Genomic DNA, 285,409 nt, shown 5'->3' on the forward strand with positions numbered 1-285,409 from the left:
TAGAGAAGGACTGATGGGGCATTGAGCAGATTTTTGATAACAATTCAAAAGACTTTTCACTTTTCCTTCAGTTTAATAAAATTATTTTATTGTTGGTTGAAGCTGCTTGCTGGGAGAGAAGCATGCTATTAAATAGTGTTGAAACAACAGGTGCTGTCTCACTGTCTTGTGCATATTTTTCCAGTTGTTGGATTTTCAGGTTTAAGTTTGAACTTTATCATTTATATTAGAAATGAGTTCTGACTGAAAAATACATTGGCGATGACCTACAGCCGATGAGAAGGCAAAATGAGGTTCGGGGGGAGACCAGAACATCAACAAGCATGGCTTCCAATGTCGTGTGAAAACTCCGATATCACATATCACTTCTCGTGTGCGTTTGGTTGTGAAACGACCTATTGTAAAGTCATGCAGTGTGTAATCTCCTGTCGCTGATCCGTCGTTCAATGTGAACACTGAAGCAACATAATGCTTCGCCAGACAGTCATGCAGTTTGAAAAGAACAGTGAGGCAAAGACTTGAATCGGGCAATGTGAACTCAGCATTGGTGGAACGATTTGATCAACGATTGACTTGTAGGGATACTGAATATATGCGTGCGTGCACTATTATCTGTGAACTGTTATCTATAAACTGAGCCTTGTTCAAATAAGTAGGATCGCGTGAACTGAAGCTAAGTTCAGTTCTTTCAAGTCAGGCTTTAGAACTTCATTCCCGCTTTTCTAAGAGACTTTTATTAAACAGCCCTCAGGTCTCTGATCAATTCATTGGTGTATGATCGTATGATTTAAAGGTTATAGTAACAAACTAAAGCTCTTATATAAAGTATAATTAAAACTTAAGTATATCGCTCTTGTCCTTCTGAATCCAATTGCATCTCCATGTTTTGTGATCTTCATTCAGCTCCTTCCTGGTGGAACATTCTTCCTAACTCATTCCGGTCAACCACATCTCTCATAACATTCAAAAAACGACTTGAAATCCATCTCTTCTGTGAATAATTGACAGACAAATAAAAACCCTAAAACTTTCTCTCTCTGGCTTTCGTTGAAACTAGTAACTTTGTATTAACACCTATTGTATTATTGCTCCTGTATGACATATTGTTTATTGCTCTCTGAACTCTCTGTAAGTCGCTTTGGATAAAAGCGCCTGCTAAATGTAAATGTTATTATTTTGCGATAATCATTATTATTAGTGAACTTTTATGTTTGTCACAGGCTTTTGCAAATATCTATAAAATAAATGCTTGTCAACATTGACAATACAGCATTTAATGTACAGTGTTTTTCCATTCCCCGAAGAAGAGAAAACTTGGACATCTGGTCGGTTTTTGGAAGGACAGCGACAATATGCAATTTTGAATCCCCCAATATTCTGTTTGACTTCCCTTGGTGGGTTATCTTGCATCATTCAGAAGGTTAAGACCCCCTTCCCGATCTCTTTGTATCCCCTACAGAATGCATGCACCAAGACAGGTGATCTGAGAAACTCATGAAGACTTGGCACTTTTACTCGTGTAAGCCTTGGCACGGCACATACAAATGCAGGGAAGGGAATGCTCTCCCAACCGTATGTTATTATGGAAATGCATCCCGTCATACACTGCATACACACCTCGGACCAAAAAACAACAAGAGACTGATTAAACTACCAGATGCCAGAAAGAGATATACAGTTATCTTTCTTTCCTCAAGGTAACCCAGCCATCTAGACTGTGTTTGCTTTGAATCAGACGCTGAAGCAATATAGACGATTTACTCAGCACTGTTTGCACTCTGCCCCCGAAACAACAATTTTAAACCACTTACCGTACGATCTATTGTGTGGTCTATATTATCTAAAGATTTTTATGTTAAACAGTTTTATTGTTCTGTCCCACCCTACCTGAACCTTCCCTACTCTGATTAAAGTCATAAAAAGTTCTAGTCAGAAAGTGTATAATGGGAATGTCATTCAGAGTACAGTATACAAAGGAGAGCCAATTTGTTCCTTATTTGTGAGTGAAGACAGCTTGATGTTTTCATAACTGTAAAGCCAGTATGACAGTTCTACATTCAACTGTAAAATCACAGCAAGGACGCAAAACAAAACGAAAAAGCAGATGTGAGTAAACCACTCAAGCAACAAGCCAAGGTTTCTGGATCTTCCAGAAGCACTTAAGAGATTTGAATGTGTGTCTCTACACCTCCCTGTCATATGGTATACTGTATATGATATTTAATATTGAACTTCTGAATGGTTCGAGAGCACTAACTCATTGCACTCTCTGAGACGCGCAATGGTGGCCTAGTGGGACATGATAACAGCAAAATAGGTGTGAAATGCGCATAGCCATCCTGAAGGGAAGTGAGTAGATCTGCAAGATATTGTTTTTGCAACCCAGTAAAAAGGTTGCAACAAAACCTAAAGATTCATCTGCATTTGGCAAGGAAAAGAGTCCATCGGGATTAAGTGCTGAATCAATAATTCAGAGCAAAATGGCCCCCTCTCCTCGTGTAAAAGAGAAAGGAGAAGCATCAACTCGCCACCCCCATTCTGTTCACTTAAACCATTACACAGCAGATTATGTGCAGGCCATTATCCTACCTTTAAAAAAATCTTAAAATCAACAGGAAAAACATACACACAATAAGAAACACCCTTATTTCTGGAAATGTTTCGACCAACATTTTGGCTGAATAATGCAACATCACCTGAATACAACCTCTTATTTCCTGTGATGTGAGCTCTTTTTACCACAAATTTGGAAAAGAAACCGATGCAGAAAAGTTACACCAGAAGGGATGTTTTGCAAAGTGACAGTGTCATAGATACATAAGGAATCTCATGTCGTGTTCAAAACAAAGCATCAATAAAACAGCTCAGTGATGATAGCATAAATCTTCCCTCTAACATTCAAAATCAATCCGGAGCATATCGTTTTTGGGGTTGGTAAATTCCCCACGACCCCTATTAGGCGTTCTTTTATTCAAACATTACGGTTTGAACGTTATAACGTCGGTATCAGCTCACACCAAATGAACAAGATAAAAGCTTGAGCGTAGAGTCGGAACTTTCATGTCTCCGCAGAGGCTCAAAGGCTCTAACTACATACATCCTCAGATGGGGTTCACTGTGGTTTGTTTATAGGGGCTGAAGGGTAACTGTGGCAGGCAGAGACTCAAAGCCCCCACTCGGGACGGCAGAGAAGTCAGATCCACTCAAACCCGCATCGATGTGATTAAACAACCGCTGAGGTCCGATGCTCAGGTTCTCTTTCCGTAGACAGGGCCGCGGAGGGCCGCAGAGACCAAGCCCCCAGTAGGGGCCGTCTGTCCATTCAAAAGAGAGAGAAGGGGGAAAACATCATTTATTTAGAGTGTTTACTGTTTACTGGTTCTACCAGGCCTAAGACAGGAATTTTTTTTATTAAAAAAAAAGCAGGCCAACTCTAGGGTATTCAGCTTCCAAAATGATGAACAGTACAAGTCTCTTTGATTTTCATCACCTTTATCAATGACAGATATGATTTTCCTCTGCTCTCGCCGAGCTATGAATATTTCACCACAAAGGGCCTGTCCATTTACTGTAGGGTAGCAGGAGCCAAATGTAGATAGACGAGGTCGGGTAATTCTCTCTGTCTGTTAAATAAGATCACATGCATTGACGAGTCTTTGATAAACGGAGGCTAACAAAAATATTTTGATTGCAAAATTATACAGTTTAAGGAAAATAACTAGAACAGGGTGCTTGCAGGGTTGTAGGTTCAATCCAAGGGACTATAGATGATGACACTGTGAGAGTCAAGAATATTTTATGTTCTCACAGAGAAAAAATACCAAAAGCCGTTCAGAAAAACGTTTCAGGATTGTTTTCCAGAATACAGCTAATATCTCGACCTCTAAACAACTCCACGTATGGTACAGATCAGTTTATCTGACTTTTTATGGTCAGTCCTAAGGTGGGTTTTGCAAGAAAAGTGTTTATTCACTACTGTTAATTTCATGGACTTTATCTCTAAAAACACTTCTAAAACTTTCACGACCAACAGTGTTTACCAACGCGTTACTGTAGAATTGTCATTTTTCATGCATCGTTTTCTTAAAAAGGATCCTGCACTCCTGTTTATTTTTTTACTAACCAACTGTCTGCTTAAATCTCATGAAAAGTGGTCTGCTAGCACCTGGACACACAACTAGACATTTATTCACCTTCAATCTGCATATGCATATTCATTTTGACTTACTAAACCCCACAATAGAAACAAATTTGCTGAAATACTTTAAAAGTAGCATCATTTTCTCTCGCATAAAGAAATGGTGTAAAATTGCTCAGAAACGTCCAATCAACCCGGCCTAATTTACAGGCGAGGTCCCATTGCGTCATTTGATTTAAAATCGGAGTCTTTGAGAGTCGTAAGAGCGCTGATCCACCCAGAGCTTCTAAATGACAAGCTGACTATTACACCATAAAGCACCACCAATTTAAATTGCAAAGCAGTTTGCCAGGTCTCTTCAGAAGCAATATCTGCGAGTATTTCGCAAATGTACGAAATAAATATAAAAGGGAGGGAGATGCAAATGAGGGTGACGGAGGACTACTTTGAGGCGACTAGGTAATGCTGCAGCTATTCATCACGGCGCGGAGAGAAAGCACTCGCGTCCGTCCTTAGCATATTCTAATGAAGGCCATCATGCAAATTAGCATGACCTTTTCTGGGCTTTTTTATTCAAGTTCACATTCAATGGAGAAATGTGTACATACGCAAGGCAAGCAAGCGGACGCGTACACACGCATACCCGGAATTATATCGAGGCATAACAAATACTCTGCCCCCTCTCTAGCTGAAAACACCATAGTGACTAATTACAGCAATCAATGAGAGTACAAACAGACTAAACCACAGCTGGAAGAAAGACAGGGATGTCTGAAAGAAGTGGATGCACTCTGTTCGGGTACAGACAGGAAGTATGTCAGAGAGTTAGACATGACGGGCCGCCAGAGGGCCGTCTTTCTCACGCCTCCCTCCCTTCCCGCGAGCATACCGTCAAACACAAAAATAAATAAATAAACCGCCTGGTAGACGGTAATTGACAGCTAGCGAAGCAGTCGAGTTACATACCCTTACAATGACTTTGAACTTTTCCGCTTGTAGAGATTAAGCATAAATATTGAAATATTGAAATGCAAGATGGCCCGGTATAAAAAGATGTAGGAAGATCGTGTTGGGGGGTTTTGGTTCAGTATCTCATGTTCATCAGTAAGCAGACCAGGCCTTTTCTCTGCACAGACAGTTATGGATAGGAAACATTATCAGCCTTGGTAATTAAAGGCAAAACTTATACATGCTGGGAGAGTGGAGGGAGGGGGCGTTACGCACACCCATCATTTATCACAAACACCGGCTCTGCCAGAGAGCAGATGAGGTGGACCGCTACACCTCTACAAGCTTTTACGCTTGCGTTGGACGAACGTTTTGGAGGTTTTCGCCCTGTGATGTGCATCCTGAGAGCTTGAACTCATGTTTGCAGGGTGCCGATATACGGCGGAGGAAAAATAGCTGCAAACTCGAAAGGCAGAGCAAAGGACAGGCTTTGACTTGTAAATAATTGGTTAGCGTTTCCCAGCGGAACATAAGGACATAAGGAGATTCAATGTTGCAAATGATTCTCCTACAAAGGAAATGGAGGTCTCATGCTTTGTTTCCTCACATGCAGTGGCCCCAAAATGTATTTGGACGCCTAATATGCATGAACGTCATTGCAATAGATAACAACATCAAAGAAAGTAGTCCTCCTATCAACCTAGGTTCCGTTTTCCTAGTCATTTTTGCAGTAACTTTTTACCAAATGTATATAATTAGTCTTTTATAATTTGATATAAATGTATTGCGTATATAATTCTTGCAAGCTCCTCTCAATTAATCCAAATAACCTCTTGCCTACTTATCTAACCGTATTGCTATGTACAGCTGCTATATTAAACCTTGTACTAAACTTTTGCCTGTATACTTGTACAAAATATAGAAAAAGCCTATTTAAAATCTTGTTCAATTGATGTCATCAACCTACTTCTATGTTCAACAGGCCATGCATAGCATCTACTACATACTTCACTATCTCTCTCTCTTTATCTCTCTCTCTCATGTACTGGGAGTAATACACACCCATATTCCCAGATGTACTCACATTAAACATACATGCACACTTAACATGCGCCCTGCAGTGCTTCGTACGGTTTAATAATAATACTACAATATTATAAATGTCTAACATCAACACACTGTTGGTGTTACAGCTTTGATAAAAACCAGGCAGGTACACTATAAACTGTATGCATTACACATCGGTCACGACACAGAAGTTAAACTTGGGTACGAATCTACAATCAGGACAGCATACTACAAAGTTTACCAGACAGTATACTGTACAAAGGGAAAAAAGGGCAACCAAGGATCAGGATTCCCTGTGCATGTGTTGTGGCAGCACTGGGAGTAGAACCACTCTGGCACACTTCACATCATGGAGAACGACATCTTCAGCCTGCCAGGACCAGTCAGCACCAGTGCTGTCACAACCACACACTTGCACATGTTCTCAGAGTTTCTCACACACACGTCTACGGGCATCAGGCGGGTAGAGACGCTGCGACTAAAACAGCAGGAATCCTGCACATCGCATATCCATCAAATCCTGCACTGCAGAGACTGGCTGTTGACATTCATGCTGTAAAATACACACAAGAAAAGAAAAATATTAATCCACAGACAATTCTTATTAGAAATATTATTGATGACTCTATAAAATGGCATTTTTTTGTTTGTTGTGTTAAGATATTTTGAGTTGAAACAGGATGTTGGGGTGGAACATACTGTATAAATGGGCTTATCTGTTTTTGAAATAGCCAATAGCATTTGTGGTTTATGTCACAGACGTGAATCATGATCTGCTATTAGATACTGCTAAGTAAAGGGAGGAGACATTCTTAGACACTAAAGATCATTTTATTGTTCAAAATCTGTACAAAATGAGTCGTCAATATTGTTCAACAAAAGCATATACAGACGACAAGAATGCTTCATTTGGCATCTTTAATAACAATCCACAACAAGGCAGGAAAACAGGAAGTGGTAAGCTTTGATGACTTACAGGGACAGGGGCGAGCCCGCAGGAGGAAAGAGAAAACATGCACTGTTTGATTGAAGGTATCAGTGATACCCTGCTAGTAAAGGGGCATTTGGGACCATTTCTCACACAAAGACGATCACACTCACACATGCGGACAGTGAGACGGCCAGAACGGAGCGATGGAAGGCAAACTGAAAGGAGAGAAAAGGAGAGGAAGAGATGGAGAGACTGATAGGCGCTGATCTTCATGATAAGCACTCCTGACAACTTGTGAGCCGTTTGCTGGTAGGACACTAATTGCCAGTGAAAGGTGACCGGGAAAGAGGCAAAGCAGCTCAACTCACATAGGCCTCTCGCCTCGGTCCGACATGATACCCAACGACAGCACACATCCTCACGTCAAAACCCGAACACACACACTCTGACACCGACCCATCACTCTGCGTGAAAACGGCGCACTGATACTCCCCTGGCACCCTGGGAAAAAAGGATGGTAAGAGTGGTGGAGGGCGAGAGGGAAGGACGAGAGAAAGAGAGAGATTAATCGTATTGACGGATACCCCGTGGTGGTGAGGTTGAAGTCTGCCTAGAAAGGAAGAGGAAGGTGAGACCCATGAACTGAGTGCCATTTAGCTGGCCAAGGTTGAACCTTTTCCAGCCGTCTTCACGATGACGCTAAGAAGCCCAGGGCACTCTGGGTATGAAAACTGAATGTAAGTTACGGCTAGGATGCTAAAGCAAGCATCACATGCTCATATTTTCTTCAAAATGTCTTGTTTGTCGGTATTTAGGGTTAGGGACTATTTTAATTCTTAAACTTGGGTTTGTAGAAACCTATGTATGTATGATACCTAAAGACTTGCAGCTTGTTAAGACAATGAGACTTTTCCATGTACGGTTTTAGATTTAAAAAATGTGCGTTTACATGAAATGTTAACATTAAAGGACACTGAAATGAGCAATGTGTTCACAGATTGATATAAGGATGGACCAAGTCTCTAATAGGGACCCCTCAAGTTAAGAAAGCCAGATTCATATGAATAAGTTTAAGGGTACAGAAAGTGTAAAGAAAGTTCACCCAAACATTTAAAGGATTGCATCATAATGTTTTATTTTAGGTGAATTATTTCTTCAAGACAACATCTATTGGGCTCTTTTGTGATCATGATCATAATCTCTTTAAAATTAGGCCTAGCTAACACCCATACTTCTACCATCGGTCACATAGCAACAGAACACCTTAGCAACCACATAGAACTGTCCTTACAAAACACCCTAGCATTGTGTATGAATTCTTATTGATTTTACATATGATGGTCTGTGGTAAGTGTATATGCACATTTTTCCCTTCACATTACAACCTTAATGTCATTCAACTTAAAAATAAAAACATAACGCAGACAAGGCCAATAAGTTCACATTAACAAGAAATACCAGTAGCATGTTCCAGCGGGCGTACTTGTCTCGTGAAATTTGGTAGGAATATTCGCTGCTTTGGCGGGGTCTCTCCGGCCAGAGCTCTGACAATGATTAGCGTCTGGACGCCAACGAGACATGAGGTTTCAGAAAGTGTGTCTGGCTGCGCTCGCTGTCCTCTCCAGGCTTGTGAAACAATGCTGTTGGACGGTACCACACATATACAGAGAGACAAAGTGAAAAAGAGAAAGTACTGGTTGTAAAAATATTCCTGGCACGATATATCACAAAGCACAAATTCCATAAGGACAATTTGCAGCTTATGTGGAAAAAAATAGGTTAGTTATGGAGGTAGGAAGGTGAAGACAGGAGGAGAAAGAGAAAAGAAGAGTTTGTGCAGTAATGGAAGAGGTAGATTTATAACGCTCCAACAGTTTGCTCATAACTCCTGAGGAGAGGCAGCTGTCAGGATGGCGACAGGATTGCTAGTGGTCAGCGGCCACCAGAGGATACGAACGCGTGAAAACCCAAGTAATGGTTAGCATGCTAGCGTGTGTCATAGGTAATCAATGCGGGAGGGAAGTACAGGGTTACAGGGAAAATAAAAAGGCCTGGTAGAGTTGCACCAGAGTTGACAGCTCTCCAATAAGAACGACTTGTCCCTCCCCTCCATCCCATAATCACAGTCCAATCGCATCCAGACCTCCAGGGAAGAGAGGGACAGAGAAGGGAAAGAAGACAGATGTGAAGAGTGGACTTGGTGATGTTGGATCTTCACTGTTCTTCACCCATTACCTGAATTTGATTTTTAAATCTCATTCTTGGAATGTCACATACACAATTTTTAACAAACTATATTTATGATATCTCTCAGTTTGTCCACTATATCTGATTGATTGTCTCCCTTAGCTTTTCCCAGTGCATTTTGGGATTGCTTTTTGTCCGAGACTCACAGATGTCAGCCTTACATTTTTTGTCTTATATGGACAGTTCGCCTAGAAATTTACATTTTTTCATTATATACCCACCCTTGTGTCATTTCAAATCTTTCTGACTTTCTTTCTTCTGCAGAATACAAAAGAAGATATTTTGTAGAAGGTTGGTATGGTATGAGGGTGAATGAATGATGAGGTCATTTTTATTTTTAGGTGAACTTTCCCTTTAAGAAGCGGCATAGCTAGGATGCCAAATCTTTGTAACAGGTGAAATAAAAACCAGCTTTGAAACTTTTGACTTCCTCGTAATTCCTACCTTATTTTGTTCCTGACTTGAAAGTTTAAATGAACATGACAGTGTGACCCATTATTCATTTCTTGTTTGTCTGCACTTCCTTCACAGACTCACACGTCCTGACCAGACACCTGTCCTCCCTATGCCACAGTTCCCTACCCATAATGCATTGTGGCCCGTTCAGGCCTGCCTTTGAGGCCTAATCCACCTGGCACATATGTGTCACAAAATCTTCCAGATATCTCTCATTCTTTCTCTTATTCTCCTTCTCTCTTTCTCTATTGATCTGGCTGGTGTGTAAAAGCTGGATCTCTTTACAGTATGGTGCCAGACTGTTGGAGCCAGAACTCTGGATGTCTGCTCTCAGTAGAACTGATGACGACACCCTGAGGATCCTCTCCGCACGGACTTGAAATAATAAAACCCGGCTCTTGCTCTCCATCACCCCCTAAGATGTCGATACATCTGCAGCGCACGCTGAAATATGCGAGGACATCCTGCTCGCACGTGAAGACGGCGACCAGTATTTATGTTGTGTGGCCAGAATACAAAAACGGACTGTTTGTGAATGTCAGTTTCCAAATTGCTTTTTTGATGCTTCAATTTTTAAAATAAAAAACATGTCAGAGGGGCTGAGATCAGTCACAGGTCTCTGTAACTGATCTTAGTCATCCCAGAGGGCTATAAGTAATCTCATTGAACAGATGAGACTGCTAATGACTGGTAAAAGGTTTGCTGCTTTTCATCTAAGAGTCTGCCACTAAGGCGGTTTTTCACGTTTTTTTTATATTTTCTTTGGAATCATTTTCATCTGTCTGGTATTGTGATTTGGCACTTCAACATGCCCAGCCCTGGTCTCATAATAATAATTATTATTGTTTTGTCTACATAAAAAGAGAGTTTGACCTTGAAACAGGCACTTTAAAGTTACACAAAAATTACAATTCTGTCACAAATTGCTCACTCTCTAGTTGTTTTAAACCTGTATTATTTCTTTGTTTGGTGAACATATATAGATATTTGGACGAATGCTTGTAACCAAACAGTTCTTGGACCCAATTGACTACCATAGTAGGAAAAATGAGAATGGTAATTCTTCAAAATATCTTCTTTTGTGTTCAACAAAACAAAAAATGTATAAAGTAATTTTTCTTCTACGGCTATCAATGGGGTGCAAGAAGTTTGGTTACAAGCATTCTTCCAAACATCTTTCTCCATGTTCATCAGAACAAAGAAATGTATAGATCTGATACCACTCATATGTGAGTAAATGATGACAAAATGTTTATTTTTGGGTGAACTACCCCTTTAACTAACATAAACGAGCTTCAAAAATGAATGATCACTTTGAAGTCATGCAATAGGTCTTCAAAACGCCTCCAATTGAAACCAAACCATCGTCCAGCACCGCAAGTTAATTTAGCGGAGCTAAATGGATTTATTGCGAAGAGATACATACAAACAGGTGCTGTTTAAATAAACGCTACTCTTTCCTCCTCGGTTTCTGGAAAAGAAGAAACTAAAGAAAGAATAATACGATTTTTCTGTTTAAACAGAAAAACAGTTCAAAAAGTGTCAAGTGTCAGAGTAATTAAAAAGAGAACTCTGGCCCTCTCCTCGGGTGAGAATCGCTGAACACATTAAGTTAACAAAAGCACGGGGCAAATAAGAGCCAAGGGAGAAGTGACAGTTATCTGCTAAATTCATAAATGTGGCTTTTTGTATAACGGTAATCATCATCCCTCATGCTGTCATTTTCCATTTTAATTGCTCGCCTCGGTGCTTTGGCTCAGGGAAGCCATTGGAACCCCGCAGAGCCCAGTACAGAGCTCGAAAAAGGAGAAAGGTACAAAAAGAAAAGGAAATCTAGAAGTCTTACAATCTGACTGCTCCAGTTTAGGTTACTGCCACGTGAACATCTGACAGGTTAATTTTTTGCAATTAGACCGTTCTGAGCGCAGACGGAACAGGTGAGGTCTTCATTAAACTTTTTTTAAATGTGTACATAAACCCCGAGCACTAAATTACGCTAATGACAAATATTCTGAACACAAGCTATGAAGTTTGCCCAACAGGCATATCGCAACGCACCAGTCTTCGCTTATATGGTGCAAAGAAAAAAGGGCGCACGGGACGGAGTTTAACCTCAAAGCCTGCTGCAGAACATGGACTCTTGAATAAAGAAGAAAAATGGGTTTGGAGAGGAAGAGCGTAGCAAAATCATAACAGGATAAAAATCAAGTCACGAGACTAAGCTAATATCGTGAGCACCACCGCTCATAGTCGCCATGTCGTATATTTTATAAGACATCAAAAAGAAATCAGCGAGGACTTCTTTAGATTTCATCCTAATCTCACGCTGTTATCTCTTTCCTCTTCGTCCAAAACCAGCTCATATTTCACCCTCGGTATCTTGTTATTTCGATAATCTTGTTCCCGCCCATGATAGATTTCATAGAGAAAAGCATTTATCACAGGGTTTCATAAATGAACTTAAGTTTTGCCGTGTCTTAAGTGCAAGTTTGTGGGCTGAATTTAAGAGAAGGTAATGTTATTGAGAAGTATTGGTGAGTTTTGGAGGTTTGGAGGCATTTTTGTGAGTGAAAAGTGAAAAACGACATCCATGTCGCTTGAATGTTTGTACCGTAGATATTACCCCAACGCATGTTTGTTCTCATTTTCATTAAAAGATCATATAGTCAGGTGAAGCGTAGCGTGTCTATATATATTTATTTTTATCTAATAACATTTTCTGTGAAAAGCCTACATGTCGTGTATAGGAAGTCCATTTACGAACACCTGCACGAATGTTACACAAAAATTTCTTAAATTTCACTTAAGTAAGTGTTTGAAGTATTGCTAAAATAAAATAAAATAAAATAAAATAAAATAAAATAAAATAAAATAAAATAAAATAAAATAAAATAAAATAAAATAAAATAAAATAAATAAAATAAATAAAATAAATAAATAAATAAATAAATAAATAAATAAATAAATAAATAAATAAATAAATAAATAAATAAATAAATAAAATAAAATAAAATAAAATAAAATAAAATAAAATAAAATAAAATAAAATAAAATAAAATAAAATATCTCTCTCTCTCTCTCTCTCTCTCTCTCTCTCTCTCTCTCTCTCTCTCTCTCTCTCTCTCTCTCTCTCTCTCTCGGAGTGTTTTTATCAGACGGTCTGTTTTAAATGTTGCTGACAGATCCTGCCTCCCTCTCAGTGTAATTATAGGCTGAGGAGGGCTGGGGCTGAGGCAGGGTTGTATGTAGCCAGGCCTGTGTAATGGGGATAATTAACTTACCCTCATCACCTCACTTCAAAGGCCTGCTAGAGAAAAAGAGAGACACTTAGGGGTGGATTGTATCAGCTGCTGAGAATGGGGCTGGGGTCTCCTGGCCCCTTCAAAGCCCCCTGGTGTCACAGACCTAAAAACAGATATATTAGACAAATGAAGGTGCCACCCATGCACACACACACAAGGCTGACATCAGGGGACGTGGCGGTTTTCAGAACAAAGACGCAAACGCAAAAGAAAGTGTCCCTTCCTTTTCTTCCTTCTAAGAGGCAGGTAATTGCTGTTGTTAACACCATCTCTGCTTTTCAAACAGCTGAGTTTCCAAAGAGAAAGGGCACTGACAGTGAGGGTTTCAAAAGCAGACACTATTTCCTTCACTTTTACCTACAGTTTTTCTCTTTCTATTTTATACATGCAAAACATGCAGCTTGTCTCTTGTCATATTTAGGATTAATATTTTTCTGTATAAATGTAATAGTAAATTCTATAAAAATAAAACCACATTTATTCATATAATATAAAGTTGTGAAAATAAAATGTCATTACATTGGCATTGTATATAGATTTTGTCGATGTTATGACTGGGGAGCCACATGAGTATGATTTGTGAAACAGATCAGCTTTTGTTCAATTCATACATAAACAAATTAGAACACTGCTAAATTTGCTATTATTTGCTTATTTTAGCAAATAATGACTTACGATTCAAATTGTTTGTCACACAAAGCCATTATAAGAATTCAGAAGGCATATGTGGATGATCACTTTTATTATACATTGATATTCTTTTTTTAATTACTCATTTTGTATTCTACGGAAAGAAAAAAGTCAATATGACATAACTGCGGTTTTTTAAATTCACCTGATATGCTGTATTAGATTGTACATTGTATTTTGCTCATATTTTTACCTACAGCTCAAACATGAACCTGCAAATACGAGCACTTCTTTTCTACAGGCTCTTTCTTACTTAACATCTCGCTCTCTTTTTATGCACTAAACACGCATGTGTGTGAGCGTGTAGTTACAAAGCCCGAGGGAGATCGGGGTGAAATGTAGACGCTTTGGGCATGACTGCAATTCTGTACAGTTCTGCCACATCTACTGTAGAGTGTAAGGAGAGAAGCACATTTTCAGTGAAAAATAATGGGGTAAAAGCCCTCCACCAGACTGGCCTGAGAAATCAAAGGAGGCATCAGACACAAAATCGGAGCCTTGTGAAGGCTTTAATTGCCAGAGGAATAACACTGGCTGAAATGTTATTACAAGCCTGGTGTTGATTTAAGACCCCGGTTATTATGGGCCAGTCTGGGTGGAGGTCTAAGACTCTGACCTACCCTATCCCCCCCCCCCCCCCCCCCCCCGATGCCTTCATACAATGTCACCACGCATTTAAACTGAGAGAACCACGAGACCTCGGTCCTTCCACGTTCTTTTGCACTAAATGAGAGGGGACCATCAATTTGCCACCCCTGTCTTGAGACTAACCGTTGTGCCACCATCGCCATGCCAACAGATGCTAAGTGTGACATCACACAAAAGGCAGCTACATGACAGGATGCTTTTGTTTAGATATGTCTATATGTCATGTCAACAGTTTATTACTGACTTTGGTCATATCAGAGATATCACTTAAACGTAAAGTGTGAAATGTTCTAAATGTTAAAAGAGTATTAAAGCCTAAAAGGAGGTAACAGTTCAAAGGTAAGGTTAGTGACCATTTAAAACATTTTAAACAGTTTTTTATCACAGTTTTCACTTGTCTTGTCATGCTTTAAGTCTTTCATATTGGTGTAGAAAATATGGATGAGAGAAAAGGATAAAACAGGGAGGTGTTTGCGGTACACGAGTGGTGATAGCGGTGACACTCAGCAAATCGTGTTAGACAGGGCAGGGCCTGGCTGAGCTGCAACGGTGTGACATGGGCTGATGCACCATGCCTGCCTGCGTTACTCTCGCCGGCGTGGCTGCATCTGTGCACTCTTTACCACGATGCACCGAGCAGCCAATCACTTCTTCCACTCTAATTAACAGCCATGTAAATCCGCACCATGCCCGGCCTCGGCACGCACAAACACCGACAGCACATGTGGAAGGGGCTCAGGGGAGGTCAAGGGATGGGGGCGGGGTGACGTCCCGACAAAACGGCATCTAATCCAAACCTGCAATTTTATCAGGGCGAGACCCCGACCCTACATCCCCCTACCCCCCTTCTTTCGCGTCCTAAGAGTCTTCCACCATCAGCGCGCCACCAGTTCCAACCTTCAGCTCCCATCATGCTCACTGCTCCTGAGAAGGTCAGTGGGATGGCATCTGATTGGCCGAGATTTAGATATCCATGGCATATGGGAGGCGTGACACACCTGAAGTGACAGGGCACGTCCTCACAGCAGACACTGGGGCAGGAGGAATAAACAGATGAATACATAAAAAGAGAGACGAACAGAACACACCCATCAGGTCCGATTGCACGTCACCCACTGCTCGGTGGAAACACAGCTGGCCAAGTCATGGTAAGTTGAAGAAACATTGTCTCAATGCATCTTACCACACCTTCACTCCTCACATAGAACTTATGTGCCACATGCCAACTCTCCAGAGGCTTAAACCACTCTGAACGCTTCTGTGAGTGTGTGTGTGTGTGTGTGTGTGTCTGTCGATGGGCGAGGGAGGAGAATGAAAAACAGTTACGTGAATAAACAAAGTATTTTAGCTTCTTCCTGGAAACAAATGTAAATTAAATGTGTGTGTGATCGGTGCACCCATCTGGACACACCTGGTAGAATATACAGCTGTGGAAAAAATTTAGAAACCATTGCAAATTTTAATTTAATCAGCATTTCTAGATGTATTATGACATTCCAGTCTTATGTTTGTTGAATTTCGACAAATGAAAACCTCAGACTTACAGCTTGACAAGACAAATGAAAACTGTGATAAATAACAATTAGTTTAGAACTTTTCATAAATGCATGTACAAATATTACTGTTGTATTATTTAAACATGAATATGAACTTGTTTTATTTACAGTATTTGAGGAAAAATGCAGTGCATCTATTCTGTTATTGTGACCTGTTTCTCCAGTTTTAATTGTCTGCAAATAAATTGTGTTAGTAGTTTGTGGAATATGGAATGAATAATAACATTTATTTTATTAAATACATTTTTAGTTTTTAATGAAAAAATATAGATTTATGAAAATGTATGTATGGATATTTATATATATATATATATACCTGGAATTCTAGGATTCTAGGAAATCTGACGATCCCAGCATTATATAAAAAAATTCCAAAGTCAAGCTCGTGATGTTAATGAATGCCTGGCTTTGTTGACCATACAAGAGAGATAGGCTAACATAGTTAATGTCAAAAACCTGTGCTTATTACATTTAGTATTTACAAAGAACAAGTACGTGTGTCCATAGTACACAGCGAGTGTAAAATTTGATGTGAAACTTTTGGCATACTGTACACATACAGTACCTAAAACATTTCTTTGACATTCCATGGCCAAAGCTGAAGTCTAGTTTGTTGTAATGAGGTCTTCAATCCCATATAAACCCGATTTGTACACATTTTGGTCATAACATACAATGACAATTTCTTTGTGCATGAAGACCTTTTCTTCCTTAAGGACTGAATTTAAATTCGAGGTCTCAAATTCCTCTTACTCTCAAATTCAGTAACTCAACCGTGGGTTCAAGAAGGACACTCTTTTATTTAAACCTAATATAAAAAATTGATCGATTTGAATAACTAATTCTGATAAACCATGTGAAATGTGTTTAAAAACTTTACCAATAAGAACAATAAATTCATTATAATATGGAAATTTACTGTTGTCTTATGAAGGGGCACTTACGTGTTTATGGGGCTGTGGGGGGATATTAAAAAGGTTAGTTGTGAAACATTGATTCAAATCCAATTCTGATTGTTTTACCCTTATAAATTGTGCCAAAAGTGCCACTCTCTAAGCCTGTTACATGTCTAATCATATACACTAAGTCCACCAAACCAACCATATATGACTCTAAACACTGTCAACACAGAGAAGTCAACCAAGCAAGTGCGAACTCAAATGCAAGGAGGAAGTCACACAGAAAGACGGCACCAGCTCTGGCGGAGGAAAACCTGTTCCTGCGCTTTAGATCAAACCAAATCCATCATTTTCCAAGAGAGAAGCGCACAGCATCCGCTCACCCGCCTGCTATGACAAACCAGCCACCAGCAGTTCCACAAGTCCCTGATGTGGACAGACAGTCTCGAAAAAAGGTCTGAAAAACACCCCTGGCACACTGTCACATCTCCCAGCCTCACGCATTCAACTAGAGCGATATGACGCCGTATGTCCCTCTGTCTGTTGTTGCCTCCTTTTTTCCGTGTCCTTTCACTTTGGGGTCAACTAGTTCTGCTTTTGCTTCAGGTATTATTGTATTGATCAAGTAAACAGTTACAAATGACTAAAGAAAGTGTAGTCTAACAAGTGTAAATGATGATGGTTCTGTCACTCCAAAGACATTTCTGTTTCTGTTTAATGTGCTTTTATTAAATGTATTAAATATGTCATGAAGACATTTCTACAAAGTTTTAAAACAAAATAAAAGTCATCGACTTGTACAGTTTTTGTAAGTCTGTTTAGTCTCCAATAGTGTCAATGTTTTGTGTAAAAATATATATATATAAATATTTAATAATACAAATAATAATAATAATAGTTAAGTTATGATGATGATTATTATAATTAGCCTATATTACTTTTAGTATTACATCTAAAATTGTGGCCATTGTTGGTTTATAATGAATATGAAATTTCATGTTTATTTCATGTATATTAATTTCCTGAAAATGGGAAATATTGACAGTATTGAAGCATAAGCTGGATATATAACGGGTGTATATAATGTCAACTATCTTAAATGTAGATAGCAAGAGAATAAAGTCGAAAATGCTGTTTGAAACACGGGGATAAAAACATAAAAACAACTACATGGAAATAAACGAATGTGTTTATACAAAATAACTGTATAAGCAATGAAATGACATCATCAATTCATTTGCAATTCATCTGTATGTAGGCAAGATATGTGCTTGTTTTGTAGCAAGTTCCCTACACTTTTCACTGCAAACTCCAGATGGTGTAATACACCACCATACAAACATTTTTATGTTTTGAGCAGACAAATACAACTTTCAAAACCCCACAGAGCTAAGTACAGGTGAATGTGGGGAAAAAATGTTTTAAGCAAATTGTCACATTATATAAAGTGAGTGCAAAAAATGTTGTGCAGCCTGCAACCAAACAGATTCATCACTGACGGTATGAAAAAATACTCTCCTCAGCACATTCTGAAGCACATGGCACAAAGTGTGTTATAACAGAAAACTGTGCTTGGAAATGCTTGAAAGCGGTATTGGATCACTGGCTTCCATTATTACCGTGACTTGCAGAAGTGGCACAAGCAGCTGAAATAAGCTACTTCAATTCTTTTACAAACTCCCCCCACCCCCCTCTCTAGCTTCAGAGGTAATAACATTGTCGGAGACAGAAAGAGAAAACTAGGCTACAAAACTCTAAACGAAAGAGTAACAGCATTATCAAAGCACAATCCCACAAAAAAACCTTAGCAAATGGAGGGAAAAAACTGTCACGCGTCACGCATAATCATTTTCAAACGGAACACAAAATTGTTCTCATCTTTTTTCCCGAGCGCTGAATGAATGTCACCTTAAATGCGGCGAAAATCACGAAGAGCAAAATATAAAGGCCAATTATGAATAATTACGTCTTTTCATTTCCAACATGATGAAATAAGTTGATTGGTTTTCAGACAGATCTGGTCTAGCTCAAAAGAGACAGCGCGTCTGTATCCAGTTAGCACGGCGCACGACAGCACTGGATCTCTCGCAGTGATGGAATCGTAGCTGTCGCCCATAAATCACGTTATAGTCGTATTGGGAGGAAATGACAATGCGGCGAGGAAAACAGCCGTTCGCCGCGACCTGCATTAGAGGGCTAGAATAAATAAAGTCAGGACGCGACGGAGCAAAACAGAGGAAAGTGAGCGACTGATGTTGTCATGGCCCCAAAGCTGAGTAACGCTCAGCTGTTGGCGAACGCTGTCTGGCATCAGTCTGCTAAAAGTTGACAGGATGGCCTTAAAGTCAGGAGAAAATCTTCGTAAACAGACCTAAAATGAGTCACCTTTCAGGATTTTTCCAGTGTTCGAGAAAAATACTTGACATTGAGGTACAAAAGTATCATTACGATAAATGCTGCCAATCAGAATCAGTTCCAGTAGGCATAAAAGCTAAAATGACCCTGACATTTACTCTTCAGAGGCGTATTTTCCAAAAGGTTTCTGGTACACAAAACCCGAACATTTGTGCTGTTTGGACACTCATTATGGGGTCTGACAGAGGGTGATTGGTCCAGATTGAGGCGTTTGGACCTGACAGAATGTGTGAGGGGGTGTCTGGTTAAAGTCACGGCCATCTGGGAGCGATCTCAGGTGTGTCCTCGGCACACGTAAGAGCCGAAGTGTGTTTGCGCCAAACAGTGAACCATTTCAATCACGTAATGGATGTGATTAACTGAAGCCATTAGAACATGTATAATGCGTAAATTCATTTACATAATCTGGTGATTAGGCAACATCTTGCATTATTGAATATGGGCATGTACTTTCATATTACAAAGACTTATGGGAAAGTTAAAATGCAAACAAAAAATGTGTTTGCGTTTCAAAGACTTTTGCTCACTTCTGGCCAATTCCTGTGTTTGGAGTGTGACATTTTCAGTCAAAATCTGAAACATAAATTACAATATATTGATATATATCCAGACATCCGAAAAAGATTATTCTATGCACGGTTTTCTATTTTAAAAAAGAGAGAAATTAAAGGGATACGCCACACCAAAAATTTAAATTCTGTTACAAATTACTTAACCTTAAATTGGTTTAAACATGTGTAAATGTATTTGTTCTGTTGAACATAAAGAAGGATATTCAGAAGAATGGCAACTGAAATTTCTGGGGTGCTCAAATAAAACAAATGTGTCCCAGAATTGTTTGCATTCCTAAATTCTTTAAATAATCTCATTTTGTGTTCAAACTTGAAGATCATCTTAAAGGGAAATGATGACAGAATTTTGAGTATCCCTTTAAGGATGCGACCAAAAGGATGCACATTTTTAAAAGACAACATACTTTGCAGGAATTCTGTTAAAATGTGCAAACCAGAAACAATAATACCCAACAAATAGAGAAGGGTTGGCTCTTTATAGAACACAAAAATAGTTATGGATGTGACAATTTACTGATCTGATTATGGATCACTATGCATAAAAGCACAAAAAACTATAAAAAGTTTAAAAGTGACTTCACATGTAGTTAAACCAGCAAATATTGACATCAGACATAGGAGCTTGAAGGTCGACATCTTACTTTTTTTTAGACAAAAAGCGGGTATAGTGAAAAGGCTGGACAATATAACGTGTTACTAAATCTTTTAAAGACTTTTAGAAGTCAAAAAAGTGATTATTACAATGTTTCAATCCAGCAACTTGTCATCATAATGTAACCATAATGTGGACTAAATAAATAAACATGCTGATTTGCTAGAACCAAAGATAGTGAATATTAACAAGATGCGCCATTGCCATTACAATGAATGGGGGTGGCACGACTTCCATAAACGGATTTAGCTAGAACCCATAAGTAATGCAGGTCTTAAATGTGGTTACTCTTCTGATAAACACACCAGACGGACAACATTTTTGACTTTTCATTATTACAATTATTCAGAACACCATAGTGTCGCTCTGTGTTCTGTCCATGAACACACACAAACGTTCGAATGTGATGTCAAACACACACAAACACAGTAGCCGGTGCTGAACCATCAAGCAGCGGGGAAAGAGCCACAACACATAAAGGAAAAACGGGTCAGGCACCCCTCTCACGCTGGCAATCATAACAAGAGGCCCTCCACGGTCTCTCAGCTCCAGCCACGCAGCATCTGTCTGTCTCCGGCTGCCTTCCACAAATGTAGACGTTACAACTAAACTACAGTTCCAATTCACCTGCCTGTTTGATGCTCTGCTCTCACACATGACAACACATTGATTTTACTTCTGCCGCCACGCCGACGTCCGCCTGAAGAAATCCATTAGGCCGACACTTCTCGTTTCCCGTGACTGACAGGGTGACAGGCCAAATGCTTTCCACCCGTGTACGTTTGACGGACAGCTCGACACTTAAACAAGCCCTCAAGTTGCTATAATAGTTTAAAACACTTTCAATTACCTGAGTCAAACAAATTCAGCCGACCAAATGGTTGGCTGCCTCTCTGCAGGTCCGCCGGCGCTGGAGTCATTCAGAACAGATATAAAAAGGGTTTAGAAATGTAAGGTGTCCCTGCCCACCACCCCCGGTGTTACCTCAGTTGTATTTGCAGCATAAAACAAATAATCTCCTATACTGAGAAATGTTGTTTTTACCTCCCATCCTTTGGCATCCCTGGGTATTTTATAGAAACTTTATACTTGTCTTTATTTCTACCACTGTGATGTGTGGAGTTTTAATATTTCATTGATTTAAGACTGTATTTGTTGTGCCCGTATATGGCTCCTTATACTTTCAACCATCATGCCATATTACTTAAATGCAAGAAAAAGAGTGCTTTTACAGTCTGGATGAAAGAGAGAGAGGAATAAAGAGGGAATTGCTTACATTATGCCAAAAAAAGCACAAGAATTAAGGTTAGAGACATAAACAGCTCATAATAGTAATGCCAGCAAATAATGATGTGCTGCATAATTTAAGCAACAACAAACGATTCGTCTCAAGGAGGCACTTCATATTTTTCTGTTTTCTGTCATTTCATTTCTAAACAAAACCGCGAGTGTCCTTAATGACCAAGGTCATCTCGCTGTAGGAATACAAGGAGACAGGTTTAAAGCTAGGTTGCTGGGCTTTCCTGTGTATTTTTATCCTGGCGGAACGCGGTGAAAACGCAGCCCTGTCACAATCATTTCGCCACCAGCTAGAATACTAATAAAACCCTGAGAGGAAATGAATTAAAATAAGTACTTGATTAAGGGGACACGTGCAGCTGAGGGTTTTAAATTCGGACGTGCGAAAATTCATGGCTGTGATGGTTGTCCTCTATTTTATTTTTGACAAAAGGGTCACTGTCCAGTGTTAAAATACTTTCGGATATATTTAACTAAGCACACTGCGTTGCAAGTCGACGGAATCTGAATAATTTCAAAGAAAGTTTTCTGCACTCAAATCTCCAATACAAACAAAAGTGCAAGACAAAACGATTCTCTCAAACAACTCATTTTCTCGGGCGAAGTCATTTGTTGATGCCGTCTACGCAATTATAGAGAAAACGTATTTGCGCCGGACCCAAACAAACTGAATTCCGCCGCATTTTCCAAAAGGATCAAACTAACCCGAAAGTGTTCCCTTAGCGACTTGCAAACTCTCTCTCTCTCTCTCTGAACATCTACATTCCTTCATTTAAAAAAAAAGAGCGATAGCTCGGGGGAAATGAAGCAGTGAATGTTATAGTGTGCTATGGGCCCTGATGGCCTCCGTAAATGACATGGGCTGCTCAGTGGTGTGTGTTCTCCTTTCCCATCCCTGATGTAATGACCCGTCCACACTAATGCCTCCACAGGGCACTCTGAGTACCTCCATCCCCCACCTGCACCTCTATAACTACCCCCACCTACTGCGTGTAGGAGCGGCTCCCACTGTCTCTACTGCTGGATGATTTCATTACGAGGAACTTTGAAATTCAGTGTTTCTCCATAAATTCAAATTATCCCCATTCAAATTATTTGGGGAAAGTTAGACTTTTGAATGCAAATATTCCGTTTTATGTCCCCTTCGTCTCCTCGGGTAAGTGGCATGCGGATTTATATACTGTTTCTCAAATGAACAAGGAAGGGGTGAAGTTCTATCCTCGCAACGGCAAGTAATAAAGCCGGACGTGTGACAAAAAGGTGCGATTTCAATAGAGGCTCCATTTTATCCTGTTATGTCACCTTTTGTGCTTTTTTTACCGCTGACGTACGAAGATAAAAAAACTAACAAAAATAACTTTTTTCCGAGGTTTATTAACACTCATTCATTTAGACTAAAAGTACTATATCAACATGTTTACAATCCAAGCCCGTGCACTCAATATGCAGTTTGAGTCCGGGATCAAAGACAGAATGAGAATCATATACCAGTTTAACACTGGCACATATCTTTCCCACTTTTTGGAGTCCGTCCATCGATAGCTGTCAGCCTGGTCCCCTAGAAATATTAGACTCCAATTATCAAAACGGTGATGTCACACTCTCTTTCATCCTTGACGTTTTCAAGTCGAGGAAAGGAATAAATGAGCGTGGAGGGGACGTGAACGAGAGCCAAAGGTTGTAAAATCCTGTTGAAAAACATCTTCCAGAGTCTATTTTTCTCACACTCTTTCCCTTCAGCCTGTGGGTTACACTGTGGCATAACACTGCGCAGATATACAATTATCATTACATTTCATTATATGATTGTGAACATTTGAATTCTGGTAAGAAAGAACACTGACAGGTTCAGAGAAATTTAACAGATACACTGTCACACGTACTCTTTTCTTTCCTCACGCACACACAGACACACTCACGTTGGGTTTTCATGTTTTATGGGGACTTTTCAAAATATTTTTTGCACCACTCCAAACTGTCCAAAGAATCACGTAAAAAAACGGGTACTGGGGCCTCAGAAATAAACCCTTTTTCCCTGTAAAATTACGGTTTCCCCGTTTTTTCCTGTAAATTAGCGGTCTCTTTCTGTACTTTTACCGTATTTTTTTTAATACGCAAGAAATTTTTATTTTTTTAATGTACCCTCACTATGCCAAAACTATAACCTTAATCTTTCTCCATATAACATAGATTTATTTTAAGCTATTTTCCTCACAGGGAGCAGAGAAAAGGCCCTACAAGGTCAAAAATGTCTGGTATTACTATTAGAGGATAAGATCACCTTAACAACAAAATTGTGTTATTTTTTACTCACCCATATGACGTTCAACATGTTTTAGTTGTTGTCAAGGTCTAGAAAAGCACAAAAGACATTGTTAAATTGGCCCCTCTGCTCATTGCGGCTTATTTAATGTTTTTGAAGCGACAGGTACACTTTATGCGCGAAAAACAAACCAAAACGAGTTTCATTTATATTCTCCTCTGTCATGTCAGTCTATGGTGCACGTTCACCAGAGCTCTTCGACGCATGCGCATTCGGTTTGTGTGCGGATCCGCAGCATAACAGAGGAGAATATATAGATTAAACTTGTTATTTATGTTTGTTTTTCGCTAAAAAATAACACAATCTTTAGGTGAATTTTCCTTTAATGGAAGGTAATTTGGTCCACACACATGCACACACTTCTATACAAACAGGGAAATTGCAGAAACTAATCTTATTTTCTATAAAAAGATCATTATTAGACCAATTCTAACCTATACCTACACTTTCCACTTTATGATTCATAAAATAAATCTGATTCAGAACATCTATGAATCTCAAATTTATCTCACTTTTAGTGAAGCTGTGTATTTACAAACAAATACTGTACGGTTGAAAATATGAAAGCAATATGAAACCGATTTGCTACTGAGAATTCATAAAAGTTGTGTTTTGTGGTGTGAAAACACTCAGATTAAGACTGAGGCACAGAGATAAGTGATAATCATAGTCCCAATAATGCTAATAGTCACAGCTCCGGTGATAAACACAGAAGTATTTTAACAGGCACTTTAACAAGATTAGCATGTGTGTGTAACACCAATTGTCATCAGTATGCACGGTGATAATGTCTCTGTCTTCCTTCCTTTGGTCAATATTGCGGGCGCCACACTCACACACACTCGGAGAGAGGTAGAGTAATGTGACTCGCTCACTCTTAGACCATGTGGGTCACATCCTACAACAACATTGATTTTCCTGATGAGGATCTCGTCTCTGTTTAACCTGACCATGTCAACTTGCCCCTGAACATAGCGGACCACCACTGCCATTGATTCTTGCTCTCTGACACCAAGACTCTTCAGCATTTCTGTTACAATCTGTTTGGGTGGGCCTGTGGTAATCGGACAGATCCAAGCGCCTGCATGAGTTGTTTGGGGCCATCCGAAAATTTGCCAAATTCATGTATCGAGAGATTATGATGTATTTTCCTGCTTGTTAAATAACACATATTATTTATGCTCAGAGCCAAGTGTGCATTTAGAAATGAAAATCAAATTAACTAATGTAAATTCTCATATCAAACATCAATCAATAAGCAGTCGCTTGCAAGCGGATTTATTATTCAAGTAAATTAAATACGTTTTATGTGCTTTGATGACATTGAAAAATGTATCAAAATGGGGAGGGGAAAATTGCATTAAGGAAAGTATCCAGCAGAATCACGGCTGGCCGGCCATCCCTTCAGATTCAGATATGTGACAGAAGCCAGATAAAAACTGCACCCTCTGCTGTTGTGTCTACAGCATCTCTCCAATACACTCTCCAATAATAATACAGATAAAATCAAGATAACAGAAACCACTTCAAACAACCTGAAATTGACAATGATTTTACATTTTTTATAACCAAACTACGAATGTTTTTCTTTGAAACACCACAGGGTCAGTAGCTTCACATAATATGACCTTGCATTAGCCCATTGTGACAGCATAGGACAGCAGACAAAAAAAGGAACAATTATAAATTCCTTCCCCTAAATCTGTCTCTGGATTAAGAGATGAATGAGGAGGAATAATTATGCCTTAATTATTCACGTTTCTCCCAGGCATTTTTTCAGACACACTGAAGAACAAGCTCTTCTGCACAAAAGCGTGTAAATGCAGACGGCATTCTTCAAAATCTCCAAAACACATCGGGCTGATTTTTGAAAATAAAAAGCATCAAAACTGAGCGGCTGCACGCTCACCTCCTCTTTCTCTGTTTCTGCATCTCGTTCACCACCGTACCACCACCATTTTTTACAACCCCAGACATACCCCTTAAATACTACCATATGCAAATCGTGTGCATGCAATTTGCATATTTAAGTATTTAACTCCGCATATTTATTGGATTTGGAAGCCTGACTGATCATTGATTTATCCGCCCCTGGCAATCATATTTCCATATTTGTATGGTTTTAATGACGGTGATAATTCAAGGATGCGCAGAGTATATGTTTTGAACGATATGTTTAATTATGTCCTCAAAGCATCATCACTTTGGCTGGCTGACGGAGAAGAGGGAACTGAACTGAACCAAAGAGGGACAAGTTATCAAATATATGAATCCCTGAAAACGGCCGTCGCCTGCTTCGACTCCATCGAGAGGAAAGGGAGCAGATAGAAAAAGCAAGATTGCTGTAATTGCTTTGCGGCCACAAGCTCCTATCCACAAAAATTAGGGTCAAAAACAGAAATCATTTATATTTGAGATTTAAGCACGTAGGATTCAGAAAGGGAGAGATGGAGGGAGAGAGCGACATAGAGATAGAGAGACAGCGGGCCTGGTAACCTTTGTACATAAACATGTGATTAAGTGTGACACTCCTTCACGACAAATTCAATCACGGTTTGAGAGAAAGGCAGAACCTGGCCCTCTCTTCTCCGACGGGGAAACTTTGTCTGCCACATCCCTTTATACGGGGTGTCAATATTTATAGGTTTCCCAACAGGAGGAGACGTCCAAAAACACACAAACACGCACATACGCAACAGCAATGACTAGCGATCGGACAGCTGGCTACATCGAACAGCAGAGAAATGTGCAATATGTAACAGGCTCTCCGGAGAGTGTCCCTAACCAAACGGAAAAACATATAAGCTAAAACATTTGATTATTTTACATACGAGTGAAATTCTGTCATTTAAGATGAGGCCATTTGAAATTTTGACACAAAATTAAAGAATATGAAAAGAATTAAATCAATGATTGAGGTATCGTGCCATATTTACAAATCACATTTCTATGACCGTGGTTAAGTTCTCAATCACTTTGTAAAAAAATATGTTTCACTGAAATTGCAAATAAAAATATCCTGTTGTTTTTCTCTGTTATGATATGAAACAATATTTCGTTATTTAATGTATCTGATCCATGTAATAAAATGCAATTAGATGTATGCTAATTTCTGAAATATATGCATAATTAATGTTATCTACACAAAATGTCATTCATTGGCTAGGTGTTCATTCATTGCACTAATTCATTTTAATAGATCGGCACAGTGGGTGGGGCAAAATCAGTCATAGTCCTTATAATGTCAGTGGAGCCCAACTCACATTTCATTAAAACTCCCACTGCAATCAAAACAGAATATTTTTTATTATTTAGTTCAATGCCAATATGATACTGAATAAATTATGTAGGCCTATTCCTTAACAGTATATGTATTTAAAATGTATATATTTAAGTACAAGTACATAAGTAAAAGTACAAATTATAAAATTATAATAAAGTAAATTGCAAAAACACTTTCTTATTGGGATTATATACCAATACAAAAATTGGGTTTCTATTGACCGCAATAAAATAGTCCTGTCTGGTATTAGCTCTCTGCCATCTGTAGAGTTATCAGACTTGATGTTTACTCGCTTCTATTCTTCCCCAACACATAATGATTTGAATAGACCCTTGTGTGTTCCTTATCAGATCTGGCTGGTGTGTGTGTGTGTGTGTATGTGTGTGTGTGTGTGTGTGTGTGTGTGTGTGTGTGTGTGTGCGTGCGTGCGTGCGTGCGTGCGTGCGTGCGTGCGTGCGTGCGTGCGTGCGTGCGTGTGTGTGTGTGTGTGTGTGTGTTTGTGTGTGTGTATGTACCGGGGGATGCTTTCAAACGCCTCAGTGTAAAACAAATCTTTGCAATTGAACACAACATTAACATGTTGAAATACAATAGATATCTTGAACCTGAGATTTGGCTTTTGTTCAGATATAAATCAAATCTAAAATATAACATCATCAATGATGCAAGGGGGTGTTTGCTGTTGATGTTTAGTTTGAAACAGCCGAATAAATAATTAAAACTAAAATGACTGTTTTTAATAAAAGCAGTTTTGCAAAGCTTGCATTCTTATTTAAATTCCTATTCTAATGAACGCACTTAAAACATGTTTAATAAACATGTGTGAACAATCTTAATGGACCCGTGTGCTTTCCTGTCCTACATTCCACACCTTTCATTGGTGTTTTTCCAAACACACACAGTTAAAAACACACACACCCCTACGTAAAGTATACAAATACCTCGCAAAAACAGCCACAAAGTAAAAACGGCAACAATCAATCAGCGTATTTATATTTTAGAAGCATAAGTAAATATGTTTGTGTGGGGCGCACATCCAGCAAAAAGTGGGCAACTTCACACATCACACACAGACACAGACACACCTCACAGATCTTACACCCTCATTATCATCAGCGCTTGTTAATTGCGGCAGTGCTGCGCTCTTACTGTACGTCTTCTTTTAATTAAAGTGCTACAAGAGGACTTCTTCTGTCCTTGCTTTGTCCTTGCCATAATTGCCCTCCCGACACCCCACTTTCCCCTCTCTCTCTTTTCTCAACCTCTCACTTCAACGTACAAGGTCCCTGGACATAGAGCCACACGGCCCCTGGGAACCTAACCATCGCCTAGACTCTGCATGGCTCAAAGGATCCGACGCAAAACATCTCTGCGTGTCACTGACTTTATATCATTTCTGCTGATCCGTGCATCATCAACACAGAGTTCATGTGCAGCACGGCGAGAAAACAAAACTGGTCAGATGCTCGAATTTTCGTTGAACAGTCCGGGTAAAATCTTCGTTCTTACATTCAAATCAAATTAGTGCACTTTGACAGTGATTCCATACGCTGTGAAATCCATTCACAGCCGCAGTCGTTCCACCCATATGAAAAAGAAAACTAACGCCATCTACTGTCCAAATGAGCCCACACTACCCCACAGCACCAACATCTCTATCCCATCCTGCCTTAATTGGGAAATAATTGCAAATTTTAAAGGGGACAATTTCATCTCCTCGCCTTATCATTTATTTCAGTTTCTTATTCTGCCCTGACATGCTGAAAGAAGGGGGGGAAACTTCAATTAGCTGCATTCTTGAAAGATGTTCTTTGCCTTAATGTTTCCAGCAAAGAACTTAAATTCATGTAAATAACGAGTCTCAATTAAAAAAAGGAAAGACAAGCTTTGGCCAATTATCCCGGCCCGCGGAGTCTCTTGGGTTGAGAGAGCGGTGGAACTCTGCTGGCTGAGTGCTACACATTAGCTCATTGGCTTTTGAACACACAATAAGCAGAAAGCCCTCAAGTCATTAGTAGGGAGCTCTCTACTTCCGTTTTAAGCCTTCTTCACTGCTACTCTAAATGTGGCGGCCAACATTTAAAACGAAATACACAGAGGAATACAGAAATGAAATGTTTCTTTTTTTAAATGCAATTCAGATACTACATTTCTACAAATACATATTACAAATCTATATGAATATATCGCTGCAGTGCCTTTGAAACCTTCTATCTCCATATATCGCGATTTTTGAGATAAATCGTTATTATTACTCAGCCTTGACACTGGGTTTTGCAAATATCTAACCAGAAAAAAAGTATTAAAAAGTGCAACTTTGTACTTTTTCAATGATTAAATAGTGTTTTGTCAGTGTTTTTTTTTTGTCATTTCCTGGAATGCATATATGCAATAGGAAATGCATATTCATAATTTTTAAGTTGGTGGAGTGAATTATTGAAATACAGAAAAGGAAAAACGAGTTAATGCTAACTGAAAAAAATATGTTTTTATATAATGTTAAATAATTAGGAGAAATATCAAATTAAAAAGACTGGAAAAAAAGGAAAACACTCAAGGTGGCCAGAGAAGCTGTAAGGAGGAGTTATTGGGATTAAGCGGGATGCACCCTAATAACACTTGCAACATTGTGTTTATTTGTAAAACCTTGCTCGTATACATGCATTTAGACATTCATAAATAAGTACTTTTAGGGCATCTGCTTTTACTGCATTGTCATATATCAGTGTGTACTGATAGGAGTTAACGGTTGCATACAATACATACTGTATGTGAGCCAGCGCATGACTAAATCCAGGCAAAAGTATAAAAATGGAATTACGAGATGAGCATCAGATTTTGATTATAAGCATTCATTTTACTATGATATAAATCTTTGACATTACTCAGTCAATATTAAAGATTTCAATGCTATATTTTCACAGAATGCTCTTTACAATTTGTGAGATGATTTGATGTAGAAAACAAGTAAATCACTTAGCTGGGTCACATACAGTATGGAAATAATCTGCTCTACCTAAGGACGTGTCAACTTCATGCCATCTTTTCACTCTTTGCCATCAAGATTGACGGACTTTTCACTTCAGTCCTGCATGTTCAAAATTTGAAGAAAGTCGAAGAGACAGTTTTTCCCCAAAAAGTTTAAGTAAAATGTATTATCATATGTAAAAGCTTCTTTCCAGCTGGGGTTGTTTTTCCTCACAAGATGTTGCATACTTCCGCTACAGACTAAAGTTGTGACCAACACAGCACTCTTTCTACTTTATTGTACCCATCTCTCCTCTCGTTTTTTTATCTTTAATGCTGTTTATCTTCTGAATTCCCTCACATTTCCTCTCCTTCATTCCTCCTCGCATTTTTCTATCCGTATCCTCCAGTAGCTTCTGAACCGAATGCACAAATTACATTCCCTCCACCTTTTTACTCGCCACTAAATCTCTCCTTTTTTCCACTTTGCTGAGCTTGAATATTTCATTCCCCCCATCAAATATGCATCCCATTAATTAAGTTAAATTACTCCCGACTGCCAAATATTCGCTGCCGATGACTGTCAACACAAGACGCATGGCCTTGAACTTCTAATGACACGGCCTCACTTTCAGCTGAGTTACAGCCTTCAGAAAGGCGTCCGCGGGCCCGCCATCAACGCCCTTCCTCGATGCCAAAGCCTGGAATTAAGTACCGGTTTCTTTTTCCTCTGGCTTTTTAACAAGCGGCACAATGGATGACACGCGCACACTTGACAAGCAAGAACTTCCGTTTTAATTATATACCTTTTCCTCATCTTTTAATTGCTGTTGTTAATCAGTCATTAACTTCTCCCGCCCCCCTCCCGTGCGCGAATCCTAAATCTCCCGCGCGACGTCTCACAGCTCAATAAATTCCCGCGCACCCCTCCTCGCGCCAGCTCTAACGTGTAATTTCATTTATTTTTAAAACTGTCATTTTTCCAAACAGAGGTATTTGTTATTTGTTCCAAAGGGGTTGACAGTAAGGAGATTTTAATCATAACTTGCATTAAATTATCAGTCTCCGGATCTGTCAAAGAGGATAAATTCAAGTCGACGTTAAAGACGCTGCTATTGAGTAATTGTGTTCTGGGCAACACTAATATTACCGCTGACTGATTCCAAACAATGGTGATTGAGCTATAGGGCTATTTGCCTTTCACCCTCCCTCGATAATTCCAACCTGTCCGAAAAGCCAAAGGACTCGATATGAGTACAGATACAGGGGTGACAATGGGCCTATTTGTCTCTCCTCCCTCTGAAAAGAAGCAGATGTTTCTGGAGGAACAGACTTGGAGTAACATGAGCCAAAGCGGTACTTTAAACAGCCAATGGCGCGGTGGGAGTGGCAAACTGATATGATATGACAGACAGGGCCGAGATGGCTTGACAACAACAGGAAAGGCTTCGGAAAAAAAAGATTTTGATGCGTTCTGCTGAGAGCGAATGCCTCAAAGGGCCTGCTGTGGGCCTGCGGTCCAGCAAAAGAAAATCACTTTATTACATTTGTTTTGAAAATTCTTAATAGAAAATTGCATTCCACTCAAACTAGGGATGGGCGATATATAATATCGGCCAATAAATGGTCATTTTATTGGTATCGGTATCGGCCCGATTGCAAAATTAGACCAATTTATTATAGCCGATCATGTCTTCTGGCTTTACCACTTCAGGTGCACGCTGGTCACAGTTAAAATCCAGTACAGTCTTTCTGTCATGATCATTCACTTACTGCTATTAGAAAAACGTTGATGTACGGTAGGTACAGTGTGTAGATATTTATGGGCGTGTAAATGAAAGCATACAGTTTGAAGCAGACTGCTGTCTGAATGCTTTCAGTCTTGAGACCTTTTAAACTTGTGGCTATTGAAAACACTTTTCTGTTCTGGAAGAAAGTCCATCATTTCTTTATTAAATAGAAGTTATACCAGAAAAGTTTAAAAGTTAAACAATCGTGTAAAGTAGGCTTGGTACACGATTTTAAGGGTGGAAAAGTGAACTTAATGCCACCTTGTTTTCTTTAGACAATGTTTTCAAATAAAAGCAGTTGTCCATTTTTGTTTCAGTCTTAGATCATTTTATAGTAATATGCAGATACTGTATTTCGGCCAATGTATCGGTTATCGGCTCCCAATGTTAAAGAATTGTCGGTTATCGCTGTCATCCAAAATTGACATATCGGTGCATCCCTAACTGAAACAACAGACAGAATATGTAGTGGCCTGGACAGAGAAGCATGTGGTATGACCACAGATGCCACAGAATAGCTCTACCTGATATATATTATGATAGGCAGAGACCCGATCCATTTTAGGACATACTTCTTAATATTGATATTCGACCCGTACAAGTATATTGCTAACCGATTATTACAATCGGTGAGCTGGAGGTACGGCCATGAACACAGTACTTAAGTCTTGTTAATATAGGGTGTCAGTTCTGCCCCTTGTGGCAGATTGTGCAAAGCAAGTAACTACCTCCTCTGATGTTGAAAGAATATGATTAATACACAACTGATAATTAAAGCGATCACCAAAGTCAAACAAAAATGTATTATTCGTTTAGGTGTCCTCAGTATTACAGGTATCATTAACTGAAAAAAAATCTATCTTAACAACAGGAATCATGAAATCAAATATAAAAAAAATCAAGAAGTCAGAAGAGTCCAGCGGTATGAAAATATTTTGATAAAAATTGGAATTGCGACTTTTTTGGGGTGTTGGGTAAGCGGATCGGAGCAGCCCTGGGAAACAGATATGTGGCATCGAGACAAATTATAACCTCATCTGTTTTGCCTAATGAATTATGCAAAGAGGGGACCTTGCTTGGGCTTGGTTAAAAGTAAATATTTAATATTCATCCGTGCAGTCTGAAATTACAAAACACTTTGCATGGCTAAATGTTTTTCCACCCCAGTGAAATTGCCCATTTTGGCCAATTTGGTTTATGCATGCAAAGACGTTGATTTGGATATATCGAGCTTTTAAACCCGGTTCGCTTGGTGAGTCTCTTTTTGTTGTACAGTAACCACAAATAAATGGCTTTCACAATTAGAGGTTTAAATAATGCAATGGCTCATGTTCAGTCCTAAGCAGGATTCCAATGAGCTTTCTAATGCATGTAATGATTAAGTGTAATTCAAATACCAACTGTGTTGTTCAAAATCTGACAGGCAATAATTTGCTCTATTATATTGTGCCATTTAATTGCCTGCTACCGACAACCTCTGACGTGCCATGAGGCAATGATTTACAATTACTCCAGCAGTAAAGATCAGGGGATGACAATATAATCATCTACACAGAGATCCCTTCTCATCTGACACAACTAGTGAGGCAAGTAAAAATAGTTTGGAGCTTGTAGTTTTAACTCCGCTCTATTTGAGGATTAGAAGATATTACGCCTTTGAAGGCCTTTGAACAATAGCACTTGTGTTAAGAGCTGGGATGAGACGAGTCGAGATGTCGTTTCGCTGTCAGAGACATGCCTCACATACGTGCAGAGGGACGTTATTGTTGGGCAAAAGTATTACTGATGTTGGAGTTTAATCTAAATGAGGAACCAACCGCCAAGCAAAAGATCAAGCTGCAGACCCCGCTTCCGCATCCATCCTCTTATGAACTCTGTAAGACTTTATTACCATATAAATGACAAAGAAAAAACTCAGTATACACGCAAAATGCATAGATCGCCGTTCCCCACGTAGTTGCCTGATGTAAATGTTTCAAAAAGATAAAATAAGCAATCAAGGGCCTCCAACAGAGGCAGATGAAGAAAAAAACGAACACCCAACAAAGTTAAGTATCGTGCCCTAATTTGAGTGCAAAATTATGGAAAACAAGTTTACTCCATATTAAACCAATGTTTCACAGCATTTAAGGAGCTGATACATAATTTAGCGCTTACAAAAGCGAGCACAGCATGTCGGGGGGGCGGGGGGGTCCTTAGAGGGAAGGCAAGGCTGCTGAGTGCGGTGCCTGTTTAAAAATGATGGAGGAGAACAGGGGATTCTCATTAAGTGGCTTCACTCCACCCCGAGCAGCAGACACTAGAGAGAATGCAGACAAAATCACAGGCTCGTGTTTCCCCATTAAATATGAAGGATTGTGCAATATGTGCAGGCAGGCAGTTTGCCGGGGTCAGCCATCGCCTTCTTTCTGCTGTTTCTGCAGGTCACGTCATGATGACCGACTTTACCCTGCGCTCAATCAGATCCCCGTGTTTTAGGAAACGGGGCAGGAAAATAATAACATGAGGCAGGGGTACTTTTAATGAGGACAAATTAGACTTTAAGACTTTAAGGCGGTGGAAAGCTGCAAGGGACGAGGAAGTTTCATTACGTGACCTACATGGAGCGGGCGGTTTTCAAATGCTTTTATTCGAGTCATCGATAAGGCGATTGACTTTGATTTTGAAAAATGCTACCAGTCAAAACTTTGTTAAACTATGATGGCACTCTCCCAAATGGAACCCAACCTGAAGAGTGATGTCATCCACAACTGCACTCCGTAATAGTGCCGGTTCTGCAAAAGTGGTGCATCTAAGGTGCAAACGGGACAGACCTTCACAAATTGTTGCCATCTGCTAATTTTATATTAATACGATCGACATACTGTACGTACATAGAGCATAAAAAACAGACGGAGGTAAACATACAACATCATTCCTCCAACTGACAAGTCACAGCTCCAGAATCGGCCGTCCACCTCACAACTGCAGCAAACCGAAAGCTAAAACTGATCCCAAAGCAGGTCATCCAGGTCGATCTCCACAATCACTCACCAGCACTACTTGACATGGCTTTTACTTTGATCTCCCCTGTCTCGGATTCATCGGCTGCCGACTTCACTGACTCCAATCTGACCCAGATAAAGACTCTGACCTTTCCAACCAACTCCATTACATGCGGCTGTACTGGGTACAAGCTTTTAAATGACTGTGGTTTAAATGTGGCCATTACTGAGCGGGTGTCCGCACGGATTTCATTGTCAAAGCCCGGCGAAGGGAAGATGGCCGCACAAAATGACTCTTGACCTTCATTTACATTCGTTAATCAAATGTCACACAGAGTCTGCGTGTTATCAGTAAGCCTTTGTCCGTCTCCCGAGAAGATGTGTGTTTTCAAACAGGTAAATAGAAAGAGTCGCTACTGGTACGTGTCCAGTAAAAGGATTCACTCTGCTTTTAGATCATTCCAAAACCAGGATGCACCGCACAGGTAAAACGAGATTTATTCGGATCATTAAGAGAAAAAGGAAGATCGAATTTAATTATAAACTATACGCCACTGAAATAAGAATCTGCAAAAACAGTTCTCTCGCTGGTGTCGGATGCAGGTTATCTTGAATTGACCAGCAGCGTTTTGTCATATATAAATAACGTGCAACCTCGCCGACTGATTCGTTCCAATAGAATGGACATGTCGTGAACAGCACGGCTAATGACCCGAGCGGCACATTTTGCATTCTAATTCATTCAGCGCCTAATTGTGAGTGGACACCACAGATAGCCGCCTTCTCGCTTCCCATCTCTCCCTAGACTGCAGAGAAGCCTGGGCTCGGAAAGGTCAAAATGGCCGACATTAATCAGATCGCCATATCCACGGCCCCTCCCCGCCATCGTTACTGTGCTAATCACTCTGGGTTTGGTTGCAGAGAGGTTTACTCCTAATTATTGTCATTAATAAATCAGAGGAGTCAGGCTGTCGGGATGAAAGAGAGGCCGTCCCTGCTTGCCATCCATCAGAGAGGCAGAGAGCAGGAGCGTCCAGTCATTAAGAAGCCTTTGAGACACGCGGCCGCACTGGGGACTCGGCGACGCAGACAATAACACAGCCAACTTTCTCATCAACCTGTGGCTCTGCAACCAGCCAGGAGCGGCGAATCATCAGTCAAATACAAGGAGTGAGTTACAAAAGGAGAAGAATGTTGCTGAAAGCAGGAGACTTTGGGATTTCATAAAGTTTACAGTATAGATTTCAAATGAGCATGAGATGGATTGAGGCTTCCGTAATTATGGTTCTTGGGCATTACACAGAGACCTTGTTTGTAAAGTGGGCTCTAAATGTCGGAGGGAAAAAACGCCAATATTGTGGTCTATTCAAACTTGGAAGTTTTAGATAAATTAAGCAGATGCTTAGGAAATGAATGTCTAAAACGTATAGGGAATATTAAAGATTCCATTCAGTAACTTAATGATAACTGCAGGGCCGTCACAATATCAGAATATCACTACACGATTATGGTGGCCAAAATAATTCACTATAATCATTTTTTTTAAGGAAATAATGTTATCGGTTAAATTCATCTTAAATTTTCATTATTTGCTTTATTTTGTTGTCTCTTTTCTTGGCCAGTGGTTCATACTTTACACTGTAAAAATGTATAATGAAAATAAATCATTTACAGAATTGTAACACATTTTTGAAATATGGCAAAAACCTTTTTTGGGGGGAGGTACAGTAATTTTTAGGGATGCAAAACTCTAAACAGGTGCTGAATTATTAAAAATTTTATCACCTTGGTATTATAAGGTTCTATCTGCATTCTGAGCAGTTTTGAGATATTGAGCTTCAACGTCTTTACATTACATTTGACTCAGATAAAATCTTTGTTTTCTAAAAAACTCCCAAAGTGAAAACCAGGTAAAGTAAAAGCATCACATAATGTAAATTGATTGTAACAGAACTAGAATATGCAATTGACTTAATTTTGACAAAAATGTCAGATAAAACCAATATTCCAAGGCGGAGATAAGTGTAGATTTAACACAAAAACTAGTGTTCTTCAGTACTTCAACCTGCATTTTTTCCACTTAAGCATACAAGAGGCACTTTTGAAACTTCTCAAGTCCACAAAAATATAAAATTCTCAAATGCATATTCATTTTCATCTCATCCCTATTCACTCCAATTGCGATGTAATTTACAATTAAAATGCTTGAACTATTTTTCCAATGCAAAACAAACACTTTCACTATAATAAATAGGTTTAACTTTATGTCTCACCTTACGATAATTTAACAAAGCCCTTTAATAAACTCATTTGCGTACACTTATTCTTTCTCATAGATTACATATGTAGGCTACATATTTAATATGCCTATATGTGTCATTCGTTATTCTCCCACTATAAATGTGACATTTATATCTTATAAAACCCCGACACTTTAACAATAATGACCTCTGAGCAGAGTTAAAGGAGAATCAAAATACATCATAATCTACATGCCCTACAACAAACTTACAACCGAAACCCTCACTCAGAAATCAAGAGTTATCATCATAAAGAACACAAACACACTCAGTTATCATGCATGTTGAGGACACCAGCCAGCCAAGGCTCAGTGTTACAGTATCTGTGCCGCAGGGAGAGAGAGATGGAGAGAGACGTGGCATCGCGCTGCCATCACATCTCATCAAATTAAGGAAGTCCATTCCACTTAAACGAGTTCTGTGAATCTAAAATCGACCATTAATGCAGTGTCATGTTAAATTAATACTGTCATCTAAATTACTGGTATGAATCTTTCACATTTGAAATGAGACCAAGAATGACTTATTCATTCTGCGCTATCTCCTCTGATGTCATACCCATTAAACATAACCAGGCGAGCTGTCTTGGCCTAATTGTATTAGAGTGTTAGGAGAGTGTTGGGCTGTTCGGAAATCATCATTTAGTATGCTGATCAACGGCTTTGGAGTACTGAATAATGTCTTAAATGAGTTGTGCTTTCAGGCACGCTACAACTGACAGCATGTAGAGATCAAGGTGACGTGAACGCCGTACGTGACGTCTGCAGATATACGCGTACGCACTTCCGCCCACCTCCGTCGATGCATCAAAACATTTATGCGTTTCTCAGACGCATTTATCCGAAGTAAGATTCTGGAGGATATTTCCAAGACGTGTTTCATTTTTCATTCATCTTACCTCGTTTTTGAGCACACGATGTGGTGAAAACACTAGACGAACTTGCCCAAAATATATATTAAAGGTTAACATCCTGGCGCGTCTCCATTGGTTAAAAACGTCGCTGTTTGATTCAAGGCGCCACCGCGAATGTAAACTACGCTGAATACGTTTTAAAGAGAGAAAGAGAAGGCCAAACGCTGCTTAAAACTTTGTAAAAATCCTGAATGCGTATTAATGTGTAAGTGAGTTACGCTAATGTAATCTGGTAATGAGCCAGACCTCATAAAACTAGCAGACCGGACCTCGACTTTCTCTCCGGTTTTATGGAGGGCGCAGGTGACACGAACCTCCTGATTTACAATTCTTACTTCCCGACATCACGTTTCGCGTCCCACAAGGAAATCCAGATGTATAAGGCATAGCGTAGGCCTTACGTGTATATATTTGAACTAAAATGCCTCCTTGCGGGCTGATAACCTTGCTAATAGTTTAGGTTTTGGATAAAACAACAGCGACCATTTGGTAACTTTGTGGACATCACCACTGTCGTTACACAAAAGTGAAAAGGACGGATTCAGTCCTCACCTTTTTCCATATTATGAATTATTATTTTGGCGGGTACTTGTTATGTATGAGATGATTCAAAAGTGCAAGTTGCGTGAGCATTTGTCGCCCTCTAGTGGCATGAATAAGAAAATAGTTGAATCGTATAATAAATTATTTTACTGCTGATTTTAAAGCACATAAGCCCTTTATTTTTAAGAGTTTAGCCTTGCGTCAAAGGCGGTCTAGACCTCCACGGTATAGTCAACAACCTTTGGACCCGGGGGAGAAAGACTTATCCATACATTATATTCAGATTATCCTGCTTCGCTTCTCTTCCAACTGACAGCCATTGCCACAGGCCACTACATCTGACAAGGCCGATGTGCATTTCAACATGGTGTACTGAGAAAAATGTCAGATGGACCAAAGCTGTTCCGAACGGATTCAGAAGAGAGGGAGAGAAGTAAATAAATCTTAAGGGCAGAAATAGGCTGTCTGGTCACATTTAGAAACCCAGTGTCATAAGAAAATAGCGCCACCAGACAAGTTTGTCCATTTGGATTCATTCACCCTCGCTTCGCTAAGGATGCGTGGTACCCGAGGCTATAAAGGAGTAGGTACGGGAGAAATGTGACCTACCGCTCATAGAGTGCAGACCCACCAGTGTGCTGTCAGTCCACCTGTGAGCACCAGACATCAGCTTGCATGCACATACAGTAAATACACACTCGAGTATAGTTTATGCATGCTCTTCTAAATGATTAACTGTGAAACTAAATAAGAAGGATGTCAACTGTTCAAAAAAAGAACAAGGCTACATCAAAAATATTTCTAGGTAGTGAAATGGGTCTCAAAGTCAAATTGCCAGGGGGACGATGTTTCTCATCGAGGGTCTGTTTACAGACAGTTTTGACCTATTCACACATACAGGCCATCAATGAAAGTGCCTCTTTAATATAAGAAAAAAAATTATTAAAGTAATAGTTCGCCTAAAATGGAAATGCTTTCATTTAGTCACTCTGATGTCATTCCAAACATAAATGACTTCTGTTTTCCAGAACACAAAAGAAGATATTTTGAAGAATGATGCTAAGCAAACACTAGACCTAACTGACGGTTATTGTTTGAACACAAAACCACTGTGAAATTACTGAAATTACTTTTTTAACACTACATAACAGTTAAAACTTTAAATAAACATCATTAAGACTTAATGTGAAATAAAAATATTATTTATTATTATAAAATATTACAGTGTTTGTTACTTCTATGAAATGGTCTTCACAGACGAACGACATGAGGCGAGGACAATCGTAATTTAGTGGGTGAACTATACCTCGAAAGGCAGTAAATAAGATCAACTGTGATCTAAACATTTTTAGAGCTCATACTGTCCACGGTTGCATTAAAAAAATGTACAAGTCTATACAATTTTGTAAGCATTTATATTAGTAATCAAAGTTTCGTTTAATGTCATAATTTGCACTTTATTGGTGTGCATATTCAATACGTGTGCCAACAGATTATGCCCAATAACATGACATCATAGTTCATAATAATGAAAGCCATATCATACAAAAAAGACATGAACAGACAGGTTGTATGGCCAGTTGTAAATGAACCGGGTGCACTTTTTTGGATTTCAAATGCATGTTTTTTCTTTTATAAAGATTTCAAATGCATTTCTTATGCAATGCAGCTGCTTAATATAACCAGATTGTCAGGAATCAGTAATAATACAAACATCTGCCTAGCAATATTAATTTGCCATTTCCTAACCAACATTTAAATGCCACCAGAGCTGTACCCTAATCTGAGTATTATACATCTTTGAACCCTAAAGATATACCAGCCTACTCAAGATGATCCAGAAACTCCATTTAACTAAGCTGAGAGACCTCATAGAAGTAAGCTCCCAACATCTTGGTGCCCTGAATATAGTTGGATCTGTTAAGGCAGAAAAAAGAAGGAAAATACTGAAAGATTGCCATTTTCATTTTCTTAGCATCAAACAAAAAATAATTTCTTAGCTTGCCTATAAGAGGGACCATGAGATTGTTAATTAAAATTGGGGTAATATGTTCAATATGTAGCGGTTTCAAAAACACATTTTAAATAGATGTTTGTCATGTTATCAATAAACATTACCTGTTGAGTTTCTCGTTCTGTGAGTGAGCTCCATCGTCAGATGAGCCTAAAGGAAGTAGCATAACATTTTGTCCCGTAGCTTCTTGGAAGGTTAGAGTCACAGGGATACTTCCTCCCTCACGGGTGAGATCAGGCTCCACACCAAACACTAAAAAGAGAGAAGTTGCAGTGCATTGAGCAACGGTCATTGTGATAAGTAGGAATGAGATATCATAGACTTGGGGTTGATACCAGCCGGGTTCAAGGTTAAAGTCAAAATGACCTTAATGTGTGGATGACTGAATGTAGATTCAAGACCTTGTGATTCAAGTTTCATCTACACAGCATATTGACCCAGACGTCTTACCAGTCTTCATAGCTTTCCTGCCAGCCATATAGTGAGGATGGTCAAAGTCAGACACCCATGCTTTGGCTCCATGCCCCATGTACACATTCAGTTTGTTGGGACTCTGCAATTCCGCAAACTTCTTTTCCAGATAAGTAACAACCTGTTTGATAAACAGCACATGTCCACGCAAGTTCCCATTTATAAGATACACAGATGATAACGGTAGCTTTGAACACTACAAACCTGTTTTTCCACCACTTTAGGATCCATATCAGGTACCAGGCGGATGGAGAACTTGCCGTTGACTTTACGAGGGATCACAGTTTTGGCCCCTGCTTCAGAGAACGCTCCCTCGATGCCGTGCAGGGAAAGAGATGGGTATCTCCAGCGGTGCATGAGGATTTGCTCCTGCACAGAGAACAAGAAACAACAAGGTAAACATACAATAATTGGAATATAAGCAGATTCTATGGTTTATTTGGATTATTTTAACAAATAATTAATTCAAAATAATCATAGAGGCTCAGTTGAGAAGAAAGCTGCACTTTGGTCAAAAAGAAAAAATAAGGTGTTGATATTATGAATACCAAAGCTGATATTGATATTATGAATAGCAAAGCTAAGTCAGATTTAAACCGCACCAACTACAAACTTGGTCGGAGATTTTGCTTTTGCCCAGTTGTCTCAGTATTCATTTCATGTGTTTGTGTGTACTCAGTCAACTTATATTGTTGCCTTACTTTAACAGCACATACAAAGAATGTAATTTTTTACATCAGAGACTTTTGAGGTTAATTTTTACATTTACATTTACATTTATTCATTTGCCAGACGCTTTTATCCAAAGCGACTTACAAGTCGTTTTTTTTACAGTGGCACATTACTGCAGAGCAATCAGGGGTAAGGTGTCTTGCTCAAGGGCACTTCAGTCATGACCTGCTGGCACTGAGATTAGAACCAACACCATTTTGATCACAAACCCAACCCTCTAACCACTAGGCCACAGCTGACCCACAAGAACTGTGTAGCACTGGTTGATACATTCATCAGTTTACACTAAAATTAAACCAACTGACAGTTACCTTGGTTTCATGTAGCAGTTTCTGTGCTCCAACATCTTTGGCGTATTCTTCCATATCAAACTCAATCTTCTCATAGAGTTTCTTCTCCTCATCAGTCAATTTAGCCACATCCTTGTTAATCCCAGGAATTACAATCTTCCCCTTATTATCCACCAAAGAGCCTGAAAACAAAACATTCATGCACATTGTAGTATAGAACCTTAGGAAGTTGACATAAGGAAATTGTAGCAGTATACTGACTTTGTAAAACAACAGATGAGACAGTTAAATCCTGTGCAGTCTAGGACATTTCTATCATCTTGAATATCTTTACAACAAACTCACAACCATGTACGCATCTGCCCAATCTCACCCATTAAAACTATGAGGTCAGTCATGGCCTCATGAACAGACCCTCCAAACACTCCAGAATGAAGATCCTTATCACTGCATTCCACCTGGAAACATAAGAAACATTCATGTCCGACACATGATTCTATAAAATAAAACTTTCTTCTTAAAAAATACTATTACTAATTTCACAGCAGATGATGCACTCAAGCCTTATTAGGCATCACTCATACATTTTTGTTTCATGAAGATAAAACAGTGATTAAAAGGAAAAGTCTGTTAGTCCAGTAAGTCATAACGTATACCTCGATAAAGAAGTAGCAGATTCCTCTCAGCCCATAGGTAATGCAAGGCTTGGTCTTCCCCAGCCAGTAGTTATCAGAGATGCAGACATAGTCGACACCCTTAAAGAAAGTATCTTTGCGGGAGAAAACCAGTTCGTCCAAACCCTCTGACCCAGATTCCTCCATTCCCTCAAAGCAGAACTTTACATTGATGGGAAGTTCCTATGATTAAGAAGAGTTTTAGTCTTTTCAGGCCAAGGACCCCTAAAACAGACTCTATTTTTAAGACAGGCTTAAATGATAAGACAAACATTATCAAACAACCTTTAGACTGCATTGCTGTCAAGCTCTCAAAGAGTCTTTAAGAGGAACTTTTGGACTAATGACAGTTCATCGGTGTGTTGATGGGGAAATAAAAGTTATCTGAGGCAACCACGAGATACAAGCAGGCTTTTATGCAATGTGATTTGATTTTTAAAACAATTTTATTTTGCCAAGTCACCTGCAACTGAAACTTTTCATTCCGTCATATTGAATGTCATATCAACCAGATTGCACCACGCAGGCTGTAATCTTCATTTCAAGCAATAAGCATTCAAAGGCACTGATATGTGCTCGTAATGCATTTAGCTGCTCTGAAAAGTAATATAAAAGGACTTTGCACAGAAGCTTTAGAGATTAATAAGCAAATGGTTAAAAAGTGTTTGCACCTGTCCAATCTTCTGATAGGCCTCAATGATGTTGAACCAGGCTAGAACAGGTCCTTTGTCATCAGTAGATCCTCGTCCATACATTTTACCTTAAACAATTAAATAACACGTCTTCATAAAATTGTATCATGTCAATGCATGTCTAAAACAAATCTTTCAAATTGCATATGCATTGGTGTTAATGACTTTTAATGAAAAACTAATTCATGACGTTTATCTTTTAATATCCAGAGCAAATACTAGACAAAACTAAAAGTTGCATGTCTTAATAAAATGTCAATATGAAGTCAGCTGTATTACTTTTCATTAGATTCGTTTTGCTGTTTAAGACGAATTTTCAATTGTGTCAGCTTAAAAAAAATGGTGGGAATCAGCTGACAGGTCACAAGAATCAATCTCAGTAGAAAAAAAAAACTAAACAAAAGGACAACAGGATTTTTCTCGAAACTACTTCGGGTTGGAGGAACACAAATGCAAAATGCTGAGTCTGTGAAATGTCTTCCTTTCCGTGTCATCAGGCACATGCAAACGTGACAAAGTTTTGTTTAACAAAACACTTAACGGGTTAAACGCAGTGAAATATTCCTGTGGGAATAATACCTGTGGGTACACCATTTGCAGAATGCACAAAAAGCTGATCAATAGATAAATCTTATTTGCTTTAAAGAGTAAATATTTTAATGTTCTTAAAATTACATTTCATGCAGTGTGTAATGTTGCTGTGTGTGAATGTAAGCAGTCTGCCAAGATCTAAAGCCGAAAAGTGAATGAATAACAAAGTTATTGGCTTGTGAAAAATAAAGTCGACTCTGAATCACACGGACGAGATCAGAGTAGGCTGACAGAAAGGAGGGGATAGACAGATAATCCCTGAACAAATCATTTGAGTCAGTGAAGAAGTAAGGTGATAATAGCAGCCTATTATTAGAAAATGAAAGTGTTTTACACAGTGTATGTTCATAAACTTGTTGTTGGACACACCTTACTCTCTGAGAAAATGTTACTTAATGCACTACAACCTTAAAAAAAGATGTTAGCAAAAGTTTAGAGGGACTACTATTGTACATCTTTAAAAAAGCTCAGAGGAGCACATACCTTCTTTTTCCACCAAAGTGAAGGGAGGTGTGTCCCAGCCATCCTCGATGTTGGCTGGTTGAACATCTAAGTGTCCGTAGATGCACACGGTCTTCTTGCTTGGGTCTGATCCAAGTCTGCCCAGAACTATCGGAGGAAGAGGGATCTCCTCACCACCTGGTAACTAAAACAAGACCAGGCTAAATAATCGAATGGGGAATGGTCACATCTACTGTCTAAGCAAGCAGCTGCAGTCATTTAACTAGTTACATGTTACAGGTCTGTGTAACAATGCACGAGTCACATGAACTTCATTTGTGTTTTATAGTACATCCATGGTCATTATGAATAATGTAAAAAACATATCTGTTTTTTTAAATAAAACGCAAGTCAGTAAATAATAATCAAATATTCATTTTGGGGTGAACTGTTCCTTCAAAGAATTTTCTCTTGGTTTACTTGAAACATTCAAGACACGACCACAATCTTGTGACGCACACAGTCAGGTGATCAATACCCACAAAAACACAAACGGAATAGAATCAGGCAGCCAAATTGTAATACTGCCAGAAAACCACAATATCTTATTCACAAGCCAGACACAATCATCAGAAATGTTTTATTTTTACAAAGATTTTTTAGCAAAACCAACCTTCTGCATCCCAATGTCCACCATCTCAGCAGTTCCACCAAGTCTCTCAATGTCTTTGGCTGCCATCTCCATCATTTTCTTGATTTCTCCTCGCTTTTCTGACCATGCAGACACGCTCTGTACAGCGACCCATTGTCCCAGGCGCTTCATACAGTCACAAGGGGATTACAAGTTAAAGTTGCATGACAACTGGGAAGAAACAGGTTGAATTTGAAATATAAAGAAAAATAAGGAAATACCTCAACGTATTGGTCCTGGTGATCGTCCACATATTTGAAGAGAGTTTGCAGGTAAGACATTGTTCAGCTGTGATCCAATCGCTCTGTGACCTAAAGCAGTCCGACCTTTATTCCTACAATACAAATTGACGTGTTGTAATTGACTTTATCTTGCAGGAAAGCACATAAACTCCTCCCAGTAACAGTAACTGCTGACAAAATCATTCCTCACATCGTGATTCATGACAGCGTGACAGGTTGGTTGAACCACAGAGTATTCAAAACAAGCCACTGTTGTATCTACTGTATAATATGTGTAACGGTTAACTTTCTTACATTAACGCTCATCTTTATAGAAAATGTTTGCGATTTCTAGAGGTATTCATTCATTTACGAACCTCCAAAGTGAGATTTGAACCAACTTTAACTGCTTTGTTTTAACCCAAGTTGTCTTTCCACCGGTGGCGTTGTGAAGAACGCGACTCGAGAAAAGAAAATTCAAAATAAAAGTCTGGGAGGACGGCATTTTGCCGCATAGAAATACAGTAAATATGCACAGTTGTCAAGCGTTCAGTGATGCCGGAAGGCTCGGTTTTATGGTATTTTGAGAAATGATCATAAAACAATCTTAGGGGAAACAAAACCAACCAACAGAACTGATGTTGCAACAGGTTTAATTAAAATAGCACATTTGAGATTATGCGTTCGCCCGTTGAACAATCCTAACGTCTTTAAAACATTGTATGCAAATGTGTGTTATACAACATCGATTATCTAAAGTGAAAATAACCTGAACCATTTCTATATGAATTGTGGGATTGCTTTTCTGTGTTTATGGCTGGAGTACACTACAAGACTTTTAAAATCTGAACAGAAGTTTTATCATACTCTTGCATAAATTTCAGATAGAAACACACTAACTGCTCAAATCTACAGACTGCACTGACTTTCTGCAACAGAAAATCTGAGCAAAAGTCTTGTGTATTTAGCCTTTAGACTCTGAGTGAGATAGGATACATAAAGACGATATGGGACCGTTTCCCGTACAGGGTTTAAGCCTAGTCCCAGACTAATTTAAATGTTAGAGGTGTCTTGATCGAAAACCCTTTACATGTCTTGTTTTGTCTCAAGATGCACTTTTCCTTTTTAAAGATTTCACCCTTGGTGAAAAACTGTTTAATCACTAACAATCTAAAAAATCTAATGCATGCATGCACTTCAATATCTTTATTAGAAAAACATTAATTATCAGATAGAATATTCACATTGCACATCTAAATTAACAAATTATACCACTTACATACCATTATATAACACCGTATCCTGGTATATTGGTATACAGTGATCATTGCAGATACTTAATACTTAGTCTTTAAACTTTGGCTTGTCATTTTACATTTTTATGCATTTGGCAGACACTTTTATCCAAAGCCGATAGATTGAGCACTGTACATTTGAATCTGAATAAATGCAATCCCCTGAGATTGAACCCATGACCTTGGCGTTGCTTGCAACATGCTCTAACCACTGAGCCACAGGAATATTCTAAGTGACAATTTTTGGATTGTGACAATAGTATGTAAAAATAATACAAATGTTAGGATTTTAATAATCTTAGCACTACAACGGAAGGAAGGAGCTGCAGCAGTGCTGGTTTCAACAGGGGTTGTTACAGCTAAGGTTGTGGCGCTAGCAACGCCAAGGATGGGTTTGATCCAAGGGATTGCACATACTCAGAAACAAATGTATAATATAATACAATGTAAGTCCCTTTGGATAAAAGCGTCTGCGAAATGCATAAATGTAAATGTTGTAGTAGCTGCAGCAGTGCAAGGGGTTTGAAAGCACCAACAACTGTGTTCACAATGTGGGAGATGTTTTCGCTGTCCTTGACCACATTTTTGTTGTTAGCGCACTTTTTATGCGTTGTGTAGTGTGCGTGCTGCTACAACAAAAAGATGAAGGATAACAGCTCGGCTTTAGTAACATTTGGATTAAATCGGCCCCAACTGGGCAGAGATTGTTGTCCGATCTGGCTGTAATGTAGCTGAATTCAGTGGGTACTGTCTTCATGTTCTGATGCCTCTTTTAAAACTTTTGTTGAAAAGAGGACATTGTGGTTGCTTCCATTTATATCAAGATAATCTAATGGGATGAAACTTTCCATTAAAAACGTAGAAATCAGTTTCAAATTCAATATATAAGGTGTGTCAACAAAATGATTTCTCATGTGTGCTTAATTCTGACAAACACACAGTGTTGACTTTTCCAAAGGATTGGACAGGATCCAGGCATGGCCATATCTTGATGTAGTGGGACAGACTGTTTGGTCTATTCGTACTTCCGCCTGGTCTTTTAAATTCTCACGCCCTTTGGTTATTTCATCCAATGATGTGCCCCCGCGAAACGTGAATGAACTCGAGGACCGGCGGCTCCCTGATTTGATTACCTCAGTTACTCGTAACTTCTCAGCATACAACTCTGGTTCGTCACGTTGGCACACCGGATTTGCGCTAATTGTACAACAACAATGTCCTCTGTTGGGCGTGGTGATGCCTTCATTTGCGTGGGTAATTTAGTGATTTAACTGCTGTGGCATCAACATAAAGGACAAATTGACATTTTAGACTAAACCTGTGGGGCCACATATTCCTGCTGTTTTGTCCACACTCTTTACTTGGGCTTGTGCTGCTCAGTGGAGCCTGCATGCCTTCAGAGCTTCAGTGCTGGAGTGTGCACTGTATGCATTCTTCTTTAGTCATTGATAATTAGTTCTATGTATACTTTGTCTTTGGTTTGATACAACATCGCCACATTAAGAAGACATTTTGTTGGCTTTTTAGCTGCATTTATTCATTATAAACACACACAGTCATTTTAAAGTTATGCAATCTGACTCCATGGCTAAAATGGTCATAGGGATGGTTAAGTCATTTACTTTATTCTCTTGTTATTTTGAAGAATGTTGTCAACCGAACAAGCACGTTACCCATTGACTTAAATCAATTTTGTTACCATACAATAGAAGTGAATGGAGACCATTCCATTTTTCTGTTGCCAGGATGCTTAAAAATATATTTTTTGTTTTGTTAAAGAAAAAGTCAAGGGTTAAAAATGTCTCTTTCTCTTAACAGGTAGTAATTTTGAATTCCATCTAGTCTGGTCCGAGTCCTAATTTCTTTGCTCGCTTTACCAATTGTTATCCCGAACATGTATGCCGTTTAAAAGAAGATTCGTTCAATAAATCCTGGACAAAGACACCTTGGATGTGTTGCAAAGGGTAACTCCACCCAAAAATTAGACATGCCGACATTTATACATTTCTTTGTTTTGTTATATACAAGGAGAGGTATTTTGGAATAATGTTAACACCTACAGTTCTGAAGCACCATTGACTGCCATAGTAGGAAACCATTTTAGTAATTTTTTGGTTGTTGAACACAAAATATATTTTGAGGAATGAAGGAAAAAACTACCATTCAAATTGTTCCTACTATGGGAGTCAATAGTGCTTCAGAACTGTTGGTTGCAAACATTATTCCAAAATATCTCTCATTGTGTTCCACCGAACAAAGAAATACATGTTTGGAACGACTAGAGGGTGAGTCAGATTTTTGGGTGGAGTATCTGTGCTTTAGCAAACATCGCGTGCAACTTTATAAAGTCGGTGTGAGCCTGATTTGCTTTTATTTGTTGAGTTCATGCGAGTCAATTTTACCATTTTCTTTAAGTTGGGCTAATGTTAACAAAACAAATTCCCAGGATATCAATAATGCTTGAAATAAAAGTGTTACTCATGACAGTAGCGCAGTACCAGAGCCGTACAACTGCTCACAAACCTACGTGCCAGCAGAATAAAATAAGTTCGGGTAACCAAGTCTGATACCCAGGTGCAAGTAAATTACATGATCTGGTTATTATAGAAAGACAGGTGGGTTTGACTAAATCTGCAGAACTGCGCAGACTGATCAGCATATGACATCACAGTACTGAAAGATTAGACTGCTCGTATAGTTTAGTGGTATTTTAATCGTAATACATAGACCGGTCTGCACAACTTTTTAATCGAACTCACATAGGACAACGTTTCCAACTAAAAAGATTTGAGGGATATGTTTCAGTTCATATTAAGGTTAAGCTGCCTTAAGATAGAGATCCAACACGTGTTTACACTGCTTGATACTAAAATGATAATTTGTGTCTATTATGTCTTACTTATTATGAATGTATCAGCAATACAAGTTTATACAAATGTTTCTCTATGAAAAACATTGCCTCATCACTATTGGCCATAAAGCTACATAGCATATTTAAATACCAGCTATAATGAAGATATAGGACCCCTAAATGACTGAAGGGCCCTTGAGCAAGGCACCTTACCCCCTATTGCTCTGCAGTAATGTGTCACTGTAAAATAATGTGTCACTGTAAAAAAAAAACTACTTGTAAGTCGCTTTGGATAAAAGCGTCTGCCAAATGAATAAATGTAAATGTAAATCTTTGTGCTGAAGTGACAGTTGCTAGTGTATGGTAACCCATACTTGCAATGCGATCTCTGCATTTAACCCATTTAGTGAGTGAACAGTTAAAACACTCAATAGAACTTGGGAACACCCAAGTAGCTCCTCTCCACAGAAACCTTTAGATGAAGAGAAACTTAAGCTATAAACTTAATTAACCAATAAAATAATATATATGTTTTTCTTAGTGCAAATTTTGCATTAAACAACAGCTTTGCTTAAATTTATAAATTGTAGTTTAGAACTTGTTGTATATAGTGCTAAAATGACTCACTAGCACTTCTTTGGCTAAACTATAGCTTAGACATAAAAACTGCAGGAAATATTTATTCATTCCTTTAATATAAAGTGGCACTTTCAGAGGGACAAAACTATAAAAAAAACTAATGATCATAAACGCAAGTTAAAACATTTATACATGGCATATGTATAACAATAAACAGTCCAGTTGACCTTATAGCTAAATGCTCAGAAAGTGTCAAACCAAGATGTTGATGAGAAAAGCAAATATAATGAATAAATAGAACCAGAAATCAATATCTGTATTTGGTAGAATAATCTTTAGGAGACACCACAAGACCCCGTCCTTTCCTGGCTCCCCTGTAGACAGTTTCAACAATATCTATCATCTCCTGTTTGTCCTCCATGGTCCAGTTTATCTTGTTGTTATTACCAGTTCCAAGATCAATCATAATGTGCTTGTTCCTGAAATATACATGCAAAACACAAATACATATTGAAAGGAATAGTACACATTTTAAAACAAGATCCTCACGAAGAGAGTAAATATAAATCTTGGGTCAGTGTAACTGCTGTAATACAAAAACTAAGAGTTTGAAAAGGCAGGGAAAGATAACTTTACACATGAATGCTTTAAAAAAAAAAAACTCCAAAAATATTTATTTCACGTAAGCAAGCATTCTTTCTTCACAAACTTACACATGCACATTAAGACATTGTTCTTACTGATATCAATAAAAACTCTGCTTCACGTGAAGATATAAAGCAATGCAAGTCATTCGTTATTACAACAAGCCCAATGCTTACCTGAAAAAGAACATGACCGTGCAAGGGTCATACAACTCGTACATCTTGTTAAAATCCGGCACTTCTGTAATGTCCACTAGATAAATTACAGCAAAATTCTTGACCTGGGAAAAGATCGTGTGTTAATTACATATATTTCTCAAAAAGATGGGTTTTCACAGACGATTTAGCTTTTAAATGCGGCATACCTTCTCTGCAATACTGTACAAAACTTCATCCATTTTCATACACGTAGGGTCCCAGTCGTGGCCAAATCGAATAACTATAGCACGATCCTCCTCAGATAAAATAGCCTGGTCCACTTGCCAGCCATTGTGAAGATGAGGAAGCATGTACGACATGTTTGCAGCTCAATGCAGCTCTACAAACCCATACCACGAATGAGCACACCAGTGTTAACATCAACAAAGAGTGTAGCATTACAAATGACACAATTTACGGAAGCAAAACCTCACAACTGCATTTTTTTCAGGACGACTACTGAAAGACAGAAAGATTGATAACAAAATGCACTACATACTATTGACATTCTAGAATTATATTTCTAGCTAACGTTAGCTCGTAGCCTGTCTGCTTTGTATATTGTAGAAAATACGGACAAGTGCTGCAAGATATCATCAGTCAATTATTAAAACTGAACATAAAAGAACGTCAATTGTAATCCTTACCTTACAGCTCTAGAATGAAAGCTTGATTTCTATCGTTTGGAATAAACGTGTTTTGAAAACGTAAAAGATATACAACAACGTTCACTTGCGTTTCGTTGCTTCTACGATGGCAGCCGATGCATGAAAAGTACTCAATGTCGCCGTCTGCTGGACTGGAGCGGAAACGTGCTGTTCTCAAACTTATTCGACGTGTTTATTTGGCTGCAGAATGGTGTAAACTTATACAAACTTACTTTATTAAAAGTGTTGTATATTCTTTATGTATATATATATAATTCCACCATTCGTTACATAAAACGCAAATGTGAAGCCTAAAACAAAGGCGATGTAGTTTTTTTGACATGATGTAGAAAGTTGTTCACATAAATTTTAAGTAACATGTATTACAAATATGAACGATAATCAGTAGTAGCCTATATTAAAATATATGTTGCTTATATGTAAAGGTATATATTGGCACTACACCTGTATTGGTATATAATTATAATGGTATCATACATGGGTTATAATTTGGACAGGACCAACAGCAATTTTTCCTTAAATTCATTAACCCTCGTCTTAATACATCAATAGTGGTTATGGCATTAACTATTGCTATCTATTGTTATGTTAACCCACACACTACTGGTCAACCCCGGTATGTTTTAGTTATTTTTTCAAAGTAGCCATGTTACACTACTCGATTCATTGAAACGTTTCTTATGAAAACCTTTCATCCTAACGCACATTGGCATGTTTTGATAATAAATTGCCAATTGTGTATTTCTTTTATTTATAATGTGAAAAATTGATGAATGCAGCCAATAAGAGTCTAGCACACCTGGGAACTCCTTCGATAGTTTAAATAGTATGGTGATACTTAAAAAAAGTTGGTTCAACATTTGGTGAAAAGTTTGTAACAACATTATTCCAAAGGTTTTGTCATATTTAGCACGATTATTCTTAAATGAAAAATAAACAAGTGACCCTAAAGTGACATTTACTCATCCTTTTGTCATTTCAAACCTGTTTGACTTTCTTTCTTACACGGAAAACAAAAGAAGATCTTTTGAAAAATGCTGTTAACTGGACCCCATTCACTTGCATTGGTTTTGTGCCCATACAATAGAACTGAAAGGGATCCAGTGCTCTTTGTTTACTAACTTTCTTCAAAATATCTCTAAGGTTTGAAGAGGCCGAGTAAAGGACGACAGCATTTTCTTTTTTGGATGAACTGTCACTTTAAATAAGAAACTGTATATAATGTAGCTTTGACATTGTCAGAAATATTCACTATTGTACAGGTGAAATGAGTAAACATGTCCTGATGCTTACAAATATTTAGTAAAATGTATGTTACTGCAATCAAATCACTTCCAAAAGAATATCATGTAAGCAGCATTCATTCATGCTAAAGAGGAAAAACTCTTGGCAAATCTGTTGAAACATAATTTAAATACTATATTTATAAAAGAATAAGGCATGATAGAACTTATTTGACAATACATGGAAGTGAGTATTATGAAGATACATGGTATAACATAGATAGGTGACTTGATAAATGCTTCAAAGGTTCCAACAAAGGACAAAATGTTGGTTTGGCAAACAAAAAAGGTACAACTTCACAAACATTGAAGTTTTCAATTCTAGAACTAGGCTATGAATTCAAATAATCTTCAAGTTAATAAACTTACATGAAACAATGTAACATGCCTTAAATGCATTTATCATTTTAAATGTTTTAATATGACAAGCTAAAACAAACAAACTGCACAAGTATTCACAGACGTTGATGAACAGCAGCCAAACTAATATATTTTTTTCCGTTTCATCCTCTGTAGTTTTACCTCCATTCATTAACACTGAATTCAGAGTGGAACATATTTAGTATTTGTATTTCAAGGACAAACTAAAAGTTTAGGTACTTGGTAAAATTTGCATTGTCCTCATGATTGGGAAGCTACTCCAGCTCCATCGCCACCTCAGAATCTTCCGTCACGGTGGCTATCTTTTCCGGCTCAATCTCAGGAATAAGAAGATTATGATTCACTTTCATCAGCTCTGCCATGTTGAAGCCTAGAAGTACCATGGTCTTGTTTTTCTGTAAGTGTCTCATACATTTGGTACGTTGCTTGCTGAACTGGCAGGAAACATCGGTTTTGTTTAGCAGTAAACGGCCACCCAGGGCAGCGACCTCCTTTTTGAGCGGGTAAGGCTGTTTATTAAAGTATTTGTTAACAAATTCACGTCGATCATCAAATGAACGCAACTCCATTCCAGCTGGATCCAACATAAATTTTACAGAGGGATCAATGACAACTTCAGGTGAGGGGGCCGTAAGTGCAGCTAATCTTTCTTTCTCTAGTTGCTTTTTCCTGGCCAACCGTTCTTCTCGCTCTCTCCTATTTGCCTCCATAGCTTCTTTGAAGGCTACTTCCAGCCGCAACTTGCTCTGAATCTCTGCTTCTGTTTCTGGCAACTGTACGGCAGGAACGGAAGGTTGGACTGAAGCTGGGGTTGGTCCACTAATCTGTTTCGGATGAGCTGGGTACGATACTACGGCTCTGTTTGGTATAGGAGTAACAGCTAATCCAGAACTCGTTTTCTCAACATCTTTGTGACCCTTAGGTGCACAGCGACACTTAGATAAATGGACAATGATGGCCTTGGTGGTGGTCTTCCCTGTGTAAACACCTCCACAGTAAAGGCATCTGTATGATGGAGTTTTAAGTATGGCATGCAGAGTGGGCACGATGAAATGCTTTTCTTTGAGGTGCATGTGATACAATTCTTTGCTCAGGAGCTTCTCAGAGCAGAAGGGGCACTCGGTGTTGTTCGAATTTGGCGTGGGCATGTTGCAAATTGCCTGAGGATTGTTGGGCAACATCTTAACAAAGATCAGATCGAGGGAGCTGGTGACCAATGCAAGATTGAGCTCTTTATCTCCCATTATAAGTTTCGGAGCTGTGGTCCTAATGTCAAAATAAGGGAAAAGCAGATTCCCTGAATCGTCGGTGTAAAGTCTGTACTCTCGCCTCATGAATTCACAGTTGTTCTTCTGGGTCACATCGTGATCAGACTGCATGTGCTCAACGAGCTGCCTGATGGAGTAAAACAGCCCAGTACAAAATAAACAGGTCATGCCATGAAGCAGATGTTCAAAAACGCCCCTTTCCGATATCAAGATCTTACACGTCAGACATTTCACGGTCTTGTCTGGCATCTTTTTCAAAAAAGAAGCACGGGCGGCCAGACCAAGCTTGGGCATTTTAGAATAGTCTTTGTGAACCTCTGGATGAGAGTCGTAGATGTCAGATGGGAAAAGCTCATTGCAAATAGGACATGTGATCCATTTCTTGGCTTGCTTGGGGGGTGGCAGAGAAGGGTTTTGCTTGTTTTGCTGTGCTGGTGGGGGGTTCTGGGACACAGGCAATGGCACTTTGTTGCCTCCATGGGTGTTATTTCCCTGAACCGATAAGACTTGCAAAGGTGCAAGAGTGTAGGTGGGCAAGCCATCGACTTTGTTGCCTGTGGGGACCAAGTGACTCAAGAGGGACTGAGAAGTAAGCATGGTTCCTCCAGCGGTGGGCTGATTTACGGGCAATCTTGGGGTAACGATGAGGGACTGAGAGCCTTGCGGCCTTACAGCAGGTACGTTAAGGCGAACGCCTGGTGGAAGGACAATTTGACGATGTTGCAGTTGACCAGGGGCACTCAATCTGATCTGGTGGGAAGGAATGCCGTTTGGTGCAGACGGCACTGCAGATGCAGGTGAAATTTGGTTGTTCTGAATTGCAATTGGTACTCCTGGCCTTAGTAAGCCCTTTGCCTCGGCACTTGCAAGTTGAACTAGGGCCGAAGCTTGAGTGGGAAGAAATGCTTGGTTGGTTCCTGAAGCAGCAAGCACCCCACCGTTTTCCACCCCTACAGCACTCAGAGTAGAGGTCGCTGAAGGCTGATCCTTCATCATTATGACAGCAGAAGCAGCTTGGGATTTTGGTGCGAGGGCCAGGTATTGTTTCTTACTTTCAGTTTCGCAAATTAGAGCTCTGACGTGCACGTCCAGCTCCTTGTGCTTTTCTGAAGTCAGAAGATGATAAAGTAAGTGTTCCGATGTCTCAGCTGACACGTAACATCTCTTGCAGTAGAATTTCTGAGACGTGTCTCCAAGGGATATGAGGTCCCTCTCCGATCTCTGCCCAGCATATTTATTCAAGGTGGCCGTGTAATGATAAAGGAGGACGTGTTTTTTCACACTGTATAGAAGAGTATCTTGCATGTGACATTTTCGACACTGAAATATACTGCCACTTCCGGCTTTCGGAGGCAACTGGGGGACTGCAGGAGATTCGAATGGTGGGTCCTCTGCATGGAACAATCTGCAGTGCCTGAACACTGCTCTGGGGTGGGCTATAAATGGGCAGGAAGTACAGGTCGTAAGTCTGCACAGACGCTCCTCTTCATCATGATTTCGCTGAATATGGATTTTGTATGTATGCCATGACTTGGTGGAGAACTGACACAAGCTGCAGCACAATCCTTGCGTCCGATAGTCCCACTGATAATAAAGAAGGCGGCCTGTTTAGTCATACAACACTTAGAAAACATCACTGTTCAAACATGGTTAATAGCTTAATTACATAGTGAATATTTAAATATCACCTTTTTTTTCCACCGGCCATCAAATCCTTCAGATAGACTGTTCCAGTCTGTGGCATCAAAAATATTGTCCCCTGGGAAATATTCCTGGAGCTCCTATAAACAAAAGAGAAATAAAGAAATATTATTTTTACTGTATAATGCTATATACAAGAAAGAGTTTTGTGCACATAACTGCAGTTTGGATTTGTTGTGTACCATTGCATGCAGACTTCTAAAGCAAACATACCTGGCCTAAACTAAGACATTCTTCAAGTCCGATATCTCCAAGAATGTTTTTTACTTTCCTTCTTGTTCTACGGATCTTTTCCAAACCTCTGACCGGAAACTGGTACATGGTCCCACACCTAAAAAAGAATCAATTTGGTTTCTGTTGAAAACATGAATATTGTAGTCTACACAGACCGGTCTTCTTTTATATACATCAATATTGCATGATACGGTTTAAGTCAGTGAAAAACAGAGTCAGACCAATCATATTTGTTCAGCGATGCTAATTTAAATCCATTTGGATTTGGTAGTCTGGACAGCAAAGAAAGCAAAAACAAACCAAATTCAATTCTTATCACAAACAAAAAGTATAGATTTTTAAATGCATTTAACACCTGAACTCTGATCAGAGTTATTCAGAGCCCACATGTCACATATTACACAATGCACAGCAATAGTTTGAACTGAAGGTTGTGAATGAGCAAATATAGCCCAAAATATACTGTCTCTTGTGATTCATGAATAGAGAAAACCCCGGTTTGACACATTCCGTTCTTGTAGTAAAATAAAATCTCTCATTTTCATTACAATGGCTACAAATATAGATATAGCACATATTAACAAAACTGTCTGAACAACGGATCCAATTTCATTAAATATGTTAACCAATTAATTAGTAAAAATTCAGCCTTATCTATGTAATGTATTTCTATACTTTTCTGGTCTTTATCGTTTTTTTGATGTAAAGTGTTTTATGCTATAACATTAAAGGCCAAAGTATATTTTCAGTTGTCATAATGTACACATGCATTGTACTTTAAAATCGGTCCATACCAGCCACTAAAATCTAAATGCATAATTAACGAGCAGTCTTAAAATTTTTGTCAAATTTCATATTTAATCCCAAAGTGAAAAGAACAAAGAAAGATATTCCCGTATAAACGTTTTATAGTCAAAACATTGTAGTATAGATATAAAGAAAATAAGAACATTAATAGTTTTTTAATATGACAGTTAATGGTATAAATGCAATTAGACATTTTAATTATGTTCACAATCAACTCCGTTGTGTGTAAAGATGATTTATCAAATTACAGTAACTGCAATACCTCATATAACTTTAATTCATATTTTAATAAATAAACAAAAGAACAAGAAATGAAACCGCAGTTGTACAACATATACATTGAAAATATATTTTGTAAAGAGAATATGGTGTGCTTAACTGTTATGGAAATAACGTCAGCACTTAGGAAGATTAACCATGATTTTATAATAATAATAATATAGTAGTAACCTTTTTGCCAGATTGATTACCATTTGTAAAAAAAAGGTTCATTTTAGTGACGCAATCTTGGATTTGAGGGTTAAAATGTTTCTGAGATTTTGTGCGCATCTCATCTCTTCCTGTTGAACATGCAGAACACACTTTGACACATTCAATTAGTACAACGAAAATGTTTCACTCCGAAACACGTCACAATACAACGGTGAAAATCCAGCTAAAATATCAATAATCCGCAGCCAAATACAACGCAACATTCACAAGTTGACATAAAAATCAAGCAACTTCGGCGACGGATGCTGTGTGGCCATCTATCCCCCATATCAGACAAATCCCCACAGAAGTTACCATTTGCATAGCATAATACATGTGCTCGGTCGAATATCTTCATTTAGCGCAACTGAAATATGTATCAGCGTCGGTCAAACCACACCAAGCGTATTACATTCAAATCGCGAGGTTGTGCCCTATAATTCGTATAGAGCATACTGTAAATAATCAAGCGTTTCATATCTATGCATGCATTCGCATCCCATAACAGATTTTTCCCCCAGCAGTGCGTTTCTAAATAACGCGGTGATGTCATATAATAATTTCGGGCAGAGGGCTTCGTTGTACTTCCCGCGCACCACGCCGTCATACCGAGCCATCTACGACTGTAAGCAGTAGCTAATGTTCTCTCTCACTGCTATCTAATTGTGAGGATATTACCTTTTTTCAGCGCCACACCGATTCTGGGAGGGGGTTTTGTTACTTTCACCGATCCGTGGGCATGCAAAAACCGATGATACAGGATGTGGAAGCCGAACAGGATGTTCAAACAATTAATCTGCACTCTCAAACATGAACTACATGAATGGAGAGTAATTGTCAGTTTTTAGAACTAGGACTCATTTATTGTGCTTGCCGTTTAGCGACGAGAAAATGGCGCATTGAACAACTGGGAAGTGACGTCGGGTCAAAATTATCATACTGCTGTCTTGTCCAATCAGAATAAAGTACGCTTGAGCTGGAAAAACTTTGTTGTATAGGAATCGCGTTGGTTCTTAGTGGTGATCACGTAGAGGGTCATGTCCAACTTTTCAGTCGTTAACTACCCAGAATGTGATTAGTTGCGGTTTTTCAAAGGTTCAACATAAACAAGCCTTCATTTAGAGATGGTCTGGCCAGAAGGGGGCGCATTGTTTGTAATGTACAGGCTTAGCCACTAGAGGGCCCTTTGAGCAGTCATCTGGTTACTGGGCAACAGCACAAGATGGGCGGGCTCTAATCGGTGAAGTCATATCACACCACTGCTCTTAAACCAATAGACGAAAAACATATAGCTAACGGTACTAGTTTTTTTAATTTGTCACTATTCAGTTCATGGTCTGTTTTGTGAATAAAATACACAAATAAATAATACAGGATATAGAAAATTTAAATGAAAGGTTTGATAATACGCTACTATTGTCGCATTAAGTTTTACGTTAACTTTACGTTATTTGTTTAAGACAAATTTGAATGTAAATATATATAACAAGCTTCGATCTAACAGTCATATTTGTGTGCAAATTCTAGTTAACATTTCATTTTTTTAATGAGATAAAATACAAATATTTTTAATAATACTTTATCGACCATTAACATAGCACAATTTGTATGACAGAATTGCCACGTTTTTTTATCGATGCATTTTTTTTGGCGCAGAACAGCTAACAAATCTCTCATTCTTGTCTTCTTAACTCCATAATGCGCTTTTAAAAGCAAATACGTTATCGAAGTTATCGAAAATGATCTAACGTGGAAAAACAAGTTTTTATGTTATTTGATTTAAAAGAATAAGACATATATAATAATAATAACAAAAATTTTCATTGAAACACAAACAGATTTTTTATTTAAGTGTTATAGACGGCTTCATTGGACGCACACGCCTGGCCCAAAGTTAACTTCCGGTCTGTGTTTGGTTTTAATATAACAATTTATATTATATTTAATTTATATAATCTTATGCTGAATTTATAAAACTATTCAACCGTTCTTGATTCTTTGTGGAGGTCTACCAGAAGTTAAATTGTGTTCTCATAACGTTTGTTTATGTTGCTGCCGCTTAAACCGTCGCAGTTCTCAAACTACGCCTACCACTAGTGGTACTTGAAGAGACCCCAGGAGGTACGTCACACGACAGGAAATGAACAACTGTATATTAATTTCATGTTTTAAATACATTGTAAAATATTTAAAACATGATCAATAAATGCGGTATACAGCTCATATAGCCTATATAAATTCTTCCTAAACACAGACGTGTTAAGTATCGTTTATTTACGATTGGTCGATGTAACTCAAGCGTGACGGGCAGCTCAAACAGAGAGCGTGAGCAGACTCTCTCTCTCTGTTCCGAGCTGCGTGTAAATTAAGCTTCTTTTGTAATTCTGAACTTCAACCGCTGTTGTTAATGTTATAAAGCGCTAATTCAACAAGCGTCTGCAGATCTACACGATGTCAAATCAATGAAGCGCGCGTTGCGATTGAGTTTTGATGCGCCGCATTGACGAAAAATCATATAGCTATATTTCCCCCGTCAGGGCATATAGAGTGGCTCCTCCCTCTTTTACAGTATTCAAATTTTAAGCCATTTAGTACGAAACATCTCATGGGAATGTTTTTATTATTTTGATTGATAGTCTGACAGATATTTTTAGATTATGTTAAATATGCCTAATAAACTCGACAGGACTTCTGAGCATTTATAACCCAATTTTATATTAACATTAACCAGTCTACAATAATAAATGATAATTTGCATTTATATGTTAGAAACATCACTTTAGCGTTTATGAATGAATGAGCACTAACACCTTTACAATGAATAAAGCACCAATGACACAAACCTAAATGAGCTTTTAACTACAATGTATTTCACGTTAAGATGGCATTTTCTAGTAGTGCATGCATACTTGGTGCCTTTGTTTTTTAAAAATGATATTCAATGTATATGTTTTTGTCAATAAAGCCATTCAAAGTATTCAAACATATTTTCGTCAATGCCTAAAGAGCAATTAGTCACACAAATAAACAATGGCATTCAGATGTATTATTATCAGTTCTGATTCATTAACACAGTACATGCTACAACACATCACAATAATAAACAGTTGTTTTGAAAATGTATCTGGAGATAATAATGGACATGAAAGAGAGATTGAAAAGGAGGAAGAAAACACGTTTGAATGTAAAATGCGCAACTACCCCAAATACAAAGGTTGCACGGACTGTTAATACTTGAAAATGTTTTAAACTAAGCGCCAAAGTTATGAAGAGCTAATCTGAACATGTCATTGGTACAGATCCACTTATTATCTACATTCTTCAGCAAAAAGACCTGTTGAAAGCCCATAACTTGGTCTTGATCCGCCTGTAAAAAATTGAAGCAATTGTCAATGTTTTCGTTGTTTTACTGTCTACATGTTTATAGGATTATGTTTCATAGCATTGGTTTATTTCCACAGAACAAACAAATATTAATGGTACAGAAAAACAAATGGATGCCGTCTTATATTTTCAGTCCATGAACTATCCTTCATTAATCAATTATTAAATGCTTCTGATACTCAACTCTTGTGTTTAAATGAAAAAAAATTCATCATCAGAACTTACTTTGAGCTGGCCCATGACCATACTCATCACACAACTGTCTGGAGTTGGGTGGTGGTCTTGAGCTGTGATGCTGTGTTGAATGGCTTGAAAGGGTAGGCTCTGTAAAATGTTGTTATTTAGACTTAAAACCAAGAGTTACGAGTCAGGATTTAATCATCCACATCAGAGCTGTGGAACTGGCATATTTGATCATGGATGACATTCATACAAAAAACAACTTACGTTTAGTTTGGTCATGATTGCAGTCTTTCCTTGAAATCCCTCCCCTTCCCAGGTTAAACAAGACGCATCGGTCTGGAGAGAATCGGAATAATGTTAACACAACCAAACACGATGTAGATTTCACAACATAATCCAAGCCACGTGAACAATAAAAAATGTTGTTTTCAAAATGCATCACTTTAAGAGGACAAACAGGTCCCCTGACAGTTGTACTCGCAGTGTTTAACCCACGTGTTAAAACTTACATAGAGGTCGGAGAGCTTCACGCGATCTGTATCAAACTGCTGATAGTAGTGTTGCACAAACCCCGAACCGATTTGCTCCCAGATTGGTTTCTCTGCCATTGCTTTTCGCCGTATGAGAGATCAATGGAGGTTTGAAGAGACAAATCCACGTGTGGCTGACCTGCGAACAAACGCTGAAGTTCAACGAACTCGTAAAACTTGGATTCCCGCGTGATACTGTAACAAATGTATATAGCTTAAAAGCGTTCTCTTTATCTCCCTTTTTAACATTTACTTACAATTAAAACCTCAGTGATAGAAAGGCAGCGTAACCTGGGACGAATTCGCGCCTTATTGGCCCCGGAAAAAGAGACAGACTTAACCAATAACATTGCTCGATATGCCGATGCTGAGCGTATGGGGATGTTTTGTTAAATTTGGGTGTTGGAACATAATAATCACGATATTAAGTCATTATAAATGAATTAATATTCAAAACAGTAGCTCAAATAATAAAAAATAAAATAATAATGATGAAATTCAAACAACGCCCCAACAATGCACAAATCATACATACAAGTCTTTCATCAATAGTGCAAAGTTTTCACTGCGTTTTAAAACATCAAATTGCCATATTATTATTATTGTGATTATTTGTGGTCACATCAAATGCAGATCGAACGGATACTTGCTAAGAAACATTCTCACTTCAGTAATATTTTATTATTGGTAGGGACTTTTAAAAGACTTTTATCATGCCGTAGAGCACTCGGTGATCGCCTCTTCGCTGGTAATTATATTCAGACCGTTTTGTTCTGCTGAAACCTGTATTTAATTCAATATTAATGTTCCGTTGTTAGTTTTATGCTTGGAATTAAAATAAAATGACCAAAATCGTTTTGCAGTATATTTCCCATGAAAAGCACTATCAGGCATATACCGGGCAGCTATAACCCACACAATTTAAGATTGTAGTCGGCTGTACACGGAAGAATAAGGCTTTAACTGTAAATGCAGAAGTTAAATGTATAACGATGCCTGGATCTCAAGGAGTCGCAACTTTGTGCGAAAATCCCATCGATGTGTTTTTGGACGTTTCTAAGTTGCTTATAACTTATGCGGATAATATTCTTAGGTAAGAAGCTTTGATGTCAATATTTAGTTGAGTTGTATATCGTATTGTACGATATATCGAGTCACCCAATACATTATAATCTGTAACCTCATATGATCGTATCTGCATGTGTTTTATGTAGGAACCCAAATGAGGACAAATACAGATCAATCCGCATTGGGAACACAACATTCTCCACCAAGCTTCTGCCTGTCAAAGGAGCAGTTGAATGCCTCTTTGAGATGGGATTTGAGGAGGTTGGTGAGATCACAAAACAGTACCCATCCGAGACGATCTAGTTGCCTATCCTATGATAGAGTGCTTCAGTACCTATCCGTCATTTCTGAAAATATCTCCAAATGTCCCTATTAGGCTGAAACCCACCTGGTGTTTCCTGAGTCAGCATCCGTGGAGAAGCTTAGACAGGTGAGAGAGACCATTGCAGCTGAGAGAGACCAGAGGCTTGGAGGAAGCAAAGCTACATCCCATCCACAAAGAGGCAGAGGCACTGCAAGTCCTGACCCACCACCACCGCCCTCCGCTGCTTCTACTAGCTCAGCATCTGCTGCTCCTGTCCCTACACCTGCACCAGCAGCTTTACCATTCGCTGTGAGTAATACTGTTAACTTGTGTGTATTTTTCTGAAAACAAAAATGATTTGATTTGTGGATCTCTGTGCATATTAAGGGAGAAGAGGAGAACATATTTAACATAAACAATTAGCTTTAATTCTAAGGTTTTCTGTATTATGTGTGCTTTGTGTATATATTTTCTATACCTTTGTATTTTTAAGAAGCTATATTACAGTTCAAAGTGTAAGGCAAATGCCTTGCATTGAAGCCAAATTTGAGTATCATACTAGAAAATTATGTGGACAAAATGGTTCAGAGTACATCCTCATTACTGCATTATCATACCTCATCCTTTGTTTCTTTATTTTGTGGGGTGTTTTAGTCAAGCAGTGTGACATTCCTCAGAACGCTGCAGTCAAACTTCCAACATGTGATGGTGTATGAGAGCCCTGAATTGCAGCAGAAAGCCCTGAGCTGCATACCTCATGTACTGCTCAGATCCAATGCTAAAGAACGACTGAAACAAGCCAAAGATGCAGATCCTGGTAAAAAGGATGACTCTTGCATGGGACCTATCATATATCTCAAATTATGAAATTCTATTGAACTTTCTATAAAGCGTCTACATATTTTGGTGTTTTCTCCTGCTCTCAGCATGTGGTTTAGAAGAAGAGGACATGCTGGTTCTTGACCTGTTGCAGTGGTTTAAAGGGGACTTCTTTTCCTGGGTGGACAGTCTGCCGTGTAGCCGGTGTAGAGGTAAAACCCAACCTTCTGGATCCTTACCCCCTTCGAATGATGATATGCGCTGGGATGCAGGCCGTGTTGAGAACCACTACTGTCAGACCTGTCAACTCTCCACCAGATTCCCACGGTACACCTGTTTACATATTTACTGTAGTTTAATATTATGCATATACATTGGTTTCAGAATGTCCTATTTTCACTTTGAAAACAAAGCATTTGTAATATCTTTTTATCTGAAATGCAAATTCAGTTTGACCCGTTTTACAGATACAACAACCCAGAGAAGCTCCTTGAGACCAGGAGGGGGCGCTGTGGAGAATGGGCAAATTGTTTTACACTGTGCTGCCGAGCTGTAGGTCTAGAAGCAAGGTACATCTGGGACAGCACAGGTACAAATTAAAAAAAAACTGTTACCAGGATTACTCTACCACAAACACACCTTTATATGTTGTTATCTAAGTGTACCTTGAAATTAGAAGTAACGTTTGCTTGTTTGTTACCTTTATTGTTTGGTTCACACTGCCTTAATGACCCCTAAGAAAACGTTTGTCTGGCCTTTTAGATCACGTCTGGACAGAAGTGTATTCTCAGTCGCAGCGACGCTGGCTACACTGCGACTCCTGTGAAAACGGATACGATAAACCTCTCCTGTATGAAGTCGGCTGGGGGAAAAAACTCTCCTACATCCTGGCATTCTCTAAAGACCAGGTTGTAGATGTGACTTGGAGGTACTCCTGTAAACACTCCGAGGTTCTTTCCAGACGCACGCAGGTTTCAGAAATATGGCTGCTGCGTACTCTTAATAACCTTAATGCTTCGGTATGCTTCTCAAATTCATGCTTTCTCATAAAGTACAGCTCTTTTATCAGTGCCTGAGAAAACATACCTGAATGTGAGTGTTATTGCAGAGGCAGCAGTCTTTAGGACCAGAGAGGAAGAAACAGCTGTTGGAAAGGCTGCTGGTGGAACAGGTAGAGTTCATTTCTCCCAAGACCCCTAAATCTGGAGAGCTGGGTGGTCGCATCACAGGATCTTTGGCGTGGAGGGCTGCTCGAGGGGAGATGGGTTCAAGCAAAAATAAAGCGGTGAGAAGCTAACTGTTATGATTTTGTTTTTCGACGTTTCATATTCTATTTAAATTCACTCTTTATTTGCTCTTTTCCTTCAAGGATGCAGATGAATGTGTCTTCATTCCTTCAGAATCTGAGAAGGAAAAAATGTTGTTTCACATTTGTTATAATGTGGCCAAAGACTGTTACTTCAGACTGAGCAATGGCTCGGAGACCATCGCAGGATGGCAGAGGGGACTTTGGAGAAAAGAAAATGTGTTCAGGAAAGAGGAACATGACTGGCAGATGGTGTGTTTTTAGACCTTTTTCAACTGTGCTGGTCATATCGTTACAATACCATTTTACTTAATATTTAAAGAGAAAAGATATAGTACTAAGCAGACCTACTTCTGTCATTGCAGGTGTATCTGGCACGGACAGAAGGATCCTCTATTGGGAAGATTAGCTGGAAGTTTGACTGTGCTTCTGTAGGAATGAAGATCAAATCCGTGTCTGTCCGAGCCTTCAGTCAAACCTTTCATTCAGGCAGCGTACGCTGGAGTTTACGCTCTGCTCAGACCACCGTTGACTTCCCTGGAGGTATCGACCATATTGCTTCATAGCCATCGAGCTTGTAGACACTCAGTAGATTCACTCAGTTAATATCGTTACGTTATATTAAACATATCAATAGTTCTGCACTTCATTTATTTAGATTTTTACTAATGAAGCTTGATAGAATAGATAGTAATCTGTTTATTTTCATAGATGGTGAAATGCACTCAGCCGCTAGTCTGTCTGGAGGTACAGAACTGGTTGTGGAGGCAGAGCTCACGGGAGGGGAAGGAGATTTGTCGTGGCAACACGCCCAGCTGTTCAGAGAGAGTCTGAAGGAAACCGAGAAGGTTTTATTTGAGCTTTTGATTGAAATGGAGCAGCCTTGATGAAACCATTCTAGAGAATTTTAGGGTATTCGTTTAATAAACACAAGAACGGAAACAGACACTTTTGTACTTTCTTTGAAACCCTGCATGTGAAACATTTTAAAGGGATGGTTCACCCAAAAGTGAAAATTCTGACATTATTGTTCTTATGAACACAGAGAAAGATATTTGGATGAATGCTTGTAACCAAACAGTTCTTGGACCTCATTGACTACCATAGGAGGAAAAATTACTTTAGATTTTATTTGTTCTGCCGAACACAAAAGAAGATCTTTTGAAGGATGTAGGACAGTAAACAGTTCTGGGGCACTTTCGATTACCATTGTGATTTTTCCTATGACGGTAGTCAATGGGGTCCTAGAACTATTGGGTTTGTATGCAACAGAACAAAGAAATGTATACAGATTTGGAACAACTACAGAGTGAGAAAATCATTACAGATTTTTGGGGGAACTATCCTTTTAATGGAGTTTCTTAATTTGTGGTATTCTGGCCAGGAATATTCGACTGTAATCTAGTTAATCTGTTCTGTAAATGAAACGATTTAATTGTAAACAACATGCGATTTTAGATGTGAACAGGTTTTGAAATGTATATGCATATTTCGTAATGTAGAAATCTGAACTCTTCTGAAATGTGTTCTTTTAGAGCTATTATTTCAAATTCTTTGTAACACTACAGTACATTTTAAAGACAATTTTACATAATTCTTTTTAATCCATAACTATATGGAAATGACCATATAGCCAGACATTAGTTGTGCCCAAATCCTTTGCTTAGGGTTAGCTTTACCATGTGTCTATTCAACTCTGTTTTCTTAAGGTGAAGTCATTCAAAGTCTGGAAGGTATTGTGCTACATGGTACTACTTTACATTAAACCAGATGTTACGACACTGTTAAATGCTCCTTCATTTGTATATTGTTTCAGATAAAAGCAACTGAAAATGAATAAAAACACATTCAGAAACTCTGATATGCTGACCCATTTCCTATAAGAAATATTCACACGCATGTTTTCGTTAAGCAGAAATTGTATTAAGTGCTGAATAACATACTTAAAACAGCGAGAACCTGCCAACGTAAGCTGGCATTTAAACAGCTAAAATATTCTGCAAGGGTAATACAACAAAAAGGACATTTGTGACATTGTTTTGATTTTACACAGTTTGTATCTAAAAAGTGCAAGACAAAAAAATGTGCAGTTTGTGCAACATTGCTCTGTAATGAAACAGTCTTAACACAAAAGTAGACATTTCTTTCACATTAGTTGCTCTAAACTTTTAAGCATTCTAGAAAATAGGTACAAAGACCCTAAAATAGCTTTATGCCCCCAAATGTAGTACAAAGTCCCTCTCATTTTAAGTTTTTAAAAATACAAACATTTTAGAAAAGAACAATTGTACTAGCCGTTGCAGGTAATCCTTGCTTACAAAGGGTGAGCTTTCTCATTACAAGTATAGCCTTATCTTTATAAAGCATATTAAGAAGTGTTCTCCTGGGAATGATCCTCAGTACGCCACATTACACTCTGGTACAAACGTGCAATTTTATGATTAGAAATTTTCTTCTTATGAATGTAATTTTCCACATATCTTTAGGTTAAATAAAAAGTGCAGTTTGAAGGTACAACATTAGAGTAATTTTTCTTGCTTGTCGGGCATCTCTACGCCCTTTCTTACTATATAAAATATACAGATTTCATAAAATGTATCTATATAAACAAGTTCTCTCTATTATTCACACACATTTGTACACATGCACACCAAATGCATCCAGCCAAACATACAAACACTCGAGCAAAACTGTTTCACAATGTTCAGATTTTGGCCGAAGAAACATTTAAGACAGAAATGTTCACGCATGGTGAAGTCAACACACACACATCAATGACATCATCAGCTTTCCTTTTTCTAGGACGAACGCAGAAGGATAAAAATGAGATACACGATAAGGATCGAGAAAAAGAGGTAGAGATAAAAGGGATGGCAAGAGGGAAAGTGTCTACTTGCCAGTAAGACTACTTGTCAATGAGGCCCACCTCTTTGATCTTGGTGTAAAAGAATTTCTCCAGTAGGTTGGCACATTTGTAGTACTCGCTTTCAGGAGGGTTGTACTCGCGACAGTTAGTGAATATCCGCTGCATGTCGGCCATGAACAGTTTCCGCGTCGTGTAGTAGCGACTCTTTAGGCGCTCACTCATCGTCTTTAGATCTACACGGACAAACCCCCAATAATAGTTGTGAGACCTATTCCAAATGTAGCCAATTATGGTCAAAATATATTTAATGCATTATGTGCAAACATAACATACCCATTGGAAACCGGATGACTTGGTAATAACCAGGTGCATCATTCTTCTTTACAGGTTCCATGAAGGGCCATGCGTTCTGGTGTGACTGTAATGTTTAGAAACAAAGAGTATTGTTTCTATTTTTTACATTTCAGTATATTGGTTTTGAAACATGGCGTTGTGCAGAAATGCTTTACCTTGACCTGCTGTAAAATGTTCTTTAAGCTACCATACAATTGATCTGGATCCTTCAGCTCTTTGCTGCAAAGAAAAAGCCCCATACACTTTTTTTTAAACACAACTAAACACAAAATGACATCACTCATTGTTTAGTTTTAATGTGTTGTGTAGTAGATACACACATTTACCTTTTCCCCAAAGGTTTCCAGCCCGTCTCACCTGTGTAAACACAGAAATAGATTAAATATAGGACAAAATCTTAAAAAACACAAAAATGAATCGCCAAAATAAGCTGAGAAGCAGAAATGGATACAGTCTCTTGAAGAACAAAAACGTTGTGTATAAAGGGTTTTATCGGATGCATGCGCATGGCCCAAAGTTAACTTCTGGTCTGTGTTTGGCTAAAATATATACATTTATTTTATATTAATAATAATTGTAAATTAAATCTATTCAACAGTTTATGATTCCTTTTGGAGGTCTAGCAGAAGTTAAGTCTGGGTCACTTAACATTTATATATATGTTGTTGCAGCTGAAGCCGTCTCTAAAAAGTGTTTAAATTGTTTATTTTTTATTATTTATATATGTTTATTATTTATTTGATACAAAGCATAGAAACCGAGACGTACGGATTCCTGGAATGCTCTCAATGGCAATCTGCCGAACTCCTTCCTTGAAACAGGACAAGCCAGGGTAAACTTTACGAATCTGCGCTTGCTTGCGCTCTATAAGCTTCTTAATGATCTGTAAGAAGTTGAAATGATAATAAAATCATGAATAGTAACACAGTTAGTCAACTGTACATGCCTCATACACACATACTGTACACACCTCTTTCTGTTTCTTTATGATGACAGAGAACTCAGTGTAAGGGATGCTAGGATTGAGTTCACAGCCCATCAGCGTAGCCCCCTCATAGTCTTTAATGTAGCCCACGTACTTAGACTTCGGCACTTTAATATCCTTAGAGAATCCCTGACATGAAAAGGTAGGTATGAACATATGTTGATAACATTTTATTAGATATCTTAAAGGCACAATGAAGGCGTAGTTCACTCAAAAATGATCAATTCTTTCATCATTTACCTGTATGACTTTCTTTCCTCTGCAGAACACAAAAGAAGATATTTTGAAGAAGGTTGGTAAGCAAACAATGTTGTCCCCATTGACTTCTAGTATTTGGACAAAACCATTTCTCAAAATATTTTCTTTTGTGTTTCACAGATGAAAGAGTAATACCCAGTTTTGTAACACAGTGTTTTTATATTTGAGTGAACTATCCCTTTAACATTCTACTGTATTCTCATGTTATTTAAACCCCATTTTATCTCATTTGGTCATAAAAAAGCACTGACCTGTTTCTTGAAGTAGCCAATGGCATACTCATCAGCATAGGTGAGAAAGTTGAGAATTTCATGCTTAATGTGATATTCCTTCAGATGATTCATGAGGTGAGTTCCATAACCCTGAAAAACAACATTTCAAATGTTCAAGCAAGGAACGCGAAGAACGAGAATGTCGGATAAATATGGAAGCAGATCAGATGACACACCTTGACTTGTTCGTTGGAAGTGACGGCACAGAACACGATCTCAGTGAAGCCCTGAGTTGGAAACATGCGAAAGCAGATTCCCCCAATGACACGACCATCTTTAATAAGAGAGAGAGTCTTGTGCTTCCTGTGTTTAAGAGAAAGCAGACTGACTCATAACAATGTGGTCCAGTCAGGAGGCATCAAACTCAAAGTTAAGAACCTCCAGCATTAGTTACAGACTCGATCCAGCAAGCATATGACTTTATGAGGTGATTACAAAGTACCTTTAAATAATGTAAAGTGATCAGTAACAAACGTACGGGTCAAAGACGAGACGTGTGATGTATTCTTTAGGCATGCGAGGAAGCTGGTGAGAGAAGACGTTCTGCAGGCCAACAAGCCACATGAGGATTTTCTTAGTGGGCTTCTGGTTGAGGGAGTTTCCAATGACATGGAACTCGATGACACCACGTCTCTCCTCTGACCGAGCAGCTTCATCACGTGCAGAATGGGCTGACAGGAGACTGGTCTAAACGGAAAGAAAGACACTTTGATTGAACATTACAATATTAGGTAGCCTAGAAAATGATTTCTTAAACAAAAATCTCTCTGCGTTTACCTCTGGTCCCAGCATGGCAGTAGGGTCTGTGATGGTGGACATGACTTCATTAATAAGTTCCATTGGAATGTCACCGACAACACGTGGTCGTTTGCTATCACCGTGATGAGATAAAGGCTCTGAAGGCTTTCGTTTTTCTACACCTACTGTATGTACACACCATAAACATGCGTAATGTCACATCGAATAAAGATTATTGAGTTATTGACGTAAAGATTTATTCAGGGTATTGCTGTGGCTTAACATAATGCCTAAAAAGCCTCAGCCTTAAAGTGATAGTTCTCCCCAAAATCAATCTATTACTCACCCACGTGTAATTTTCATACCTGTATAAATGACTTTGAGATATTTGGAATAATGTTTGCAATTTTCAGTTATGGGACATCATTGACTACCATAGTAGGATAAATGAAATGGTGGTCAAAGTTTTTTTCCCTCAGTTTAACAGAACAAAAAATAAACAGCATTTTTCCCTACTATGGTAGCGGATGATGTCCCAGAACTGAAAATTGCTAGCATTCTTACAAATATCTTTCAAAGAAATGTGCACTGGTTTGAAACAACGTGAGGGTGAGTAAATGATGACAGAATTTTCATTTTTGGTGAACTAGCCCTTTTAGCTAAGAAAATCGAAAAATACATATTGTGTTGTTTTTGCCAATATAATAAAGAATGAATGAACTATTGCAATTGCAAGTTGCTAAGCTACACTTTAATAGGCTTGGCAAACTAGTAAAAATGTTCATGACTAAATAAAGCACATTGTGTTTTTCTATATGAAAATGTATAATAAGCAGTAACACGTGCAATAAGGTTATATGTTGACATTAGTTAATGCATTAGCTAACAATGAAATACAGTCCAGTGTATGAAAGTTAGTGGCATCTAGTGGCGTGGTTGTGAATTGCAACCCACAGCTCACCTCCATTTGGAAGCACTACGGTGGCTGACACAGCACTAAGACTCTCTGTAGAGAAGTTTGTCCATTTAGGGCTACTGTAGAAACAACATGGCGAATTCTATGCAAGGGGACCCGCAGTGTATTTAACTAGAAATAGCTCATTCTAAGATAATAAATACATAACGCTTCATTATGTAAGGTCTTTCTACACCTCTGAAGACATAGTTATGTATTTTAAAGCCTATTGCAATTCTGATAATAGATCCGCCAAAAAATTACACACTGGACCTTTAACAAATACAACCTTATTGTGAAGTGTTACCTAATAAGTTGTTGATTGGTACCTGGATTGGTCTCCAGAGCGGATGCTGGTTTCCGGGCCGGGCTTACGCTGCATCCTCCTGGCAGCTCCACAGGGGCGGGACTGCTGGTATAGAACAGGGGGCGGATCACAGGCGGAGCACTGATCACTGATCAGAGGAAAAAAAAACATATTCAAATCTAACCCCAACCAAGAAGTGAAACATGTTTATAAATTCACAAACAAGGGTGAATTTTGCAATCTGAATTGTTTAAATCACCTGTGGGAATCTGTTCACCTGATAAACCAACCATGAAGTTTTCACTCCAGATGGGTGAATTGACACTATACACCTCCTCCTCCAGCATAGACAGAAACCTGCGCACGGCACAAGCGTTCACATAAATATCATAACATCTGTCTCATTTTGGGGGATTTTCATGTGACTGTGTATTTTTGCTTACTTAGGGAAATGTGTGAGAATGAGCGTGCGCTTCTCGGGTGCCAGTTTGTCTTTCTCCTGCCTGGCCTGTTCCAGCAGCTGTTTCCTCATAACAGTGAATACGGAGCGGAGAAAAGTGCGTCCGAAAATCTGCGTGGCCTCGTATCGAGGAAGACTGTCACAAAACTGGGGCACATTACAATAGCACAGCCACCTGCACACACACACACACACATTTCAATGTCAGTATTAAACAGCAAGCAAACAGGAGCCAGAAAAACAGTCTTTCTGTTGGGTTAAGCAAATGACTGAATGTCTAGCTTTTATTGAGGTTAAGTGACCTTCAACTCAAAAACCATCAGATCCTCATTTTAAGGGGATAGGTCACCCAAAGATGAAAATTCTGTCATCATTTACTCACCCTAATTTAATTTCATATGAACACAGAGAAAGATACTCAGAAGAATTTTTTTAATTTTCAGTTCCAGGACATCATTGACTACCATAGTAGAAAAACTTAAATGGTATAAATGGCATCATAGAAGCAAGTTTGTTTTCCTAAATTCTTCAAAATATCAAATTTTGTGTAATCATAACAAAAATAAATATTTTTCTACTATGGTAGTGGATGATTTCTCTTCAAACGATCTTTCTCTGTGTTCATCGGAACAAAGAATCGTATACAGGTTTGAAATATCAAGAGGGTGAGTAAATGATGATTTTTGGGTGAACTGTCCCTTTAAGTCACCTTGTGTAATTGACTTTATAACCAGCTACATCATCATCTGGCGCTCTTTGTCTCCGTTGTGAGGGCGTCTCTAGCTGCCAGTAGTTAATCTGGTTGAGGAACATCTTCGCGAGCTCCACGATGGTTTGCCTCTCCTTAGATGGTAGGTGGCTAAACTTGTACTGCACAAAGTTATTCACGCCCTGCAATACAAACAATACAATAAACGAGTGCCATTAAACAAGTATGTTAGGAATTTGCATGCGACAGAAAAATTACAATTGAAAGCTAAACTCTTAATGTATTCATTATGTAAACGAAAAGAAGCTTGGGCGTATGTTTGTATTTATTTTAACATTATAATGACACAGATGTATCTAATCAGGTGGAATTCATGTCTGGTCGAAAACTATTAAAGGGAATGTCTTCACTTGTGCATTACATACAGATTCTTTTACTTTCTCTAAATTTAAAGTTTATTTCAACTCACGTTTTATTACAACGACTTGATTGGTTACCTGTTCAATGCTTGGTTTTTCAAAAGGCGGACTTTCCAGAGCCTCCACCACTGGCCTTCCCATCTGCAGGATGCATTTCCTCAGCAACTAAGAAATATGGACCACATGTCGATAGATGAGCAAGCACAATAAGACAATTTAACACTATGAAAAACATCTGTACTATGTGAACATTCAAAATAATGTTTCTTGTAAACCGGAAGTAATGATTAATTCATACGTAGAAGCTATTATCATAGACACAAGACACAGTAAGTTGACGCAAAACAGGATTTTAATGTGCTTTTGGCCGGGTGACACGGCAGACCACAGAGAACTCCACTGCACAGCGTGTCGCAGCATGTGCCCAATCTGCCCAGCGTACGCTCTAACTCACTTTAAAGAGAGAGAAGTAAACTTGTTTAGTGTCAGGATCCTCCTCTTTATGGACACATGTGTACAAATATTCCACATCCAGTACAATTCCAAGCAGCCTGTTCATCTCTTCTTCCGACACATTCTCCAGGTGCGTAACATGGTCACCTGGCCAAAAAGAAGAATTTAAATTTTAAAAAGTGCACATCATAAATTGCGGGAATGCATTACAGGAGCGTTTTAACATAAAGAGAACAATTACCGAGGGTGTGGCTGCAGCTTCTGCAAGGCTCCATTAGGTTAACAGCTATTGGCTGCTCAGCTCTGGGTGGGGTGGGAGGGGGCGGAGTTGGTGGTGGATTTTGATTCTTCCAGCCATTGCATTTGCAAGCTCCTTCGGCCTATGGGAAAACAAAACAACAAAAATTATAATGTTATGCATTACATCGTAATATTCGGCGACAGTTTTGAGTGCCGCATCCAAAAGTTGTAAAACTTGTTAAATACACATGTATGTTTATAAAACTTAAATACTTCAAAATGTTTTTTTCTTACATTCATATTTTAAAAAATCTCCAATTTAATCTAATACTGTATTTAAAAAAAAAAGCCTTTTCTGGAGACTGTTTAAAGAAGTAGAACCTAGGCAACGCCTCCCCACGACAGACCCCGCCCCCTCCACAGCTGTCATCCTGTCAAAACAAAGACGCCGCTCTCGCCTCTCGAGAAATAAACTTGAGATTCGAGCCAAACTCTCTTCGAGACTTTAGATTGACTTCACCAACTAAACTCGCCACAAGTGCGCATGTTTACTTCAAAGACATGAAAATGACGACCCGCCAAGAGTGCCCATGTTCACGTCATCTTTACCCACTACGGAGATAACACAGCGGTATTATCTGTGTAGATTACGGAAATGAGTTATTTTCTACATTGTCCTGCATAATGCTATGCATACGTTTAACTGGACATTGCATAAAACACACGCATTTGCGATTTACAAGAATAAAGGACGAGGCAAAAGCTTTTGTGCTGCGCTTGCAAATTCTAGAGTAGGTAAAGTAGATAACCATTTACACTCGATCGGTGTCATTTATCGGGTAAACAACCTAAATACGAGATCATTCGGTTTGCACTGCAAACACGCGTGATGTGTTTTCACAACGTACCTTGCACGAGGAATATACGCCGAGTTTCTCCAGTTTCTTCGGGCGCGGGGAGGAGCGGAGCTGCGCCTTCTTCACGGCGATACGTGCAGAACCGACCGCGGCGCCTGAACATTCGGTTCCGCCGACTCCCGGCGCTGCCGGAGCCGAGCCCGCCGCGCCCACCGCCGGGGAGCCCTGAGGAATCCCCGCGCTCTCCGACATCTCGGAGGTCGAGTCTGATTATGCGCTCCGACTCGAATCCTCGATGAAGTGTTCGCTCTCGTTAGCCCTCAACAGCGGGATCAGACATGGCGTTCATCCCTGCTTTTTCATTTGACATTGTAAATCCGCCTCGTCTCCGCTAGGGGAGGCACATAATGAATATCCCGTTATGATTGGGAGCGGGGTACGAATATGCCATCATTCTGGACGAGCCTTTCAAGGTCAAATCGTTTCAAAGGGTGAAAATGACATTTTCATATGCAGATTAAATGCTCAAATTCTATATAGCCTATTTTGGGTAGTAAGTAATATGAATGTCATACAAACAGCATTCTGTTAATGTTTACTCCTAAAGTTCAGTGAACTGATACATGGATTTAGCACTAAACTCCCTCTTAAAGTGTTAGTTTTTTCACATTTCTTTTCTTTATAAACCTTTTGATATGTTGATACACATCCCATCAGCAAAATCAACGTAACCTAGGTGATCGCAAAAGAGTAAAAACACCTTTCTGTTATTACAACTAAATAAGACCAGCAATATTGCTTCATGAAAAAACTCATGAAAACTTTTACTCATAAGTAACCATTAAGGCTATTACACGTTTATTTGAAATATGCACTGTGAAGTTAATTTGGCCTTCTAAACACAAAATATTATCAATACCATTTATAAGAAATTTATTTGATACATTAACAGTTATATTTAGGTAAATGCATTTTTATATTTCAAATGGGAATGCTTAAAAAAGACATAAAAGTTTAATGTAGCAGCGAATTTATGTTGTACCAGTATCCTAAAAAGTAGAAGACGGAGAGAATGTTAAAAGTGGGTGGGTGTGTTGTTCGATACTGGAAAAAGCAGAGGAAGAACCATTATAATCTTTTGACATGTACACTGTTAGTTTTACCAAAGACAAAAACATTGTTTTTGCTTCTTATAGAAATTACAATACAGACCACTAAAGAAAAGCAAGAACATTTTTTGTTAATAACACTACGTACATTTTATAAGACCACCATTGATTATAATTTAACCACTGTTGTGAAAAAGAAACATAACTCCAAACCCCTATCAAAGCAATTCCTGGTTACTGTACAATTTTAATGATTATCTAACTCCCTATCAAGCATTAGTCCTGCAACAGTAAATGGGAAAGACGAATACATTGCAACACCCTATTTACAGTAAATTATTTATATATATATTTATATCACTCTGGCTGTACTTGCAAGAGATAATATCAAGACCAAAGATTAGTGCAAGGCATGAAGTAGGAAATAAAACTGAAGAAGAAAATTGTGAATGTGTCCGGTCTGGTGCATATTTGCACAGGGGAATGTACTAAACGTGTATAGAGAATTGTGCATGTTTTCCAAATAAATGAACAACATGTCCTTTGTGTAGGCTTTTGTATGCAAGTGCAGCCACACACTTACTCATTTGTAAGGACGGGGCCAATAATGCTTAAAAAAACGTGAAGGCTTGCTAACCGGTGAGAGAATAACAAGGGGGCAGGATCTTAGATCTATCTGTGTGTGTACGGTTAAGGAGGTGGGCTTGTTGTTGGCAGCACAGCCTCAGGAAGTGGGCAGTCTGCCACTGAACAGAGCTGCTGGGACATTGAGAATCAGTTTGGGCCAAAAGACAAGATGGGGTGGAGCAAAGGGCGGGGCTTTTACATATTATCCTCTCTCACCATGTGTGCCTTTGAGTTAAAACTTTTTGATTGACCTCTTTTAAGCTTTGTAGTGATACATGCATCCGTTATTCTGTAAAGTTAATTTCTACCAAACTAAATCATAAGAAAGATGAAAACAGAACTGAGAAAAGGAAACCAAGACAGCAGAGTTCTGAATTGTGACAGCGCAGGTGCAGAACCTTTGTGGAGGCCACACCCCGTTTGTCCAGGCAAATGGCATGTGGAGAATTTCTAATGGATATTTGTGACAAGCATATTTTACAGTTTGGACACAAGGCATGTCGTAATCTTAAGTACGAGCCTGGGTCTTTACAGAAATAACAACTAAACAAAAACGCCGCAGATATATGGGCGGGGCAGAGCTTTTGTTACAGCGTAAGAGAGTTGTCGAAATTGGGAAAGCAGAGGCATTTCATTAGTTAGTCAAACCCGAGTTGAAGGGCGGGACTTTGCGTTAGTTGTCGCAGTAGCAAGAGTTTGGTGGTGGGGGGGGGGGGGGGGTGTTTTGCATTAGTTGCTGCAGCAAGGAGCCTTGGCAGGCTGGGCTGTCTCTGTGAGGTCCACGCCCCTACTTCGCCCACTGTTGGTTCCGGGAGCTTGGGGCTCACTCTTAGGCAATCTTTTCGCTGAGGAGAAACAACAAATGAACACTTAATATAAAGCTTTGACACTCTTTAAACTTGGAATTATGGATGGGCTGACAGACATGTCTATGTTGAGCAGGCATTGTGATTACAACAAATGTTTCATATAAGACAAGACTGGGCTGACTTTATAACTGTGAAGCTCGCGCTGTGTAAAGAGAATGCGCAGTTTCTGCAGCCCGCGATTAATAAAGATGCGTGTCTGCGCAGCCGAAGTACACACTTTTTAAAAGTATTTTGTATGTAATGTATGTATTTAAGTGTTTGTTTGGCCAAGTCAGCATTGTAGCTCTATAAATAAAGGCCATTCAACAACACAGCAGCTGTATCGCTACATGACATACCAGAACTAGTCACACTGAAGTCTACATACATAAAACAATATATCAAATGTGCCTGGAGTTTAATGTCACCATCCCAGTAGATGTCGCTGTCCAACTTCTTATGGTGAGAAACAAAGTTGTTTTTTTACAGTCTAGGTTGAAAACTCATGCCCGTAATGCCCCTGTGAAATAACTTAGACACTGCTCTTTGACATTATGCTGACAAATGACAAAAAGTATTATAACGTCCGTTTTAAAGCTTTCAAGCTAAATTGGTAATGCTAACTAATGAGATCAAGCGGCGAACCGAAGGTCTTAAGCATCAACCCTACGCGCATACGCAAGGCATAATGGGTAATTTCGCGAATTGTGAAAAAGGTGGACACACGCCTGAATTTATAACTGGCCAGCTCATGCTGTATAATGAAGACGTGTCTCTGCGCAGCTCACGCTTACGTGCCTCACTTTGTTACGCCGCAGGACAACGTCTTAGTCAATCGCAACGTTTCACTGTAGACATCGTCTGATGCCAATTTGGTATACATCGCTGAACCCTACATATGATCATTATGTTAAAAGAAAATACAAAGAACTACTTCATCTGAAATGTAAGAAGCTACATGGGCTACTATGTGGCTTTTGTTAAACCTCACCAATAGCCATGAAGATCTCATTCACGTTCATAGAAGTCTTTGCTGATGTCTCCATGAACAGCAAACTGTTGTCATCTGCATATGACTGAGCATCCTGCAGAAATAAAACAACACAGATGAAGAACACAACCAGGCCCAGGAGTCTCTTAGCTTGATGCCTTCATGATGTCACGTATACCTGGAAATCCACAGCTCTCTTGTTGGCAAGGTCAGCCTTGTTTCCAGATAGTGCAATAACAATGTTTGGGCTGGCCTGCCTCTGAAGCTCCTTAACCCAGTTTTTTGCTCTCGCAAACGACTCCTGGAAGATAAAGAAAGGCACAATAATTATTATTACAACTTTAACACGACAGAGTTGCATAAAGTTGCTGTGAACCGGAAGATACGATCGTTTTTACTTCCGTATTTTGACACATTTCCGACTGAAATGGAATCTCTAATGAGAAAAATAGTGGCGTAGATTTAGTCTATCTCTGCGATTTGATTGTCATTTTTTATTTCACTGGGACTTTAAAGGTCGGTTGTAATGTATTCAAACACACTTACCTCATTGGTGATGTCATAAACTACAATGGCAGCCTGGGCACCTCTGTAGTACATGGGGGCCAAACTGTGGTAGCGCTCCTGTCCGGCCGTGTCCCATATTTCAAACTTTACCGTTGTGTCATCCAAGCACACTGTCTGTGTTAGGAAGGCCGCTGGAAGCCAGAGAGATGCGAGAACATTTCGTGATGCATCTATACCTTCAGTGATTTCAACCTAGACATTTTTATCAATATGTGGGTGCCCGGAAATCAAACCCATGATTTCCTTTTGAGATATAAGAACATGTACATAAGAAAAGACGCTAAAATACCATTTTGAAGACAAATCCTCTTACCTCCTATTGTGCTCTCCTGAAACTCGTGAAACTGGCCCTTGACAAAGCGCAGTACAAGGCTGGACTTCCCCACAGCAGACTCTCCTAGCAAGACCAGTTTAAACTGGCAGATCTTATTGCCCGTGTTGGACCCGTTGGGACGTGTTGCTCCTCCCCTATTGGCCATGACAGTTGTCAATCACCCCGTCTCCTTTAGGTGGTCTCACACACACACCGAGAGCTGTTCCAGTACTGGCTATGCAGCACGACACGTAACGTGACCAAAAAAAGAGAAATGAAAAACACAGCATTTTCATGTTGATTATAGAGACAGATTATGTCTTCCTGTTTTTTATATATTAAGAGCTTTCTTACAACAAATGGCTCATCTTGATATTAGGGCAAAAATAACAAATGCTGACTCAAAGTACTTTTAGTCTTTCAATTATAAAATGGTTTCACGCTAAACTTAGAATATTGTTAGTTGTAGTTATGTTTTGCAACATTGAGCTGATTTTTATGTATTAAAACATTAAATACTCCCCTTTTATTTGAAATAGCCTAACATCGCTGAAATCCTAGCATTAAAAATGATGTCTGTTGTCATGGTAACTCCTTAAGGCACAGAATGTCCTGACTAAGCAATCAAAACAAACACTTTAGCATAAAAATTGCAAATTGCTACATTTCAACAGAAACTGATACAAAAAAAATCCAGGAAAGAAAATGTCACATTCCAATTAAATCCCTCAGCAATACCTGGGACACAAGACTGGATTATACAATCTAAAAATGGAAGGAATTCATGACATTTGTCATTGTGGCATTGACCTCAGGCCTTAAACAGCACTTTCTCTGTCAGAGGAGCACCATTACTGCTGTTGTGAAACAGGAGATAGCAAAACCAGACCCCTAACGCTTGCGTGTCCGGCGATATAACTGATGGTGTGATGTTGCATCATGAGAAGCTCATCTTCCTTCATGAGAAACTAAGAAGTGCACGGACTCAGATTCACACAAAGAACAACCAGATCTTTATCTTTCTTCATATCTGAAGAAATGAAGCAACTCTTTAACATCAGGCCTAGTGTGAGTATGTCTGGTGTAGTATATAATCCATGATATGCATTTATCCAAATAATTATGGGCAAAAGCAAAACACTTAAGATTACAAAGCACAAAAAAGCACAGCTTATGAATCAAGTCATCATGACAAGGCAAAAGTCACATTGCCGGTGAGATGTTTCACACAATTGCTGGTGGTCACAATGCTGACCAATTGTAATGACAGGCCTGGAGATAACACACAAAAACAAACCCGCGATTTTCGTGTTGAAGTTTGCCACACAGTCCTCCTGTCCATGAATCATCCACCCAAAATACGCATGTATAGCCAACAACATAGCATTCCATAAAGCGAAAAAGCAGCTTGTTGACATTATGCTTTCTGTCACCCAGCTTCAACAAATCCTCTATTTTTTAACACACCCTTGAGCGTCAAACCAACACACAAGCTAGAACACAACCCACATCATTTCATATAACAGCCTCTTAAATGACAGTGATCATCGCTAAACTATCATAAAAATGACATTATAAAGTCAACAGTTTAACAAAAAGAAATAGAGTAATATCTCGGCTCGTAATTTCACTTTCAGTCCACCCTGCTTTTACCAACTCCAATTCCGACATAACCTGCAACTAAACAAACACGACTGGGCAAGTATACAGTTACACCTCTGATGAACCAGAATGATTTAAAAAAGTCTGTTAGACTAAAGAAATCAGTTTGACTCACTCCCGTGAGCAGAATTAGGGGAAGGGGCCTGTGACATTTTTGACGAAATATAGCGAGCTAAAGTGGCTAACGTTAACTAGCTTGAGGGATACGCCAAAGCAAAAAACGACACGATTGGCGGACGTATTCGGTCTCTTTTTACCTGAATGCCAGCTGAAATGTCGCGTAAACCGATTTGCGACGAAGGGGTGCTAAATTCAAGAGAGGTTCTCCTTATTATTGGGGTCGGTTGATGGGAATTTTACCAACCCCGATCAAGTCTCCTCCTTTTTTTCGCTCGCAACTTCCCCTTTAGAACCAAAACACAAACAAGCGTTTCCGCCCCTCATGCCACGTCGGATGACATTTCCGCCCCGCAATGACGTATTTCCTCAGGGGGTGTCGTCAGTATGAGACAGAATATTTGGTGTATTCAGAATTCAATATTCAGAATATTAAAAACAGTGGATATTTGTTTGGAGTTATATGTATGAGAATTTCAGTTTGTGTTATATTTATATATACATTTGACGTTCAAACTACAATCTAGACTAACAACTTTTCTTACGACAAAATATAAGATTGTTCTTAAGATAAACTATAGGACGTTCGTAAAAATGATCCTTCTCAAGAATTTCTCAAGGGAAAACATGCCATGTTGTTGAATCCGGCCCCTGTTTATTGCACAAGTTTTTTACTGACGTGTAGTTCTAGCATAAACCAACAGATGGCGCATGAACACTGTATTTTTAACACAGCAGTTATAGTTGTAAATGCTTCTACTGTAGTTGAGAGCTTCAATGGAAAAGCCACTAGAAATCCACTTGAAGCTACTAGAAGTTTTAGCTTTAAATGTTTGGATTTCCAATCCTTGTTAACTATTTTCATAAAGTGCGGCTCTTTTGATAAACTAGAATAACGATGTACTAGAATCGTTTAAACTGAAGCTTAAATAGTGAGATTTCTCTCTTAAACATTTGCCTTTCTAATCTCCCTTTATAAGCACAACCGTTTACCAGATCAAAAAGATCAATGTTTGCTCTAATTGCTGGAATCATTTCAGAGTTTGTGTTCATTATAGTTGTCGGAAATGGCTTTGAGTGTAAACTATAATTGCTCTTTAAAATAAAACGCTGCACACAAACATGACCCCTGATAGTGTATGTGATATATAATAGTCTCGGAATGGCACTGTGTGGTTCAAACTTAAAATGAAGACGAATTGGAGCACAACCAAATTGGTTCCATATGTCAAGCAGTGGACAGTTCCCAATGGATCATGGGAAGCACAGGTGTCATATAAAGCAGGTGCTGAATGATCGAAAGGGTTCTGTTGCTGTAACTGAAGCAATTTGCCAGATTATCAATCAATAAACCAACACCAAAATTGCTGAATTCGCAGTTTCATTCAAGGATTTCGTGCAACAGCTTTAATCCAACCAGACCTTCAGTGTTTCTTTTTGTCAATTACAAAAAATTATATATTTTTTGTCAAATTAATTTAGTCATCTGACAATACAGTAATCTGTTTTTTATTCAAAAAATGTTTACAGTCAATTTATACAAATGTGCGTTATACGCTTGTGAGCAATTATTACTGACAACTTTTTTGGATATGAATATACATTAAAACACACACCCCTTCACAGTACACATCTTATAGTACTTAAATGTTGAAATTGCATTAGCTTATCAAAGAAACAATCTTCTTCTTAGCTGTTACAGTTTCTTTTCTAGAAGAAAAGGTTAATGCTCAAACCCCACCAGCTGCCGTTATGACCTACGGTGTCATGATTACATGGGATTGCTGTTGTAGCCTAATTGTGGTCCCTGTTGGGTCCAATGGGACTTTAATCAGTCTCAATAGAATAAAGACCAAAGAATTTTTATATTAATGTGACACAATATTAAATGTGAGAATATCGCAATGCCTGAAGACAAAACTATAACCTGGTCAAAAACTATTAAATCAGACAAAAATGCATATGATCTCACTATGATTGTAATAGTTTCTAATATTTTCAATTTTTGTGATTCTTTGTGGCTAAACATATTAGTAGTGTCAATGTAAAATACAATACAATGGTTTTAAAGGTAAATCAGACCAAAAGAAAAATGCTTATATTGTCATTCTTTTATTGAATACAATGTGAGGATATAAGGGTTTACATTCTTACATTCTGGTTTACGCCTTTGAGGATTTGTGGCAATAATGGGTTTAATCGTGATTTGCGATGTTATATATTCATGTATTCCTCTGACAGGCCATTCATAAGACCTGTAAATGTGGCAGTATGTGAAACATGAAGCACATTATCTTATTAAAATTCAGCATGAAAGAATTACATGCCTGAGATTACAGAAAAAATGAGACACATGGACATGCAGGTCATTCTCGCTACCTCATATATCTCATCCTCTTTTTTCTCTTTCATTTACATGCAGAATCATGCTGTTTCTGTATTTTGCAGACACAGACATCACACACTTATCTCAACCAACTGTACGGAAACCACGACATGCCTATGAAGAGCAGGTAGAAAATCGGTGCTACATATTGCTTGATGCTTTTCAAAAAGTAGCCAATACGATTTAGACATGAAGACATGAACCATGATATGCAAGTCATTTGCAAATACTATAGTATTAGGAAGAACATTTGAAGAACACAAACTATCTATTACAGGATGAAACCATTGCAGAACCTGGTTCCTTATCATTGCCTCTTGCATTCTTATCGGCAAGCATCACATCCCTGTACAGCTCTTGAAATGGATCTGTCAGCTGCACCTGAAAGCGCTTGTTGATTCTGTTCTGCTGGTTTTCAATTATGTGAACACACACATCTCGCTCAGCACAGCACAACCTCGTGTAAAAACAAACTCTATAATGAAGTGCTAATTATCTGTAAAGTGATGATTCACGCAAGAATGAAAATTCTGTCATCATTTACACACCCCTGTTTCATTACAAACCTATGACTTTCTTTCTTCCGGAGAACACGAAAGAAGATATTTTGAAGAATGTTGTTAACTGGCACCTATTCACTTGCATGGTTTTGTGTCCATACAGTAAAAGTGAATGGGTACCGGCACTGTTCAGTAACCAACTTTCTTCAGAATATCTTCTTTCGTGTTCTGCGGAACAAAGTATTACAGATCTGAAATGACAATAGGGTGAGTAAATAATGACATAATTCAAGTTTTTGGGTAAACTATCCCTTTAAGTCTATATCGGGATCCATATTTCTCCATGTTAACCTTTGTTGTTAGTATGTTCTGATCTATTAATGTAAAGTATGTAGGTCATGGTCATAGGCTACCGGCTACTGTCAGAGTTCTGTATCCATGCAGTTTTTTTCTATATACAGTATAAATAAAATCAAAGGTCGAAGGACATCCAGATTGGTGGACATCACAAATGTCCAGAAGCCAATTGTTTCTGAGAAGCATGGCATTATATACTCTATGTAGTAAATAGGTAATCCATTGTAAAGTCTTTGTTTTTTGTGGGGAAGAAATGTATGACTGCAAATGTATTTTTTTAATGAATAAACAGGTTCTTCACAGCAATGCCATATACAAAAAAACTTTTTTGGTTCCACAAAGAACAAGTTACTCAAAGCTTAATTTCTTTCTCGCTTTATCGCAATGTAAACTGTTCTCTCCAAACCATCTAGCCTGTTTGAGACAAAGCATTTATGAACTGAGTATTGCTCATGCTGTAGTGTTAGTAAATCTGTCCCTTTAAACAGATCGTTTTGTCAAGGAGTCAAGCTTGTTTTCTGTCTGTCTTCAATTGAACCTTCTGTTCAAACGTTTGTTATTTCTGATATCTCCGGCAAGCCGAACTCTTTATACACAACTTCCTCATTTGAATGTGCATTTAAAAAGCTTTTCATATCATTCACTCATTGAGTGGCTCGCTTCTGTCCCCAGAAACTGGAAAAGGAACAGGATGACAGAAGACAGCCTCGTGTTCTGCACCGCGAGCAAAAAACGCACCCGAAACATTCAGCAAAGCCGGCGACAGCGGCAGCGATGATGCTCGAACCAATTTAGCTCTCCCGCTGAAGCCCTTGAGCTCAAGGGAAGGATGAAGGGTTGATTGACGACCGAAGCACAGCGCTCGCGCCGATTTAACAATTGCACGAGACGCTCACGAAGCAATTTCAGCACTGCCAGAGTCCACCCGAGCTGAGTTTATCAAAACGTCTAGATGTGGTGCATGTTCAGGTGCCATGTGGAGATGGAATGGCTTGTTATCAAATGTTATAGGCTACTGTTCGTTTCACGTGGAGTTACACCACAAACTTAAAGCTGTGTAGATTTGTTTCATTTGCAACTCAATCTTACGGGATTCGTAACTAATTTACGATGTGGCTAATTCTTATTTTGTTCGATGTTTTATTTACATTATTTTTTGTTCTATTCATACGTTAAGTGTAGTCTAGAGAAGCCGCGTCGAATATTGCGCCATCTTGGGAGGATCAATGCAGTGGCGTTCCATGCGGTGTTTTAATTTTCTGGTTTTATAAAGAAATGTTAGTATGGTAGGTCGGTCTTGATGTGTCAAAAATGTCAATAGCATTACGCAGAGTCGTTCAGGAAAATCCCCTGGTTCTTTCACTTTCGATTTATCCATATATCGAACAAAACAAGTACGGTACATATCACAACAACAAAAGTAGTGGAGTATGATCCTCCCAAGATGGCGGCGCCACTGCAACATGGGGCGTGACATCAGCTTCACATTCTCTATTGTTTATTTAATAAAATAAACCTACAACAAAATTCAACAAATCGTTTATATAATACAATTATTATAAGGTAAAATAATAACACTAATTATTATTAACATTCATTAAATATAAGTAGTTATATTGTTGGACACTAGAAAAACACAAAAACGGAAGTTAACATTGGGACAGGGGCACGCGAGTCCGATGAAACGGTCTATTGCAAAGAAAAATTTAAGATGTGAAGAGTTAATTCCAGTTCAAAATCGATTCGAATATAAAGGCAAATTTTATAAATATAGTGGGATCTTCTGCATCTAAAAATATAAAATACTTTCCTAACCCAAGGCCCACCAGTGAATTTCCACCACTGCATAAGACCTATATATAACCTAAATGTACATTGTGACTCTATTGGCTATATGGAGCAATGCAATTTATCTCTTTCTATATCAAGGATTGGATCAGGTGAACGATCAGCGGGTGGATTCACTCAGCTTCATCTCTGAACAATGAGACTCCGCTCTCTACCTGACAGCTCCACGGAAACACGGGGGGTTAAAGCAGTCGTTGGGCCACAGGAGAATCACTTGTGCTGAAGGCCATTGATCTTCTCCTGTATTACAGATTCCAGTTGCACTCTCTTCTGACGGGCGTGCGAGAAGCTCCACAGAGACACATTTTCACAGTCATTCATCAACACCTGAACTGTTAATGCTTACATGGGGACGTTTACAAGCAAACATTACAGCGTACAGTATGCTCATGCACACAGTCATTCATAAATTTAAGAATAGCACGGTCCAGCGGTTTAAATCTGATGTAAGCAACTTCTTTGGAATATTGGACGGGTATATGTCAGGAGAAAATTGTCAGCTGTAGTCTCTGTAAGAGGCAAAATATAAATGTGATGGCCTGTCAGCCAGAAAACTGGCAGCTCTATGCCAATCGCATGAGTTTCTCTTTGATAAACATTCCTTGGTTAATGGCAATATAATATCAAGTTATCATTTGCTGTTCAAATGTTTATGACGACTCATTTCCTTATTTTTTCCGCATTTACAGTGAGAATACTTAACAAAAGTACAGAATATCACATATGTAACTATACAAATTATTTCGAGTGAAAATAATAAATGAATCAAAAGTATTATACTTTAGAATCTGTATTTTTCTTAACCAGTTTCTTAAGGTATCATCCAAGAATTCTTTGTAAACAGTACTGAAGAAGTGTCCCTGCATGCTGGACTCCTATTGGCTGTTTTTTATTATTTGGTCCAATGAAAGAAATTAATATATATTGGGACAAATCTTCTTTTTCTCCACATCATTTTTTAGACATATTTAAGATTTTAAAAATTTCCGTCAATGTCCCCTAAACATTTAAATAAAACCTGACAAGTTACAGTAACTCAAAACGTTTGAGAAAACCGATTGGCTCAAACCAGCGATTCTTGGTCCTCGTGACCCCCTGGCTGTGTATATTATCTCTCTGTTTAACACACCTGATTTAAATCACCAGCTCATTAGAAGAGCGCTTATGAACGAACTGTGTAACGATTGACATGTTCCCCAGACAGTGTTCACTGCTCTCTACTCCATTCACACAGGAAATAGTTTGAGAACGACTGCCTGCAGCACCTTCACATACAGAGAAACTTTTTCGCCTTGTGCACTTTAATGCCTTTTGAATCATATACGCTCAATTCGAACTGCAATCATGGCAGAATATCAAAGGATTTTCGTATATGGTCGCATTAAACAAACCTGTGAAGGGATAAGAGAAACATACAAAATGTGCAGAGCGGTTCGCGAGGACCAGGATTAATAACCGCTGCCTTAAACCATTTAAGTTTTAAAACTAATAAATATGAGTATTGTAATTTTTACTTTATTTAAATTTACTTATATTTGTAAGCGTTGGAGTGGAGAAAATATATCACTCGTTTAGATTTGTTACCTGAAATCAAACTGACAAAGTCTTAACTGTATGATTACTAAAAGGGTTTGAGGACATGGTTAAAGTTTAACAAACTCAAATTGGATTACTTACCCGTCTCAGCCCTTAAATTTCAAGAGTATGGCCATTTTAAAACTATTCACTTTTTGTGTCACCACAAACTCAATAACTAACTTGAATATGGTCTGGGTTTTTTTTGTCGTTTTTACACAAATCTATCGAATTGCCCCTCAAACCCCATCTTTAGCTTTCATCATCACTTTCTTTATATGGTACTTGTAACATAGCTCAGAAAGTTTTGACCTTGTTTCGAATGCTTGAATGGATGAATCCCAAATGGTGCTGCCGAACTGGCTCTGGTTTTCTTTCTCCATGTATGTGTTCATTTGAATGGAGGAGCTGTATGGTAAACATTAAAAAAAGATGGGTGATGAATAGCCTCTGTATTTGGGTCAGGGCTATCAGAAAATAGTGAATAGTCTTATTGTTCACATCAGAGCGCACAAACAGAAAACCAGTCCCTTGTAGAGAAACAATATGGAGCCAATCAAACGTTTCCCACTACTCTCTGTATTGCTAGTGTCCTATTCTTTTATCTAACTATAAATATCTTTTTGGCTCAGCTTTTTCATATATCATTCACTGCTGTCTCTGCACCGTCACACCTCCTCCCCTCCACTCCTTTGTGTATCTAATACTCATCCTGTCCTGTATGTCTTTGTCTGTGGTTCAGGTACAGACTGTAAGCAGGATAATAACTGCACAAAATGTGAGGTGTCCAATGGAAAATGAATCTGCGTTTTACTGTGTAATTAAAAATGGATGAAACGAAGAATTTAAAAAGACAATTTATCCGAAAATGAAAATGATGGCCTCATTTACTCATCCACGAGAATGTCTTAGCTCCTCTTGCCATGTAATGAAACACTATATATGGGGGCTGTTGATGTAAAAAAAGGACACCGAATAATCACAGAGTCATTATTTACTAACCCTCATGTCATTCAAAGCCTGAATGGCTTTCTATATTGAAGAATGTTGATAACCAAACCACCCCCATTGACTTCCATTTTATGGACACAAAACCACCCATATATTTCTCAAAATATATTGTCATATACAGAAAGTAATGAAACGAGGGTGAATAAAGGATGTCAGAATTTCCATTTTGGGGTCAACCGTCCCTTTAAACATAATTCTTTGTGTCATTAAAGTTTAAAGTCTTCTATATACAGTATGTTCTGTAAATTCATGCCCCTCGGGTAACTTAACAATGGTTTTATTACAGTAAAACTATTTAACTACGGTGTGGTAAAATTGCGGTTACTGTGGCCTTACTACGAATAAAACTACAGTAAAGTGATTATTCACATAAAATCATTGACCCATATGCGTTTCCGACAAAATGTGGGTGAACAAACAACAACAGAATAGTTGTAACTGGCCATTTTGGTCATATGTTCAAAGAACGGTTCATACAGACATGAAAACATCTTAAATACTTTCCCAATAAGGACATTGTCAGCAGGGTGCATGAATTCCTTACAATAATCCCCTCAAACCCACGCCTTTAGCTTTCATCATCACCTTCTTTCTTGCATCATGCGTCGAAAACTCCACCGATTCCTTTATCGCTTATTTCATCTCATCTCGGCATCACTCCCTCTCCATTTCTCCGATCCTCTCTGACTTACCTTGCCTCAGCTCTTCTCCATTTGTTTCGGTTGTTCCTGTAACCATGGAAACCTGTCAACACGTGGTATTCTCCTCAGATGAACCGCGGCAGTGGAGATGGAAAGACACACGCTGGTGGCGTCTGGCATGCGTGTGAGCCTTCGTGCTGTGTCTTTTCAACACGTCTATCAAAAGCGTGCACACAGCCAGAAAACACAACAAGGACATGAATGATGAGAGGCGCACACGCAATCTTGCCATGACAAAGTACATTGTATGTACAGTAAGGCCTGAAATACAAGTTATTTACTCCAAAGCTTAACTACTGAATTTTTAACACTGCACATTTTGCATTCTTTGCAAATAGGTTCATTCTATACCGCCATAGTTCATTTGAAATGTCAGCGCAAACCTTGTAAAGTGAATTTTGCTGAGCAAGCTAGTTCATCTTGACACGTTTATAGCTTGCCAACTAAATATTATGGTTTAATGGAAGTGACATTTGGCAGTGTTAACATGCCCCTGAGGTTTGTTATGTCAGAGAAACAAGTATACACAACTGGAAGCATTCGCCTCTGAAATTGATTGAGTATGTTAAGGCCCAAGTTTACTTCGGGTCTTTTTATTATCTTAGTGACTATTTTATTCATTTTGACAAAACCCATATAAATAATTGTAAATATATGTTAAAAATCTGTCTATTTTGATTTCTTTTAAAGCATTTTAGGAAAAACATCAAAGCTAATATGAGGCATGAGGTCAACCAAGAAATAAAGGAGCAATTTGTGAGCAATAAAATGTCTCTTTTTTTAATATACAACCATGGACAGAATAAAGAGACCATTCCAAATGTTCATTTAATCAGTCTGGATGTATTGAAGTCACTCCTGTCTATCTGTTGAATTGAACCAAATCAAACCTCGGGAGTGACAAAGTCATACAACAGCAATGTGAAAGACTGACAGCATGACATGACACATGTAAACTGTAATGAAAATTAAGGTTATCACATACATTTCTTTTCCTCTAAATACATGTACAAATAATGCTGTTGTATTGTGTTAAAGTGAATATGCGCTTGTTTTCTTTACAGTATTTGAGGTATTGAGGAAAAAATACAGAGTCTCTTTTCTGTTTTTACCTGTTTCTCCAGTTTTCATTTTCTGCAAATAAATGCAGACAGAAAGAATATTTTTATTCGAAATTTGGAAGAAATTTTGTTAATAATTCACATAATAAAACAAAAATGATCATTTTACCTAAACACATACCTATAAATAGTAAATATAATGATACAATAAGGTCTCTTAATTGTTTCTGTGGTTGTACATCTGTGGTAAAACAACAGTCGAAAACATGCACAATACATATGCATTAATCCAACAGCTGTAGTCATTTATTTGCATTACAGGTTATTCTCTAATAATATCAAAACAAAAGGAATTCATATAATGTGATTACATTCCTGAAAGTATTGGAGAGAGAATAGTTTCAAGTTATTGAGACAGAGATCTGCATTGAGAGACATTGCTGCATTAAAATACAATTCCCACAATTCCACCAACAGCCAAACATATTGCATTCATAATCTTGTCATGATTCCAGAAGATTTCCTCCATTTATAGAGGTACAAAAATACATCTTTAGTTTGATACATTCATAGAAATATAAAAATGTAAACCCCTATGCTCAAGCTTGGCATATTGCCGTTGGGTGACTGGCAGAGGGTTGAAGAAAATGAGTTTTGGAAGAAGACAGTCTGTCTAGATCTGGGGAGGAAACATTACGCTGAATCAAGAATGTTATAAATATTTTTGGGGACTTGTCCAGGTAATATATTATATAATAGATATACTTCAAAAGTTCCAGAAATCTCATTTTATATACCCGAAACATCAAGTAGAATAAATATTGTAGTGGCTATATCAGTCAACCTTTGCAGTGACTGTAACTATAAAATATGACATGCAATTTTCAGATAAGAGAGCAAGAGAGAGACAGACGTCTGAGACAGAATTTTAGAATGAAAATTCTAGAATTTTAGAATGAAAATTCTATAGTTAAAGGGACGGTTCACCTAAACAAAATCAGTAATTCATTTAAAAATGTATTCATTGACTCTCTTTGAAAGTGGAAAACACTGTGAACATTCTCTGAATATATTTTGTTCCACAAAGACACAGGAATGATTACATTTACGACTCATCTTTGGGCGATCTGTCCCTTAAAATTAATGACTAAATTGGGGTGAAAACAGGAGTAGGAGTGAGCAAAACAAACAGTGAGAGCAGACAAAAAAGAGAGTGAGAGAGTGAGAGAGAGAGAGAGAGAGAGAGAGAGGTAAAGCAGACAGACAGTGTCTGGGCCAGGCGGAGACACAACAACAGGGGCCACTTTGCCATCGACAACCAATCCCATAAGACCGGGTTCTAAAGAGCAAGCAAACAGAACGTCCAAATCCCCCCCGCCCCAGGTCAATTCATCCTCCACCAATAAAGTAAACTCCATCATTTCTCCACAGCCATTGAACACATCATTCTTGCCCCAGTTCCCATTCCTTGAAATACGCCTTTATAATGGTTACAGCATTATAACCCCACATCCCCCCAAACAAACACACACACACTCGAATTCATGCACTCACGTACAGCAAACATACAATAGCTCCATTACAAAAACTAGAGAGCTGTCTCGCTGTCTAACCATCATGGACGCTTCTGAAAGCTCTGCAACGATACAGCACGGCGCTTCGAAAAGGAAACTCAGAAAAGGAGACAATATGCTCCAGCAATGCGATACACTAATAGCATTAAACAAACAGGATTAACAAATATTTGGATAAACAAGATGCATTTCATTATTGAACAAAATATACATATATAATCAACATCTCGCCCTCTTTCCGTCCGCCATCTTGGATTTACGTATTTGTCCACAGAGCTTTCCAAAATGCAGTGCCTCAAAATGCTGCCTTTGTAGACAGCTCACTAGGTTTTGGAACAGAGCCATGGTTTGCGACTTGTCCCTGCTGTTCCTTTCTTGTGCCCTGAGGGGCATGCCAAGGGGAGGAAAACGTACAGACATGGTGTCAAAATGACCTTCATGCTTCTATGGTGACTACCCTACATGGTGTCTCTATAACCTACTGCAAGGGTATAGTCTCACCCTTCCTGGAGTCATGCAATTAAAAACAGCGGCGAGAAAGAAACTAAAGAGATATCGCAGATCTCTGACATCAATTCAAAGCGACAAGATTCCACTTAAGTGTGTGACTCGGACTGGACAAGGCAAAGTTGGCCTCAAAAATGCAATCTTTCCTCATGCTTGACTATTACAAACTTGCATTTTATATTCCCTAAATTAGCAAAACAAGGCCCAAAACCCTCTGCAAAGCTATTATTTGGGTACTCTTGCAACTACACAAAACTAAGCAAGCAGGTAGAGCATATTTTTCACTCCACAAGGGTTATCTGTCATCATTACAGGAGAAAGTAGTCTATAATAGGCACTAAGGAACAGAATAACATATCGCTGCTGTCCTTGGCAAACCTCGTATCTCCATGTCTCGTGATTGTTTTTGCTATCAATCATTGTTAGTCACCCTTTATGTTTCTTACTTGGTTTTGCAAATATCTAACTTGTATAAAGTACTTGTCAACTTTGACAATACAGCATTTAATAATTTTTAAATGTAGTGTTTTTCTGTTTCCTGAAAAACAGCACATGTGGCCATCCAAGGATCTGAAAAGACAGCGACGATATTGATTCAAACTGTTTTTGTCATTTGAGGTACGTCGCACAATGCCGGAGCCTATGGTCAGTCAATCTAAAAATGAATCGTCCTCATGCAATGAACTTATATTTATAAGCATGCATTTGACTGTAAATAGGCTCGATAAGCAGCAAAATCGTAGACTTTTTTGTATCAAGGGGCTTGCTTAGAAAGTTCTCATTTCACTTATCTTGAGCGTTAACGTCCAGACACTTCAGAAGAACAGATAACCTGCAGCACTTCTAGCCTCTTTTCCCTCAAGTAAAAGCATAAAATTGGAGTTTATTGAGTAATCTGTTTCTAAAAAACATTTCTGGGCGATACACAGATGTTGATGGGGATCTAGAAGGGACACAATGAACATCAGGTGAATGAACATCTCTGCCGTTGAGAAACCAGCTCTTCTGGTTAGAGATATCCCTTTAGTTTCTAACATCGAAAGACATGCCTTCAGAAAGATTATCTTTAAAACTGAGATGGTAAACATGTATATCTCCAAAGGAACCACTGCTCCATGGCTTTGGCGGCGTGTGTATCACTCATCTCATCAGTCCAGTCCTGAGTCCAGGTCAACACGCAGTATCCACTAGAACGTCCACACGATTCCCTTTTAAAGGTTGATTGCTACAAGCCCAGAGACATGAAATCCTGCCCGTCCCCCAATGATGTTTGTCCAGCTCTGGGTAATGTCCCAGGGGTGTACAAAATGTGTCGGTGATGATCAAGAACGGGTGTTTCCAAACTCTGTGATCGGGTCCGAGCGACTGCACTGTGGTAGTCCAGTAAGGGATCTTTGGATCTGTCCGTATGGGGGGAAGCAGAAAGCGTGACAGGAAAAGATCCAGCCGAGGCGCCAGGAGAGAGGGTGGGTCGTTGCAGTTCTTGCGCTCTGAGTGATAGCGACATTAGTCCTCCTGAATGTATCCCAGGGTGCATTGGCGAAGGAAAGGGTGGGCTGGCCCAGGAGGAACCCTGTCCCTGGAACGGGACGGGAGGAGAGGCCATCATGGATTCAATGAGAAAAGCAAGACTGCGCATGACTCGTCCCAGCTCGGCCACTTCTCTTCCTAGAGAGTTCACCTGTAACACATTATAAACAGATGTCAATTGCATTCAAGCTTTTGAAGAAATCACATTGGTGTTCATAGATCTGAAAAATAAATTATACAAGGTTTTTGTTTAGTGGAATTTTAGCTGTCATCATTTTTTATTACAATACACATATATATTATGGTATGTAGGGCAGTGCACATGATACATTTGTGTTGTATTGTATGATTAATGTTTCCCAGCACATGGTTAATAAAACAATGTCAGAATTAAGAATGCCAGCTTGGCTGTAAAAATGGGGCGAATTATAAAAACTGTACTGTGCCATTTCTTCACAAGGCTAAATCAATACATTTATATAATTGCATTTATATATTTCATTTGATAATGTATACTTTATTTTATTATTAAAAAAACATGTAAATATAAAAAATTACATTACTTTACATCTAAATTTTAAGAGTGTACTATTGTTGTATTTTATTTCAAAATAAATCTGGTCATTCCACATTACAAGCAGACATTTTCTTTGTCTATTTAAAGTACATTCAATTTACAAAAGTAGAAAAGTCATATGGATTGGATTCAAAACAACATGAAAGCCAGTAAATGTTTTTGGGTGAGCAGAATAGCTATGGTTTATTAATCCCATTTGTGTGTTCTGCTTGGCCAACATCTTTCATTTGACAAATCTATATGTATATAATACTATCTATAAATAATACTAAAGTCATTTCAAAAGAGCTGCATCAACCAAAAATAGACAGCACATTAAAATAGTTTCCCACAGCACCGGAAGTGTATGAGCTTAAACAGCCATGGGCCGTCCCACTGCACCCACCCATCTGTCTGTTTGCTAGAGCCAAAGCTGATTTCAGGTGAAACTGAGGTCTTATTTACTTATTTATTCCTATGAGACATCATTGTACGTTGCTGACTTATTGATATTTAGTTAGTTTTTATTAAGGATTTTTAGTTCATGAATTATAATTGATTTCAGGACATGTATAAGTATTTACTTAATTTATTTGACCAGGTACTAATAACAAAGCTAATTCTTTAAAAAACAATTACGTCACAACCTAGTCACACAAAATATAGTGGAAAACTATTCTGAAGCAATAAAAAGGGGGCTGTGTTTTTATACTCCTTTTCTATATATAACACAATCTTGTCATTTATTATTAAATGGTTTTATTAAAACAGGCCATTTTGTGTCACAGAAATGAAGGTTTTTGAATGAAAGAATGAATAATTCAGAAATCTTAATTAGACATCATTAAACTTGAACATAAATGTTACTGCTAGTTATGCCTATAAGTCTGTGAGATGAACCAGTGCAGTAAACTGGGTTTATGACTCAAAATGACATTAAAAATAGCATTCATAGAAAAGCGTTCAGACAACTATAAATCTTACAGTTATCTTACACAGTTCGATGTTATAATGCAACCAAACTTTGGTTAGACTTCATTTAATTTCAATTCTTAATTTGTCTCATTTTTCTGAACTGTGTATAGTCTGATTTAAACAAACAGTTCTCAAAATCACACCCTTAAAAATAAAGGTGCTTAAAAGCGATGCTATAATACCCGTTTTTGGTTCCATAAAGAACCATTCAGTCAAAGGTTTATAATCTGAAGAACCTTTTTTCGCCACAAAGAACCTTCTGTGAAAAAGGTTCTTCAGAGGTTCTTTATGGAACCAACAGCTTCTTCTATGGCATCGAAGAGCCTTTTGAAGCACCTTTTTTTAAGAGTGCATGTCCACCGTGATCTTAGACTGATCTTTTTTGTGATGGTCCAGACTCAGATGGGCAAAGATTTGGCAGCTACCCCTAGAATCGTGCCAGAAAGTGCTAATACTAAATAATGAGTATAATTGGGTAATGATCCATAAATGCCATCAGAGGCAGCGAGGTACGTAGCAGCTTAAAACAAAAAAAAGAGACAACAGGAAGAGAGCCCTCAACCTCCTGGTAGTCCGAACCAAGCATGGATTACAACAAAATCACACTGAGAGGCCAGCTGTCAAAAATATATAGTCAAGTACAGGACAGAGTCAGTGAGTGAGCGAGCGAGCGAGCGAGCGAGCGAGTGAGTGAGTGAGTGAGTGAGTGAACAAGTGAGAGAGATAGAGAAATGAGCAGCGGGGCGTTCTTCTCACGACATTACCTGGACTGAAAATCAAAACTGTCATATGGATTTATATACATATACATCAAAAGACTATACTCTACTACTCAGTTTTCAGTTTCCAGAAATCCAGCACAAGTTATATACTTCTTCACAATTCTCTGCAAAATCTGATACTCAGAATGACAGTAAGACTTCCACGGTCTTTGATACAATTTTTATGGGATTTGTACTGAAAACAAAGTGAAACTCCATCCACAACTCATTCACTTCATCTGAGTTTACATTAAATTTCATGTAATGATAAATATACAGTATGTGGGAAGCCACAGTGAGCCCTAGAGAGGGTTCAAGGGCATTTGGTAAAGCTCTTTCATCATCATGGGGCCAGCCCTACTTTCTTCATCTAATGAGTTTTATGTCCTCTAGTGTTTGAATAACAACCCCTTTTCTCTCTTGCAGCAGCTTGCCATATGGCTTGTGGGTATCTGACACCAGGAGCTCACCTGAACCAAGCTGGCTCAGTACTTACATTTACCACTGTCACCCATATTCAGAACGGCGTTTTAAAAAGACAAAGCATAGACCCTCACTTAATTAATATTACAAAATTAAAATAAGCATTTCAGTTATGAAGTCATAAATTGACTGTACCTCTTGGTTGAGATGGCGTAACTGTCCTCTGGTCTCCTCTGATTTTGCTGCTAATTCTACAGAGAAAAATCAGTTCTGTCAAACTGCACACATTGATAACACAACCAATGAAAGCTTTTTATGAAGACTTAAAGGAAAAGTTTAACCAAAAATAAAATTCGGTCATCATTTATTCATACTCATTACATTTGTTATTTTCTTTCTTTCAAGCAACACAAAATAAATAAAACGGACGGTGATTCACCCTGCCAAGCTTCGAAAAGAAGCCTGCACGTGTTACATTCAAAGATTTCTGAGGTAACATGAGAGTTTTGGGTGTACAACATAGAATAAACAAATAAAAAGTCAATGATGACAGAATTGACTTGGGGGGGGGGGCTAAAAAACAACCTTTACAATAGTAAAACATGTAAAAATTTGCAATAATAATATTGAAAGAAATATTGTTACGTTATGTTTGATTGTGACAAACCTTTCCACAAATCTCACTGTGCCTATAAAAACGACTATTAACGAAAATCATTGAAAGATTTCTGTTTAATTGAAAGAAAAAAAGATTCATGAATATTATTTGTAAAACTTAAAGCTAGATGAAAATTTTACTAAAATAAGTCTAAGATTTGGCAATAAAATGATTGATTAAAATAGATAAAATAACAAAATTGCATAAGAGTTAACAAAATTTAACACAAAAACCGCAAACATTAAAAGTTGATTGAAAAAATCAATAAAACCTATAAAGGTCACATTTACACACCCGCAGCACTTGTGGTGGTATTAGCTGGACTACTGATGGTGTGCTGGTGACCAGAGGAAAATATGAAGGTATGGGAATTTTCTGCACCATCGTTGTCCTCAGTTCCATCTACAACCCTGAACACACATAAATACAACTCTTACCCATAATGCATCAGTGAGCAAGTTGAAATCCATATATGCAAAAATGCTTATGTCTGTGTCTTAACGGACTCTCATGTGCGTGTAGGTGTGTACAGACCTTGGACTGAGATTAGCGAGGTCAGGCTTTGGAACAGCGGTGTGCTGAATGTGAAGCTTTTTGCTGGTTCGGTGATCGTTTTTCTGTGTGTAGGTTTTTTGTTTGGTTCCACCGCTGAGATATTGTTTCTGTTCGTCATCTTCATCATCTAGCTCATCTGGCTGCTCGGCTATTGGTGGATAGCACTGGATCACGTCTCCGTTTCCCCGTCCCTCCAACTGTGGACAAAGGTGCTGTTATTCTCAAATAAATGGAAGTGTGAGGCAAGATGAATGTAAAATGACTGGATGACTCAGCATAAAAATGAGGATTATCATCATATTATTAACAATGAATCAGACAGGTTTAAGAAAGCACAGGTAATTTGACAGTGCTAGTTCACTTCGACTTTGACACATTATAGTCCACTTCACAAGATGTAATCACTGGTCCTGAAGCACTTCCATCTTTTTTATTTATTTTAAAGATATTACCTTCTTAAATGGGATATACATATTCTCTTGGTTGCATTTTGTTCAAATGTTTGTAAAGTGTTAAAACAATACACTTCAGTAAGTTCTTCTGGTTGTTTACATCATTCGACGTGGTCTTAAATATTGATGAAGATGCCTGTAGATATGAAAAAGACATTTTGTCTCTCTAGTAAGCCATTTAAAAAATGTTCATTATTTTCAACATTTAACTTACATGTGGATTCAGACTTTTAAACCCTGCTGTATACAAACATTCCCTCAAGGACCAATTAAATTAAAACATGTAACAGCAAAAAAAGCCAAACAATGTCCTTATGTAAAACTCATGTTAAGGTTACGGTCACCTGAACTTTGACCTTGCTTGTTTGACCTTATTTGACCAGGCAGCTTTGATAATACCTTACAATGATCTTTAGCCTGTAGTCATACAGAGAGACGCTGAAGTGTTTCTGGTCAATTATAGTTCTCGTAATGGATTTTGCATCTTTACACGTCGCTGTTCTCACAAACATTGCCAATTACACTGCAAAACTCGCCTGGAAATAACAATCTCCATTTATAGAACGCTTTAAATGTCAGTCGCTGAAAGGTGCTGGAGAAGTCAAGAGGTAAAACAAAGCGAACGCCAGGGTATTCCCCGTCTCGCACGCTTTCAATCTCGCTCTCCTCCCTCATTCTATATATACCTGATTAATTACACTTTTCTAAGACTAATTTGGTCATTTTCCCTCTTGAATAATTGAGCTCTCTACACTGTAATTGAAAGAGCGGCGGTTTCCAAAAGCAGTCAGTCATCCGGCACTTCAATAACCTCCGATAACCCATCCTCCCCTCTCTCTCTCTCTCTCTCTCTCTCCACAACACGCTGTTCTCCGCTCCCTCTCTTTTTACTGCTTCAGGCATGGAAGGGCAGGGAATGAAGAAGATGATGATCGTCATCATCAATTTCTCCTTCTCTCTCCCTGCTGTTTCCGAGCTGTAGTGTTCTTAGCTTTCCTCATTAGGCAAATGAGGCGGGAGGTAGATCATTGTTAGGGAAATGAGCCCGGAGCTATTATAGTCAACACAGCAGTGTTAGTGGATAAGTGCAGAGTGATTGACAGGTGAGGAGGAGCTTTGTCCACGGTCTCGCTGGACATTCTGGATATCGTAGTTACAAAATAAAAAAAGTGCAGCAATTCAAATGTGCTCTGTGCAATTTAAACAAAAAACTTGATAGCATTCTGCAAACGTACCTGGCTCACTCTGATGAAGTCTGTTAAAACATCCTTTTCTCAAAAGAAAGATGTGCAAGGCTTACAAACTCCTTAGAATAAACAGCAGCTCAGTCGTGTGGAGACTTACGTGGCTCTCTTGACCTTCTCTCAGGTTGTAGGTGAGATCTTGAGTGATGTCTTGAACAAAGCGGTGGGAGTATTCGGGATACAGGTCAAGCACCTCATACAGACCCCTCAGATTGATGCACTGCAAGTCGCAGTACGTCAGAGCCTTCACGTCAGCGTTCGTCTTTATGACAAGGTCACCCATGGACATGTTTGCGCCAATCAGGTCGCCCTTGCCTGGTTGAGCACGCAAACCAAAAAGAAAACCACACACACCATTATAGATTTTTGTCTGTCACGTATCAAAAAGTTCACACCCGGTATTAAAATATGTCCTGTGTGAGCCAATCACAAGATGAGACTTGTCACTGTGTACATTTTGGCAACAACTGTTTCAAATGTATCTTTTGTTTAGTGCAGAAGTAACATTTTATAATCTGATGGTCATTTTCGTTTAAAACTGGAGCTTCAGCAGAATTCAATGTCAGAGAGTCCTTCCTCTGTCAGCGGGATAGTAAAGGATGAGAAAGTGTTTTTTCCTGTCAGAATTCTTATAGTGATGATAACACAAACACACACACAGGCAGGACCAACAGGAAGATGGAGATTATATTTTCTTCACACATTTGCTATTCTGTCTGATGAGGCTGCTGTGTGTGTGAAGTCTCACAGAGAGAGTGACCCATCACATTGAGCTGCTTGTACCACATGAACACACGGCCCCTCAGAACCGGACTCACTCTTCACAAAATTTTCACATAATGATAGGCAGTTGTGTTTTGCTTCATAACAGTTCATTGATATTTGCGCTGTAAAACTAGCATGAGAAAATCTACAGAATCTCCAGGCGGCCTCCAGAAGGCTCAAGGGGTCCCCAGAAATTTTCAGAGAAACCATAAATTGTAGAGCCTACTGAACATTATAAATGTTTCATTTAGAAATGTTCGTATTTATTTCTAAGTGTTTATCTCTACTTTCGTGGTAGACACTTTTCAGAATTGTATTTAAGGAAGGGGATCCATCATATTTGGGGGTCCCTCACATCATTAAGTTCGAAACTCCTGCAATACCGTAATGCTTTAAGTAAAACATGTATATTTAAAAACATTATATTGCTCAAATGTATAACATTTTTATTTATTTATTAAATACAATACGATAATGCTTTAAGTGAAAAATATATATATTTAAATAATGTTAAAATCTTTTTGAAAACTTATAATATATTTATAATTATATAATAACAAATAAACATTCGTTCAATTAATTAATTAATTAATTAAATTTTATCACAAAATATTTGTAAAACTTTAAATTTTATAAAACTAATTTATAAAAAATTATATTTAGAGTTACATAGCCAACATTCTTTCTGGGAAAAGATAGCATTAACTCTCTCTGATTTGCCAGTCCGCTATCTACATTAACCTAAAACTTTAACTATACATCATTTTTCTAAATATTAAAATCATCAAGTTATTGCAAACCACAGAAATAAACATATTGCCATATTTTAATATTTTTTTAATATTTTGCAGACTTACAGATAGGTGCTTCCCAGCATGTCACTTGTACATGTGGCAGCCATATATTTTGTAAACTATAAACAAAAATGAACTTGGGCTGAGATCAGGTTCTTTGTTTAGCCTATCAAAACACTTTCTGCAACAATCATTTCTGCCTGTCAGTCATTTTGTGGATAGCAATTATTTGTCATCAACCATCTTTTGACAGCTAACGTCCTAATATTTCTATATGGTCAGTCTAAAGATTTATGTGCGTCTTATATGTGATTCTGAGATGATGTATTGTTGCTCTCTTGCACCATTACATGACTCTCCGAGCATCCAAATGTGATATTTGTCTTTGAAGGACAGAGGATTGACAATTTCAGAGGCCTCATTACTTCAATAAACGTTGTTATTAATCAAGCAAATAATATAATTCAGAAAACGTCTAGCAGTCGGAATTGAAATGTTGTGAAAACTAACCGAGGATAGCTAGCACCATGTTGTCCTTCAGCACCTCCATAGAGCCAGAGCAGACGAAGAAAAGAGCTTGCAGAGCATCTCCCTGCCGCAGCAGATACTCGCCCGGTGCGCAGAACCATGTCTTTATGTGCAGGGAGAGAGAACGGAGACATCCGCGACTCAGAGAAGAGAAGACAGACAGCTCCAGGATTTCTTTATTTAGATGCATTGCGATGTCTGAACGCAACTCATCTGGAAAGTCCTTTAATAGCTGGAAAGGGTGAACAGGAAGTGAAGAAAAAAGAAAAGAAAATTAAAGGGGGATGAATAAGCAGAGATGATAAATGGAATAGACAGAGAAAGTTGAGGTTATCATTTACTTACACCACCACCTGTATCCTTATGTTACAACATATTAGATTGAATAAACTTGCATTAAACTTACTGAGCGTGTCACATTCTACGTTTTTACCCTGGCTGCTTTCCAGTAATCCCTAATTCTTGCCCTCTGCCACCCTTCATCTGCTCCGTTCATCCTTCCAGATTTCACACATCCTTCAGCCTGAGCGAAAGACATCTTTCACTCTCCCATTCACACGCACACACATCTCTCCAGTCTCCTGTCTTTCTCTTACTCTTGCTCTCCGGCCATCAGCCTCACTATCTATTATTCATAAATCTGTGATTTAGCACAATGTTTATCTCATTTTTTACACTCTCTCTCTCTCAAGTCTGGAATAATGTCCTGGACTCAAGGACAGGACACAAGAAGTTGCCGCCTCCTCAAACTGTCTATCTGCGCTTTCCTTGCCTTACCAAGGCTGTGTATGTTATTAAACCGGCATGAATTGATCAAATTACAGCTTTAATCCAACCCTAAAGATGTCGCTGTGAATGTTTAATGTAACAATACTGTGCACCATATATACCAATAATTAACATTAGGTGAAGTTGGCTGATCTTTAACAGTGCAGCTGTGAGTTCTGCACCGTCTAATGATTTAGCTCAGCAGTGTATTACTCTGTGACATGGGGGTTACCTCGTTGGAGTCGATCCCGTTGTTGACGGACCAGGTGGTCTGAAAGTATTCCAGCATTCGCTGTTTGAGGCTCTGGGGCAGGTGGTGCACGCGGATGAAATCCTTCAGGTCTTTAGTGCGCGTGTGGTAAGAGGACCAGCGCGAGTACATGCGCTGGATGATGGCCGTCACATTACCAAAGACCAGAGCGTGCATCAACGCTGCCAAACACATGATTACACACACATACTGTTCATTAATACACAGAAGTACTATACGTGTACCAGAATTTTTTTCTATTTTATTAGTGATAAATATATACATATACAAATGTTTGCCACTTACTAACAAAGAGAAAGATGAATAAAAAATGACAAACTGTAGATAGGATCGACAGACAGACAGCTATAGATAAAATGTAGATGGATAGATAGACAGACAGACGGCAGACAGACAGACAGATAGACAGCTGTAAATGGATGGATGGATAGATAGATGAATGGACGGTCAGACAGATAGCTGTAGACAGAGAGACAGACAGTAGTAGAAAGATGTTGGATAGACAGACAGACAGCTTTAGATAGACAGATACCGTAGATTCATAGATTGATAGACACAGACAGACGGACAGACAGACAGACAGACAGCAGTAGATATATGTAGATTGATAGACAGACAGACAGCAGAAGATAGATGTAGATGGATAGACAGACAGCTGTAGATAGATGTAGATAGATAGATTAACAGACAGACAGCTGTAGACAGATAGATACCGTAGATTAGATAGACAGACAGATGTAGATAAATGTAGATGGACGGACAGACACAGGGCTGTAGATAGATGTATAAGGGTAAACATACAGACAGACAGATGTAGATGGAAAGATAGACAGACATGCAGACAGACAGACAGACTACTGTAGATAGAAAGATGTATACAGACAGACAGACAGTGTGATGTTATGAAGGAACTGTTTCAAGTCATGTTCTCCATAAGAACTCTCTGTGTAATACTCAAGTGGAGATTAAATGTGTACATACGTGTTGGCGTGTGTAATGGGATATAACTGTATGTTTGGGAAGGGGACAGAACTGCCCCATGGCGACGGGTGACATTTCATAAAATAAAGGCCATGCATTTTCAATGCAAACAGCTGGTGTGGCCTCATATCATCCCATTTATCGACAGACAAACATGCGTACACACAGAGTCACATGTTGTGCATTGTACAGTGTGTATTGTACAGACCTTAATTCATGTACTGCGTATCTACTGTTTTTTTTAAGAGAGATTTATCCATCCTTTTGTTTATTAGCCATTTGTTTTGTATAACACAGACACTACCTCACTTTTAGTTAAATAAGCAACAAACACGCACAGCTCACAGTTTTGGATCTTAAAGATAATTCAGACTAGTCACGTCCTTAAACATTTCAAAATATGTCTCCTAAGTTTAACCTGTCTACACACACACACCTCCAATGAGCATGGTACAGATGGAGAAGATCTTCTCTGCGTCTGTGTTGGCAGAGACGTTTCCGAAGCCCACGCTGGTCAGGCTGCTGAGGGTGAAATACAGCGCTGCGATGTAGATGCTTCGTAAAGACGGTCCATTGCTCACCGTTCCATTGACCGTGCCCGTGCCCACCTCCTCGTATGGAGACTCCAGACGCTTCCCGAGCTCGTGCAGCCAGCCTGAAAATTAAAAACAACTCTTGCTATAATTGTGCTTGTGTCACTTTCAGATGTTTTTTGCTAAAAAGACAGATCAGTTAAGGGCACATAAAAAATAAAACTGTACTGCCACGGTGTTTTTTAGAAGGGTGGTCTAAGTAAACTTGGGTACACAATGGCAGTCCAAAAAGCACATCACACCACAACAATTCTTTAATAATCCTCCTAAAATCAGCATTGTTTGGATACACACTCTGACATCCTCCCGCTTAGATAACATCTCTAACATCTTTCATGAAAGAACCCTTGTGCCCTCTGAAAAGTAGGTACCCATCATTCCCCACATTCTAAATCAGGGTACCGGAGAGGAGATTCCAGCGTTGCTATAGTAACTGCCCATCAGAGCAGGCCGAGGGTCAGTCGTCGGAGGCTGAGGGGAAGATTCAGCTTTCCATCAATACTGATCAGGGACCAGGCAGTGGGAATGCTGGTACTTTCGTAGCGGCCCGTCATTACGGACCACAGAGCGGCACACTGGGCCTAATTACAGCCCCTCCTACAGACAAGATGGAGAGGGAGGCCTGCGGCACGGCGTCTGGGTGACTGCTTTGTTGCTGTTCACCACTTTTTTTTCCTTTGTGTAGCTCACATGACTGCTTGCGGTCTCGTGTTTCTTCTGGCACATCCACTATCAGTCTAAAACACATCTAGGAGGGTCAGTCTTATCTCTATTCTACTGCAACTTACAATTCTGCTCTTTCTATTATGGTTTGATGTCGCTCTCTTGCTCGGGTAGCAGTATGAGATTTTGTTCATAATGCAATTTTATCCAATCCGTTCCGAATATTTCATGAATAGTTCAATTAGGAATTGATCAGATCATATTAAACCACGATTACAATAGACAGACCCAGAATTTAAAAATCACATTAGATAACATACTGTGCTTACGGTGTCTATTTTTGGATGGAAGTAACTAAAATGCACATGTGTTGTGTGCATTTTTTGCCAGTGCATCTTTAATAAAATGTTTGAAAAAAAGATGTCAAATGTCCAAAGTTTAACATAACTTGTGGCTACTACTTGTGGGTCAAAGACGTTAAGTCAAAATAAATTTACAAAAGTGATTTTATGTCCATAGAAAACACATTAAATGTAAATAAAATGTCTACATTATCGTTTCAACTAAGTTTTTGGAGAATAAAGTGTCAAAATTTGGTTGAAATAATGTTACATTGTCATTCAGTGTAACACAATATTTATGTAAAAGTTTAAACATGGTTATTCTGAGTTGTACATATTAAATATATATTGTATATGCTTTAAATTAGTAAAGAAATCTTATTGACAAACGGACAAAACCTAGGATAGTGGCATTTTTTTTAAAATGTAAAATTACAACAAATTAGCATTTGGGATGAAAGTAATTAGTCTTTTAGTTGTATGTCATACATTGATTTTTGTTGTAAATATGCCTGACAAGATTGTTACACTGAATGACATTTTAGTCTGTAAATTAGGGAAAAATTTATGTTTAATATATTATAAATAGTTTTTATCTTTTAAACAACAACAATTTAAAGCAGTATTACACTTATTGTTTTTATATTTAATCCTTTTTTCGTCTTTAATCCATGTACATTTTTATTTTCATTTCTATTCATTTGTGCGTGAACTTATATATACTGTATATACTATATATATATATACATACACACACAGAAGTTTTTGTATGCTTGAACGTCTCCAAAAGCTTGTCTATCAATCTCACCTATATCCCACGTGTCTGCATTGCTCTCCACCTCTTTCTTGCCGATGATGTACCAGATGCAGGCCATCCAGTGACCCAGAAGTGCAAACATGGACATGAGTAGAGTCAGTACCACCGTACTGTGCTGAGAGTATCGGTCCATCTTCTGCAGCAGACGCAGGAGTCTCAGCAAGCGTACGGTTTTCAGCAGATGGACCACTGACACCTGGCAGAGACAGAGGATACGTCATTCGGGGATTCTCACAGAAGCTGTTCAAGATTCGCTGAGTGTGCGTTTGTGTGTGTGAAGTGCACATGCTTCTTAATTCATGTTCCTTTGACAGATATATATACACATGGTGTTGTAGTGAAAATAATATTCAATTTTTCTAGCAGATGTTTCAAGGCCACTGAATGTAAAGGTTGTACAAGAATGGGAGTCTGTCAAAAATGACATTAAAATGTTTTAGATCATTAAACTGAAAATAGACATATGGGCCAATTATGAAGATTTAACATCATTGTCTCTCTTCTCTTAATTTTAACAATGCAGAACCACACTTTCTCAGGTGAAAGAAAATAATGTATACCGCCAACTATGAAACACAACAATGAACCATAAGAAATCAACTGCAGGAGAGGGACACAAAAAGGAAAATACAGACCCCTCTAAACAAAACAAGATTCCCATTTATATGCATTTGTCAATATTAAATTTAACATTATCTTTCTATTCTCTAGAGGTTTGACTCTATTTTCCGCCACCAACATATTTGGTATAAAACAGTCTACGTTTTGATTTATTTTACACATATTCAGGCCTATACATTTTAAATACATTTAGGGCCGTCAAATGGATTAATGACGACTAAAAGATTTCAAAAGAAATGTTTGTGTTTAATTGGATAATATATGTATGTACAGTATATATAAATTCACACATACATGTACAGTATATACTGTATAGCAAATATTTACATATATTTTGTACAATATAATAAATATTACACATATTTCATAAATATATACATGAATGTTTGTGCATTTTTATATACATATAAATATACATGACACAAAAACATACATATTATTTAAAACACAAAAATTTATTTTGGAATAAAATTTTTGCAGGAAGAAAATTGTCATGCATTTTAGGCCCTGCTAATATGTTTTTCTGTAAAGGTATTCAGAAGGATAAAAAATTATCTTTATGTCTACTATGCATGTATGTATTAGGGGGCTTTCTAGCTACAGATTAATTGAGAAAAAAAAACTGAGAACAAAATACATATAATAATAAGACCGTACTTGTACATTGTACTACCTTTCACACACAACCACACTACCAGGTTAGTAACACACATGCTCGTGCACACACACACAGAGATTTGATGAGTTTGTCCAGAGCTTCAGGCAGTAACTAACAGACTATATTCATCACAGCCTCTCTTATTATAATCAGACAGACAATCCCTTTGAGAGCCCACATTTTCACATCCCCGCAGCATTAAATAATAATACACGTTGCAACGACCGTAATGTTTCACTTGACAATCAAATATTAATAAACATCAAGAGATCATGGTCCCAGAATGGAAGGAAATGAGAACATGAATGCCATTAGTAATGTGGAGGCTGAACTTAACTGCCGGTCGAGAATAACATGAGAGTGAAATTGAGGGTAAGGCGGTGACAGAAGTTCAAACACTGAGGTTTATTGGGTAATATGTCAACGTGTATTACCAACTAATACACTCATACTTCTGATGATGTATAGGTGGGTGAAGGGAAAAAGAAAGAAAACATAGCTTAATAAAATATATGATTACAGAAATAAAAAGCAAAAAGGTTATTTCATTTTAGGATTAGGTGAAGGTTCAGGGGATAGAAAAAACCAATAGCGGAGTATAAAAATTACAGCTTCAATAAAAAGTCATGTGCATTCTGACACTGAAGGGCAGATGTGCATGGATAGTAAAGGATCAGGTCATTTAAACAGATTTAAAGGAACACCACAGATACACAAGGTCTATATTACAGTATTTCTCTCTGCCCCTCTTAATAAGCCTCAGTTGATATGAAACAGTCTTTTGTTGCGTTTTGCAATACAGAGGGATGGTTTTATAATCGCATGTGTCATCACCGCGCGTGTGTGGCACTGATCGATCCCGCCAGTGTGGATTGGCCAGAATAGCTGACTGTCTATTTCTCTGAATTAGCTCTGTGACCCTCTGTGACCTTTGCTTTTGTAGAGGAATTGGCAGAGCGGGTGTCAGCCAATTTCAGCACCCGTTATACATCTTTATTTGTACCTGAACACGGGATCACTCATTAAAAGTTCTACATTCATGATGTCAACTAAAGGACTTCACGGTCCACCCACTCAGGGTCACACTCAGGTTAAGCTCAGCAGGGTGTATCTGCTCAATATTTTGTTAAACGCTGAAGTGCAAGACAGATTATTGAGTTAAAGAGACTGTGCAAGAGAGGCTTAAAAATAATAAGCGAAAGCGATTGTTTGTGACTGTACAGGGATTTTTTTTACAACTTTACGGAAATGTTTTGAATGGAAATGGCAAATGTGTTGAGCACAGGAGCTGAGCACATATTAATTTGTTCTAAAACAGATTCTTTTCTGTAGGTTCAAATTTTTTGCTCCGAGCTAAAAACGAATGAGTACCGTACATTCCTAAAATACATTTGAAATATTGAGCTGTTAAATGAACATAGATTAGCCATTAAATAATCTGGGTTTGGGTAAACTAAATAAAAAATGTAAGTTTAGATTGAAATATTTAATAATATTGTCAGGATCACATTATGTAAGGTACATTATTTAAACACCTCTTAAGACATAGTTATGTATATCATATTGCATTTCTGTCATTATATCCTCCAAAAAATTTCACATTGGACCTTTGAGCAAACGTTTCCGTTTATTCTTCTTTCTTCTCGATGTCAAGGAGAAAAAATTGACGTGTCAAATATCTCCTCTGTGATATCTAAATATCTAATGTTTGTAAAAAGCCATGAATTAGATTCAAATGATTAAAAGTAGAAGAAAAATAAGAAGATGTGTTCGTTCGAGGTGTCTATGCAGTGAACCCAACTTTAAATTCATGTCCCATTGCATCTAGCAGGCAATACTAATATAAAAGCAATAACTGAATCCAAATGACAAGAACCAAGTTGTTGTGAGTAAAGTTCTTTGAGGGTTTTTAATTTTTAGCGTTAGGAGTTGAAAGCAAATGTGTAATAAACAAACAGGCCAGGGATGGTGGATGTTTACAGCTTCTGCAAGAATAAATTTCAGTGCGGACCTGCTGATCTGCAATATCATATGAATGTAATCCATTCAAAATGCATTTGAAACCATCCCACAGGTTTGTTCCGCAACATTTGTTATGTATCTTTAAAAATATGCATTACTCACCACGCTGACTTTAAAAGCATAAAGAAGATCAAAGGGTAGAGCGGCAACCAGGTCGATGATGAACCAGGTGGTCATGTAATGGATGCAGATCTGTCGTGCGTCGAAGATCACCTGGCCCGACTTGCTCACGTACGTGGTGCGGAAACTGAACACTATGTCTGGAGAAGTGACAAACAGAGTCTGCGTCTACACAAAGTACACCATCAGCATCATTTCAATGAATGACGGTGTGTCCATTCTGGCTTTTATTGCAAAAATGATTTTCTGGCAGCAATATATTAATAGAGGCTTATTAGAGAGCAACAATAGAAACATGAAATATTCATGTGCTGTCATCAAATACTGAACATGATGTATTTACAATGCATTTACAAAAGAAGCATTATTAAAGTCATAGAGCCAAAGTTAAGTTCACAGAACAGAACTTTTAAACACAATGCATAGCTTATCCACCTATACAAATTACAGTTTAAACTATATAAACTACATCTTTTCAAATGGTTGTTTATGCAATTACAAAATTAACCATGTTTATGTCCTGTCGATGTGATGTGTACACTGTCAACTCTCAAAATTGCATTCACTTACCTATAATAAAAAGAATCTCGACTGCAATGTCGGTGACCGTGGTGCTACGAGTCAAGTCTTGATCGCCAATAAAACAGACGTTATACGGCACGGTCACAGCGACATAGAACGTAGCCAGAAGAATCAGCCAATCCCAGCCTGCTTTGAAGGTGCTAAAGTGGAGCAGAATAAATCTTGACTTCTTGGCATCAGCAACTTTATATTCAGGAAGAGCCGGTGGATCACCAAACACATTCTGTTTCCATGGCAAACAAAAAAAGATGAATTGGTTGTTCTTTGTCTGGCTGTTTTTTCTCCATTGTAAGTGTCTGAACGATCTTACCTTGTTAATTTTTATTTTACTCTGTTTTTGACGGTTGTGCAGATGTCCTGAAATCTGGTACAGAACTGTGCTGGATCGCAGTCGAGTGGAGCCAAACGGAGAGCCACCCTTGACTTTCTCGCGTCGGCACTCTGGTGAAAGGGTTAGATTGTGGTTATGAAAGTCAAGGGCATTGTGGGATACAATCCATCAGGAACACAGGGAAGAATGGGGGTAAGATGTGTTGCCCCATTAATCCGGAAAACTGTGCATAATTTGAGTCACATGACATCGTATATTTAAAAGAACCACCGCTAAAGAATCATGCACAGTATATTTGTGCAGCTGCCTGTGATTGGACTTTAGAAGATGGATAAGATTTTGTATTGCTTAGAAGTATATTTACATTTCACTTTCTTTGAGACATATTTCTATGACCTGTAAAATGCTTTTTCTTCTAATTTTGGTAGATAACAGACATCCTGAAATTGAAAAAGAGGTATTCGTTTGTTAGGTAAGAGAAATTAGATCAAAAGTGGCACAGCTCATCTCTGTTTTGTGCTAAATAAAATTCATGAATATACCAATACACCCACATCAAACAACAATATAAACTTTCCTATGGTAATTCCTTTAGTACTCAAAGGCCTGTTTTATGCAAAATAATAAATAAAATAAATTAAGGATTGTGACTAAGATTCTTTTGACCTGGACAACTGAGAAACAAAAAAGTTACATGACATGCCAGAACGCTGCGTTTTAATATTGGGCACATCTGTTTGAATTAGGGGCTTGGTTATTAGTACACTTGCTTAATTTGATTTTGCTGAGCCAAAACAGTCAAGGGAGTTTAAAGACCACGTGAATTGTCCTGAGTTGACGTATTTCCATTTTAAACAGGAAGTCGGATGGGACATGTCAAAGCCTTGTTTTTTTTAAATAGCCAACAGCACAGTACAACCAAAAACAAACAAACAACCTAGCCACGTATGATTTACTTTTGCTAGCCCAAAACAGGTGGAATTTATCATTTGAGGGATTATGTATTGCCAGTTTCTTTGTTTCTTACCCTGCATACATCTATACAAGAATAGGCTTTAACTGTGACAGCAAATCTTTAGCAGGAAGCAAACAGAACAACTAAATAAATGTCATTACGATTACGGATTACGACCGTGCAATGGTTACAGTGTAAAAGACAACGCGCAACAACCTTCTGTGGATATTGGCGCCAGTTTGTGCCTGTATGCGATTGCGTAGCGTGTAGTATTTTCAAATCAACCAGCTGAGGAAACGAGAAGACAGCTTGGCTGCCAGTCTCAATCGCCAAGGGCAACAGGGGAAAATGTCACTCATTGCAACCCTGCCGAACAAGGTACCAAGGGAAACCAGAGCAAGAGCTGGAGAAAAACGGGATGGATGGAGAGACGGAGAGAGAGAGAGGTAGAGCGAAAGATGAAGGGCTGGGAAAAGAGAGAGTGAGCGAGAGAGCTGGTGATTAGAGGAGGATAGAGATCGTATTAGCCTGCCGGCCCAGTTACGAATAGGGATGACGGAAACCAGAAACTTATCCATAAAGACTCAAGTCAGCAGGGAGTCCGGTGGCATAACACTTATTATAGATCATAATAAACCTACTCGCAATTTACTAGCAGCTCAGGTCACACTCACAGCGAATCAGAGAGAGACGTGAAAACATGGCTGACACAGGGCTGCGCTTACACTGCGATCAAAGCAATAATAAAACAGAACTGCATTTTTTAAACAAAATGCAGACAATAAGGACCCCTTTTCTACAGCTAATCTTACCATACACACTACATTTTTAATAGGGTACCAAACAATGAAAAACTGCTAGGGGATGTAAAGACTGCTGTGTTAGCAGCTCCGTACATGTCTGCCACAGTATGAGAGACAGTGAGTGATAGAAAAGCTCACTACTCTGTCAAATTGGGAATACTTTCTGCAAGCTATTTCCAGTCATGATGCAAGTATAGCGCCTTTTTATTGCAATTGGTTAAGGAAAGAGCAAAATCTTCAAATGTATAGGTCAGAATGAACAAAATCGCAAGATTATGTCTCAATATGATTATGTTAACTCGTATACTCCACCATAACTTTAATAACTGCATTAACTCACCCACTGCACTGTAACTTCAACAACTGCATTAACTCACCTATTGCACTGCAACTTTAATAGCCAATGTCAATAATTTATGCATACCTAAGTCACTTGCACTATTTTAGTCTAAATTATTATCTGTTCATATGCACCTGTACATTAATGTTCATAGTATATAGCCATCTGTATATATTGTTCATAGTATATACCTACTGTCATATTTTCATAGAACATTCCTACTGCAAAATATTTTTATAGTCCATGCCCACTGTATTATATTCTCTCATATTGTTTTCTGTATTTATTCTAACTATATATCCTGCACTTGCTAACTGCACTTCTGGTTAACTACATTTCGTTACACTGTACTTGTATATGTGTAATGACAATAAAGTTGAATCTAATCTAATAATTTTCGATATGTCAAATCTGGAATAAAAGATAAAAAATGATCCAAAAATGTGAAGGGAATACGTACCGCGGTTATTTACTTACAAAAATATCTTCTTTTGTGCTTGCGGAAGTCATACATGTTTGAGGGGAGTAAATGATGACAGAGTTTAATTTTGGGGTGGGCCGTGTTAAAGTCAAATGTGAAACTGACATTTCCAATGAAATCATAGCTGACAGCTCTGTCTATAAATTCTTATTATGCTATTAAACGGGTATCTAATTAAAGTTCCAAGAGGTCCGGTCTTTATATTTTCTTCCAAACGAAGGTCCGGACAAATTGTTTTTTTTAAATAATTGAATAAATTTAGCCCACTTGGATATACTGTATAAAAGATATGATCTTTTATCAGGCCATTTATTTTATATTTTGAGCCTAGGTATAGACTATATAAGAGGGAATGCCCTCTTAATAAAAGTTTTATAATTAATATTTGTGAATTAAAAAGAACTACGGACTACATGCAAAGAACAAATGTAATGTAACAATTAAAATCTTACCTAACTGCATTAGCTTTTCCATGCCATTGTCACCTTTTCACTTTCATAAGTATCTTTAAATAATTTCCCAATTAAAATATTGTTCATTACAAAATGTGAACCTGCTTGTAAAAATCCAGCAAAAGACCTTCATAAAATCATCCTACAGAATATGCTGCGAAAATATAGCAATATCTTATGCAAAAATCTTATGCAATATGCAAAAATCAATGCTTGAAATTGATCGTTGATGCTTTTTATAATCAATTCGATTGTGAGACGTTAGCCTGGGTTTTCACAAGGTGCACAAATGTTAACATGCTGACTAATAATGCTAATGCTAAATGTAGATAGAAACGTTATTGTTAATAAAATATCACAAATCTGGTAGAAAGGATGGAGACATAAAGCAAACAGTAAACAGACTGATGGATACAAATGCTTTGTTTTTATGTTTGCTACAAGGGTTCAAATGAAGCGCGTTTGGCGCTAAATAAAGATTTTAGAGGATATAGCGGCGAAAGATCAATTGTATAAATGTTCCTGAGAGCGTGTGTGATGTGATTCACCGTTGTGAAGACGTGTGGCTAAATTTAAACTACCAAAATAGTCAAAAGTTATAGGTCCGCCTATTCAGGATGACTGCTAAAAAACATCTGACACACTGACATTTTGTCTTCATTGTTATCTGTTATATCTTTATAAAATAAATGTACACTGTATCTTGTGTCCTCTTACAGTTTTCATAAGTTATGTGCCTTGTGCATTTCCTTTATAAGCAGCTGTGCTGCAAATACTTTGGTAATATAAACATTAGGTTGTTGCCATGCCATTACAGCACACTTAAAGTGAAAATGCCATCTGAAAAGAGAGGGTGAGAGAGAGAGCAAAACAGAGAGAAATGAGAGAATACTATGAGAAAAGGCGCAAGAGAGAAAGAAGGTGAGGAAATACAGTTGCATTGGGATTTCCTGCTCGGCACGCTTTGGACCTCGGGCCAAATCCAATGTGGGTTACTAGTCAAGCAATAAACTGATATTTTTCATCTTACCTTCCTTTAACAAGCACGTACAAAAACAAGCACATATGAACATCTCTGAGAAATTCTTTCATTTATCGTCATCTAGTTGTTCCAAGTGCACAGAAAGGCGTATATCATCAATCATGTGCTAACCTTCTTTTTTCTCCTCAAGGATAGACTTGGCTTTGGTGTCGGTGATATCTTTAAAAGAGGCGAGGAATAGGACCACATCTCCTTTCTCATTCTTTATAGGCACAATATCCAGCAGACACCAGAAAACACTACCTGCAGAAGAATGCAGAGAAGAAAATAATGATTTTGCACAAAAACACACACTTGATAGGGTACGTGAAAATGGTTGGGCAGTATATACCCTGTAAAAAGAAAAGCAATTACGGTTGTTACCTTGAAAAGCTTTTGCTAGATGATCTTACCACTATTTTGATAATTATTATAAATAATATTTAATATTATCAATATTTAAATGTTTAACGACATAAAGAGATTGATGCACTATAAAAACAATATATACCATTAGTCCAATTAAAGCATTTATTGAGACTGAGCTGTAAAAATAGAAAACAGGCTGTAAAATATTGTTAAAACAAGCATGTTAATTTGTAGTTAATTCAGTCATACTAATATTTTGACGTAAATAAACAATTAATTTAAATGTGACCATCTATTAAGCACATACTGTCAGTTATTTGACATAGTGTTTATTATTGTATTGTACAAGAAAGAGCGACAATTTTATGGTATCCAATGTGAGAGTGCTTGTTTGTCTAGGTGTGTATTGAGCGGTGTGGCTGTATTTGTGCGAACGGCCATTAATATGTGTGTTTAACCGTGTTTTCAGCGCTGTATGTGTTTGCATTTCTCCACCGGTAGACGTTACATGAAGCCTCTGGGGGAATTCTGTCTGATTGCTTACAGCTGGTAAATTCTTTGTGAAAACTCTCATTTCCTCACGATAAAGCCTCACCATTATGGAGAAGAAAGAAGGAGCGAAATAATAATGCTCTCCAGAACAAGTGTGCTGGAGATGTTCCATTCAAAATAGAACAAAGGAGGAAAGGAAAATGAGCAGGAGGAAAGAGAATAGTGCGGGAGAAATAGATAGATGTAAAACGCCACAGTCAGATGTGCTCTAAATTCTTCATTTTCGATTTCTATCAGGGTCTGATTAAACAAAGTAAACCTTTAAACCTGTACCATAGTATTGTGATGTGTACTATGGTACTGAATGATCAAATTATTTAGAAAGTGCTTAAAATACTGTGGGACTACCATAGTACATGTCCAAAAACATGGTGTTACCACGGCACATACTGCTTTTTACTAAAAGAAAAATAACATGTTAAATTTCGCACAAAAAAATTGTGATGGCTAAGCTGATATTGTTGGGTAGCATGACTCCATAGCTTTTCAAAGTCATCATCATTTCCACAAATGAACCTCCGCACCTGCTGGACTGTAGATTTTAATCTGACTTCAGAGTCTCTCTCTGGTGCCTTTGGCAAACCGACTCTAATAAAAACCATCTGCCTCTTTGACAGGCAAGAGATTTAGTTTTAATGTGTTGTTTATTAACCACCTATAATTAGTGATGTACCAGATCGACCTTCAAAATTACTACCTTGCTAATTCAATCAAAAGTTTTTTAACCCTACACATGTACAGAATCAAATACCAAACTCTCATTAAAGATTTTACAAAGTCTGCACAGTTTATTTCTGCATCATCGGTAGTGAAATACCTGTATGACTTTCTTTCACAAACACAGAAGATATTTCGAAGAATGTTGGTAACTGGTCCCCATTCACTTGCATTGGTTTTGTGTCCACACAGTAGAAGTGAACGGGGGCCAGCTCGGTTACCAACTTTCTTCAAATAAACTTTCTTTTGTGTTCTGTATAAGAAAGAAAGTCCTACAGGTTTGAAATGATAAGAGGGTGAGTAAATGATAACAGAATTTTCGTTTTGGGGTGAAACTTTTAACTTTAATTTGGATTAGTTGCAGTTTTAGACCCTTGGTTACTTTTTTCCTCACCATTCTTTTTGTAGAACATGATCTGCTCTTTGAGCTCGCTCCGCTCCTCAAGTGCAGCGTCCACATGGAGTATGATGTGCTCGCTGGTCTCGGGTCCATACAAGAACTTGCACGCACAGCTCTGCTGCATGACCTCAGTGCGCACAAATCCAGTGAGCTCACAGAATCCATCAGAGCAGTACACGATGGGAAAGCCTTTGGACACTTGTGCATTGGCCAGGATGAAGTTGCTGTCTGTTCCAAACACACAAGCATCACATCAAGTAAAAATGTTAGTCTGCTAATGCTGTGGGTTATGGTCTCTGTTATTGCTTATTAAATTTGAACCAGATGCCCGCGCAATATTTTACTGTGATATTTTACCAGAAGTCATTTTGGCAGAGTTCATAATTTCCTGTGTGATTTTATAAAGGGGAACAAATCAGGCTCAAAATGAACTGTTATGCTTGCTCATCTTCAGGGTGTAAATGTTCAAGTTCTTTTACAAAGAAGGGGGCTTAAGGCATCCTTTCTCACCTCTGTTCCACAAAAGAAAGTCATACGGGTGGAACAACACCACAGAGAGCGATGACATAATTGATGGCACATTTATTTCAAGTCTCAATTCACTTTCAGCATGTTGTCAGTTCTGAAACTGTTACAGCAAACCAATTTTTTTTCTTTTAATACTTTGACATTTCTGGACAATTGTTTGTAGTTATTACTTTACAACATTAATTATGATCATCATGGGATCCCAAGCATGTTCAAACGATTTTGATTAGATGACCTACAATAACGCTTCATGTGCAAACTGTTGTTTTGCTGCAATTTCAACACATGACCGATTTCCTGCCTCGCAAATCTTTTGGTATTCAAAATTGTTGTATAGTTTGGACAATTAATTGTGTCAAAATTGATTAATAGCGTCTACACAACATAAATGAATACAACAACGTTGTCATGTAAGTGTGTCTAGAAAGATAGCTCTGAGACTAAATCTCTAGAATGTGCTTGAAGCGTTATTAAATGCTGCCATTTATTAAAATCGTTTGCACGGTGAAAAGACAGACATTAAGTGCTGAACCTCGTTCTGCTCACATAAGCAAAAGTTAAGTTATGCTCGTATTTATAACACTACGTGTGTTGGGAGGGGGTCAGACCTAGAAAGATATGAGAAGTTGATGAATGTGGTGAGAACAAGAGAGAGAGAAAGTAACAACAAAACAAATCACACTGTATTGGCAGAGGAAAGATGCTTAGAGAGAGAGAGAGAGAGAGAGAGACAGACAGAGAGAGGAGGCAAATAAAGATATATAAGGTATATTGTACATTGTCTCAAATGTTTCTCCCAAAATTGGCAAGAAATAAAGACAAAAAAAACTTTTATTGACATGAAGTAAGAGTAAACAGTATACTGCCATAACCTTAATGCGTATTACATAGTTGTATCAAATTATTTGTTTTATGAGAAATGTTTTGAATGACTTTTGATTGTATTCTTTGCTGTCTGTGCAAATCTGAGCCAGTCTGACATCCCATTTAAAACTTTATAGAAGCCCCATTCGACATTACTGGGGTTTCCCAAGAGAACAAAATGTAAGCAAAAAGCAAAAGTATTTATATCATTGCTGTCTTAAAGAAACAATTGCCATTTTATCTTTTCACTCCCAAGTCTAGACAAGACAACAGCCTAAAAGATCCCCTTATTCAATCCAGCATCCTATGAAACTGTAGTTGAACAAGCTTAATTTGTCATCACGCAAAAAACAGCCCATCCTCTCATTAAACACATTCTCATGTGCGCTTTTACAGATATCATAGAGCGCACAGGCAAATAAATATCCTCATTTACATCTCAGACCTCATGTGGTTTACACTGTCAGTTTATGTTTAATTGGACAGATTGAGAATCCATGCGGTAAAGACACTGCTGAGGGTGCGTGTATGTGTGTGTGTTTATATATAAATGCGTGTTTGCATTTATGAAACAGGCAGATGAGGGCAGGATAAAAAAAGGGGATTGTCCAAATTTTTCTTCTGCCCTAGATTGTTGTATAAAATACTCTCACACACCTTTAAATGTCCCCCTCTTGTGAGCGTATGTCCCAAACAGGAACACCTGAGAGCTATTTAAAGAGCCAGCATGATTAGTGAGGAGAGGAGAAGTGGTTGAGGGGAAAAGAGGTTTGGGGGAGGGACTGATCTTGGGAACCTTCTATTTTAATGCCGTCTTGCATTCACAGCCTCTTTGTGTATGAAATGGGTAGAAGGGAGTTGGGTGTTAAGGGAGAAAGAGACTGACCGAAACACTAGATCATTTTGTGGGTTCTATCTTCCAGTGTGCATGTTAGTACAATTAAACTCATTATTTGGACTAAGAAAATTGTTAAAGCTGTGTATTGCTTCTCATAAAAGCACTATAAAGTACATACTTCATTCAGTAAGCAGTACACTAGTCCCCATTCCAAACATAGCATCACATCCTTTAAACTCCGACACACCCTGTGAGGTTTAGAGCCCATTATTATGTATGTTTTTAGTGTGTCCTTGAGGCCTGAGGGCTTGCCTGCCCTCCGAAATCCTATTTCCTTGAAAGCAAGTAATGCACAATATAACAAGTCAAATGCCTTTCGAGAACAGATAGAAGCACCAGAGGGAAAACTACCAAACAAGTGTGTGCTCATATAATCGCCCCAATGTCAGTAAAATGACTGTTGTAAATACTCAAAGTTAATGAGCTCTGCTGGCATTATGGAATTGACAAGAATCTGTAAATAGTGCTTAAATTGTTTAACTGTCTGTTTCATGTTTTCACAATGAGTAAGCAACCAATTTAGTTTCTATAGAAAGAATCTGAGATCACACTATACAGTCACGTTGTTTACTGAAAGGGATTGGTTGCATTTCTTCTTTGAAACACAAAGGCAGAAAGTGACAGCCCCAATCACTTTCATTTTATGCAAAAAAAATCTAGAAAGTTCAGTTTAGATATTCAGAGTTAAAAACAACATGAGCATAATGTATGATGCCATTTTAATTTATTGTAATAAAGTCTTTAACAAGTTTTTTACAAGTAATTTTGTAGTTTAGTAGTTCACCTACCGTACATACAGTATTCACTCCAAGCCGTAATATTTTGTCTACTGTTCATTTCTACATTTTAAAATCAACACAATCTGTCCTTAACTGCACACATCTCTGTGTTTAGTTATGGACAGCACACTTTTTACTCAATTTACTCAACACAAAAAGACACATAATGTGTTATTGTTAGCACATCATTTAAAATACATAATGTTGTATAACATGAACATTAAGCGATGCATTATAAACGTATACTGTATATATAAAAAAATGTATACAGGTTTTTTATAAATTAAAAGTAAAGATTACACCCTAAAAACGATTTGTTCCATTCCTTGATTCTGATTGGTCTGTGCTTTATTCACAATTGTAACAATTCTGTGTATCACTACGCATCCCTAACAACCACCCTTAGCAATGTAAACGAAACATTCTGTTAGTTCTCTGGATCTGTTCCACATTGGTGGAATGATCTACCTGCTGCTACAAGATCAGCAGACTCGGTTGCCATCTTTAAAAAACGCATCTCTTCCGTCAACACGTCGCTGATTGATTTATCCTAATTCTCTTCCCTTTCCTTCTTCTTTAAAAAAAAAAAGAAATCTTACTAACCTCACTATTCTAAGCTTTGTATACTGTGCTAGGCTTTAATGGACTAGTTTGATGCACTTATGTATTTTGTTGCCTATGTTGTTACAAATGCTTCCAATGTTTCCTCATCTGTAAGTCGCTTTGGATAAAAGTGTCTGCAAAATGACTAAATGTAATTGTAGTGTTTACAGTTGACCGGGGACTATATTTCCAGTGGAAGGAAGGCTTTAAGTCATTTTATTTAATGAGAGTTGACTTTATACATATTTGTTTGGCTTATTATCTGTATTATGTGGTAACAGTTTTATAAAAAAAATAAGGAACCTGAGGCTAGTGCTTTATCGTGCCTAACAACGTCTTTCAGCTGTCATTTGTTCACAATACAGCACAGCCTCTCGTACCTAATTGCTTATAAAGAACTTTACTGGCACATGTAACAGAATTTCAAATCAGCACATTGTGTGTAACAAGCTAAATTTTTTATCTTGCCAACCTGTTTTGGAAGCTTAATTGGTTTTGTCATTGCCTCTACAAGGTGCCTCAGATTTAGTTTCAGATCATGTTTCATGGAAGAGCACCCAAACTATTCCTAGAATGTTAATAAGATAAAGGAAGACGGAAAGGTCTAGACTGACACGATTCTAGAATACTATTCTTGAAATCTCATGGAACATCGAGTGAGAGTTCCATTTGTATTCTGCTGTGACCCATGACGATAAACCTCTCAAACAACAGAGAGTTCCCTCGTGCCTGATGTTACCATCTCTAATGTGGACGTGTATTATGCAACTAAAACATTTTGGAACATCTCTTTCTATCTAAAGTTGATCTGAGCCGTAACGCCCCATTCCATGCTCTCCAAATTTTTTCTGTCTCTTTATCTTCCAGTTTGGTCTCTTTATCCCTTTCATCTCTTTTGTTTTCCGACTTCGAGTGTCTCTTTTTTTCTTCCTAGTGATGACTGATGAATTCGGTCTCAGCTCTGCGTGAAGTGCACTGAACAACAGAATAACAATATACCGGCAAGTTCTGAAACAAATATTTTGTTCTGCCAATTTCACTGTTTACAGTGCCTGAAATCAAACCATAATCGTTCAAATCTATAGATCTGTTCACAACTTGAAGAGATACCACAGAAGACAGCAATTTTCTCATTTTGGGCCTGATACACGCTGAGTTCACTGGCAGTGTGATTACGCGTCACACGCAAGAGTGAACAGCCTGAAATATCTCCATTACCTGACTTGGTTGTCTAACCCTACGCTTGAAATTTTTCCAACGGAAGCAACTACTTAAAGTGTTCTTTTAAAAGGGCTCATCCAAAATTACTCTAAATAACTCCTTCACGGTTAACCAAAGAGTTTTTAACACACAATCGCGAAAGCACACAAGCACAAAGATACACACACACTTCTTTACTGTAATTACCCACCATATGCTGTCCTGACAGTTACCTGGATGAAAAGAGCATTTTGACGTCTTTCGTCTTGATGGAATATTAAAGCATAAAGTGAGCACAATCATTAGGATGCAGCAGATGAGAATTTCTCCAATTTAATACATGTGTAACTTTCTCTGACAATAACAAGTCAGGAGGCTTTCTTATGTAACTGCGCTGTTGCACAGAATTATAAAATAAAGGGTTTAATTGTTGGTGATTGCTAAGATGGTTGTACTATTGCTTATCCTAGGGCTTAGTTATGTTTCAAACCTTCACTATTTATGCTTGAATGATACCTCAAAGCACGTGGGCTTGTTTAGCAGATGTGCTGTTCCTTTCCTAAGCATCAGATGTATGATTTTCACCTGTTATATAGGGGAAAACACTATAGACTTGCTGGAGACTCCCTAAATAATTACGGAAACTTGGAGATCATTTTGACATAGAATAGTAGTAATGACCAAACCACACAGAACAACCTAACAGCCACCCACAACATCATAACAACCATAGCAGTGCCCTAACATTGTTGCAGGGTTTCCTGAATAGCCAAGCATATCAAAAATTATTTGGTTTGCACAGCACCGAGACTGCAGAATCAAGATTTGCAAGAGCATTTCAGCACTCGCCTGGTTGTGTACATCGATGTAACAAACCACTGACAAAAAACAGCAAAAACTATCTGTTGAACTTGATGCTCTTCAAATGTATCATTTTTGGCGAGCCACCAATCATGATGCCTAATGGGTTATTCTCTATTATCTCACCCTGTGTCATTGTCACTTTCCTTTCAATCATGCAGGCGCTATTTCCAGTCATTCCTGTGCTATTCTCAGGCATGTTACCTGCGGCAGCTCAATGTGTGACAGTCGTTCTACAGGTAATCTCCCCTGAAGGACAAACAATAGTCACACGGGTATACACCATGGTAATATATATACCCAGCAGCCCAAACGACATTATGTTCTTTGTGGAAGATGCATGTGGTGAGAGCTTTCTTCTAGTGCTAAAATAAAACTGTCTCGAACCTCATTTCTCAAACCTTTAACCTGAAGGGGTTACTTTAAAGACACCTTACCTACAAAAACAACTGATTGTTGGATTTTTTGTTCTATAGGACAACAACACACAGACAGTTCAAAAAAGCCTCCAAGCTCCACACAAAGCTCATTTGCTTTGGGGCTCTATGTCTGAAATCAACTTTTATCACAGGAAACTATAAAACAGAAAGACAGGGTTTAGCCTTAAGATAAAATACTGTCTGACTGTTTTGGTGGACCAATTATATTTGATTGATGCTAGTTGTTACCCAGGGCCACGCAAGGGATTTTATAACGATGTTAAGCATGTCCTGCAAATAATTTCTTCTATTGGAACTTTCAAATTAACATATTGTTACCACTTATATGAAAAATACTGCAAACATTTGTAGATACAAAGGATGTACTATATGAACCATTCATGCCCTGACTGATAGTGCTCGAGAGCGCTGTCCATGGTGCTGAGCGAGTCAAGTTGTTATTATTAGACTGATGCTGCCTACTCCGTAAAGGCGGTACTTTAAAATAATATATATTTTTAATAGTTTCTAAGAAATAACAATGGATCACATTTCATTTTTCTATGATTTTGAATGATTAAAGGGACAACACCAAACATTCCTTCCACCTTAAGTTGTTTCGACTGTAAACTTAAATCACTTCAAAAATGTATATTGTCAACAATAAACACTCTGTGCTGCTTAGGTAAATAAAGTATTAAAACACCAAAGTTTGTTTACACATACAACCAATGTAACCACGATAAGTTACTCACGTGTGCCGTCAAAACGCGTCGCTATAGTATCCAAAAATGTGTTCTGTGGCGCGAGCAATCCCTTCATAACAGGCATTTTCCCGCCCTGATATCGAATTCCCCATCAAAGTGACGCGGCGTTATCGGAGACAAAGGTAGAGACAGTTTTAAGCACTCCGGTGAAACTGAGCTTTACAGACTCGGAGCATACTGTTCCCTCTCAGGCGCGAGCAAGCTGGTTGGGATGCGCGTGCCCGTGTTACTGGGAGGGACGCCTGCAGGTGCGTGTCAGGTACATAGCGCGCAACCTACTGTAGGAAGACTGTACAGATTGAATCAGCTGTAGAGTGCCACATCGTTCAGTAGATAAGATCACGTGTGCTGTTAAGATAATGCACTATAAGAACAAGCCACAATTAAAGACTTTAAAGACAAAAAACTGCGCCTGAAACTTGGGTAAATAATTAGGCTGCTCAAAATCATTAAAGAGTGCATCTACCCGTGCCACCTTCGTTATGCATTGCTAAAATAAAGGTATTTAATCATTTTCAGAGTATGGCCCAGTTCAGTCAGGTTTTAGCACTGTGTGTGTGCGTGTGTGTGTGCGTGCGTGTGTGAGAGAGAGAGACTCGTGTGTAGTGGGCATAACAGACGAAATTTGAAGTTTTAAGATTAGGAATAAGACCTCTAGAAGGTATATTGAAACTGTCACGACGACTAATGAAGAATACAAGAAATAAACGTTATGCACAAAATTAACAAATCTCATTCATTTGTCACCCATTTGAATTAAGGAGAGGATTCCATAGTTTCCGTGTTGACGCACTTGTTATGTAAATGTTAAAGTACAGTGCTAAATAAAAGAAAGTTCATTAAAAAGAAGATATCAATCTCTCACATGAAATCTCCATTGTCGTACTGTGGCGGCGCATGTGCAATAGTATCAGTCTAGCAGGCTATGCCGCCCTCTCGTGTTCATCTTTTTACATGATTTTATATTTTCCTGCTAATTCAGCTTTTGGTCAATTCTCAAGTGAATTGAGAATGGTTTTGAATGAAAAGCTCGTTTTGCCGCAATGTGCCCTAGAAAACACACTTAGAACATAAAACGTAATAAAATAGGAATTCATATTAATAATAATGAAGAATTAGCGTCACAAGCACACTAAAATTAAACTAAATAATATGTTGACATAAAATTTATATTTCATGCCAGAAAGGCGTAAATTGCCATTTAGTGAGAACACAGTCATAACTGAAACAATTATTGCCATGATACATTTAACATGTTTGAAAATGTAGCATATTTACATCTGAACACAGTTATGTGACAGGAAATGTGTTTTTCAGTGTGGGTTAGTTAATACGCAATGTAATTAAAGACACAAATGGAGCTCGTTATGATGGAACCGGATGATGGCCACATGTGGTGACTGCCATGTGCTCAGGTGCAAACAAACATTAATCACTGAGAAAACATGAAACAAAAGATGAGGCTGCTAACATTTTCTCAAAACATACAATCTGTAACTGAACCCATGAATCTATCTCTCATTAAATGCCCACTCCTCATAACTTATGGGGCCACGCTACTCAGATCAAAATACAAGAACAATGACATGTGCATAAAACAGCAAGTTATGTGTCGAGGGCAAGCATGAACATGAGAACTGATGAGTGTTTAACTGAACTGTTGAATAACGATTATCAAGCCCCTATGAATCAACACTAATGCCGGGCTACATAACAGTCTAATGTTTTAATTACATTTATACGATGACGTCACTCCCGGATAGTGAAGCACAACAGTTACACTTAAATTGTACATTTAATTTTACATTTGAAAATACATCATTTTATTCGTTAAAACATGACTATTGAAATGCACCAATAGTGCTTCATACTGTAACTGCACTTACAGGCAATCATTAAAGCATTTTAATAGCATTTTAGAAGACGAGCAGCCTATATGCGAATTATGCAGCTGTAATTACAGATCCGCTCTGACAGGAGGCATTTCCGCTGACGGCTGATTGGTTCACATTACGGTGACATCACGTGAAAGGGGCCGCCCAGAGGTTTAATAACGTGTCTGTGTGCGCTGCGAGCAGCAGCTTTTCTCTCTGTTTTCCTATTTTCTTGACTTTCTTGGTTTTTCCGTTAGCAAGGGAGCCGTCTGAACATTTATGTACGAACTAAAACGTTTTTGGCCACCGGAGAGTCGCGTTCATTGCGGAGCGAGCGTTTATGAGCGATCCCGGGACGCGCGCTCGATCTACTGGCATGTTCGGGAGCCTGTCTGGAGGAATAAACCCAACGGCACCGCAGTGAGTGATTGATTGTGATCGTTCGGTGGCGATTGAAGAAAGGCCAGATTATTTTGACGATGGAACGAATAAGGGACAGGTTAGGCATAGATGCAGCACCTGTGGCAGTGAGAAACTGATAAATAAAAATGTCTTTAACCCTCGCTTTTTATGTTTGGGGTATGTAGGAGAAATTATATATTGTCGTATTTAATATGTTCGTATATTTCTGGCAAACGTGACTGTTTGGTTATTGCTTCTCTGTGATAAAAACATCATGTTTAAAAAATATGAATAAAAACAAATGGCAGATGTACTTCGAACACATGATATGTGCATACATCATTTAGGCATGTGCAAATTCATTGTATTCATGCATGAATTATGCATATCCAGGGTTTTTGAGTCTCTAAAAATATAGAGCGTCCTTCATATAGGAGAGCTGTAGCAAGCTGAAAATTCCATATTAAAAAACCCTGCAGCATCTTTTTTATAGTGGTGCTTGCAACGGGAAGCATCACTATTGTTATGCATACTTATTATTCTTCTATTATTGTCGCTGTTCATATTGTTTAGCTGGTGAACTGCTTTTAAACCAGGGGTTCTCATCCTTTTTGACTCCAGGGCCCCCCACTGTATTCAACAATATTCAAAGGCACCCCACAAAAACTCAACATTTCTACCCAATAAAATGAAAAGTGCTTATTCAATAAAAAATGGAAATAATAAGACAAATCTTGGTTTTTAATTCGTTTTGAAATGTATTGCAATGCTTTGATTATTAGTCATCCTGAGGTCCACTTGAAAGTCAGCAAGGGCAACAGTTGTGGAGAACCACAAACAACAACCTTTGTACTAAAGAGCCAGATCTATTCAACCTTGACTAAATAGTAGCAAAAGCTTTTTAAATGTAAATGCACTTAACGTTTCTACTAATCTTGCTTCCCTGTCTCTTTAATTATCTCTTTTGCTGTAGCTTGTGATAGCTGAGCATCAAAATGATGGAGCATTTAGCCACCACGAGTAACAACCAAGCACCAGTTCTCTGTGAACCCTCTTCTTATCCTCCTTGTAAAATTGCCCGTATGGAGAATGCTAAAGATTTACCTGTAGCTGGTGTCGCACCTGCAAGCCTGGCCTCCAAACAAACATCACCGCACACCGTCAGACCCAAAGGTATCTACAGGAATACTCACACAAAACAAAGACATTTATAGTTTGAGACAAACAGACACTCGTTCATTATTCCTTTCAAACAGGCAATCTGCTACCTGTGTTCTGTATGGTGGAACATGGTGATGCCCCTCCCTCAGAGAGGAAGCGATCAGAGCACACAGAATTTGTGCTGTTGAGGAGAGACCTGCTGTTCAGCCAGATTACAGAAGCCGCATTACAAGAGCTGGGGTACACGCACACTGCAGCTGCGCTGGCTACAGGTACACATGTGCCCGCACACAAACTCAATGGGTCATCAACATGTGAGTGTTTGACACATATATCAACTTACTGCTAATAAACATGTTTTTTGATAATATAAAGTTATTTGGGTGTTTAGACTTAAAACAATTCAATGGACATTTATAATTGTTGATGACCCTAGATATAAACACATACATTGAATATCCATTATAAAGCATGTCATTTTTATACATGTCTGCATTAGGCCAGATTCAAGTTGGTCATTGGAACCCTGTTCCCCTGTCCACTGTGACAGACACCTCAGACGCAACAGTAGGAGACATGCTTGAAGACCTTTACCATGTTATCACCTTAAGAATAAAGCTGAACAGGTACAACATGCATGTACACACACACACCTATTTGAAGTTTAACATTCAACTTTCAAGCCGTTCTTTCAAAATGCAGTCTACAAAATGTTTGTCATTGTCTCATGGCACAAACAATAAGACTCATTGCAACGATCAAATGTCTATCTAGCGTTTACACAAGAATCCAGTCCGTGTGAACAGCCACTTACATGATTTATCAGAATGATGAACTACTCTCTGATCTTTAAAGCTGCTTTATTTTTCCTGATTTAGGATTAACAATTATTTTTACTAATGATTTTAGCATTAATAATGATTGTGCTATTATTAAAGTCATTATAGTTATTAAAGCTTTGAGCAAATATACTTGATATAGCTTGTTGTTATATAATAATAATCATTTTGGATTACGGTCCCACACAGTGTAATTTACTTGAAGTTATTTATTAATGATTGCGGTAAACTGTGTTTCTTACTGACTCTGTCTCTCTTTTTCTCAGTGTTTCTAAATTAGAGGACTTGCCGGCTGAGCAGTGGACTCATGCTACTGTCAGAAATGCCCTCAAGGAGCTACTGAAAGAGATGAATCAGAGCTCATTGGCTAAAGAGTGTCCATTATCACAGGTAAACAAAACACAATCTCAAACGCACTCTTAACAGATGCTGTTAAGTATATTCACAATACACAATCTGAAAACAATCCAGTTGTTTCAATCCAATCCAAAAGCAAAAGCAATAACAAGGATCTCACTTAAGGGCACAGTGGTTATAGAGAAGCGCTGTGATCATTGAAGAATGATCACCCCTAGATTTAAGAACAAGCTATTAAATCAGTTTAGCAAGGAGATATAAAAATATTAAACACATCCTTACACTTTGGACACTTTGGTTTTCAGACGCACATAAATATTGAATATCTAATAGTGAAATCCTGGGCTCTGTCGCATGAATCTCATCTTTTCTGTAATGTGTATTTTTAAGAGCATGATTTCATCAGTGGTAAATGGCACATACTATGCTAGCATCTCTGCTGCGAGATGTCAGGAGTTTGGCCAGTGGTATAAACACTACAAGAGGACCAAATCTATGATGGGTGAGTAACAATACACTGCTTTCCGGTTTCTTAAACAGAAAAATAATAAAGTATCACGTAGTGTATATAATACAGACCTAGCTTTCCAAGCCTGTTTTTGTTTTAAAAGCATTCAAACTTAACATATTAAGGCCTGGTTTCACAGACAAGGCTTAACTTAAGCCAGGACTAAGCCTTAGTTAAATTAGCATATTTCTTAAAATGCCTTAGGTAAAATCATTACTGGTGTGCATCTTGAGACAAAACAATGGCAGAGATACATTACATATTTTACGATACGTCAGGGCAAGTTATTTTCAGTTAAGACTACTCAAACTTTCATTTTAGCCTGGGACTAGTCTTAAACCTTGTCTGTGAAACCAGGTAATAACATGACAAGACCTTAGTTTGATCATATCAACACTGACTGAACTATTGAAAAACAAAAATCAAGATTCTTATTTTCTTTCAGGTGAGATGGACAGGCGTTGCAACCAACTCTCATCCTGTAGCAAACCCACTACCTTCCATCAAACAATGGAAAGTACTGGGGCGGAGCCACGTGGCTTTGTACAGATGCAAGCTGGAATGCCTGGTTTAGTGATGGCTCAGCTCCTCTCACAGCAGCACGCCATGTCTCAACTCCTCGCACACGCTCACACACAACCACCTCAACCTGCACCCCTAAGGACTCCACCCAAATGCAATGTGTCCCCGCCCACAGTAACTCAATCTCCCTCTCCTGTCACTGATGTGACACCCGAAATCTACCACTGGGTGCGCGAGGAGCTGAAGAGGGCAGGGGTTTCTCAAGCAGTGTTTGCACGGGTGGCCATCAATAGGACTCAGGTAGTTTCGTTTTTTGCAACAAAATGGCTGAATGTTCCAGCTTTACAATAAACAATCATGTAACATGTATTTGTCTGTGTTAGGGCTTACTTTCAGAGATTTTGCGCAAAGAGGAGGACCCACGGTGTGCATCTCAGTCTCTTTTGGTGAACCTCAGGGCCATGCAAATCTTCCTGCAGCTGCCACAGAGCCAGAGAGACTCCATCTATTTAGAAGAAAGAGAACGTAACATCAGTAGCTACAACACCACTTCCCCTCTGCCGATCCAGGTTCACTCTCATTCTAATTCAAACGCCATTTTTTGGCGTGTCATTTCTTGGAGGATAATATACATAACTATGACTAGAGAAGAGTATAAAGAAGCATTATTATAGCATTATGTTTTTATTACCTTAGAATGAGCTATTTCTATCTACATATACCACAGGTCCACTTGCATGGAATTCGCCATGTTGTTTCTATAGTAGCCCTAAATGGACAAACTGTAAATATGTTATCTCTTTCGGAAAAGAAGCTAAACCTTGACAACATATTAGTTCTGTGTCAGCCACCGTAGTGCTTCGGAAGGGAGGGGGAGAGGTGGAGTGAGCCATTGTTTGCAAGTCGCAACCTCACCGCTAGATGCCGCTAAATTCCATACACTGGACCTTTACTGCGTGCATACTTTATTTATTTAATAATTAGAAATCTTGTCTTCCTACAGGCTAAACTTTCACCTGTCGCCAAGGAGATTGTAGTGAAGGTGGAATGTGATGATTTTGGGATACACTCTGGGATCTATGACGAAATACAGCAAGAAATGAGACGAGCAAAAGTGTCACAGGCTTTGTTCGCTAAAGTCTCCGCAGCCAAAAGCCAGGTGCGTGTGTGTTAATGGACAAAAAACGTATATCTGAACGAAACTGACGGAAGATGGAGTAAATATGTTTGCGTGTCTGTTAGGGCTGGCTGTGTGAACTGCTACGCTGGAAAGAGGAGCCATCCCCGCAGAACCGTACACTGTGGGAAAATCTCACTTTGATACGTCAGTTCCTACACCTCAGCCAATCAGAACGGGATGCTATTTACGACCAAGAGAGCAATACCGGGCAGACACTCTTTCCAGAAAAATACACAAGACCGCTAACTGAACCATTGCAGGTGAGAGTTTGCATGCACATACATACACATCCCTACAGTGTAATACCTTTCTAACAAAAACCTTGAAATCTGTTTATTTTCCCAAGGTGATACCACAGCATTTGACACCTCTAAAGCAGCATCAACAACTGCATCAGATTTTACCGCAGCATCACAAACCCTTCGCACAGCACCAACTCATTGGAAGTTACAGCGACACGACTCACATGGGTCCAAGTCTTGGAGGCAGGCCTTTACCACCAGAAGCCCATGCAACCCTGCATAGCTTCATTCAGGAAGTTGGACTACATCCAGATCAAGAGGCAATTCATACACTATCTGCTCAACTGGGTGTAGCCAAGGAGACAGTCCTCTGCTTTTTCCATGGTCACAACTGGCCCAGTGAAAAAAATAATGACCAGATAACAGAAGGAAACGAGAACGATATTATAGAGGATGATTACATGGAGGCAGAGGATGATGGAGATTGCAGGGAAACAAAGACAAATAATCGGAGGACAGATGAGAAAGAGAATACAGAGACGGAAGACATTGGTGTGGTGGAGCAGAACGCATCAACACAAACTCGTTTTACTATTACCATTAAAGAGGAGGGGCTCCCATGTAAGAAGGAGCTTGATGAAAGCCCTGCCCACTGCCAGTTTATAAACTCCTAAAAATATATGATAAACAAATACGCAGCAGTTGAGCCTGCGTAGTATGACAATGGCATAAATGTATAATTCTGCACAAAAATGTATTCTTACACTAACGGATTTAAGAATTTGGATGATGGAAAAGCCACAGAAAGCACACACATGACTGTTCTTCTTTGAAAACATTATATTAATTTGGGGAATTTGCTATTCTAGAGAGCTTTGTCTTTTCTTTTTATGTTAAAACACTCAGTATTAAAACTGAATCTTGTTAATCTATGTTAACAGTAGCATATTCAACTAAGCAGTATTGACTTTTACAGAAGCTGTTGCCAGTGACCCTGAAACAGTGATGCTTTATGTATGTTTAGAACAAAACAGGACATTACTACAACTCTCTCTCTACCGACAGAACATTGATTTACAATAAAGCTGTATTGTCGGGGATATTTTGAGTTATTTGACTTAAAAACCAGAATGAATTCAACCATATGTAGAAATTGTGTTGCAAAAAATATTTAATTTATTTTGTTTAGGACTGCTGTGATGATAAGACATTATTAGCCTAATCACATGACAACGCTGTTGCCCAAAGCCACCATCTCAAATTAAGTTACATTCATTAGGTGGTGGTCATTATTGAGATTAACCATTTTAATAGGAAAGAAGAGCTATTTCAGTACCAACGTGGTTGCTGAGGATATGGATATAAAGGATAGCTGTTCATCAATATAATAACTACACTAATGGCTAAAAACCTTTTAAAAACTTGGCCATCCGGGATTATTATATAAAGCCACTTACAAAATAGTGCCATGGTGTTTATTAATATGTGGTGTTTGAGCTAAACATATGTTTGTATTAAAATAATCTCTGCTAGCATTCAGTTCTGTCAAACATCAATACAGGAATTCAATGACACCGTCAATAATGACTATTTCGTGGTCATTCCACAGCACATCATTATATTTTAGAGCTATAATAGCACATCCATCACTGCCGCTCAAGTAATAAACACGTTTTTTTGTGTGTTTTATCGCATTTAAACACTAAACCTCATCACCCGCAGCGACGCTTCAAGTCTCGCGCTGGCTGGCAATTCAGAGTCACGTGTTTGATCAGCTGTTGTGCGGCACTTCCGCCTGGACTCGCGCGAGCGTGTTTACATGCAGACTGCAGGGACAGTATGGTCAGACCCGCGTGAAGCTTTGCAGGTAAAATATATATGTCCCTTTATCCCTGAAACTGCGATATGCGATTGTCGACGTGCCCGTCAAACCTGAATGCAGAGATGTCAAGTGTGTGAAATGTTGTGCAATGTTATCGGAAGCGTTGAGCTTGCCTAGCCCGTAAGGCCTTTGCTGTCCATCAATAAGCCTTTATTGAATACTTTCTGTTATATTTACTTATAAAGAGCACAGCTATGTGTCGGGAAGTTGCATTCAAAATAATTATAATAAGTGATTGTAACGTTTACTTTGAAATTCGTCGTAGATTCAATGGTAATGAGTTTCAGTTTCTGATTGATAACTTGAATGCCTGTATGATGTACTATTACCTTTGTGTTTATTTATTTATTGGAGCTTGGCATGTGTCCATCATTTTGATGAAATATTCCAGTTCTCTTTTGGGGAAGTGTCAATACAGTAGTCATTTCCCTATACTCTGTGTTAATGTTTTAAAACAACATTGTTCACTTTAAACTAAAAGCAGGCAGGCTTAGAGATGAAATGTGCAAATATGAATATTGTGACGTGGTTTAGAAAAATATAGTATCGTTATGTGATATATTATCTCTAATCCTTTAATGATTTTGGTAACGTTTTCTAAGCAACATTATGGTCTGCTTGTGAAGAAGAACAGCATTTTTGTAGAAATATATGATTTGGGTGTGGACCTGAGCGCACAAAGGATAAAGAACATAGCTTGATCTACCATCACAAGACCAGGCACCAGCACACATTCATACTCGCGCACACAGGCATGGACTCTAATTTATGCTCAAGAAAAATGGTATTGTATTGAGTTTAAGAGATCTGTCTTGTGTCCATGCAGTTGTATTTAAGACCTACATAAATGAAAGCAACTTTGGTTTTTTTACAGAAAGATCTCATCTGGCGTGATGGACATATTGTGTTAATATTTAAATGTTTTCAGTAGTGAAAATGGCTGAAGAGGAGGATGTGTGTTTGCATGTATCTAACAGAACATCTTTTACTGTATTTTCAGACATGTGCACTTGTTTTAGTTTTTTTTCTTCTTGTATATTGTAAGGCAATTTGCTGCTGTAATGAGCTGTGTTTACATAACGTGGATAGAATAGGATGGATCTGATAGAATTTCAGGGAGTCATGTGATTGGTGCAGAAGTCCTGATCTCTAATTGGCTGATGAAGTGTAGTCATGTGAGTGTGTTTAAACAGGTTTAGGCCTGGCTTGCTTCTGTAAGTCTTTTCCAATGCTGCACCCACAAACGCTTCAATGTAATGTAGTTTCTCTGTTGCGTTCTGTCTTATGAAACTACTCGTGTGTCTATTAGAAGATTGCCCGGCCCTTATCGCAATTTACAAAACTTGCATGTTGTAGAACAACGCTTCTTGTTGTTCACTTGTTGTTGATCTTATTACATTTTGTTTACTAATAACTTTGTCGTTTAATGTTTTTCCCACGTTTTTGCAGTTTTGAAATTTTTTTCAGGAAGCTGTGTTGCCTTTTTTAACTTTGGTGCAGGTTTCTGTTTCAAAGGTTTTCACAGTTCCTCATTTATTTAGGTGTTCATCCTGTATGCTTTAATTGAAAGGGTAAATGTTACGTTAATATCTTTGTATCGTGTGAAAAAAATGTTATGATCAATGGCAGAATTTAAACATAATGTCCACAGTTACACTTTATCTTATGAGCAAGAGGGTTGTTATTTTAAATATCAGTGTTCTTAAAACATACATGGCAACCCTACTTAACATTGGCCCTTCTTGACCTTTGAGTGTGTCTACCTTAGAATGACCTTTTACAACTTAAAATATTATTCTTGTAAATTGGTATGTCCTGCATATGCACTATTGCAATTTTGATGCGGCGGCAAATATTTAATGCTTGCTGTGCCAGTAAAATCAAATATGCATGTTTTTAATTTTAGGAGTGATTTAATCGGTGTTACTTTTAGCAACATACACACAATTCAGTAGTAAAAACATATGAAGCAATAGTTCAAGTAGTTCATGTATACCACATATTTATATTCAGTACACACATAAGTCTCACTTCTTTTCTAGCAAATTCTAGAGAGACATTAATGTTGTTCCTGTATTTACTTGCTTTGCTTAATCTCTCAATTTACACTAATAGCTTCGGACTCGGTTCCTTTGTTTCTCTGAAGGGGACAACGCAGGTCAAGCATAATTATATTGTTATTTTAAGCATATTTAATTATTATTCATATGTCTGACTTAGTTATTCATAGCTGTCCCTGAGGAATTATAGTAATTTCTTTCACTGTAATTGACTGTAAATGAGACTATCCCTACGTGTAATACGTGGTAATAAAACACATTTAACATTTCATTCCATTTTCCATTTCCAGACACTTTAGTGATTGGACTGGTTCCCACTTCTAGTTTATTTAGTTTGTTTGCTTTGTTGTGCCACCACACCACATGGGCAATCTCCAGGCATTATTTCTTAACAAATCTGCTAATAAACCACCGTCATATAAAATGCATGAGCCTCATGTGCTGTGTGTTGGCGTACTAAGATATTAGATCAGTGTTTATTAGTTTATCTGCATAATTCATAAAGGACGTTTGCTGGAGGTTATGAATGTCCACAACCGCATGCAGCCTGATTCAAAAGAACAGAATGGATTTAGGTTTGAAAATATAACATGAATGCAGACAAGACAGGCAGGGTTGCAGTTGGGGTATTTTGGGATTGAAATGGCTTAGAATCACCTCCAAACAGTGCTTGGCACTGCCATTGCATATACTCACAAGCTGTCAGTGCTGTGGAACAAGGGTCCCTTATATCAAACATCTCCAATGAGAACGCATTGTTTGGGTTAAAAGTCTGCATTTTATACATACAGAATGTACATAAACATGTAAAGTAAAATGTAAAATTGTTAATGGTTTGTAAATAAGTAATTTGAATCATGTTTTTAAATTCTTTTGTTAAAAATATTGTTATACCATCCTAATAATCATGAATCCAGTATCATGCTTAAAGTAAATTTTAAAATGTCCTAAAGATTACATTCCTTGCACTGTGTAATGTTGCCGTCTGTGAGTGTATCAGACTGCCACGTTGTAAAGCCGAAAGTGACAAATAACAAAGTAATTGGCTTCGGATTTGCGTCACTCCGTGTAATGCCCTACAAAAATGCGTCATCTCTGAGGAACTAGATTTGCAACACTGCATGCGATAGACCAATCACAGCAAAGTAGACCATCTGACCATCAGATCAGAGTAGACTGACAGAAAGGAGGGGATTTGATGATGAACTAATAATTTGAGAGTCAGTCAAGAAGTAAGGTAATAATAACTGACTATTATTAGAAAATTAAAGTGTGTAAAAGTGTTTTTACACAGCGTATGTACGTAAACTCGTTGTTGGACACTCCATTATCCAAAGTAGGACCTTAAAAATACAAATTATTTACCTTTTAATAATTATTGTAGCTCAAACAGAGTAGAAGATGGAGTTGCACCTGCAAGGTCATGGGTTCAATCCTGAGAAATGCATGAACTGATCAAATGTATTTGTTGAATGCAATAAAGGTCGATTTGGATGAAAGCGTCTGCCAAATGCATAAAAATATAATGCCGAGGTAATGGTCCATAATGCACCCGGCTGAGCTGATGGTAAATTCATGTCATAGCACCAGCCACCCACATGCTTTAATTAAATCTAAAGAACTGTGTTGCTGGCACGCTTCATTAAATGTAATGTTTCCTTTGTGAATGTAGAAACAATCTCCTAACTGGCCTCTTGCCTTATATATTGATACATACATTTCTGCTCCTGAATTAGCAAGTAAACTTCGATACTATTGTAAACCGATCTTAACTAAAATCGTATACAATGTGATGTTTAATCCAGACAAATGGAAAGCGTTCAGAACAGTGTGTTAACCAGATGCAATGTGACAAAGCGGCATGTGATAAGCTCTGTTCCGTGCAAGCTGAGTCTCTATCCTAACCAACCGTGACGAATGCTGCTGCACAAAACATGTCATGTCGCACCTGTTTGGGGCTAAACGTGCTTTCCCTACAAAAAATAAAGAGCAGAGAATTGAATTCTGGAAAGAACTGTTAGTGAACAGTTAACATCACCGTTTTCTCATAGGGATTTCTCTTAAAGGTACAGTTCGCACAAAAATTTAATTGTTGTCATCATTTACTCACCCTCTCAAGTTTTTTTGGAAGAATGCTTGTAAACACTTCTTGGCCACTATTGACAACCATAGTAGTATCTTTCTTTGTCATCATAACGAAGAAATGTATACAGATTTGGAACAACACGAGTGTGAGTTAATGACATTTTTGGTCATTTATAATAAATGGTAAGTGTTCCTTTAAGATGAATTGACAGGAGCTGTACAGCTGTGGAACAAAAATAATAGACCACTTCAAGTTTTTCAGAATTTACTATTTGTAGGTAGAATACATGTTTAAGTAAAAGTATGTTTTTAGTTAAAAAATGTTGTTTCATTCTCTGAACTAGCGACAACAAATTCCAAATGAATTTTATTTGCAGAAAATTGAAACATGACAATCCTGTCAAAATAGCAAAAAATATCTTGGAAACTGGGAAAAAAGCACATTATTGATGTTTTTATAGATAGAATAAGCTTGTGTTTTACTAATTTCATTCATTTAATTATTCATTTGTTGTCGTCTGATTTTTGTTGTCAGATTAATAGTTAGTGGACTGTGGTCTCCAGGCCTATGAGAGCTAACCGATTCTAACAGTGAGTATCAATATACTGTAGTTCTACCTCCAAAACCAAAACACGGATGTCATATTCTCATTCCCATGTTTAACAAAGAGCACTTTTCCACCATCGTGCCAAATCGTTCTAGTTGCTTAAGCTCTCAACTCCGTGCCGATCCATGCCAGCCGGCACATAAATGGTTTAATTTTCCACCGCAGGGCTGATAACACAATGTTTTAGAATGTAAACACAAAGGCGGCATGCGCTCCCTTGGTAACACAAGAGAACCGTTTGTAATCGTGCCGCGTCGAACCAGGCTCACGTAGAAACATTACTGTAATCGTTTCAGACTGTGCTTAGAGCGGTTCAGTGTGATGGTGGAAAAGCGCTCTTAAGTATGTGCGAGTTGAAATCCCTCGTGTATGTACTTCCTTCTCCTTTCTCAGGACATGCAGCACCCAAATTTCGAAACGCGACACCCGCTGCAGTCGGACGAGCAAGAGACGGGTTACGACCCCCTAGAGAACTACAACAAGAACAGAGATCGTAAGACACACAGTATATTTAACGTACTTGTGTAGGGCCTCATCCCACAATTCACTTTTTTATAGTAGTTTATATCTTAATTATCATTATTTTTATTGATTTTATGCATCTGTAAATTCATAATGTCTTTCTTTATGTAATTTCAGAAGAGTCGCAGGACTCTGCTGCTGAGTCTACGTTTCAGTCATACAGGTTACTCAATTGATCAATCTTTCCAACGTGCTTCATTTAATACATTTGCGCTTTTTTTAACCTGTTTTTTCTCTCATTTATTACAGTAAGGAGTGTGATGACCTGTTTCAGAATAGTAACTACCTGGCAAGGATCCGACAAGCAGGTATTAACGGATGGTTACGGAGCAGCCGGTTTCGCAGCGTGTGCTGGAAGGTAATGGGTTCCTGTCACAAACTCACACCATTGGTTGAGCCAGTAGTTCACATGTTAGACCACCCAAACAAACAGCAATGTTTAATATGTCACAGTGTTTGTCAATAGCTTACTAACCAGGATGGAAATTTTGAAACGCCAAGGAATGTACACACTTCCCTTTCTGAGAATGTATACAGTATGTAGGTTATAAGGCTTGGTTATGTGGATTTCAGCTTTATCTGGATGTACTACCAGAAGATAAGAGTCAATGGATCAGGCGAACCAAGGAGCTCAGAGCACAGTATGAGAAGATCAAGGAGACGGTATGTGTGTACGTATGTGTCCATTCTTTGGTGTTTATTTGGTGGGGTTTGAGACTCAGTCGTGACTGTTTGTCTACAGCACATTACAAACCCTCGCAAAGCTGCTGGACAACAGGACCTGGTGGTGAACAACCCACTGTCACAGGATGAGGGGGTGAGAGAACATCCAATAACAATCCAGTTTCAACCTGTTGGAACAATTTGGATCTTCAATACTCTGTTTTCTTCTATGTCTCTCTCTCTCTTTCTCTCAGAGTTTATGGAATAAGTTCTTTCAGGATAAGGAGCTCAGAGGGATGATCAAACAGGATGTGTTACGAACGTAAGAGTGAGACCAACACACATACAATTTGGACAACATCTGCTCGTACTTTAATGTTACTCTTACTCTTAAACGAAGAAAAGACTGGAAATACAATACGTTTTATTTGAAGAGACTGTGATTTCTGATTATGGCCCGCCGACTTCAAAGCTTAGACCAACTGTCAAGAATCTTGGCGTGCCTTTTAATAATAGTCGGAAATTTCATAAACAAATTGACAGCGTGGTTAGAGCAAGGTTTTTTCGCCAAGATCAAACAATGTTTGAATCAATCTGACCTTGAGAAAGCTATTCATGCTATTCATGCTATTATTATTAGCTCAAGAATAGATTATTGTAATGCATTGTATGTTTGTGTCTGTTTTGTCTTTATTGTTTATTTAGCTCTTTGAAAGCACTTTGTCACCTTGAGTGTTGTAAAGGGCTTTATAAATAAACGTTGATTGATTGTTTATACTTTAATGTCTGTATTTATGAAAATAATAGTATGCTATGAAATAATATATAGAAACTTGACTGTATGCAGGTTTCCAGAGATGCTGTACTTTCAGGAAGATGATGTCAGGACGAAGTTGACTGACATTCTTTTCTGCTATGCACGAGAGAATGAGCAGCTTCTGTATAAACAGGTTGGTATCCATTTACATTTTGTGATGTATCTCTTAAAGGAATAGTTCGACCAAAAATTGTAATACTGTGGTATTGCTGTATAAATGTCTTTGTTCTGTTGAACACAAAAGAAGATCATTTGAGGAATGTGGGAAACAACACCATTCTGGGGCAGTTCTGTTTCATAACAAACGGTCTTCCAAATATGTTTTTTTTGTGTTCAGCAGAACAAAGAAATGAATACAGATTTGAAATAACCTGAGGGTGAGGAAAAGATTTTTCATTTTTGGATGAACATTTTTATTTTATCCTAAGTGCACATCTCTGTCTTACTCACACTCTCTCTCTCTCACTCTCTCTGCAGGGCATGCATGAGTTACTGGCTCCTATAGTGTTTGTTCTTCACTGTGATCACCAGGCGTTTCAGCATGCCAATGAGACGGCCAATCCCAGGTCTGACCTAATTGCCCCAAACATGACACATCTCTTTGCTTTCACACTGTCTTTTAAAGGTTTTTGGGCTCCTTTAACTAACTAAAGTTCTTAAAAATGGCGGACCTTCCCTGGTGATGTCAGTTTGACGGCTTGGTTTGGTCCAATCTATTGGCAGTGGATTAAAACAAGCTACGCACTTCGTCTGTTTTTTTCATTTGATCTGTTTCTCCCAGAATTGTTACAATACTGAAAAGGCTGGGTATCGATTCTGATGTTCTCATTCGATTCCGATTCACAAGCCCTTGATTTGATTCTCGATTCGAGTCAATGATTATATATTTAATACAAATGATAGATATTTCTAAATAAAGGTCAGTAGTATTACATTATAATGGTGAATTAAGAAACGAAAGGAAGAGTCATGAACCTGTATATTAAACTTTAAACACACTTGGCTATATTGAAACAGAAAATTGAAAAAGAAATCACAAAATTGGCTGTAAAGAGGGGCTAATATTACAAAAACAAATCTTGGAAAAACCAATGTTACTCATACTGATCTGAATCAATGTAACTTCCTCGGGGGTGGTTTTTAAACAATCTTTTTCTCCAACGTCTCTCTGCTAGAATGTATCGCCATTAGATATATATGAGTATCTCCGCTAAAGTCACTTTGAACCACGGGTCCTAACTTTCTCTGATGGAAAGTCTTTATAATATTAACACAGGTCCTAGCTCCTGCCTGACTTTGATCTGTCTTTTTATACTTCAAATTCACAGACCTTTTATTTTATGTAAAAAATAAGACATCGCTCTTTCTACAGTCTTTCTGATGCCTGCATGATCTTATCCCAGCGTCAATATGAGAAGACACGCTGACATATTTTTGTACTGTCGTGGCCACCGTCGAGTTTGGAGAGATTCCTTGTAAATCTATAATACACACTAGTGGCCACTTTAAATCAAAAATTGCGCCTTTAAGCAAAAATAAATGATATGCTCCCTGTTGTAACATCCACCAGTTGTAAACATTAAAGTGACATGTAGTGGATAGTTGCAGCAATTAGTGTATTTACATCTTTGTTTGTGTCAACTACAGCCTATGACTTAATTGTGTCTTGTTATATAAACTTTTACAGTGAAGAGATAAGAGTCATTCTGGATCCTGAATTCCACGAACATGATGCCTAGTAAGTAGAAGATAGATAATGTCACATTGGATGTCCTTCAGTTAATTGTCAATTTATTCAACAACCTTCACTCAATTTTTCCTGTTCTCCACAGTGCCATGTTTTCTCATCTAATGGAGACAGCAGAGCCCTGGTTTAGTAGTTTTGAGCGGGAGGTCAGAAAGGTAGCAGTGCTAATATTTTGTTGTAATGTTTCCTGAATATCTGAAGTCATTGACTTAAAGGGATAGTAATAAAAAACAAATTCTGTCATCATTTACTCACCATCTTGTCATTTCAAACCTGTATGACTTTCTTTTTGTGTGCGTAACACAAAGGATGATATTTGGAATAAAATTGGTTACTGAAAAGTGCCGGCACCCATTGACTTCAATTGTATGTACACAAAACCGGTTAATAACATTCTTCAAAATATCTTCTTTTGTGTTCTGTGGAGAAACGAAAGTCATACAGCTTTGAAATGATGTGGTGGAATTTTCATTTCGGAGTGTACTATCCCTTTAAAAATAATGCCATATATTAAACATACATCTTGTTTAAACATTTCAGGGCAAAGAGGAGATGTTAACCAGCATCCCCTTTGCAAGACCACAAGACACTGGCCCGTCTGTAGCTATAGTGACCAAAGTAAACCGAATTCAGGACCAGCTTGTAAAGAAACATGACATTGAACTGTGCATGCACCTGAACAGATTAGAGATAGCCCCCCAGATCTACGGCATGTGAGTGTGCTTGTGCACGAGTTGTGCACAGATGTTTTAAATCGTGTAGATACATTGAATTTTTGTTACAGCATTTATAAATGGTGTATTTGTGTCTGTGTGTTTGGGCAGTCGCTGGGTTCGACTGCTGTTTGGTCGGGAGTTTTCTCTGCAGGATCTGTTGGTGGTGTGGGATGCTCTTTTTGCAGACAGCATCACATTGGACCTGGTGGATTATGTGTTTGTTGCAATGCTTCTGTACATCCGAGATGCATGTGAGTTTATATTTTGTAGGTTTGTGTCTTTAAAATGACTAAAAGTGTGTTCTCTGGGAAATGAACGCAGGACTTTTGTGTTGCTAGCTCCCAAAATGAACAATTCTATTATTTACCCCCATGGCGTTCAAAACCTGTATATGATTCTTTCTTCTTTGAAACACAAAGATATTTCAAGAAATGTTTCAGTGGTTTTGTGTCCATACAATGGGATTCAATAGGGTCCAGGGTTTGTTTATCAATGTTCTTCAAAATATATTTTGTGTTCTGTAGAAGGTCATACAGTGAGTAAATGATGAAAAAGAAAATAATTTTTAAGCTACCCAGGAACATCTGTGTTTCATTCCAAAAACAAACTCATAGAATGTAAGATAATCCTCAGAAGACTCATGAGGCCCAAATAATACGATTAGCACGACTTTGTATGTTCTGGCTAGAATACTCTGGGTCTCACTGAAACTATTTTATTGTATGAGCATAGAGGTGTCACTGTATGCTGGCGACTTATGACTTTTCTTTGAGTTTATGTAAACCATAAATACTTATCTGTCCATTCATATAACATCAAGCGTGACCAGAAAAATGACATGCAGAGGAGCTAGTTTATGCCAGCTAGCACAGTGTTCCATCCATCACATGAAGAAGACACAGAGCAAACAGCACAGAAGATCTCTAGAGGACATTATCAGTTTATTTTCTTGTATATGTCAATGTGCCATAACCGTGTGATTTCTGTCTTATTCATGTTATAGTGATCGCTAGTAACTTCCAGACATGTCTCGGACTTCTGATGCACTATCCTCCTATTGGAGACATCCACTCCCTGCTGCTGAAAGCACTTTTCCTTCGAGATCCTAAGGTACCGTTACATCACTGCTCTTTTATATATATGTATAGTGCTGAAACTATTACGCGCAAGGAATCAGATGCATTATGTTTTATTTATAATGTTATGACATGTGGTTGAACAAAAAAGTCATATAATAAATTATAAAGGCGTTCCCCAAAGAGAGAACAAATAAAGGATGACAGGATTCTTATTTTTATGTGAACTATCACTTTAAGACAGAATGGTCTTAAAACCATTCTGGTTTATTAGTCGATAATCGATTAATCACACATGACATTAATGTTTTTAAATATACTTCTACATTTTAATAATTTCACATTTAATCCCCAAATGAATGTAGAAACAACAGATTTCTTTAACAACATAATTTTTAAATGAAAGGCAACATTCTGATATTAGTACTGCAAATTATGTCTCTATGAAATTGAGTATATTGACTATAGCCATTTAACATTGAAGTACAATATAACTGAGCACTATCATCTCTAATAGGTAGGAAGTATACAAAAGTTGAATAAAGTACTCAAACACTTTAATGCTGAATTCTAAATTAAATACTTTTCTTTTATTCTTTGAATCCGGCCCCTTTCCCAGTTTCACAACTCTTTGGATACATTTTGGATTTTATGTTACACGTTGAAATCTGTAAAATCCAAAAATGCGAAACAAATGTGCTTTCTGGTATAATCTTGTGTGGTTTTGTTCATTCAAGCATGAAAGAGAACTTAATACTTACAGTTGGCGCTGTCTGACAGAGTTTCACTGAAGCAGCCTTTGACTGTATACACCAGCTAGATGCTGTCTATCTATACTGAACGCGTCAAAACAACTGTTTCAAAACACTGTTTCGCGCTTAAATGGTTTAAAGGCCTTTACATGAATAAGAGTGTGATTATATAATGTATAGACAAAGGATGACAAAATAAACAGATGCTGCGTTAATTGCGGTAAATATTTTAATCAAAAAACAATTATCGTATGCGTTAACACGTTAATGTTGACCACCCTAATAAAAATCTTATATAATGAAGAGTTACTCCTGAACGTCGATGTATTATTGTATGGCCGGACGGCCATACGCGTTATGAGCCTTTTGGATAGATAACTAATAAAAACAAGAGGTATTGAGCAGTATAGTGTTTCGATATGGGCTGAGCAACTGCTTCTTTTTCTTTAATAACTACCTAATATGAGCCATTAATATCCAGTAATATCATATTATGGTAATATGATAATTATATCAAGACACGTAAAGAAATATAAAGTTAAGCACTACTTATTTTGCTCTACGCAACTCCTTTTATTCAGAGCAAAGGATTATGAAAAAACTTAAAAGTGTGACCATATAACTGATCCCAAAGCTGCTGTTACGCATCATTTTTGTCTTTTTGTCTAACCACAGAATAATCCTCGGCCAGTAAACTATCAGTTCCAACAAAACCTTGACTACTATAAAACAAGAGGGGCTGACCTTGTCAACAAGACTCGGTATGCTTTCCTTTTGTGCTCTTTTGATCTTTTTTCATAACGTTCCCTTTTTAAAGACCAAATTTTTCAAATTCAGCTACATTATTATGGCTAGGAAAGAGTCTGTATCTATTTTCTATTTGTCCAGGGCCAACACGAAAGCGGCACCTCTCAACATTAATAAAGTGTCCAGTTCTCTTCTCAATTTTGGTCGAAAGCTCATCGCACCAATTGGAGGCGCCTCTGGCGGTATCTCGCCAATCAACAGTGAGGTGGTATCGGCTCAAGGTCCGGAACCACGCCCATTGATCGAGCCTCCTTCCACCACCGCCCCCTCAAACACGCAGATAAGATCACAGTCAATCCCACAAACGCAGCATCAGCACCGACTTCTGAAGTCAGAAAGCATGCCGGTGCACCTTAGCAAAGGTGAACACTTGTATACACACACATTTCACGTCACAAAATAATGTTAATTTTACTCATACACCTCTGAAGAGGATATTTTATGAAATGACATACGTCAACATTTCTACATGCGTGTCATAAGCTTTTGGAATATATTGTTGTCTTTCAGATGTAAATTCTTGTGGAGCCTCTCAGATATCTCTCCCAGCCCAGATTCATTCGGATACCCCAGGTAACTGCTGCCATGACAACAACATCAGTACTGGAGTGTGCGGTGATGCTTGAGCCAAGTCAACTGTGTAAACATGCATGTGAATCTGTTGAGTTCTTTTGTGCCACCAGGGGGCAGAAAGGAAGCAGATTTTGTAACATCTATTCAATAAACTATTTCCAGGCTTTGAATAAGTTCTCATCCCCTTTTATATTACAGACACTAACTTTTTTATGTATACCCTATAGGACACATCTTTAGGACAGTTAGCTCCTCCCCTAGCAGTGAAAGCCTGTCTTGTGGGCGGGACCATGCAATGTCTTCCCCTCCTCTTCCTGTGTCGAGAGGGGGACAAGACTCTAGCACATCATCCCCGCCCTCTTCCGCAACGAGGAAAGACTCTTTCTTTAACATTAGTCGTTCACGGTCCCACAGTAAAACCATCAACAAGAAAGACACGGTAGGCAAAACATTTATTCAGAGACTTTATTATCTTCTGTCATGTTTAGGATAATATTTGAAAACTCTGTGTTGGGTGCTACATGGATGTGTTTTTGTATTTTGGCACAGGAGGAGCTTGAAGCGCAAGTGTCGTTTTTGCAAGGTCAGATTAATGATCTAGAGGCCATGAGTAAATACTGCGCCAAGATGATGAACATGCACATCGGTGAGTCACAGAGCCAGTCAGCTGTCACAATCATAAAATCATTGCTGATAAACACTGAACGGTTATGCTTTGTGATTAATGGACAGGCAAAATTCAAGATGTGATACTGCAGGAACATCTGGAGAAGGAAGATGAAGTTCTGGTGTCACTTGCTGGACTCAAACAGGTATGAATTGGGTCCGAATAAATTTGCCTTGTTTAACTGTAACTTTGCGACTGTAAATTCAATTTTAAGGCTTCAAGTCTAAATCGAGATCTTTGCTTTTGACTTCAGATTAAGGACATCCTAAAGGGGTCTCTCAGATTCAACCAAAGCCAGCTGGAGTCGGAGGAAAATGAGGAGATCACTATTGCAGACGATCACTACTGTTCTTCTCAGTTTACCACACTAAGAGACCAGTGTTATCCAGACAGCTTGTCCACAAACACAGATGATTCTCCCCGCAGACAACTGAAGGCTCCACAGCAGACCACCCAGCAAGGAGAAACAGCAGCGGAGAAAGAGGAGGTGTTAAAGGATGAGAGTGTTCCTAAGAGACCAGAGTCACAGGTAAGAGACAATTAGACAAAGCATCTGTCATGTGATTTAAAATTCTGCTTTTTTACTTTGGGGTAAAATGTGTTCTTCACAAGTTCTTGTCTTGACTAAGAATTCAACCACAAAACACATTTTTCATTGTCTTAGGCCACTGAAGGGAGAAACTGGGACGACTACATCCTGGTCTCGCAGGATGGAGAGCCAGCCGAGAGTGAGGAGCAAAGCCTGGCCGCCCCAGCTCCGCTCTCTAAGCAAGTGCGGGGCCTAAAAAAGGCAGATTTTCAAGACCCTCTGATGGGAACCACATCTGGGTCTTCCAGTCCAGATGATGGGAGCACTCACAGCAAAGACTCTGACTTTACTATCGTAAATCCTACTGACCTTTGAACCCTAAACAAATAACTAAATATGACTTTACTTATCTTCAACACTTAAAACGATAGGGGGGAAGACTCTGCTGGATGTTTGCACATATGAACTCAGGCTGATCGCCTCATGTGCCCCAAACCCTGATACTTCATCCCTACACACCGTTTTATCAGTCTTGGACCTCTGGCTGTGTATTTATTTTCAAAGTACATTATAAATGAAACCTCTCCGGTCTTTGTTGCTAAGAAGCCCTTATTCTGTAGCCTGGTTCTTTTGTTCCATGTGGTTATCTAAAGCCATAAACAACCTCAGTTTAATTTGAGTTGCCATTGTATAGCTTTCCTCGAAATGCCCTACTTGCTGAAAGTTTTGGACTTTACCTTGGTTTTATGTAGTAACCTATATTTTGTTCTTCTAAATGGATATCCTGTGAAAACGTTTATTAACAGACACGCTCTGCCTCAGACAAAAGCTATATTCTCCCTCTATCTCTGTATTTTTCTGACTTTAGTGATAAGGACGAGACTCTGAAAAATGTTTAATCTCACAGGAGAGAGCACCCATATATATCATCAATGTGGACTAAACCTCTCCTTCTCTTCCTCGTTCACTCACTCATTGATCGATCATGAATCAGTGCCTGAATTCTTCATGTTTTTTAAGTCTGGATTTTAGTCCATTGTTCACAACATCATTTGTTATGTTTTTCATGCAATTTTTTTTAACCCCAATTATATGTGAAACTTTTATGTTCTGGTTTCTTTGACATCGATAGTTTTTTTTTGTTCCCGTGTTGTTTTCCACATGACACGAGGGATGCTCTAATACTGAAATCCTATTATCTCTGGATGAATAAAAAGCAATTCTCCTGCCTAATCCAAATCGGCTCATGGTACATAGTCTTTAGATCTTTGTATATGTTATATATCTGCATTTTATTTATATTTCTATATATTCACTATATATACCTGGCTGCTTCTAAACTGCATTCAAACCCGTTTTTTAGACGCGACATCTAATGGTCAGTGATGGCTATTGCAGATCGTTTGTAATTCATGACTACGTCATCCGAAAGGTCATCAAATTCAAACTTTGAAGTTAACTAAACCCAAAAATTGTAATCAAACTAATAATATCTTGTGTTTCTTTTTTATTTGCAAAATAAATTAAATAACTTAATTGCTTCCAAAAAGTGTCCACACTTCAATGCAGGTCTTCAATTTTAAAGATTGCGTCAAGGTTGTAACTCCGCTATATTACGAGGAACAAAGTGAAACAATACCGAATTAAGAAAATGTAGAATTACACATTAAAATTATAAAACGTCTTAAGCGACAAGAATTTTAAGAAAACAAAAAATCCTCACTGGTGTTACATTTCTCCAATTAGGACCTAGTATGGGTGTGGCGCTAACGCAACTCCTGCTTGGAGCACATAGCGAGGCCACGATTTGCCCGATTCATTAACTTATTCAAGGGTTTTAATGCTTTTAACTATGGTAAGTGAAAAAAACTACAATATTGCGAAGTTATGTTTATCAGTACCAAGGCCGATTGTCTGTAATGTCGAGTTCTTTTCTGTACGCGAAGTCTTTGCGCGGCAAACTCGTCATCAAGTCAAATCGGAGCGTCGCCCATTAACGTTACTTTATATATCCATCAGGAGATCACAGATGTTCTTCCAATTAACTCATTGTTGACCAAATCCCCAGATTGCTTATTGAAGAAACATGTGAGGATTGTGTATGTGATGGACCCGTGTGTGATCGGACACATTGAAACGCGTTCATGTTAGCGTTTCTGGTGACATCGGGGGTTTAGGGTATTGTTAATGTAATCGTGGCCTAGTTTCGAATTGAAGATGCATCAGGGCGTTCAGTTACCCTTGTGTTTGATATGTGGCCTGTATTCACAGGTAACTTACACTGGTTAAACGTCTCGCCTTGTTTGCTAGTTTAACGTTGACTGATGAACGTTAAACGAAACACTTTTTTTTTGATCATTTCATCGCGATTTAGTTGTTAAAATTGTTTTAAAACACACAGGATATACAGAAACGACAGGGATTACAGTCATCTCTGAAGTTATCTAACGGTTATATTTTACCGGAAGGCAAGATGACGCCCAACACGCTGTTCGTCGGCGGGATTGACATGAAGGTAAAGCCATTTTCTTAGGAACACTAACCATGTTTTTTATCGATTCGTAGTAAAATAAGTATAGTGGTCATGTTTTCATTTGTCGTCGTATGGTTGCCAGTCGTACAACAAACTGAATGGTTAAACTGTGACTGTTTTTATTACAAATACCATAAACGTGTTGATTTTCATAGGGATTGATTATGAACCAAAGCCTGAGTTCTGTTTCTGTGCAGTTCAGTGAAATGTGAATGAATGTTTCAGGCTTGAAGTAAATGAGTTGTTTATCTATACTAAACCTGCTGTACACGCACCGTGTGCACCATATACACCATTAGGTCGATGAGAATGAGATCAGAGACTTCTTTGCCAAGTATGGGTCTGTGAAGGAAGTCAAAATAATCACTTATCGCGGAGGAATATGCAAAGGGTGAGTGATAATGCATAAAATTTACTTTAGTGTGCAACTTGTTTTCCTAAACACAATGTTAGGTAATAAGAATAAGGACAAACCATATCCTTCGTACATCCCACATTGTGATGTATAAAACGTCTCATTTAAGTTGTGAGAAATGTGGATGCCGCTTTCAAGAAAAATGTTTCTCCTTTACAGGTACGGTTTCGTTTATTTCAGTGAGGACGTCGACATCCAGACCATCGTTGACGTAAGATGGTCGCTTTGACCTGTTTAAATGACTTTTATGGGAAGGTTTGTGATTTCTGAGCAGACAGGATCGGAGAAGCGTCCACATGTTACACGAGAGTTAAATTCGCAACAGTTGCGATCGTGATACTACTACAAGTTAGCAAACATTTCTCACCTGTTTGATTTAAACATGTCAGTCTCTATACGTGCATTTTCTGGTGAGTATTGTACCTGAAATCCACAGGTGTCATGACCGCACGTGTTGAATTTAAGTTAATGGGCCTTTTTTAACATGCCATATTTGATTCCTTTCCAGCAACCGATCAGTTTTAAAGGGAAGAAACTTAAACTGGGGCCAGCCATCATGAAAGAGCGAAATTCCCGTAAGTAACCTAATGTCAATTTACTTTTGTCATTATTGCTGTACCATTTAAAACTAACCAAATTTTTGTTTGCGTTCAATTCTTCCTCGATTGTTTTAGGTTCTATGCAGTCTCCAATGATTGGTCCTTCACAGTGGGTAAGCCCCTCCCCATATGTCTACTGCAGCTGTTGCAACCCAAGCCTGGCCCCGCCCTCACCTGTCTTCAATGGAGGGAATCAATACATGCAGGTGACTTGTATTCATAGTGTTGTTTGTGGTCATATAAACCCGAATTCAACATTTTTTTTTCTGTCTCACACTTTATTTCTTGTTGTTTGTAGCCTTACCCTTATTCCAGCCTTCCAGGAGTTATGATCCCACAAGTGCCCATGAACTATGCACAGACCACATATGCCTACCAGGTAAATAAATGCATCGTCTCATGCCAAATTTTGTTTCGGCCTGACTTCTAGGCAAATATTGATTTTTGTTTTTGTTTTTAACCGTGCTCAACCAGTGTTGTTTTTATGCAGTATCCCCTGCCACAGTGGTGTGGAGAGCAGAGAACGAGGCTTGTCAATCAGGTCAGCGCTCCACCCCTTTTTCCCGGTTGGTAATCAGAGGTTTGAGCATTAGAGGGTGAACTGAATTGTTGTGGTTCTCTCTCAAACCTGCCATCCCTAGAGAATATGTAAAATAGCACATTTGCCCTTGCCTGGTAAATTGTTACATAGAATCTTCTTATTTTTGAGGACCTTTGTTATGTAAGAAGAATAATACCTGGCCAGTAGTTGTAATGTGTTGTGTGCATGTAAATATTTTAATTCCTGTATCTTGCTTTGCTAAGCCATTAGAGGGCAGTGCTGATTTACCATGTAAATTGCAAACACCGGTGTTTGTATTAACCAGTGTATAATTGCTGTTTAGGTGTTTATTTTTGTTTTTCATTGCAGAACTATGTGGATTGTGGAGTCCAAACTTTGCTAACCCTTCTGTAGCTTTTACCAGCTGCACAGACTCCTTTGTCATGGTACGTATTTGCCTGAGATGTGGTTTTCTGAACCAGTGCCAGTGAATGGGTGCCGGTTAACAACATTCTTCAAAATATCTGTACTCTGAAGTAGGCTGGTTATCACATTCATAGGAAACTCTAATTCCTTTCTTTAGGGAAGGACCCTGTAGAAGCAGAGAAGAACATCTTGCTGGAGACCAAGCAGGGAACATCCTCAAGATTTCTTCCGCTTTTGAACGCATTTCCGGAGAGGGTCGCTGTGATGTGAAGGTGTAGTTTTCACATCCGCGCTTATTTGCTTTTTCCGCCCATTTATTTGTATTGTGTGTTTTTCTTTCTTTGTCATGGCTAACAAACTTTAGAGACACTTTTAAGATCACAAATACATATTTATATTTTATTTATGTTTGCTTATTTTAACGTTTGATTCACTCTTGGTGATGCACTTGTATGCATTAAGGTAACTTGTTCAGAGGTTTTCATGCCGTGTTCAGTGTGTTTTTTTTATAAGTGTTCATTTATGTAGTCATTGAAGCAAGTGAGTGTTCACTGTTAAAATAGTTTAATTTGGGGGTTCTCACATTCAGGGCACGTTATGTTGATGCACGAGGGTATAGTGGCTTCTTTTTCCCCTTTTTATCCGTAAAAAAGTTTCATTCATGCGTCTGTTTATCACTGTACCAAGATAAATGTTTTGTTATTGCCAGTTGTCCTCCAAGTTAGTGCAGTTGAGAGGTGTAAATAAAATCATTGCATTAATTCACACCGTATGATACAATTTTATACTCGGCCCTGTAACAGACACAAACTTGTTTGTTAGTTTCAGAACAATAACGGACTTTTGATATCACCGTGAACACAGTCATGCTCCATTGTTCTATACTTTCAGCACTTTTTTTCACGTTCAGTTTTGTTATGGTTTTAAAAGATGTTTGCAAAGAGTTCTGTGTTTTTTTTGATGGAACACAAAGCACTGACATTTTATTATTAGTAGTTTTGTAACACTCTTTCTACTGGGGGGGTTAACTTAATAGATGGTAGCTGATTTATCATACATTATTTTAAGCATTTGCATTGTAATGTTTCCATTTTATTTCATGTTTCTCGTGGGAATTATGGGTTCTCCTGCGCCAAACTCTGAGAGCTTTTGCCAATCACTGTACTTCAGGTTTCCATTGTACATTAGTTAAATATTTGTAAGGTTGGCTTTGTAAGGTTTTGCTGTGCTTGTGTTAATAAAAAATAAATGTGTTTTGGCCTTGTTTGTGTCTCTTAAATGAGTGCGAGTTTTTCAGTTCTAGTTGTTTTATGGTTATCGTTATTAAATCTACGCAAAAGAAAAGTGATTTGTCTCTATGCTTATAACCTGTAGCTGTAAAGGTGTTTCATTCCTTGTTGTCACAAACAACTCCAGATGTAATTGTTTGTTATTAAATTAATAAACTTATTTCGTTGAAGAAAAGTATTTTTGCAATTTAGTTTACAGCTCAAACTTTCATTTTAGTCTGGAACTATCCTTAATCCTTATCTGTGAAACCGTGTATTATTGTACGAATTGTTTATAACGGTCGATCCATTATGTGCGTGTGCAAGACTATTTCTTGTAGCAAAATTAGCATAAATCTAACATAACATTTGAAAGGCGCATTTGTAATAGATGAATGTGCATTCTTCCACGAGGAATCTGTATTATATAAAATAAAAGACATAAAATGTCACTTTTCAAAAATAGTCAGCCCAATGCACAATACATATCATCACTCATGAAGACACTTCTTTAAAAACCCACTTTTTTCCTCTGCTTATTTTCGCCTGTTTCTTTCTCAACACCTGCATTGTAAATTCATATATTATAGAGATTAAAACAAATAAGCCAGTAATAAGTATTTTTCCCTGAGAAGTATAAGCACTGTTGCGTTGCTCCGTTTCAGACTAGACCAGTGTGCGACAGGAGGATTGTTCGGGAAACCGGTTTCAATGGTGTCTTGCCGTTCCAATTGAAGATGCACAAATGACACTCCAGCTTTAAACAAGGGACTACAGCAAAATCACATGGCAACAGAGGAGAGCAACATCTACTTTCAATCTGAGAGCGAGAGAAAGGGAGGAGAGGGGTAGTTCACGCGCACTCGCGCTGTATTGACTTGAGAGAGAGAGAACCGACGCTGCGCTCACTGTCTGCTCGCACCTGTCTACTGTTCACTTACCCCTCACACAGTGAGGAAACGAGGCTTAAGAAAAGAAACAGAAGAGCAACTAAAGGTGTTAAGTCTGAAAAGGCAAAAACAAATCGAGAGAGACGACGTCTCCGGTCCGCACATCCCCAAAGACCCGCAGGTACGTTCCCTCTACTAATATGTCTCCACGGTGTATGTCACTGTGATCTAATACACAGTATGCAAACTTTGCTCTGTAACGTTAGTCCCACATGCTTCTCTGTGTGCATGTTCTCGCGAGTTCATTGTAATGAATATATTAATCAATGCTTTCTGAGTATTGTACATTATGCAATATGATATCGCGTCACTGAAGTTTCGGTTCACTGTTAATGCAAAAACAATATCAGAGCTCGATGGATGCATAGAGAAGGGCATAAAGAATGTCACGCTTTCATCATTGTGCAAGGTAAAATATCAAAACTTTTATATTCATTACACCATACTTTCTCAGACTCTAAATTTATGGAAGATCACTAATGCACAGATTTTTTGTGCGCTTTTTATTAGAATATTTGTATTTTATTCATGTTTTGTTTTTATCATAAGCACTCATTTGCATTTGGCACACATTTTCGCCCAGAGCAACTTTAAAGGGATAGTTAACCTAAAAATGTAAAATGATGTCATCATTTACTCACCCTCATGTCACTTCAAACCTTTATGATTTGAAACTATGAACTATGGGGGATGGATGTTATGTGTATTTGGTGTGCTTTTTGGGTTCCTCTGGTGGTTCCTCTGAACTCGGAGCGCCCGCCCCTTGTCCGGGGAGAGGGCCCCGGATCCGGTGTGTGCCCGGACTCAAGTCGTTCCTCCCTGTAATGCCGGGTAAAAATAGGCCGATGGTGAGGAGTTGGGGTGGAGGAGGGATGCTGTGAAAATGTATGCGGGTAAGGCGTCTTGTCTATTTGTAGGGGTTTTCTCCCCGGCTAAAAGATGATTTGTGAGATTGGTTATAGGAAGCCAGCCGGATTAGTTATCTGCTTGTGAGATTGGTCATGGAAAGCCAGTCGGGTTAATTATCTGAATGGTGTGATTGGTCATAGCAAGCCAGCCAGGTAAGTTATCTGCACGTGCTCCTCCCGAACTTTGTTAATAAAACATCATTATGTGTGGTCCGGGGAACCAAACCCTTGGCAATCCTCTACCAGTTGAGCTATAATATAACCGGCGCCATTTAATTTGTCTAACCTGACAGCCTCACTGACTTACATTTTTGTGCAATGTCAAGAATTCCGCTTCACCCGTGACTGGAAGCAACAACATGGGGTCATATTGCGTATTCACATTTGATAGAGGCTGGAAATATGATTGCACAGGAAGATGACCTATGGTATTTTACACATGCACGAAAAGATATGAGTGACAGGCTAAGCAGTCAAACTCGGGAGAGAGAGAGATAGAGCGGGGTGAGAGATTGGAGCCAAGAGAAACGGAGTAAGAGATGATTACGAACCTGTGAAATGTGAGGCGAATGTGCTATCAGCAACTTTCATATTCCGCCATGCCAGGCTGCTCCTGCGATACTATATGGATTTCGAAACGCAAACTTTCTCTGAGGCATATACATATTCACACCTTGACTGTCGCGTCCTCACAAACCTCAATTTGCTGCCATGTGCATTCACCGCAACCATTTCAGACAACCGCATTCAAACAAAAACAGAATTTTCTGCATTTTCTCGTGGCTATGCGTGCTAAGCTGATGGGTTTAGATGATGTTTATGTACTGTTGTTTTTACATTGTAATCAAATGTACTTTCAAGAATATAATGATGTTTTACCTTAGTAGACGAAAAAATGTCATGGTATCATGTCCAAAACATTACACTTGTAGTTATTTGTTGATGTTGATACATCTATTTCTGATCTGTATGCGATGAAAAAACTTACAAAAATAGACATGCTATGTTATTTTTTAAGCATTATTGGATCAAATATAGACAGGGGTTATTCAACGCTTGGTTAGTTTTATACTGATAAACTATACAAGATTTGCCAGAGCAAGACATCAATAGAAAAAAATCAAGCTTTTCTTTATTATTGACAATTTCTCGTCTCCTTTGGTTACCCGAGTTCCCAACCACCACCTGCAGTCGGTGTGCTCTCTACTTATTATCCTTCCCTATCATCTTACCTAAATTTAGCTCTCCATCTTTCTATTTCCTTTTCTTCCGCTTCCCCTTCACGCTTATCACAGTGAGAGATTATTGTGCGTGAATATCTCTGTGTGTTTTCTGCTGAGAGCTGTGCAGGAAGTGTGAGAAATGTGTGGTATGTAGAGTAATAGAGTATATATGTGCTCTCAAGAGTGTCTATAAAACAAAAGAAAATGTTTTCTTCAAAAAAAAACATTAAAAGTTTATAGCTAAGACTTAATGGAGTTGCATGCATCATTTAAGTATCAATGTACAGATGTTTTCTCAAAAATTCTTTAGGAGGAATAAAAAAAATAAGCAATTGACATAACTGTTGACATGTACTGTCGGCAGCATAGCTGAGATTCTACGTTCTCTTTAAAAATGATCCTCATTTTGAAATCTCTAACTGCTAGTTAAATCAATATTTTCATGAAAGTTGTTGAAATCTATCTCTGAAGGTGACGTGGGATTACAAGTCTCTTCAGAGATAATGTTCTTTTTCTGCATTGATAGCTCTCCAAATGTTGTTTCAGTGACTGTGAGCGAACCAACGATCCGAGCTGTCGGTCTGTTGCTGGGCGTTTAGCCTCAGTAAGGATGTGACTGTCAGGCTTGTGAAGAAAACGGAGTGGAACCGGTTGCTTGACTACTAGCATTAACATCACTCACCACAGATGTGAACACACACAGCTCTGAGCCTCTCCGGTGAATTAGTCATTTATATTCCAGCCGTCATTTATGAAATCAAATATGATGACAAATCTATGCCGTTAAGGATTATCTTAGTATTTTTATCTAAGTATTAAAGGGATAGTTCACCCAAATATATTTTCCTCATGTTATTCCAAATCTATATCACTTACTTTCATCTGCAGAACACAAAAGAAGATATATAGAAGAACGCTGATAACCAAACATCACTGGACCCCATTGACTGCCATTGTGTGGACACCAAACAAGACCAAATATCTTCTTTTGTGTTTAAGAAAGAGTCATATACCTGTTTTGACTGACATGACTGTAAATAAACGATGACAAAATTGTAATTCTTGGCTAAACTATCTAAATTATCTTATTTGGAGCATATTACCAACCATCGTGACACCTGAGGTGGTCTTTAATTTTTTAAAAGAGAGAACTATTTTGTTTGTGTGGATGGATTTGTATCAGGAGTAATTATAAGTGTTTCAAAGGGCTAAGGGGGTTCAAAATCGAGAGATCCGTAAGCTGTTCCTGTTTGTGTATGCAGAGATGCTCTCTCAGGTATAAGAGCAACATCCGGTACTCGTTTTTATCGTCTGATGTTCTACTTTCCTCTGTGGGAGAGTTATAAATGTGTTTGCGTGTAGTTTACTGAAGTGAGAAAGACCAAGACCATGGCATTACCATCACTGTACATTTTACTTTCAAACTGTCCTGTTTCTTATTTTTAGTTCCTTTAAAATATGGCCTGATCCATAACACCAGCCATCCATCCCTCCCCATCCTTGAGTCATTCTCCATCATGTCATCATTGCGGAGTTAATGCTTGTTGTCACAGTGACTGGGCTTGTCCTGTTCCTCTCGGTTTCACCTGTTCTGGCTCATCAAACGTTAACACGGCAGTGGTGGCAGCTAACCACCCGTACCCGATGGTGTGTGTTAGCTCCGGCCGCAGGGGCTCCGCTGTCACATCACGTTTGCCCGCATTAGATGTGATGCTTATTAGCATTGGCCGCACGTTAATTCATCGGACCCTGGTTCCGCTGTTTGATTGGCTGTGTGGTCTTATCTGATCGCAGCTTCTCGTAACCAAGGAGACGGTGCTTGTGCGCTCGGAAAGGGGCGTGACGTGGAATGACGCGTCAATGTGTTTGTGTTGAAGGTTGATGCTTGAAGGTTGATTAACTTTCCATTTAGCCTTTATGTTTCGTTTCTGTGTGACAAATGCATGTGAATGTTTGCGCTTGTGTTTCAGGAGATGCCCGCATGCCCTTCCTTCTGTCTCGCACTTGCTCGGTTTCTATTTCAATGTCAATCAAACTTAATTAGCATGACAATTAGGGACTTCTGCCAAGGCAATCAGTTATATCAATAATGCGGCTATGAATAAATGAATATTTTAGACAAATTATCCATATTCATCTGTCTCGTTTTCTCTTTCTATTTCTGTGAGTGTGTAGAGATGGGATGTAAGTTACCGAAGCCCCGTGGTTCAGATGAAGCTCCGGGGAAGATCTTCTCCACCCTCAGACGAGCCCAAGTGGAGACACAGTGTGGAGTGGCCTACACGTACCATTACCTGGACTTCTTGTTAGGAAAAGAAGGTGTTTGAGCTTGAAGCACTTCCATCCTTTTGCAGGCGGCTTTGTTCACACACAAACATTTGAACTTTCGTCGGTTTAGTTGTTAAAAAAAGGAATGATCCCAATTCTTTGTGTCGTTTCAGCATGCAGAACACAATACAGCGGAGGCTGGTGAATTCAAAATTGAAAGCAGCGTTCACATTGAGAGAGAGAGAGAGAGAGAGAGACTTTTGAATTTTTTAAATATCTTTAATCACCAGAAAATGTTTTCTTTTCCCTTTTTTCTCCCTTACTTCATCATTTTCTTAAAAAATACAATACTTGTCAAACAGTTACAATAATTGTATATATCAATTTATATAATTGTATCTCAAGAGGAGAAAGAGAGGAAGATTTCATAAATCCATTGTCATACTGCATGTTCAAACAAACATCATAGTCGACTTCACAAATGCAGTTGTTAGTGCCCCATTCATATTTAAAGTCTCAATATCCATTACGAAATTGTAACAGCTAATTTGACTTTAAGGCGAGATTTTATTGAAGCCCTAAAATCAATGTCACATCAGTCAGCCCCATTTTATTTTTACGGGACAACCAAGTAGCCAACTAAGCTTGGCCGAAAACAAATATCACCAGAACATGGGTTTCCTTTTGTGGGAAAAGTTTGTACTTTGGACCATAAATATAAAAACCTTTGTGAAAACGTCCCCCAATTCACAGCAACAGTCTTCTAAAAAACAAGACAAAGGAAGAAGCCTTTCAAACAAAATAAATGAAAAACTGTTTCAGAGAGAGAGAGAGAGAGAGAGAGAGAGAGAGAGAGAGAGAGAGAGAGAGAGCAAACAACAGTGTGTGTATTCTTTGAGGGCTTATGTTTCTAAATATACTAATGCTGCTTTTGTTAGTGGGCTTCAAGAGAGGCAATAATGGATCCTGCTGGATTCACAGAAAGAGAATATGAGAAAATCTAAGACACAGATTGAAGTGGAGGTACAGGCCTTCTCATTTTAATGACTTGAAAGCATAGCAGCATGCAGAACATTACTGCATATAATTTCTGGATATGACCATAATCCTCACACTGCAAATATAATTCTCTCAATCAGGATTTTTGTTTTGTTTTTCAGTACAAAAATCTAAACATGCTTTCATTGAGATAAACAATGATGTAAGAACTTTCATTTTGGGTGAATTGTCCCTTTAAGAGAACATTTCTTTTATGTCATTGATCATTGTTTTAAGCATAAACCTCACACAGTTTTGTGGGATTAGGACTTAGAAAACAGAAACAATTGATATGGTAAGAGACATAAACCTAATAGAACCGTCCCTTTAAATTGTCCCCCTCGATTTGGTGTCTGAAGTAAATTTAGTCTTAAATGTATTCGTTATAGCTGACTGCCTTTGTGTGTGTGTGTCTGCAGGGAAGTGTTTGTGAGTGTGACCTGGGTCAAATATTTATTTATAAAAAAATGGAATATGTAAAAACTGGCACAGTGGCAACAGTTCAGACTGCACGCACACACTGATCTTCAGCCTTTCTGTTTTAGGTGCTTATCGGTAGACAGACAGGCAGGTCATTTATATGTAAAATTCACTGATGCCTTCAGAGACAGACAGACACACAAAAAGAGTTTGACTGCATTCTGCTGTCACAGCATGGGTGTGAGTCAGAGATGTCTGAATATGTTTGTTTGTTTGTTTGTGTCTTTGTTTGAGGACATCAATGTTGAAATAACCTATAAGTGATTTCATGAGTGGGAATGAGACTGATGGAGATGAAATATCATGAAAAAATATAAAATATTTGAGATGAGATAAAATACAATAAAAGACGACGAGAGAGAGAGAGAGAGAGAGAGAGAGACGAGAAAACACCAGCCATCCTTTACGGATTATCTGATCTTGGAGATGGAAGGGCTTATTTCTAAGATCTGCAATTTATTTGTGTGTGTGTGCATGTGTGAGAGAGAGAAAGCAAGAGCGAGACTGAATTGGATTTATGGCTAAAATCTTGTTTTAATTTAACTCGGTCTCCATAAATAATGTAATTCCATCTCACTGTTGGGTTATTACAAATAAAATAAGCAAAGACCCCTGGGGACCCCACATCACAGTCATACGCATCCCTATACTTATGAATCACAAACAATCACTTTAATATTTATGTGATATCAATATTTAGAGGATGATAACGGAGCTCCGATAGGTCAGCACAGCAGGGCCACTGACCGCTCTCTGTGTTACAGTGTAATAGATTTGCTAATATCACGCTTAGTTCATAGAATCATTCTCAGTGTTTGTATAGTTAGCTGTTAAAGTGGGTTTAAAGAGATCTGATTTCTTTTTACAAAGCAGTATATTTATACATTGCAAACAGTGAATACATTTTTTAAATCGGAAGTGCTACTATCTTAGTTTGAGCCATTTAGCACAATGGATAAAATCAGTGGATTTATTGCTGAACACAATTCACCTGGTGAGCAATAGTCACATATTCCAAGCTGCAACAGTGCAAACCCACACAATATGTTCAAAACTGTGACTTTCTCATTGTTTCAGATGTGTGAAGATTTTCAAATAAATTGGGGAAGTGTTTGTGAACAAAGATGCTAGTAAGAGTTTTAGGAAGAAAAATCTAGGTGCCTGATACTTTTGGGTAATTGATATATTATTTTAATTCATTTATATTTGATGATATATTATGCGATTCTATTTGCTACACAGTCAGCTAAATTGATTCATCATCTAAAGAAATGTAATATTATGAAATTTGTTCATACTATAAATTATGCGATATAACATTTTGATAATATAATACTTCATAATATATTTGGTGATGTATTTAAAGATTTGTACTTTAACTAAAACTGAAAGATGTTAGTTTAGAGGTCCACGTTTTTGTACTTCTTGCCTGAACATGATTGTGTCCAAATGCTTAACCCGCGGCTGGGTAAATTCCGCCTTTTATTAGTGGGACAGATAATCATATATTTAGCCTTACAGGACGAGAGAATTGTTATATGTTGGTGTGTTGGTACACAAACACTGTTTTCTTTCTCTCATGTAAAACTAAAGCAGTGTCCTCAGGCCTAACCCAGGCCATTTGCTGGTTAAAGCAGTTCAATTTCTAGAGTTAATAGACATCATAAAATCTAAAACGTTTCCGCAATTTTACCACTACCTGATGATTGCAAACAGATTGTGTTATTTGGTTTGTGTGTTTGTTTCATAAAATGCACATTTAAATGCACATAGCCTGACAGAAAACAGACATGTTTCCTGAACTCCAAGCTCATGGGAATGATTCTTATGGAACACAGATGATTTAATACATAACTTGAACCTAAAATAATATACATTATACCTAAGCGTTCAGTCTAAAAATATTTATTTGCATTTATTTGAATATGACGTAGGATTGTGGAGATTCTAAGAAACTCCCCTCAGCGTGGAAATCATTTCAGTTTGGTTTAAACAGTTTTCTTACACCTCTTCAACATGATTGCAGTCAAGGGTTGTGTAAATTATAGCTCACCTCTGCTCTTTATAATGACATCTGTAATGACCTCTGAACAGTTTGTTTAATTGCTGTTTCCAGAAAGCCACTTGAATCTAAAATGATGAATATTTTTAGGTCCCTATGAAGAAGCTATAAATCAAACTAAATTATGTTTATTTTTTAGGTTTAGGGGTGGGGTGAGGGATATAATATACAGTTTGTACAGGATAAAAATCATGTCTATAAAACCCAAATTGTGTTTGTGAGTGTCTGTGTTTGTGTGTGTGTGTGTGTGTGTGCGTGCGTGCGTGCATGCGTGCATTTTTTTTTGTGTCACCGGGTGAGTGTGTCATCACATTATTCGTCAGAGATGGCTGTGAATGAAATGATTCGCACCTTTTTTCTCATCATTTTCTCATTATCTTCTCATCATGTTCTTCCTCACACATCTTCCATTTTCTATTTATGTCGGGGGAGGGAGATTGTGTTGACTTATGCAAATATGCTGCCGTGAAAACAGACACAAAGATTTGTTTTCTAACCTTTACATGTGTAATATTTAACATTGGCTCAGTTCGTTGGCACCATTGAAATAGGTGTGGATGCTAACTCGCATATAACATGAACGGAGCGGTGCGAAACGGAAAGGTTGAACAAAAATGTTATATTTAAAGGGATAGATCACTCGAAAATGAAAATTCGTTAATTATTTACGCACTCTCATTTCAAGCTTTCTTATGCAAAACACAAAGGAAGATATTTTTTGGCCCCATTGACTCCGTTGTATGGACACACAACCACATTGAGACATCTGTCAAAATATCGTTTTTCTTGTTCCGAAGAAGAAGCAAAGTGTCATACAGGTTTATGACATGAGGGTGAGTAAAAACACAAAACCAATGCCAAGTGAAACATTTTTCTAAATGTCTTCTTTTGTGTTCTGCGGAAGAAAGAAAGTCATACAGGTTTCAAATGACGAGGGGGTAAGTAAATGATGACAGAATATTTTTTGGGGGGTGAACTATCCCTTGAAGTACAAAAGGTCTGTAAGATTTCAAGATAATGTAACATACAGTATATAAAGAATGCAACTCTCTCTTTCTCTCTTTCTTCAGAAGTTGCAGTGTCTTCACTGCTGTGTCTGTCGTCAGTGAGAGAGCTTCCCGTGCAGGTGTGTGAGTTATATCAGAAGGGATTCGTTCTGGCTGCTGTCCATCCATTCGTTCACTCCGGTGGCCCTGCCAGTGCTAACCTGCAGAAACAGTTACACCGAGCTGTGCTCATCAAAGAAACACACAAGTAAACATAAACCCATCAACATCTCTTTTTCCCTCTATTGACCACTGAGTTATATTAAGATTCATTGCTTATTATGACTTTTTTTAGTAGTTCCGACAGCAGTTTGCTTAACTGGGTTGGACCTCATCTCGCGACAGACGTGTGTTACTTAGGTCACCAGGAACCCAACCGAGAAGTTATACAGGGCTATGTGAAAAAGGTCAGTCGTTTTTCATAAATGCATCTGCTATTGTTTTACGACTCGTTTTTCAAACATATTAAATTAAGTGTAAATGTGAATGTCATCACTACATTAAAAAGGCACAAAAAGTCACTTCCCAGCAGCCTGTATTTCGCCACAATACGGATGCAAAGCAGAACACATAAGCTGACAGACCGCTCTATAGACACTGTCACCCGACATTCACCCGCTGTTCTATTAGTCACCCTGTCGCCTTTTCAGTAATTGCATTTATCTGGAGATAAGCGGTGTTTGACTGAGTGTGTACAGGTTTGTGCTGTGTGACATTTACTTACAATTTAAACTTACGTGTGTGCGAAGAAAATATGGTTTTCATTAACGTTTACTGTCACTGAGAGCTTCCTTTTGAAAGCATGTGCAAGAAAAGGCGTTCAACTCCACTGTAGAAATTACATTGGAATCCATTTGCTTTCAATGTCAACCTTAATTGTATACTTAAATGTTGTTCTAACTGGACAAGGTGTCCGGTGTCGTGATCAGTGTTATTAAAGAATCTTCCACTCTTTCTCTCTGCAGGTGCAGGATTTGGCTGATCAGGGTGATCTCTTTGTGGGATTTTTGCCACAACCTGGTGGTGGTCCGTATTTCTTCGGTCACTGGGAGACAGATGAGCTTCCCTCCCTGCACTCCAGCCCATGTTCTGTGCATCGGAGACCTCTGACCATCAGCACGGCGAGCGAGCAACAACAGGAGGACGATGCTATTGAGGATAGTCGAAACCAAAATCTGCCAAAGTTTGATTCAGATTTCCCAAACCAATACTTAATCGACCAGAACTTTCAAATGCAGGACTCAGAGAGCAGCCAGTGTTGGACTAACCAAAATCCTTTCACTGAGAATCATCAGTATCTTTATGAACATGACCATACCCGAGAAAAGGATTTAAAGAATCAAGTGGAGCCCAAGATAAGCTTTCGTGCTCCAGAGACGCATCCGGCCCGAGGTACTAAAACAGAGTATGTGCTGCCTAACTGTGATTTGGCAGAAAACCAGCAACCAGACCATAGAGAGCAAGTCAGAAGTCAAGAAAAGCACAGCAAGCGCACTGGAACCACACAGATGCTGAATCGTGAGAGCACAAGTCTGTAAAAATACAGAAAAACAAAGGCTGGAGAAAAAAGACACATTTTCGCATTAATCATTTTATGTCAAGCTATAGTAGAGATAAGAGCATCAAACATTGTTTGATCATCAGGTTAAAAATAGCCTATATATTCCTTGCCAAACAAATCTATTTAGATTATAATCCACTTTAATATTTTTTTACTAAATTAGGAAATGCATTATAATTAGGGATGCAGCGATATGTAAGTTTTGGCCGATCGCGATAACCGATAATTCTTTACCATTGGAAGCCTATAACCGATATACAGTATCTTAATATAAATGTACATTCTTCTGAGACTGAAACAAAAGGCAATAAGTGGAAAAGTGCAAATTAGGTAACCATTAGTTGTCTTTTTTTCCCTGAAAACAATGTACCAAGCCTACTTTACACTAGTTAAAGATTCTTTTACTTTTAAACTTTTCTGGTATAATCTACATATAATATACATTCTGGTATAATAAGTCTACATAGTAAATATCTACACACTGTACCTACATCAAAAATGTTTGGCTTATAACAGTACGAATCAGCGTGCACCTGAATTGATCCCACCAGAGGACATTTTCAATCATGTATCGGCCTGATTTTACCCTATAACGATTAAAATTGCCATTTAATTTATCGGACGATACCGAAATGGTCGATTATTTATCATGCATCCGAAATTATAATCTATATCCTAAAATAAGAACTTTTAAGATAAGTTTTATTTAGTAAACATTTGCTTTTTTTATATGTAGGCGTACAGGTCTTTGCTCTGTACAACCACACAATGGTTCTGTCAGGATCGCCAAAATTCTTCTCTCTGAGGGTTCCACTGCAAGTGCAAAGAGAGGCGGGGCTTGTTAGCTCGATTGACTCCCACTGGCTGGATCACATGACTCACCACTTCAGAAGTGGTGCCCGGCTCATCGATGGCTACTTTCACCTGGGAGCTGATGCAGGTACTTACAATAAAATCAAATTGTAGAAAAACTTGACATTTAAACAGATAAATCTGAATTCATCATTATTAAAATAGAAACAAAATCACTAAGATATTTCTCAAAATATCTTCTTTTGTGTTTCAAAGTCGAGTCACATACAGGTTTTGAATGACATGAGGGCACTCAAATGATGACATGTATTTTTGGCTGTACTGTCCCCTTTAAAAAATGTATTTTTAGAATTCTTTTAAGATGTAGCCTTTGGTTGTTTTTCACTGTCAGCACTACATTTCCAATCATTTCCTCTCTTTTAGCATCTTCATTCACAGTGGAGAGTGTTTTCATCTTCCAAAGTGATGTCATGGCAACCACAGCTTACGATGCTATTGTAGTGGAGCAATGGACTGTGATTGATGTAAGTCACCCAAGCTCAATGAAATTATCCAGTGATTTTACACCTGTCTGCTTATGAATTGCCTTCCCGTCTGTTAAAAGCAGGTGAAGTTGCATGTGTTGGCACAATTCTCAATAGGACATTGGTGAAATGATTGAATATATTGTTTAAATGATGCTTCTGTCCTGCAGGGTGTTACTGTGAAGACAGACTACATTCCTCTGCTACAGTCTCTGGCTCCGTATGGTTGGAGATTGATGTGTGTGCTTCCCACCCCTGTTGTCAAAACTAAAAGGTCCTATTTCCATATTAAAGCCTCATCCATGAGTCAGATGTTAAACTCACAGTAACATAGAAAGATGCCAATGGGAGCTAATTATTGAAAAACTTATTTAAAGACGACTTCTTAATAAATATTATTTGCGTTATTTTAAACACATTTTTAAGCAGTGTTTTTTACCCCTGATTCGTTTGGACTTTTTTGTCTTAGTGATGGAAGTCTGGCCACAAAACAGATACTGTTTCTCCAGAGACCCACACTGCCTCGCAAGAGAGAACTGACGGTGTGTATACGCGGCACAGACAAAGTTTATTTCTGCTCACGACAAGAAAGATTGTGCTAAAATTAGTTCTGGTTTGTATGGAATTGTCAATCCACAAATTTATATTTTTGTATTTTCCAGAAACTGTCCCTCAGAGGTCAAAACAAGAGAAACTCAAATAGCAAGAGGACTCTGGAGACCGAGATCCCACCGCTGGCAACGATCGAGAGAGAAATGGAAAAGGTGGTGAGAGAACGAACACATGATACTTCCAAAAAGGAAAAGGGAGAGAATTTGTCGAAAATCCCAAAGAGGAGAGATCAACCAGCAAAGAAGCCAGAAAACCGCACACAGATGGATAATATCACCTATGTAAATAAGGACAGCATTGAAATAACAAAGTCTACCAATCACGAGGTAAAAAGCATGATTTCATGTGCTAAACTAAAGGAAAGAAGACCAGTCAGAACAGAAAGAGCACTATTCTCAGGAGTCTGCTGACAGTATTCATTTATGCATATTGAACTATTGCAATATGTTCATGTTTATTCAGGCAGAACGCAGTCTTTTCAGGCCCTTGCCCGCTGACAGAATAATTGTCCCGTAAGATTGCGAGGAGGTATTTTGAGTCACTTTTGGTAATTTGGGCCGTAAAGGCTCATCTTTAAAGGTGAAGTGCGTGCGCAGCAAACAGAGAGACGTGTGATTTGAGCAAATCTGTGATGCTGTTAAAATGCACTGACCTTTCTGAACATTACCCAATTTGTCAAAAGACAGCTTGTACCTTTGTGAATCTCTAATGCTAAATCATTTTGTTACATGCCATATTACCAATCGCTGAATATTTTGTTTTCATTAATCCAATTTATTACCAACAATATCCATGAGATTTTTTTTTGTAATGCACAGTATGAACAGCTGTAACTGACTTTGTAAAGTAATAGTGAAGGTCTGTGTTAATGGTGTTAAGAAAAATGACCAATTATGACTTTTTGATGACAATTAAAGCCACATGACTTAACATCAACATGTTGCGGTTCTCTTTACATAGTTCACCCAGAAATGACAATTCTGTCATTATTTATACATCCTCTTGTCATTTCAAACCTGTATGACTTTCTTTTTTCTGCAAAACACAAAAGAGTGTAATTTAAAACAAAATAAAATTGTGATAGAATTTAAATTTTTGGGTGAACGTTCGCTTGAAGGCCCAAAATGATCTCACAGCAGTTTTGACTATTAAAACTTAAAATAAATATGCATATTAAAATTCCATTGCAAATAACATACAGTTGTACATAGATCTCTAGAAAACCTAGTGTAATCTATGTATGCAGTACTTCTAGACTCCAATGGAGAGTTAGCCAGCAAATGAACTATAATGTAGAGCATTTTAGCACAGGTTACGGTCAATTTGTGGAGTCCATTATTACAATGATGTAAAACCGAAACAGTTCAAGTAACCTCACATCAGAGAGTTTAAACCTAACGTACAGCCCATCTTCATTCAGGAATGCAGTCTAGAAAATGAATGGTTAAATGAAAATATGGAAATCAGAAGAGTAATAAAGTCCAGGAGAATGCAGACAAAACGTCTGTTGTGCGTTCCAATTGAACTCAAATGCATTACTGCTCCATTTCCATTACATTCTGTTTCCATAATGCACAAATGCAGCCATCCATCCGAGTTTGTGGCAATGAAGGGGTGGGGTTACCACCATTTCTCGAAAAGGATTTTGTCCTTTGATAGCCCGAGCCTCTGTAGGTCTGCACTCACTTTCTCTATCATGGGAGGAGGACCACAAAGATAACACAGCGTACGTTTGGGGTCTACGTGAGGCCGTAGCACCTCTTCTGATATCCTTTCATCTGGACACAAAAGACAAACGAACATCAAAAATAGTATACAGTATGTTCAAATTATTTATCACAGCAGGTACTTTAGATGTATAGACTCACTGATGGTGTAAGGTTGAATTTCCTGCTCTACATCAGAGCTTTGTTGAGTTACGTGAAAGTTGCAGGAGATCTTCTCCGAGAGCTTGTGACAGATGTCAATGATGGTGTTCTAAAAAGAACAGACACATGAAGATAAACATCCTGTCGATCAACTAGATATTTTAATGCAATGAATACCTTAAATAGAAGATCCTTAGTGTTTTTAGCACTATAGCAAAGATGTGTGCGACCGGGCCTGTACGCATGACCGTGAGAAGAGTGTCGGAGTAGATCAGCTGTGTGCAGCAGGATGGAGTACAGAGGGTTGATTCCAACACCACCGGCTACCAGCAGCAGGTCAATCACGGGATCAGAGGGTTGAGGGTCAAAATAGAAATTACCTCCAACTCTCACAGCTACTTCAGAGTCCACCGAGCACTAAAACAGAGATGCACATGCTTAAATCTGTCTGAAAATCTGTCTAGGTACAAGCCTGTCAAACTCACTTGTGTATGAATCCAGTGCGCTGGAGGGTGGCATGTGTATTTAACAGCAAGCTCGATAATTCCCTCTCTCTGTAGCAGGCCAGGACTGGAGCAAATGGAGAAGCCGCCTACCGTATCCACACCTGGGATGAAGAAATCCACCCTGTGATAAAGAATGCAATTGAATTCTATTCACATAATATTTTGCATTACGCTGAAACTATGCTGCAGGACAACAAGGTTCAAAATCCACTTTGACCTAATAAATAAGCATAAACTACATTTGAAAAGCGGAGACAGATTCTTCCCACACACAAACAACCAAGCACAAAATACGTCCGTTATTATTCAAGTTTACCATTTTTCATAAAATGAAAACCAACACATAAGAGACGCCACAAGTGTATGCAGAACAGGAGTAAGAAACAAACACATATGTTATCCCTGCATGCACACCCACACCCACTCTCTCTGACTCATGTTCTGTAGCAGTAACACAACATCATATGGTCTGGAGGAGTTTCTGTGCATACATCTGCATAAATCACCGCCTGACTTTTTCACCTCGCTCGGGCTCACGAAACTCAACAAACCCAATGCGGCAGAGCTCAAGTGAGAGAGAAAGTGTAAGGAGAGACTGACGTAAGCTTTTCTTTTCAAATGTCTGCTCACACACTGAACAGTCTCAGTGACTAAAGTCTGAAGGAAAGCGCCATCTCCTGGACGTTTTTAAAAAATGCATTCTCCCTTATTAGTATACTTGGATAATATTGGTTGAAATAATATTATTATTTGGGTTATACTAAAGTTATCAATAGTAAACTATAGAAATGTGTTAGCTCTAAACTATTAACCTATTTTAAAGCATCAATCATTTAAGAAGATGCAATTTATAGTTCATGAATAATGAATAAGTGACAATATTCTTTAGAGGCACAGTTCTTACCATTGTCCAGCATGGAATTTAAAGTCAGGATGTTGCACCTCTAATCTCAATCTCTTCACTGTATCCGATTCATTCACAATGTCACAAACACGTGCAGAGAAAATTTCCTAGACACAAAATAGCATACACCATTAAATAAATGCACTCATTGCAAGTACAGTAAAACTCAGATGTACCAATGGTCTGCATAATGCAAATAAAAACATGTATCTGTTTATTTGATCCTATTTTTGATTCAACCAAGAACTAAACTGGAATTAAATAAACACATATTTATTTAACATTCACTGCCTTCAAAATAAATAATATCCATAAATGAGCGTTCAAAAAACACAGTCATAACCCAAAACAGTGGTGGGATAAGGGGATAATTCATTCATAACTTCCCTTTATTCACATGACAGATTGGGTAACCTACAACACAGCGTAAGTGTATGAACTTTCACCCACTTGGATTTAAAGGGACAGTTCACCCAAAAATGAAAATTCTGTCATCGATTACTCACCCTCCAGTTGTTCCAAATCTGAATACATTTATTTGTTCTGATGAACATAAAGGAAGATATTTGAAGCAATGTTAGTGAACAAACAGATCTCATCCGCCATTGACACCCATAGTATTTATTTTCCTCACTATGGCAGGAAACGGTGGTTTTGTTACTGACATTCTAACAAATATCTTTCAGAACAAATACATGTATACAGATTTGGAACAACTCAAGGGTGAGTAATCGATGACAGAATTTTCATTTTTGGGTGAACTGTCCCTTTAATGTCTAAATTTCAAAGTGTCATTTCAAAAAGTCTATAAAGACGCATAAAGAAGAAGACTTACCATTTGTCTGTAAACACTAGCAGTTCTCTCTAGATGGTCAGTCTGTCTCTTTGACGACATTTTGCTAAAGCAGTAGGCAAAGCAAAAAAACAAGAGGTAGAACAACAACAATAACAACAATATACGCTTTACCATGTATTAAGTTTCTAAATCACCTAAAAAGAATTCGAGATGGGAGAGAAACTCACCGTGTGTCGATCCCTTTACATGAACATAATACCGCTGGTCTGAACAGTGCCGATACACCGGTGAAACTTCTGGTAACAGTTTTCAGAAAACACGGGACACTCATGATCGGATATGACGCCTTTACCTGTTCAATACCTGCTTACATCATGAGATAGAGAAATATAACTTAAGCCACACAAAGCAAACAAATGCCAAAAAGACGCCATACGCTAGAGATTTAGTAAATGACAGCTAACTTGCATAAAATGACATTCAGACACACATGGAAGATCAGCTAACTACTATAAAGCTTTGTTACTAACAGTTCATTTTTCTACAAACACATTACATTTAGAAGATGTATAAAAAAAACAAAGGATGAATACCTTATGAGCTTTTACGAGACTATTTTATCGCTCGTTTGTCATTGTGTAAGTAAAACACATTAACCTCAGCAGCTCCTGTGACTGTTGTTCTTCGTTGGTGTTTTGGTTGATGAACAGTCTCTCTATCGCCACCCGGAGGAGGCTTGAGCAACAGCATCCTAAGCGTATTAAATTGTACTCATCGTTGTAAAATTTAAATAAGAGTTTAAATGCATATGTTATGATGCACAGTGATACATAAGCGTATTGTCTGCTCTGTTAAAAAAAACTACATGTAAGTAAATGGCTTCCATTACCAAAATCATCATGAGCCCTTTTACTTAATGCCAGAACTATTTGTCCTTATTTAGTGTTTTTTGGGCCTTATTCCAGCCATTTCTTATTGGTTTCATCCCACCAACAGCACCCAACACATAACCAGCAAAGACCCACAGAGACCACGTAAAACCTTAACCACGTGTCCTCGAGAAAGAGTGAGAGCAGCCTCTGGTGGCCACAATTAACATCGTTATTGTTTTAAAAGAAGCCAAGAATTAAATATGGTCTAGACTCTAGTCATTAAGTTACACATGCCGTTCGTATTAAGGAATTGTGTTATAAATATTCTTTATAAACATTTGTGTTGTTGTTGTTCTTGTTTTAAGTAAAGTCACGACATTGTGATTAGGTAACATTACAGACAGGAAAGAACTTTCAAACTGACTAAATTACATCAGCTCGTGAGAGACGCATCAAAGCATGTGATTACATGCCAGTTCCCTTAAACAAAATCTGCGACAAACTTTACAAAATAGTAAAACATTTATGTATCGAGTGGTCAGTATGATATTAAAACATATTTTCTTGGTTTCGTTGATGCTTGATGACTAATGTCTTTTTTTCTATATCCCTGTGTATTTTTGCACATCTAACCTACTTTTAAATAAATCATGAAAACTGCTCTTCACGTTTTCCACAAATCATTTGTACTTTTGCACTGATTTATGACTTTTATGACCACATTTTATAGGCTTTTAATAACGACGTGTTTTCATGAGTTTAAACTCAATCAAAATTATTTTAGCCTACATATACGCAATTCGTTGAAACGTGTTATTCTGATAAACTATTATTGTATCCTGGAACATAATTAACAAATCAATTGATATATAAGTGACACAATTATAATGAGCAATAAAATGATAAAAATGTAAAATAATGTTATTTTATAAACATTATCAAGATTAATATATAATTTAGCCATAAATATTATTTCCATTTGTATTAAGTTCTATCAAGTTTTTGTGATATTTGTTTCTGATGCTGATAATAATCAAAACCAGCAGAAATAAACGAAGGGCTCGCTGTTTACGGGGATTTGGACACAACAAAAAATGCTGTTATTATTGTTTTTTTCTTTCTTTATAAAAGGCTATTTCAAGTTTTAGATATATGCTATACATATATGCTACCAAAAATAATGTGGCGCACATGACATGAATTCGACAAGTTAGCACACATCAAGCCAGCACTTTGACAGAAATACTAAAATGTTTTGAAACATGTCTTAAGTGCGCATGATATGGTCACGTAATTGAGAATCAGATGCGTCTAGTTACAGTCACATGCTTGTTCTATTAAATCAGAGTTGGAGCAAACGAAGGGGGAAACTGAGCCAGAACAGAACAGAGTCGCATGTATCTGCGAGCGACTGGACTATAGGGGCAAAACAGAGAAATACCTCAACATGGTGCCTTTTGAAATTATATTTGTGTTGACCTGGACGTTGTTCGTTCCTACCAACAGCAAGAAAAGTGAGTATGGGCTTTACTTTATTATTAGTTTGTTATTATTAATATTTATTATATGTTTATTATCCTAAAATTTAAAATGTCCATGTGTAATAAGACTTCTGCTTGCATATGTCTAGGCAAAGACTCAAAGAGAATAAAGAAACAAGATGTAAATAATCTTCACTTTATAAGGATAAGCCATCTAATTTATTTTAAAAGCAACAAGGCTACATCAAATTGTATTTATAATAAATAGGTCCGCGTGCGCTGCAGTCTCGTGAAACTAACAAGCGTTATGTGTCATGTATCCAGTTCAGTATTGAAACAAACTTTCCCGAAACAATATTTCGTTGGAGGCACAACCGGCTATATTAAGTTATTTCGTGTAGGCATAACTATAGACCATTATTAGACAAATCTATTGAATGTAGATCTAGTACAATTATATTAGTAATAAAAATATATTTAAATAATTTAATACATAAAGATTAATAACGAAATATAGATTCAGTTGAGCTTTTCTTAAACTGCGCTTTTAAAACGGGTAACTTCTAGCTTCAGTGCGTCACAGGCGCGCGCTGCCAAACTCTCATGTTCGTTGTGTGCCTCTTACCTATTTATCACGAAGCTTATTGCGTCCACATTTAGTTTGTAATGCCTTACATTAAAATTATTATTATTTGTTATCAAATTCATTCCCCTTAGTTTGCACAGAAAATATGTTTTGACCTTTCTAAGAAAATATGCGTTTAAAACGTCAGTATAATACTTTCTCTTGCACTAAAGATTTCTAGTTGTTGTGTCACTTTACTTTACAGTCACGTTTATTTACATTTCTATTATTTATGCAGGTTATGGCGACATGTTTCCTCACAAACACAAGCCTCCAATTCCATTTCCGATCCCTGGATGGGAACCGGACACCAAGCCATGGGACGAATCTCTTTATCCACCTTTCAAACCAGAGCTGACGCGCAGACATGGTAACAGTCGTGTCAAATATATATCAACATTCATACGCTCGTAACACGCTAAATGTGCAATGTTCTCACAGGTAAAATTCCGCGGGTGCGCCTCACGAGCGACAGTCCGGCGATCAACGGCTCGTGCGTCTCGTTCACTGCAGCGCTGGAGTTCCCGCCGTGCCAGAAAGAGGACGCTTACGGCAAACTGGTGTATGACGAACACTGTGACGACGGTATGACGGAGGCGTCAGGTGCTTTTGATATGATCTATTAACAAAACACAAATATACTAAACAGAAACGCAAGATGGAATCAAACTGTTGCTTTATGTAGGACCGAACAAGTGAAATGTGAATAAAATATGATTTGTTAATATGAACTTTAGTATTATTTGTAATTATTTTAAGAAATAAAATGGATATTGGAAATGTATTAGCTATTTCAATTTGAACAGGTGCCCTATAATTCATTGCCATATTTATGCAAAACATTGTGTCTTATTTGTTTTTTTGTTTGTTTTGTTTAACCCTTTTATTTTGTCAGCCAATGGACAGCTGCCCTCAGGGAATGTTGGATGGTTGGAAGACTATGGCTTTCGAAAGTGTACAGATTTAAAAAGATGTAATGTTTTTCCTGATGGAAAGCCTTTTCCTCAGACCAGCGACTGGACACGTAAAGGTTATGTCTATGTTTGGCACACGATGGGTGAGAGATTTTTATACATCCAATACTTTATGAATCCAAAAATTACACGTTTACAAAATAAAAGCACGCTAACAGCTTGGTGTCTGTCATATAGGCCAGTATTTTGAGACATGTGATGGCTCCTCCTCTCATCTCACTCTGAACACCACTAACATGACTTTTGGAGCTGGTGTGATGGAGGTGATGGTCTATCGCAAACGTGAACGCAGAAAGTACACCCCACTCTCTACTGACAGTACCGTATACTTCATTACAGGTCTGGTCAGGTTATTTTGCTCTCTGTCTCTTTCTCTCTCTCACACTTTCAGTGTTTCTCATTCTCGTGTCAGTGTATAAAGTGTGATCACTTTTTAAGATTAATAAGTTGTGATTGATTTTCAGATAAGATTCCACTCTCAGTGAACATTTCACAAAAAGAAGCAATAAAAATACAGGAGAAAAACGTGTTTGTCAGAGGCTCGGATGTAATATTCAAAGTCCAGATCCACGATCCAAGTAACTACCTAAAGACAGCTGATGCAGTAGATTTTATCTGGGACTTTCGGGATGGCAACCAACTGGTCACCCACAGCAACGTGGCGATCCATGCGTACGACATGCTTGGAAACGTAACAGTCAAGCTCCTTGTAGAAGCAGCGTTTCGTATTCCCTGCCCACCACCAACTCCCACCGCAATGCATTTTACACAGGCTCGTACCACAGGTAATCTCAAAAACACTTCTGTAAGACATCATACATGTCCTATTAAAACAAAAAGTCTGGACAAATAGCTGTCTCTATTTCTGAATTTACGTATACATATTCTAAGCTTTAAATATTTGGATGTTGGCTGAGAGTCCTCCGGGTCTATAAAGGATGAAAGGAATTAATCAAATTGTTTTTTGCATTAACAGCAGTGCCTACACCACCACCACATGAAACTCATACATTCACCAGCAAAACGGAGACCACCAAGGGTAAGACACAGAGTGTATGGTTGTTTAACAGTTTATGAAACCATGACACTTGTTAAATGAACAGTTCACCCAAAAAAAATTTCTGTTCTGCAAATCTGTATACATTTCTTTATTCTAAAGAAAAACCAGAAAGATATTTGAAAGAATGTTTGGAACCAAACAGTTCTTGGCCACCATTGACTACCATAGTAGGAAAGAATGTAGGAAAGCAAAATGTTATGGGGCACTTTTGACTACTGTTGTTTTCGTATGAAAATTTACGGATTTTGTAGACATTTGAGGGTGAGTAAATGATGGCAGAATTTAATTTTTGGGTGAACTGTCCCAAAATAAAAGTAATTTGTATCAAGCGTCCACAAATGTGTACGTCCACAGGGCAACGTTTGTAATAATTTCTTTTTTTTTAATAACAACTTTTGTTTAGCTCCTATTATAACCAACCCTTCGCCAACTACACCTCGAGCTCCCACAAGTGCTGTCCCGACAACAGAATCATTCCAAACAGATGCGGATGTGACATCTGCCGTTACAGCAACTCCTGTACCTGAAACCAGCCCAACCCATAGCCAGCCCATCTCCCCATCCATGATCAGACACACACACTCCAGTGAGTCCAATTGTTTCCGATACCTGTATGGATCCTTTGAGGGCGAGGTCATTATTATTGGTAAGGATGATTTAAGAAAGCTGCCTAACAACTAAAAGGCTTTATGATTTTATTTGATAAAGGTTTTTAAAACGCTTAATTGTTTGTTTGTGCTGTTTTTTGTGTGTGTTTCTACAGAACCTCCTCTAGCTCTATACAATGAGCTACCCAGTAAGATTTTAAATGTGTCATCAGCTGAAATCACCAACACCTCTGTCAACTTTGTGGTGACATGCTCGGGCAGGTACGAGGTCTACACACACAAACAGAAATGCATTTCACAAAATGAATTATTAAAGAGCATTTTAAACTTCATGGCTAACGTTCATAATTTTCTTTAATTTCTTATTTCCTCCAACTACTTACATTTAAATAATATAAATAACGTAATAACAATTAATATCATCATTATAATCATAACTTATTCTTTTTTGCAGTCTATAGAGAGTTGCCAGATCGAATTTTATCCAAAGCAACTTACAAAGAATTCAGGCAGCAATAAGCGATATGTCATAAAAGAGCAATAGTACGACAGGTGCTAATACAAAGTTAGTTTCAACAAAAGCTAGACCACTACCTGTTGAGAGAAGAGAGAGGGTTAGTGTTCATTTTTGTCTGTCAGGTATTCACAGAAGAGATGGCTTTTAAGTAGTTTTTTGAAGGTTGTGAGAGATGTGGTTGACCGGACTGCGTCATGAAGAATGTTCCACCAGGAAGGAGTTGTGAAGGAGATTGAGCAGGAAAACTATTTAATGCCTTTATGAGATGGCAATACAAGGCGCCGCTCATTTGCTGAACGCAGGGTTCTAGATGGTGTGTAGGAGTGTAGGAGGGTGTGAAAGAATGCCGGCGCAGATCCAGTGATAGTCCTGTAGGCAAAAACATTCAGTTGGCCTACAGATCATGTCTGTATTATACTCATACGTGTTATACACAATGTTTTCTTTCCTTAGTGTTCCCTCAGTGGCCTGTACAGTGGTGGCTGACTCCACCTGTAGGGAGATTAATAATATTCTGTGTGAGGACGCGTCCCCCTCGGGTGAAGGTTGCAAGATTAGTTTGACACGCATCTTTCAGACGCCGGGCACGTACTGCGTCAACATCACTCTGGGACTTCCCGGCGGCTTAGCTCTTGCTACCACCTCGGTAACCATTGGCAACCGGCTTGAAAAAAGTAAGTCCTTTATCAATCTGTATGCATTGTCTCTGGGCTTTAAAGTGTCAAACAACAGGGATAATATTTATATATTGGAAAATACATTTATAAAGAATAAATGTATACATCATAGGTTTTAATAATATAAATATATTGTTTTTACATTATCTCTAAACCTTCTATGCTGAATGGTCTTATTGAATCCTGTACCGTTCTCTCTTTGAAGGCACTCCTAAATCCACCCACCTTGCCGAGGTAGTTTTATCTTCGAGTGCTGTGCTTATTTCCATATTTGCCTTCATTGCTATTATGATCTACAAGTGAGTACCTTTAAAGAAACATTGCAAAACAAGTATCTTATAGTTTCTTAATTATTATTTCCAATCCTTTCTTAAAGGCGATATAAGGTGTATCGTCCGGTGAGACGATCCATGTTCGATGATGCAGAGAGAAACTCTGGTGTCGAAAGCTGGAGTTTAAGCAAACTGAGATCTGCTCTGTTTCCAGCCAATGAAGAGAGAAGCTGTTTATTGACAGAGAAACCACTTTAGATGGAGCCGCTAAACTGGTTTAGTTAAAATAATGGTTTGAAGTTAGGATTTTATTTCAATGCATGCAGTTTTATCGTTTTTATGGCAAGACTAGGACATGCTGTTGGTTTAAGATCTTAAATATAAAAAACTTAATACTAAACCTTAACTGACAAAAAATAAGTATGCATTCTTTGTATAATCAACTGCATTATAAAAATTAACATTTACCAGAAACACTATAATAATGTCATGCAGTTTGTAAGGCAACAAAGCAATTTTGCACGTAATTTTATAACAAACTCATTGTTCATGAGCGATTCTCTGTGGGATTTGATATTAACAGAGTTGGTAATTTTGTGGCAAACACAATAGAAAGTACCACTACAAAGAAGAAAAAGTGTCAGATAACGGTTATTCGCTTTCATTTAATAGAACTTTATATTTTTTGTAACTCACTTAGAATGGAAGAAAGTAACATGAAACAAAGCTCTATTTCTGACAGGTCTATTAAACATATGCGTGGGTTTCAGACAGTTATTAAATAGTAATTCATTTAAACAGCACTCTTAAAAAAAATTCTCTCTGAAAATGCTACCTTTCATGTACATGCTGGGCATATGATAGTCTAATAAACTTCTTAAACACTCTCGTTGGCTATAAAGGAGGCAAAATCAAAATATGGACAGAGAAGGAACCACAAACAATGGTTGCTTGGAGCCAACTTGACTTTTAATTATCTTCTTTGTATCAGAGTCATTTGACAAGTGGAGGTGTGTGAGGGCGCACAAGCACGGTCGGAGGGGATGTTGCTCAACATGCTGAAATTGAACCACTTTTTAGGAACAACTCCATTTCCCGGAATTCCACATCACATTCCCACTGAAACATGACTCACCACACTACACGGCCATGAAATGAAATTGGATCAGTCAAAAAAACGAAAAAAAAAACCTGAAACAAACTGTAGCATCCATAAGACATGAATTGTTAAAACAAAGACTTCATTGTTCATTATTTCACAAGCAAGGAATGAAGCAGGCCCTTGACAACAAACTCTTTCTAGCCATTAATCAGATCGGAAATTAAATACTTTGACCCAAGACAATACCAATGCAAGAAATAAAGTCCAATACAGCAAACTCATACCACCAATCCAAGAAGCAGAAATAAAAAGCAGTAAGGTGAGGTTTATCAAATCAGTTAGCAGAGAATAAATTGCAGGCAAAAAATGAAATCATTTTCTCACTCATCTTCAAAGTCTAACGCAAACATGATTTTTTTTAAAAAGATACTTTTCTGTGAGGAAAGGGGCGGGTGAAACATGACCCTATAGATTCTAACACATAGCAATGTGCCTCTAATTTAAATACTTTTTCTAATAAGAGGTAGATCAAAAACGGTGTAAGAGAAGTGTGGAAAGAAAAACTAAATGATCACTTGTGCCCCTCCGGTCAGCGCCAGGCGCAACGCGCATACCCAGTGTGGAAGCGTTCGCGAGGGACTTGAGGTATTGCTGCGTGCGCTGGAGGTGTAAAGGGGAGGTTGCAGGATTGCTTCCACCCACTTTTTACCTCAGCTGAGGTAGACAGCGGTCTTACTAGTGTGGAAGCTGGGATGCACTCAATTTTACCACAATCAAATCATATTTACATTCGACATGAAAACATAGGAATATTGTTTTTTCAGTTTCTTTTACTAGTTTTTTTCTTGCTAATGTTCATTTTATAATATTTTTTTTTTGTATTTTTCCACTTTGAATGATAAACGAAAAAGTATAAATGAAATCGTTCGAACGTTCATCTATGTTACTGCTTATTAGCCTAGAGACGGGCCCTTGACTATTGTAACCTAAAGCTATTAACGCAAAATCATCGAAATAGTGTAAATCCCCCGACCCCTGACATGCATTGACCAACGTTGATGTAAAGCCCAGTTTTATGCAAGTTGGCATGGGAGCGCGGCCCAAGACCAAACGGAGCGCGTAATTAGGAAAAGAAAAAATAAGATGAGCACGGGAAAAGAAAAACTAACCTCAATCGGGATGGCCGTTATTTTTTACTATGATAGACAACTAGTCGCGCTAAGGATTATGGGTGTCAAGCGTTGATCATCCCAGACCTCTATTGCTTGCATCCAACCCTCACTGAATTGTAATGAAATGCTAGTGAAACGTATGATGCCCGCCAACAGTTATTAGCATGTCTGTCTGTCTACACGGCATTGATGCCGTGAGTACGATCAGCATTGATATTCTCATTACTTTGACGGGGTTCAGAGGGTGGTGGCTCTTCAGCGACACTGAGGCGCTTTTCTTTTCGTTCTCCTATCCGTAGCTAGCAAAGCAGCCTGAACTCCGCTGTTAGCTATCGCGCTAATGTATGCGGTAAAACTATATTTTTTGCGTGCGCGGAAAGCGGAGTTCGAGGTCCGCTTGTTAACTACAGACAAAATTTTACATTTTCTTAAAAAAATAAAAATGTTCAAGAACTATTAGCTTTATAAAGTATACAAAATACCACAAAGCAAAATAAAAAAGAACAGAACGTTTATCATTTTCTTTTTTTCTGAGGTACTCTAGCCTGAGGTAGATCAGTAAAATGCATATTAACTATTTCCTGGCCAACACCAATCAACACTTCCCTCAGTTGTAAGTGGCAGTGTTGTTCCACCTTCTTTCATAATTTCATATATGTATATATATATATATAATCTATTAATCTATAAAATGCATCAGAATTTATAAAAAGCCACTCTGGATACCAGGATCACATACTTCAAACATTAATCCTTACCCATCTCAAGCCAAAGACCTCAAAACCCCACCACATTCCACCCATTCCTTCCCAACAAACGTTTGAACAGCAAAAATAGTTTCAAATGAACTGAAATAACGAAAAACTGTCAATTAAAGACTGTAGAGCCATTGGCCCGGGGGAAATTTTCCAATGAATTCACATGCTTTGATTCGGGAAAGGGGTGTGCGGGTGTAACCATATCACTAAATCTTGAGGAGGAATGGGTGTCAAAGTGGGCAGGGTTATAAGGACATTCCCTGACCCTTGAGATAGGCGTGTCCCATATCCAGTTAAGTCTCCGAAAAAACGTAGTGGCTCTATTTCCTCCGGGCGACTGGCGGACCTGTGGCCGAGGCCTTGGGCTGCTGCTGCCGCCTCACCTGAGAGATAATCTCCTGGATCTTTCGCTGGGCCAGCTGAGAAACAAAACAAGACAAAAATCAACATCACCCAGTCACATTTTTTATTTCAAAGCCTAGCTCTAGAATGTGAGAAACTCACCTGGCTTGCATAGAAGTGGCCTGTGATCTTCACCACTACTTGGTCGTTTTCATCAGGCGTCTGATCCCGTGGGACAACCACCTCCGCACTGGTCAAGTTCTGTAGTTCATTAACCTAAGAGAAATGCATGCATGAACATGACTTGCAGGAGATTACCAGAGTAGTGAAACGGGATGTCAGGAAAGTTCGACGCCGTTTTTTACCGTTTTGCCACCTTTGCCAATGACTCGGCCAGCAGCGAACGATGGCACTTTTATGTGAGCCTCCAGCTTCACCTCCTCTTTCGGTCCAAAGAAATTCTCTTCTTTTAACTTCCCAAAGATTCGTCCCTGAGCCTGAGGAAGACATTTATACAGCAATTATTTACAAAGCGATAATTTAGAGTTACATATTCAGACTAGAGGTCTTCACGGGTCCACTTAGATCCGAAAACCCGAGGTCCGGCCCGAGACCCGAGCGGGTTCGGGTCTAAAAGATTCACGGGAGCTTCGGACACGGGTCGGGTATATTATTAGTGTCTTCAGGTCTCGGGTAATATAAAGTAAAAATTTTTTGCTTAATTGACCCGAGGAAGACCCGAACTATCCTGTACAATAACAGCGCGTCGCTTGTGTGTGTGCGTGTAGTTACCAACTCTCCTCCAACCCTCAGCCGATCGGTTGAAAGCCACGCAAATCTTCAGAAAGTCGCGGTGATCTGAAATCACCTTAGAATTGAAATCCCGAAGTTTCCAACGCTGCAGGGGTTTGCACTCGATGTAGTTACCATCGTATTCAGGAAAAACATACTTCCACCAGGCGACCAGAAGTAGATATTAAAAGACGCGCACATTTCAGTACTACGCGGTTTGGGACACATTGTTGAGACCGAATGTTCGCGCGAGTGGTTGCCATGTCGTCACTTATTTAGATTTGATTCAGCTAAAATTTGCACAACCCATTTAGCCTCAGTTTGCGCAATTTGCCAGAGCAAAAGAAGAGGATCAACGTGTTCATTGCCATATACATTTCATTAATACACGTCGGTTTACATTCAGGTCTAGTCGGGTTTAAAAAACATATACGATGGGTCGGACTCGGGTCTAACATTAACGGGTCTGTCTCGGGTCGGGGCTTCAAAATAAAAACGTTATCGGGTATGTCTCGGGTTCGGGTAAAAAGTGATTCGGGTCGGGTAAAGATCTTTGGACCCGAGAAGACCTCTAATTCAGACGTCTACCTTTATATTCGTATGAAAAGGTTTTACCTTGAACTGTGCCTCCGGTGGCCCAGTAATAATGACCATTCTTTGCTTGGCGTCAACTCCGTCAGCTGGGGCAATCTTTCAAGAGAGGAAAAACAGATTTTTAGACTTCATCCTACCTTTATCAATAATAAATAATATTGGGTCAATATGTAACATTCCAAGTGTTTTTATTATTTAAAGGTATTGTAATGCATCATGGCACATTTTGAAAAGATTAACGTACATTTTTCACTCAACTTTTAATAGTGAGTGGTTAAAAATATCCCACTTGGGCCTCTTCTTGGCCAACAACTTACTTTAATTGACGCACCAGCAAAGCGACTGAGCTGTTTGATGTGCTGGCCTTGCTTGCCGATGATAGCACCAACTGCCAGAGCAGGAATAAAGAGATGCACCGTTTCCGACTCCACCTGTCCCTGCTGACACACATTCAATAGAAAATAAATCTTCAAGACTAAAATGAGATTTGACTTGTCTGCTAACCAAGAACCATTCACACTCAATTGTTTGCTTGATATTTTTAAATAAAACAAACATGACTACACTCATTTACACAGCCGATTTAGAAACACTGCTTGTTTAAAAAGTCAAAGATTATGATTATTTTAAGTAGAAAAAATAGCTAAAGATTAAAGCACTGAGGAAACTAATTGCATGACACAAATGTGCATTTTGAAGGTCGTGTCAAGGATTCAGTAACATCAAAATCAAATCTTAAGATCTTTCTCTTTGCAATTGAGCAAGAGGTGAAAAAAAGCCAACACACACTCCCTATACATTTAAAGGAACAGTTCAACCAAAAATTTTAAATCTGTCATCATTTACTCACCGTCAAGTTTTTCCAAATCTGTATAATTGTCTTTGTTCTGACGAACACCGAGAAAGATATTTGGAGGAATGATTGTAACCAAACAGTTCTTTGTCACCTTTAACTACCATACCAAACAGTTTTACAGCACTTCTGACTACCATTGTAATGTTTCCTTCTATGGTAGACAATGGGGTCCAAGCACTGTTTGGTTACAAGCGTTCTCTCAAATATCTTTCTCTGTTCATCAGAACAAAGAAATGTATACAGATTTGGAACAACTCGAGGCTGAGAATTTTGGGGTGAACAGTCCCTTTAATTCTAATTCACAATGTTAGTCCATGTTATTCATGCCCTTCCCAACTCACTGGACTGACATTCGTCTCCCACCCCACACAAGACTTCAGGTCCACATATTGCGTGTTAAACGCAGCGTTATCTTGTTAGTGGAGACTGGCCAGAGTCATACCACCCGGCTTGCGACTACTCCGGACGCTAACATTTGTCTCCTCAGTAAATCCAGCAGCGAGCAGCCAAGCCATGCAGTGCATGGTGGGTAAAGAAACTTACAGACAAGGCTGGGCTGCTACTGGAGGACAGTGTAGAGGCCCAAAATGGCACCTCGCCCCCAAACACGCTGCACTAGGGAGAAACATACACATTAACACACACACACGCACTCTCTCTCTCCCTCTTCCACACATACACCTACATATTCCCTGTTCACATCTTTTGAATGTTGTGTTATACGTGTCAAGTCCTTTTGAACAAATTTAGTCTGGCATTCTTGTCCTGTTGAGACCTCACTGAAAGGCTTGTTCCTTTTTTTAACAGCCGATAGTTTGGTCACACCCATAAATGCAAATTAAACAGACAAAAATGAATTAAACAATCGTATTTTTTTACCCCAAATGATTGATAGCCAGCTTGAGCTGCAGCTGGAGGTCCTGGAAACACAGGTGACGACATCCCACCGCCCGCCGCACCGGGGAAAAGGCCCAACGCATTCAGATTTAGCCCAGGAATCAAGTTAGACTGAAGCTAGAGGAACAGAGGACAGAGTTTGTCTTAAACGGTTCATGTGTAATTGGATGAACAGCCCGCAACTTAGAATTAACTTTCAAAGAAAACAATGTACGTGTGAAAATTACATCATGACAAATTTAAAAGAATTTTACATGCAAGCAATTATGTCACCATAGCATCTCATGTGTGTAAAAGTACAGAAGTTATAAACTGTGTTTTTCATCATTATATTGCTGCCTGGGCCGTTTCTCCGTTTGAAGGAACAAAAACACTGTAGAGCCTCAGAATAAAACCTGCTTAATGACTCAAACTCACATGCATGGCAGCAACGTCGTTCTCGTAGGACTCGCGGATTTTCTTCATGATTTCCTCCTCTGCTTTTGCGCAAGCCTCTAATGTGCCCTTAACAGTAATGGTTCGCTCTGGGTTATACAGGGTCAGATCCTGCAGGCTGAGAATGGAGTGACACGTAAAGAGTGGGAATAAAATGGGAAAGACGGATGTTATCCAATGTTAAATTGAATTGAACGGCAGACAAATATTCAGCCAGTGGGTCAAATACATCAGGCAAATGAACAATGGAAGATATGTATTTTTCAATTTCAACGTGAGGAATGTTGAATTTGCTTGAATGCCAAACGATCTTTTGTACAAATCTACAAAACACAAAGATGTTTCTTTAGTTTACATTTTCGTGTTGGGCCTAAGAAAATGGATTATAGAGTTGCCTGTTGTGCAAATCACCTATCTATCTAGAAGGTCATGCATTGTCACTTGCACATACAGCAATGTTGTTTGGTTGACTTCACGCTCTTTTTTAATCAAGATGACGTCTTAAGACATTTATAAATAATGAGACTCATGGTGAATCAAGTTACCAGCACAACAATCACCTCAAGCAGCATATATACAGCAATAAAGTAAGAGCTGGCACATCATAAATATTACATTTTAAAATATGACTTACGGTGAGATTGTGATCTTTGTGTCAGTATCCTGCTCAATTTTCTTCAAGTTTCGTCCTTCTTTGCCAATCAGACGACCCACAAAGTTATTATGAGCCAAGATCTTCAGGGGAATTTCTTCAGTGCTGCGAGCAAAGGAGAACAAACTGTGACACAAGTGTCTGCATAACAGCGCAGTATGACGGACGGGGAAGAACGAGTGGATTGACGTACAGTGCTTCAGTGTCCTCGCACATCTTAGTGTCGATGGCCTCCTTCTGCATGATCTCCATGATGCTCCGACAGGCCGAGCTACAGCCCTCTGGTGTGGAGTGAACAGTGATGGGCTTTTCTGCCGCTCCGGCATTCTCCTTACGGTGGATATCAATCCTGCGGGCACATGCATGGATACGCAAACAGTAAGCACGACCCAGTTCTTTCCAACACCCACGAGACAGAGCGAGTTTCAACAACCATCTTATCCGTAGGGTTTGTAAACTATATCATTTTTTAAAAAGACACCAGAGGAAGTACAGTATAGCGTATTCTTACTTCGAGTGAGTTTGCTTTGTTATATTGCGGATGGTGGCACCTTCTTTGCCAATAATAGCTCCCACAAACTGCGTGGGCACCAGCATGCGCAGAGGCACGTCTGACTGCAGTTTCGGTCTCGCGCCCAGATTAGGGGAACCTTGGCGAGGCGGCCCGCGTGGGTTGAAGCCTCTTCTGTTGCCCATGGCTGGAGGGTCAGCTGCAGCGTTCTCATCTGGTATATAGGAAACCTTTAGTGCGTAGTTTTCCATAAGGAAGCCGTTTAATTTGTCCAAGGCTCTGGATAAAGAAGGAAGGGAAATATAAACAGACTATCAAACAGACAGTTTTTCCTTCAAAAAAGTTAATTTTATTCAAGTTAAAACTTTAATAAATAAAAGGACAAACGCCACAATAAATGGAAAGAACTAACTAAACTTAAAGGGACAGTTAATCCCAAAATGAACATTATCTGAATCCAGGGGATGCGAAATCATAAAATATATTTAAAATCAAAGTACCAAGAAAAAGTCTATGGTTTAAATAATAAAGTTTATCAAATACACACAATTTCTTGGACACCATTCTAAGCAAGAGGCACGAACGCCGTGTTAAAATTAACCGAAACTGATAGGGGTTTAATAGCACGAGGCTTAAATGTGCCGGAATGCCAGACCCCTTTGAGCCCACCAAATCTTTCATTGACACCCACTAGCGGATGCAAACAGGAACTCCCTATTGTGCTCAAACAATTGCCGAAGATTCTTTTATCCCAGTCTTTACATTCACGTACCAGGGGCTTCCTCAACTCCCGTGACCGCTCTGCAGTTCTTCTAATCAAACAGTAGGTGGCACTGAATGAGTTATTATAATTGCTGAATAAACCCCAATAGCATTGCATGCAGAACTAACAGTTTTGCATTTCACTTGGAGACATGGGACAGAGAGACGCTGGGGGGTGGCCGTGTGGGCCGAATCGGAGGCAGATGGTACTCACTCTCTTGCTTGGTCCTTGGCGGCATATCGCACGTTGACAACAGCGGTCTCTGTGTCTGTGTTGACTGAAGATAGGATAATAAAACAATGAGCGAAAGCAAGAATTACCTTTTTTTTAAAGAAAGTGCGCAACCCACCTTGTTCACAGCTTTCCACTGTGCCGTACTGTGCTAACAACCCGTCCAGAACCTGTTGGTGACAACAAGCAAAGGAAACTTTTGGACTGTGCAGAAGAGCAATGATGAAAGAATAAAAATTGTGGTAGTGGTGTTGAGTATGAAAATGGTATAAAACTAAACATATCCGGCCAAGGCTGGCGAACAGAAGGGTAAAATTGGATGGCAGTTTCCATCCTGCTGGTCTGGATTTTGACCGAACTAAAGTTAGGCAATATCAATATAATTTAGGATTGGTTCACTTTATACATATTACACAAAGCCAAAAACAAAACATATAAAAAAATAATGGAATGAAGTGTAAATTGGTGTCTGGGATTTTTTTCAAGGCACAAGTTGTACGTTTCCGCCACGCGTTCACTGAAGGAACCATGCGGCCATTGAGCGCCTATTGGTTTCCTTTAACCAAGAATGTTCAAATCCACCAGCTCTCTATACGTCACACATACTTAAGCTCACCACCCCCCACCCACCATCACTTCCCTTTCTCCCCCACGTCTTCCTATTGGTTGGCACATGCATTACTATGGAATTCCCAACAGCCATTGGGCATCTGCTGCCATTGGCTATGCAACCCGTCGGTCTTTGTCAACAGGCCAATGAGACCAGGGTTTATTCAATCGGGTGAAAGAGGAAGGGGGTGTGGTTGGCTTTTGGACACCATGCAGTGAGGGGAAGGGGGAGAGGAGTTGATCTACACATTCTGTGCGTCCACACGGAATAGGCCCGCAGCCAGAATGTGCAGTCGGTTAAAATCGAGCTCTGGCTGAGCTTGCTCGAGCCTGGTGGTCACACAGAAAATCCCAAAGCTTCGGCATCACAGATAACTTCGAGATCTCAAGCATTTGTGAAACCCTCAACATGTGCCCACACTATTAAAACAGCATACAAATACAAATATAAATACATTTGAACAAAAAATAAATAAGGTTACACACATGCAATAAAAAAGGGGGGAGGGGTTAAATAAATCTTGCTCGAGTAGGTACTTCACATTTTCGCAGCGTGACATCAGAGGCGGTGGAAATATATTTAGGAGGAATAAAATAAATTGTGCTTTATTTCCAAGTGCAGAAGAGATTTTTTGGGACATTTATCTTAAAAGCACAAAAATCCCATAAACCATAGTTGTATTTAAAGCTAAATGTTTTTGTGTGTGTTGTTTTAAACATTGAACTGCATAAACTTTCACACTTTTAAACGTTTATAATTGCATGCTATCAAAGCTCTTTTAAAAATTCGGTTACCACCACAAAAAACTGTGCACATGATTCATCAGACAGATCATAAAGTCTGAGGAATAGTGCAGAGGAAAACTTGTGCAGTGAATTAACATTTCTGTCAGTATATAAGAATCTACAAATGTTAAATTGCATAATTATTTACTATTAAAGACTGAACTTACAGAATTTAACAAGTGACCCCAGTATTTGTTTTTTACTCCACAAATGTCTGCATTTATTTAGCTGCATTTAACAACTAAATGTTTATTTTGGGTGTGCCATGGTTGAATTTCTTTTTTATGAAAATTATACCATAAATATGGAAAGAATAAGTTCAATAAGATTTTAATAAAATTCACAAATAGTGAAAATAACATAGTAAATTACAACAAACATTTGGTCTTAATTTATATATCATATTGATATATCTCTGCTGTCCTTCTGAAAACATGCATCTTTGTTTCGTGATTTTTATTTTTGCTATAAATCCTTAGTAGTCACCCTTTATGTTTGTCACTGGGAAGTGCAAATATCCAACCAATAAAAAGTATTGCTTAACATTGACTACACAGTATATAATCATTAAAAAAAAAGTGTTTTTCCATTTCCTGAAAAACATTCAATTCAACAAGGATTCAAAAGGACAGCTGCAATATCATGGATTGCTGAATAATTATGATGTATAAATTATGCTTTCCTTATTGGAACAAGTCTCTTTAACTAGAGATTTCCACACTTCTAACCATCTGTCAAATGTTTTATGATCATAATAAAATTCCTACAAACGCAGGGGTCTTGGAGGAATCAATATCATACAAGGGAGTTTTAAACTCAATATTATAATATAATATATAAGAGTTTATCTCCAATATAAAGCAAATCAACTGGTCTTGTGAGCAGTCTACTATACAGCACCATAACTGACAACAGCGATTATGAGGAATAGAAAACACAGAAGGGACCCTGTGGAATCCCTTGGTGTCCCGCAGAGGAAAGTCATATGGGTTTCGAATATTCATTCAAATATAAAAAAATCTGTCAAGCCTAAATGTTAAAGCAGTAAAACATCACCACAGTACAATGAATCTGAAGAACTTCGGTGGACTTCTGAAAAGGTCTATTCATGCACTGCAGTATCACCAAATGAGGATGATGCGATAGAGAGGAACAAGTCAAGCAAACATTTACGGTGACTTAAAGGGTCAGTGGGATCTTTAGCTCACACTTTGAGCGGGAGAGAGAAAACAGTGTGCCACACTTGAGAGTCCTTCTGCACATACAATTATTTCATAAGGGTAGCTCAACAATGTCTTACATGATGGAAGTGGGCTAGTTAAGCTTAAATTGCATTTTTTTTCAGAACATTATGATCAAATCAAGACTTGAGATCTAGACTGTACAAGTCCAAATACAAAATTCAACAAAAACTCAAAAGGTCTTGAAAAGGTCACAGACATAGATCAGGGGGAATGGCACTTTGGAATCCATGGTATTGTACAATAGTTGTTTAAAAACATAAAAATCAGTGCTATTTGTTCTAGATCACATGATGAGGGCTTATGACCTGCAGGCTGACTGCGATCTAACTGACAGCTTGTAATATTTCTAATTCAATTAATTTGGGGCAATTGTATACATTTCATCCAAGTGTGTAAGCACTTATGAGGTTGGTGGTTCAAATGCCAATGTTGGTGATGAGCCAACAAATCACAATACTGCTTTAACAGCGCAGACCTTGCGCAAGCTCTAAATGACCAGGTATACTTGACTTTCCGCGTACGTCTCTCACACAAAGGCATCCGCACAGCTTCTACAATTTGCGCATGCGCTGTTGTTTGCATTCAGCCCACAAGGTCTAAAAAAAAGGGCTCAATACGGACTGGGTGTGTGGACGACCACGGACCCTCCTGATGACGAAAATAACATCATGCAGGCAGCGCACTGACAGCAGACTATACTTTTGCCTTTACTGTATTTAAAAAAGAAAAGCACTTACTTCCCACTGCATGTGAGGTGGAATGTTTCTGATCTGCAGCTTGCAGCTCCTGCAAAGACAGAAATGTCATTATAAATAACACAAGGCCATCTATTAATCCCACGGGTTATATTGAGATTAAAACAGTCCATATATTTTAAGAAACAGAATGGTCACCAAAATTAGGAGCGTACGTGCAAGACCACAACACTGTACACAAAAATTACACAAATTGCCTTCTGATTTTGGTTAACACTCAGCAATTGAATAGTTCAAGGCCTAGGCACAGCTATAGAATCAAAAGATGGACGAATTTTTGAGCAGTCATCTGTTTTTCCTAGATTTCCTCCAGATACATAATGCTATCCGTATAAGACCACCAGTGTTTATGTATTAATATACCTCTGAGACAACCTGACTGTAAAATGTGTATTTTCAGATCAATTTAGGGGTAATATTAGCAAATGATAAGTAACCATTAGACCAGGGGTCTCCAACCTTTTCGCAAGCTAGGGCTACCTGAAAGAGATGATTTTATCTAGAGGGCTACTTTTAGATAAAATACTTTTAATGTGATGCAGTATTTTACAGTAAACTGGTCCAAATTGAGTTCTCTCACACATATTTTTGTACTTCAATATATTTAAGCTTAAACCAAGTGCTAATAATAACATTTTCATGACGATAGTCACATATTCGTCAACTGTTCTGAGCATTATTGTTGGGCAGGCACCTTACAGAGTTCCTGTTGGCTACCAGGTGCCTGCTGGAACCCCGTTGGAGACCTCTGCAAACTAGTGATGAGACTAGAACTACCAAATTGCATGCTGGAGTTCATCAACTGGAGCAAACACAAAACTGGGATTTGTTGTATTCCCAGACAAGGTACGTAACCCAAACCAGTCCTCTAATGCCACCCATGTGTCTGACAAGGCAACTCAAGCCTCTCAGTTCCAATATGAAGTTTAGAAATCAAGCTATTGATCATTGATACAAAATAATCAGGCTTTTAATCTACACATGGACATGCATTGAAATACTTCAATGTGTTTATCAGTCCATACGCATGCAAATGACGTCACAGGGGGAATGATAAATAAATAATACTGTTCTTGTTTATATAGATAGACATTTGTGACAATTCCAGTTGAAAAGCTAAACCTACAAACTCTTAACAATGTTCGGAGTCTGTTTCATGGTGGTTGCCGTAAGAACATCAGATATTAAAATTAAACAGAATTACGGGATCGCAACACTTTAGTTCGCTGCATGTCCGTGGGCATGGTCATTCTCAATGCATGATGGATATCTTTACATACCTAATAAACAGATAAAACTGACTAGACAAGACATGATGTCCATGATGTCTGGCGTTTTGCCAGGTGCCTTGTTGTCTGAAATGCCGACGTGTAGATTGAAATGATAAACGCAGGGTCAATTTAGAGGCTTTTTATATAAGGAAAGAGTGTGGTTTAAACAGTGCAATTCCTATTAATAGAAATTCTGAATTTTACATTTACGCCAAACATGTAGTTGTATAAAAAAAGACATGATTCTGCATTTTCCTTCAAAGCATCAGGTAAAAAAATTACCTGTTACTCGCGTATTTAAGTCATTAAATATCTACATCACAACAGGCTATTTGAATATTAAAAAGGTGACATTTTGGGGTAGCGAATCACGCTGTAGCCAATATAGGCAGACAAAAGATTTTGAAAAGACCAAAATGCAACTTTTTAATCTGCAATTTTGAATCAAGTCTATATATAAGCCATTTCAAAATTCTAACCCTAAATATTCCATCACGTGCAGGACACTCACTTCACAGGTCAGCGTTTCACAAAAGTGTGCATTTGGTGCAGTGATTATGCAACATCTATAGCGGCCTGCTCCAAAGTTCACACTCTGTATACTTGTATATTTACATACTAACATTGACAAGAACAAAATGTACGGAGGACATGGGAACACAAATACGCCTCTACCTGAACAGGCCAACACACAATCACACCTCATCTATCAAACATGCACATACAATAATAAGCGACCAATAGCGGCTGGTTTTGAAGAAGAAACTTGTCATTGATTGTGGTGAATGAATTTGAGTGCATATTTGCTCCAAGCAATCAGTGTGCCTCAACTATTTTTTATCTGTACAGCAGTTCTCATAGATCTGGATTATTTAGTGCACTACACTATTGTTAAAGGCTATCTGCAAGCCAGCACACACACACACACACACCTCACTAAAACACACACAAATCATCCTGGGTTCAAACTAATGTTGATTTTTAAACTTTTAGTAGAAAAATACATTTCAAGTAAAAATCCTACTAGTAATTAACAATACGCAAAGTGTTAATTCGTATTTGTTTTTCAAATTAATTATGTAATGTCTTAATGTTCGTTTTGCAAATCGTTAGGGATGCACAATTCAATTTTTTAAAGACCGAGCACGTTCACAGATATTTATTTTCTGGTTTTTGCAGAGACCGATGTCTGAACCTTTTCACAAAATAGTGAGACTAATGAAAATAGAATAGCTTCATAATTACAAACAACTCCACCTTAAGCACCTTCAGCTCTGTCACATGAGGTATCAGTGCATTTTTAAGAGTAGGAGTGTATGAGCTTAGTATCGACCTGATACTGATGCATCCCTGATTGTACGGTGCAAAAAAATGAATCTCATCTTCATAACCCAAACTCCTTTAAGAAAGATTTTGTTGCAACTATTTCCTGAGTTAGAGGAACTAAAACTGTCTAACCGAATGGCTGCACTGTACAGTCTCTGTAAAGAAGGAAATACGCATATGTATGCATCTATATTTGGAATATAATAAAGCCTTGTTGGTACCATTTATACTACCACCAAAAATGTTGCCCCTTCTTTCTTAATATTATTAGGAAGAAAAATGTCCAATTCTGTTGTTTTGACTAGATATGCATGTTTACATAAACAAATAAATGGACATCTGAAAATGCACTCCTTATCTCGGCTTTACTATCTATACAGTGAGGTCTGGAAATGAAATGTTAAATACTGTGCCTGTGCTTTAAGGGGAAACTTGGACGCATGAAGAGCGGCGTGGAGTCATCCTTCTCAGGCTGTATGAAGAACTTGCATTCTACATCTCTGTGTGATTTCTGGTGATGTTCACAGTCACTGGACATGTTTTCCCCTGCACGCTTTGCCACATACAAGCATTTTTCTGCAGTGTCAAAAATTCAAGGCACGGGAATCCAGATCTGATCCCGTAAACTAGAACTAGTCAGGCAAAACACCCTAGGTAGGTCAGTGCTTAAGCTCATCTTAAACAGTGCGGAGTTCCCGTAGAGAAAATCCTGAAATTGTTTATTTAGAAATAAACAAGTAATAGACACTTATCAAATTATGGCCTGAGAGGGATATTAAAGAACACGAGAAGCTGCCCTTTCTTCACTAACAACATACGGTGGCAAAAAACTAGTGGAATTATATAATTACCAAACAGAACTATATCGATTAGATCTAAATACAAAAGCATGTACACCCAATAGTATAGCAAAATTTAAGCTACACGAAACATTAGCACTTAGTTGTATGAAAAGACACACGCAACAACAGGGGAAATCCACACAAGGGATGAGGGCCGAGCATATAGGTCCATGTCTGCAGGAGAATTTAACTTGAAGATTTAAAGGTTTTTTTTTAGTCATACATAGCAAATAATTAAAGACAAAACTTTACATTTTACTTTTGTTAAAAGCCAAGTTGTACTACATCCCAGATTTGCCACTCAAATGAAATGCTTCCCGTTTCTTTTGATGAATTTGGTAGCGATGGTGTGCTTTCCAGCACGGGTCTGCATTCCAGTGGAAATGCAAAATGGAATGTTCTCCTACAGCAGATTAAGCTATAGGAGCAAGGGGGAGTGCATGTATGTGTGGTTAGGACGGGGGTGGGGTGCTGGTGCTCCATTTCAGGGTAACAGAAACGCTCTCTGCCCCAGGGGGTGGGGTCTGGTCACTATGGTAACAAGCTAGGTTACAGAAGCGAAAGGGAAAAGGGGTGGGGGGTTCGGTTGTGATGTAACAGAAGTTCAGGGCATCTTCATTTACTTAAGACAAAAATGCGACAGACATGCAACATAACTTTCTCTGCATTTATGCATGTATGAACATATACCAAACACTTTAGAATTCCAAGCTCCCCCCTCAAACATTCCTGGAAGCACCAGAACACACAGCGAGACACTAGTCACATGGCCCTAGATAAATTACTATAACCTGTATATTTAATATCCTGTTTTATTATTCATACATTTTTATATTTTGTAGGCATAAATGGACAAGAACCACATTTCATCCAGAGCTAACGTGAAGGCTCAACTTTATTTTCTAGTTTGTTCCGAATTGTAGATTTCGCCAATGCACTGCATTTGAATACCACTACTAATACTCGTGTACCCCATACGTGGAACTTTTTTTTTTTAATCAAGAACTGAGTCAGATTATAGCAAGACAACATAAACCACATATATACAATGTTTCCCCAGTACCATACATGCCAAATCATTTTTCCACCGTTTATTTCTGAATTCTGGAATACAAAGACAACTATAATTTCACTAAAGTAGTCAACGTACATTGCAAAATAATTTAAAGATTTCAAATCAAAAGCCAACCAGATATTTTTCTCACCAGAATGTCTGCTCTAGCCGAAGACCCTTTCCCACACACACACACGCTTTTCCAGTTGGGGCCCCTCTTCCACACATCTGTATGCACACATACATGCAATGCAAGCTCTTGGCGTATTCGCTTTTGCTAGTAATCGAGGGAAAGGTAGAAATGGAAGAAAAACGGCTTCTGGAACCAAACTTACAAAGGCCAATGGGCTCGACACACACTCCTTGTACACTTAAGTGTACACACACACAAAACTGGACAAAGACAACCGTCATGTTTATGCATGGAAGCTTTTTAGAAGCTACGTTTCAGAAATTACAATTTGAAATGAATACAAATATGTATTATGTTAACACAGGTTAGAGTGAAGGTTAACAAAAAGAACACAATATTCACGTGTGATCATAAATCTGGTGTAAATACAACTTTGCACGCACCCGGCTACTTTGACCACACTAAAGGAAACTATTCCATAGCATGCACACTAATATTGGAACATTCACACAGTCCACACTCAATGAAGCAAAAAGGACACATTTTAGCCAACTTCTATGGATCTGTGTGTGCGTGTTAAGATGGGCAGGGCCTAAGCTGAGGCTCATATGATAGAATGCAAGATGGCTCCCAGCATGCATTTCACCGTACTTAGCTCTCATTGGCTCAGTTTAAAACCAACTTTACATACACAACCTCTGACCTCTTTCTATATGTATGATGAGCACATGTACAGCACACACAGAAAATTGAGTCACAGGGCAACATTTTAAACTTGAATTTGACGGTCTATTTGAAAGTCTATTTAACATTTGTTTTGCACCAAACTCTTTGAAAACTCCTTTTAAATGTCAACGTGAATAAAACGTAGCCCACTTTCTCATTAAGAATTACATAGTTAAAGACCCAATAAGAGCAATCACCAACATTTAACCATAACGAAATATAATAAATTATAGGCCTAATGTATTAGAAAAAAATTAAGTCCTTTGTTTGAGAATTAAACGAGAAAAGTCAAACAGATTTAATCTACTGCATTAATTATAAACGGAACAATTTACTCTTAAATTCTACCGCTAGCATAAAATAAACACAAGACGTCAAATAATGACTGCACTATAAAGACGTACGGCTTTTCTTCGAAAATAAATTAAATCTGAAAGCCGCCACCTCTTCGCAACTGTTATAATTTTAGCATAAAATAGTAACACATTTGGTCAAATGAACTGTGCTTTATGGCTTTGACCACGTCTAGTCTTTCGGGTTCCCGTGAACCCGCAAACCAGTTTTCGTGACAAGACCTCGACCCTTCCAATCCACGCGTGCAGAGGAGTCCATCTCGTGCATGAGCAGCGCGAGAAAGTGAAAGAGGGGGAGGAAGCACTGAGGCATGACTAAATCGTAGTTTCTTCTTAAATGGACGCCACTGCAAGCATGGCTCCATAGATGCACATTCGTGTGCAACGTGCGGACACATTTACGTGTTGACTTTGCACACCTATTCGTCGTTTCCTCGTTTATAGAGGCCTCGAAGGCCCAGTGCCATGTGAACTCTGAAGCAAGGATCTCGGATTTGACAAAAACTGATTCCTCACGCTGGGATGGAGGATTCATCAGCAGCCTCTCTTACACACATCTTTGACAAAAAAAAACGTTCATGCACGCTCCGAAATACACAAAAGATCTTGCCTTTCGCTTGCAAATTTGAGCAGACTGTTAAATCACGTCAACAACAAATACAAAGTCAGTGAAAGAAAATAAGCAAGCCCGCTTTAAAATCTAGGCTAATGGGTCAAAATATTTCGTTATTTAATTTAATTAAAAACACAAATGTGGCCAAGTGTGTTAAAAAAAGCGAAATTTGCGAGAATTCTTACCTTTGTCGTTTAGGGACAGAGTGTTCCACTTCTAAGACCTTTCCGTGGAGTTCTACTTTCCCTGAAAAATATTAATTGCATTTTAATAAAATGACACCTCAAGCGAAATGTCCAATTATTTTGTATGTGTTTACAATGAGCGAAAGTGCACTGCAAGCAAGAACAAAAAAATATGTATACGACGTAAACAACGTACACATTTAAGAAAACATTCACGACGATCAAAAGCTAAATCAGTGTTAATTTAGGGGGGGAAATTCCCAGAGGTTAAACATGGAAGACACATTTTCCCCCACGTTTACGTGAAGGCCTCAGCCACGAGCAGCGAGACATTTACTTCAAATGTCGAAAATTACAACGGACGTTTATGGTGTGTTTAAAGCAAATGTTGCAAATCTACGCTGTTTACACTCATCCCAAATACAAATCAACCACTATTGTTGAGACAAGGCGACTAGTCGAAGGCCTACAAGCCACCAATGCAATCCAACCACCTGGTGTTACAAACCTCGTAATTGCAACAACAAAGTGATACAATTTAACAATGGGAAAGTTCGCAAAGCAATAAATAACGTGTAACACGTTACTTCCACTCCTACTTCTACATCCACAAACTGTTTAAAAAGCCGCGAGACACGTTTAAAAGCCACCCAAACATTAAGACCTTTTTAATTCAAATGAACAGTGTGCGCAACCACTCTCCCCATTCACATCTACGAGTTAAACATTATATCACATTTTGCACTTCCCAGACAAGCAACGCTATAACTTTGATGGACAGTTCAGTTATTTTGGCAGTAAAACGAGTTCGGAGCAATTAAGCCCGTGGTTTAAAAAAACTGAAAGTGAATTGTCCACGTCCATACAGCCTTTACTTGCTCAGTAAACGCACACATCGCACACATTTGGCACAGGCTTTTAATTGTTAAACGCGTGTCCATTGCTTGCGCATCGCAATCCATTTATATTGCGAAGCCTACACGAAGTCACGCACAAATCTTCATTCTCACCTGAAAGAGTGTCAATGGCCCTCATCGCTACCTTTTCGTCGGGGCAATCCACAAACGCGTAGCCACTTTTTACGAGAAAAGGTGCACTGAACGGTATCTTCCACTGCTCAAAGATACTTTCCAAGTCCAGCGCGCTCGCCTGCTCGCTCACGTTCCCAATGTAGAGCTTATTCATTTTGTTGTAAATGGAAAAGAGCGACCGTATTGCAGAGGGGCAGCCCTTTATCGCGTCGCTCGGATGGACAGTGTTTGGAGAGAGAGAGAGCCGCACTGTCGCTCAGCGGAGGGTCTGGGAGTGTTCTCCCAATCGCCCCAACCTATTGAGATATTTGATGGACGAGATCGCGGCCGTGGTTGCGCGCACTTGCGTTTCCTCCCGCTTTACGCGATCTCGATTATTTATTCCGTCACCTCCTTTGGGCGAGGGCTGGGAAGAAAATAGAGAAAGTTATTTTTCTTTGGCAATGCGACTAAACTGTCACACACGTTTATGTAAGCACCGCCTCTTAATAACATCGAGAGAACTGGGAACAAAAAAAACATCTATGTTCGTCTGCCTTTTTGAATGAGCCACGTGTTCAAACTACAAATCAGTCCTGCACGTGAGGTGTCCCGGTTGCTCAATTAAGTGTCGGATTGGGGGGAAATGGCACACGGACGACTGGGGTGGGGACATATAGAGATGGAGAGAGATAGGGACGGAGTAAAACCTCTCTACGTGCATATGCTGGAATCCCGTTAAAAAAAAAGCTACATCTACCCGTTGTAGGCTACTGTTCAATGATATTCCGTTCTGTGGACTTTTTCCTCTACTAATGCCGCTCTGCTCTCTTATTGGTTGTTGGTAAAGTTGTAAAAAGGCGTTGCACGCAACGTCCGCTTGAAGCCAGCGCAGAGGTACGAGGGGAGGGAGTGCCATTCATGCAGCATCTGTTTCATTGGACTTCATTTGAAACGCATTCTTTACGTAACACAAATGCAGTATATTTACGTTAAACATCAGCAACGATCAGAACAAGCATCTTCTGCAATGCCTCTGTTTTAAAAACTGCTCCCACACACGTAGCTTTGCGTGGAAATCTAATAAACTAAACGTGTGGCACATTTACGCACGTCAACGCATATTCTTCAAAGTCACAGAGCGAGGATACATCCATTGAGTCTTTGACATATGTGGCTCATCTACAGTAACGTGCCCAGCCAGATTGAACAAAGCGAATTATACACTTCCGGTGCCTAAAGAAAGGGGAGGGCCATGCGGACGGAGCATAGAAAAGTCGTAATGGCGAGTGGTAAGGCGGGCCTGCTTCTGGCACAGTGGGGAGGAGAGCAAAGGCCTCGCGTTAGTTCAAGCAATATATTCCCGACGCAGTACCTGATAACTCGCCACAATTCATAGTTTCCTGGAAAATTGTGAAAAAAAGAGTGCGCGTTATAAGTATTGTTTATCTGGATGTGCGGCCTGCAATTCGGTCGACCGTCCAAGTACTGCGGAGACGTTAACTTTGGGCCCACGCCCTTTAGCGCTTCTTTCCCTCTCTCTTCGTCACACACACAGGTCGTGTTGTACGTCTTTAACAATAAATGTATCTTTAAATGCGGATGAGTTTAAGAAAAAAATCCATAATTATGTTGTTAATGAATTGTAAACTGTTAAGGGCGGGATACATTTGACATGGCAAAATTTAACTTCTAATCAAAGTATTTTCGTATCGCGCCACCTTTATTTAACGCAGAGCCTAAGATAGCCGTTTGAGCAGCTGGTAGCCTACATTGTGACCTGAAACGAAGTTTTTCATTTTCATCCCACATTTTTAACCAACCCTTGGACAAGTAGGTTTGATTTATTAATAATCAACATTGCTTCCAGATTATCATTGAGTGTGTGTTATATAAAACAAACCAAATTAAAGTAATGCGTCGTATTATTTTCTATAACGGCAGGGAGACGAGTTCCTACTTTAATATTTTGTTTGAATGATCCTCACAATCTTGGTTACATTTTCACAATGAAACAATATTGTGTTGCTCACGGCCTACTGGTCCAACCTTACGAAAACTATATAGTTTAACTATAGTGACCATCGCTTTTTATTTGTATTAAAACAAACGATTTACAAATGAACACCATGATCTCACTATGGAATCTACCGTGATATTTTTTCTGTGGAAATACTAATGGCGATCAATCCGCCAAAACACGGTTAGTTGGACACAAAATTGCATTTAATAATATAAGCAGCAATAACAACTGATGTTATTGTCTCAAGTAATCTATTTGCTTTATTGGAGAAGTCAAACAGCATGGGCCTGGTTGTCAGTAGTGTTGCTCTCACAAACTGAAATACTACTGTAGAATGGCACGCACATGACGCGCTCCTATTGGTGGAACGGGATACCAATCACAGCCCAGCTCTTTTTTTCTTTACTACTCTTGCTGCCCACCGAACTGACTGTTCATTCATTGGTTTTCATCCACTCCTCTTCGGTACAAATGCAAGCGCAAAACGGTTACTACGAGGTAGAATGATGTGATTAAGCCTGAAATTAGAGATCGGACAACAACATCTATTCCGACATGAATTTCGTTGTACTTTTAAATTCTAGAATATGCTTAAAAAGGGAAAAGGAAGAGGACTTCGTTTCACGAGGTATTTGTAGGCAGTTCGCATGAATATATTGCATATAGAAAAATGTTGATATCAAACTTGTCTTTTTCAGTATTTGCTTTACTCACCGTGTCTGTTTAGTGGATTGTAAAGTCGTATTTGATGATATGGCTTTAGATACCATATATCCCTTTGTCTCTCAAGCATGTGGGCATTCGCCTTCTCTCATTCGCTGTTCAGGTCGGAAGCTCATTTCATACAGTTGCCCCCCTTTTCGCACCCTCTTTCTCCTATACTAAACCTGGGGTGTAATATTAGACCAGACGTTATCCCAAAACTTTTGATGTGCATGTTGTATCAAATCGTTGAAAATGACTTCCGCTCGCTCCCCCAGACAGTGTGTTTTCTATAGAAAAAAGTTGTTGTGTTAAACGAGGATTAATGGTTCTGGCATATACCTATAGGTTTCATACGAGATGTCCAAAAGTGGATTGGAAAGTCGTATTTGATGATATGGCTTTATCTTTAAAAATAAAACCGAAGAAATACGCGTTTTGTTAGAAAAATAACTAACCATACAATATAAATAACAGTAGACCGCAGCCTATAGATTATATAGAGACAATGGTTCTAGAGACCAGGACGCTTTCGTTGAAAAAAAGTGGATTTAAGCATTATGTAAGCGAGAAAGTATTTAATCCTTTAGAAAGATAGCGGCTTTTCTGCTGTCCATGTTTCTTGTTGAGTGAACGTATGGAACACTATGTACGCTACAGCAATCGCCATGTTCAGGCGAATAAACTGTTTCAGAAACTTTTCTAGAGGTTTTACGACACTAAGGAGCGTTATTTCATGCAAATGTTGTTGTCAAAAAAGTATTAAAACGAACGAAGAACAGAATTTCTGTGCCCTCGTACTTTTGAGATATACGTATTTTAGACCGTTTAGTCTTTTTTTTGCTTGGCTGTATGAATCACCGTGCATTTCAACAGAAAATGGCGGTACACATTCACTCCTTCCATTTTTACTACACTGATTCCTGTGTTTATGTCAAACAATTCATCATGTATAGGCTATTTAAGAAGTGTTACAATTTACAAGTGTTCTTTAAGGATCTATGTATATTAATATTCTAAAGAATGTGTGGAGTATTCAACTGTAAGTGATTTGGAATGTATGTATTTATTGCTGTTGTTTAATCTAATTTTAATTTTAAAACAACAATAAATACTTGAAAGACGATTGCACTGTGAGTCTGTTGTGTTAATGCTACTGCTTTTAGATATACCATAATGGAATGTAAGGAATGTAAAAATCTAACTAAAATTTATAAAATAAAAGGAAAATATCTACTTAAACGTAACTTTCAGTCCTATGATTATATTCATTTATTTATTCGTTTTCTAAATAGTTGGTTAATACATGTATTGTGGTATTTCTTTACAAAACACAAGTGCCTTGTCAGAGCTCTTAGGAAATAAACTCTGACCTTTGACTGCATGGGTTTAAAATCGCAATAAAATAAAATTGTAAAAAAGAAAACTAAGGGATTTAAGAAAATATAAATGTTTAGATATATGGATGGCTCCTTAAGTTCTGCCTGTGTGTTTGAAGTGTACCTACATTTGGCTTTCCTAAGCTTAAAGTGGCAAAACAATTAATTATATAAAGTAACATAACGAATTTATTGTCCCACCCTCTTCTAAATCAAAATAATTTTATTTTTATAGTTTACAACATGTTACTGATAATAGTTTTTGTACAAAAAAAAATATTTTTTGAATGTGAACTATTCTGAATGTTAAAAATGTTTCATTCAGTTGTTATAAATAAAGAGGTTTGTAGCCTTCCAATTTATTCAGAAACAGATACTGTTCAAATGTGTGTGTGTCTTGATGGGCGGGTCCGTTCACAATAACAGACATGGAGGGTTATTCTTTTAGTAGCCTAATACAAGGATTTCTGTATTTTCAGAGGATTTATAGAAGCCTTAATGTTCAAGGCTGGGATTATGTATTTTCTAGAACAATAAAACAGACCATTTTTAAAATGAGAAAGTATTTGGTTAATGTGAATACTGACTGAATGTATAGTTTTAGGTTGTTTGGACACAATATTGAAATAGAAGCATGTTAAGATATTGAACACAAATCCAATATAGTGTGGCTTTTTTCAGAAACTTCGGAAGAATTGAACTTATTCTGTAACCTGGTTATGTTAAGGGGCTGCATTATTTTTTGTGATAAGGTGTGTTTATTTGTAATATAAATACATTGACTTTCCTTAATATCTGCTTTTACCTTAATATTGTAATATGTAATATTTGACATATTAAAATCTGTTTCGATAGCAGTCAAAAGTTAATAAAATTGTATTGTTTAATTTATTAAAAACTACAGAATTTTCTAAAATTTTAATATCATAATTTAAATTTTCATGTCAATTTTCAAGTCATGGCTTTTTACAGTTGTTAGACTGTAAACGTTTATTTTAAATATACACCATGATATCTGTTGTGCTTAATGTGACTGCATTAAAGGTGTAGTTTTAAACCAGAAAATGTATATAGATTGGTGCTTGTTAAGACTTATGAAACCTCAAACTGTTTTCAAAAGGTTGCACCTCTGTTAGAAAACCATGTTAAAAAGTTGAATACAGCAGTTGAACGTTGGCCACACGTCACTTCCTGACCCTACCAGAGAGTGGAATCTAAACAATGGTAATGTTTTCAGTTCTTTCCTACCCTGCTGATCTGAAATGTCTGGACAGGTGAAAACAATATGGCTGACAGTCCAGTAGAGACTAGTGCTCAATAGTCCTGCTCTGCCATGCTTGCTCTACTTGTTCTTGTGCAGTTTTTTAATATGCCTCATATTTGACAGATCCTGGCACAGGTTTGATTGTTGGTAAAACTATTTACACACACAATTAAATGAAGCAGTAGCTCCTTCCACCATGAATATGTTTGAATTTATATGAATCGGAACGAGGACCATACTAAGGTGTATACGTTTATGACAAATTAGCTGTAACATAAGGGCTGGAATGAAACAAGGATTCCACATACTCAAATAAGATATGTTAAGGTTTTTCTTTGACCTCATGTCAACAATGAAATGAAAACCTAAAACAGTGACATCATTGTGTATTTTGCCCACGTTTACACCTCACCATACTGTTTTAGTGAAAGCAACCATTTCATACTATCCTCAATTTAATGTTTCAACTTTCTTCAGTTGTTGCCTTGTGTTCTCACCATGTCTAAATAGAATGAAGATCATTCATTTTATGCTAAATGAATAAACGAAGCATTCATTTCAAAAACATGTTACATGTTTATGTCCTAATGTTACCACCACCTTCATATTGTGCAGATATTGGCAGTATTAGTGATAGTGCGTATTCAATATTTCAGAAGTGCAAATAAGGAGTTCAGTGAAAATTATGTTATCCTATTTTTTAGACTATATCACATATTACAGAATGCTTCTCTCCGCTCTTCTCGGTTTATAATTCTAAATGCAGTTTTTAAATGATTTTGTATATATTTTTTCTAATAATATTGAAGCTTAACTTTTACCCATTTTACCCCTAAAATCACATGGTGGACATTTTGTGGACATTTTTTAACTTACATTTGCTCATAATAATTCAGCATGTTACTTGCACTAGAAACTGTATATACATACACTTGTAAACCTATGTCCAAATTCACCGTTTTACAGCATTGTCAAAACTGACAAGCACTTTTGCAAAACCCATTAAAAAACAAAGGGTGAGTAATAATAATGATTAATGACAAAAGCAAGAAATACATGGTTTCAGAAGGACAGCAGCGAAAGACCGTTTAGATCTCCATCTTTTCAGTAGTCCAAGTTTTTTACCACTTAAAAAACATGCTTATATTCTTTTAAAAGAGTCAAAAGTATGTCAAATCATAGTGTCATGAAACAAAGCAGCATTGTATTTTCAAGTCTTTATTCCTTGAGAAAGAAATAAACACCACTTAATCTTGAAAATAAAGCATTTCACAGATAAACAGACAACCTTAGTCACTTATAGCTACTCACACACGTTCTCAACATACAGACCCTCTAAAATGTTCCCACTATATGAAGAAAACAGATAAATGCACAGTCATATCAGACCATACAAACACACTTCCAAAAATGTTTTGCACATAACAAAACGTGATGATGTCCTCAAACCTTAAACTTACACACTAGAAAGGCCAATTAAGACATCTATTAAACAAACCAATCTTGTCAAATCAGAGCTGCTCCCACACACAGGTTCTCTTTCAGAGAGGATTTTACATGTACTTCATGTCCTATAAATGTATCACTGGATGCAAACAGGCAAAAAGTAAGTAGTCAAGATCTTCTCAGTATCGTCCTGCAAAACATAAAAAGTTGACATTCCTTAGCACAAGACTATAATAAAACATCCATCACATGGTACACGGGATTCTGTGAGCTACTGGTGAATAATGAAACTTCTTTCACAAGTTCATGAGTAATGTTCTCTACAAACTGTTGCCTATCAAGCAGACATGTATTTGGGAATGGGTGGAAAATGTAGGTTGCTGAAGGCATTTAAATCCACACTCACGTGGGCTGTAGGAGCGAGATCTTGAACGAGACCTGTATCGGCTGTAATAAGGTGATGGAGAGCGCCTCCTGCTGCAAAACAGAGGAACAGTTCAGAATCCATGAACTCTGGTAAAACGAAGAAGCTTCTGTGTTAGAGTAAATATTCTCCTCACCTGTATCTGTAGTCGTACTCATCGTAACGGTCATATCTATCGTAACTACGATCATAATATGAATCTCTTCTTCGTCCACCACCACCACTGCTGCTGCTGCTCCCACCCCCATTACTGTAACAATCATATTTCAAGAGTCATAAAACTATCCATACTTGCAAAGCCATGTTTTTTCATCATGGTGACATGTTCCTGAAATGCTTATTAGCATGCAAATTACTCACTGTGTCGGCCGACCCATGTAAATGCCAGGAGTGGGGGTGTGTGCACGTTTGGTGATGGAATAGTCCACTCTGATGCGCCTCCCATCCAGCTCCATGCCATTTGCTCTCTCCATAGCCTAGAGTGAGAAACACAGTTTCATGAGATGTTTGTCTGAATGAAGTAGCGATTTGAAAACCATGACCACAAACGAGGTGAACACATTGATTTGGCTTGCAGATAACGGTCCTCAAGCTACCATTAGGTGAACCAATAAACTGCTTAGTGTCTGATCTTGTTGGTAGGCCATTTAGCACTGTGCCCTATCCACAGTGGCGGACTGGCCGTCTGGAGCACCGGGAGTTTTCCCGGTGGGCCGCTGATCAATGTGGGCAGGCCCACAGTAAGGATATAAAGAAATTATATTTTCTTTTGCTCACTTGTTATAGTTGCGATTTCTGTACCAAAGCCACAGAGTAACGGCGTTCGTCAATGTCAAAAGGTTGGCCAATCAGGGTTTAGAGAATTCTACATTTACATTTATTCATTTGGCAGACGCTTTTCGACTTACAAGTAGTTTTTAACAGTGGCACATTACTGCAGAGCAATCAGGGGTAAGGTGTCTTGCTCAAGGGCACTTCAGTCATGACCTGCTGGCACTGAGATTTGAACCGGAAACCTTCTGATCACAAACCCAACGCTCTAACCCCCAGGCCACAACTGACCCCTTCTTGCAATCAAATAAATTGAAGACTGGAAGACCGAAGTTCAGTAGGTGGGCGCTTGCAGAAATCAATGCAAATTCGGTTTGATGACTGTAAAGCAGTGATGTATGGGAAGTTAAACAAACCAACTGTTTAACAATAAAAATGATAAAAGTAAGATTTTAGAGATTAATCTACTAAACATTTGTAAATTCTTCCGTTTTCTTTATAGATTTGGCAGACACTTTTAACCAAAGTAAATTTCATTGGATCGATTACATTGCATATACATTTGTTTCTGATTAATGCTTATCTCCTCTCTTCTCGATTTATAATTCTAAATGCTCACTTTTGTTTAGACTCATATGTTGATTTTGGACTTTATATTGTATGTAATAAGAGTTTAGAAAAGTATAGTCACACCTTTTTGACACCATTAAGTAATTTCTCTTGTCCAGGAATTTTCATAAGTAGGAAGTCACCACACTTAGGATATACTTGAATCTTTGATAAAGGTGCGTTACATGTCATGGTCAGTTATGTCTAATTTAAAAACACTTCAAATAGAAATCTGATGTCTGTTTGTTGCTTAGACTGCACTGGCCTATGCGGTTTAATATTTGTTGTTTTATTGGCTTTGCAATGTGTCTTTAAAAGGTCCTTAGAAACATTTGTTTCAAATTGTGGCGTTATAGAATGATTTGTGCATCAATAAGCTGGTACATTATGTTGACATCCTGGTGTTGTGTCCTGCTTCTCGTGAAGAAGTTCAGGGCCACATTTGAGTCTCAGTCCGCCCTGCCCATCCAGATACTATATTTGTTATTCAATCTGGATGAAAAAAGATCCTGAGCCACACCATAAATTCAGAGCCAATTAGAATCTCTGATTGTTTCATGTACAGTTATGCAAATCTGCAATTTCAATGTATCCAATAAACACAAATCTAGTTTTTCCTCTTGTAGAAAATATGTACAGCCACACAGGCCGTTTCTGCTCAGAACATACCTCTTTTGCATCATCGATGCGCTCATAGTAAACAAAGGCAAAACCACGAGAGCGCCCCGTGCGCTGATCGTACACAACGTTGACGCCAGCCAAAGGTCCGTAACGTGAGAAGACTTCCCTCAGGTCTCGCTCTGTGGTGTACAGACTAAGACCAAATACACCCAGACACGTGTTAGGATCTGGATTGGCCTGTGAGAGGGGGAGAAAGGTGAAGATCAAGACAATTCAGCACTACTAGAAAACAGAACAGTGCCAAACATCAACATTAGCCAGCTTTCGACTGTCAGACTTTTGTCCAGCCGGGCTGTGAGGCCAAAAACAAGTTGCATCTCCACTGTCAGGCCAGCGCTTCTCTAAAAACCCCACCCTTTAAACAGCTCTCTGGACCAAACGTCACACAAACCTGCCAACTCAAGCTGAAAAAAGGAAGTCAGACCGGAGAAATGAGAGAAGCTGGATCGCAATCGAATCATAAAACAAACATGACGGAGAAAACGGAGGCGGCTTATTGTTTAATCAATTGCTGTCATTTTAGACATCATCATTTTAGACATATCATTATAACAATATTTTTTCTAGCTATTGAACAATAAATCATACTGTAAGACACTTTCTGGCAGATAATATTTGACTATTGATGATCGGAACGCGGGTTTTATATCAGAATTGGTAACTGTAGCGGATGGAAAACGGTGCGTTTACGGCTCGATATTATATATGTAACGATTATATAAATCTGAGCAAGCTGACAAAATATCTGCTTTAACTTCCAGACACGAGCACACCTTCATCCTTCAGAGAGAGCATCCAGCCTTTGCTGTCGAGTTTTGGAGAAAAGACGTTCAGGAATGAAAACGAAAGCATCAGCAGCAGGTCATCTACATTCAAATACATACAGAAAAACCCTGCCCTTTGGCCCTGAGTAAGCCCAGGCGAGGCATGATCAAGCCCCGGAAGTAAGTGTGGAAACGCAACTGGCCCCTGGAATGGTGTGATATATAATGTAACAATGTGACTATGACCTTTGGCTTGTTATATACTAATATGTAAATGTAGAAATAATTATATAAATGTATAAATAAACTTTTCTAAACAAAAGGCTGGCCAATTCCTAGACACTTTTTCCTTTTAGGAAATACTCCCATGCAATGGCATAATTACTGGATGGAAAGCATCTCAAAATTCCTTTTGTACAGAGATGGATGTACATGAGGAGTAAATCAACACGACTAATGCAAACTTCTTGAAATCTCTCTGGGTAACTGTGTGACAGTATTTAATAACCCCTGGTAGAGATTCTTCAGAAAAAAAAACATTCTTACAGCTCGATTGCTTTCCGTCCAACAAAACATAACATCACATATACTGTCAAACCACGAGCCATCTGAAACAGCCTTCATAATTACTTTACGTTTGTAAAAGGCAAAAATAAGCACATTGACCCCTTAACCCCTTTGGGGCAACCTGGAGACTTATTTGGTTTTAAGTGGTAACTGTTGAAAGGTTAAGAAAGGTCCACATACCCTGACGTCACCATGACTGTTTGAGTCTTTTTTGGAGTCATGGCTGTATGAGCTCTGTTGATGTAATAAAAGAATGAAAGGGGTTATTAAAGACAGTCATGCTTGTCCCCATGGGGTTGCGATGGGGAAGGTTTACATGCATCGTGGGAAAAAATTACACATCTTTAACACAGGCCAAAAAACTTGGCTCTGAACTCAAGTGAATTACTCAATTCAGCATGACTAGACTAATGCATTATATACCTTAATTTTATGTTATTTCTGAATTAACAAAAATGAGCAACATAAATCTGAATAACAGTGATTTAAGCGCACTCATGACCCTGTGATACTCACCCTGCTGCCGGTGTGTCTGCGACGGTTAGACATGGGTGATGCACTCTGGGATTTCCTGCGGCGGTATTCAGGGCTGTATGAGCGAGAGCGAGACTTTTTCCGGTAGGAACGAGATCGAGAACGGCTGTGCCGACGGTTGGAATGGCGGCGAGAGTGAGACCTGAAGGGGTAAAAGAAACCTTATCTTAATCTTTACTTCTCCAAAAAAATCATGTCATTTACTATGCAGTGCTCCTCATGAAGTGCTAATTTACTTCATCATCATAATACGGAAATTTGTCATTTATATTTACTTCCATAAAATTAAATACAGGTTCCACAAGTCTGAAAATGTTTTATTTTGTGTTAAACTGACCTGGACTTGGATCGTGATCTTGATTCAGAACGCTTGGATGCTCTGGTAGGGCTGGGAGAGCCAGATCTGCTCTCAGACTTGGCCCTGGCCGGACTGCCTCGCTCCGATTTGGATGGAGAACGGGATTCCTAACGTTACAGGAACGAGTTACAACGTTTATGAGACAAATGTGTTCAAAGCAAGCATGTGTGCACAGAGAAACCCACACATTCACTAATACTGCAGAGGAGGGAAGTACTAGATTTACTCAAATTATTTCACGGAAAACAAAGATCAGTTAATAATGCTATTTCTACATTTACAATGAGGTCTTCCTTATGCTTGTGTTTTTTTTTACCCGAATCATCACAGTAAAACAAGTACAAACATGCAAATCATCATCAAGAGAGAGATTTGAAAGACACTTGAAACACAATTTTTCATTTACTTAACCTACGGACTGATTCTTTCTTCTGTTTTCAGTATACGCTATTCCTTTCACTCAGGCATTTTATTCTTCAGTCTTCATTTGTTCAGTTTTCATTTCTTCACCCCAATCTGAAATCTTTTCTTTTTTTCTGCTTAGACACAATTTGCGAGCGTGCTTCTATCTGACCGATCTTCTGTTCTTTTTTTCCCCTTCCCACTTAACCGTCTGCTCTGTAAACATTTTCAAAAGCCTTCTTTTATCTTGAATATTCTTCCACATTCTCGGCCTTAACTCTTCAAATCCTTCACGACCAATAACCTTAATGAAAAAAGAACATTCAGAGCAATTAAGATCAAGGGAAAATTTGAAAAAATATGAAGTGAACTATTCAGATTTCACTACTCCTTTTGATATACAGATGTTTGCTTGATATTATAACACAAGAGACTGGTAAGACAGGGTAAGGAAAGGTCAGAAATGCTTGAATTGCAGGAAAGAGAAACCAAAAGTACTCAAGTTGCTACTTGCCTGTATGTAGAGGAGGCAAGTTAGAGCTTGGATTAAGTAACCTTTTCAAAACTATTCAACTATTGGTTGAACACTTAAATATATCCGAATATTTGATTTATAAAAAAAACTAAAGTAGGAAACTAATCAAATATTTTTCACATCGTTAAGTTCGACTCATGCTGGTTAGCATCCACACGAGGAAACGACTGTTTCGGTGTTATTTGTGTTTAAATTCAGATTTAAAAACAAGCGTGTTAAGAAAAATCAAACACTTACAGAGTGTTATTTTAACTACAGAGGTGTATCTAACAGAGCTGAATTCATATTTCTACTGCGTAAGTTAAGTGAAACTTACTTCCAAGAACGTATTTGCAGGTTTGATATTTATGTTAAACGGACGATTAAAATGTAACGTTATAGGCATATGCGTTAAACTAAATTAGTAACAACATAAGTACGCGAATTAGTGACATAAACCTACATATAACCTGATACATCATCCATAGCAATTACGTAACAAATAAACAAAAGAAACGAGTTCCTAGCTAACGTAAATCGTGCATTGCATCCAAGAGAGACACATTTGAGGTAAACTGTTATTTAACTTAAAATAAAAACAATACTTACCCTTCCCTCAAAACGTGTGTCCTCAGCATCGCTCATTTTTAAAATACTAACGATTCGTTAAAGCGTGAAAATTAAGATAATGCTCGCCGAAAATGTCAGCTTCCGATAAACGTTCACTGCAGAAAATGGCTGACTGTAAGAAGCGCGAGGCAAATGATGGGGGGTCTAAACCAAAGACGTCACTTCCGGCTCAGCAATATATGCCCCGCCTACCATTCCGAAGTGATCATCCGTGTACCCTACTTACTTCGAAGTGTAAAGCTCTGGAGAAAACGCAGTTGTATCTCTTAATGTGTCTGTAGAAATTCACTTGGCAAAAGGAGTAAAAAAAGTAATTTTCTATTTATTTCGAGTGACGTTTTGTGTGGCGTCTCCTTCCTGAATGGCCTTTCGGAAGGTGATAAAATCCCATTTGGTACGCACAGAGGAACGAATATGCGGTTTAACAAGTGGGTTTGAAGGAATAGTTCACCCCAAAATGAAAATTCTGTCATTATTTACTCACTCTCTTGGTCCAAACCTGTATAAATGTAATTGCAGAGAAAGATTTTTGGATGAATGCTTAATCAAACAATTCTCGGACACCTTTGACTACCATAATAAGAACAACTACAATGGTACACAAAATTGCCCCAGAACTGTTTGCCATCCTACATTCTTTAAAAGATAATATTTTTGTTCTGTTGAACACAAAAGATGAAGTAATCCTTTCTAGTATGGTGGTCAATCGGGTCCAAGAACTGTTTGGTTACAGGCATTCCAAATATCTTGCTCATCAGAACAAATAAATCTACAGATTTGGAACAACTCGAAGGTGAGTAAAGGATGACAATTTTATTTAGGGTGAACTTTCCACTTAACCCATAGACCCACACAGACAACAGAAGTTTTAAACTAGTATGTATTTTATTGTACTCAGTCATTTATGTTTCGTGTGGTACAGATCCTTCTGGAAAGCTTATAAAGTTTTGCTGGGGTTCACGTCCTGAAAGCAAAAACTGCAAGCCTGTGAGGTATATCCTCCATCCTTAAATTTACACTCACTCTGTAATAAACACATTAATAATCTATTCACTTAGAATATAAACATTCTTTGGATTTGCTCATTTTCTCCACATTTAAATAGCTAAAGCTCAGCAACGTGTACTCTTAATTTAAAATATCATAAACGTGTAACGCCGTGTCTACACCGGACGCGACCGGAGTGATGCGACACATCAAAAGATTTTTAATTTTGTGCACACTGGAATAGATTCATCACGACAAACCCATTAAGAACAAGCAGGTTGTCATGTCATGTCGCACCTGTCACGTCCGTTGTAGACACGGTGTAAGCCTCTTCTTTAAAGTCAATCTAAGTGCATTGTTAGCTGTGGAGATCTACTTGTGTTGTCTTTTGCACATATATAAGGAAACACCCGTCCATATATAACAAGACCTGCAGATCTTACGATCCATATTGCACATACGTAATAAAATATTGTGTGGTCCACTAATAAAAGACAAAACAATCAAGCAGAAGCTCAAATGGCTAAAGAAAGTCTAAAAAGCTGCTTTGATCTAAAAAATATATATCTGTACATTTCAGTCTTTTCCAGAAATGACTCAAGTCCATGGCACAGATTGCTATTGTGAAGAGTGCGTCTTATGTGGTCTATCGGGAGACTGTGGTGGAAACTGCAGAGGGTTAGTACGCCGGTCTCTCCGACGGGTAGGCAAATTTTGCTTGATAGGCCTGGAAACAGTCATTCCAGCAGCAAGGACAGTGCCGGCACCCCCGGCAGGATGAGAGATGTTGTGCGCCGATGCGTTTACAGCAGTGTCCACTTTCCCCTCCAACTTCACCAAACGGTTTAGAATATCGTCCAACAGCACGGCAATTGTCCTCTTCAGATCAGCTTCAGCAAAAGAATATATTGTAAATGTTAGGAAAATGTAAACTCTAAACCACATTAGCCACACCCATCCTGACCGATATCTTTTTAGAAAATCAAACACAGAGATTAAAAGCAAACAATTAATACATGAATGAGTATAGGTATAGACGAAATCCTAAACCCAGGTAACATGACCTGGTGAAGGTGACCTGCTTTATGGAATACAAAACAACTTTCATTAAGTCACTGGAATAAATTCTGTACTCATGAAAGTATATGTGGTTTTAAACAGTATACAAGTACTCATTTATTTACAGGCAAACCCCTAATGAGGAAAAATAAACAGAGTGCACCTTTCAAATCGCTCAACTTGACTTAAGCAAATGACCACATCTTACAAACAAAACCGTGTTTAATTTAAATAATGTTCTTACCATATCCTGCCATGGAGGTGCCCTGGGGCCCCGAAGGGTTCTGATTCTCCTCGCTGAGGACTTTGACATAGCGATGACTGAGCTCAAGGATTTGCTGGCGGAGCTCAGCACTGCTCTGGCGATGTGGTTGTGTGACGGTGTAATGAAGCAGCAGCAGACACCACACAAGGCCGAAGAGAACCAGCAATATACTCAGTCTGTGAGACATGCTCCTTCGCAGCAAACAACCTAGCATTGCAATGCTGCGGAGCTGCCGGCACAACGGCACCCGTGTTAAGGGGAAGGGGTGGAGACAGGTTTAGAAGAGGGTGGCAGGTCTAACAGTGGGAAAATTGGAAAAACTGGAGTGGAAAATAAAGTTTGGAATGGAGATATGGTGTAGGAAACTGATAGTTTGAGTTTATAGCTCACTGGGATTCATACAGGTCTTCTGGTGCAAGGACCTTCTGTAAAATACAATAGACATATGTATGTCAGATTAGTCATAAAACTCAGTTGCTATAATTTTAATTACATTACATTACACAAGCATTTACAATATTACACTGTATAAGGTCTCACATTTAGGTTGCATATATAATATTGATTTTAATCCTAAGGTAAATACAGCTTTGTGTCACTGTCATCACTTTCTTTCACTATGCTCAAAGTGTTCTCCACCCAATGACAAATCACTCATTCGTACTGTGGTTAACACAAATTAAAAATGCAACAGAGAGAAATATGACCTAATGCTGAAAACCACTAAAACAGTCAGTAGCACACCTAAACGTAAAAAAGTTATGTTTTTGCATTTTTGTTATATCTGAGATTAATCGATGAATGACTATTCACATTGTGTTATCCATCCTGTCATTCAATTGTCCTCTTCTGTGGAGTTGACACATTGGCGTTGCCAAATAACTGCAGTGCAATTAGATCCGCAGCTATTTACAACCATTCTTGAAATTATTTTATTTCTTTGTTTGGGTGTGTAACTTGCTATTAGGGTTTGAAAACAAGATATATCATATTCGAATCATTCATAAAAGAAGCTATAGTGACTAAAAAGATATAACTGCGGCCGTTCACACAACCTTTTAATAAAATCATATTTGAAATAACAATGCAGGAACGCAAACTAAGTACAAGAGCACTGACCCTTGATATTTTCTAGTTAACTCGTAACATGAATGCGCATGCTTATCTTAGCTTTTCACAGCATTTGGGTCTAAAGGTCTTATCACCTTAATACAAGGCCGATTGTGAAATCAAACCTGGTGATAAAACCGCTAAAGGCAATCGCACTATAGCCGTAATAATACAACTGCAAAGAAAATCACAGGAATTACCTTAAATACAAGGTGTCAGGGTCGTTGACTCCACGCTCTTTGACATCTGATCACGTATGTCCTAGCAAGCTAGCTCTTAAAACAACATTGAAATGATATTTAAACAGATTCATAACTGCCAGGTAGGCATTTCTCTATAAAATACATCAAGTATGGTTTTAGAGGTAAAATGATGTAAAACAGATCCAGTGCCTTCTTGCTGCGACTAAACTAGGAACTAAAAATGGCAAATCTTCAGTAGTTCCCTGCGGTGACAACACGAGCTGTTGATATTGCGTACTACGTTTCATTACGACATCACGTGCTCGCCAAAGGGCTGCATGGGAAATGTAGTCGATCATATGAATAGCTCGATATCGAAACGCAATACACGAGTAAAATGCATGTATTCGAGAGTCATTCGTAATTCATTTATTTCATTTTATGGCGTTTTACCAAGTTTTTACATCGGAAGGAAAACTGGTCATTGACAGGACATGTTTGTGGACACGTTGCCTAGCAACACAGACTCTCAATAGAAGGCCTACTTTGGTATAAACATGATGTGTAGAGGCGAGAGGCTGTAGTTGACAGACGAAGGAAATAATAAAATACTTAAAATAAAAAAGGTGGAATGGAAAGGATACACATTGACAAACAGGCAACCAATGCAGTTGATGCTTATCTAGAATACAGAAGGTGAGTTTTCTGAAGTGATTTGCTAATAGCCTAAACCTAACGTGTTGTCAAACTTAGTTTTTGCAAAAAAAAGATTTACTCTTGTGATGCTTTCCTTTCCTGTTAGTTTTTTATAATTTTTTTAAGACAACATATTTTGTACATGATCTTTTCTCATGAAATCAATATTTGAATGTAGGATTGTTGGGGAAGATGATGGAGGGCAGCTGTTCTCAGAGGATGAATTCAAGAATTACAAAGAGATAATGTTACCACAAAGAATGAAGAACCGACTTTATGTCAGTTTCGGTGCCCCTGGACAGATGGACTGCAAACTCATTGGGCCAGAGACACCTTGCTTTTGTTCACACAGGTAGGTGTATTACCACCTACCCACACATTTGTTTTTATATGGTGTGGACTGTCCAACATATTAAGATTTTAAGTAAGTATCAGACCCACACAGAAATAATCTCTGCTGTTTCATTCTCAGATATAAGCAACACTGCACAGACTTTGAGGAGTTACCTAAGGAAAGGCCTATACTTCTGCCCTGTAGGGCCAAAGGTTGTCAGTGCGTGTCCTATCAGTACGCTCATATGAACGGATCTAGACCAGTGCGCTGCCAATGCAAGCACACAACCACTGAGCACAGCGAGTCTCCTGGCCACCGATGCAAGAAATGTGAGATTTGGATACAGAGTTCATCATGTTGGTGTGCTGGTGTCATGGGCATTCATTTTTTAGCTGACCTTTCTGGTAGAGTTAGAGCATATAATTTATTAAATTGATTAAAATTAATAATAGTTACCCGTGTCTACCTGCAGGCTCTCACTGCAGTGGCTATCGGAGTCCATTCACTTGTGGATGTGGTCAGCCTGGATATGCCCATGTGACATTGGTTGAAACCAAGGAAGAACGCGTGGCACGGGGTCATCCAGTGGGCAAAGATGTTCCCTATGCCGCCATGGGAGGTCTGACTGGGTTCAGCTCACTGGCAGACGGCTACCTGAGACTGGATCCCAGTGGTATAGGTAATACACATGAGGGCAGCAAGCACAATAGACTGCATCACTTATTAAGCAGGCATTATTTAACAATACACCAACATACAGGATGTTAATATTAGTCTAGTACACACCTCTAGAGTCAACATTATATTTAAATAACATACATTATGTTAATCTGTTTAGACTGATATACAGTAGATACGTTTGTTTGCTGTTTTGTCATTTAGTGACTGTATCAATAATGTAAAAGAAAGTAATGTTTGTCCTTTGGTGTAAGTGTGCTCTTGGCTAACAAATGATGGTTAGACAGCATTTCAAAGCATATTTTGGATATTTGTTGACATTGTGCTTCTACATACTGTAGGTCCTCTGTCATTTAGTACTCTGAAGCCTGATAGGCTGGAGTCAGATCATTTGTTTGAGAGTGCCAATACATCACTCGCTCAGACTGCTGGTAAGGACATCTATTTATAATTAGAAATTGTTATCCTGTATATTCTTGCTTTAAGATTAACAGAAATCATTCACAAAACAAGCCTCAAAATATTTTTTCTCACATACATTATGTAGAAAACCAATGGGTCCTAACCTTATTTGGATTAAATTATAGTAAAAAGAATTGTAGGATAGATAAAAAAAAAAATCTTTGTCAAATATTCAGTAAAATATTTATATTTAACCCCACAGCGCATGAAAAGGAAAGAAAATGTAAACAAAGAGATGGAAGAAGCATCCATTTATCAGGCAAGAAAAACTGATTCAGATACACTGTATAAATCCTGTACGAATGGTTAACTTGTCAATTCTTAAACAAAAGTATTTTAACAAGCAAACATTGCACTTGAAACAGCTGCTCTTGTTTGCATGATCTGTTCACAAAATACTTATTTGTCAAATATGTTGTGTGGATTTATTGTTTGATTATGATCTAAAGGTCCAGTATGTAATTTTTTGGGCTTCTCTAGTCTTCAGAGGTGTGTAAAGACCTTACACCAGGGGTGTCAAACTCATTTTAGGGTAAGGGCCGGATGGAGAGAAAAGTGACAATGTGCGGGCCGAATCACCTTTTTTAAACCATATTGCACCAAATTACAAATGAATTAGCAAAAAAACTAGAAAGACATACTGTTCTGTAAAAGGTGCATTTAATAAATCCTCAGAAAGGTTCAATAACACTCTTATTCCTCTTTGAAAAAACTATTTTGTTTAGGTAAAGGCAATCAAAACCCTTTCCTTTGAATATGAATATTTTTTGTCAGATACTTTTTAAACTAGTAATGACAAAAATGCAACAGACTCTATTTGTGTACAGACGGTCACATTAAATATGAACCATACAAGCTATACAATATAATTCACTAATAGGAAAAACTGCCTTAACATATTTAACAATTAGTACAGTAGTACAACTTCACTTTGGATATGAACATTAAATATATACTAGAAATTCCCTTTAACAACAAAAGATCTAGATCGCATCTGCATTATGATTTTAATTCCTGACATCTCTTTTCTTCAACCACATCAATCTCATGATGTCATTTAGCTGTCTGTTTGTGAGTCGAGAGCGCAGGTTGGACCGATTCTTGATGAATTCTCCCTCTGAAAACGGCTTTGATCCCGCTGCGATTTCGTTGGCAATCAAATAGCTTTACAGCTTCATCAGTCTCTGTTCTTTTTGTGAACATTGACTGCTTTTTTCCGAGGCTAAAGTTAAATTATTGACTTTTCGAAGCTGTCCAGTGTATTTATCATATTTCTCTGCGTATATCTCATAGTGCCGTTTAATATTGTACTCGTTTTGCACAGCCACGGCTTGTGAGCAGATTAAACATACCGGCCTACCGTTGAACTCACAGAAGACATAATTCTTCTTCCGTCAGTTTTCTTTATTTGGACATTTTAAAATCACTAGTCCTTGCCGCACAACTTAGCCGACTTTGTTTTCGAAATGTAGGCGGCGCTTTAGAATGCGCATGCTTGTTAGGGGTTCCGGCAGAAGCCCAATTAAATGATCAATGATAAAATAAAAAATTTAATAAAACAAAACATAATATGGCAGCGAAAACCTGATTGTATTAATAAACTTTAAATTAATTAAAATAATAATAAACTTTTATTTCATATTTGTATTATTTTTCAAATCTTCCCTCGGGCCGTATTGGACGCCTTATCGGGCCGGATACGGCCCGCGGGCCGTATGTTTGACACCCCTGCCTTACACAATGAAGCGTTATGTTTTTCTTACCCATGAGCTATTTCTATGTACGTGTTGTTTCTACAGTAGCCTTAAACGGACAAACTGCTCTACAGAGCAAGTTGCAATCTCACCACTAGATGCCGCCAAACTTCATAGACTGGACCATTAAGATATTTAAGCAAAATGTTATAGTAAAAAAAGCCTATATAAGAAAAGAAAAATTCACCTGGTCTTCTTGTCTTTTAAGTGTAACATCCTTTTCCAAAATGACTTTAAGTACAAATATTTCATCATCTCTCACTTAATAATATGGTCAGAAAAACTGCATTCCAATTAATGTTTTAGATGTTGCACAGAACATCACAATGCAGTTGCTGCTTAAAATAGGTTTTGCACTCTCCACTTTTAACCAACAGAGGTCAGTAGTGACACATATGCTGTTTCATTCAGACTAGATTTAACTGTGTGAGATTATGCATTTCATTCAATTGGCTTTAAATGGCTCTACACTTGGTAATGTTCAGAAGTACAATAGCAATTAAACAGCATAATTAAAAGAGTTATAGAGCTCTATCTATGAGACACAGAGGGCCGTGTGTTCTGTGAACTCTGCAAGCTCTGTGGCTTGTGTTCAATCATTTTATGTGCAAGAAGCATAAAGAAAGAAGAAACAATTTCACCCTTAATGATTGGTACAGTTCCACTAGAATGGTTTGCTGTATTTGCTGGGCATGGCTAGTCTTCTCTTTCTCATTGTGTGTGTGTGTATATATCTCAGAATATATTTGAATGTGCTGTGCTGTATTTGTAAGTGTTTTTTGACTCATCGTAAGATCTTCAAGATTCCATTAGATTGGATTGGATACGACTTCCCTTTTAAATGTTTTATACCGTGTTCCTGTGTTCTGATATCCCTCTTAACTCAATTGCTCTCAAGAACATCTGTCTGTCTCATGGAATGTGCAAATGTGACCTGTGAGGCTTGTCTTTGGTGACGTAGGCTTTCGAAAAGAGACCAAGAGCAGACTGTTCTCATTACCACACTTATAATAAAACTCGTGGCTCATTGGTGGATTTTTCATCTTCACCGACACTCTGAAAATACTTCACTGGTTTATTTAGAAATCTCTTTTGTACTGCTGCCTTTTGCCTGGTCCTCTTATTTATATTAAGGCTCATTAAGATCATATTGTGTTACACCATGCACATCTTTTTGCTTCTTCAATGATATCTTTAATTTATTCTCTCTTCCACATCTGAAATCCCTCCGCTCCAAATCTTTAGTTACATAGGAGATGTGTTTAAAGAGAGCAGGAGCAAGGAAAACACACCATGAAGTGGGTTTAAATTCAGTATTCATTAAGTTTCCTTTAGCTTAATGGAGAGAGCATGATGCTGACAAGGTTATGGGTTCAAATCTTAGGATAAATGTACTGGTGAAATATATACCTTGAATGCACCTGTACTTGCTTTTGATAAAGTGTCTGATAAAAGCATATGTAAACAGTTTATATTTGATTCTTGTATATCGGGTTTGTTTATTAATCCTATCATTTGGATTAAAGGTTCAAATACATATCTGTTATCAAGTTGTGCCTTTATAGTAGTTTTTAGAGGAAAGGATTTAAGAGGATTTGATGACATTTCTTTCTTCTCTTTGATTAGTTTCACTTTGAGGATTAAATAAAAAAACTGCACTGCGTGTACTCTTAAAACTAAATTAATAAAAAAGTAAACATTATTTATTATTAATCCAGCTTTGTAAAAGGGTCTTTAATAAAAATAAAATAGCATATGACTAACTTTATCATTTAGGTTTAGATTGATTTAAAGGAATAGTTGACCCAAAAAGGAAATTTCTATCATTATTTACGCACCCTGGCGTCATTTCAAAGCTGTATAACTTTGGTCCGTAGAACACGAAAGAAGATATTTTGAAGAATGTTGGTAACTGAACAATGGCGGTACCCATGCACTTGCATTGGTTTTGTGACCATATAGAAGGGAACGATTACCACTGTTGATCGGTTACCAACATTCTTCAAAATATCTTCTTTATTGTTCTAAATTAGAAAGAAAGACAAACAGTTTTGAAATAACAAGAGTTTGAGCAAATGGTGACAGAATTTTCATTTATAGGTGAACTTTCCCTTTAAAACAACAGTTCTCATTATGACAGAGCACAATATTCTTATATAACAAATGTACTTAAATTATTTGTATTAAAACAAAATAATCAAAATTTCACGTTTCCATGTGTCTCCATATACTACATAATTTGTAAAAACAAGCCATAAGAGTGAATATGAACTTGTTAAAAATGATTCACAGGAAATATGAGAACTAGCGGTTTATTAACAAAATATAAAATTACCATCCAGGAAAGGTTTTGAATGACAATGTAGAGAGAAATCAGGACAACATTTCAAATAAAAGAGACATAATACATGTTTAATTAATCTGATTAAATTCAGCAGATCTGTGCCAATAAAGCGATTCACATTGAAATCAGATTAATTTCCTTCCTTCCTCTGGTAAAGCGCATTAATTTTTATTTTGAGCTGAAATGAGCAAGTAATCGCAGAAGTGATTAAGTCAGCCAGAGGTTTGTAGAGCAAAGATAACAATCTGCAGTGATTTAAATTGTTCAGGTGGCTTCATTTGTCCATGAAACACATTTTGTCTCTTTTTGACCGTAGCAGGTGTCCAAGGGAAGCTTTCGGTGTGTCTTAAACGCAAACAATCTACAAACGCACACCTGTGTCCAAAGAGACTGAACACAGTAAATATAAGCTAGCGGAAGGGATGATGTCTGATCTGAAAGGTGACAGATCGATTTACTGTGAGCATTTGATGACGGTGTGTGTGTGTGTGTGTGTGTGTGTGTTGATATCAAATCCTTTGGTGTATGGCATTCTGACTTTAAGCTTTTTTCCCACAAAAATCGACACTGTACAAAATATACTGTGAACAAACCCCTTTTACACCCTCCACCCAATGTTTCTGTTAACAGTGTATCACATTTTTTGTAATTTCCACCATTTTCCTTTTTTTTTATTATGTATTCCCACTGCATCCCACCATTGCAGTTCCCACAAATGCTATAACGTGACATAAAAACTTGGATAGTTAAAAATTCAGTAAAATATCTGAACCTCTGTGTATCCACATGAGATAGCTCAGACTCTGACCTCTATGTAGACCCCTCATTTATAATAGGCAAATCAGAGGTATGAGATATGGCAATGCGCAATGGGAGGCAGACCAAAACACCATGAGCAACTCATGGAACTCAACACCAAGTTTCGCTTGTTACATGCAATTTTGAGAGGTTTTCTGTGAATTCTTTTTATTTATATACCACTGTATGTGGTTATAGGGTCTGTTTAAAATAGTAAATGCTAAGTGCAGGTGGAAATTACGAAAAAAGGACACTTCAGTTGCTTTAGAACAATAATTGAATACCACGTGATGGAGTAAAAAAACATGTTGGAATCAAGAACAGTTTTCTGCAGGTTCCTGGACTTTAGAAAAAAAGTGCCTTTATTTTAGTGTATTTTTCATAGGACTGACAACACATACAATAATGTTAAGCACTTTCAGCAGTGTTTTATTACATTTGGAGGGGTTCCTGGAATATGACACCAACATTTTGTGTTTACTGTTCACTGTATGTGGATTATGACAAATTAAGGTGGAAATCCTAAAAATGGCGCAGAGTTGAACAGGTTATGGCTTCCACTTGGGAGTCTAATCTCCTTGCCATGGAAACCTTTCTGAGGAGTAGAAAATAGACCAGAAAAAATATTCATCGCTAGTTTATTTTCATGTACGCTTAGAACTCGTCATTCCACAGCGCAGCTGTCAGTCAATCATATATTTCAGGATGTGGATTCGAAACCGCTGCATTCCAAGTCGTGACCAGACCGCTTGCTCACTAAGTCAAGAACCACATATGTCCAACAAATTAATCACAAAGCTCTTCTCTTCTGACTTCATTAAAAGTCTATTTGTATTACATTGAATTGCATTGAAGCCTCTTAAAGTGTCGCCTCAAGAGCGTCTCCCATAGGCCTGACAGATTGCTTCACAATTGTCATAGACTTTTCGTGTGATGTCGAAAAGAACAACATCATTACCATGAATCAAAGCAGTGAGACCTAAAAGTGCATCAAGACAATTGCTTTTTCAATTTCTTTGTTAAAAAGCTTGAAAATGGGATCGAAGCTGGAACTATGCCCTAGCTTGAGGTGCTCCTGCTCCCCTCCAATTCTTTCTTCTGCTCAATGGTGCTTTGAGGAATGGGGGGTGAAACAGAGATAAAGACTGGTGTTGTTATTTATTCAAACCGAGTCCGTGAATGTGAGTGGAGACACCAATGCAAGCGTGAAATCAACGTGGCTTGGAAAATCAATAAAGGTTCACTGTTATAAAATACATTTTCTGTTGTTTGTGCATCAAAACATACAGATTCTCCCTCTTATAGCATTAACAATCTCTTAAATACCTCAGACCTGAAATTGCCCGCTTTCCAGGTTTCCATACTGCCCTTCAGGTCAAAGATCCAGTTTAGTCCACCTGTGGGCAGATACAAAACTTAGAAAGCAGAAACTAATCTGACTCACTGATGCCAATTTATCAAGAGATCATATTGACTTTCTAGACATTTAATGCCTGGAGTTGGGTGCAATATTGTATAGAGAATACATAAATAAATGCTAAATGAATAAATGGATACGTATGAAAAGGACAAAACAGACTGCTTTGCAGTGAAGTTTTCTCTTTTATGGATTAATGAGACATTGTAAAACTCACAGAGTAAAAGGAATGAGATAAGAAAGAGAGGTGGAAAAAGAGAAAAAGGGACAATTGGTGTTTGGTGTTTGAGTGTAGGGAAATTAGTTTGACGTTCTTATATTGGACCACTTACTTTGCTTTTCTTATGTCTTTTCTGTAACATAAAGGCTTTCATGTAACATGTTTATGTAGATATGGACTGCAGGGACAGAAATAAGAACAGCCATTGCGCATAGTGAGTCAGACAATTGTGTGCGTAACTGCCTTCTCCAAAGGACTTAAAACTGTAAAGTATAATACTTAAATAAACACTGGATAAATGTCCTTAGGTGTGTAACTCAGAATTCAAGAAATATAACTCCAACTTGGTTCAACATATGGTTTAAACAATGATAATAGAAAAAATGTATAGTTTGTATACAGACAATATATGTATAAACATACAGGCAAAAGAAGTCTCTTGTCTCGTGTTTCCTGGCTTGCTTGGTTTTTTAACAGACATGATTGGATTGACAGCTCAAAGTCATTGCACTGGTCAGACAAAGACGCATGTTTTATTAAAGTTATATCCCACCTTTGTCTCTCACCTTTAACTCTGAACCTCTGACTTCCCTCAAGCCTGAAGCCAAAGCACCAGAGAGGACAGCTGTTTCCACAGAATGTGCTTCCAGCCTTTATGCTCTCTTAAAACAATTTTAAAGAGCTTCTTAATAATTGTTTCTATGGGCGAACAAGCATATAAAAGAACGTGTTTCTAGATGTACATCAGGGACTGCAGATTAATTAATTTGTGATGTATTTGCTTTCAAAGCTTTACACATACTATTCATTAACTCTGTATGGAGGAGAGAGAGAGACAAAGAAAAAGGACAAACGTCCAGTGTAACAACAACTACAAAATTGATTTTGCACATAATTATCTTCAGTTGTTAAGGACAAAAGACGGCATTCTTCTGAAGCCCCATAGCATTTTCCTTGTCAAAACAGCCTCATTCATCAACACCAAAAGCATATTATCACTATTGTCATGAATGCAGTTTGCCTTAAGTGAGGATTGTGTTCTTTACTATGCAAAATGAATGGTAGTTTACAGTAATATATTTTAAGACAGGTGTTGTGGAATGATCTGTGCAATGCACTGGATATCTGAAAAAAACCTTTAGGATCTGTGACTCAAGCACACACACACACACACACACACACACACACACACACACACACACACTAATCAATTTTCTATGTCCTCCTTTTTTGAGTTAACCCTTTCATTTATGTTTCTTGAACACACTCAACATTTTCCCACATCTGGCTAAACTATGCATTTCACGTCATTCCTGAATCAATCTTAAGTATCCCTCTACAGTTTTTTGTTACATTTATTTCGTTGAACTCTGAAAAGACCCATCATTGCGTATGCATGGTGTTTTGGGGGGACTGCATCAAGTGAAAATGTCTGATTGAAGTACAGAACAAGGTACAACGTAAGAAAAAAGATAAAGATTTGTTAATGTCTGGAGATCAGATAGGCTAGTGGGCACTGCTAGTCCTCTCATGTAAAAAATGACAAGTTCAAATCAAGATTGTTATAGTTCTTAATCACACCCTTGTGTTCAGCGCAAAATAGCGTCCTCACAACCTCCCACAAATTTAAATGAGCACCAAACAAGAATTGTGTGCGTTACAAAGCGGTGATGACAGAGGATTAAATCCATGACGCGGGCTCGCGCGCATCAAAAAGAGTCGAGCTCTCTGACGCGTGGGCTCCGCTCTTCACGGCACGAGCGTGCAGGTATAAAACCAGACGGCGCACGAGTCGAAACCCAGAAAATCGAAGACGACACCCCTCGAGCAAGAAGTACCACCAAGACCTCGTTCAAGGCAATGTAGGTTTACCATTTATTTCAAGCTATTCTTATTTAGATCAAACTTTTGGACGCCTTGAGACAGCATGGATAAAGTTTGGGATTACATTTTTTATAGGAATCTATTTAGTTATTCTATACATAAATATAACATGACGTTTTAATTACTAAAAAGTATGTTGAAATAAAGAAACCCTCATTTATGTATTTACGCAAACGTCTGTTGAGGTCTGTCATTAGTTTGAAGGTAAGACGTTTGTTTCAGATGACGTGTTATCACAAACACTTTGTTTTGTTTTATCAGATGCATGCTACCATGAAATTGTGGATCGGTTGGGCAGCGTGCGCCTTCCTCCTGTTCGTCTGCTTGGGGACACTCACGGAAGCGTATCCAGCAAAACCCGACAACCCGGGAGAGGACGCACCTGCGGAAGAGCTCGCCAGATATTACTCTGCATTGAGACACTACATCAATCTTATCACAAGGCAGAGGTGAGATACCTTACTATTTACCACATGGAAGATGTTCATCAAAATCATCTCCAAACAACTTTTTATTCATAAAAAAGCAATTTAGCTTTAAATCTATTTTTGCAACCCTTTTTAATTGTGACGCATTTCCCCACAAAATATGGTTATTTTTCTTTACAAAAGCAAGGTATTAATCCACAGATAAACCCGCTGGTTCTCTGATAAACTACGCCCCACGACGCTGTAAATGTATTTCTTTGTTGTGTTAAAACAGAGGGCCACGGTTTTGTAATTATAACATTTCTTTGTTGTATGCATTTTAACTATTGACCTGGCAAAAAAATACACAATTGCTAAGCCAAAGTGTAAGCCACAATATCTCGATAACCCAGATGTTCTTCTCAAGAATGAATATAAATGCAATGCAGTTTTTATTTCATAGACATACCTTAACAAAATGGAAAAAAAGATATATATCACAAGCAGGCTTACAATTGTTCTTGAAAATGTAATCTTGTCTTTTGTCACAGGTATGGCAAAAGGTCCAGCTCTGACACCCTAATTTCAGACCTTCTGCTTGGGGAAACAGAGTCCCACCCTCAGTCGAGGTAAATTTTAACAAATGTGTTCAGACAGCTCCGTCCTCCCAATTGTACTTCTTTCACTACGATATTGTGATGATCACTCATCGTGTTTCACTCACCTTAAAGTTAACAATATTACCAAATGTATTTGGCAAATGATCAGGTGATGACCACTGTTCAGCCATGGAAGATCCAATTTTGTTACACAATGAACATTTATGTCCTTTTTTATCCACAGATATGAGGACCATTTGGTGTGGTGATCTCTAATATTGTGTTTACCTAATAACATCCATGTGTCATCCTGTAACTTTTTGATGCTACGGCAACCAGATCTCATCAAATTGAAATTCTCTGCAACATCAAGATGAACAACATCCTGTGAAAGACCACAGCCAAGATCAGGAGAAAACATATAGGACCATTCAAATAACTGTTATACATCAAATCACTGAACAGGAGAAATGTCTGTATGCAAGTACCCGTCTGTGTGAAATGTTCCAGCGTATATAGGTCTGTTAAAACAGTCTTGTTTAAATTTGTGCTCTCTCTAGACTCATCAAAGATCGATCAGCCGTCAAACAGAGTGTACAAAACTGTGTATGCCTATTGTGTCCATTGTATGCCGCACCACCAAATATAAAAAGCGAACAATACTGTCTGTACAGTATAACAGTGATAATAAAATTCCCTATTTGAAAGAGTTTACTTTTCTCTTTTGTTCTCTCTATAAAGACATGTCAGTCATATTTAAGACCATGCTAATGTAATGGAAAAAAAGGAAAGTTGGTACAAGAGAAAAGGGAACTATGATGAAAATCTTTAATTCTAACAAAAAGACAATGCTTTAAAAACGCCCACTGTTTTAATGTCACAAGAGCCTCGTTGATGTTCTTGAACCCCAAACTCATTTGTTAAGATGGTCAAATTTGACCGAACAGTTTTAGAAAGACTATCGTCATCACCAACTCTATTTTCAATTCTATTGGAAATGACTGAAAACCAAAAAAAACATTTTGCACGCCAAAGCTTATTACAGAAAAGCTGATCAGGAGCTATCCTTGTCAGATTGCCTGTTTTTGGATATTAGTAAGATAGATAGAAATGTAAATATAACTTAACTTAATGGTGTAATATCTTGACATTCATGGTACAGAATTTATGATGTCAAAAGATAAAAATGTATGCTGTGATCCACTTCATATGCTAATTGTAAGTTTTCATGGATTCATTGGTTTATAGCCTTACTTTCCACCATATAAAGCTTTCTAACAAGCTTAAAAACCCAATATAAGGTTTCTAGACAGAAAGCCATAATCAATCTGTAGGGATGGTGGAAGATTAATCCTCTGCAGACCAGCTAAATACTATATAATCAGTTCTAATCATTAACAAATTAGAACATGGAGAGATAACAATACTGTCATACTGTCTAAGCATTTGAATTTTGAGTGTGCATATAAATTCTTCATTAACTTCCCATACATTTGGTGCATACATCATAATAATTTCACTAAAGTGGCTGCCAGTAAAATGTAGAATTACTTATAAGATCCTTGTTCTAGTTTTTAAGGCCTTTAACAACTTAGCTCCGGTGTATTTATCCAGCCTGGTGGCAATTTACACCCCTTCTAGATCTTTGAGATCTGAAAATAAACAGCTTTGTACTACCAGGAGTAAATATATGGGATGATAGAGCATTTTCTCGAGCAGGTCCTAAACTGTGGAATGACCTCCCTCAATCGATAAGATCTGCCAAAACCTTATCCATGTTCAAAGCTATGCTAAAACAGCATATTTTTAATTCTAAGGGAGAGCTATCTTAACTGGGTTTGTCTATGTGATATGTTTATTTATTCTATTGTTCTGTGTTTTCTAGTTATGATTGTGAAGCACTTTGGGCAACGCCAGTTGTGTTAAATTGTGCTTTATAAATGAATAAACAAACAAACAAACAAACAAACTTAAATTGACAATGTTGCTACTGAAAGACTTGAAAATACAACTTCTTGTGGTGCTATCAGCCAATACTCAATACTTACTTTTAAATGTTTATTGTTGCCTAATGTGTACTAATGTGTTTCACATAACATTAACATTTCGATAATACGTATTTGTGCTTTTTAAAAGGCTTTGTTCAAAATACTTCAGTGGTTTTTACAGAAAAGTGTGCAAGTTGACTGCACTGGGGTGTAAAGTGCTCAAGGGTAAGGGCAGGGTAAATTGGTTTAAAAATGGCTTTCTGTACATTTTGTGTATAAAAAACATTCTCATACTTTTCAAAGTATAGTACATACTGTTGTGCAAGTTGTAGTGTGTTTTTCAGCGTCTTCTGTCTAATATTGTGATATTTATCTCCAAACATTGAAAGTTAATTTCTGCCTCATTTATTTTATAATTTTATGATAAATTCTAGACATTTCTGGTAAACTCAGTTAGACAAATTCTTCAAATGCCAGAATACAGACGATAATATACCCCAACAACATGTTGGTTTAAACTTTGTTCCAACAGCAGGCATGATTGCATCCATAAGTTTACCCATAATGGCAATAGTCTGATCATTAGGGACTACATTAAAAGGTTCCTTACCTATAGTCTGTAATTGCACATGGGTCACTACAGACCGTGTAAAAATTCTTTAGTAGAGTAAAAATAAATCATAAAAGATTAAACTATGCATAAATGGTTATTTCACCGAATTTAAAGTAAATATAAAAATGTAGTATTAGTAGTCAAATAAACAAAGACTTAAATTAATAGTTAACTATGTTACATGACATTTATTTTAGACTAGTGCAGTTGTGTCCTGGCTCCAGATCATGCACAAATCGCATTATCCTAGCAGACATGTATAAATTGCGCCCTCTTGTGTTACTACATACTACATACATTTTACATTATCTTTCCCCATCATGTGTTCTGGCTTCTCCCTTGGCCAGCATGTTTATATTTGTATATCTTATACTATACAAATCTAAAGAACAAACCCTATAACAACTGCAGCAGTATATAAAAAAGAAATAAAAATCACGTTACTCGTAAGAAGGCACACAACTCGCCTCTTTTTCTCAAAACTGGAGATATTTTAATACCGAAAGATGCCACTGCTGACTTTGCCTGTTAAATAAAATGCAAATAGCGCGGGTAAGGATTTGCCAGAGCTCGGTCTTCATGTGCAAGCGAAAGGTTTTCTGTTACTGACTATTAATTGACATCATAATGTGTTTCTTCGCGTCTCTCAGACGTAAACACAACGCAATAACAGAGCTCTACGTTTGCTAAAACCCTAGGGGCTAATCTCCCGCGAGAAGAAAAAGCCATGCATTCATGCAGCGTTTTGATTGGTCCGCTCACACGGTCGTCACTTGTAAGGTGGGGCTTAGTGTTTGATTGGCATTGTGTGGTTCCGAATAGTTATCCACGGGACCCACGACAAGCAAAAGCTTTTGAATATCTGACCGGGACGTTTACTGAAGACTCGGAATAACGTTTCGAATAAAAGGTGAGAGCAAAGATACTATTACTTGCGATGTGTCGACCAAGGAAAGTTACGCTTCATTGAAAAGTAACATTACATGTGCGGGAAGAGACACTTCTGAGAGAAATGACTTTGCCATCGAAGTCCAGCCCCCTCTGGCTGTCCTTTATTGCGTGTTTGAATTGCGTTGTATGTGCACGCGCAATGTGGGTGTCTGGATGGCACCAGGTTCGAGTGGTGAATGATCTTTCCTACGGGTGGCACGTCTCGGTTTATCTAATGTCATGTTATGGCTCAGGTGAAATGTTCTCAACGCAAATAACAAAAATGGCCGCGCGTGTGAAATCATCTTCAACTAAACAAATTGTAATTATAAAGTCGTTCAGACATTAATAGATTTCGTTATCTTCGCCTGGTTGACGTAGATCTGTTTCATTCATGAATTAAACGTCCCGCGCTGTTTTGACGGAGCGGAGCTCCAGAAGTCGTACGTCCTTCGGGGACGAGCACAAGGTTTTAAAAGGGCATGTCATGTAACATAATTAAATCGTTAATTAAAGAACATGCAAGTGGCTTTTCAGCTTTGTGCATTTTCAAAATCTCTAAATGTTAAATATTTTTTAATTTAATACCTTTGTGGCACCGATCAATGTCTTCGCGCATATAAGCTTTTGTCGGCCTCAGATGAATTGGTGTTTTATACAGACAATGATTGCTTATTCAACAATTATATGTTTTATGTAGCTCGCATTTACGCAGTGTCCCCACATTCGCACCCTGGACACTCGCCTGTGTAAACATTTGCTGGGAATGTGATCGGGCGGGGAATCCCTCAACGTCATTACCGAGGAGACATGGGGTTCCATAAGGGCGTGGCCTCAGTTACCTGCTTACAGAAAGACGTCTTGAATCTCCATATGAAACATTTGTGAATGTGTTGGGACTGTTGCCTCCGCCCCCTGCTCAGTGGTAGTCGACATTATATAGTATATTAGAAGAAACAGCTATTGTATGAACGCAATTCATTTTGGGTGTCTGCATATCTATCTGTCTCTTTAATAAAATTGACTTTAAAATGATAGTGACGTAGAGGAGAATGATTGTTTGCTTTTTGTTGTTGTTGCTCCAATAAACGTAATCCTCTTATTTGTGGGAGGCTTCATCATAAAAAGTGACCTAAATATTTTTGTGTGGTGTAGTGATGAAACAGTACAAAGACCCATTTAAGTCCATCTTAATTCAACATTTATGTTTTGCATCTATTTGTATCTGTCATGTACTATGCATTGGGCACACATGGCGATCTTGGACTCTGAAATGAAAGTCCCTGAAGCTTGCTTTCCTTGTGACCATGTCATGTACTGTATTTGATATTTTTCACTAGTACATAAGTAAATACATATAGGGCCTTAGGCCATGTTTGACTAAATCAATAGGTTTTACACACCCTCCTCTAGACATTTCAACCTGTGTAACTTACTTTCTTCCTCAGAACACAAAATATATTTTGAAGAATGTTGGTAACCAAACAACATCTTTACCCGTTGGCTTCTATGTATGGACACAAAACCAATGCAAGTCAATGGCTATCCTGTAGTTAAATTATACCAACATTCTTCAAAATACCTTCTTTTGTTTTCTGAGGCGGAAAGTAAGTCACACAAGTTTGAAATGATAAGATAATGAGAAAATTTTGACAGATAAAATTTTTTTTGGTTGGACTATCCCTTTAAATGTAAGAGAAACAGAAGGATGATTTGCTTAGACAACAACCCGGTTCAACTACCTCCTGACCTCAGTTGATCCTTTACACAATGACCTCACTGTGTCCGGACGTGGGTAGCAGTGACAGTCTCCATCCTGACCCAAGAAGAGAAGTGTGTGTGCGTGATCAATATTATATCGCTTCTCTCTCTGAACAGAGTTGATGCTCGGCTGGTGCAGTGGATGAGAAGTGTGTAGCAGCACGGGCAGGGAACAGGAACAGGAAAAGGAAAAGCATCAGCCACGAGTGAGTCATATAGGTGCACATGCATGTCTGTGTGGGTGAATGAAAATTAATTTGTGTGTTGTGTTTCTTCTCATCATCCTGATGATAGATGATCATGATCTTACATCAACAGTATTAGTGAATGTGACATTGTCTTCACAGCTGGAGTTCCATTGGCCAGCAGCCATGATCACAGGTAGTAATGGTGGAGCAGGAGAGAGAACTGAGTTCTTATCTGGCTTGTTAAGTTATGAAAGTATATTTAGTATTTAACTTTGTGGGAGATTAAGTAGCACAGCACAGAAGAGCTTGAACTTTGTGGTTTTGGATTTTCATATTATATTTCATATGATCTATACAGTATGAATTTACAAAATCACAAGACGAAAAGGTCACATGCTTTATTTTGATAGCCGGTCGGATCGTGAATCTCAACCCACAGCCTTTACTTTGGTAAACCCACTGCTGTTAAGAGCTCTATGGTATTGGTGCCGATACTGCAAGTGCTGTATTGTGTACACAGCTGTGCAACTGTTGTAGACCAGTTTGAACTTCAAATTAGACCGTTCTTTGTCAGATGACTTCTCACATTCTTTCTCCTCCTTAGATGTATACTTACTAAATTATTTATTCATTTTAGCACTGAACTTATTCTAACACCGAACAAAAGTTTACCGATCAACTTTTGCTGGTAAATTAAAGGGATAGTTCACCCAATAATTCTGTCATAAATTACTCACTCTCTAGTTTTTCTAAACCTGTATACATTTCTTTGTTTGGTTGAACACAAATTTTTTTTTTTATTTGAATGAATGCTTGTAACCAAACAGTTCTTGGCCACCATTGACTACCATAGTTGAAAAAATGACAACGGCAAATCTAAGGTGCCCCAGAACTGTTTGCTATCCCACATTCTTCCAAATATCGTATTTTGTTTAATTTTTAAGTAATTTTTCCTACTATGGTAGTCAAAGGGGTCCAAGAACTGTTTGGTTACAAGCATGTTTCCAAATATATTTCTTTATGTTCATCAGATTTGGAACAACACAAAGGTGAGTAAATGAAGACAGATTCAGAATTCATTTTTAACTTTGCCTATGTACTGTATATCCGAGCAAATCTATTTGCATTTGTGCATTCACACTTTTATTCCTGAATGTGACTTGCCACGTATTCAAGGTATATATTCTTTAATCAGTGTATGTGTGTTTCCTGGGTAGTGTCACCTTGGCAAGCTCTACCAACTGAGAAATAGATGGTTTGATTCGGTAGAATCAATTACTGTTGAATAGTTGTAATTTAATACAATAAACATACAAGAAATTTCTATACATTAATATTAATATAAAATAAATCATTATAATCAAACTGTTCAATTTGGGCAAGGCCTGTGTGTCCAATGAAACACTCAAAGCACTAATACCTAGAAAGATGTTTTTTTCAGCAACTGCAGATTGTACCTAAAGGGAAATTAAGCTTTGCATGTTATCATCAATGTGTATACCGATTCACTTCTTCGGAATTGTTATTGTTTGGAAAACTGAAAAACACATACAGAATTGACAAAACATCTTACCGACTGAAGGTAAATGTTCACTTTCAGCTAAATTCTGTTTCTAGACTTTTAAATAGACTTTTAAATATCCTGTTTGTTCATATGGAATAAATGAAACATTTAAAAGGGAGATACAGTAAACACCCACAGAGCTTTTTATACAGTCTTTTTTTTTACTTGTTTTCCATTTTTCCCATCATTTACACATGTGGACGTTTGGACGTGCCGTTTAAGCCATGCCCCAACAAGCTCATAGTGGATTGTGTAATCCACTGTGGTCGGAATGAGATTAAAATCAGGCTCAGATTTACAGAAGGCAAAACCCTGAGGGCGGGGAGAGAGGGGCTGTGGGGGTTGGGGCAGATGGATTAGGGACAGATCCCATCCCGGGATAGCGACTGTTACTGCTGGAAGCCTTTACAAACTGACCTGAGATCAGACTATGCTACTGTATTGTTCATTTAAGCCAGTACAGTTACACAGAAAGGATGACAGTAATGTACATGGCCAGATGTGAATTGTGTAAACTGCGTTTATATTATGTTTATGTTACGTTTTGCATGTAGAGACAAAAAATTGCATTGACAGAAATATTAAGGACAGGCATATTGAAAGGTGTTCGGTTCTAGAGTCTTAGGCTGGCCCTTCAGTTCCCCTGTTGCTGAGCTTATATAAGAATACTTATATAAGGTTCACTGGGGGGCTTAATGGGTCGAGGGGCTGTCTTATGTGAGGGGTGGAGTCTGAAACTGCAGGAGAGGATTGTGGGATTAGGTGCATGGAGGGAGGGCTGTGTGTGTGTTAAAGTGAAGAGCCTAAGAGGATCTGTGTGTGAATGTGTCCACATCTGTGTTTGGTCGGTGTATGGTATATTCTCGCTCTCATTTCTTTATGTTTATATTCTCTCTCAGCCACTTTTCTGTCTTCTGTTCAAATTTTTTTTGCCAGTTTTTTTTTACAGTACGAAAGTGCAGAGTAATTCTATCCACGTTAATCAACCTCTTTGTTTTTATTTACTAAGAGCAAGTCTACATCTGTCTAGCTTTCTTTCAGTTGTAGCAGAGAGGTCAGATTTTGCAGGAATGATTTTAACTGCGACTGAATCAGTCTCAAACGGAGCAGGTTTGAACTCGGATGCCGGGAGGACTGGAGAAAAAGGGGAGGGTGCGTCAGAACTCATTGAGGGAGCAGATTCTTCTGGAGGTTAGAGACTTTTTTCAGATGTTAACATCGTCCTATAAAGTAATATGTGATGGGTTTGAACACGGTGAGAGAATTTCTTGCTTCTTCTTAAACATTCTAACCAGAGCAAGAGTTAATGTATGGGTTGCGTGGTCTGACCATGAAGAGCAGGTAGCTTGTTACACTGATTGACAAATGTGTTACATTTCCGTTATACTTGTTTAATTGAGATATATGCAGGTATTAAGTAAAACCATTCAATGGCTAAATGCAAAACAGGAGAAGCAACAGAACAAAGTTTAATGTAATTGTAAGAGACGGTTCCCAGATCACACTATTTCACTGACTGTAGATTCAACAACAAGATATGGGTCTTGACAAATAAACTGTATCTTGTGTCCTATGGTGCGACAGAAACATTTTGAAAAAAAATATTTAGTTAATATTTATTTATAACACTTTATATAATTAATATTTTATATATAATAGCTTAAGAGAGTTTATTCTTAAAAAATGTTCTACATGTTTGCTATGACACACCATAGGACACATGTGTAGTTTATTTGTCAACTACCCACATTCATTTGATTCTATATTTAGCTCTAAACTAATTATAGTGAAATTGTGTCAAACATATGATCGTATAATTTTAGAGTCTTACGATAACAACTACAGTACATTAGCTCAAACTGAAACACTGTAATCTACTGTTCCTGTAACTCAAGTGGTAGTCAAGGATGAAAAATGGTTGTCGAATGCACTGTAAGTGGCTGACAACTGCATCAATTTAAACGTTTGAGTTTTTAAACATCACATATTTGTTCTTATGGGAATTACGGGCTGTTTTGTAAATGAGACGTTGCTCTGTATATTTGCAAGGAATTAAATCAGGTGTATAATTAGACTTTGGGAGTGTCACAACCTGCTGTAATTTATCTGTCAAACACTTTGGCAATGTCTCTTATTAGCTCCATAAACTAAACCAAATAAAACTGCAGGTTATCGAATCGGAGAGTATGTGCTCATAGGGGGTCAGTTGCTTGTGTTGTATGTTCGAGCATGCACGTGTGTGAAACTTCCATAGTTTTGTTGCACAATGGTTTGCTAAGTACTTCATCAGTTCATCCATTATGTACTCGGTTCAGCTAAATCAAGGGACGCCTCCGGGCACGTTTCTCTGTGACATATTTACAATAGAAAATAAACACTGGTACAATGTCAGAGCTGGCTGATGCTTGTTTTTGGACTACTGGAGCGTCTGACCTGAATGAAATGAGAGGAATTGAACCAGGTTAAATATTGATCTGTTGGTCTAGCCTACTGTTTCCTGATGGAGAGTAAATGTACACATAGACATACACACACTGTGTCAGATGGATTACACTACGGCAGGCTATGACCTATGTAGTCACATGACACTGTGAGTACTTAGACACAAAATGTTTGTGAATGTGTGGAGATAAGTTGGATTTGTGAATGGCGGTGTTGGTTACAAATAATGAATCGTTCTGTTTTTATTACTTTAGAATGAGCTATTTCTATCTACATACACCGTGAGTCCCTTTGTGTGGAATTCACCATGTTGTTTCTACAGTAGCCCTAAACGGACAAACTGCTCCAGAGTGCGTTTCGTAAATACGTTATCTCTTTTGGCAAAGAAGCGAAAACGTGACAACATCTTAGTCCTGTGTCAGCCACCGCAGTGCGTCGAATGGGAGGAGCGAGGGGTGGAGTGAGCCGTTGGTTGCAATTCGCAATATTACCACTAGATGCTGATAAACTCACTGGTCCTTTAACTTCAAATGAAAAATTATTTTCTCAGCCTCATGTCAATCGAAACCTTTATGACTTTCTTTCTGCAGAACACAAAAGAAGAGGTTTAGTAGAATGTTGGTGGCCAACAACATTGGACCTCATTGACATCCATTGTATGGACTCAAAACCAGTGAAACATTTCTCAGAATATCTTCTTCTGTGTTCTACAGATCTGAAGAAAGAGTCATACAAATGTTTTTAACGTCATGAGGATTTATAAATGATTTCAGAATAAAATTTTTGGGGTTAACTATATCTATTAACTTTGATGTAAATTTAAGTTAACTGGCAATACGTTTATGCAATGAGTATACAGGTCTCTCATAGCTAGCAAGTAGCCTAAATGGTTAAGTGACACCTTCCACACCTCACCTGTTTAACACACTGTGCTGGTTTACAAATGATCTCAGTGGATCAAATGAACACAAAAGAATAGATAAACATGACATAAATAGATGAGACGAATCATATTTCAGACATCTGTGATGTGAAGTTTAATCTGCAGGCTAATCTGTTGCCATTCTCCTTAAACTCTGGTGTATCTTTAGGTTGCAGGTGTGTTTTGTAACTGTTTGTATATGTATGTGCAGCAATGCAGCAGGTGTTGGAAAACCTAGGTGATTTGCCCACCACCACTGGGGCTAAACACATCGACCTCATCTTTCTCAAAGGTGTCATGGAGAGCCCTATCGTCTGCTCACTGGCCAAGGTAAACATACGGCTGTGGTCATTGCATCCTTGTCTTAATCTAGTTGGGAGGTGATGTCAGCACAGAGACGTCTATAATAATGAATATCTAAAATAATGCGTGTCTGAATATGATGTTCAATCAGGGCTGTTTCACCCGAAGGAGGAGCATGATCCAGGCAGATATGTGAATTCATCGATTCAAATGATGTGTGTGTGTACAGGCTCACGAGCGTTTGGAGGATGTGAAACTGGAGGCAGTGCAGGAGAATAATATTGAGCTTGTGACTGAGATTCTGGGGGACATTAGTGGACTGAGCGTAAGAGACGACAGCGCTGCAGAACTCTCCAAAATTCTGCAGGAGCCTCATTTTCAGGTAACTGTGGACAACGTTTTGTCTCATCCCATCACATCTCTTCTCTCTTTAGCTCAAGTTGTTCTAATTTTCTCTTTTCTTTTCAGTCTCTCCTAGAGGCCCATGACATGGTGGCGTCTAAGTGCTATGAAGCCCCGTCCCCTCCCGAAGTAACCAATGATGCGGCAATAAACAGTGCACTCATGCAGGCTGATGCGGTCAGGATGATTGGTATCCGGAAGAAAGCGGGAGAACCACTGGTGTGTGTGCATTGTTATTTAGTGATATAAACAGTAGCGGAAAAAATTAAGAATCAAATTATTTTATAGGTATGTGGTTAGGTTAGGTTATTTCTCCCACATTCAAAAAAGAATGTTGTTTCTATTTACATTTATTTTCAGAAAATGAAAACTGGAGAAACGGGTAAAAATAATAAAAAATATGCTCTGTATTTTTTAAGACCTCAAATACTGCAAAGAAAGGTTCATTGTCACTTTCAAGCAATACAACAGTAATATATCTACATGTGTTTAGGAAAACTTCTAAATCATATTTGTATGTGTCAACCTCGATTTTATCACATTTTCCATGTATCTTGTCATGCAGTCAGTCTTTCACATTGCTGATGTATGACTTCGTGTCACTCCTGAGGTTTGATTTTGTTGACAATGGACTGGAATGGCCACAATAGTCATGGATGAACCAGCAAAATAGCTTTATATTCGAAGAGTTTGGTTCCAAAGTTAGATAACTTAAAAACTTTCAAATATCACAGTTTCTTCCCATTCCAATTTATATCAATCAAACCGCAGTTGGTTTGTTTTGATTCAAGCCATGATATAAAAAATACAGCTAACTAACATAATAAAACACAATAAAAACATGATAACATAAAAAAAAACGTGATTTCTGAAAAAACATTTATACAGAGTTATCTCATTTTGGATCCAAACTCTTCCTTTGTTCATTCTGTGTGTGAGCATCTGATTGTGTTATCCTCTCGCTCAGGGTGTGACCTTCCGAATGGACAAGGGTGACCTGGTGATCGCTCGCATCCTTCACGGAGGGTTGATTGACAGGCAGGGGCTGCTACACGTGGGCGACATCATCAAGGAGGTGAACGGGAAGGACGTTGGCAATAATCCCACTGAGCTACAGGAGATGTTAAAGGAATGTAGTGGAGGGATCACACTGAAAATTCTACCAAGCTATAGAGATGCCCCAGCACCCCCTCAGGTACACATGTACACACACTGACACAAATTAGCCTGTGCAGTTTTGTGCATACCCGCACATTACACAGACATCCTCGTTGTTGCATTTGGCCATTTGTGAAATCCCTTGATGCTTTGTAGTAAAAAAAGATCCCTGAGAGCCCTATTAATAACACTCTACATGTTATCTGGGGCAAGACACGGGTACAAGCAAATTCAATCTCATTACATGGCTTCTGATATTCTCTCTCTCTCTCTCTCTCTCTCGCTGTGTACACATTATATATTTATGAGTTTCAGCAGGCTTTGGAAAGGGATTCAGATGAAAACATAACAAATGGTTTGCGACATAATACTCAGAAGCCAGTGGTACTATATCATGAAGTAAGACTAAATGTGTGAGAAATACTGTGGAGGACCTCTTATTTTATGCTAAATCATTTTAATTTGAGCTCAATGAGCATGAAAGTTTAATATTATATCGCCCTTTCCCTGTAAACGAATTTGGGAGTCCCTTTTAAGACCATAATCATAATTGGGTTTAGTGTTTATGCATTTAGTGTACTGTGAATATTGATAAAGCTTGTGAGAAGGCTATTCATTATTATTATTATGGGCCAACAGGCTTGCATAACAACTAAATTTCCAATTGCTCTCTGTGATGGCAGAAAAATGATAAAATACAGAAAGCATCAATTATATTCTCAATGCACATCATTGCAATTCATTTATTGCATCACCAATATGAAGCTGCATATCTTTAAATGAAGAAATATGGCTTCTGAACTTCCCAGAAGCAAATAGATGCAAGTTAAGAGACATTTTTTATATGTTTAAGTGACTTTAATATTTATAATATTATAATAATTAAAACTTTCATGTATTTGTCACTAAATTGTAAAGAAATTTCAGAAGTCATTTGCTGAACAACAACATTTGTAAACATGAAGCTGTGTGCTTTTTGGATTAATTCTACCTATGTTGTGTCTCGCAGGTGTACGTGCAACCCCATTTCGACTACAATCCGGCCGATGACAATCTAATTCCGTGCAAAGAGGCGGGGCTCGCTTTTAATAGGGGCGATATCCTCCAGATTGTTAACCGAGAGGACCCAAACTGGTGGCAGGTGCGATATTCCTGTTTTTATTAGGTCTGTTTTGATTTAAAAGGAATTTGCATTGATGTGTTGGCTTGGATGAGGACATCGTATTTCACTGGTCGTGTTGTTTTGACCGACAGGCGTGCCATTTAGTGGGAGGAGCTACTGGGCTGATTCCCAGTCAGTTTCTGGAAGAAAAGAGGAAAGCGTTCGTTCCCAGAGACCTGGACGGAACAGGTGAAACACTCAAACACAACATATATGGCCCTGCTGTATATAACTGTAAATATTAACAAATAATCATGAACATGCTGAAATAACTTTTGTAATAGACACAAATGCCTGTGTACATGATAATGGATAATAAATTGTTGAAATGCAATGCTCTCTTGTGGCCAAAAACAGTAATACAGCTCCACATATCGCATGTCTATAGCTCTGCATTTTTGTTTTAGGCATTCTGTGTGGAACATTGAACAGCAAAAAGAAAAAGAGGATGATGTATCTTACAGCTAAGAATGCAGGTAAATTAAGTTTTCAATCTGGCTAGTTTTGTGAAACTTACATTAAAAATTTAATGATATACATATCATAGTATAATTCTTGTTTGGTTGACCTTTTAATTTTCGTCAATGGTCGCGTTGCAGAGTTCGACCGCCACGAGCTTCAGATCTACGAGGAAGTAGCATGCATGCCGCCGTTTCAGAGGAAAACTCTTGTTCTGATAGGAGCGCAAGGAGTGGGCCGCCGTAGCCTGAAAAACAGACTAGTCGTTCTACATCCCACCCGATTCAGCACAACCGTACCACGTGAGTACATAAACCCACACTTCAACTCGCAAAACATAACCAATAACAAGTATTTTTGTCTACGTATTTATCTTCTCCCTTTCTGTTTGTCTCTTAATCGCTCAGACACGTCTCGCCGGCCCCGTGAAGATGAGCGAGATGGTCAGTCGTACAGATTCATAACGCGCTTAGAGATGGAGATGGACATTAGGGCCGGACGTTACCTGGAACATGGAGAGTATGATGGCAACCTCTACGGTAGTAAAATCGACTCAATCCATGAAGTGGTCAACACCGGTCGCACCTGCATTTTGGACGTCAACACTCAGGTGAGAATTCTCACGATTTCATTAGTTATAATTCTGTATTATTGCTCAATTTGAGCCTTTGTTGGAATAAGACACGTATAGTAAACCTATTAACTGGTTTATGTTTATGTTAAATCATGTTCATTTGAATCCATCTGGTCTCTTCTCAGGCACTGAAGCTGTTAAAAACAGCTGAGTTCATGCCGTACGTCGTGTTCATTGCAGCGCCGGAGTACGACACGCTGAAGGCCATGCACCAAGCTGTGGTCGACGCTGGCATCACAACCAAACAACTCGCAGTGAGTCTTGATCAGATGAGATTTACAGGCAAATATATTATGAATATATGATCTATATGTGGCAGGCTATATGAGACCAGTTTTACTGCGATTTCTGCTTTTTGTTGTCCTTATGTTGTTCCAACTTCTTCCATTGTTTACCTCATTTGTAAGTCGCTTTGGATAAAAGCGTCTGCTTAATGGCTATATGTAAATGTGTCTGTGTCAACCAGTTCGCTTGTAATTGAAGGACTTCCTATTTTCTTTACAGGACGTTGACCTGAAGAAGACTGTAGATGAAAGTGCTCGCATTCTTCGGGCGTACAGACACTACTTCGACCTCATTATCGTCAATGACAACTTGGACTGTGCGTTTGAAAAATTGCAGTCGGCTGTGGACAAACTCTGCACTGAACCGCAGTGGGTTCCCGTGAGCTGGGTCTACTGAGGGCATATAGACAAGCACGTTTGAGTGCGTTTTCAAGTGTATGTGTGTGATATCCAGGATGTATCTGGGCTGAAGTGAAGTTACAGGTTTGGACTGACCAACCAAACAAGCACTCACAACATTAGCCCTAACCTCTTTTGTGCACACAATGCAACATTTTTTACTGAAGCTTAAAGGGAAGAGTACTTATTTATTTTAATATTTGTATGTTTTTAAAGAATATCTTACTATCGGGAACATCGTAAGAGAAATAAGAAAAACTAAAACTGGCCTTGATGAATCCCATTTATAATTTGTATTTATTATTTTAGTTCGTTTTTGTGTGTGCAAATTTTTTTGTAGCACCTAAAGTAGCTGTGATGTTTTGAAGGAAACTCGAATGAAAGACTAACCTGACAGTGTGTAGCAGGCCAAGGGCTCATATTGAAAATTCTAGAAAAGAACAGAACCAAACAACTGTTTACAAAACACCCTGATCTCTTAACCCTTGTTCCCCAGACGTTCATATAAACGTGTAGGTTGTTTTATATGTACAGTAGGTTGTTTTAAATTTTGCATTTACAGATTTTGTGACTGTATTGTGCACGTTGTGTCAATGTTTTTGTGTGTTTGTTTGAGTCCGAACAAAATGCCCTGTTGATTTCAGTCACCCCTATTCTGAGCAACCTGAGCAACTTTCTTTGTTCTTGTGTCTCAAAATCACATGACCTGCCAAAGTTTCCGTTAAAGTATCTATGTCATTTTCTCTGTGTCAACTACAACACGGCAATAAACGAACAATGTTCCTCATTGTTCCTCTTTTATTTAATGATTAATAAAAGGCTTTTAAAAAGAAAGCAATCAAGATTTTATTGAAAAGATCTGCATACAATAGTGCAGTTTACATATAGTGCACAAATAATATGGCATATATTTGCATAATATAAATCGCAGTGTTCTATAGTGCATTAATACATACAAATATAAAATACATCATTTAAATTTGTGACCTTCAATTATGTGTAATGTCACAAAGCTTTACATACATCTGGATTTACTATTTACAATAACATATTTTATGATCAAATATTAGAATATACAAAGAATACAATGCAATACTAGCAATAATGAAAAACAGAGCTCAATAAAACTTTATACACTATTTATATTTGTCTTTAAGGTTATTTAAACTTATTGTCTCGTTAAACCAATTTTTTTGGTAAGTAACGAAATAATTTAAAAACACAATAGGTAATAATAGCATATTTTTGTACGTTTGTACATGACGATTTTTGAAAAATATATAATAAGTACATATTTGATTTGTAAAATAAAAATATAAATGATTGAAGGCACAGTATCAAAAACAACTTCAAGTGATCAAGTATATATCTATTATTAATATTTTAGTCATTCTGAGAACAAACAGGATTAATCTCATTCTTACTGTCAATGAGGAATGCAAGACCACTGATGGCAATACACAGAACAAGCGGTAGGAATCCATTTTCACATGTTACATCTGCAAACATGAAATCATCTTCTCTCTTTAGTAAAACATCGCATGATTTAAAAAGGTCGACCACTCTGTGGAATTCTTCGTCTTTCTGTAAGAAAACAGGGATTGCGTCTTTGTAGAGTGGCTCAGAGCTAGCCATCAGAAGATTTACCTATAATAAGAAACAGAAATATAACAATCAGATACAAAGACGATAAAGAAAACTTCTGATCTGTATCAATAACTAGCACTAACTTACTAAGTCTTGCAGGCTTCTAAAACCTTCAGGGAAGCAGAAACTTTCTAACAGTTGTAATCCAGCATCTGTCAACTCTAAACAGAAAAATAAAATGAGGAGTTTGTACAATATGAATGAAGATAGAAATACTCTAAAGACAAGCTGAGCTCCTCACAGGCTCTTGATTTTGATATACTGACCCTCAACGGCACTGAGCAGCATATGCATTGCCTTCAGAATTTGTTTGTTCTGCTTTCTTGATTTCATTGAGCATCCATTCTGATGGGACACAGCTGTGTGACAGCCATTCTGTTTTTCTGCTCTGGGGGAGGATCCATTAGACTCGGATGCAGAGGGAGAAGCGCTGTAATTGACTGTTGATATTTGAGATCCGTTCTGATTGGGCACCGATGCTGCGGTTTTCCTGCTCTGGTTGAATGGTTCAGACTTCAGTAAGTCTAAAACTTCACAAATAAAATTGCTCTTGTTGTCCAACAACTCATTTTGGAGTAATGGAGCGTCATCACTGCTTAGAACCTCGAGCTTAGATATAACAACAAATATAATGAGATATAAAGAGAAGAGGAATGTGCTGCTTTATTTATTGCAATGCTTTCTCAGTGCTTATGAAATATTAATAGCAAATTTAACAACTTGTGAGGCATTTTTTCTACTCACCCTATCCACCAAAACTGACAGGGAGGGTGGGTCCAACAGAATTTGCCTCAAATTAAGCAGTAAGGAGGAGCGGCACTCAGAAGTCAGATCAGTCAGCACACAAAACCTATTCTGAACATCTGAAAGTGCTACAAAAAAACACAAATACATTATAGACAGAAATTCTTAACAAAAGTGCTTCATATCCTGAGCTATATAAAAGAAATAGGGCAATATCTGTAAAGCCAAAATAACAATTTAAGGAACTTAAAAAGGGGAAAGTAAATTGACAGACCAACTTCTGCTTTTGCACAAGCCACTCCACACACACGCAAACTAGTACCTCTTTGTAGAGAACTAAGTGAGGACCCTTTTTGGATCTCTTGTGGTGCCCAAGGACCATCCACCGCGTAAAAACCTGGATTCTGGGATGGATCATCTGCCTCAATTCCATCACGCAATTCTGATCAAAATCAATCACAAAACTCAAACGTATATATTTGAAATAAAACGTATTACATTTAATGTGGAATAATATTACATTTAAAGAGTTGATCAATTCAATACTGAAAAGTGCAATAAATGTTCTACCATATAAGAAGAAAAATAGCACTTTTAATATTTTCTCTACAGTCACACAAATGTCACTGACCAAAGGAGCCATTACTGCTGATGCTCATTTCAATGACACTGTATGCCATCACAGTGCCTGGTGGGATGTCTAAGGCAACCACTGAGTCATTTCGTAGTTCACCACTCTCTTTGATTAACGCCATCTGAATAATATAAAAAACATTTAAGAAACAAAATACTGCTTTAATGTGTTATTGCCAGAGCGAATACATGTTTGTCACAAACCTTTGAATATTGTCCAAAAGCAGAGAAACAGCTGCCCTGCTCCAGTCCGGTGTAAGAGATGGAACACTCACAGGTAGTAAAGATTCGCTCTTTAAGGAGGGTAAAGATCCTGTTCATTTTCAATGATTGCTTAATCAAAGAGTGTCCGAGATCCACCTTCCTAGGAGGAAAATCATAACATCGTTACTAACCCATACAATTATATTAAATCAAATAATTATTAGTGGAATTAAAAATGTTATTAACATATTAAATAATACATAAAAATTATATATATAAATGTTCAATTTAAATTAAATAATATATCTGAATAAAGACAGATTACATATATTATTCTTCTCAGATTGTTATTATTGTCAATTTTAGAGGGTAAATATCAAACCTACATCGCACAAATCGCTTAAGTGCTTTTTTCTTACTTGCTCTTGGACTCCTTTAGAAGTTCTGGAATATCCATGTCTTCCTTTTTCAGTGTGCCAAGAGACAAGCTCAGTTTAGACCGGCCCCGTCCGGTCACATTTAGTCCGAGAGCTTCATTTCCCACCTCCACTGATCCACTTGCGGCACTTTTGTAGGTTGCTGCATATTTCAGAAACTCTTTCTCATCCCGCACTGTCCGAAACAAGGAGAGGATCAGTCGAGCATCTTAAAATGACATAATTTACTCATCATCATGTAATTTCAAATCTGTATGACTTTCTTTCATCTGCAGAACAAAAACAAAGACATTTTGAAGAATGTTGGTAGCAACCCTGAACCCAATGGACTTCCACTGAGACATTTCTCATCTTCTTTTGTGGTCCACTGAAGAAAGAGTCCTACACACTACATAGTTGGCCGTGAATCTATCATATCCCAAATAAACCAACAGCTAGTCAATTTAATTTAATTTATCACATGAATATAACATGCTTTGAGTAAGTACAAAGTTTTTTTTTTTAAATCTAACATTTTAAATAAAATAAAGGATTAAAATGAGATATATAATGAATCAAAACTTCTAGAGCAGGTGGACCTGTGAGTTTTATTAAATTATAGTATATTTACCAGGATTTATTTTGCCCTTTTCCAGCAGGTCATTAAGCGTGAAGGCCGTGGGTCTGTATTTAGCTTTCTGCCAGAACCACACCTTCGGCTTCTTCAACACCACAGCAAGCAGCTTGAGTTTCTTTGAATCGTTCAGACTGGGTGCAATCAGAACACCATTAGGATCGATCTGTCGGACCAGCTGCTTTGTCGCTCTCTCATACATCCCCTGCAAACATGTGGCTGCATTAAATCACTTTTAAAATGTTGGAAAACTTAATTAACACTTATTGTTTACATTTGTGTACAACACTTTTGTCTATGAATGAGTTCCCTCTCAAACTTTGTTTGCCATCACTAAACCGTTTTTGTGTAAAAATGTATTCGTTCTAATGAGGTTTCCTTAAGAGACCTACTGTATATATACTGTACGGCAGATGAAAGCGGCATTTGGCAGTCTAGTTTTTTTATCACAGTAATCCCTATGAATTCAAATAATTATATTTAAATGTTAAGGATAAAATAAGATAAGTGAAGGTGAAATATAAAAAACATAAAGGTTACACTTTACAATAAGGTGGTATTAGTTAGCATTAGTAAATGCATTAGCTAACATTAACTAACCATGAACAATTTCGTTTTTCAAGCAATATTTGCTAATGTTAGTTCATGTTAATACAGCTACACATGTTACAAGAAATCTTCAACATGTCAGCGACTACTGCGAATGGCAGCGAATGACTTCAGCTCATTTCAAGAGCCTGTGTGTATTACAGAACCAGTGGGGTTTTCCAGGCATTCATTTAATAATGCAGTGTAAGGCTTTTATTAATCTGCAAAGGTCTGAAAATGAGACATATGGGGAAATTTGTATGCCCCAAAACGGTGTTCCCCTCGCATCAGAGAGGAAGATGATGGTGTTTTGCCAGGTTCGTTTTGAACTATAGAAAAGTACAATAAATCTGAATAGTGAATGATCAATATAGGATTTTAATAGCGTATGGTCTCATTTATATATATTTCTAAAATACTTGGTAACACCATTATAAATCACCCTTGTTATGTTGCATTTCAGAACATAATATCTCAAAAGCTTCATTTAAGTTTCAACCTGATCATTTCCTAATACAGTAAAACTGCATTTCATAACATCATACACAAGGCACAACTTATCTTCTGTTATCTCGTTTTTCCTCATTCTGATGTTAATATAGGACCAAGGGAGCAGGAAAATGACTTGTGATGTTTGCCTCATTCATTCATTACTGTAAAGTTACCCACATCCACCGACCCAGACTGCATTTTGCCCATGCTTTTTCACTTCCTTTTTAAATAGCCCCATTTAAATTATTTAACTATTTTATATTTCACTTAAATAATCAAATCAAGTATAAATCAAAGCGATTATATAATAAACCAAAGATGTTTTGATGAAAGATGTTTTCAAACTACGCACCTGTTTGTTCTTGTATGGCAGAAGCAGTTAGTGAGATCAACGAGAGCTGAAGTATTGATGTCCTGTGTGATGGATAAAACCTCGCACGTAAGTTACTTCTCGTATTACAAAATGCAATGATTCAACAAGATCACAAATATTGTATAATATAACCGACACCTCATAAAGTCGGTACAGCCACTGACGATCTCGATATAAGGGGGTTGCGCGATATGTTGTCTGTCCGCGGAGGCGGCATGTGGAGGCGGTACAGATCTGCGTTCTACATCATGCTGCGCGTATCGCGACAGCTACGCTTCAGAGATCTGTTCTCGCGATAGTTTATGTCAAACGTTTCACATCACTCGTCGCAGCATGAAATCGAAATGTTTTAGTTCGCGTTTGAGCTCATTAAACAGAATCATGTGATCTTAAATACAGACTTGTCCTTTTAGTTATTTCTCATAATGCAATGACTTCAGGAATTTCTGTTTTTACAGTATCTGGATTTAGCTTTGATTACTCTATTTGTCTATGCAACATTCAAGTCAATGACGATAGGCACATGGTAGTAATTAGACATGCATTTTTCTTGGCCGATTTCCGATTTCTTGTAGTGGCTTTCCGATTCCGATTTTGTTTTAAGAACTATAATTAAAAGCACATACAAACAAAAATTAACTTTTCTTTTATGAAAACTTTTCATAACCAAACATTTTTTAACTACACAATATTTTCACCTTATCAAAATAAAGTGTAGAAATAACAGTTGAAAATACAACTGAAAATAGATTCCTGTATATTACAAACACAGTCATTAAACTGCCCTTCTTCTAAAAATAACAAATGTACAATAACGTAATAATAGGTGCAGTGGGTAATAAGTGAATAACAAGACGTGACGTCAGAAAAGTACCGCCCACACGGTATAAAGTATTTTGGGCTGAGATAATCCATCAAGCTTCTGAAGCCTCTGACCTCTATGGAGAACTGATGGTCATCAAGGGCCGTGGATTCCATAATGTTTCTCGTAATTGCTTTAGTCTTTTCACTGCTCATACCAATGAAAGATAGGAGAGGCTGCTGACTTGTGGTTGGCGTAGAGCTCCGGCTCGGAGCGCTAGCATTAGTGTTAGCCGCTTTACCTTGTTCAAACTGGGCATATTCAGCGGTGTGATGCGATTTTAAGTGTCTTATTAGGTTTGTTGTGCCGAACGTTTTTGGGGTGGTTCCTCCACGGGGTATTTTGGATATTACAAATTGCGAGCTTTGTGTTGTCTACACTCACAGCGAAGAACTTCCACAATAGCGACATGTTTTCACGTGACTGTGAGTGTGCGCTTGGCTGTGACGTTATTGTTTGCGCCGCTGGTGTTCTGTCGAATTGTGTTACCCGTCGAATTTTGCTACCCTGGTGTTTTGATTGGGCTGGAAAGGGGTAACTTAGGTTTAGGGGTTGGGTTGGGGGAGGGGTTATTGCTATTTTGTATGGAGGTAGCAAAATTTGACAGGGTAACACAATTTGACAGAACACCAGCGGCGCAAACAATAACGTCACAGCCAAGCGCACACTCACAGTCACGTGAAAACATGTCGCTATTGTGGAAGTTCTTCGCTGTGAGTGTAGACAACAAATAAAAGTATTAGCTCGGAATAAGCCCGGTCACCGGTCAGACCGATCATCAGAACCGGCCGATTCCAAACACCCGCCGGTCAATCGGTGCATCTCTAGTTGTAATGCATCTTTGAGAATCACACGTGCATTAGTTTGTGAGACTGAATGAATATAGCGAGGGATGTCCTAGTTTAACAGGAACTCACACACACTTTGATGCTGATGAAGGAAGTTGTGGCCAGTTTGTGTAACAAGGCAAGCCGCACACATTTGCAAATTGAATCAACTCATAGACTGATAATTCCTCAAAAACACGCACACTACAGTTAACATTTCTGTAAAACACACATGTGAAAGAGCTTCCATTTGTGTACAGTTAAACACATGCACACACTGAAAAAAAACGATTATGTGCCTTAGTAGATTTTATAAAAATAATTTATTAAAGTGGCTGTCTGTAAGAATGGCCTCTCTGCTGCCATCTCTGTTTGTAATGGCTACTGCAGGTGATGTGCGGAGGTATTTTCTTTACGTGAATTGTGATTTGGCACTGCTCAACTGCGCGGATGAGTCTGGTGTTTTTGATCGTTTGTGACAAACACAAGTGTGGCATGTGACAGTGAACCGGTGGGGATCCTCACTGTACATCAGTAGCGCTAGTAAACAACAGAAAACATGGCAGATATAACACGAAACAAATAAGAACATAAACAGACCCAAATAGCGCAAAACTGTGGGGGTCGTTTTGTTATTTCTCAAGGAAACTCGAGTAACGCGAGGTCATTTCTAAATCAAACAAGGTCCCCAGATAATATGTATCCAGTGCAAATAGTGCTTAAGTTATATTTATTTTAATGGACATAACAGGAACAATGAAACGGTTAAGCGTACCCGTCTGTAAACACAAGTGCGCTACGATTTTTGTGTTATCTATTGAAATATAAAACTGTTTTTGTTTTATATATAAATACATGTTCTGTTCAGAAGAAATAAATCCATGTCTGCCTATATCTATATTTATAGGAGTCCAATCACATTTCATTTTTCTTTGTAAACTCTCATCAGTTCGTATTTCAACAAAATCAACAAAATCTGGGTCAGCTGTGGCCTGGTGGTTAGAGCGTTGGACTTGTGATCAGAAGGTTTTCGGTTCAAATCTCAGTGCTAGCAGGTCATGACTGAAGGGCCCTTGAGCAAGACACCTTACCCCTGATTGCTCTGCAGTAATGTGCCACTGTTAAAAACTACTTGTAAGTTGCTTTGGATAAAAGCGTCTGCCAAATGAGTAAATGTAAATTTATTTCTTCTCACCAGGGCCCGGTTTTTCAAAAGGTTTAATCCGGATAAAATTGATCCGGATTTAGTAATCCTTTTTTTGCGATCCGTGATCACGTAATCCATCTTACTTTTGGAGCCAGTTTTTTAAAGCAACATCGGATTGGATCAATCTGATCCGGATAGGAACTTTTCAGGATCACCAAATCTGGATAACCAGTGCTGGATAACCAGTGCTCAAACAGGATAGGAAATCACAATGTAGAACTATAGATATGTAAAGAGCAAAAAGTAGAATAGCCAGTGTGGGGTCAATATAAATGTATTTTTATTTGAAATGAAAACACACACGCTCATCTGAGACCCACAACACAAAAACTGTACATTGAGGATATTTATAACAAGTATCAAGTATAGATATATTGAATTAAAAAAGAAGACTTAATGTCAAATACTCCCCAATAATTTCAGACTTCCTCATCTGATGTGGAGAGACCAGGGGCCTGTACCATGAAGCTGGTTTAGGTGGCTAGCCAGCTATGTTTCAGTTTAGTTTGTGCCGACCCTGGGTTTTAGGTACCATGAAAGTAGCTCTGCTTTATTCGGTGTTCGTCGCCATGGTATCTTACGCTGCACGGCTAACCTGCTCCGGGGCAGGCTATGTTCTGGATTCGAGATCTCAGACTGAAGTTTGACCAATCAGCTGTGAGCAAAGAAACATAGAGGTGACGCAACTGACTCACAGTGTGTGTTAGAATGGCTAGTTATTTTTTATACGGTTTAATCAAATAAAAATACTAATATAAAAATATATATTGCAAATATAAAATCAAATATTGTTTACTATATGGGTAAAATCTGATTTTACAGATTTGCTGGCTTTCCCTTACACTCACATGAAATTCAATTTACTTACTTATATTCCACTTTTATTGTATCACGTGTATTTGCATTGCATTTTTTACATTCTTGTCTGTGGTGCAGAACATCTAGGAACACTTCCAGTTTCACTGTATTAGGACATTTTTCCTTGTCCTGAACCGTAGTTTTTATTAAGGCTTCAATGAAATGACTGACCCTGGTAAATGGCGCAAAGACTAGTCTATTAAAGGTAGAGGCTTATGCATTCTGTTGTAAAAGCAGGCCGTTTTATTAAGTGTAATTCTTATATTTTCTTCCGCTTCTCTGTGTTGCAGAACACACCGCTATTTTATAATTCTGAGCTCTGTTGTCTTTCTGCAAAAAACTTAAATAGTTTTTTTTCTGCAGAGCATCATATCAGACTAAAAGGAGACCAACATGCAACCAGTCCGCGTTATTTTTGGGGCAACCTGTTTGACATGCACCATCAGTACACGGTGCATTCAGTGATTTTAAACACGTAAGATGTCAGAGTTTACAATGCAGAAGCTGTGTGGTGTCATTTGCCTGTCAAATTAGCCGTTTGCAGCTTTAACAAATTTGTACAGAAGTTCAGAAATATATGAGAATGAACTTTATTTGCACGCGACTCCTCTCATGTGTACTCGGAAGGGAAATGATGAAGCAGATGTAAGGTTAACTTTCTTGCTTCTACTGCCTAAATGGATGTTTTTTGTCCGCACGAGGGTTAAAATTGCAATATGCGGGAGCTTCAATGAACATTGTTGTAATATTTCTGTACCCATGCCATACATAAAAAAAGTTGCCCGCAAGGACACGGGTCCCTTGTAGTTCCACTGAGGACCCCGCGGATCCTGTTTGCCCTACAGCACTACAGTAAATGTGTGTACTATATAGTCGTTTAACTTGCACATTTACGCAATCAGCAGTGTTTCCGAAACACTTCTCTCTTGCGTAGACAGCAGAAACATATCAGTCCATGGCTGAAATTCAGTTTTGTGTTCATATTGTGGAAATCGCTTTATCCATTAATAATGCGATTGGTTTAGCCATGCTGACGTCACTCGTAAACTAATCTTAGCTTCAGGATCAAAGCTTGAGTTGACAAAGAAACTCCATGAGCTGCTTCATGGTACCAACAAAGCTCGATCACGTTGGTTTGGTTTTGTCAACTCAAAACTAATCCAACTACCCTGAGTTTGTTCAGCTACATTCATGGTACAGGCCCCTGCTTGTCTGAGCGTAGCCTTTAGGAGGCGGATCTCAAGTCTGGCCTTGGTTTGCTGCAGTTTGGTCAGAGTCAGTTGTTCCTTTGCCAGAACGAGCAAACAGGACGTGCAAAAAGGGACGCAATAGTTAGACACTATTTCTGATTTGGATTTGTTTTGGATTTCAAAAATCAGTGATTGCCATTCTTTGCATTTTTTTGGTTATTCTGTAATCCTTGCATGCATCACTAAGAAATATTTTAAAAACAAAAATATTTTCGAATGTGATGAATATATATATCAATTAGTGACAGAATAAAATGTATTGTTTTTGGTCAATTTTGACAGCTGTTTGGAGGATTATTTTATGAGGCCAAACTCTTTCTACTTTGCCGTAGGCCTATACTGAAAGGCTGAATACGTTAAAGCCTACCTAATCACTGGTCAATCACTGACTGATGAACAAATAAAATTAAAACCTTATGAATAAATAGGATATCTTGTAAGATACTGCATGATCCAAATATAGTATTATTTGATAGATTTTTAAAGTTTTCATTACATTTTGGGCATGAAATCCACGCTGAATCCACCCTTCTGATGGGATCAGTTTAATCCAGATATTTTGGATCAAAGTGATCCAAATCCTACAAAAAAGTTCTGAAAAACCCAAAGTAAAGGTTTGATCCGGATCAAAACCAAGATTGGATTACGTGATCTAATCCTATTATGTAATCCGTTTTTTCTTTTGAAAAACACATTTTCAAGATTTGATCCAATCCGTTATCCAAAATCCTAGTGGATTACTTTTGAAAAACCGGGCCCAGGTTGTTAGAAATTTTTTTGTGTAACCCTGTGACCCGCAGACTCCAAACGCAGGCTAGCCGGATCCTCTTCGTTCTGTTCACGAATGTGACGAAATGACGGATAGACGAAAGATACCAAATAAGAATATCCGGGAAGAGTCGACCCGACAGGGAAAATTACAAACCATTTTTACAAGCTTTCCGTGGTGAATCCCTCAAAGGCAGTGACACAGTTTTAAACGCAGTTCTTTCATGTACTTGCTCAATAATTGGTTTTAGTTCATTATTACTGAAAATAATTTACGGAATGCCACTTTAAAATATACTTAATATAATTATGTACCTGTTCTTAACAAAGAAATTTAGATAAAATAACGTTAAAAAATAAGTAATATTAATTGAAATTATCAAGTAAAATGTATGACGTAAAACCCCTTTAAATTGGTCAAATTAAGTTTAATTATTTATTTTGTGTTGAGACTACATAAATTATTTTTGTAGATGTAACTACCTTGCCAGTTGATCTGTAATTCCCAGCATGCTTTGTGTCTGACTGCATTAGGAGATTTTCAAGATAAACTGTCATTTTAAGTGTTTTTTAGTAAAAAGAAAGACTTTGTGGAGTTCGTGTTTTTTGTTGATTTGTCTTTGAGATTAAGGAGAGTTTTGGCATAGTGTAGGTTTTTTAAGTTGTTAGCGTTGTTCAGAATGCGGTGCTTGTGCCTAGCGCGAGGGAGGCACATTAGTAGTCATGTATTTAATTAATTGAGCAGAACAAATGCTAATGCCAGCACAGAGACCATCGATCTCTTCTTACTTGCCCATCTATGTTGTAAAAAAATTTATATATCTATATATAATATAAGAAAATGATCTGTGGAGGTTGAGTTAGACACATGTTTTTGTTCAGTGTAATTATTTTATTTTTAAAGTAAAATTTACTTAAAACTAAATGTATTTAATAAGTAGAATTTACTTTATTCTGGTTAGCAAGTTGCCCTTGGATTATAGGAGCAGATTTTCTTTTAAAAGTTCGTGCAAATTCTTACGAGGATTTTATTAAGTCAAGTCTATAAGTTATTTTTTTCTATGCACACACACACTCATCGTGAACGTCAGAAACTGCAGATATAAGAAGTCTTCATATGTTTTATTATTGTTTCACATAAAGATTGGATGGCACAATCGCTAACTATGGCAATCTGTAAAAGTCTGGAAAGCACCCCAAGTTTCATGTAAGTGTTTATCAAACAACCCCCATTGACCCTGAATGAACATCCTCAGCTTGCGGATCTTCCCATTGTTACACAATCACACACATGCCATTCAGTGAAATAATAACTCTTCCTTTTTATACAGAATTCAACTCAATAATGAGAAATTGTACGCTGTTATGCTGTATGAGTGAAGCAATTGGCAAATACCCAAGACAAAACGAAAACAAGGAAAGTTCTTTGAGTTGTGCTCATAACATTTATTGCTCAAACCAAACATGTGGTCTTTCATCATACACGGATGCGATTCATTCCTAAACCTCTGAAAGCAACAGTCCCTGCCTGTTCAGAATGACACAAACTAAAAAGAGACAAAAATGTTGTTTATCGCATCTAAAACACCAAACCCACAAACAGGACAACCTTTATCAAGTGTAACAGACACGCCACATTGAGATTACCACACACTCGCTTTCAAAGGAGGCCAGACTTATAATAAACATCATTCATTTTAACAGTATTTCTTTTTAACCTATCTTTTATGTTATATTTTGTTGTTATTTTATTGAAGGATTAGATGAAGCATTACAGTATGTGACTATTTACTTTATTTTCAAATAACTCCCTGAAGTACCTGATACTGTTTGAGTCACCCAGTCGGAAGTGTTTGAAATGTGACTTTCAAACTTTTCATACAGTGTAAATGTAAAAAAAAGAACATATCCATAAATTAAAAACATTTCTGAAGGCTGATTCTCTTTATTTTAATGCAGTATTTTAACAGTTAACAGAATGGTTGGGGTATGTTTCATTATGTATCTGTTTACACTACTTCTGAAGCCAGCTTTAATAACTTGATTGCTTAATATTATTTTTTATTATTGTGCTTATTGAATGTAATAAACAAAATATAACAAGGCACTTACAATATTCATTTGGCTGTGCATTTACATTTTAAAAAGTAGCAAGTCACTGAGCCAAGTAAGGCATACGTTTCTATTGATACTTTCTATATTGTGCCACTGCATATGTGCACCTAATTTTATTGTGGATGACGGGAAAAATATAGAATCAGAGGATAAACTATGTGAAACAAATCCATAGGGGTGACCTAAGAACAGGGAATTCTGCTGAATCCAGCATCCGTTGCTGAGTCGTCTTCAGCACACCTGATTTAATTTACAAAACAGAATTTCGGACAGAACCTTATGACACACCTAAAACAACTGCAGCTTTGTGTAAAAAATAGTCACTTACATTCTTTATTATGTCTAAAACGTGCAGAGGGCTTTCAAAATCTCCTCTTATTCATTCAGCTCTATTGCAAACTGTGTGAATCCATAGTACTGCATTATCCTAATGTATGGGATCTAAAGGAATGCACTTGCACAAACACATAAAGAATAAGCAGCTTGCATTTAATTACAATCCAAAACTTTCTATTAATGAACATTGGTTTTTAAAAAAATCTAACATTGGGGTACTGAAAGCTGTCAGGACTCTGTCCTTCTTGTCTCGAGTTTTCTAGCTCCCTGGGCAGAGTCGTGACATTACCACGTCTGTCGGGTTTCTTTTGGGTTATGTGTGGAGACACGTTGCTTTTGTTGTCACTTGGCTCCATGTGTCCTCCTGTCCTGTCTCTTAGCCCCGCCCTTCTGTCTCCCGTAATCATACCATTAGTGTTTAGTCTTGTCACCTGACGGTCACTGTCCCTGGTCTATCTTCTTCTAGTGTTTCATTCCTCTCACCTGCTCCGCGCATTCCTCCTGTTCGCATGCCCTTAGGGTATTACCCCATTATGTTTGTTCTCATGGTATTCTCCCCTGTAGACGCTTCCTCGTGTTGTTGCTTGTCCCTTGTTCCTGTTTTCAAGTTAGTGGATTTATTATTTTGTTATTCTAAAATCCTTGTTTAGTCCCCCTTGTGGGAATTTTTGGTTTTGGCTTGTTTTTGTTCATGTTTTCCCATCGTGGGTGTTAATAAAAATGTCATATTTTACCCTTCATCTGCCTGCACTTCATTCCACCCTATTCCGTGACAAAAGCTGTATTTTATTTTGTGTTAGATACAATCAAATTTAATTTATTTCACATAACATCAGACACCATGCATGCCCGTATTTATAGTTTAGGCTAATTTTTTTAATGGTATTTTTGTTTTGTATTATGTGTGGTTGGGAAATTCATTGATTGTTACTGACAGGTGATCAACGAATGAGGTTTTACCTTCATTGTTAAAGGATTAAAATATGAATCGAGTTTCACTGTGAAACATTGATAAGTGAAAGAGATTTGGAGATTGGAAAGAACAGAGAACATAATGCAAGAAATGACAGCAGTTTATCATGTTTATTTATTTCCTATTTACATTAGCACACGTACTTGCCTGTTTGTAAATTAAGAAAAGTAGGCTATATTATGAATAATACGGATACAATTTCTGTTTATATCCTTAGGTCTCACTGAGATTATTGACTCGCAGAAACATTTTAATGAGCCTTTTAATGAGGACCAGTCTTCACAAGGTATAAACTGCTTTTAGAAGTTTATGATGATATTGCTGGTGAATACATCTATGGAGTTAACAAGGGTCTTAAAAGCCCCACAAAAAAACAAGGCACAGATTTTTGAGACGGGGTATCTGCAGATCGGAGAAATGGGCGTGGCCGAAAGGTGAAGGCACGAATGGTAGTGGAGTGCAAAAAGGTCTTTTCAATTGGTTGCGAAAGCTGCCTGTTCCACATGACCACATCAGCTTAAACGCTATTGGCCTACACCTAAAGACACTTTTCACTGTGGTGTTTTTGTATCCAAGATTTAAAATATTATATAATAAATACAATAGTGCCTATTTTAAAATGGGCCTCTACGTGAATCTGATGTGTGAGTTCCCCATGATCACAGGTTGTTATTGCCGCCGAGAACAGCTTGATGCCAGCAAATACACCTAAAAATGGCCGCTGTCTCTAATATCACTTAAGTGACTTCCGAGACTAATCATTTTGACTGAGGTCAGAGTTTAATAACGATACATAGCCTAGCTAAACTCTATGTTAAACGTAGTCTTGGAGCACTGTGTACTTTTGACATTTTTCCCCATTGTGCAAAGTTAAAATAAAATTAGTTTGTTATCATGTTTTATTTGATTAAAAATGTAAATAATCACATCAGATTACCTGAACCATATATATTTATATTTATAAGGTGGTGTTAATATCATATTGGGTTTTATAGTAAATGTAAAATCAATGTACAGGAAATGCCCATATTGGATTTGAACTATTTAGAGATAGACTGATATTAAGGAACACCTGATAAGTGTCACAACCAAAATTGAATTATTATTTAAAGGGTGGTCGAATGTATCTAAAATAACACTTACAACTGCACTAGCGTTTATAAGTTCAAAATAATTTCCTTTCCTTTTGGTCATGATAGAATGAGATGCCTATGGAAATAAAATGAATTGTTATTATTATTAATAGCAACATGTCATACTGTACTTATCGCGATCTCTTTCCTGTTTAGAAGAAATTACGTATGTGCGAGGTTAACGCCGACCAGTCGGCAAGAAAGAGCACCTTTGACCAATAAGAACCCTTTCGGCACGCCCATTTCTCCGAACTGCAGAGACCCCAATTTTTCAAGTAGGGGTAACTGCAGCCTGGAGCAATGGGCGTGCCAAAAGGTGAGGGTCTGGCAAACGGCATGGGACGTGCCAGAAGGTTTCTCATTGGTCTCGCCGAACAGTATGGGCGTCATCACCACGGCAAGTTTAGGTTAAAGTTTGCAAAAACTGTAAGCAGTAAATATAAATTATATATACTTCCTTTCATCTTTTTTTCTCGCTTTCATTACTATTATTTTGTTTCAACATTTCATAGTATATTCTCATTTTTACATATTGTAGTCTTTTACGATTAAAAAAAGTTTACAAAACTTAATAGTAAATATAGCGATCAAAAACAAATAGCAACAATTTTTAGGGTACAAAAGCCTCTTAACACAGTCGCATTATCTGTTTTTAGATAGGAGTTATTTAAAAGTTGTATTCGTTAACATTAAAGCACTTTGAAGTGAACAAACTATGAGCAGCTGTATTTTTATTAACTACTAACAAAGCTTAAAACAAATACTGTAACAAATCCATTGCTCATAGTTAACGTTAATTAATACATTAATTTTAACAAACAAAACCTATTGTTATACCTTACCCTAAAAACAATGTTTTGCTTCATAGAGAAAACTAGTTAATAAAAACACCACAGAATTGAAGTGTTTAGTATCTTTCTGCTAAATGACAACCAATTTAGGAAACAGACACAGCTTTATTCACAAAAAAATCAGCTTTGTTTCCAATTCAAGTAAACAGAAACATTCAGTCACTCATTTTGTAGTAGCAGTCCATTGAACAGAACCCAGCAAACTCTTTCTCTGAATAGAATGCTGTGAAGACCCCCTTCTGTCCATTGCCACTGTAGAAACGCATCTCTTCCGTCAACACGTCGCTGATTGATTTTTCCTAATTCTCTTCCCTTTCCTTCTTTAAAAAAAAACACTTACTAACCTCACTATTCTTAGCTTTGTATACTGTGCTAGGCTTTAATGGACTAGTTTGATGCACTTATGTATTTTGTTGCCTATGTTGTTATAATTGCTTCCAATGTTTCCTCATCTGTAAGTCGCTTTGGATAAAAGCGTCTGCTAAATGACTAAATGTAAATGTATCCAAAGGTGTTTTTGTAGATGTTGTCACAGCAAGCGCACCTGGTGAGCTCAAACTCCAATCTGTATTCTTTTCTTACTTCTGGACTGACAGATTTCCAGTCAACGATACATAATTACGTTATATAAATCATAGATAAACATATGATGAATTGCACCATATCATACCGCCGCCATCTTCTTTGGCTAAAGGAAATTACTGACAACTACTGTAGTGGCTTTTTTCCTCTTAAAGTTTGGCACGGTTTGCAAACCAACTGATAAGTGCTTTACCGCCGCCTGCTGGACTGGAGTGTGGAACAAAAGTTTTACGCTGATTGGCCAATACAGTAAAACTCCTTTCACCAATCAGTAACCTTTTGGCACGCCCCTACCTTTTGAAACGCCCCTACCTTTCGGCACGCCCATTGCTCCAGGCTGCAGTTACCCCTGTCTCCAATTTTTTGCCGTGACAGCGATCAGGACTAAATCTCCATCTTACCACCAGATGTCACTGTCTCCTCACTAGTAATATTTGATCTCCAAGGTTTCTGTAACCTTGTCAACTCCAGGGTTTGTTTAACCTAGTAACATGTTTAGATTACGTAAATATGTAAATTGACGTTGTTTCAACTTGCATTGTACATATTTCTTCTGGACGCTGTACGTTTGTACAACTTTTTTTTTGTAACCCGAGTCTGTCGTTCATATTATTCAGCGGATATAATATGCCACTAATTTTCCTATACGTAAAGCAGCCTACCTGTCGCTGAAGCATTGCATGCGTTTAGTACGTTTATAAAATGCGACTCTGTTTTTGTTTTTTTTAATGCCACAGAGGGCAGTGTGCGTCTCATCTGTTGGAGACACAAGATCAGATCTCTTTAAATAGTAATACACTTTACAAGACGGTAGTCATATGGAAGAATAATATTGTAATACTGCATTAATTTGCTCAAATTTAGGAGGCCTTTGGTTGTCTATTTCTTTTAACCACTAAATAAATGAGGTAATTATAATGTTTGACCACTTTTGGCGTTGGATGTTTTGTGTCGGCATGATGTAGCCTAATTCACTGTGATTATTATTTGTCACCTTCTGGGACGTTTTACCATTAACACACTGTAGTTTTACTTGTGCTTTGACTTGTCACATCACTCGCATAAGTAGGTTTTATGTACACTTACAATTTCTATTCCAAACGTGTCTGAGATAGACTTAATCCCATTGGCTACAAAATGCAATGCAGATAAATAACCAGAAGGTGAATGTGAAACTGCTTGGTTAGGTTAGGAAGTATAATATTTATAGCTTTCCATGTAAGGTTTTTCTATGGAAATTTCTCAACTTCTACACTAGAAAGCATGAATCACAGAATGAACACAGAAAGCCTATGACACACAATATTGCACAACATCATCAAAACTTGACTGCACTGTGCCGCTGACTTTTGAGAGTTTTCCCAGAACATACCTTCATTCATACCAAACAGCACCCACTACTGTTTTTAAAGTGGTTCACTTCAGTGTTTGTAAATGTGTCTATGACTTGCAATGCACACCTGAATCAGGCTCAGTGGTTTGGTGCATTCCACTCAAGGGAGGAGTCCCTTCCCAGTGTATGAGGGTGTAGCCAACAAAGGAAAACCTTTGTTGTTAAGGCAACACTGGGATGACATGCAAAGGAGTTGTGTAGAAGCAACACAAATGATAGCAATGCTGATGTAGATGTATATGTGGTATGTTTTCATATATTTTGAAACAGTTTATCATGTGTCTTTCAGAAAATGTTTGTTTTGACAAAAAAATACCCTCTCTATGTAGGGAACTGAAAGCATTCTTTCTTAATGTTACATCTAGGTCTTTTTTTGGCAAGAGTTTCTCTCAATGATATCACAAACACACATTCTCAACCTGAGCTCAAAGAAACATCCTAGGGCTAAAGTGAAAATGTATGTGCTCAAGGCAAGAGATGGACATTTGTCCATGGCACATTTGCCAATACGAAAGCATATATTTCAGATGTTCAAAGATTCGACACAAAATATACTATAAAGTCATGTTTATTTAAGGTTATACAAAATAAATGGAAAATATGAAAACAAAATACATTTCTAACAATATGCCCCTGTTGGGATTCATTCATCATGCACAACATTTATATCACACACAGTTTAACTGCTATATTTCTGCACCTTTCTGGTGTCTTAGGAATCCTAATATTATTTATGTTTTAAAATAAAAACAAAGCATTGGCTTTCTTTTTATGGTGGTTTTGCATTCACAGACATCTCAAATCAACTTTGTAGTCTAAGTATAAAAAATTTGAAGAATTAAAGAATGGACAAAAGAGTGAGACTGTAGCCCCTCCCACTGTGATGTCAGAGATGACCAACAAAACACCTGTCAGGTTTATCCTTTCAGGTCATGCAGCATTTTTTAAAATCCTCTGCATATGCAGACAAAGCAAATTATTTAAATAAATAAAACATGCTCGTGCATACACCCAGAACTCACACAATAGCAGCTTAAAATTGCACATAGAGTTTTAAGCAATGGTTTTGGGAAGAGTCATTTACTGCATTTACTCAAAATTAAGTCACAAAGCCATAAAAAATGAACTTTCCTTATCCTAAAGTCAACAAATCAGGACATACTTTCAAAGGATAGGGCCTATTTTGCATGGTATCTAGGGTTGGGAATCAAAAATCAATTCCAAATATGGAATCTGAATTGAAAGGTTAGGAATTTAGGAATCGAAAAAAATAGTTACAATTTTAATTCCTTTGTGCATATTTTCAGAAATGTGCATGTGTTGACTTGTGATCTGATATCTTCAATTGAAACCCTTATGAAAATGAAGCATATTTTACTATTAAGCATAGTTTAACTATAGTATTTGCAGTACAGGAGCACAGGAACCAATTATTTTGTAAATCCGACAGTGTTGCTATGTGTATATACACAAAACGGTGCTCTACATATATAACCAGCCAATAAGCATGCTAAATGATCATATAGGTTGATATCTAAATGTTTTATTTTAACTGTGCAATCGAAACTGGGAATTGATAAGATGCGGAATCGGAGTTGGATCGGAATCAATAACGTTCAAGATACCCAACCTTAATGCTTTCTATCGTCCAGTTTTTAATCTGCGGTCTGTGGGAAAATACACAGTTAACGGATGTCTCAGTGAATGCTGTTAGATCGACAGATTCTTCAAAAATCGCTTATCTTGATTTACCTGAATTACGTAACGTTGTTTTGTGATCCCTTCGTTGATCTCGCCGTCACGCCTCATTGGCTTTCTAAACGTCAATCATCCCGAATCCCCGCCCTTCCTCTACTCACCTCACCGCGGAACTCAAAACACAAGAAGAGGATACAACCTGAGCTAGTGGCCGTAAACTTAAAACCTGTGGCTACTTCCACCTTCCGCTTTACTCTCGGATTACAGCGGCACGTCACGGAAGTTTCGTTCTAGTAACCTTCCTCGAAGAGAAGTTACCTAATATCTGACGGCGGCAGGTAGACGAAGAGGGATGGCGGCGGTGAGCCGGATGACTGTGGCCAGGTTCAAAGTATGAACGTGCTGATACGGCGTTTTTAAAAGTGGATCATCGGTGACACGACGACAGACCGCCGCGCCACGCTGTCACTCTGAACTTGGCAACTGTGGTAGGCATTCAGTTTAAAATTTTACTCACGGACAATACGTAAAAATACGCTTTAACTACGAACAAGTGTGATTATACGGGAAGTGGTGGTTGGATTTTGTCACTGTAAACGATCGTCTTGTAACTGTGTTTTATAGTCACTTGTAATGTGCCCCATTACCGTGGGCGACCTTCTACGGTTTATCACCTGATGGATAACATTGGATGAAAAGCGTGTGTGTGTGTGCGTGTGTGTGTGTGTGTGTGTGTGTGTGTGTGTGTTTACTGTAATTACAACCCATGACGATCAGTCATCGTATCAACTCGTTTGTGTAACTTTCCGTGTTACCATAGAAACCCTTAATAATCATGTTTCCTCTTTGGTCTTCAGTTTGGACTCATCGGAGTGTCACAGAGTAACGTTATAGTTAGACAAACGATAGAATCGTTTTTACCAAATGAATCTGTATTGTTGTTTGTCTGTTTTGAAATTATGTATATTTTGGGTTTTATGGTAAAGTATTAATTATGAGATCGCTGGCGCATCGCGTTGCTATGGCAACGGAAACGCTCAGACCAGTCGCTTACCAACTTCCAGATCGCACCACAAATGTAAATCCTGTTGTTTAATACGTTTTTATTTAATGACTTGTTATTGTTGCACTTTATTTGTTTTTAGGAACACTTCTTTTTCATTACATTTTGCATCAAACGTTGTCTTGGAGAGACGTCATGGTGGTTGCGGTTTAGTGGGACTTTTTATGATGCTATGCTAAAGATTTAGGTGTTCTTTATTTAAATGGAGTTTACAAAAAGTTATTTCATCATACTCACCCTCATGTCATTTAAAACCTGTATGAGTCCCCTTCTTCTGCAGATCACAAAAAAGACCAAATAACAAACAACATTGACCTCCATTGTATGGGCCCTAAACCACTGAGACACTTACACTCTTTTGTGTTTCACAAGAAGAAGTCAGGTTTTGAATGACATGAAGATATATAAATGACGACAGAATGTTTGGTAAACTATCCTTTCCTTTTCCAAACGCTTATGAGCTTGTTTTAAGTTTTGGACTTAGAGAGTATGGTATGGATTACTTAAAACCAATATGTTTGTGTGTGTGCATACTTTCCCTAAAACATATGTGGCCTTTTAAGTTATTTTAAAATAGTTTAAAGTTACAGTAAAGGTCATTTTAAATAGAAAAGATCATCCAACTAAACTAATGTATTTTGGGGGTCCTTATTGGCCCTCCTTCCATTCAGATTTAAATCATATACAATAATGTGCAGTCCCCTCATTACCCAATAAACTTGACATTGTAAGCTTTTATTGCCCAAGTGAATCTGCTAAATCAGAGTATGGGATTAATGTTCCTCATAAAGCTTCTTAAGTCACTTATGTCAACTGCACCTTGTTGGACCCTCACCCACGATAAATGGTACATTTTCCATCAAGGACAAATCAAGCATTAACAAATTTCACTCTGTCCTCCAATAAGTCTTTGTTTGTTATTACAGTAGCTTCTATATGCTTTATTGCCCTTGGTCCGTCTGTACAGCCCTCATCCTACAGCTCATTTACAACAATGACTAAGATATGTGGCATTAATGATTGACAGGTATAATGTAGGGTCGGGCTAGATATTTGTACATTAGTACATATGTGCATTAGTACATACACCCACACGTTGTGTATAACCACAAAAGTCAGTATTGAAAATGTCAGTTTCCATTAAAGTGAGCAGGTTCCTATTTTTTTTGGCAGCACAATCATCTCTGATACACAATATACATTGTTGGCCTCTGGATTTCAGTTTTGATTTTGAGATTTGTTCTCCATCAAAAAAACATATTCAAAATATTCCATGAGCCATTTTCAAGGCCGCATCGACATGTTTTGCTTGAAGTCAAGTTACAATTATTGTAAACAGGCCTGAATTTGTATTCTTTCCATAGCAACACTTAGCATAATGCAATGTAAGTCGCTTTGGATAAAAGTGTCTGCCAAATGCGTAAATGTAAATGTACTGGTGTAAAATCACTACAACTCGAGTGACTCTGGTGGTTTTTTTTAAATGCTTTTCAGGCATGTTTTCAGCATAAACCCCTTCCTTGCTGTATTTGCATACCTTCCTGCCTTTCATTTAAAAAAATGCCTTGCAGAAAGAAACCGTAGCAACGTGTCATATCTCAGGCTTTCACTTATTTCTGAAGTGTCCCCTTTTGAAAAATAACTTTTTTTATAACTTTAGCAATTGGATTTGCAGAAATTTCCAAAAGCTTTATATAATCGTGTATAATCATAACTTAGTATATGGGCCACTTCCTGCTGAAATGTTTATTGTGTGCACAAACTGGGGGGCATTAAACCACAGGAATTCATATTTTTTAGAAACATGTCCACGCCCATATTTCAGCAATGTTAGGCATGTCTGGCTCTGCAAACTAAACAAAAATCAGACTGCGTTTTGGAAACCATTAGCTGAAGTTACCGGTAGTATTGCACACTCATCCACATGTATTCAAACACACATAAATTCAAGAGACCAGAGAAAGTGACTTTAATGTCATTGGAAAAGTTGTATGCATATATGTGTGGAATAACAACATGTTTAGCCAAAAGCTAAAGCAGCTTTTGTTTGTGTGGACTTTATTCACTGTAGTGCTTTGGTGACTCATGTGTTGAGAATGACCTAAACAGTAGTGGCCTAGAGGGTCTCGCCCTCTCTCTTCCTCGCCCGATTTAGTGATATTTAAAATGAAGTTTTAACAATGTATGTTATTATCATAGACGTGTTTTGCATGCCTCAGATTTCAAGTTCACATGATGTGTTTATGATGGAGGTTTTGTTTGAGTTTGATAAGTGTTCTGTAGATTTGTGACTGGACCGTATGCCCTTGATGTGTACAGTAAGGTAAAAGGCAAAGTCAGATTAAGATAGATTGTAGCCATTTTTTTTTAAGATTTACTGTTGTGGATTTTGATGTCAATTTGACATTTTATGAAACAGCTTATTTCAACAGCATAGGTCATTTTATTTGTTTGAATGGTGATAAGTAACAAGTGTCAAACAAATATTCACATAACTGCACTTTGCAGTTCCATTTGCATGCAAAACCACGCACAGCGCATTATATAATGTTTTGTCAAAATAACAATCTGTAGTTTAACCCCCAAAAAGGCAAGCTGAATTCATAGTTTGCATCGGAAATCCAGTCTGTTATGACGTTGCGTTACAAATTTAACTTTTCTAATGTCTGTTCTGTTAAAACACTCAAGGTAAACCGGGTTGATTTACAGCCACACAAGCCACATAACACTTTCATATTGTTGCACTATGCAAAAACACCTTGCAACCCACGTTTTTAGAATGATTTCAACTGGTTTTGAAGTGTAATGGAGAAAGACTCTGTCTTGGAAACTGAAACAAAAATGTTCCATTTCCTGTTGAGAATGACGTACAGATATAATGAAGTACATTTCCCCATTACATATATTACAATATCACAAAAAGGACAAGAGCTTAGAAATATTTTACAATTTCAAATACGCATGTTATATTTTAACAAATATTTCCGCATTTTCACAGATTTGCCGGTGTTGTCAGTAACCCAGGTGCGCTTGTGTATGTCGCTCCCTGGTGGCCACGAGGTGTAGCGCTATTGTAAAGTTTCCTTTTTTGTCTCCACAGTGACTGAATTGCAAGATGAGTTCAGAAGAGCACAATGTGGCGCTGTCCTCAAAGGTGACGTCCCCCATGCCCACTTCACCAACCACACCATCAATTCCCCAAAGGAAAGAGAGTACTACTTCCACTGAAGATAAAAGGGCAAGAAAATGGCTTTACATTTTTAAATAATGAATGAAGATTGTGTAGAGAGCTTGTTTTCAGTTGCTAAGTTACATGAAAAATGTTTCATAAAATCCCAGTGACATCAATGTCAGATAAATTGCATTCCTTTATTTCATTTCTTTATTTTTTTAATGTTACATTTTTGTTCAACTTTAGGACAGCTGGGAGGTGCTTGAGGACCTGCAGAGTTTGACAGCAAATGTTCAGAAGCCTAAAAAGCAGGAGGGACTGATGCTGAAAAAGAGAAAGTGGCCCATGAAAGGATGGCATAAGGTCACATGATATACTTTTTCTGCATGTGCTTTTATCCTAAAATATGAGTGGCCATTTAATGCTGACTTCTGTCATTCTGTATGTGTGTTTAACAGAGATATTTCCTGCTTGAGAAGGGCATCCTGACATATGCCAAGACAGGGACTGATGTGAGTGTATAAACACAGTCACATACGTATTTTATTAGTGGTCTGGGTGTCGATATTTACAAAATACTACTGTATTTTATTTCTGCCACAAATCAGTATAATGGATAATTAGTTTACAGTGATATTTTTGTAATATTTTCAACATTTTACATTTAGTAATTTTGCATCCATTGTCCTAACTTGACTTTTCAGCTGAAGAAGGGGAGATTACGAGGTCGGATTGATGTTGGTCTCTCTGTTATGGCTATGAAAAAGAAGTCATTGTGCATCGATCTGGATACAGAGGACAGTATTTATCATCTGAAGGTATTTACAACACATGCACAGACACACGAAGTACACAACATGCTCACCTATGTGCAACACAAATGCCTGTACACGTTGTCGTTGCTCATACACATTAGCACACGTTTAATAGCTGTGTTTGCTATGATATTGTCAGGTAAAGTCTCGGGATCTGTTTGAACAATGGGTGAAGCAGCTACGGCATCATCGAACGTTCCGCCAGAACGAGATCGCCATGGAGCCACAAGAGCGACAATCTGACCACATATCCATTAAAAGAGTATTTACTCTCCTTATTCAGTAACCAATTGCATCATATTCAAGGGCCATGAAGACAACCACTGCAACTGCATCTTCTTCATTTAAATTAGTTGTTTTTGTGTTTTTAGCGTTCCCTTCTCACAAAGCAGCCTTCAGCCTTGTCAAAGACCAACTGGCGGCAAACCTCCCAAGACATGGAAAAGTGTTGTAAAGGTATAGCCGGAAACTACTCCTGGGTTAGAGGGTTTATTACTGTGATTGATTCTGCATTTATTATTCGCTCTTTTGTTAGATCTGACAGAATGCGACTCCTCCTTGCTCGAATTAAACCTTCTGCTAAAAAATATGGAAGTTCTGCATAGAACTTTCTCAGCACCCGCCATCAACACACTCCAGGTAATGTACACCTGTACAGAAATCTGATGGACCACATATAAGATTCCTTTATGGGCATGTTTTGCATTTACACGTGTGATTTATTATATGCAAGAATTTATATTCCTCATCAGCATGTTTGGTGATGTGTGTGTGTCCAAAGATTGAAGGCTCCAAAAAAGAGAAGCGCGGACGAAGATGGCGATCTAAGAATTACAGCAAGGAAAATAAAAACTCCGCACAGGTCAAATTTGTTTATTTTTAAACTGCACTGGCACTTCAAGTGTCTTATGCAGAATTCAAATTCTCACACACGTTTTCGCTCATCTTTCAGACTCCTGATATATCTCTTCTGCACGTGTCTCATCCAAACCTCAAGTATTCAGAGCCTGTTTCTCTAGACTCGTGTCTAGACAGCCCTGACTCGCCCACAGAAGCCTCTCGAATGCAGGAGGAGTTCTGTCGGCTTGCTGGTATTGGTGAGTATCAAACAGCTGTCTGTATTCATCCTCCCTCATTTCTATATAACGCTATGAAACTATTTCAACAAAAGTAGACCATTGACTGATGCTTACTTAAGTAGATCAAGAGTTTATTTTTAGGTTTGTGTTGTCATACTTTTTCCTTATTCTTTCTCACTCTGTAATGTTTTCATATTTCTCGCCGTCAAGTTCATTCCACTCTCCGCTCAGCATATACCTCCTTGTCTTTAGAGAAAGACAGAGTTAGAAACACTTTGGAGACCATCAGTGAAAAGGTATTTGTGTGTATCTATGAACCACTGAAGATGCTGTCTTGCCTGAGTGTTTATAAGGTCTTTTGTTATTGGTTGAAATCAACAATGTAATTTCCTCCAATCAGGATATTCTTGAAGGGCCACGCCCTTTGATGCAACAGGTGTCCAGTGAGAGTCGAGGATCAATCCCAGAGTCTCTGTCAGAGTTCTTTGATGCTAGGGAATATCTGCTGTCCGGTAGCTCATCCGAGAATGAGGTCAGATAATAGAAGTCCAGGGGCTAAATGACTCTTAAAGTGGAGATTTGCGTGAAATAATTTGTCTGATTTGTTTGTGTGTGACCAGTTGTCAGATGATGACTCGTACATCAGTGATGTCAGCGACAGCACGTCCGTGGACTTTTGCAGGAATGAAAACAACCGCGTGAGGGAGATCTTAGGTGAGACATGTCAAACACACATTTACCTTCATAACAGTGACCTTTGTGAGCTAAGCATGTGACTATTAACTCAGCTCATGATGCGATTTATAATTCACTATACTTATATCACGATACAATTTCACGTTTTATTTACAAAATATATTTGATGTCAAATGACAAAACTAAGTTGCATTTTAAAACAAATTCCACATCAAATAAAAGATGAATAATACAAAAGTCTCTTTAATATAAACAAACTAAGGACGTTTTCACACATAAAGGTTTTTTTTCGGAACCTGCTGTGTTTTCTGTGAACACGGCAATCGCGCTAGTCAATCGACCTGAACAAGGTGGTCTCGGCCCGATCGCAAACGAACTCTTGAGCGGTTCGCTTAACATGTGAAAGCCATCCGACCCAACGGACCAACGAATCAGACTGTAACACAATGTATGACGGGTAATTACGTAAAGTTGCGTAACGCAAAAGGGATTGTTTTGCTAATGGCTCCCAAAATGAACCGTGGGCTCACTTGGGGCAGGGAAGAAGTGAAGCGTTTGATTGAAATTTGGTCAGACTAACACGTCGCTGAACCGCTCTCCAGAACTCACAAAAACACAGAAATGTATAAAGTGTTTAGCGAGCGCTTAAAACAAATGGGATTTATTCGGTCTGTTGAAAAGTGCCGTGCAAAGGCAAAGAAACTCTATCAACAATATATAAAAATTAGAGATGCGCTTCGTAAGACGGGCAGTTCAGGGGAAGAAAAGGAGGAATTTGTGTGGTTTGATGACCTAGACCAAATACTTGGCACTAACCCTGTTGTCGATCCAGTGGATGTTGTGGAATCATATGCTGAACCAACAGAGGCATCATCCGCAGATCTTGATTCCGCTAATAGGCATGATGATGTTCCTGATGACAATCGTGAGTATATTATCGTTACCTTCTGTCCTAACTACATGACTGTAATGTACCTAGGTAATTGCTTTTCTTCGCAAGAGGTACAAGGCAATAATGTTGTTCCTGCTCAAAATAATGAAGTAAAATAACAGAAGTAACCAAACAAGCCACAAAAATGCTGCGTAGCTGCTGTCTGTCTATCCTGATGGATGACATCTCTGAGCGGAACCCCGGAAAATAAACAGATGCACTCTGACCAATCGAAGGAGAGTTTACTTGCAAGTGACAAAGTTTGGTCCGTTTGAAAATATTGCCTTGTAAATGCAATATTTTAGCGATATAACCCCCGGTTTCGGTACAAAGCAATCGATCCACAGGTGTGAAAACGCCCTAAGATTTTGTGCTTTTTCTAACTATTTTTAAGAAATATCAGCATATAATTCAAGTCGGTTGAGATGTTAAATGAATCCCTATACATGTTTTTAACAGCTGTGTTAACTGCAAACATGTATCGCGATTCATTTAACATCTTAACCGACTTGAATGATCACATATTATAAACGATTTCATCTGACTAATGGTGAATCGTTACACTCCTATTTGTGACTCTACTTGCATGTTTTTTTTTTCGTTCAGAGAACGGCAATAAGTCCACGGTCATGCGGAGGCAGCGTTTACCAAGTGCACGTATGAACGAGAGTGTAAATCTGTGGAGTATTTTGCGCAGTAACATTGGTAAGGACCTGTCGAAAGTTGCAATGCCGGTTCAGCTCAACGAGCCAATCAACACGCTGCAGAGACTGTGTGAGGAAATTGAGTACTACCATCTACTGGACACAGCGGCAAACACGCATGACCCACACTTGCGAATGGTGAGATCACACACTTAATCAGATGTTTTGCTTGAAACGTGAATGTGCGCTTAATTCATTTATAAAATGCAAACCTATTTTTGTGTGCATTACATGTTAAAATTCTTTTCAGGGTAACTGTACACATTACTTGTGTGTTTCTGTAGGTGTATGTAGCAGCATTCGCTGTGTCTGCATATGCATGTTCGTTCACTAGAGCAGGAGGGAAACCCTTTAATCCTGTGCTGGGAGAGACATACGAGTGTTTGCGACCCGATAAGGGCTTCCGTTTCATATCTGAACAGGTAAATCATCTTTGCCTTTTATTTTTAACAATAGCAAAGCCATGCCATTTACGTTCATGTTACACACACCTTCACTTTGCATCACGACCCACAGGTCAGTCACCATCCACCTGTGTCTGCCTGTCACTGCGAGTCCAAGAACTTCACACTCTGGCAAGGTGATTGAAACACAATTGGCTATTGTCAAGCAAAGATACCTGCCATCAATTTGTATGATTTTGATCGTCTAATCTGTGTCCATTTTCTGTTTTTGATCATCAGATGTCCGGTGGAAGAATAAGTTTTGGGGGAAATCTATGGAGATCGTTCCCATGGGAGTCAGTCACTTAGAATTGCCGGGGTATCTCAGATTATTCTACATCCCATTCCACTTGCATTAGTCCGTCATCATCATTCAATCCCATGTTTTCCACACACACCACTGTTATTTCTCTTCATCTCTCTTTTCCTCGCACACGTGCTTATTCAGTTTCGGGGATCATTATGAGTGGAGTAAAGTCACTTCCTGCATTCATAACATTCTGAGTGGCCAGCGCTGGATAGAACATTATGGGGAAATGTCCATCAAGCACACAACCACAACGGGAGATGTCAGTCATTGCAAAGTCACTTTCCTTAAGGTGCGATCATCAAGACATCTTACATATGTGTTTGTCTCACCCACATCTTCATGTGGAATAATAGAGTAATTTACTTTAATATGAATAGTACCTCAGTAAATCGTGACTATTTCTCATGTCCAGTCGAGATCTGGAGGTTTGAATGCTAATGAGGTAGAGGGTGTGGTCACTGACTCAGAGGGTCGTGTCATTCACTGTCTGTTTGGCAAATGGAACGAGGCTTTGTACTTGGGGAAACCGCCCTCGGCAACCTGCATCTGGAGAGCAAGTGAGTTACAGACAAGTCCAGAAAATTCAAAACAATAACAGCATAACAATATTAAATTGTTGGTTGTGTTTATTTGCATAGTTAAGTGAATTTGACCTGATGGTATTGTTGAAAGTGACCTAAAGAGGGCGCTTACACCAACTGTATACATGCTGCTTACACAGTATGTGTTTGTGTACATGTGTTTGTGTTCAGATCCCATGCCTGATGATAATGAGCAGTACTATGGATTCACAAAGTTTGCAATTGAGCTGAATGAATTGGAGGAGAGTTTAAAACCCCTCTTACCCTCGACAGATACACGTTTTAGACCTGACCAAAGGTAAATGGATGCTCAGGTTTTTTATTGCTATGAGTAGTGTACCCTCGGTTACTTAATATCTTCTCATTGCAGACTCTTAGAAGAAGGTGATATTACTGGAGCAGAAGAGCATAAAGAAAGAATTGAAGTTCTCCAGAGAGAGAGAAGAAGAGTCCTGCAAGAAAACAACATGACACACTCGCCCCGATATTTCAAGTAAGTGACTATACTTAAAGGAATTGTTCACTTTCAACATACATTTTCATGATAATTTACTCACCCCTGTTGTCATCCAAGATGTTTATGTATTTTTTCTTTAGTCGAAAATAAATAAGGTTTTTGATGAAAACATTCCAGGATTATTCTCCATATAGTGGGCTTCAATGGACTCCAAACGGTTGAAGGTCAAAGTTACAGTTTCAGTGCAGCTTCAAAGGGCTTTAAACGATACCAGACGATCTTTTCGCTAGATAAGACCCTTATTCATTGTCTGGTATCGTTTAAAGCCCTTTGAAGCTGCACTGAAAATTTAATTTTGACCTTCAACATTTTGGAGTCCATTGAAGTTATATACTATATTGAGAATAATCCTGGAATGTTTTCATCCAAAACATAAACATCTTGGATGACAACAGGGGTGAGTAAATTACCATGAAAATTTATGTTTATGAAAAGCTGCAGTTGTGTTATAATGCTTTTTGTAAATTCTATCAGGCGTGCTGAAGACGACTCGTGGGTGAGCAGCGGCACATACTGGGACCTTAGGAAAGATCCTGGATTCAGCAAACTAGAATTCCCTGTGCTTTGGTGACCCCTAAGAGATTTCTTTCATATTCACTATACAGTTTCTGCTCTGAATGTATATAGATCCCTGTCAACCACAATACAATTAGGTGCCCATATGCAGTAACGCAATATAGAAAGTATCTATAGAAACGTATTTATGCCTTACGTGGCACACTGCCTTGCTGCTGTTTGCGTAAATGCACGGAAAAATTTACATTGTAAGTGCCTTGTTATATTTTGTTTATTTACATTCAATAAGCACAATAAGAAAAAATATTAAGCGATCAAGTTATTCTATATTAAAGCTGGCTTCAACTGCAGTGTAAACAGATACAGTCATACATGATGATGAAACAAAACCCCAACCATTCTATTTATTATCAAAAATACTGTATTACAGTAAAGAGAAAAAGCTTTTCGTCATAATGTTAATTCATGGATATTTACTTTATTTTTACTTTATAAAAAAATGGAAAGTCACATTTCAAACACTCAAACAATACATTGGGGAGTAATTTGGAAATAATGTAAATTGTCACATACTGTAATGATTTAAGTAATCCTTTAATGAAATATATAACAACAAAATATAATATTAAAGACAGGTTTAAAATAAATTCTGTTAAAATGAATGATGTTTGTACTGTATTTGTCGGGCCTCCTTGTGTATGTCTTCAAAAGGGAGTGTGTGATAATCTCTATGTGGTGTGTCTGTTACACTTGATAAAATGATTCTGTTCTCTGTGAGGTTTGTGGGTTTGGTGTTTTGAATGTGATAAAAAAAATCTCCTACTTTAGTCTGTGTCACTGTGAACAGATCCGGGACTGTTTCTTTCAGACGTTCAGGAACAATTTGTATCAGTGTATGTTGACTGACTACATCTTTGGATAGCGCAATAAATGTTATGAGCAAACTCAAAAGAACTTTCCTTGTTTTCATTTTAAAAGAGATGGTTTCGGGTATTCGCCTGTTGCTTTATTCATATGACTGTGAGTTTTTCTATTATTTAGCTAAATGCATCTTCTAAATTACATGACATCCCTCGGCTCGGTGATTCAGAAGCATGGCTTCTCTATCACTGCTATGCGGACGACACACAACTCTACTTGTCATTTCGCTTCTGGCTAGACTTCCTGCTTGCACAATCAAACCTCTCCAGATGATCCAGAAAGCGGGGGCAAGAGTGGTCTACAATGAACCGAAGATAGCGCATGTAACTCCGCTCTTCATCAGGTTACACTGGCTCCCTGTTGTCGCCCGCATAAAGTTCAAAGCTATGCTCCTGGACTACAAGACCACCACCGGGTCCGCACCATCGTATCTCCACTCTCTGATGCAGACCTATATTCCTTCCAGATCACTGCGGTCTGCAAAGGAACAACGACTAGTGGTACCATCCCCAAAAGGAAAAAAGTCTCTCTCCCGTACCTTCTCTGGATCTGTTCCACATTGGTGGAATGATCTACCTGCTGCTACAAGATCAGCAGACTAGGTTGCCATCTTTAAAAAACGCCTAAAAACGCATCTCTTCCATCAACACTTCGCTGATTGATGTATCCTAATTCTTTCCCTTTCCTTCTTACTCAAAAAAAATTATATATATATATATATATATTGTGACGAGCGTCCCGAGCTCACATCAGCGTTGCCCTGGAAACAGACAAGAAGCACCTGGCAACACTCATCACGGGCTGATTGGTCACAGCTGACAGCGATCAACAGAGGGAATTATAAACAGCCAGCTCACAGAGAGAAGGTGAGACACCGCTCCATGAGACATGAACTAATGCGCTCTTTGTCTCACTATAGAGTACAGCCTGTGACTGGCCAATCATGCCACGAGGACCACACAGACAAACACTCACAGAGGACACGGAGAAGAGCACGGAAGAGGGATCCCACCACGCACTTTCACACCACCACAAATCTGTAAAATAAAAACCACCCTCTGGGGCTTTTCATTTTGAGCTAAGCTTGTCGTGTATTCTTACACCTTGCTACTCTATATATATATATATATACACTAACCTCACTATTCTTTGCTTTGTATACTGTGCTAGGCTTTAATGGACTAGTTTTTTGTGCACTTATGTATTTTGTTGCCTATGTTGTTATAATTGCTTCCATTGTTTCCTCATCTGTAAGTCGCTTTGGATAAAAGCGTCTGCTAAATGACTTAATGTAAATTTAAATTGTAAAGTTTTTATCAGGGGGTTTCCTAGACGTTCACACATTGCTTTACTTGATATGTCACCATCTCAACTATGAAACGGTAACATAACACTTATAATAAAATGGCAAACATAAGACTCTGTGACTTCTAACATCTACATTCTTTTATTCTGGTATTGCTGTTTGACAAGTTCATCTACTTCCCCTTTTGACGTTGTTTTCTTTAAAAGTTGTGTATAGTTCAGTGTGTGTTGTACTGATGGGTGTATTATATTGTGGGCGTGCATGCTGGCATGTTTTAGAAGCTCTTAAATATTTTCTTGAGAAAATCGTCCTTTTGTTAAAGGATTAAAATGACAGTCTATAAGACTCCCGCACATGCACAACACATTCTATTTATTATCAAAAACACTGTATTAAAGCAAAGAGAAAAGGCCTTTCGTCAAAATGTTAATTCATGGATATTTACTTTATTTTTACTGTATAAAAAATGGAAAGTCACATTTCAAACACAAACAATACATTGGGGAGTAATTTGGAAATAATGTAAATTGTCACATACTGTAATGATTTAAGTAATCCTTTAATGAAATATATAACAACAAAATATAATATTAAAGATAGGTTTAAAATAAATTCTGTTAAAATGAATGATGTTTGTACTGTATTTGTCGGGCCTCCTTGTGTATGTCTTCAAAAGGGAGTGTGTGATAATCTCTATGTGGTGTGTCTGTTACACTTGATAAAATGATTCTGTTCTCTGTGAGGTTTGTGGGTTTGGTGTTTTGAATGTGATAAAAAAAATCTCCTACTTTAGTCTGTGTCACTGTGAACAGATCCGGGACTGTTTCTTTCAGACGTTCAGGAACAATTTGTATCAGTGTATGTTGACTGACTACATCTTTGGATAGCGCAATAAATGTTATGAGCAAACTCAAAAGAACTTTCCTTGTTTTCATTTGAAAAGAGATGGTTTCGGGTATTCGCCTGTTGCTTTATTCATATGACTGTGAGTTTTTCTATTATTTAGCTAAATGCATCTTCTAAATTGTACAGTTTTTTTAGGGGGTTTCCTAGATGTTCACACATTGCTTTACTTGATGTGTGACCTTCATCTCAACTATGAAACGGTAACATAACACTTATAAAAAAATGACAAACATAAGACTCTGTGACTTCTAACATCTACATTCTTTTATTCTGGTATTGCTGTTTGACAAGTTCATCTACTTCCCCTGTAAGCTTTTGACGTTGTTTTCTTTAAAAGTTGTGTATAGTTCAGTGTGTGTTGTACTGATGGGTGTATTATATTGTGGGCGTGCATGCTCGCATGTTTTAGAAGCTCTTAAATATTTTCTTGAGAAAATCGTCCTTTTGTTAAAGGATTAAAATGACAGTCTATAAGACTCCCGCACATGCACTACAAACACGAAGCTAACATTCAAGTTCTGAATAGAATACCATTTTTACTAAAGACTTTTCAATAGATAATCAACCTAACATTATAACTCATGGATTGGTGACTAGTTGATCAAGTGGAAATCACTGGAAGATTTTAAGTCTTAAGGCTTATTTTAAGTTTCTATGATTCGTCAGGTGAGTGAAAACCTGCAGCGTTTAAAAAGGTGCATGCGACTTCATGGTGCGCCTCCTACGCAGACCGACAGGTTTATGACATCAAAGAATCGCGAGAGCGAATAACAGACGCGACACATCGAGGTCTGCGCACAGTGCAGTATATCTACGCAGTCGAACGCAGATCTCTACAGAGACACCAAACCGCGACTTCTACCGCAAACCCTGAGTAAGGTTACAAGAACAAAAAGGTATGTAGTTAATCTTTAAAAGTAAGTTTTTACCCTTGTTCTGGTTTTAATGAAATGTAATATAGTGAAATAATATTATGAGGCTTTGAAGGTTGAATGAAAGAGGGCAAAAACAGTCTGCATGTCGGTGAATATAACGGGCCCCCACGAAATCGGGATGTTTTTATGACGTGTGGGAAAACAAGCTATTCGAATTAACGCGCGTGGACGTAGTTAAGCGATTTATATTCGCTCTTTGTAATGTTGTAATTGTTTTAAATACTCGGCGAAACGATGATTTATGGAGATGGGGACATTCTAGAAAAGGCCGGATATGCGACAACATGTTACTCAAGCATGCAGGGTCAAGTTAAACAGACCTCTAAAAACAGAGGTAACTTTCAGGGTATGAAAGGAAGTTATAGGAAGTTCGTAAGAATGTTAAGAATTTCCTGTAACAATGTTAAGAACGTTAAGCGCTATTCTTAAAAATTTCCTAAGAAGTCCTTGAATATTTTTTTCGTTCGTAAGAATATGGCAGGGGTGGTTAAGGATTATATATTATTATATAAACATCTATATTTTTTTATTGAACAAATATAATATCAAGTACAATGTCACAATTAAGAGCAAAAATAAACAACAGTAATTCAGAAGACAGAAAGCCAGTAAAAGGAAGTAAAATTTAAAGGAAGTAAAATTTAAAGCAAGTAAAAATAAATAGATACAGATAAAAATAAATATTAATAACATTGATCCAGGGGTAACAAAAACTTAAAATAAATTCAAGAGATAGAGAAAAGCCTCCAGACCCTTTTGGTTTTCATTACAAAAAGCAGAAATATTATACTTTGTGCACATTGTAACAAACTTTAATGCTTTGGCATTGTTAGAAGAAGAGATGGTACCCAAATAACATTTAAGGTCTTTGCAAAAAAAATTAAAAAGAGGTTTGACAGACAAAAACTTACACTTGTGTAGAAAAACTTGGCTAGAAAAATAAATAGATTTATAAGAAAATACTTGTCTTTTAGATTTTTGTCAGAATTATAAAGTCCACATAAGATATCCTTAAACGTCAAAGAAAAGTTGACTAATAAAGAAGCACGTACAAACAGACAAAATTTTCCCCAAAAAGTAGCTACATGAATACAGTCCCAAAAAAAGATGAGGAACAGACTCGTCTTCCACTCCACAGAAGGAGCAAAGGCGATCCAACTCTGGAAACATTTTTTTGATAAAGACTTTGACTGGGTAAAATCGATGCAACAACTTGAATGATACCTCTTTAACCTTATAAGTGATTAAGTATTTATTGGATAGAGACCACACTTTCTTCCAAGGAATATCATTAAAACTATTACTCCAATATGAAATTATAGAAGGGACAGTTATAATATCAGTCTGAAAAAGTTGTCTATCTTTCTATTCCTAGAAGAAGGACAGGATTGTCTGCTAAAGATGTGTCGTAGATCGTACCTATAAAACACGTGACAGATCGTACGCACATCTTCTCAATGTCTACATGACATCTGACAGCAGACGTCTCACATACGTATTGCAGATGAGCAAACAATAAAAACCTTATCTTGCACATGTAAAACCAGACGAGTTTATATGTGCGAGTGTTGAATAGGTGTGTTTGCACGCATCGAGTTTGTATATATGTGAGAGTTTTTTATAGATGTGTGTGCGGAGTTTGTATATATGTGCGAGTGTTTTATAGATGTGTGTGTGCGGAGTTTGTATGTATGTGCGAGTGTTGTTTAGGTGTGTTTGCACGCATCGAGTTTATATGTATGCGTGAAAAAGTGTACATGCATGCATTACTAACATAATATGTATTGGTATGGATTTCACTTTAGTGCGCATAGATGTTTTTCATTAGTTTTTTAGCTTGAACATCCAATACTATACATGTGTATGTGAGCAATGTATATGTTTATGCAAGATTTATATATGTATTCATAAGCGCAGTTTGTTTTAAACCCTATACGGCGCCTCGCTCCAGCTACTCACTCGCTCTGTTTGTTTTCATTACAGTGTGCACCTTAACACTGGCAGCTGCTTTCCATAAGGTGCCTGTGCGCACCAGCCATTTCAAACCCATCCTCCAGTATTTGGGCCACGCCTCCTAATTTGCATACACTCCTCAATCCTCAAATGCCCAATCCTAAATCCCCAAATCCTCAATTCTAAATGGCTAAATGATTAAATTCCCAATCATACATACAGAATACCCAATCCTATATACCAAATGCCCAATCCCATAAACCAAATTCATTTTCAACTTGGACTTTTAGTTTTAAATTTAGACTTCGTTTTGGTTTAAAACTTTTAGTTTTAGACTTTTAGTTTATATTCTGAATGAAAAATCCCTCCATAGTATAGGTGTGTCAATTTAACATTTTACAACTGCAGGGAAAGGATGATCAAAAATGATTTCTGACTTGAACTTGAAATGCAGGTTTCAATCCTTCATCGTAGTAGTAACATCTTGAAAGACTAGATTTATATTTCAACTTCACTTCACTCAATGCTGGAAATTTATTTATATTTAATTTATTATTGCTTCTGACTCCTTAGAATTAATAGGGATTCTTACTTTGTATAAAAACGAGACTGCTGGTTTCGTCCAATTTATCATAGGACTCCATGATAATCTGACTTTTGTTTTATACATATGCAAAAATATGTAACTGACAAACATGTGAGAGGAAGTTCATTCACAGACCAAGCTGTTTTTAATAAATGCAAAAAAAACAGTGTTTATAAACTTTCCAAAGTGATTTAATGCAGCTGTTTGTTTGTGTTTCTGTGCAGAGGATGTTTAATAAAGCGACAAAGCAGCTGGTCCAACAGATTGATCCTAACGGAGTTCTGATTCCAGCAAGTTTAAACGATTCAAAGAAACTCAAGCTGCTTGCTCTGGTGTGGAAGAAGCCGAAAACGTGGTTCTTTGTGAAAGCTAAATACATTCCCACGCACTTTACGCTGAATGACCTTCTGGAGAAGGGTGAAATAATTCCTGGTAAATATATGTATAAGGAACTGAAATACTGCCCCTGCTCTCGAACTTCAAAACATTTTAATTCATAGGTAGACTCTTTGCACTCTTTGCAATTTACGCTTAAAGGGATAGTTCACCCAAAAATTTAAATTAAGTCACTCACGGAGCAGATCGTCCCCATTTGACTCCCATAGGATTTATTTCCCTAAACAGGGGACGAGATCTGCTCAGTCACTGACATTCTTCCAAATATCTTACTTTTTTATGTTTATCAGAACAAAGAAATGTTTACAGGTTTGGAACAATCTGAGGGTTAGTAAATTATGACAGAAATTTCATTTTTGGTGAACTATCCCTGTAAGATAATCGATTGCTCTTGTCCTGTTTTGATTAGGGCGGGATGAGACAGACTTCCTGAAATGTAAAGCAACATTTAAAACCTCTGGAAATGGATCAGTGGAGATCGGAAATGAAGATGTCGGGCTTAATGCGACTGGACAGAGCAGCACTGAACTGAACTTGTCTTTCGACACACTCAGGAAGGAAGATGTGGATATTCCAAAACTTATGAAGGACTCCCAAGGCAGGTAAGAAAACGCAATTTGAAGATACATTGTGTGTCTTTATTTAAATAAATGAAGATGTCTTGAAAGTTTTGTATGCATGTTGCATATTTGTGGCTGCAAAGTAAATATGAATAATTGTGTAAAGAAATCGATAAAATTTTTTAATTCCTATGATCTTTTTGTTTTAAAAAGGTATTCCTCGTTGTTATATAGTTTTGCCTCTTTACGATTTGCCTTTTTTGCTAAATTATGATCCTCATAGGAAGGTGGATCTCAGACATGGTTTAATTCAGCAATTTTTAAAAGGGAAAATAAGGTTGACCCTCCTTAAAGAGCGAATCTTTACACCCTGTGAGTGTACCATCTCTTGTGCTGGACAGGAGCAGGGCAGTGTTTCTTCTACTTTGAAAGGATATCCAAAGGTTTGTAAGAAACTTGTGTTTGCTTCGGGATTAAGACATTTAAGCAGTACTTTGTTTCTTAAATGTTTTCAATGTGTCTGTGTTGCAGTTGGTGGCAATAAAAGCGAAGGGTGAACTAAAATGTAGCTCTGACCTAAAAATGAACATCCCAGCAGGCACTGTGTTTGCATACAGTGTCATTAAAATAAACTTCAGCAGTGATGGCTTCATTGGTCAGTGACATTTACTTCTTTAATTTATTTTTACTAATATAAGATATAAATTACCTGCAGACTTTCTGATTCCCACTTATAATTTTATAAACAGACTAAGGGTGGGTTGCACCAACAAGGATTAGTCTTAAATGTAGATTCAATCAAGGTTTATTTAATAATTCTGTTGCACCAAACTTTAAACCTTGTTTAAAAATAATCAGGGTTATATTTAAGATATCATTTGATCCTGGTTTTAATTCCACACTAAATCTATTATATTTAATACTGTTGCTCCATTGGGGATTAACTTTAAACACAGAGTTTAAAAACTTTAAACACTACTGAGGAGGTTTAAATAAATAAAACATGTATAAAATGTACAGGAAAATGATCAGAAACAGACACAGGCCGTTTGGGGCTGCGCCAATAGAAGAGGTCGCAAATGACGGTTTGGATTAAATTTTAATCCACAATTTGTTAATCCGTGTTTAAAATTAGGTGGTGTAACACAACTCGATTTAAAATAAAACTAGGATTAACAAAGCTTTGCTCTAAACTCAGTTTACTTTAATCCTTTTTGGTGCAACCAACGTGATTCAAATGTAGGATCAAATAAGAGTCATTTAGCCGTCACAAAATCTCTACTATAGGAGTATCAAATTATATGTCTATCACAATAACCGTGATGTTATGTTAAGTACTGTGTATGTAATTGGGAGCCACAAGAGAACAGTTTCCCCCATTTCTTCCTCCCTACCTTGTATTTTGAGTGTGATTCATTGGCTAAAGTAAAAGTAAAATTAACATGAATGTTAGCCTTATTTATGTATTTTAAAAATCTAAATAGACATCACCATAATAGCCACAATAGTGTAATAGAAATGGTTACAGCACATACCTTCAACTTCTCGAATAGTTGACTGCTGTTATTGGGCTTTTTATTTGGGTTTTTAAGTGTGTATATTATTGCAAACATATTTTTTCAAAAGTGCTGTGTTTTCTATTAGGAAATAGTAAACTTTGAATCTCAATTCTTTAAATGTATTATTATATTATGTATGATTGTTTGTGATCAGAGTTGTGTTTTGAACCGGATGGAATTGAGTCAGATGACATATCCGAGGATCCAGATTATTCAGAGGTGGATTGTCCTTATACACTACAAGAGATTGAAGAAGGGTACTCACTTAGTTCCCTTAAAACAGGTACTTGTACGTGTGTGTGCTCATGCAGTGTTGTGTGTAGAAGCAACATTTAGTTTATCAATTTACTTTTCATTTTCCTTAAATTGTTCTTTTGGCCTTTCAGAATTTCGATATTTTTATATAGGATATGAAGCAATTGAGAATTATTGTTAAGAATGTTTGTATGGTCTTTTGTAGCACTTTCAGATGTTCAGAATGGGTTTTGTGTGTTGACTGATCTGACTTCTAAATGCCGCTCCTCCTTACTGCTTAATTTGAGGCTAATTCTGTTGGACCCACCCTCCCTGTCAGTTTTGGTGGAAAGTGTGAGTAGAAACAATGCCACACGAGTTGTTAAATTTCCGATTAATATTTCGTAAGACCCAATAAAGCATTGCAATAAATAAAGCAGCACATTCCTTTTTTTTGTATCTCATATTTTTTTATTTACCTAGCTCGAGGTTCTAAGCAGCAGTGAAGCTCCATTACTCCAAAATGAGTTGTTGGACAGCGAGAAAAATTTAACATCTACAGTTTTAGACTTACTTAAGTCTGAACCACACAACAGCCAGCAAATTCTGAAGGCAATGCATATGCTGCTCAGTGACGTTGAGGGTCAGTATATCAAAATCAAGAGCCTGTGAGGAGCTCAGCTTGTCTTTAGAGTATTTCTATCTTCATTCATATTGTACAAACTCCTCATTTAATTTTTCTGTTTAGAGTTGACAGATGCTGGATTACAACTGTTAGAAAGTTTCTGCTTCCCTGAAGGTCTTAGAAGCCTGCAAGACTTAGTAAGTTAGTGCTAGTTATTGATACAGATCAGAAGTTTTCTTTATCGTCTTTGTATCTGATTGTTATATTTCTGTTTCTTATTATAGGTAAATCTTCTGATGGCTACCTCTGAGCCACTCTCCAAAGACGCAATCCCTGTTTTCTTACAGAAAGACGAAGAATTCCACAGAGTGGTCGACCTTTTTAAATCATGCAATGTTTTACTAAAGAGAGAAGATGATTTCATGTTTGCAGATGTAACATGTGAAAACGGATTCCTACCGCTTGTTCTGTGTATTGCCATCAGTGGTTTTGCATTTCTCATTGACAGTAACAATTAGATCACTCCTGTGTGTTCTCAGAATGACACCGATTTTAATAATTTTAACATTTTCTTGCTCATGCAGCCCTTTGCACTAATTTTATCTTTCTTAATTCTAGAATGGTAATCCACAAGATATTTTTAGATGTTGTGCCTTTTATCAATTATATTTACATATACATATTATATAGAAAATAATCTAAATATGTTGTATACAATTTATACAAAAATTTTACTAAATACAAATTTATACTTAAAATATGCTCCACAATAATATGCACTTTTTACCTGTTGTGTTTTTGAAGGTTTTAGAAGACCTTAAAGACAAGCTTTGTTCTGTGTATTCTCTGAAAATATAAATAGTATAAAAAGGTTTTAATGGGTTTTTTATAATAAAACAAAATCTTTTAATCTGTGTAACTGAAAATAGTACATGTACGTCATTTATGTATGTGAAGTAAAAAGCTTTGTGACTCTACACATAGGCCTAATTTGAGAAAACTGCGGTCACGAACAGTGGGTGCAAGGCAGAGGACCCAGACCCAGGCAGCAGGTGAGGGGTTAACAAATCATTTTTTATTATAAACACAAAACAAAAACCCACGAGGGGGTAAAACAACAGAACATGAAGGTTATAAACATGCAAGGTTATAAACATGAAGGGTAAACAGGAACACAGACTAACTACACTAAACTAAAGACTAAATTAATCATACTATTAAATTCAAAAGAGGAACAATGAGTGATCACAATGACACAGAAGCATCAAGTGGCAGGTCATGTGATTTTGAGACACAAGAAGGTTGGAAAAAATAGAAAAGAAAAATAACAACATAGACAATAAACTGAATCAGGCAGAATTCAGATGTGCATAAATAATCAGTTGCAATAAAATATCAATAAGTTTTCATTGTTAAATAAAGCAATTATTTGGCGCTGGGCAGACCAAAATATTGCAAGATCCATTCTAAAGCGGATTGCTCATATGCTTTAGAATGGATCTCGCGGTACTTTAATGAAATTCATGAATGAACTACTTGAATCGATCTGACTGGAACAGCTCTGGATTTGCGTAGCATGTGATAGCACATGACTGTTGGCGCAAACTTGAAATACAGACTTGAACAGAAACACAAGGATTATCTCGTTTTACCAAAATATCAATGAAAGCTCAATGGACATTGGGACCATTTATAATGGAAATGAAGGAGCTGAGTATGGCTTTCATATTCAAACAGGTGAGTTTTACATTCAGAGAGCACAACTGATCTCAAGAATACATATCAGCAGTATAAGCATACTATGCCTCAAAATATTGATTGATTTATGACCCCCTGTCACCCAAATGGTTCTTTTATGGCCTGATGTCAATCTTGTTGACATTTGTGTTTTATGACTGTTGGGCATCATCTGTCCCCCCTTCCCACTTCCTACACTAGGCTACCTACACACCACCCCTCACACCCTAATAAAAAACTGTGTTTTCAGGCTGATTTTCTACTGTAGGCTACATTGTGTGAAAGACGTTTGTGTTTGTAAATTACAAATAGATAAAGTAAATGTTTATGTTAGTTTTCTTCTAAGAGTGTGTTGTTTCCTTGTTTTATGGCTTTTATTTTAAATGAGTGTTTGAGACTTAGGGTCTGCATTCTTATCAAAGTGTCATTGCCCCATTATACATTGGAAAAGGTGGCCTGTAGTATTTTAAACAATTTAAAAAGGGCATTAGAAGATATAAAGTGGGAAGAAGATTTTTCTCTAAATTGTGTTGAAAGGGATACAAATGTCCAATTATTATCCAAAGTACTGTGAATAGTTTTATGAGACAAGTTAAAAGTAGACCTAGGAAGAAAAATTGCCTACCTTGGTTAAATGAAAATATTTGGTCACTTATGAAACAAAGAGATAACGCATTGAAACAGTTTTTAAGATAGAATGTGAAAAGCTAAATTTTTACAATTTAAGAAATAGATTAATAAATGAGATTCGAAAAGCAAAAGCACATTTTTATATTTCTATAATAGAACATGGAAAGGAAATACTAAATTGATATGGGAAAATCTGAGTTATTTAACAGGAAACGTTAAAATACACCCTATAGTACAAACTACTTATACTTTACAATAAAATATTGTGTTTTGTATTTCATTTGATTAAAATAGTTGAACTATTTAGAAACAGCTGATATTGGAACAGCTGATAAGTGTCACAATCAAAAGTGAATTACAATTATTATTTAAAGGGTGGTATATGTCTCTAAAATAACACTCACAAATGCATAGCGTTTTATTAGTTCAAAATAATTTGCTTTCCTTGGTGTCATGATAGAAAAGCAACAACATAGCTGTTATAAAGTAAAAGGCATTTCTACGATTTTAGTACAACTATGATTAAGTATATAAACAAAAACTGAAAGATTGAAATACTCATAAAACATAACAGCTGCTTCTAGATGAGTAAGAGTTGTTAAGTTACCTTCTGTAATTTATTACTAAGCAATTTAGCTAAATCACAGACTTATCTAATCAACTGTTATTTAGTTTTTAAGGGCTTACGTTCACAAACCCACAAGTTTTGCAACCTTTGCATTACACACCTTACCGTGACCTTCTTCTTGTTTAAAATAAATGATGTGTGTGTGCGGTTAACGCTGATTG

At 38.0% G+C, this 285,409-nt stretch overlaps 23 protein-coding genes across 57 annotated transcripts; 11 read left to right on the forward strand and 12 right to left on the reverse strand.

Moving 5' to 3' along the window:
* Positions 1-40,110: 40,110 nt before the first annotated feature.
* On the reverse strand, positions 40,111-52,060 carry cndp2 (carnosine dipeptidase 2). 4 transcript variants are annotated; one of them, XM_079485402.1, is made up of 12 exons: positions 51,956-52,060; positions 45,742-45,854; positions 45,503-45,646; positions 44,872-45,034; positions 43,777-43,865; positions 43,088-43,288; positions 42,805-42,889; positions 42,453-42,613; positions 41,614-41,778; positions 41,389-41,530; positions 41,043-41,190; positions 40,111-40,841 (listed from the first exon to the last, which is right to left on the reverse strand). In XM_079485402.1, exons 2-12 carry the CDS (start codon positions 45,799-45,801, stop codon positions 40,775-40,777), a joined length of 1,425 nt encoding a protein of 474 aa, XP_079341528.1. In that variant the 5' UTR covers positions 45,802-45,854; positions 51,956-52,060; the 3' UTR covers positions 40,111-40,774. The 4 variants fall into 4 exon arrangements, with proteins under 4 accessions (XP_079341528.1, XP_079341525.1, XP_079341526.1 ...); XM_079485399.1 differs by lacking the exon at positions 51,956-52,060 and adding an exon at positions 46,119-46,218; XM_079485400.1 differs by lacking the exon at positions 51,956-52,060 and adding an exon at positions 46,057-46,200.
* Positions 50,562-52,146, reverse strand: txnl4a (thioredoxin-like 4A). Its single transcript, XM_079485403.1, has 4 exons — positions 51,956-52,146; positions 51,476-51,648; positions 51,288-51,391; positions 50,562-50,945 (listed from the first exon to the last, which is right to left on the reverse strand). The coding sequence occupies exons 2-4, from the start codon at positions 51,626-51,628 to the stop codon at positions 50,774-50,776; spliced, it is 429 nt and encodes a 142-aa protein (XP_079341529.1). The 5' UTR covers positions 51,629-51,648; positions 51,956-52,146; the 3' UTR covers positions 50,562-50,773.
* Positions 52,147-53,161: 1,015 nt separating this feature from the next.
* On the reverse strand, positions 53,162-59,022 carry adnp2b (ADNP homeobox 2b). 2 transcript variants are annotated; one of them, XM_079485404.1, is made up of 4 exons: positions 58,800-59,022; positions 56,823-56,940; positions 56,597-56,689; positions 53,162-56,492 (listed from the first exon to the last, which is right to left on the reverse strand). In XM_079485404.1, the coding sequence occupies exons 2-4, from the start codon at positions 56,928-56,930 to the stop codon at positions 53,895-53,897; spliced, it is 2,799 nt and encodes a 932-aa protein (XP_079341530.1). In that variant the 5' UTR covers positions 56,931-56,940; positions 58,800-59,022; the 3' UTR covers positions 53,162-53,894. The 2 variants fall into 2 exon arrangements, with proteins under 2 accessions (XP_079341530.1, XP_079341531.1); XM_079485405.1 differs by lacking the exon at positions 58,800-59,022 and having other exon boundaries at positions 53,168-56,492; positions 56,823-57,067.
* Positions 59,023-60,610: 1,588 nt separating this feature from the next.
* Positions 60,611-62,890, reverse strand: nutf2l (nuclear transport factor 2, like). Of its 3 annotated transcripts, none has more exons than XM_079485407.1 (5): positions 62,476-62,890; positions 62,198-62,357; positions 61,953-62,024; positions 61,731-61,829; positions 60,611-61,488 (listed from the first exon to the last, which is right to left on the reverse strand). In XM_079485407.1, exons 2-5 carry the CDS (start codon positions 62,294-62,296, stop codon positions 61,372-61,374), a joined length of 387 nt encoding a protein of 128 aa, XP_079341533.1. In that variant the 5' UTR covers positions 62,297-62,357; positions 62,476-62,890; the 3' UTR covers positions 60,611-61,371. The 3 variants fall into 3 exon arrangements, with proteins under 3 accessions (XP_079341533.1, XP_079341534.1, XP_079341535.1); XM_079485409.1 differs by having other exon boundaries at positions 60,726-61,488; positions 62,198-62,370; positions 62,476-62,584; XM_079485408.1 differs by having other exon boundaries at positions 60,705-61,488; positions 62,198-62,548.
* ngly1 (N-glycanase 1) lies at positions 62,520-67,575 on the forward strand. The gene is made up of 11 exons (XM_079485406.1): positions 62,520-63,311; positions 63,433-63,547; positions 63,663-63,899; positions 64,245-64,407; positions 64,517-64,736; positions 64,877-64,998; positions 65,172-65,428; positions 65,518-65,694; positions 65,779-65,967; positions 66,081-66,258; positions 66,427-67,575. Exons 1-11 carry the CDS (start codon positions 63,211-63,213, stop codon positions 66,600-66,602), a joined length of 1,935 nt encoding a protein of 644 aa, XP_079341532.1. The 5' UTR covers positions 62,520-63,210; the 3' UTR covers positions 66,603-67,575.
* Positions 67,576-67,620: 45 nt separating this feature from the next.
* Positions 67,621-75,967, reverse strand: kat2b (K(lysine) acetyltransferase 2B). Of its 4 annotated transcripts, XM_079484375.1 has the most exons (19): positions 75,640-75,967; positions 74,733-74,871; positions 74,493-74,638; positions 74,117-74,203; positions 73,620-73,801; positions 72,894-73,085; positions 72,710-72,807; positions 72,473-72,598; positions 71,228-71,373; positions 70,929-71,137; positions 70,627-70,753; positions 70,430-70,540; positions 69,906-70,049; positions 69,704-69,818; positions 69,262-69,292; positions 69,091-69,154; positions 68,915-68,999; positions 68,642-68,814; positions 67,621-68,513 (listed from the first exon to the last, which is right to left on the reverse strand). In XM_079484375.1, exons 1-19 carry the CDS (start codon positions 75,838-75,840, stop codon positions 68,499-68,501), a joined length of 2,391 nt encoding a protein of 796 aa, XP_079340501.1. In that variant the 5' UTR covers positions 75,841-75,967; the 3' UTR covers positions 67,621-68,498. The 4 variants fall into 4 exon arrangements, 3 of the variants coding, with proteins under 3 accessions (XP_079340501.1, XP_079340500.1, XP_079340502.1); XM_079484374.1 differs by having other exon boundaries at positions 68,494-68,814; XM_079484376.1 differs by having other exon boundaries at positions 68,494-68,814; positions 71,228-71,253; positions 75,640-75,961.
* Positions 75,968-76,832: 865 nt separating this feature from the next.
* On the reverse strand, positions 76,833-82,119 carry rab5aa (RAB5A, member RAS oncogene family, a). Of its 2 annotated transcripts, none has more exons than XM_079484651.1 (6): positions 81,963-82,119; positions 80,044-80,278; positions 79,710-79,861; positions 79,342-79,464; positions 79,164-79,257; positions 76,833-78,169 (listed from the first exon to the last, which is right to left on the reverse strand). In XM_079484651.1, the coding sequence occupies exons 2-6, from the start codon at positions 80,207-80,209 to the stop codon at positions 78,054-78,056; spliced, it is 651 nt and encodes a 216-aa protein (XP_079340777.1). In that variant the 5' UTR covers positions 80,210-80,278; positions 81,963-82,119; the 3' UTR covers positions 76,833-78,053. The 2 variants fall into 2 exon arrangements, with proteins under 2 accessions (XP_079340777.1, XP_079340778.1); XM_079484652.1 differs by having other exon boundaries at positions 80,044-80,659; positions 81,963-82,105.
* Positions 82,120-94,567: 12,448 nt separating this feature from the next.
* kcnh8 (potassium voltage-gated channel, subfamily H (eag-related), member 8) lies at positions 94,568-124,424 on the reverse strand (the record flags this gene model as incomplete). Its single annotated transcript, XM_079485055.1, has 15 exons — positions 94,568-95,023; positions 97,783-97,838; positions 98,540-98,655; positions 98,780-98,997; positions 100,597-100,811; positions 102,566-102,815; positions 103,584-103,783; positions 105,040-105,258; positions 107,009-107,213; positions 110,421-110,578; positions 111,009-111,243; positions 111,331-111,461; positions 115,536-115,667; positions 117,436-117,669; positions 124,349-124,424. 15 exons carry the CDS (start codon positions 124,422-124,424, stop codon positions 94,568-94,570), a joined length of 2,901 nt encoding a protein of 966 aa, XP_079341181.1.
* A 1,969-nt stretch (positions 124,425-126,393) lies between these two features.
* On the forward strand, positions 126,394-132,543 carry satb1a (SATB homeobox 1a). Its single transcript, XM_079484094.1, has 11 exons — positions 126,394-126,654; positions 127,610-127,809; positions 127,893-128,069; positions 128,297-128,423; positions 128,903-129,026; positions 129,384-129,495; positions 129,947-130,323; positions 130,407-130,592; positions 131,027-131,182; positions 131,266-131,463; positions 131,550-132,543. The coding sequence occupies exons 2-11, from the start codon at positions 127,632-127,634 to the stop codon at positions 132,117-132,119; spliced, it is 2,205 nt and encodes a 734-aa protein (XP_079340220.1). The 5' UTR covers positions 126,394-126,654; positions 127,610-127,631; the 3' UTR covers positions 132,120-132,543.
* Positions 132,544-133,168: 625 nt separating this feature from the next.
* tbc1d5 (TBC1 domain family, member 5) lies at positions 133,169-148,493 on the forward strand. The gene is made up of 23 exons (XM_079485276.1): positions 133,169-133,312; positions 138,008-138,063; positions 138,474-138,573; positions 138,720-138,765; positions 138,852-138,960; positions 139,176-139,265; positions 139,345-139,419; positions 139,520-139,587; positions 140,113-140,215; positions 140,560-140,648; positions 141,770-141,820; positions 141,915-141,984; positions 142,370-142,542; positions 142,654-142,796; positions 143,549-143,655; positions 145,049-145,134; positions 145,262-145,542; positions 145,691-145,753; positions 145,981-146,192; positions 146,303-146,399; positions 146,486-146,565; positions 146,674-146,949; positions 147,085-148,493. Exons 3-23 carry the CDS (start codon positions 138,477-138,479, stop codon positions 147,322-147,324), a joined length of 2,556 nt encoding a protein of 851 aa, XP_079341402.1. The 5' UTR covers positions 133,169-133,312; positions 138,008-138,063; positions 138,474-138,476; the 3' UTR covers positions 147,325-148,493.
* A 96-nt stretch (positions 148,494-148,589) lies between these two features.
* On the forward strand, positions 148,590-152,969 carry dazl (deleted in azoospermia-like). 6 transcript variants are annotated; one of them, XM_079485282.1, is made up of 10 exons: positions 148,590-148,804; positions 149,351-149,464; positions 149,782-149,873; positions 150,057-150,108; positions 150,406-150,472; positions 150,572-150,702; positions 150,795-150,875; positions 150,987-151,037; positions 151,407-151,483; positions 151,621-152,932. In XM_079485282.1, the coding sequence occupies exons 1-9, from the start codon at positions 148,790-148,792 to the stop codon at positions 151,449-151,451; spliced, it is 648 nt and encodes a 215-aa protein (XP_079341408.1). In that variant the 5' UTR covers positions 148,590-148,789; the 3' UTR covers positions 151,452-151,483; positions 151,621-152,932. The 6 variants fall into 6 exon arrangements, with proteins under 6 accessions (XP_079341408.1, XP_079341405.1, XP_079341406.1 ...); XM_079485279.1 differs by having other exon boundaries at positions 148,677-148,804; positions 150,987-151,062; positions 151,621-152,920; XM_079485280.1 differs by having other exon boundaries at positions 148,682-148,804; positions 150,971-151,037; positions 151,621-152,920.
* A 5,020-nt stretch (positions 152,970-157,989) lies between these two features.
* On the forward strand, positions 157,990-166,732 carry rftn1a (raftlin, lipid raft linker 1a; the record flags this gene model as incomplete). The annotated part of the gene is made up of 10 exons (XM_079485056.1): positions 157,990-158,131; positions 162,731-162,914; positions 163,002-163,113; positions 163,672-164,224; positions 165,004-165,207; positions 165,504-165,604; positions 165,775-165,878; positions 166,074-166,146; positions 166,267-166,542; positions 166,679-166,732. 10 exons carry the CDS (start codon positions 157,990-157,992, stop codon positions 166,730-166,732), a joined length of 1,803 nt encoding a protein of 600 aa, XP_079341182.1.
* oxnad1 (oxidoreductase NAD-binding domain containing 1) lies at positions 166,639-171,028 on the reverse strand. 2 transcript variants are annotated; one of them, XM_079485385.1, is made up of 8 exons: positions 170,884-171,028; positions 170,518-170,653; positions 170,330-170,393; positions 169,495-169,601; positions 168,570-168,711; positions 168,262-168,501; positions 168,085-168,193; positions 166,639-167,994 (listed from the first exon to the last, which is right to left on the reverse strand). In XM_079485385.1, exons 2-8 carry the CDS (start codon positions 170,619-170,621, stop codon positions 167,837-167,839), a joined length of 924 nt encoding a protein of 307 aa, XP_079341511.1. In that variant the 5' UTR covers positions 170,622-170,653; positions 170,884-171,028; the 3' UTR covers positions 166,639-167,836. The 2 variants fall into 2 exon arrangements, with proteins under 2 accessions (XP_079341511.1, XP_079341512.1); XM_079485386.1 differs by having other exon boundaries at positions 166,862-167,994; positions 170,518-170,656; positions 170,884-171,023.
* A 1,479-nt stretch (positions 171,029-172,507) lies between these two features.
* gpnmb (glycoprotein (transmembrane) nmb) lies at positions 172,508-178,263 on the forward strand. Of its 2 annotated transcripts, none has more exons than XM_079485668.1 (12): positions 172,508-172,676; positions 173,507-173,638; positions 173,710-173,853; positions 174,164-174,325; positions 174,420-174,581; positions 174,707-175,027; positions 175,219-175,281; positions 175,706-175,948; positions 176,066-176,171; positions 176,881-177,101; positions 177,310-177,403; positions 177,481-178,263. In XM_079485668.1, exons 1-12 carry the CDS (start codon positions 172,610-172,612, stop codon positions 177,632-177,634), a joined length of 1,869 nt encoding a protein of 622 aa, XP_079341794.1. In that variant the 5' UTR covers positions 172,508-172,609; the 3' UTR covers positions 177,635-178,263. The 2 variants fall into 2 exon arrangements, with proteins under 2 accessions (XP_079341794.1, XP_079341793.1); XM_079485667.1 differs by having other exon boundaries at positions 172,513-172,676; positions 173,710-173,871.
* A 2,465-nt stretch (positions 178,264-180,728) lies between these two features.
* igf2bp3 (insulin-like growth factor 2 mRNA binding protein 3) lies at positions 180,729-197,563 on the reverse strand (the record flags this gene model as incomplete). 5 transcript variants are annotated; one of them, XM_079484598.1, is made up of 16 exons in its annotated part: positions 180,729-180,827; positions 180,913-181,026; positions 181,116-181,247; positions 182,158-182,232; positions 182,454-182,570; positions 183,536-183,607; positions 183,872-184,006; positions 184,307-184,442; positions 184,959-185,081; positions 185,191-185,325; positions 185,488-185,766; positions 186,464-186,527; positions 186,600-186,651; positions 189,858-189,906; positions 196,379-196,439; positions 197,389-197,563. In XM_079484598.1, 16 exons carry the CDS (start codon positions 197,561-197,563, stop codon positions 180,729-180,731), a joined length of 1,818 nt encoding a protein of 605 aa, XP_079340724.1. The 5 variants fall into 5 exon arrangements, with proteins under 5 accessions (XP_079340724.1, XP_079340723.1, XP_079340727.1 ...); XM_079484597.1 differs by having other exon boundaries at positions 182,454-182,573; XM_079484601.1 differs by lacking the exon at positions 183,536-183,607 and having other exon boundaries at positions 182,454-182,573; positions 183,875-184,006.
* A 6,211-nt stretch (positions 197,564-203,774) lies between these two features.
* Positions 203,775-210,651, reverse strand: tra2a (transformer 2 alpha homolog). The gene is made up of 9 exons (XM_079484657.1): positions 210,436-210,651; positions 208,890-209,017; positions 208,535-208,694; positions 208,199-208,252; positions 206,676-206,864; positions 204,987-205,102; positions 204,763-204,876; positions 204,609-204,679; positions 203,775-204,392 (listed from the first exon to the last, which is right to left on the reverse strand). Exons 1-9 carry the CDS (start codon positions 210,469-210,471, stop codon positions 204,382-204,384), a joined length of 879 nt encoding a protein of 292 aa, XP_079340783.1. The 5' UTR covers positions 210,472-210,651; the 3' UTR covers positions 203,775-204,381.
* A 598-nt stretch (positions 210,652-211,249) lies between these two features.
* Positions 211,250-214,322, reverse strand: ccdc126 (coiled-coil domain containing 126). Of its 2 annotated transcripts, XM_079484493.1 has the most exons (4): positions 214,078-214,322; positions 213,158-213,192; positions 212,747-213,063; positions 211,327-212,333 (listed from the first exon to the last, which is right to left on the reverse strand). In XM_079484493.1, the coding sequence occupies exons 3-4, from the start codon at positions 212,979-212,981 to the stop codon at positions 212,062-212,064; spliced, it is 507 nt and encodes a 168-aa protein (XP_079340619.1). In that variant the 5' UTR covers positions 212,982-213,063; positions 213,158-213,192; positions 214,078-214,322; the 3' UTR covers positions 211,327-212,061. The 2 variants fall into 2 exon arrangements, with proteins under 2 accessions (XP_079340618.1, XP_079340619.1); XM_079484492.1 differs by having other exon boundaries at positions 211,250-212,333; positions 212,747-213,192.
* On the forward strand, positions 214,189-216,645 carry fam221a (family with sequence similarity 221 member A). The gene is made up of 6 exons (XM_079484491.1): positions 214,189-214,755; positions 214,934-215,107; positions 215,228-215,418; positions 215,562-215,768; positions 216,109-216,198; positions 216,432-216,645. The coding sequence occupies exons 1-6, from the start codon at positions 214,691-214,693 to the stop codon at positions 216,500-216,502; spliced, it is 798 nt and encodes a 265-aa protein (XP_079340617.1). The 5' UTR covers positions 214,189-214,690; the 3' UTR covers positions 216,503-216,645.
* A 7,924-nt stretch (positions 216,646-224,569) lies between these two features.
* npy (neuropeptide Y) lies at positions 224,570-226,356 on the forward strand. Its single transcript, XM_079485707.1, has 4 exons — positions 224,570-224,624; positions 224,908-225,095; positions 225,605-225,682; positions 225,897-226,356. The coding sequence occupies exons 2-4, from the start codon at positions 224,908-224,910 to the stop codon at positions 225,919-225,921; spliced, it is 291 nt and encodes a 96-aa protein (XP_079341833.1). The 5' UTR covers positions 224,570-224,624; the 3' UTR covers positions 225,922-226,356.
* Positions 226,357-229,015: 2,659 nt separating this feature from the next.
* On the forward strand, positions 229,016-241,686 carry pals2b (protein associated with LIN7 2, MAGUK p55 family member b). Of its 7 annotated transcripts, XM_079485223.1 has the most exons (15): positions 229,067-229,163; positions 231,062-231,150; positions 231,239-231,325; positions 233,727-233,887; positions 236,272-236,390; positions 236,593-236,745; positions 236,832-236,984; positions 237,733-237,960; positions 238,933-239,064; positions 239,178-239,274; positions 239,493-239,561; positions 239,685-239,846; positions 239,952-240,154; positions 240,304-240,432; positions 240,683-241,686. In XM_079485223.1, exons 4-15 carry the CDS (start codon positions 233,767-233,769, stop codon positions 240,857-240,859), a joined length of 1,743 nt encoding a protein of 580 aa, XP_079341349.1. In that variant the 5' UTR covers positions 229,067-229,163; positions 231,062-231,150; positions 231,239-231,325; positions 233,727-233,766; the 3' UTR covers positions 240,860-241,686. The 7 variants fall into 7 exon arrangements, with proteins under 7 accessions (XP_079341354.1, XP_079341353.1, XP_079341352.1 ...); XM_079485226.1 differs by lacking the exon at positions 233,727-233,887 and having other exon boundaries at positions 229,037-229,163; XM_079485225.1 differs by lacking the exon at positions 233,727-233,887 and having other exon boundaries at positions 229,054-229,163; positions 231,292-231,325.
* Positions 241,687-246,840, reverse strand: gsdmea (gasdermin Ea). Of its 2 annotated transcripts, XM_079485230.1 has the most exons (11): positions 246,731-246,840; positions 246,572-246,633; positions 245,137-245,344; positions 244,509-244,701; positions 244,090-244,249; positions 243,884-244,007; positions 243,575-243,694; positions 243,253-243,380; positions 242,775-243,117; positions 242,596-242,669; positions 241,687-242,508 (listed from the first exon to the last, which is right to left on the reverse strand). In XM_079485230.1, the coding sequence occupies exons 3-11, from the start codon at positions 245,339-245,341 to the stop codon at positions 242,245-242,247; spliced, it is 1,611 nt and encodes a 536-aa protein (XP_079341356.1). In that variant the 5' UTR covers positions 245,342-245,344; positions 246,572-246,633; positions 246,731-246,840; the 3' UTR covers positions 241,687-242,244. The 2 variants fall into 2 exon arrangements, with proteins under 2 accessions (XP_079341356.1, XP_079341355.1); XM_079485229.1 differs by having other exon boundaries at positions 246,572-246,801.
* A 14,749-nt stretch (positions 246,841-261,589) lies between these two features.
* Positions 261,590-275,412, forward strand: osbpl3a (oxysterol binding protein-like 3a). 6 transcript variants are annotated; one of them, XR_013788141.1, is made up of 24 exons: positions 261,599-261,933; positions 265,609-265,746; positions 265,927-266,043; positions 266,139-266,192; positions 266,385-266,498; positions 266,635-266,757; positions 266,867-266,951; positions 267,031-267,134; positions 267,277-267,357; positions 267,448-267,592; positions 267,785-267,870; positions 267,975-268,106; positions 268,195-268,288; positions 269,103-269,195; positions 269,808-270,043; positions 270,190-270,327; positions 270,422-270,485; positions 270,589-270,667; positions 270,797-270,947; positions 271,071-271,215; positions 271,411-271,537; positions 271,610-271,732; positions 272,231-272,778; positions 274,974-275,411. XR_013788141.1 is itself a non-coding variant. In XM_079484624.1 (23 exons), the coding sequence occupies exons 2-23, from the start codon at positions 265,624-265,626 to the stop codon at positions 272,325-272,327; spliced, it is 2,511 nt and encodes an 836-aa protein (XP_079340750.1). In that variant the 5' UTR covers positions 261,599-261,933; positions 265,609-265,623; the 3' UTR covers positions 272,328-273,220. The 6 variants fall into 6 exon arrangements, 4 of the variants coding, with proteins under 4 accessions (XP_079340752.1, XP_079340750.1, XP_079340751.1 ...); XR_013788140.1 differs by lacking the exon at positions 269,103-269,195 and having other exon boundaries at positions 274,974-275,412; XM_079484624.1 differs by lacking the exon at positions 274,974-275,411 and having other exon boundaries at positions 272,231-273,220.
* A 491-nt stretch (positions 275,413-275,903) lies between these two features.
* Positions 275,904-283,229, forward strand: LOC306910233 (gasdermin-E-like). Its single transcript, XM_079484638.1, has 10 exons — positions 275,904-276,301; positions 279,104-279,311; positions 279,685-279,877; positions 280,119-280,278; positions 280,367-280,490; positions 281,549-281,677; positions 281,855-281,982; positions 282,112-282,271; positions 282,377-282,450; positions 282,538-283,229. Exons 2-10 carry the CDS (start codon positions 279,107-279,109, stop codon positions 282,769-282,771), a joined length of 1,407 nt encoding a protein of 468 aa, XP_079340764.1. The 5' UTR covers positions 275,904-276,301; positions 279,104-279,106; the 3' UTR covers positions 282,772-283,229.
* Positions 283,230-285,409: the final 2,180 nt, after the last annotated feature.

Source organism: Barbatula barbatula, assembly GCF_947034865.1.
Source record: "Barbatula barbatula genome assembly, chromosome: 21".
In the NCBI taxonomy this organism is placed as follows: Eukaryota; Metazoa; Chordata; class Actinopteri; order Cypriniformes; family Nemacheilidae; genus Barbatula; species Barbatula barbatula.

Coding starts and splice junctions, on each gene's coding strand:
- tbc1d5 (XM_079485276.1), top strand. CDS start 138,477: ATGCAGCACCCAAATTTCGAAACGCGACACCCGCTGCAGTCGGACGAG. Junction 138,766..138,851: donor TCTACGTTTCAGTCATACAG/GTTACTCAATTG, acceptor CATTTATTACAG/TAAGGAGTGTGATGACCTGT. Junction 146,950..147,084: donor CTAAGAGACCAGAGTCACAG/GTAAGAGACAAT, acceptor TCATTGTCTTAG/GCCACTGAAGGGAGAAACTG.
- osbpl3a (XM_079484624.1), top strand. CDS start 265,624: ATGAGTTCAGAAGAGCACAATGTGGCGCTGTCCTCAAAGGTGACGTCC. Junction 266,499..266,634: donor ACAGTATTTATCATCTGAAG/GTATTTACAACA, acceptor TGATATTGTCAG/GTAAAGTCTCGGGATCTGTT. Junction 270,948..271,070: donor GCAAAGTCACTTTCCTTAAG/GTGCGATCATCA, acceptor TCTCATGTCCAG/TCGAGATCTGGAGGTTTGAA.
- LOC306910233 (XM_079484638.1), top strand. CDS start 279,107: ATGTTTAATAAAGCGACAAAGCAGCTGGTCCAACAGATTGATCCTAAC. Junction 281,678..281,854: donor ACTTAGTTCCCTTAAAACAG/GTACTTGTACGT, acceptor GGTCTTTTGTAG/CACTTTCAGATGTTCAGAAT. Junction 282,451..282,537: donor TTAGAAGCCTGCAAGACTTA/GTAAGTTAGTGC, acceptor TTCTTATTATAG/GTAAATCTTCTGATGGCTAC.
- ccdc126 (XM_079484492.1), bottom strand. CDS start 212,981: ATGCTAGGTTGTTTGCTGCGAAGGAGCATGTCTCACAGACTGAGTATA. Junction 212,334..212,746: donor CACCTCCATGGCAGGATATG/GTAAGAACATTA, acceptor CTTTTGCTGAAG/CTGATCTGAAGAGGACAATT.
- kat2b (XM_079484374.1), bottom strand. CDS start 75,840: ATGTCGGAGAGCGCGGGGATTCCTCAGGGCTCCCCGGCGGTGGGCGCG. Junction 69,000..69,090: donor ACATTTTACAGCAGGTCAAG/GTAAAGCATTTC, acceptor TAAACATTACAG/TCACACCAGAACGCATGGCC. Junction 68,815..68,914: donor AGTCATCCGGTTTCCAATGG/GTATGTTATGTT, acceptor TTGTCCGTGTAG/ATCTAAAGACGATGAGTGAG.
- cndp2 (XM_079485402.1), bottom strand. CDS start 45,801: ATGTCTTACCTGCAAACTCTCTTCAAATATGTGGACGATCACCAGGAC. Junction 45,035..45,502: donor TGGACATTGGGATGCAGAAG/GTTGGTTTTGCT, acceptor GTCTTGTTTTAG/TTACCAGGTGGTGAGGAGAT. Junction 41,779..42,452: donor AACTGCTACATGAAACCAAG/GTAACTGTCAGT, acceptor TTCTCTGTGCAG/GAGCAAATCCTCATGCACCG.
- nutf2l (XM_079485407.1), bottom strand. CDS start 62,296: ATGGCAGAGAAACCAATCTGGGAGCAAATCGGTTCGGGGTTTGTGCAA. Junction 61,830..61,952: donor CAATCATGACCAAACTAAAC/GTAAGTTGTTTT, acceptor AACATTTTACAG/AGCCTACCCTTTCAAGCCAT. Junction 61,489..61,730: donor TGGTCATGGGCCAGCTCAAA/GTAAGTTCTGAT, acceptor AATTTTTTACAG/GCGGATCAAGACCAAGTTAT.
- oxnad1 (XM_079485385.1), bottom strand. CDS start 170,621: ATGAGTGTCCCGTGTTTTCTGAAAACTGTTACCAGAAGTTTCACCGGT. Junction 170,394..170,517: donor TGTAAAGGGATCGACACACG/GTGAGTTTCTCT, acceptor CTACTGCTTTAG/CAAAATGTCGTCAAAGAGAC. Junction 167,995..168,084: donor AATTCAACCTTACACCATCA/GTGAGTCTATAC, acceptor TTTTGTGTCCAG/ATGAAAGGATATCAGAAGAG.
- dazl (XM_079485277.1), top strand. CDS start 149,167: ATGCATCAGGGCGTTCAGTTACCCTTGTGTTTGATATGTGGCCTGTAT. Junction 149,221..149,350: donor TATGTGGCCTGTATTCACAG/GTAACTTACACT, acceptor TAAAACACACAG/GATATACAGAAACGACAGGG. Junction 150,473..150,571: donor CATGAAAGAGCGAAATTCCC/GTAAGTAACCTA, acceptor CGATTGTTTTAG/GTTCTATGCAGTCTCCAATG.
- ngly1 (XM_079485406.1), top strand. CDS start 63,211: ATGCCTGGATCTCAAGGAGTCGCAACTTTGTGCGAAAATCCCATCGAT. Junction 63,548..63,662: donor TTGAGATGGGATTTGAGGAG/GTTGGTGAGATC, acceptor TGTCCCTATTAG/GCTGAAACCCACCTGGTGTT. Junction 64,999..65,171: donor GTACATCTGGGACAGCACAG/GTACAAATTAAA, acceptor CTGGCCTTTTAG/ATCACGTCTGGACAGAAGTG.
- satb1a (XM_079484094.1), top strand. CDS start 127,632: ATGATGGAGCATTTAGCCACCACGAGTAACAACCAAGCACCAGTTCTC. Junction 130,324..130,406: donor TGGCCATCAATAGGACTCAG/GTAGTTTCGTTT, acceptor TGTCTGTGTTAG/GGCTTACTTTCAGAGATTTT. Junction 131,183..131,265: donor TCTCCGCAGCCAAAAGCCAG/GTGCGTGTGTGT, acceptor CGTGTCTGTTAG/GGCTGGCTGTGTGAACTGCT.
- rab5aa (XM_079484651.1), bottom strand. CDS start 80,209: ATGGCCAATAGGGGAGGAGCAACACGTCCCAACGGGTCCAACACGGGC. Junction 79,862..80,043: donor TCAGGAGAGCACAATAGGAG/GTAAGAGGATTT, acceptor TCTGGCTTCCAG/CGGCCTTCCTAACACAGACA. Junction 79,465..79,709: donor TTTATGACATCACCAATGAG/GTAAGTGTGTTT, acceptor TTTATCTTCCAG/GAGTCGTTTGCGAGAGCAAA.
- txnl4a (XM_079485403.1), bottom strand. CDS start 51,628: ATGTCGTACATGCTTCCTCATCTTCACAATGGCTGGCAAGTGGACCAG. Junction 51,392..51,475: donor TGTACAGTATTGCAGAGAAG/GTATGCCGCATT, acceptor ATCTTTTCCCAG/GTCAAGAATTTTGCTGTAAT. Junction 50,946..51,287: donor ACGGTCATGTTCTTTTTCAG/GTAAGCATTGGG, acceptor TGTATATTTCAG/GAACAAGCACATTATGATTG.
- tra2a (XM_079484657.1), bottom strand. CDS start 210,471: ATGAGCGATGCTGAGGACACACGTTTTGAGGGAAGG. Junction 209,018..210,435: donor ACACACGTTTTGAGGGAAGG/GTAAGTATTGTT, acceptor CTGTAACGTTAG/GAATCCCGTTCTCCATCCAA. Junction 204,680..204,762: donor GAGTACGACTACAGATACAG/GTGAGGAGAATA, acceptor TCTGTTTTGCAG/CAGGAGGCGCTCTCCATCAC.
- gsdmea (XM_079485230.1), bottom strand. CDS start 245,341: ATGTATGAGAGAGCGACAAAGCAGCTGGTCCGACAGATCGATCCTAAT. Junction 244,008..244,089: donor CTTTTGGACAATATTCAAAG/GTTTGTGACAAA, acceptor TATATTATTCAG/ATGGCGTTAATCAAAGAGAG. Junction 243,695..243,883: donor CAGCAGTAATGGCTCCTTTG/GTCAGTGACATT, acceptor GATTTTGATCAG/AATTGCGTGATGGAATTGAG.
- adnp2b (XM_079485404.1), bottom strand. CDS start 56,930: ATGTACCAGTTTCCGGTCAGAGGTTTGGAAAAGATCCGTAGAACAAGA. Junction 56,690..56,822: donor AATGTCTTAGTTTAGGCCAG/GTATGTTTGCTT, acceptor TTTTGTTTATAG/GAGCTCCAGGAATATTTCCC. Junction 56,493..56,596: donor ATGGCCGGTGGAAAAAAAAG/GTGATATTTAAA, acceptor CTTTATTATCAG/TGGGACTATCGGACGCAAGG.
- npy (XM_079485707.1), top strand. CDS start 224,908: ATGCATGCTACCATGAAATTGTGGATCGGTTGGGCAGCGTGCGCCTTC. Junction 225,096..225,604: donor AATCTTATCACAAGGCAGAG/GTGAGATACCTT, acceptor CTTTTGTCACAG/GTATGGCAAAAGGTCCAGCT. Junction 225,683..225,896: donor GAGTCCCACCCTCAGTCGAG/GTAAATTTTAAC, acceptor TTTTATCCACAG/ATATGAGGACCATTTGGTGT.
- gpnmb (XM_079485667.1), top strand. CDS start 172,610: ATGGTGCCTTTTGAAATTATATTTGTGTTGACCTGGACGTTGTTCGTT. Junction 174,582..174,706: donor TACCGTATACTTCATTACAG/GTCTGGTCAGGT, acceptor ATTGATTTTCAG/ATAAGATTCCACTCTCAGTG. Junction 175,949..176,065: donor GGGCGAGGTCATTATTATTG/GTAAGGATGATT, acceptor GTGTTTCTACAG/AACCTCCTCTAGCTCTATAC.
- fam221a (XM_079484491.1), top strand. CDS start 214,691: ATGGAAAGGATACACATTGACAAACAGGCAACCAATGCAGTTGATGCT. Junction 214,756..214,933: donor GCTTATCTAGAATACAGAAG/GTGAGTTTTCTG, acceptor ATTTGAATGTAG/GATTGTTGGGGAAGATGATG. Junction 216,199..216,431: donor ATCACTCGCTCAGACTGCTG/GTAAGGACATCT, acceptor TTAACCCCACAG/CGCATGAAAAGGAAAGAAAA.
- pals2b (XM_079485222.1), top strand. CDS start 233,767: ATGATTTTAACTGCGACTGAATCAGTCTCAAACGGAGCAGGTTTGAAC. Junction 237,961..238,932: donor ATGCCCCAGCACCCCCTCAG/GTACACATGTAC, acceptor TGTGTCTCGCAG/GTGTACGTGCAACCCCATTT. Junction 239,065..239,177: donor AGGACCCAAACTGGTGGCAG/GTGCGATATTCC, acceptor TTTGACCGACAG/GCGTGCCATTTAGTGGGAGG.